This window comes from Dromiciops gliroides, chromosome 4, assembly GCF_019393635.1.
Source record: "Dromiciops gliroides isolate mDroGli1 chromosome 4, mDroGli1.pri, whole genome shotgun sequence".
In the NCBI taxonomy this organism is placed as follows: Eukaryota; Metazoa; Chordata; class Mammalia; order Microbiotheria; family Microbiotheriidae; genus Dromiciops; species Dromiciops gliroides.
This window is the reverse complement of record NC_057864.1, coordinates 349,415,023-349,703,380: the sequence shown is the minus strand read 5'-3', so window position 1 is coordinate 349,703,380 and position 288,358 is coordinate 349,415,023. Positions and strand designations below refer to the sequence as shown.

The following is a 288,358-nucleotide window of genomic DNA, read 5'->3' as shown; positions in this document are numbered from 1 at the left end:
GGTTAGTTTACACACAAGGAAACTGAGGCAAACAGGGTTAAGTGTCCAGGGTCACACAGCTAGTAAGTGTCTAAGACCAGATTTTTTCTTGGGTCTTCCTGACTTCAAGCCCACTATAACCTAGCTGCCACAACTCAAAATACCTTGTATTATACTTATAGCAAGATTTTAAATCTTTCTCTCCCTGGCACATGGTAATGCTAAGAATTGCATGGTTCCCTCTCCTTTCCATGGATGTCCCCCAAAATATGTCTACCCCTATGGATTTGAATAACCCCACTAGGCTGCTCCTGGAGAAATCCCAGTGAACTGAAGGCCACAAAACTGTGTTCTTTCCAGCCTCTACATCACTGAAAGTTCCTAATGTCAGTGGAAATTGAAAATATACTTTCAGATTGTGAAAAGTCACCCTGAGCCAATAGGGGAATAGACAAAGAGATAGAAGAAACAGAATTGCTAAAAGGACTATCATAAGAGAATGCCCTATAGATAGCCAGCAAAACTTCATAGGAATGCATCAAATGAAGCAACCAACCTGGATGCTTCCTCTTGGAGTCATACACAGCTTAGTATTGTAAATAACTAAAACTATAATCCCTGGGATAGAGCTGCTCACTGGTGAATACTGTCATTTTATACGAACTCTTTTAAAAATTCCATCTCTTTCTCTAGACCTGTAAATTAAACTATTCATGCTTTGAGCCTTGTGAACTTGTGGGCTTATAAGGAGATCTGAGAGTTGCACCCTGGAAGGGTGGTGGTAGTGGTGTCAGATAGTGACATTTTTATACTATATCATCTGGATGGTGGTAACATGTGTTAATATGAATATATGGATCACCTGGATTTGATGGAGGTACCTTATTATCCAAAAGTATTTTTTTACAAAACCCTGGGTTAATAGGAGCAAAATGTCCTTCAACTGAACTCCAAACTCAACCCAGATAGCTAGCAGATAAAAGACCCTACCTAGTGACTTCTTTTCCCTCAGGATAGTTAGTCCCTATCTTATGGTAACATCTGGGCATCCTCATCCTAGACAAGCCTCTCCTTTTTTTTGGAATCCTGTAGTCTTATCATGATGCTTTGGTATTTCCTCCATACTTGTTATAACTGAAATTGTTAAACTGCCTTTGATTCTGTATCATAGTATTGAAACTGACAATGCCCTGTAATCAGGGGACAAAAAAACCCCATATATGCCCTCAGAAATAAGGAGTCCCCCGAGCTCTCTTCTTAGGAGGGAAGTCTCCAAATGATCATGTGTTATATATTTCTTCTTGGGACAAAATATTAAATTGACACTATGTTTTTCCTATCCATTCTCTGATCTGGTTTCTGTGAGGTACCAGCTTCTGGTAAGAGAGACAGAAATAGCCTTCTCTGATCCGGGTGAACAAATTGTAGGAGACATTATTGATGTCTTTGACCTGTTTATTATCTTGTAGGAGGATGGGTACAAAAACTATATTTAATATTCAACACATGTCAGTCAATGAACCTGCATCTATTAAACACTTTTTATGTGCTAGACCCTTTGCTAGTACCTCCCCTCAATCAGTTCCCATTCTAATGGGGGGAGACAATATATAACTAAGTGTATACAAGATAAATACAGAGTAGATAGCTGGTAATCTCATGGGGAAGGCTCTAATAGTTGGTAGGACTCAGAAAGGTCCCCTGTTAAAGGTAAGACTTGAGCTGTCTTGAAGGAAGTGAGGGAAACTAAGGTGGAGGTAAAGAGGGAGGAGTATGAGGGAAAGTCAGTGCAAAGTCATGGAGGAGGAAAATGGAGTATTGTGTGAAAGGAACACTATAATAGGTCAGTGTAGCTGGATTGTAATGGAGTGTGAAGAGGGGAATAAAGTGTGAGGAGACTGGAAATGTAGGAAAAAGGACCAATTGTGAAGAGTTTTGAATGCCAAACAGAAAAGACTTAATATTTAATCCTCTGAATAATTGCAATTCTGTGTGTGTGTGTGTGTGTGTGTGTGTGTGTGTGTGTGTGAGAGAGAGAGAGAGAGAGAGAGAGAGAGAGAGAGAGAGAGAGAGAGAGAGAGAGTCAGATATTATCTTTAGAAAAATCACTTGTGGGTCAGCTAGATGGCTCAGTGGATAAAGCCCTGGATTCAGGAGGACCTGAGTTCAAATCCAACCTCAGATACTTGACACTTACTAGCTGTGTGACCCTGGGCAAGTGACTTAACCCTCATTGCCCTATAAAAAAGAAAAGAAAAGAAAAATCACTTTGGCAGCTAAGTTAAAGATGGACTATGAAATGGGAAAGCTCAATAATCAATCCCTTGAGTGCTTTGCTTCATAATCATGTCAGCTGTTTCTTTTCTTTTGGGGGGGGGGCAATGAGGGTTAAGTGACTTGCTCAGGGTCATACAGCTAGTAAGTGTCAAGTATCTGAGGCCAGATTTGAACTCAGGTCCTCCTGAATCCAGGGCTGGTGCTTTATCCACTGCACCACCTAGCTGCCCTCTTGTCAGGTGTTTATTGAAAGAATAAGAAGAAACTGTGATTTATAGGAAGAATATAAACCCAGGGAAAAACCTATGTAACCAAAACTATGATACAATCCTAGGGAAATGCCTGTGTTAGTTAACCAAAAGGGTGTAACTATAATCATTATAAAGTGAGGACCATAGTAATCATCTTTATATTAAAATGTAATTGGGGGCAGCTAAGTGGCACAGTAGATAAAGCACAGCCCTGGATTCAGGAGAACCTGAGTTCAAATGCAGCACATTTGACACTTACTAGCTATGTGACCCTGGACAAGTCACTTAACCTTCTTTGCCTCGCCAACCCCTCCCCCCCCCCCAAAAAAAAAGAAAACCAACAAAACAAACAAAGGAATACACATTTGTCTGCAGAAATCTCACAAGAGTTCTTGGGGTTTACCTGCAAGATGTCTTCTAAGGACCTCTCCTTAAACCTAAATAACTCCAGTCCTCATTGATTGGCCAACAACAGGTCCCAGCCCAGGCCTCATTTTGCCTTGGTTTGGCCACTTGATGGTTCAGAGTGGGCCAAAATAACAGATATATCGCTTTTGGCCAGAAACCCTGAAGGTCTTCTCCCTCCCTCCCCTTTTATCTCTCTATTTATTTTCTTTTGACTAGGTAAAAGAGGCCCCTCTTTGCCTCCTTTCTTACCTAACCTTAACCACTGAATGGCCATTGCCTCAGGCAAACTGAGACCTGTGGAAAGGCCTCAGTTTCAAAGGCCAAGGTCTCCCACTGCACCTGGGACCATCCCCAGTTGTCTTGATGTATATCTTGCCACTGGACCCAGATGGCTCCAGAGGAGAGAGTAAGGCTGGTGACTTTACATAACCCTTCCTCACTTAAATCCAGTTCATTGCAAGTCATGACCTCACCTCTCCACTGTCATGGTGCTTTTCAAAAATGAAGGACAAACGACAACATGAATCAAGAGACTTACAGATAAATGTGAATTTGGGGTGTCAGACTGTACTGGGTGGACTGTCAACCCCACCTTTGTTTCTTTTAATAAAGATTTGTTTCTTTACCCAGAAAGGCTTCCCAGTTTCTTTTTTACAACTGGAGTGGGGAAAGGTAGTTTGGGGTGGCTACAAGAGAGGAATTTGAAGGATATTGCAATAGTCCAGAGGTAATGAGGGACTGAACTAAGATTTTGCCTGTGTGAGTGAAAAGAATAGGACATTTCAAAAATATGTTGCAAAGGCAGAAACAAGAGTTGTTGATGGGTTGGATATGTGCAATGAATGAGAGGAAGGAGCTAATAAAAAGACATCGAAGTTGTCAGCCTGGACAGAGAAGTGATAAATCTTCAAAAGGCTAGCCAGGAAATGTGCCCAAGCCTTTTGTCAGTGTTAGGAGGGGGCCTCTAACTGGACTACTTACTTATCTATGTAAATCTTCACAGTAAAATGTAAAGCTCCTTGGGGAGCTTACTGTTGTTTTTGTGTTTGTATTCCTACTTAATAACAGCACCTTGTATACATAGTAGGTGCTTAATAAAAGTTTGTTGCATTGAATGGAATTCTTTGCTCAGAAACCTTCTATGACTCCCTATATTCCAAAGCCATCCCTCAGATGACCCTGACTTACTTTTGAAGCCTTTACTTCTCACACTATTTATGGTCCTGTTCAACTGCGGTACTTCAGCATTCAACAAATATTTACAAAAGTACTTACCATGTGCAGAATATTATGCTTATTACAGTGTATCCCAAAAGTCTTTGTGCAGTTTTAAGCTATTAAAGCTGTATAGAGGGGCAGATAGGTGGCCCAGTGGATAGATCACCGGCCCTGGAGTCAGGAGTACCTGAGTTCAAATCCGGCCTCAAACACTTAACACTTACTAGCTGTGTGACCCTGGGCAAGTCACTTAACCCCAATTGCCTCACTAAAAAAAAAAAAAGCTGTATAGATTGAATAGAAGGCACGGCCATTGCCTTTATGGGACGTATGGTCTAACAAGATATAGTATATAGGCAAATAACCATAAAGCAAAATACTACATAAGTTCATAGGAAAGGTGCAGTGTGAAACCTCAAAGTGAAAGGGGAAGATCTTCACTGATTGGGGAAATAAGAGAAGGCTTTATGAAAGAGAAAGAATTTGATCTGGATTTCAGAGAAAGAGAAGATTTCACAAGGTTTGCTTTCCAAATGCTTATTGAACTGAATTTAAAAAGTGGACATAGGCATGGTAGAGGGCATTCTAGGCATGGGACTGACTGCTTGATCAAAAGAAGTGGGAAAGGATGAGAAGTATATGGGGGACAGACAGTGAGAAGTCCAGTTTGTTAGGAATGTAAGGAAGTTAGGAACCTCCAAGTTGTGAAGGACTTTAAATGCTAGACTAAATGGTGTGAACTTTTTTCAGTAGACAAAAGGGAAGTATTGAAAGTTTTGGGGCAGAGAAATAACATGACTATGTCTATATGAAAGTATGACTAACATGTCAGTCATGTGAAGGATGGATTAGAGGGGAAGAGGGTGGGGAAGGGAAGAGCCTCTATACTAAGGGTGGTAAGCAATAAGAATAAGAGAAAGAAACATACTCAAGAGGTATTGTGGATGGAGAATTGATGGGACTTGGCAACATATTGGATGTGGGAGGTTAAGGAGAAGAAAGAATCCAAGAGAACACTACTCTTTTTTTTTTTACATGGGAGAACAAAGTGAATGACTAGGATAATACAGAGTCCCTTCCCTTATTAAGCTTATACTCTTTTGTTGTTTGTTTTTGTTTAGTCTCTCCTCCCCCCCCCCCCAATAATGTCTGACTCTTTATACCTCCACTTGTCCATTTGGGTGCTTCTTGATAAAGATACTGGAGTGGTTTGCCATTTCCTTCTCCAGCTCACTTTAAAGATAAGGAAATAGAGGCAAACAAGGTTAAGTGACTTGACCAGGATCACAGGAGGTACTAAGTTTCTAAGGCCAGATTTGAAGTCAGGAAAAGGAGTCTTCCTGACTCCAGGCCTGACTCTATCCACTGTGCCACCTAGTTGTCCTTAAGAAGATATAACACATATACAAATAACTCTGCTACCTGTATGACCTTAGTCACATCCCTTCTCTCTACCTCAGTTTCCTTATCCATAAAAGGAAGGTATTAGATTAGATGATCTTTAAACTCCTTTCTAGCTCAAATCCTATGAACTATATTCACTGACAGAAATAATGAAGTTAGAAAGAATAGGGATAGGAGGAAAGATAGGAAATTTAGGTGTTCATAAGACATCTAGGTATTTTGCAAGCAGCTTGCAATTGGTTTCAAGAACCTAGAAGAGAGAGAAAGGTTAGAATTATGGATTTAGGGGTCATCTTCTTTAAGAAGCCATGAGAATGAATTGCCAAGGGAGAGTGTGAAGAGGAGAAATAAGAGGAGTGAGAACAGAATTTAGGAAATAATTACACTAAGGGGTTGGGAAGAGGAAGAAGTAATAAAGGAGTTTGAAATGTGTTGGGAAAACCACTTAGGTGTGTTATGTTTTCTTGGGTTTTTCCATGTAGGCAGGGCTAATTTTGCTTAATGCCCTATGCCAGGAATATTAGGCTAGTACCTTTCCTTAAATGGTATAGAAACTCATCTTGAGATTTGATTAGTTAAGGGAATTGACTTAGATTGTTGAGATGGCTTCCTGATTGGCTGAGTACAGCAGTGCATGAAGAGCTCCAGAGTTCTTTCAGAGGCCCCTGACCCTTGACTGATGGCAAGACCAATATTGGGAAACTGTACTTATATGATTTAATGTGCTCTACTCACTAAATATCCTTGCTAATTGTCTTTCTTATACTCTATCTGAGTAAACCTTTAAAGCTAATTGAATGATGTAGAAGTGTTTCATTTCATTCTTTTTCTTTTCTTCTTTTTTTTTTTTTTGGTGAGGCAATTGGGGTTAAGTGACTTGCCTAGGGTCACACAGCTAGTAAGTGTCAAGTGTCTGAGGTCAAATTTGAAATCAGGACCTCCTGAATCCAGGGCTGGTGCTCTATCCACTGTGCCACCTAGCTGCCCTGCATTTCATTCTAATATGGGACCTAAAATGTTAGGTGATCTAACTCAGTTCTGACCCATGACACCATGGAAACCAAAGGATATCATAGAAACCAAAGAATACTCAGAAGAAAGGTGTGTTCCACCCCAATCCAACTATCATATAAATAATTTCTAATGCTTTAAAAAAGGTGAAGGTAATGAAGCTTAAGAGAGCATGTATTAAATTAAGAAGTCTGTAGTGAACTTGAAGAGCAAAATTTCAGTACAGTGAGTATGGAATCTGGATTTTTTTTTGAAACTGAGTCAAAGAAGTGGAGAGGTACAAAGTAGATGAATTTTTAAAAAAGGGGGGGGTCTCATTTTATCTGATCCACAACAACCCTGAGAAATAAGAACTATTTTAATCTCAATTTTAAATATGAGGAAACAGGCAAATGGGGATTAAGTGATTTGTCCCAAGTCACAACTAGCCAGAGACACACATGTGTCTGAGACACAGGATTTGTCCACCACTCTATTACCTCTATCAACTGTACCACCTTTAAAGTAGTTTAACAAAGATATATGGGACATTAATTTGAAGTGATACAAGCATTAAGGGTAGGCTCTTTTAAGACTGGGGAAAACTGAGCAAGTGAGAAGAAACAAAAGGAGAAGAAGGGATTGAAGATACATATGAAAGAGAAGAAGGATGTTTTATGCAATGAGATCATAGATGAGGCTGGGAGAACTCCATAATGGATACAAGAGGAGTGATTGGCCCTAGGAAAGAATAAGGTTACATTGTCTTCTGAGACAGCTACAAAGGAGGAGAATATGGATGATAAGATTTGTACATGCAAAAATTGTTTGTTTTATACAATCCAAATGGTCTGTTTGGTCTTTTGTGATCTCCTGTATCCTTTGTTTCATTTTGATCATTTCTATAGACCACAAATCTCAAACCCACTGTACCTCTTTTTCCTTGCCTTTAGCTTTAAAAAAAAAATATGTCACCTTTTACATTATAGTCACATCCATTTGGAACATATTGGGCTGTGTCTGATGTCTGCCAAACTGCTTTCAAGTTGTCCCAGCAATTCTTGTTAAATAGTTTTTGAGCAAGTGGTTTATATTCTTGGGTTTATGGAACACTAAGTTACTGTATTCTGTGGCTTTTGCAGCTTGCTTATCTTGTTTTAATTTGTCTACTTTAATATTATATCATATCATATATCATATAATTTTATTTTTTGAAATGGAATCTCTCTATCTCACCCAAGCTGAAAGTACAGTAGTCACTCATGGGACTGACCTCACCCCTGATGCTTTGATCTATTTTGTTCCTGACCTGGACTGGCTCACTCCTTCTTTGCCATCAGGGTGGTTTCCTGCTTCCAGAAACTCACCATATTGGTGCTAGACTTAGTAAGGACATCTGATTGGCTTAGGCCAACTGCAGCTCAGAACTGCTGAATTTGAGTGACCCACCAATCTAAGCTTCCCCAGTAATAGAAATTACATGCAGGTACCACAGACAGCTCAGCTTTCTTATTTTTCTTTAATCACTGCCAACTTCTATTTGATGACTTTTTGACGATTTATAATATACTTTGAAATCTGGTCATGTCAAATGTGCTTAGTTCATGGTCCACTGTTGTTAATGTACACCCACAAATAGGTCAGTGATCCCTGGTGAGGCTTGATTCACAGGCGCTTTATTGAGAGAGATGATAGGATATTTCATCTTTACTTGAGAATATGTAGCAGTAGAAAATGCAGCACCAGCTGAACATTTGTTGTTATTCAGTCATTTCAGTTATGTCTGGCTCTTCATGACCCCTTCTGGAGTTTTATTGGCAAAGATCCTGGAGCGCTTTGCAATTTCCTTTTCCAAATGAGGAAACTGAGGCAAACAAGGCTTGCCTTTTCCTGAGAAAGACTTGCCCAGGGTCACACAGCTATAAAGTTTATGAGGCTAGATTTGGACTCAGGGAGATGTCTTCCTGACTCCAGAACTGGTACTCTATCCACTGTGCCACTTGGCTTCCTCTAGGCATCCTGGTTACCAAATCCTCTTTTCCATATTGACTCAGATAATTATCTTAAACATGATTGTTCTTCCAGGGGTTGATTGAGTTAGCAGTTTGGTACCTCTAATCTACAGAGATAGTTTCCCTTTGGAACCTTCTTACTCTCTTCTCCACATACATTCTGAGTCTCTCATCTGGGCAGACTCTTTGTGTCTCAGGACTGTCAGAAGGAAATAAAAGAGGAACCTCTAAGCAGGTGGTTTTCTTGTTCTCTTCTTCACTTCCAAAATTCAATCTCTATTGAGGATAGGCCCAGTGCTTAAGGATGTAATTCATTTGCCAAGAGGAAAATATATAGTTCTGACATTTTGTGGAAGAGAACAATTGTGTCAGCCAATTAAGAGCAAATGAATCTAGGCCAATAAGGAGATATTTTATATCTTGATAACATATTATTCAGCTAAAGCTCTATTTCAATCTTTCCACAAAAGCTATTTTCATATTGCTGGAGGCATACTTCAGTGCAGTATGAGAAAACACCAATAAACAATTACTGAGATCATATGTAAAATGTTAACTGCTAGTCTCATCATGATTCTTAATAGATGTTTGCTAACATCACGAAACTATCGCAAAATTCTCCATAATTGTAACTGTTTGGTGGTTTCTGGTTAGATGGGATGTTTTACGTCAGGAACAAAGTGTCTAGGTAGAGCAGCTGGGTGGGTGGGATGCCTAAACACTGCTTCTCTTTTTGAACTCTTATCTACATTTTCAACAAATACTAAGCTGAATAATCCATTAGCCAGCCCCTGAATGGAATACTTTACTTACAATGACGATTGGAACAGACTAGACAGCCTTTTATTTCTGGTATCATCTTGTCTAATCTAAAAGAGGGAGGAACTGTGGATATCATATCGCTCTAGGCTCATTTTAGTCTGCCTTTTTTTCCCCTCCTCATCAAATTGTTTTCAGATCCTTCTTCAGTGTTAATAGCTGAGTTTTTAATGCTTCTTTGCTGGTAAGACAGGAAAGCAGAGCTGGAAAACCAGATGGGAACTGACAGAGAATCTGTGTTGTTTTTTCTCCCAGACAATGCCAATGCTCTCTTTTTATTAAACAACTGAAAGTAGTACACAATGAATGGACTTCCCTGAAATTCCTAGGCCTGGTGTGCCCTATGAAAAGATTCCTTGTGCCCTTCAGAAATCGTATCACCAACTATTTTGCCCCTTAGTCATGACAAATTGTGATCTGGGAAAGACTCTGGAAATGTGCTCTCAGGGGGAGTTGGGCTAAGAGAAAGCTCCCCCATGTTGTCTCTGTCATATGGTACCTGTTAAATTAATTGAATATTTTAAATAATTATTCTCAATAATTCATACTATTCCATCTTGTTTCCTTCAAAAAATTTCCCCTCTATCATACCTTATCCTCTCACTTCTTTTCTTTTTTTTTGGGGGGGGGAGGGACAGGGCAATGAGGGTTAAATGACTTTCCTAAGGTCACACAGCTAGTGTCAAGTGTCTGAGGCCAGATTTGAACTCAAGTCCCCCTGAATTCAGGGCTGTGTTTTATCTATTGTGCTACCTACCTGCCTCCCCCCACCTACTTATTTTCTTTCTTTCTCTTTTTTTGTGTGAGGCAATTGGGGTTAAGTGACTTGCCCAGGGTCACACAGCTAGTAAGTGTCAAGTGTCTGAGGTTGGATTTGAACTCAGGTCCTCCTGAATTCAGGGCTGGTGCTTTATCCATTGTGCCACCTATCTGCCCCCTCCCTTATTTTCAATCTCTCCCTCTCTACTGCCTACAAATAAGCCCATCCTCAACCCCCCCCCCACCACCAAAAAAAAAAACCCCTCAAAAAGAACAAAAATCTAACTCTCTTGATTCAGCTATCTTTGCTAGCTATCATCCCATATCTCACCTCCCTTTTGTGGTTCAACTCCTTGAGAAGGTCATCTGCAATATCTGCCTCCACTTCCTTTCTTCTTATTTTCTTCTTGACTCTCTACTGACTTCTGACCTAATCATTCCACTGAAACTGCTCTTTTCAAGGTTACTAATGACTGATTAATTGCTAATTTAATGACTTTTATAAATCCTCTTCCTTCTTTACCTTTCTGCAGCCTTTGACATCCTCAATCACGCTCTTTTCCTTGCTATTCTCTTCTCTTTAGGTTTCTGTGATACTACTTTTTCTTTGATTCTCATCTCTCTCCTTTTCCTCAATTTTTTTTTTATGGCTTTTGATTCATGTCATTGTGAGTGTCCCACAGGGTCCTATTCTGGGTTCCCTCTTCTCCCTTAATTTCTCTTGGAGATCTAATCACCTACCATGGATTCAATCGTGATCTCTATATTGATGATTTGCAGAGCTACTTATCAATTCCTAATCTTCAACCTCCCAAAACTTACATCTCCAACTTCTTATTGGACATCTAAAACTAGATGTGAAGTAGACATTTTAAACTCAACATGTCCCAAACTGAGTTCATGATCTTTCCTCCCCAAACCTCCCCTCTTCCTAATCTTTTAGCTACAATTGAGGGTACCACTATTCTCCAGTTGCTTAGTCTCTCTTTCCTCCCATATTCAATCTGTTGCCAAGTTGCTTTTTACCTTCATCACATAGCTCACATATACTCCCTTCTCTCCAGTGACATTTCCATGACTCTGGTGCAGGGTGTAGGTCTTCATTACCTCATGCTTAGACTATTGAAATAGCTCACCATTTGTTCTCACTGCCAGAAGCCTCTGCCCACTCCAGTCCATCTTCAATTCAGCTGCCTAAATAATCTTCCCAAATTAGAAGTCTGACCATGTGGGCCCCCACCTCCTATAAACTCAAATGGCTCCTTATCACTTCCAGGATCAAATATAAAGTCCTTTTAAAAAATATTCAAGGGGCAGCTAGGTGGTACAGTGGATGAAGCACTGGCCCTGGATTCAGGAGGACATGAGTTCAAATCCAGCCCCAGACACTTGACACTTACCAGCTGTGTGACCCTGGGCAAGTCACTTAACCTTTGTTGCCCCACCAAAAAAAAAATGTTCAAAGCCCTTTATAACCTATCCCCCACCTTTTTAGTTTTCTGCCACCTTAAACTGCCTTCTCCTCCTCTCTGTCTCTGTCTACTCTGCAATCCAATGATACTAGCTTTTTTGCTGTTTTTTTTCACAAGACATGCTATCTCCCAGCTCTGGGCATTTTCACTGACTGTCCCCCATGCCTGGGATACTTCTCCCTTCTCACCTCATGGTTTCACTTCCCAGCTAAAATCCAACCTTCTATATAAAACCTTTTCCAATCCTCTTCAATGCTAGTGCCTTCCTTTTTGTTGATTATCTCCAATTTAACCTGTATATAGCTTGTTTGTACATAGTTGTTTGGATTCTTATGTTGGGTGAGAGGTTAGAAGAGAACCTCCAGGGGCAGCTAGGTGGCACAGTGGATTGAGCACCGGCCCTGGAGTCAGGAGTACCTGAGTTCAAATCTGGCCTCAGACATTTAACACTTACTAGCTGTGTGACCCTGGGCAAGTCACTTAACCCCAATTGCCTCACTTAAAAAAAAAAAAGAGAGAACCTCCATAAGATCTTTTCCAACTCAATCAAGATCCTATGAATCTTTCAGATAGGATAGAGATTAGATCTATGATTCACTGATAAAGCAATGAAATGTTTTGACCAGATCACAAAGCCCATAGATATCAATATGGTTAAAACATAATGGCAGGGGCAACTAGGTGGCACAGTGGATAGAGCACCGGCCCTGGAGTCAGGAGTACCTGAGTTCAAATCCAGCCTCAGACACTTAACACTTACTGGCTGTGTGACCCTGGGCAAGTCACTTAACCCCAATTGCTTCACTAAAAGCAAAACAAAACAAAACAACAAAAAATTAAAACATAATGGCAGATCTTCCTGTTTCTGAGGCAAGTTATCTATCTATCACACCACCTTGCCTCCTAGGCCATCAGAAGCCATGTTAAAAAAAAAAATCTTTAGAGGGGGCAGAAATGCAATGCAATTTAACTCTTTGATCAAGATCAATTTCTTTGTCTTGAACAGTATGTGGGAATTTGCCATAGTCAAGTAAAATCTGTTAGCCTCTCAGGGAGATGAAGACCTCTATCTGTTTCCTCATATAATTGCATAGTGTAACAGAAAAGATTAGATTTTCTTAATTTGTTTTTTACTTTTAACTCCCTCTGGATTTGTGGTGTGTCACAGTGCCACCGTATGGACAATAGGCAGAAGTGTGCAGAGAAGAATGTCTCACACCAGGGTACTGAGTATGATAATTAGCACCATCCTTGGGGAAAAAAACACCAGCATAGCATAGTTTTAAAAAAAATATAGCTTTTTAGAATTAGCACATTTCCTTTTTGTATGTGTGAAAAAACACACCTACAGAATGAGCACTATGAATTTGTTTTAAAATTCGGTCTTTAAAATAAAAATGTACAGTATAAATGATAACTAATGGATCCATATTTCATTTTATTTTATTTATGATACATAATTTATCTCAGAAATGGGAGTTTTCTAGAATTTTAACATAAACTAATTCCCAGTTTGATATGTATACTTATCCTCATTTCTGGGAGGTGGGATATTTTAATTTCCTTCTTCAAATTGCCTTTTCATGTGGCAGAGTGGATCAAGAGTCAGATGACCTGTGTTTGAATCCTGGCTTTGTTATTTATTACCTGTGTGATCTTGGACAACTCGTGGAATTTCTCTGGGCCTCAGTTTCCTCCTCTGTCAAGAGATATTATTAGATTAGATGATTTCTAAGAAGCCTTCCAACTCTAAACTTTATGCTCCTTTATGAGGTATAGTCAGCATTTTAAATTTACACATGAATTACTTTGCCACCTTTTTATGCCCTGACTGCTGGGAGCACAGGGCAGGAAGATGCCCTGTTTAGAAGAGTTTAATGTGTTCAGTTCATTCACAGATGAATGAAGATTTCCCAGAGAAATAGAAAACTGGACATGGGATCACAGCAGCTGAAGAAAACCTGTCAGACTTGTTCTGAAAGTGAGGCCACCTTTGTTTACATTTGGTTAATGCATTCATTTTGAAAAAATTTATTTGGAAACTTACTACAATATTTCAATGGTCTTTGCTTTCAAAGAGTTACCCCTCCATTAATGCAGATCTCAAGGACTCCAAGTTTTAGTAGATGGTTAAATGAGTTGCTGTGGTTAAAAAAAAAAATCTATTCTCTCATAGCAAATCTTCAGTTGGTGAGTTTAGCTGGATTTAGAGACTGACTCTTAGATGAAGGGCCTTCAGTCTGTCTCTAGGCTCATGCTGGGAGTTTTTCTAGCTTAGTCTGTTCTACCAGAATTTGCATTCTATGGGCATAGACTTCAAGAGTCACCTCCATGCTACCATGAGGCACTGGAGTGGAATTTTAGTAAAAATGGCTCCCAATACAATCATCGCAACATCATTTAATAGCATTATAGTACTTGATTGTTATAAAGCACCTTTTATGGTCATCTTATTTGATCTTCAAAAGAGTTTTTTTCACAAGTATTATCACCCCCATTTTATAGATGAGAGAAATTTAGAGAGATTCGGATTAAATTAGAACTGAATGGCCATCTACTTTGACCATTTCATTTTATGAAGGAAGAAAATGAGATAGAGAAGTTAAGTGACTTTCCCAAGGCCAAATAGCTAGAAAGTAGAGGACCTGGGATTCAAACTCTTCTGGCCCCAAATTCAGTAGTGTTTTCCCACTATACTATATGGCACCCTATTTAAGTGACTTGTTCAAGGTCATGCAGTTGTTGGAGCCATGTCTTAAAACAGATCCAAGTCTGGTGTTCATTCAAAAATACTCAAAGCAAGTGAGCAAGGTTTTGGAAATTGTTGATTTTGACTTTACTGCTTTGGTTCTCATAAATCCTTCTGATAATGCTAATTTGCAACTGATCTAAAAGCAAAGGAGTTGACTCGTGTGTTGTCATGACAGTAGTTATTGATTTGTGCTTCAGTCACAGTATTCATAATTCTAGATTTTATGAGACAGATGTTTGTTGGTGTCTACTCTGATTATAGCAACTGGCATTGCTGGGGAGTGCTTACACAGGATCAAGGGCAAATTTCACTAAGTTTATAACTAGCTATGCAATAAGATATATACCACTATTTGGACTCTTCTTTTGCTATTCAATATTTGCCATTTGATATAACTTCATTAAAATTTTAATTAAGAAATAAAAAAAATCCACATAGATCTCATTAATATTGGGCGATAGGCTTATTGCCATCAACTACAATGAGCGTCTACTTAGCAAGACACTATGTGCTACATTTTTGGAGATGTGGCTTTATTCTCTTTTTTTGGTGGCATTAAAAATATATTTTTCTTCTTCCCATAGGGATCTTCAGGGTCATTAAAAGCATTGGGAAATTTTCTAGCTGCAACCCAGTCTTCCTCTTATTCAATTTTAGGCCCAATTCACTGTCCAGTTGTAATGCTGTAATCATGGTTCTGATGGACCAACTCCATGGGAATCCCATCAGACTGCATCTAATATTCTGGACAAGTGACAGTCTTCATCCATTTGGTTTTTCCTGTGTAGAGAATTGTGCTACTTCCTTGAGTTATTTTGTATCTCAATTAGAAATTTCTGCAATGTTTTGGGGTTTTATGCAATCATTATAACATACTCTGAAAATAGACGTATCCAGAGAATTTTCCCATCTATACAGAATCCCTCTTCCATTTGGATGCTGTGCTGGACTGTGGCAAACACCTTAGGCAAGCATATGTCTCCCTGATTTACTTTCACTTTATATTTAAAAAATTATATATCTATCCATTCACTTATTTAATTCATTTATAGTTTTCAGTTCAAAATTCTCTCATTTCCCAAATTCTCTCCTTCCCTGTTAGCTCCTTCCCTTTTAGTTTCCTTGTCTAAAAATCAAGAAGAGACTTTTGAACCTTTGTCAAGGAAAGTTTGAGTATAAAATTTGGTAAAATGGCAAAAATCCAGCCCTTGGATGCATCGGATGTACAGCCTCCCAGCAAACATTTAATCAGCAAACTGGAACTCAATCAGGTAGTACCTGGGGAAATAATTGAGACACATTTTGGGTTCCTTTCATTGAAATCTCTTGAGTTAATCATCCATTGATAAATTCCATTTGGCAAGAATTAATTTAAGGCTGCAGATTATAGATGTTTTCAGGCAGTGACAGAATTTCATTACTTATAAGTACTTCCTTCTCCCTCATAGAAATGGCATCATTTAAAATTCTAATTCAATAGCTTTAAATTTAGGAAAAGAAAAATTGTTGATGCAGATTAACAGACAAAATACAATTATTATTGGAAAATCTTATTTAAATTGAACAAAAATGTCTATTTAATTAGTGTTTGCTCTTATCCCTCTGTCATGCATTGAGAAGACAAAGCAATGATACACCACTATACAAGTGAAGTCATGCAAAACATATTTCCATATTTGTTGTGTTGCCAAAAACAAGAAAAAGTGGGAAAAATGTTTCAATTAGGTTCATAGCATTTTTAAAATCACACGTCTTTTGGAATTGTCTTGGATCAAGACTTGGAGTAGCCAAGTCTTTCACAGTAGATCATCATCCCTATCTTGCTGATCCTCTGTAAAATGTTCTCCTGGTTCTCCTCGCTTCACTTTGTATCTATACTTGATATTAATAATCAGAGTATAGTCAAGTGAATTCTTCATTGTTAAATCTTTTAAGGAATCTTGTGTAATCTTAGCACATGCATCAAAGACATCTTGTTGTCTTTGATGCCTTTAGGGCTGAATTTTGTTCTATATAATCAGATAGATGCTTTAAAAAATTAGTTAGCAATTAGCACAGTAGGTTCTTGTATTTTCTCAACTTTTCCCTAAATTTTGTGACTACTAATACATCGCCTGGAGCAGGCGGAATAGGAAGTAGAGATCTACCTCCTTAAAACAAAGTAAGAAAAACAGCCTCTACACTTCTCAGATAAATTTAACAGTTGCCACAGAGGCATTCTACCTTGTATCTTTAGGTTAGAAACACCTTTCAAATAGTGGCAATATATTTGATGAAGCATATCCCTACCAAATGTTTATTGGCCTTCTAAGTAAAACAACAAACAAACAACAAAAACAAAATTTCAGGTGTGGGATACATTGAAAAAAAAACCAGCAGAGATTTGGAAAACAAAAAATAGGCTATTTTATGACTTATAATAGTCGACTATGAAAAGCTGAAACTGACCAGATAAAACTAGAAACTAAATAAAAAGTTAAAACATATAAAATACAACACATTGTCATGTTGTTGAACTTTAACTGCTGATATATGTATGTCACTACCAAAAAAGAATAAAAACCAATCAGTCAGTCCTGAAGGGCAGAAAGGTAGCTAGGAAGACATTTTCCAGCAAGGTCAAAGAAAAGGCACTACTTACCGGAACTTCTCAAGATGTTTATCTTTTTACTTTGTGCTTAGTTTTAACTTCCCGGTTGGAATATAGAATACTTTAGTAAATATTTAACTTTTTACCACTTTTCCAGTATACATCTTTTGTTTGTAGATATGAATACCAGTATGTACTGGATGGAAAAGTTTTATGTAATCTATAAAATGCCCAGTACAATGAAAATATCTTATTAATAAAAGTAAAATAATGATGATGATAGTGATTTGCTTAGAGTAAACCCATTGACTTAAGCTTTACACAACTAAAATTTAACCTCCTTGAATTCAGGGATTGCTTTCCTTCTGCCTTTGGTCATACATAATTGTGGTATCCCAATTTCATCCTGATGGTAAGAATGCAATTATATTTTCCTTTTTTAAGGAATTCACCACACTCTTAAGTCAAATATGGTAAATCCAAAAGGTTAATGATATCCATGATGGCCTGCTTATAATAGTAGTAGGCTTCCACCAGTTGTGGACAACCATGGATCAGCGCCTTGAAGAGCCACAGGCCACAGTGTGCCTGTGCCGTCCGATATGGGAGCTGCAGCTCCTGCCACAACGAGGACATTGGAAAACTGCTTATAATATTCCAATAAAAAAGAGCAATAGTTTCAGGGAAACACAATTTATGTACACCACACTGTTGATATTATTTCAATGCTCCAAGGATTTGTTATTTTGTTGGTATGGGTGCTGCCTCTATCACTGCAGCTTGTAACCCTTCTGTAACTTAATAGGTGGTTTCTGAGAATTACTTTAGCCAAAGAATTCATCAGCCTGTAGCTAGCCTGAATTTAGCTGGGCTGGTCCTCCAACAGGAGTACTACAATCCATTACTGAGACCATACTTGAAACCTTTCCAACTAAGCAGAGCTTGTGTGTTCTGGGAGCACATCCTTTGAGAACTCAAGGTCAATTCCATCCGAGTAGGATTTTGTTAAGCATAGGAAAGGAATGAAGAAAACAATTCTCCAATTTGTATTTTTAAAATAGGAAAGTTAAGCACTAGGTATAGATTATCACAAATCCAAGTATTGTGTCTTCAAAAATGCAGTTAAACCTCCTTTCTCTTTAATGATTTATCTTTTCTAATGGGATCCAAGATTTAATTTAATTCCCCCCAAACTAATTTATTTTACTCTCATATTGCCTTCTACTCTGCATGCATGTCTGCTTTCTTGATGTTATCTGCTGCCTTGAACAGAGCTTTGTTTGGCCTAACGGGGATCTCTCATACTGGTGCTGGGATGCCTGTGGTTAGAAGTGACCTGCTTTTCTAAGTACTGAGTCTTTGTAACAGCAGGGTAAATTCTCTCTTGGTCCATTTTGGAGAGATTTTTGATAATTAAAATTTTCTTTCTTTTTATGAGACAAATGGGACTTTCTTGCCTTCCCTTACCCTCACAAGTGATGTCTTTAATGACTTCTAAATGCAGCTTTTCCAGGTTTCTATCTTTCATAGGAAAAGAATCAGGAAGAAATACAGAATACTTAGCAATATTTACACATGATAATCAAGGGACTTGATTAGTTAGGGCCCTTCCTCATTTACACCTGCCATTTTTTCTGTCACTATTCTTTGTGATTTGTGCAAGGAAATGGAATTGTTATTGTTCGATATTCATTTATTAAACAATTTAGTGCTTTGTATTGATGTAGAGGAAGTGAGGGCAAAAAACCAAAAAAACCAAAACAAAACCCACAACATTTATTAAGTGTCTAATACTATGTACCAGGCATTGTGCTAAGGGTTTTACAAATATTATCTCATTTGAGCCTCAAAATAACCCTAGTATGTAGATGCTATTATTATCCCCATTGTTTAAATTTATATGATACTTCTTCTAGACAAGGGCTCTTAACCCTTTTTTTGTGTGTTGTGGATTCCTTTGGAAGAGTGGTGAAGCTGTGGAACCCTTCTCAGAATTACATTTTAATTTTTAAAAATTAAAATATCTAACATTTATGGAATGAAACAGACATTTGCATAACAGTACAATAAAAAGATGATTGTACATGAAATGATGAATCTACCGTGTACAACTTGCTATTCCTTTCAAATACAAAAAATTATCATGTAAATTTATTTATTTTTCCTTCTCATCTTCCCTCCCCCTACCCTAGAGATGGCTACTATTGTCATGAACAGAATAACATTTTTAAATGCACAAAATAAAAATATAGGATTATAAAGGAAATACATTATGTTGAAATAGTTATCAGCATATTAAAAATGTTCATGAATCCTAGGTTAAGAGTTAAGGGTTGGAGGCTGAGGTGTGTAAGGTCTGTGGAGAAGATGACAGACCAGGTGAAGGACAAGGAGGCTTTTCAGAGACTCAGCTTCCCTGCCCACTGCATCCTAGCCCAGAATTCTGACAACCAGGCACTGGCAAGGTTTTACTGCCACATGGAGAGAACCATTGGGAAGCGGCTCATCCTGCGACATGACCCTTCCATGAAGAGGACCCTTTGTTGTGGCTGCTCCTCCCTCCTCATCCTCGGTGTGACTTTCACCCAGTGGCAGAGGCATCGCCTAGGCCAGTGCTGGACAGGGCAGACTTTTTTTTTTTAAACATGCCATCGAAGCCACAGATTTCTCAATGACCCCTGACACCAGTTTTTGGGGGACCGGCCTGAGGCCCATCTGGGGAACCAGGCAGACCCCAAATTATCTAGGTCTGTAGCGCACACACGTCATCCAGTCTCAGCCCAGCCTTCTGAGGAGAAATTGCAGCATCAAGACCTCAAAATACAATGACTGGGAGGAAACTTTCTACAAAGGCCTAGGAAACATGAGCCATCATTCAGAAACAGTATTCAAATTTATTAAAAAAACAAGAGTTAAGGGTTAAAGTGTTCCACAGTGAGGCAGCTCATCTTCACCCCAATCACGTAGGTAAGGTCGTATATATATATTTGTTCAAACATTATCAACATGTGATGATTTCATAATTTCATCTACATGGACATATCCACTATTGTAAATCATAATCCTTATAATTTATTGGATGGAGTTTGAGAGATATTGAAGAAAATACCACTCTGTGGTGGTGATGAGCACCTCTGAACTTTGTTAAATCTGGTCCTTGGACAATAGAAATATCACTAGGCCAGTATTAGAATCCTTTCTGGCTTGATAGAACCTTCTAGAGACAATGATCTACTGGCAAAATCTTTGAAAACTCAGAGCCTCATCCTTATCTCACCATTATGAGGTGTCAGGAGCAGGACTTCATTCCACAAACATTTATTGAACAACAACTATGTTCAAGACACTATGATAAGAGATTGAGTTACAAAGTAAAAAACAACAACAAAACCACAGTCCTTGCCTTTAAGGAGCTCATCAGACATACAACATGTTGAAACTTCATGTACACAGGTAAGTCAGTACAAAATACATGCAAAATCATTTCCAAACTACCTTTCATCTGGATTATTGACTGGAGTAGTCTCCCTGCCATATTAAATACAAAGGGGATGGAGGAGGGGATGAGGAAGTTTCATGCCCCATTCAAACTGAGTTGTGAAAGAAGCTAGAGAAAGCAAATTCCAGGCACTGGAGGATAGCTAGTGCAACATATTTGACAGCCCGAAACATGCATGGCAAAAGAAATTAACAAATATTACCAAACAATGGTCCTTCATAGTTTATAAAACTGTATGCAGATAAATGTTACATAAGCAGACCATGATACAAACCATGAAGATAGTATACAAGTAAGATATATTATTTTTTTATTGTAATTTTTTTTTATTTTAGCAACAAACATTTATTTTATTTTTCAGTTACATGTAAAGGTACTTTTCAACATTCATTTTCATAAGATTTAGAGTTCCAAATTTTTCTCCCTCCTTCCCTCCTTTTCCTCCCTCTTCCACAAGATTGCAACCAGGTTATATATGTATAATCCACAAGTGTTCTTTTTATCAGTTCTTTCTATAGGGGTGCATAGTAAGCTTCCTCATTAGTTCCTTGGGAATGTCTTGGATCATTGCATTGCTAAGAGTAGTTAAGTCATTCACAATTGTTCATTAAACAATACTGCTGTCACTATGTACAATGTTGTCCTAGCTCTGCTCATTTCACTATACATCAATGTTCATTAGTCTTTCCAGGTTTTTCGGGGATCAATCATCCTGTTTGTCATTTCCTGTAGCACAAGACCATTCCACTACAATCATATAGCACAGCTTTTTCCATCATTCCTCAATTTATGGACATTCCCCTGATTCTCAATTCTTAGCCTCCACCAAGAGTTGCTATAAATATTTTTTGTACAATTTCCCCCCCTTTTCTCTTTTTCATGATTACTATTGTTAACTGTTTCCCTTCCATCCTATTCCCTTCCCCATGATATTTATTCTATTATCCATCTTCTTTCATCCTATCACTCTTCAAAAGGGATTTGCTTCTGTCTGTCCCCTCCCCCACTGTGCCCTTCCTTCTTTTGCCCCTCTCTCTTTATCCCCTTCCCCTCCTATTTTCCTTCAGGGTTAGAGAGATTACTCCACCCAATTGAGCCTGTACATTATTCCCTCCTTGAGCCAATTCTAATGAGTGTTAGGCTCATTTACTGCCCAGATTAAATAGATTACTCCACCTACTTGGGTGTATCTGTTAGTCCCTCTTTGAGGTAGCTCTGATGAGTTTAAGGTCTTTGAGCCTTTTCTGATGAGTGTAAAATTCATTTACTGCCCTGCTCCTCTCCCATCTCTTCTCCCACTTCATAAGCCTTTTCCTGTTTCTTTCATATAGGATTTCACTTCTGCCCTTCCCTCTCCCCCAGTGAATTCCCTTCACCCCTCAATTTAACCCTAAAGATGTCATCACCTGGCTAGGTGACACAGTGGACAAAGCATCACTCCTGGACTCAGGGGAATGCCAGCCAAAACCCGGCCCACTGTACGACCCCAGGTATGTCCCCCAGCTCCAATTTTTTATGGTTCTCTAGGGTCTTGTATTTGAAAGTCAAATTTGCCATTCAGTTCAGGTCTTTTTATCACAAATATCTGAAAGTCTTCTTTTTCATTAAAGTCCCATTTTTCTGCTGAAAGATTATGCTAAGTTTTGCTGGGTAGGTGATTCTTGGTTGTAATCCCATTACCTTTGCCCTTTGGAATATCATATTCCATGCCCTCTAGTCCTTTAATGTAGAAGCTGCTCGATCTTGTGCTATCCTGACTGGGGCTCCACAGTACTTGAATTCTTTCTTTTTGGCAGCTTGCAATATTTTCTCCTTGATCTGGAATTTGGCTATAATATTCCTAGGAGTTTTCCTTTTGGGATCTCTTTCTGGAGATCCCAAAAGGAGATCTATTTTAGCTTCTTCTTCTAGAATTTCAGGGCAATTTTCCCTGAGAATATCTTGGAAGATGGTGTCTAACCTCTTTCCTTGAGGTAGACCAATAATTTTCAAATTATCTCTCCTGGACCTATTTTCCAGGTCAGCAGTTTTTCCCAGAAGATATTTCACATTGCCCTCTATTTTTTTATTCATTTGGATTTGCTTTATTGTGTCTTGGTTTCTCATAAAGTAACTGGATTCCATTTGTTAGATTCTCATTCTTAGGCAATTATTTTCATCAGAGAGCTTTTGCACCTCCTTTTCCATTTGGCCAATTTGACTTTTCAAGCTGTTGACATTTTTCTCATGTCTTTCCTGCATCTCCCTCATTTCTCATTCCATTTTTTCCTCTACCTCTCTAACTTTATCTTCAAAGTCCTTTTTGAGCACCTCTATGGCCTGAGAACAATTCATATTTTTCTTGGAAGCTTTAGATATAGGGGCCCTGATGTTGATATCTTCCTCTGAGGGTGCCCCTCGGTCTTCCTTGTTACTGAAGAAACTTTCTATGGTCCTCAACTTTCTCTGTCTGCTCATCTTGCCCTTCTTTTACTTGACTTTTAGCTCCTTAAAGTAGGACACTGTTTCCAGGCTTCAGTATTCCAAGATTAAGAAGTCCCAGGTGGGGACAGCTAGGTGGCACAGTGGATAATGTACCGGCCCTAGATTCAGGAGTACCTGAGTTCAAATCTGGCCTCAGACACTTGACACTTACTAGCTGTGTGACCCTGGGCAAGTCACTTAACCCCCTTTGCCCTGCAAAAAACCAAAAAAACAAAAAAAAAGAAGTCTCAGGTGGTATGATTTAAGGAGAATCAGGTTCTTCACTCGCCCAGCCTGTTCCCTGGTCCTTAGATGACCCCAGACCAACTTGCTAATCAACCAGCTTTGTGTGTTGTGGTTGTTAGCTCCAATGAGTCTGTGCCCCTTCCCCACCTGGGCCACTGCTACTTGAGCCTACCTCCTGGTTCTCAGCAGAGGTGTAAAATCCAAGTTCTGCCTTAGCACCAGCATAGACTCCTGTAGTCTCCCCCCTGCCCAGGGCTCAGTCCACTAACCAGACTGTGTGCTTAGTTCCAGAGAACACTGGCACTTCAGCTGATCCAGAGGCTCTGGGATTCTCCTCTGGTGAGGCTTTCCTGGGACTGGATCTGTGTCAGGGTGACTGTGGGGTTGGGCTTGACTCCTGTATTAGCACAGCAGCTCTGTACTTCTGACCTTCCAAGCTGTTCTTGGTTAGCAGATGATTTCAGAACATTTTTCTGTGAGTTTTGCTGCTCCGGGCATTTTCCTATGGTGTTATTTGGATGTTTTTTGCAGCGATCGTGTCATGAGTTCGGGAGTTCACTGCCTTTCCTCCACCATCTTGTCTCCATCCCTAAAATATATTATAATTGATAAAAATTATAACAAGGTTAATTTAAAATAGATTTATTTGAAAACTAAACTTGTTCCTTCTCCTAATTTCTCTATTTTGTTTATGCCTGGCCTTTGCCAAACCTCTCCTCAACTCTCCCTTTGAGACCTGAGTCATCTTTGACCTCTCCTTCTTATTTTCCTCCCTACTTCCCATCAGTCATATCTCACAATCTTTTCCCATTTCCAGTCTCCTTTCTACCATCCTAATTTAGTTCCAAATTACTTTTTACTTGGATTATTGCTTGCCTGCAGTATTAGTCTTTCTCCCTCTAATCTATCCTTCCTGCCTACATCTAGATAAATCTCCTTGGTCTGACAGCCCTGATCATGGCACCCAACAACCTTTAATAGCTCCCCTCATGTATATTAGGAAATTCAAATTCCTTTGCCTGGAATTCCAGCACAACTATCCACCCCCAACCTCTGAAATTGTCCCCAATTTACCTTTTTTTTTTTTTGGACCTATGTTAATCTTCTCAGAATACTCTATTGTATCAAATATTGTATATTATCAAATGGTCAGACTGGACCATTTGATAAGATCCAAACTCAATGATTTCCTGTCTCATTGTCCTTGTTCTTGCTGATTCCTCTATTTGGAATGGCCACCCATTCCAAACCCATTTTATAAAGGTCAATTTAAATACACCATATTCCACAAAATTGTTCTTGATTCTTCAGGATAGATTGAACTCTCCCATTTAAGCCCCACATAGAGCTTTGTACCCCTCTTATGTGTTCATCGTATTCTTCCTTATTTTATAGTTTTCTGGATATACACATCATTTCTTTCTCCCACAGTGCACAGCATAACACTATGTACCATTATATAGTAATTAGGTAAAAGGTCTAAATAGATCACTTTTAATTAGTGTAACTTTTATATAAATAGAATAACTTCTTGTTTTTCTACACATATTAATAGTTTGCAAGTATCTAAATCTTAAATGATATGCTTTCATGATGTCATGTTGTTTCTTACAACTACTTCCTCTCTTCCACCATACTTCCTTTCTCCTCCATTATCCTTCTTCTGTCCATCCTCCTTTCTCTTTCTTCTGCATCATCACCATCAGAGTAATACAGTGTTCCAGCCTACATAGACACATCAAAGGTCTTGGATCTTGTTGTTATTCAGTTGTTTCTCAGTTGTGCCTGACTCTTCATGACTCTTTTTGGGTTTTCTTGACAAAGATACTGGAGTGGTTTTACCATTTCTTTCTCCAGCTCATTTTAAAGGTGAGGAAACTGAGGCAAACAGGGTTAAGTGACTTGCCCAAAGTCACATAGGTAGTAAGTGCCTGAGGCCAGGTTTGAACTCACTAAGATGAGTCCTTTTTTTATTCCAGGCCCTGTACTCTATCTACTGGACCACTTAGTTATTTGAGGGTCCCTTATTCCTATCCTCATTCTCAGGTATTGTGGTATAGTGAGAAGGAGGTTGAACCTAGAATCAAAAGACAGCTGGAATCTTGTCTCTGATACTTCATAGATGTGTAACATAGTTCAAGATAATTAGACTCTCAGGGCCACAGTTTGCTCCTAGGGTCATTGCAATGACCAGGTGACAAAATGTATATGAAGCACTTTGCTAATAAAGCACACAATTTATGTCAGCTGTTATTCTGTCCACATTCCAGGACTAAGGTTCTCTATGTTTTGCCTCACTCAACTTCTTCCTCTTCCCCCTTAAAGTCCTATTCTCTTGGTCCTTACCAATCTTTGCTTCTCCACTTGAGGGAGTCCTTCACCAGCTTCTCCCCACCCCACTCTAGGTGCCCTGGATGGAGAAGGCAGCATTAATTCTGGTTTATGAAGCTGCATATTGGGGGTGTGTGACAACATGATCACCATATTGGGGTGCAGGTGGGAAGGGAGAACCACCCAGGGTTGGTGGCATAGGGGAATAGTGAGGGCACAGGGAGAATGTTCTTTGGACTCTATTATCAAATGAGATAATTAATCATTGTAAAGCTCTTAGGCTGGCACATAGTAAGCACTATATAAATGGTAGTTATTATTACATGAGAATCTTGTGGAGGCTGTCTGGGAAAGAGAGTAAAGCACACTAACCTAGGTACCCTCTAACCTCTCCCAGGGTCCCTAAAACAACAAAATTAAACATTTTTACAGCCAGTTTAAGACATTATGCAATTTCAGTCAAAACAAAGTTTCTTTTGTTCCATCCTGCCTCCAAACCAAAGTAAAACAAAACAAAATTTTTGTTACCTGTTGGCTATTGTCTGAAATCCCTTTTTAGGAGATCAAACTTTGTTGTTGTTTTTGTGGGGCAATGAGGGTTAAGTGACTTGCCTAGGGTCACACAGCTAGGAAGTGTCAAGTGTCTGAAGTTGGATTTGAACTCAGGTCCTCCTGAATCCAGGGCGGGTGCTCTATCCACTGTGCCACCTAGCTGCCCCCTGAGATCAAACTTTTTATGTTGGCAGTTTGAGACAAAAAGGTAATAGGATTTTTTGCTTTGCTTTGTTTTGTTTTTTAGTGAGGCAATTGGGTTTAAGTGACTTGCCCAGGGTCACTCAGCTGGTAAGTGTTAAGTGTCTGAGGCTGAATTTGAACTGAGGTCCTCCTGAATCCAGAGTCAGTGTTTTATCTACTTACTGTGCCACCTAGCTGCCCTGGTAATAGGTTTTTGTTAATGAATTTCAGCAAAATGTAAAGTATATCAGAGTATTTTCTCTTTTGATTCACTTTGAAGAGGTTCTTAATGTTTTTTGTGTCATGGAAAGACCCCCTTACAGTCTGTGAAACCCTTCTCAGAAATGTGGTTTTTAAAAAAATTATAAAAGTATTTTATTATTTTCCAGTTACATGTAGAGATAGTTTTCAACATTTGTTTTTATAAGATTTCTAGTTTAAAATTTTTCTTCCTCCCCTCTCCTCCCTGCTCCCCAAGACACCAAGTAATCTGATATAGGTTATATAGGTACAATCACATTAAACATAAGAAACATTTTTAATTTTATGGGGTTTTTTGGGGGGGCAATGAGGGTTAAGTGACTTGCCCAGGGCCACACAGCTAGTGTCAAGTGTCAGAGGCTGGATTTGAACTCAGATCCTCCTGAATCCAGGATCAGTGCTTTATCCACTGCACCACCTAACTGCCCCAGAAATGTTTTTAATACATAAAACACATTGGATTATAAAGGAAACAAATTATATTGAAATAAAGATGTAATTTTTCCCTATCCAATGTCATGGGCTTCTTGAGATTGACCCATGCAACCTAGGCTAAGAATCCTTGTGATAGAAGCAGTTACAAATCATGCTGGAAGAGGAGAGAGAACAGAGAGGAAAGAGAACAGGGGGAGACCACTGAGGAATAAACAAGAGCAAGAATGGGAGGTAAGAGGTGCCAAAGACATTTTCTCAAACCAGCCTTCTGGAATCCTCATGCCTCCAGATTAAGAAGTAGCATGAAAAAAAAAATCTCTTTGGCAGTAAAGAAGAAAGTTTCAAGCACTTAGAAACAAACAACAAAATCTCATCTGTGAAGTAAAAAACCCTAGAACTATCCTAGGTTTTCTCTGATTAGTCAGTATCCTATAGGAAGGAAGCAGCAAGGATTAGTCATGATGGTCGTAGCAATAAGAGTTGTGATATGGGCAGAAAATACACTGAAAGATAAAAAAGATGAGGGCTAGGGTCCAAGACATAGAAGAGCTCTGTAGCAGGGAAGGAGGGAAGGGTCTGTCATAGCACAGAAAAGTACTGTGCATAGCCTATATAAGCTATAACAATAGAGCCTGCCATATGATGGAAGCAAGTGTTGTGCTGGTAAGTCTTGTTCTCTAAAAAAAATTTTCACAAGATACACATTTTCTCCATCACTTTAGACAGTCATCATCATCATCATCATCAACAACAACAAAATAAATCCCTCATTTGTAGTATTTGCCCATTTCCAAGGTGTAAATGCTCACACTGAAATTTTAATAATTAGTTCTGAGGTAGCAAGAGCTTACTCCAACATATCCATGATAGTAGGTGACCTGCAACATTATGCAGGTATGCTTATCCATATTTGTGGGAAACTTACTGCATTATTCCAAGGCCATGTGATTAGGGATTAGTGACACATAGAAAATTCAGACAAAAGTCAGAGTTTTGCCAATAGGTGGGGGCTCAGAGCTATTCTGTTTAGTGAAATTTATAACTACAGTGCTTAGAATGCTGAGATTCTCAGAAGACCATAAAGAACCCAGAACTCTAGCAATTTTCCTGAGTGAGGTGAAGTTCATGTAACTACCAGGGTGAATAGATCCAGAGCCTAATTATTTTTATTGAATAGGGAAAGGATTGTGGCTAGTAAAACTGCCTGGTGGTAGTTTTATTTTTATTATACAAAACTTTCAATCTTGTTAACAGAGATGAAATTTTAATGCCAACCTTGTGCTAGTAGTTCTGTCTTTTTAAAAAATAATTTGGTTCAAAAACCCATTAAGGAGAGCATGGAGAAAATATGACTTTGTATTATGTGTTAGAAGTGTCAGGACCTCACAAGGTCCAGACTAAACCTTCCATTAAAAACCCAAATACAATTCTTGAAATCATTCTTTATACCTCATGAACAAACTTATTGCAAATGAAATTGAAAGGCAGGTACAAGCTGCATTTGTTGTCCACTGCATTTGTGATTAGGAAATCATATTCTTTTGAATGGTTTTGACAAGTTAAAAGAGTACTGGCAGGAACAGTGGTGGTGGTTTTCTAAAGAGTGGGGAAGTCACTTGGGAGAAGGTTTCTTTAGCCTTTAACTCAGTATTGAAAAGTAGAAAAATCCCTGGAGTGAGAGTCCAAGAATCTAGGTTATAGTCTCACCTCCATCACTAATTTAGTGTGACCACAACTAAGTGAATTTCTTTGGGTCTCACTTGTCTCAAAAGAAAAATGAAGGGATTGTCCTAAATAGTATTAAATGTGATTTCCTGATCTAAAATAATCTGGAATAAAACCAGCCGTCTGAAAGGATAAACTTCAGCTGTTTAACCATTATCCAGAATAACAGATTCATTACAGGTCACAGATAGCTGAGGTCTTACTTTGCTTTTCAGACTTCACAGTTTTGCCTGAGGCTTAGTTTATCTTCATCTTTGTGGTGGACCATTGGAAACCTATAATCTGAACCACTTGACATCCTGCCTGGCTCCCCATTCATGTCCATTCATGTACTGTGGAGGCAAGATTTAAGTTTTCTAGCTCAATAGACAGTGAAGAGAATTCTGTACTTGAAATCTTTATTTTTAGGACATATATAAAGAAATTCAGCTTGGTCCCTAGAGAAACTTTACCTTTTCTTACCCCTTTCCTTTTTCTCATTCAGTTGTTGCTCATTCCACTGTGTTTACTTTCTTTCCATGCCCATCTCTAGGGATATTTGCCTACATATTTCAGCTTGATTTTTTTCTGTCATTTTAAAATATGAGCCGTCTTTTGTTTCTCCTATAGCTGTAATTCTTGAGGTCTGGGACTCAGTTTTATGGAATGTTTCCACTCTTTCAAGAATTCTTTAAAAAAAAAATTACTTGCCAAGAAGTGAATCATTATTGCCTCTGAAAGATCCATTGGAGAGATCTACTGTTGGAGAGTGAATGTGAACATATTCTGCATTCTCCTTTTTCTCAACCAGTTGTTGTTCATTCCACTATATTTGCTTTTCACATTTAGTGCCTTTACAAGGTGTAAAAAAAACCTGTGATGACTGGGTACCATTATTCAATTGACTTGACTCCAAAAGAAACTAAACTATGAAAGTGCTGTTGTGTCATTATGGATTCACTTACCTGGTTGCACTCCAAAGGAGGGCATCAAGAGATCCAGGAAATTAAAATCATAAGATGACTTTTTATTTATTTATTTATTTTGCTGGGCAATGAGGGTTAAGTGACTTGCACAGGGTCACATAGCTAGTGTGTCAAGTGTCTGAGGTTGGATTTGAACTCAGGTACTCCTGAATCCAGGGCCAGTGTTTTATACACTGCACCACCTAGCTGTCCCTGGAATAATTATTTTTTAAATATCCAAGGATGTTCTAGCATAACAAGCAGTGAAGTAGAGGAGCTGTTTGGATTGAAGTCGTGAAACCCACTACTTTAGTGGCAGAACCACTAAAACAAGTAGAATTCCTAGCTGGAAATTTCTTCTTGGCAAAACTATGAAGAATATTTGCTGGCCAATTCTCAACCTGGTCTGCTTTGCAATTCTTGTATGCTTATAGATTTTGAGAGTACATTGCTCTGTCTTAAACAGCTGTCTAAAATCACGGATAAGCAACCTAATGATTGTTATTGTTGTTGTTATTATTGTTTCTAGGAAATATTTAATTTATAGGTACCCAAACCTATACTACATGTTATATATGTGTTTATGTAATATGAATATTTATATATAAGTAATGCAGTGTTACTTCTGACTAAGAAATTTGTCTTGTACAATCTTGAGAATGTGGCTGAGGATAAAACTGAGGAAAGAGTGGTTCCTTTTCCCAAGTAAATTAAATATTTTTCACAATTGTCAAGTGATCCTAGGTTTTTATCTTTTCATAGATTTTCTTTGGGGAAAGGAATGGAATTGATTTTGCTTATTTTTTTTTTCTGGTGAATTAAAAGAAAATAAATTCAACAAGTGACTGGCATATGAAGAATAGTTAGTTGCCTTGTGAACTTAGTTGTTGCAAATTCATTTACATTTAACTACAAAATGAAACTGAGGTTATGCCTTCATATATTCCATATAAAGAGTATAATTTTTGTATTAAGGAGAGATTAATAAATGTTTATTGAATTATTGTTTTGATTTAGTTGTGATGACAATCACTGAGACTTGAAAATCAAATCATTTGCATCAATTAGATCCAAACACACATTCTATAATACATTTAAAATAATCTCTGAAATAGTCTTTTAGTTTAAAATACTATTTGGTTATACCATGGATTTAATGCCAATATTGGACCTATTAACCCATGCTGTTTTGCAACCTACATGAAAGTATGGGCAGCTAGGTGGTGCAGTGGATACATCACCAGGCCTAAAGTCAGGAAGACCTGAGTTCAAATCCAGCCTCAGATACCTACTAGCTGTGTGACCCTGATCAGGTCACTTAACCTATGCCTGCCTCAGTTTCCCCATCTGTAAAATGAGATAGAGAAGGAAATGGCAAACCACTCCAAGATCTTTGCCAAGAAAACCCCAAAAGGGATCACAAAGAGCTGGACATGACTGAAATGATTGAACAACATGAAAGCATAGATGCTTTGGCACTGACTGCAAGAGACAAAGTAAAGTCTATAAATGTAATGAGAGGTAGCATAGTGGAGAGGGTCCTGGATTTGGAGCCAGGGAGACCTGAGTTCAAATCCCACCTCAGGTGGGTGACCCTGTACATCATTTAATCCCTCTGTGCCTCAGGTTCCTCATTTATAAAATGAAGGTGTTTGCCTTTATGGCTTCTAAAATTCTAGCTCTATATAAGAAATGACAATCAAGATGATTTCTGAAAGGTCTGGAAAGACTTATATGAACTGATGTATAATGAAGTGAGCAGACCCAGGAGAATATTGTGCACAGTGACAGCAATATTGTTTGTTGAAGACTTGTTGATGACTTAGGTATTCTCAGCAATACAATGATCTAAGAAAATCCCAAAGGACTAATAATGAAGTATATTATCTGCCTCTAGAGAAAGAACTGATATTGATAGAATACAGACTGAAGCATGTTATTTCTCACTTTCTTTCATTTCCCCTCCCCATTTTTTGTGTCTTCTACAAAATGACTGTGGTAATATTTTACATAATTGCACTTGTATAACCTATATCTGATTGCTTGCCATCTCAGGGAGAGGGGAGCGGAGGGATGGATGGATAGAATTTGAAACTCAAAACTTTAAGTTAAAATGTTAAAAAAAAAAGTAAAAATAAAATTCTAGCTCTAAGACTAGGCTCTTATCATTATAACAAATAATAGCTAATTCTTACACATGGGAGCAGAGAGAAAGCCCAGCAAAGTAAGTATAATGAACAAGATGATCTTTGAACCTGTGGCACTAAACTGGGTGAAGGGTGTGTATGTGTGTGTGTGTGTGTGTGTGTGTGTGAGAGAGAGAGAGAGAGAGAGAGAGAGAGAGACAGAGACAGAGAGACAGAGAGAGAGACAGAGACAGAGACAGAGAGAAACTAAATTGTTCAAGTTCACTTTACCTCCAGGATTTTTTTCTGTGACATCCTTTGTACTCATTAGCTTTTGTTATAAGGAACATTTAGCTTTTCCAAGGAGGTTCTCAGCCACATTGATGTATTAGTACACTTATTTTCTGAAAGATATTCACAGTTGGATTTTCTACCTGGTGCTCAGGGATGATTTGCCTTAACAAAGAACACTGAATTTTTCCTATGTCAGAAGATGAATTTTATAGAACTGGTCTAAGAAACATAGTACATTTCAGCTGGGAGGGTTCTTAGAGATTACATAGTACAACCCTTAAATTTTATAGAAGAGGAAATTGAGGCCCATAAAATTGCCTAAAGACAGCAAATGAGTAGTAGGGCTCACACTGGAACCCAGATGACCTGATTACTGTGATCTTTCCACTGTTTCATAAAGCTGATCAGAAAATTTTTGTTTTCAACCTTGCTCTTCTACAGTTTCCTCAACTGTAAAAATAGGTATAATAAAAACAGGTGCAGGGCGGCTAGGTGGCGCAGTGGATAAAGCACTGGCCCTGGAGTCAGGAGTACCTGAGTTCAAATCCGGCCTCAGACACTTAACACTTACTAGCTATGTGACCCTGGGCAAGTCACTTAACCCCAATTGCCTCACCAAAACAAAACAAAACAAAACAAAAAAACAAAAACAGGTCCACAGATTTAGAGCTGGCAAGGACCTTAACAGTCAGTTAACTGCCCAAAGTCAAACAGTGAAAGAAGTGGTCTTCAAATCCAGGTCTTCTGAATTGACCATAATTCAGGATTCTTTCCACTGTAAGGGTTTTGTTTTTCTTTTCTTTTCTCCCAGTTAAAGGATGGTGGGAGAAAAAAAAATTAATGCTTGTTAATGGAAAAAAATTTTTTTAAAAAGAATCAAATAAGCTAATGTTATATAGAAATACTTGGTGAGCCATATAGCACTATGTAAATATGAGGACTATTGTGATTAACTATCCTTAAACGTCCATTAGCATAATAAACATAATATAATAAACTAAAATATGCTAAAATAATAAGCTAAAGATAGAGTTCTTTTGTTGAGAAACTTCAATTAAATAAGTATGGAAGAACTATTATGTGTTTCAAATTGTGTTAGGAACTGTGAGGGATACAAAAGTACAAGACTGGGTCTCTGCACTCAAGAAGCTTGCCATTTTGTTTAGGGGAAAATAATTTTTTTTTTTTTTACTTAATAGTATTTGATTTTTTTCCAATTACATGTAAAGCCTTCAAGCTCAGGAGGAAGAAAAACGAATGAGACGCTGGAACCAATGGGCAACAGAGAGCGCAGTTTTCTGATGTCCTCCTTGCGGCAGGAGCTGCAGGTCCCGTATTGGACTGCACAGCCACACTGTGGCCTGTGGCTCTTCAAGGCGCTGATCCATGGTCATCCTCGACTGGTGGAAGCCTACTACTACTACATGTAAAGATAGTTTTCAACATTCATTTTTATAAGATTTTGAGTTCCAAATTTTTCTCCTTCTCCCTCCCTAAGACAGAAAACTATCTGATATAGCTTATACATTGTAATCAAGTTAAACAAATTTCCACATTAGTCATGTTATAAAAGAAGAATCAGAGCAAAAGGGAAAAACCATGAGAAAAGAAAAAAACAAAAAACAATTTAAAAAAGTGATAATAGTACCGGGGCTCAAGAAAGTTAAGGGACTTACCCAAGGTCACACAGGTAAAAAATGGAAGAGGAAAGATTTGAATCAAGGTCATTTGATTTTAGTCCCACACTAGCAATTTGGAGGGAGATTTAGAGGTACATAAAATAAAGGTGGGGTACAGGGGCATGGAGAATTTAATGATTTGCATTTATTCCTTGGTCTCAGGGGCAGACTACCTCTCATCAGGCAGACAAATCCCATATCTGTAATCAATCCCTTACAGCATTTTAGGATCATGAATTTTATTTATTTATTTATTTGTTTGTTTGTTTGTTTATTTATTTATTTATTCATTCAATCATTTATCTATCTATCCAGCCATTTATTTCTTTATTTACTTATCTATCTATACATTCATTCATATATATATATATATATATATATGTTTGTTTGTTACAGGGAAATGAGGGTTAAGTGACTTGTCCAGGGTCACAAAGCTAGTAAGTGTCAAATGTCTAAGGCTGAATTTGAACTCAGGTCCTCCTGAATCCAGGGCCGGTGCTTTATCCACTGTGCCACCTAGCTGCCCAGGATCATGAGATTTAGAGCAGGAAGGGATTTTAGAAAGAATAATTTCGAACAGCTTCATTTATAAATGAGGAAACTGAGGCCCAAAGAAGTGAAATAACTCAGGTGGGATCCAAAGTCTTTTACTTTTTTCCTTTCTTTTCCTTTCTCTTTCCCTTTTCCCATTTCTTTTCTTTTTTCTTTCTCTCTTGTCCTTTCCCTTTCCCTTTCTCTTTTCTTTTCCTTTTTCTTTTTTCCTTTCTTTCCCTTTCTCTCTCTTTTTCCCCATCTTTTCCTTTTCTTTTCTCTTTTTCCATTTCTTTTCCTTTCTCTTTCTCTGACTCTGAATGCAGTGTTCTTTATACCTGAAGTGTTCCTAACTCAAAGCAACAGGATCAATTAATTGCCAAAGAAGCTATGACATGGGCAACCATGTCATTCATCTCTCCATTGCACTCAACATGATAAAATTTCAGGGTTAAGCGTCTAGAGAAGTTCATTTGCTCAAGGGATCTGAAGGGAAATCATATTAATAGACCAGTAGAAATCATATCTATCATAATACCTAGTACCTAACTTCACTGGCTTTATTTTCCACAATCATATTTTGAACACCAAGAGTGACAAGAGTTATTAGCAACACACTTATTTTTTTTTCTTGATATTTAGTCTGAAAAAATTTGGGCTATTTCTCTCACAAGGGCAATTTATCTATTCTGTGTATTTTCACTGTCTATACCCCATGCCTGGAATTCTTGCTTTCCCCATCTCAACCTCTTGACTTCCCAGTGCCTTCTCTCTTTTAATTATTTCCTAATTTTCCTGTGTATAGCTTGTTAATATATATTTGCTTGTTGTCTCCCCCATTATATTGTGGGATCATTAAGGGCAGGGAATACCTTTAGACTCTACTTCTATCCCCAGTACTTATTCCCCTCACTCCAAACTTTTCTATTACTGTACTTTTTGAACCAGTGATAATGGCTCTTTCTGTCCCTTTTCTGTCTCTCTTTCTCTCAAGCATTATACTGTTTACATATATAGCTTACACACACACATACTGTTTACATATGTAGTTTAAATATATATTGTTTACATGCATAGAGTATTATACTATTTATAAAATATACTGTTTCCCAGAGATAGCAGCTATAATTTAGTAAGAATAACAATTAAAATACCTAGAAGTTCAAAGGAGACAATTCAAAGAAAGAAGCAAGTAATAAAATTCATGACTTCAAATATTACTGCACAAATTGAGAATTACAAGCTAGGTAAACTGGAAAGTTAGAGAAAGGAAAATAAATGTGACTTCATATGGTATCCCTGATTCTTGGTGGGATGAAAGCCATGACTAAAATATGGCCCTACAAAGGCCTAACTTAAAGAGAGGAAAGAAGATAAATATAAGGGACTCGCAGAGTAGTATATGTTAAAATTTACTCCTGCAAGGATTGAAAAAGTAAGATAGAGAGCATTCAAGTGAAGATCAACAAACATTCCTGGAGTATACTTCAGACCCTGGACAAAAAGCATTAGTATAGATTATAAGTCTTCAACAGAAGCATGATAGAGGAATGATTGAAACTTGAATTATCTAGACATCTCTCTCTGTCTTTGTCTCTCCCTGTCTCACACACACACATAGATTTTCTTTCCCCCCCACAAAAAAGAACAGCTCCCAATTTTTTTTGGTGGGGGTTGGATTTTCTTCATATTTGTTATTATTTGGTTGTATCTGACTTTTTGTGACCCCATTTGGGGTTTTCTTGGTAAAGACATTGGATGTGTTTGCCATTTTCTTCTCCAGTTCATTTCACAGATGAGGGAACTGAGGCAAACATGGTTAACTGATTTGCCCAAGGTCACACAGCTAATAAATGTCTGAGGATGGATTTGAATTCAGGTGTTCCTGACTCCAGGCCTGGTGATCTAATCACTGCAACACCTAGCTGCCCTATCTTCATATACTTCAACTGAAACAATATATTCACAACAGATTGAATGTAGAAGCAGATATGAGAATCCAGCTATCTAATATTTAGCCTGATATTAGACTTGTAAGAATATGCCACTCTTTTCACTGTTAATTTTTTTGTTTTGGAAAATATATTTTTCATAAAGATATGTTAATGTCACTTAACCCCCAATTGCCTCACCCCCCCCCAAAAGAGTGTATGAAGGGGGGCAGCTAGGTGGTACAGTGGATAGAGCACTGGCCCTGGATTCAAGAGGACCTGAGTTCAAATCTGACTGCAGATACTTGACACTTACTAGCTGTGTGACCCTGAGCAAATCACTTAACCCCAATTGCTTCACCAAAAAAAAAAAAAAGTGTATGGAAGTCCTGAGACCAAAGAGTTTGAGAACTGCAGGACTAGATGATCTCAGCTTTAAAGTTATAGGATTCTTTTACTTTTCTGTACATTCAATGCCTTAAACTTAGCTTGTGTCTTTATAGAAAATGATCTAATGAATCACTTAGCTCATTAAACATTTAAGGGTCAACTCTGTTCCAGGCATTGAAGATGCAAAGATAAAAATGCCAAAGAGTCCTTGTTCTCTAAGAACTTATATTCTATAAGAGAAACATGTAAATGTATTAATAAAATATAAAATATATTTATAAAAGTTTAATTAAATGGTGCTTCCAAAGTGCTTGAAAATAGTTGTTTAAATATTTTAAATATCCCTTGGCAATTTTCTTTTCATTATTTAAGCTTGTAAGCCCCTTGAGGGTAGCACTTATGTTTTATTCATCATTATATTAGCAAAAGCCCCTAGCACAGAGACATAAGGGGCAGCTGGGTGGGGAAGTGAATAAATTACTGGGCATGGGGTCAGGAAGATCTGAATTCCAATCTGGTCTCAGACACTTACTAGCTGTGTGACCCTAGGCAAGTTTCTTAACCCCTATTTGCCTCAGTTCCTCATCTGCAAAATGAGGAGACACTGGAGAAAGAAATGGCAAACCTCCAGTATCTTTGTCAAGAAAACCCCATGGACAAAGTCCATGTGGTCAGATAGAGTCTGATACCACTGAACAACAGCAACACAAAGACATAAGAGACACTAAATAACTATTTGTCAAATGAATGAATGAATGAATGGATGGATGGATGGATGGATTGATGGAAGGCTTTTGTGACATCTATGAAGAGAGGATTTGCTAAATAAACTTCAAAACCTTTGTTTATTTGGGCAGCTAGGTGGTGCAGTGGATAGAGCACTGACCCTGGAGTCAGGAGGACCTGAGTTCAAATCCAGCCTCAGACACTTAACACCTACTGGCACTCTGGGCAAGTCACTTAACTTCAATTGCCTCACCAAAACCAAACCAAACAACAACAACAAAAACCCCTTTGTTTGTTGTCACTAATTCCAGATTATAGAGGTTTCATTTAATGATCTTGTCAAAGTCAGTTGAGAGAACAAGTCATCCAGGAACATAGCTCTGAGTATTTCATCAAAGAACATGGTTCCTCCTAGAACTTGTGACATAGTGTCATCACCACTCAATCCTATCTGTCTTTCCTATGTCCAGGACCTCAGGCAGCTTGTTGGACAGATTAGCACATAAGACCTCATGACCAAAACAAAGAATCCAGAGAATCACACACCTAGGAATTCAGTTCTCCAAACATTGATTAAGTACCTACTATGACTAAGGCACTGCCCTCAGGCACTACCAGTTTTGGACTTAGAGAATTTGAAGGGTTGGTGGGACATTCAGGTAGAAGTGATTGTGGAAGTGTAGCTCAACATTGGGGGTTGGTGACGCAGAGTTAAGAATTAGCCGCATAGAAGTCATAATTGGAGATGTGGAATCAGATAAAATCAACCAAGGAGAGGGCAGAGAACTGATAACTGGATAGTGGACAGAAACTTGAGAGATGCTCACACTTGGATGAGAGAAGGAAGAAGAGTATGTGAAGGAGAGATGTACCTTGTATGCATATTCTGTACCCTAAGACATGAAGGATGATATTACTTTTCCAAGTCCTCATTATTTCTCCAAGCATCAAGGGATGTCACTTTTAGAATTCTGATGAACAAGAGAGTGCAGAGTAAAGTGTCTAAGTATGAATAATACTCCTGCTTTGTACTCGAAGATTTCCCATAAGAGGAATGTGATAAAAGAGTATTCCACTGGAATTCTCTATGTCCTCAATTGGTTAGAATCATTGGTTTCCTTCAAGGCTCAGCTTAGGTGCTATCTCCTAAAGGAAACCTATCTTAGTCCCCTTAGCTGCTAGTGCTCCCTCCCTACTCAAATTATATTTATTTATACAATATAATGCAACAAGAATTTATTAGTCAAATCAACAGTCATTTATTAAGTACTTACTATGCACCAAACACTATTCTAAGAGTTGGGAATATAAATACAAGCAGAAAGAAACATAAGCCCTGCCCCCAAGAAATTGATATAATAATGGGGAAAGAGAACACATAAAAGGGAACTGAGAAGAGGAGAGGTAGGTACCTATGTAGAGAAGATCCTATAAAGATCAGTTAGTAGTGTATGTGCCCTAGAGACGAATGAACACACGGTTGGCTGGGGCTTCCTACTTAAAAGGGAGGTTCTGGAAGGAATCAGTCAATCAGAGGGAGCAACAGCTGGGGCAAGAGGGTACATCCAATGTGAGAAGTAGTTCAAGGGTGTAGTGAACTTCCCAGGAAAAAGAGATTTCTTATGGCATGGAGAGAAAGACCTGTGGTAATGAATTGGCAATGCAACCTGGAGAGAAAAAATATCTCTTTTAGGCACTTAACCAGTGAATAGATCTCTGGGCTAAGAGTCAGGAAGACCTGAGTTCAAATCTGACTTCAGACCCTTACTGTGTGACACTGGGCAAGTCACTTAACCTCTCTTTGCCTCAGTTTCCTTATCTGTAAAATGATCTGGAAAAGCAAAGTTCAAACCACTCTAGTATCTTTGTTCAGAAAACCCCATAATGGGGTCATGAAGAATGGGACATGACTGACAGATTGAATAACCATAATAACAATGTGGAAGGCACTGTCCTAGGCACTCAAAGAAAAAAAATGTCCTTTTTTAAAAGGAGCTTAAATTGTACTAAACTTAACTAAAGGAATATAATAGATGAATAGACTGTATGTATATACATATAATATGCATAAAATATACATACATATGCTTATATATTTATATATTTACATATAATCATCACATAGATTACACATGATAATCAGCAATATATCACATATAATAATTATCACATATATCTTATATAATAATTTGAGGAGGTAACATAATTACTAAGGGATAAGTTATCTTTGTAATTAATATACCCCCACAATAGAATATATTCATATACACATGTATGATCATGTATATATTTATACATGTATGTATTTGTATACACATATATGTATGAATGTTTAAACACATATACATGCATACACATGCACACACATATGCATTTTAACAACAGGTATGGATTTTCTGTTTTGTCTATATATCCCTATACATGGTAAGTACTTGACATATAGTGCTTAACATATTCTGTTAACATTGAATTTGTTGTTGACACATAGTGTTAAATTTAAGTTGTTTTTCAATCAGTCTGTTTGGTAGGAAAAGTAGAATATATAAGCCTGAGAGTTTGGTGGAATATGTAAAGAATATAAAATGAATTATAAATTACTTTGGGAAATCAGGAAGAGTTAATAACAACTATGGCTCCAGATAAGCTCCTAATTATATGGGTTGTTGTGTTCAACATCTGTTGTTCCTTGTAAAAAAGTCCAGAAGATATGCCTCTGTATAATAACAACAACACATTTTTGTGCTGTTCAATCAATGACAACTCACGTTTCTCTAGCATATTCAGAGTTTAAAAGTACTTTCCTTAAAATACTTTTGTGAAGTAGGTCATGTAATACTGAAGAGTCCAAACTGGGTGTCTCTGTGGCACAAGGATGCCTCACTTTATACAACTACTGCATTTTTTAAAAGTATGGATAAATAAAATTTTCTGTAATTCAAATCATACTTTGCCTTCAAGAAATGTTAATTTCAGCAATGTGTTATTTAAGTTGGCTGTGGCTTCTGATATTATAACTTTAAGGTTTTCCCTGGAAGCTTCTTTGGCAAGTATTTTAAAAGTGAATTGTTAAATAAACATTATTTTAAAGGAATCCAGACAGTGATCCTAACATGAAATTAAGAAACTTTCCTTAATTCAAGCAACTAATGAATGATTTGTTTTCAAGTTTACGTTTTCCTCTATTTTTGTCAATTTGTATTGATAGCTTTTGTTTGGTTTTAAGGCAACTAGGTGGCATGGTGGTGTAATGATTGGAATGACACCATCTGCTGGAGAGCTATTGTAGGAAAGCTCTGCCATGAGGAGAAGATGTCTGAGGGCAAGCCATATGGTCAAGGTCCTTGGTGTCAGGAAGTGACATTTGCTGGTGGGTACTGTCTATCAAGGCTATCAGCCAATCAACTTGAGGAGCCTCCCATTTCTGGGAGGAGGACACGAAGCAGGAAGTGGACACTGGAAGAGGGCTTTTTCCTCATTTGGTTCCTGACCTCACTATGGTGGGTCAGATGATGGGGTCTCTTAGAAATAGTTAGATTTTTACCTTTCTCTCTGATCCTAATGCTCTTTAATAAATACTTAAATACTCTTGCTAAAGCTTATAATTTATTGGTGACCACTCATTAGATTTTAGATAGTATAGCTAGAATTTTAGCCCCTTACAGATGGCTGACCACGAAGAGGAAAGCTGAAACCTCCATCTTCTGATCTTCTGGTTGGGTAAGAAATTTCCCCTACCCTGTCCCTTTAAATCCAAAGTACTGCTAAGTACCGGCTGTTTTCTATTTAAATTTTCAAATGTTTTTTTTCAACTCCTTAAGTACCCTGTTCCTGATTTTAGTTTGTTTAACCAAACAAATGGGGGATGAAATCGTGTTAATGCTTTGTTTTTGTGAATTTTCTATTTTTAAAAAAATTTTTGTTAGAAGAGCAAGCAAGGTGCTCACACAAGGGAATATAGATATTCCCCCTTCTCCCAACCATGCCTTTTCAGAGAGACCTCTGACTCCTTCAGCTTTTCCAAATTCTAACACTAATTGTTGCTCTAATTTTGTATGCCTAGAGGCAACGACCCAGACTCTAGAAGCCTTTAATCCCCTAGAAGCAGGGGAAGGGGAAATCAGGCCTGAGTTCAAAACCAAACCTGATTCAAATTGCCCTAATCCCACCCCTCCTCTCAAGACCCCACCTCCTATTCCTCCCATGGCCAAGCCCCTTGATCCCCCTGCCAGAGAAGTCCAGAGATCCAATCCACCCTCCTTAGGTCCTGATCTTGAGCATGCGCAGCCTTTTCTACCTGCATTTGCAGCTTCTACTCAGTTGCTGAAGTAGTCAGCCTCAGCCCTTCCCCAGCCTGGCTGTGATTCTGATTCGACCTGCTGTGGTTCTCCCAAACCAACCTTAGAAAACCCTTTAAATTCCCGATATGCTCATTTTGTTCATAATTTTGTTAATCTGCTTTTGTCTTTAATTAATAACCTTAGAAAGCATTTGTATTATGAAAGGACCAACAGACAATATAGAAGGGTTAAAGAAGACAAACATAAGCTGAATAAAAATGACAATCATCATATTTCAAGAAGACATGTTTTACAGAAATGTAGAAGTAAGGAGCAAAGTATTAATATGAGTATTGGGGATTTTAGATATCAGAATCAAAAGTGTTCTAAATTCATTCAGAGAAATAATGTCAGTTCAGAGGTTACATAGGATTTCTATGCTATTACATCTATATTTTGAAATTAACAGTATGGGTTTATTTTCATAGAGATTTTCATGCTTTTAAGATTGTGTTTTATACTTAGCTTAAAAGGGGGGGAATATTTGTAAAAGCTTTTTATAGTCATTTGATCAAGTTTATGTTTTGTAATATTTTATTAATGTTAAGTTCATATTCATTTAGATTTCCCTAGTTTGAATTTCATTGTCTTGGGGCAGCTAGGTGGCGCAGTGGATAAAGCACCGGCCCTGGATTCAGGAGGACCTGAGTTCAAATCCGGCCTCAGACACTTGACACTTACTAGCTGTGTGACCCTGGGCAAGTCACTTAACCCCCATTGCCCCGCAAAAAAAAAAAAGAAATAGAAACTTATGGGCAACATGGTGACTTAGAAAACCACAAATTAACATTATCTATGAATTTCATTGTCTTTTATTCTTCCATGTGTATTTTCTTCTATTCATTCATCTATCTCTATTTTAAAACAATGCAAGATAGTTTTGATTTCATAATACAATGTCAACTGTAGGAGTATTGGGCTCCCATATTCTAAATTGTTTGTTTGTTTTCCAACTGATTATTTGATCAAACTCTATAAAGCATTTCCCTGGCAAATGTAAATTAATTCTAGAAGTATTATTTTTGATAAGCATACTTTTAAAAAAAGAAGAGAACGTTTGTAAAAGTTTTCTTTTAAAAAAATTTTCTTTAAGATTGTGTTGTGTTTTAACTTGTATTTAAATATGTTCTGATTTTTCACAAAAGTAATTGTATACTTAGTAAAAAAAAAGCGGTATTATTTGAAATTATTGCATAATTGTATTTTATATTCTGAGTCAAGGTACATTCATATTTTTTGCAATCATTATTATCCTCAATTTTAAAATCCACATGAGACTTGGATTATGGGAATTTATCATTTAAGACATTAATTGCTTTCATCCTGGCCATTTGGCCAGGATGCCATCCGATCACAAGAGGAATACATGCAAGAGCAGACATTGAACTATCACATGAAGGGAGACATGCATGAAGTCAAGGTATGGCTGAGGGAACGGCTTTTGACAAACGTTGAGGTTGGTTTCTCTTGCTTTAATTTTTCTTCGCAATATTATACAGATGGCTGGAAGTTTTCATCCCACCCGTCTCATTTCTACACCTGTCTTCTATGCCCCCTCCTATATCCTTGATGCCATGGACATCTCAATCCCATGCATCTGATTAAGTCTGACTCAGTTTCCTCCAATATGTTCAGTGGCATGGATGTATATCCCATCCACCTAATTTAAGCCTGGCATACTGCATGGGCAGTATATATTGCTCAAGTGTGGGAATGCTCATATCCCATCATTTCTCTGTTCTTTTATGGTAACCCCCATAATTATCTCAGGTGTCATGATAAATACAGTGTTGGATTTGGCCTTGACATCTGTTACCAATTATATTATATTCTTTAATTTCTCATAATGGCATGAGGATATGCAAAAAGTGATGAAACAAAGATAAAAATTTTTTTTAAAATAAATATCACAGCATTTGTCTTCTCAATTTATCCTTCACAAGGTGGGGACTATAGTAATATTAAGTTTTAGAGAATGTTTCAATTTTTGTTTTATTATATGTTTCATATGTAACAACTAAGATTCTGAATTCCCTTAAACATGTTTTTAAGAATTTTCATTGTTTGGTTTGATTATTGACAAAGCTATTTTAAAGTTGTGTTAAGCTCAATTTTGTAGGAAAGTTTCCCAGCTGATTCCCAGCATCCATGCATCAACCCCTGAAAAGGTTTCCATTCCACAGCTACACCCAGAGGACATCCCAAGAATCATCTGAGAAAAGACTTTCAAAGACTTTAAATGAACAGTTTTATTTTGTTGATTTTTATTCCCTTCTGTTGTTATGTACACCATTTGTAATATGTATTATCTGCAGAGGCCCTCCCTCTGCAGGCCAGTGTCAAAGAGCTGGTACATGAGGGGCCGTCCCTCTGGACAAAATTTCCCCTTTCTCCCTTTTCTATATTGTTATTAACATGTTGTTTGTTAGCATAGGGTATTATTTTCTGTTATTTTTGACTGTTTCATCAAGGAAACACCCAGCGTTTCTTGAAGAAATAAAGGGGGGACTGTAACAATTGGAATGACACCACCTGCTGGAGAACTACTGTAGGAAAGCTTCACCAGGAGGAGAAGGCATCTGAGGGTAAGCCATGCGGTCAAAGTCCTTGGCATCAGGAAATGACATTTGCTCGTGGGTACTGTCTATCAAGGCTACCAGCCAATCAACTTGAGGAACCTCCCATTTCTGGGAGGAGGACACAAAGTAGGAAGTGGATGCTGGAAGAGGGCTTTTACCTCTTTTGGTTCCTGACCTCACCATGGCAGGTCAGATGATGGGGTCTCTTAGAAATAGTTAGATTTTTACCTTTCTCTGATCCGAATGCTCTTTAATAAATACTTAAACACTTAAATACTCTTGCTAAAGCTTATTATTTATTGGTGACCACTCATTAGATCTTAGATAGTATAGCTAGAATTTTAGCCCCTTTTGGTGGATAGAGAGAACACTGGGCCTGGAGTCAGAGCTACTTGAATTGAAATCTAGCCTCAGACACTTATTAGCTATGTGATCCTGGGCAAGTTTCCTATGTGCCTTAGTTTCCTCAACTTTAAAATGGGGATAATAATAGCGCTTAATTCTCAGGATTATTGTGTGTAAAGTGCTTAGTACAGTGTCTGGAGCATTATTGTTCAGTTGTGTCTGATTCTTCATGACTCCATTTTTTTTTTTTGACAAAGATTCTAGAGTTGTTTGCCATTTCCTTTTCCAGCTCCTTTTACAGATAAGGAAATCGAGGCAAACAGGGTTAAGTGACTTGCCCAGGGTCACATAGCTGGTATGTCTGAAATCATATTTGAACTCAGGTCTTACTGACTCCTGGCCTGGTACTCTATTCATTTCCTGACACAGAGTAGGTACTTAATAAGTTCTTGGGTTTTCTTTTTCCTTCCTGTCTTTTCATATCTCCTAAATTAGTGTATCCATGCCACTGTCCCTCCCAGGGAGGGAATCCTTATAACAATGATACTGGTTTTGTTTTTTTTTAAGAGTGGAAAAAACATTTAGCAAACTTACTGAAAAGGTTTCATATTATATGTTGTGTTTCAGACCCATATTAGCCAATTTCTTTAAAGAACCATAGTCCTGAATTGTTTTTTAAAAATAAAAACATGGGGGCAGCTAGGTGGTACAGTGGATAAAGCACTGGCCCTGGGTTCAGAAGGACTTGAGTTCAAATCTGCCCTCAGACACTTGACACTTACTAACTGTGTGATCTTGGGCAAGTCACTTAACCCTCACTACCACCCCCAAAAAACCAAAAAGACAAAAATAAAAACATTTTATTTGCACATTTTATTTAATGCTGATTTAAAAAATGAGACCCTCATTCTTATGTCTATTTAAGTTAACATTTATTAAGTCCCTTTGATTTGTAAGACACTGATAAAACAAAGATAAATATGTCATAGATTTTATTCTCAAAAACTTAAAATGTAATGGGGGGGGGGGAGAGAGAGAGAGAGAGAGAGAGAGAGAGAGAAAAGAAAGGAAAGAGAAAGAAAAGAAAGATGCACACAATGTGCTATGAAAAACCAGAGAAAAGATAGACCACTTTCAGTTGGACAGGGTTTGGTGTCAGGGAAGGAAGACTTTCTGGAGAAAGTGGCACTTGAGTTTTGCGGTGAAGTTTCTTTCAACACATAAAGAAGAGAGTGGGAAGTCAGGAGTCCATTTCATTCGCTGAGCTTGAGAAAAGACACTTGAAGAGAAGAGGATAACTGTGAATGGAGAGTAGTCCAATTTGGCATTCAGCATGAAAAGGAGATTAGTATAAGACTGCTAGAAAGAAACTTTGGAGCCAGGTTATAGAGAAAAAGCTTTGCATGGCCAGATGAAGATTCTAGGGGATAACTTTGAGCACTGGTTTCTAATACTTTTACTCATGAGACCACACCAGTGTGCTTCCAATTTATATTCAGACAGAAAAAGGGATTTACTTGAGAAGGCATAGTAAGAGCAGTTGGCACAAGACATTCACCACAAAAGAAGGGCACACTCTCTCCTTCCACATATGAGACTTCTGGAGAGATGGGCTGAAATTGAAAGTATAATGGTAGTAAAAGATCATTTACCTAGAACATTTGACAAAGTAATACTTCCAGATCTCTAGCCTTTGAAGTAATTTTCTCCCTTTATGGAGTTCTTATGAAATTCATTGTGTGGCATGGTGTTGGTAATAGATGTATCTCTCTCAGCATCTCTGCTGTACTGCTCAATTTACTGCTAGGCTGGGCTAGTCTGTTGATGAGTCAGGACATTCTATCTGCTCTGCTGCTGGGCCAAGTCACTCCTCTGCAGGACTGGGCTACCTTTCCACTACTGTTGGTACTCTTTCTCCAGAAGAGGAAGGAAGCTATCAGTTGTCACCCTGAAATCTCTCCAGATCATGAAATACTTAGAAGTATTTACAAGCTGCTGGAAGGGCAGCTAGGTGTCACAGTGGATAAAATGCTGGGCTTGTAGTCAGGAAGACTCATTTTCCTGAGTTCAAATCTGGCTTCAGACACTAGCTGGGTAATCTTGAGCAAGTTACTCAACCTGGTTTGCTTCAGTTTTTTATCTGTAAAATGAGTTGGAGAAAGAAATGGCCAACCACTCCAGTATCTTTGCCAAGAAAACCCCAAATAGGGTCATGAAGAGTCAGACATGACAGAAATGACTGAACAACAATAGCAACAGCAACTACTACCTGGGAATAGCTATTTAAATTCTGTGGCTGTTCCTATCAGATCCAGTTGACTCTGCTACAGACTTTGTTTATTGGTGGTCCCTTTGATGGGACCTTATGATGGGAAAGGTAATAAAAAAGTGACAAACTCTTTCCTTTACCTTAAGCATTTCCCATTTAGGGTCTTGGATGATGTTCCTTTACCATTAAGACTGATATGGCTATGAAGTGGCTTTTTCTTCTATGCATAGGCTCAGAGTTGTGACTTGATCTTCTCAACCAATCCTGAGATGTCTTTTGTCATCTACCTTTCATTCCTAAAGGCTCAATGTCCTATGATCCTTTAATGGATTAAAGGGACCAATAGTCTTTGCAAATTAATTGATGATTGTCTTCACATTATAAAAATTCTTTAATAACTAGTATACTCTATTTATTGTTAGTTCAAGTTAAAAGTATCTGTGCCAGGCTCAGGTAGAATGGCTTGACTCATTAATTGGGGTTGAGAGTGGAGACCTTTACCCCTATCTTTATACTTTTTAATTTTTTTCTAAGTGTTGGGAACATTTTCCTAATTTTAAGGCTTAAATAAGGCAGATTTCAATTTATTCATATTTTGATAAATATAAGGAAGGAATCCAAAAATGTACTCATTGCTTGGCATGGGGATTGGTATACAAATAGTGTGTGCTTTAATTTCTCCATTAGCTCTTGGATTAATTATTTATTTAGCCTCCCACTTTTGTGCCTACATGATTCATAGAACCAAATGGGGTGGAAAACTAGCCAAGCAGAGTAAAAATTGTGAGATTGTGCACTTTACCAACAAGAAAACAACAAAATCACAATTTTTGCCATTTCCCCAGTATAAGCTTTTAGTTTAGGACCTGGCATTGATTTTGAAACTAACCAGAACAGAGCAGCCAGGTGGGGTGTGTGTGGGGGGGTTGTGGTGTCAGGGTGTTGCTAGGAGATTTTCTTTATAAATGGATTGAACACTTAGCTCATGGCAAGCTTCAACTCCCCAGCACTCCCTCCCACCCTTTCCCCAACAAACTGTATGACCATTCTCTTACTCCTGCTAGTGAGCTGCCTTATCAGGAGGTAAGTTTTTCAAGGTCTAAATAATGGAGCATAGAGCCTTTTTTTTTTCAGGGTTGAGGTTTTGAACTGAGGTTTTGAACTACATGGCGTAGGAGGCCATTATGATTATTATTTTTTGGTTCTATTTCATAAGCTAACAGAATAAAGTATCCTCAGATTACTTTTGCTGATTCCAGTGTTCTGAATGTATTTGTGTACATACATACACACACACACACATATATTGTTGTTGTTGTTGTTGTTGCTCTTCATAATACCTATATCACTATTTGTGAGGTAAGTTCAGAATCACTTATAAAATAACTATTTCTGGAGTTTAAATATCTGGGCTTTAAAATGTTAACAAAATAATCTTTTAAACAGTGTCTGGGCAAAAACTCCAGCTTCCATGTGGACCATTGTTATTCTTGCTATTTCTTCAATTTGGCATTCTATCTCCATGTATTCTTTTGCATAGGCTATAATTCCCCAAGCTTGAAATGCATTCCCTCTTCACCCTTCACCACCAGCTCTTAGAACCTTTGCCTTCTTTCAAGAAATCCTTAGCTTTCTTTACAGCTCAGTTTATATGTCACTTCCTGCAGGAAGTATTTCCTGATGTCCTTGAATTGTTGGGTATTATCTTCCTTCTCCAATTGTCATATATTTGCTTTTTTACTTAGATGTAGATCCTCTTCCTCTTAAAATATGACTTTTTGAGGGCAGGAACTTCTTTTGGTTTGTTTATGTATCTCCAGGGCCTAGGGCAGTGTTTTGCACATAGTTATTGTCTAAAAAAAAATGCTTGTTGAATTAGGTTGAATTTGGGCTACGGCCCTCATGCATATGAGAGAGAGAGAGAGAGAGAGAGAGAGAGAGAGAGAGAGAGAGAGCGCTATTTAAATCAGTCTTTGATGTGTATTCTTTTCTCAATAATTGGGAAATTGGGATATCCCAATTATTTGTTCATATCCTGTGATTGGGATATATTTGCCCAATAATTGGGACACATATCTTACTTGTCCGCTTTGGTCTGAACTCACTGCCCAGTGTAATCTCTATTGGACTTTGAAAATCCCTTATGTCTGGTGATTATATATTTCTTTCTGCATACCCAAACAATTCTAACAGTACTTTCCCAATTATACTATTTGTCTGCTGCACCGGATGTATCTTCTTTATCTAAAAACCTTACAGACACCTTGAATTCAAAATAATCCATTTCCAATTTAAAGGAAAATAATCCTACCTCTGTCATTTGCTACTTATGTAACTTTAGGCAAATCATGCAACCTCTTTGGGTCTTAATTTCTTTATCTCTAAAATGAAGGGGTCAGACTAGAAGCTTCCTTTAAAAACAAAAACAAACTTTTGATAACTTTTGTTGTTATATTACCTCTATATCCCTCTCCCGTACCTCAAAGAGCTGTCCCATATAACAAATATATTTTTAAAGAAAAAAGAAGTGGAAAAGGAAAAAAATAAACCCAGCAAAACCAACAAATAAATAAATAAATCTGACAAGATATGTGGATTTTCCTATCTGTGGATCCTGTCCTTTCCATTTTGGCAAAAGAGTAGAGATTGGGAGATATCTTCTCATATGTCTTCTTTGGGACCATACTTACCTTTGTAATTTTGTTGCATTCTATTTTCTTGTTTTGTGTTTGTTTTTTCATTTATATACATATATACATACATATTATGTATGAAATATAAATATATGTATATGTATATGTGTGTATGTGTATATATATACATATATATATATATATAATTTTTGGGCTCTGCTTAATTCATTTTTCTTCAGCTCATGTTTGTCTTTTCGTGCTTCTCTGTATTCATTATATTTGTTGATTCTTACAGCACACATTCAATTACATTCATGTGCCATAATTTGTTTAGCCATTCTCCAAATCAATGGGCAATGGCTTTGTTTCCAATTTTTGCTACACACACAAAAAATATGCTGCTATAAATATTTTAGTATACATGGGGACTCTCTTCTTTTCAATGACCTCTTTGGGGTATATATCTAGTGGTAGAATCTCTGGGTCAAAGTGTATGGGCATTTTAGTAGCTTTTTTTTTTTTGCATAATTACTAGATGACTACTAAAGTTTCTTTCACCTTCAGATCTATGATCTTAATTTAATTGTAGATTTCTACTTCAGTTAACAATCTTCCTGTGGCAATTTTGCAAATAAAGTCATATAAATTTTAAAAAATCTGCTGTAACCAACCTTGACCCAAAAGGGAAGAAATTTCAGTTACACACTTTAAGGGCCAGTCCTAAGTAAAATTATGGTCAACAACATTAGGTGCCTTCTCACATTTCCTTTTGACTCTCTTTAACCAATTTCATTTTTAGCACTTCACTTGTTCATTGTCTTTCTGCTCTCCCCTGACTGATAGAACTCTCCCACTATTATTCCCTCTCTTGGCATGATTTCTTACCTGATTTCATCTTTTCTTTATCTTTTTTTTTTCCCCATCTAAACTTATCATTCTCTCAGAGATCTAGCCTCTCTGTTTGTAATAGCTGGTAATTGTTTTTTGTTTTTGTTTTTGTGGGGAAATGAGGGTTAAGTGACTTGCCCAGGGTCCCACAGCTAGTAAGTGTCAAGTGTCTGAGGCTGAATTTGAACTCAGGTCCTCCTGAATCCAGGGCAGGTGCTTTATCCACTGTGCCACCTAGATGCCCCAGATGGTAATTGTTAAAAACAAAACAACAAAACACAATTCAACTTTAGTTTAAAACCACAGATTGTCTTTAAATGTGCATCATATCCCACTTCTCTCCAATATTAATTGTTTGCATTTAAACTTAAGGATTTCATTATAGAGCCAAAGAGGAGTGAGTGAGAAAAGGTCCTGGGGAAATCTAATTTATAGCTTTTATCCCCAGATGGATCAACACTGAAATCATCTGAGACAAATGGAAATTTACCTTATTCCTGAAAACTTCTAAGGTAAAGAGTCCATGGTTGGTACAGTGGAAAGAGTACTTGATTTAGAGTCAGAAAACTTAGGTTCAAATCTCATTTCCTTGACTGTAGTCAAGTCACTTAATTTCTATATATTTCAGCTTCCTCATATGTAAAATAAGGAGGTTGCACCAGATGAGAGATGTCAAACGTTCAGCCCACGACATTCCTGTGTGTGACCAGAATTCTATTAAAAAGTAATGCGGGGTGGGGGGGGGTGGAGGGCAGCTATGTGGTACACTGGATAAAGCACCAGCCCTGGATTCAGGAGGACCTGAGTTCAAACTGGCCTCAGACACTTGACACTTACTAGCTGTGTGACCCTGGGCAAGTCACTTAACCCTCATTGCCTTGCCAAAAAAAATGTAATTGGGAATTATTTAACAAAATTAACAATAATACAGTGTAACATAGATCATATTGGTATGTGGATTTCTAAATTGATATGCAGCCTGCAGAATCCTTATGAACAGTTTAGTGGCTCCTATTTCTATTTGAGTTTGACATTACTGGACAAGATGACCTCTAGCCTGTCTCTGCAGTTTGGATCCATCTGTACCTCCCTATCCTAGGGTTTAACAATGCTCCCAGTCTGGAATCTCCTCTCCATTTATCTTTCTTCCCTTTCCCTCATGCCGCCTCCTCCCCTCTTTTGAATTACAATCCATCTACTGCTGAATTAAAGATTTTCTGGCTTTTTGTGAACACATGCCCATTCCCTGCAGTTAATGAATGCAGAAAATGGGTTTTCCTGAAACCTGCCGAGGCTGTGTAAATTCCATCAAACCTATAAGTTAAATAGCTCTAGATGGCAGAGCTTGGATATTTAAATTAATCTGTAACTAAGTAAAAGACTGCTTATCAAAGATCTGCTTCCTGTTTTGTGCCAAGAACAAACATCAGTTAGTATTTGTCACCCATAGCCTCTCTGAAGCAGGATGCCTAGTGCACAAATGGTGTTATCATTGTTACCATAAAGACAAGTGCTCATTTTTCTAACTAGAGTAATTACCAAAGAGGACAGCTGAATAAGGACAGAAAGAATTGTTATTTTTTAGATTCAGGATGTGTCTTTTCTCCAAGGGGACCAGGTGGCCTATAATTATGGCTTTTGATTGGCTAATGCTAATAACACACCTGCTCTAGGAAGTGTGTGCTGTAGACCTATAGAGGATTACCAAGATAAATTTCCTCTTACAATAGTAAGTTGTTTGCTAGTGAAATTAAAATTAATCATTGTCAGGGTTGGATTGTTATCTACTGAAAGAGAAGTTAATCACTGAAAGTTAGTATTCATTGTTTCCTCTCTAATAATATCAACATCTATGAAAAAAAGAGATTAAACTTGTAAATACTTTTAGTGTCTCAATTTTCCAGAAGTTATATGGATAAATGAAATTCACAGATAACTTAACACAAAATTTTTGTCACGTTTTGGCTTCTCCCTTGCCAGACCTTTTGCAAAAATTGGCAAACAAGTAACTCTTGGAGACTCATGCTTATATCCATATGTAATATATGCAAAGCGCCTTGTAAATCTTGAAGCACTAAATGCATGACTGCTATTACTACTATTATTATTTTATTCTTCTTCCAGATCTGTGATTTCATTGGTATAGGGAAGGCCCTGTGAGGAAAGCTCCCTTCTCTTAGTGCATATCTGAAAGTGTTTCCATTTATATTCTTGAGAGACTTCCCTAGGGCATTGAAAAGTTAAGTGATTTGCTCAGTAGGTGTCAGAAACAGGATTTGGACCCAGGCCATTCTGGCTCCCAGGCCACCTTTCTCTCCATGATACACTCCCACTTATTATTATGATCATTAATATTACCTCCTCTCCATACCCTTGGAACTCTCTTGTGGTTGTGTTCATGATTGCTCTACACTGAACTTTAGATGATAAGAAAATATGATTAAAATATGCACGATTTAGGGATTGGTCTTTTCCCTCTGATTTCATGTCTTTAGAATGTTTGGCTCAGTTGGGAGATTATAATAAGAGCACACTATTTCAAGTGAATGACTTGCTATTCCAAGCATCATTTTCAGAGGGAGTCATGGAATTCCCTCTGACTGCAGAAGGAGCTGATGAAAAGAAAGTACAAGGTAAGAAAACATGCCATTAGATTAATGATCTATGCTGCCATTTTAAGACCTCATTGTGCCTATCTAAATATTAGAGTTTGGGGTTATATAATAACTTGGACTTCTCATTTTGAAACCAAACTTCTGCATATGAGGAGGTTTAATATATATGCTAAGAGAAAATCTTAAGGGCTTGTGATAAAATAATGAGACTTTGCAGACACCTAAGAGCCCCACCTGAAGATTGATTTGGAATTGATTGAATTAGGTGAAACTGAGAGACTGAGAACCTACTTCATGATGATTAAATCAGGACCACAGTTGGCCAACCCTGAGTAGAGTGTGTTCTTAGAAGCTGTGGACTTCAACATCAACAGGAGACCACTTTCAACCAATCAACTTGAAGAAACTCCCATTTCCAGGAGGAGGACAGGAAGTAGAAAGCTGAGGCTGGCAGACTGGAGCTTCCTCGTTTGGTTTGAGACTTCGGCTTGGTGGCAGAACTTCATGTAGGTTGCTAGGAAAGCTAGGATTTCCATGCTATAAGGAATCTGTTCTCAATCTTTCTCTCTCTTCACTATCTTATAATATATCTTTTAATAAGTCCTTAAAAGCCTAAACTCTTGCTGAATTTATCAGTGATTTTAACCAGTTTCCACCCCCCCCCAAACTGGGGGGGAGTGGCAGATTAGAACCCACATTTAGATTTTTAAACAACACAGGCTATATAGTTTACATGTGCTATAAGCATATCTGTAAGTGAGAGGGGACCAAAAAGTTCCCAGGGGTTACAGCCAAGGGCTGGGTAAGAGGTATAACAGTTGCTATGGAGAGTCAGTCTTGCTACTACATATAGTTGAAAGTATAAGAATGTACTTGTTTTCAAAATACCTGAGATGACACTCATCATCAGAGGCACAACAGCAGGGCTTGCCTTTGAAATACTTATACAACTAGATTTAACTGAGAAGACAACAAAAACAGGATAATTTCCTGGGGAGAATCATGGTTGGTGAGTTGTTGTCCTTTGTTCTGGAAGAGGACCAAAATGACATCCTTATGTTAGAGTCAAGTTACAGTGTGTCCAACTGTGGCAAATCAGAGCAATATGAGCTCAGAAGGCTCTACCACAGGTTGGGCACAAATCATCCATGTGAACATTTGGGTTGCATTTCCTAAATATGCACATCTTGAGAATCATAAAAGGGACCTCAATAACCCAGCCCATGGCTGAACAAGAATCCCCTCTCCCAAACACTGAGCAAGTGGCCATTCAGCATTTTCTTATGAGGCCCATTTGTCAGTGTTGGGACACAGATTTAAGGTGGGAGTAGATTTTGCCTATAAACTAAACCAGGCTTTCTGTAAGTAGATTTTTGTTTGTTTGTTTTTATTTCCTGAACCTGTGATTTTGTCATGTTGGGAGCTCCTAGGGGGAAAATTGTTTCCATTGATGCAGACTGGCACTTGGTCTGCAACTTAGTTTTAGCATTTAGAGGTTGGTTTGTTCAGGGTCACACACAGTCAGCATGTCTTCAAAGTGGAACTTGAATCCAGGTCTATCCAAAGTCTGAGGCCAGCTTGCTATCCATTACTCCATGCTGCCTTTCACCCAGATAAAGTTTTAAAATCATGTTCCCTGTGTGCCCCTGTCCATCTGAGGCTTTTTACTTTCACTGTATCTTAGAACTTGATCCATTGAATAAATAAATGCTACTGTGCCAAGGAAAGTAGCATTTTTCTGGCACTAGAATATGTGCATTTATAAAAAATGTTCTAATAATTGTCCCTCATAGCCCTCTTCCATTTGCATAGTAGATCCTATCTTGCCTAACTTTAGGGACAGAGTAACATTTTGTCAGCTTCTTTCCTTTAAATGAACAATATGCAGTTAAAACTATACAAAGGATTTGGAGAAGATCATTGGCTCTGTTTTATGTATAGAAGTGATTTATTTTATGTATTTGGTGCTTATACATTAGGTGGAGGACTCACTATGTATACAATATTCAGTTTGTTCCAGGAAAAATCACAGAAAATATAGAAGATAAAAGAGAAATAGATTTTTCTTGAAATTTTACAATGACAAAAACAAAAACAACCCACCAGAACAACAGTAAGAATCTACAGGGAAGACAATTATATAGAACCTAGGCTAATCTCCCTTAGGCAACATGATATTTAAGAGGCAAGAACCCGGAGTAATTAGGCCAGTTCAGGAATCTCCAGTGGTCTGGAGTCTCCTTTGGGTGCTTGTTCTTAACATTTTCACTTCTACCTATATTTCTGAGCACTATATTTAAAGTGGAACCATTTTTTCAGTTAGAACATTGTTTTTTCCATCAGGAGAGATGAAGTGCTGGAGGAAATCAAGATTCTGGGAGAATGAAAATCAAGTGAAAAACAGTAACAACAGTTTGCTTTCATTCTATTGTTATATACTGCTGAGAAATACACAAGTAAACTCTGTCCCCTTTTTCAAATGGGTTGGCAGTTTCTCTCCCATCCAAGAATGTGCAATTTAGGCAGCTGTCCACAATCTAAAAATACTTCATTGACCAGATGAGCATGTCAGGAGAAAATATAGTGTGAACTTCTGAAATCATCTAAGTCATACTGCCAGGTGAATAATGATTCCTCTGTTACTACCATGCTCATCGTTTTTTATATCTATATATCTGTATCTACATCTATATCTATATACCTATACCTATATCATCTATATCTATGTATCATCTATCTATCTCTATATCTGTATATGTAGTAGTAGGCTTTCACCAGTTGCGGATGACCATGAATCAGAGCCTTGAAGAACCACAGGCCACAGTGTGGCTGTGCAGTCCGATACGTATACATGTATATATATATATATATGTGTGTGTGTACATAAATATATATACACACATATATATACATATATATGCATGGTTTCAATAATTCATTTTAAAAATGAATTTAGTTTTCTTGATACTTTTAAAATATCATATAATTTCCAGATTTACCAGCCTCCCTATTCACTCTTTTCCTCCTCACCCCACTGCCCCATAATCAACAATAGCACAACTCATTGTTTAAAAAGTGATTGCCACTTATGGGCAGCTCACCTTTAAGTTAATGACATAATGATAGAACCATGATCCTTTGTAATGTCTAGTCTTTTTAAACTAAAAGCTAAGTTATAATGAGAGGTTAGCTTAGTTGTTTATGGAATGGTGCTGATAATACTAAAATTGTATGGAACACAAGAGGTAAATTCTAAGCTATTAAAAAAATTTTTACCACTTAATCAAAGCCCTTTGAACTGGTTGCTTGGTATTGTAAAGATAAATGAGCTAGTTAAATCACTAAAATGACTAATTTTTCAAGCCTGTTGCTATGGTAATATAGCCAGACTGTGTTGAGAGGACTAAATATTAAAATAAAGAAATAAACTATCAGATTTTTTTCCTTTCTGTCTTTTGGGTCAAGGTTTACATGCACACTGTTAGTTGTTTTCCCCTAGCCCTTATAAATCCACCAAGAGCACCCTTTGCATCCTTCACTGGAACTCATACTGTGACACTTGGTTGGAAATTAGCCAACATCTCTGCAGTGAAATATATTATCCAATGGAGAAGTTTCACTTCCCTGGAAGCTGGAGTTTATACTGAGGTATGAGAAGTTATCTCCATCTATGGCAACATGACAACCTGGACTATCAGCAATGCCTAATTACTGCATCTAATTAGAAGTTCTGGGCAACACTACTCTGGTGGCATAGCTAAATCCTTTGTTCTAAGAAACAAATATAAAACATAACACATTTCACATTCCTTCACAGCATCTTCATTTCAATCCCAGTTTAAAAACCTAGGATTCCATTACCCACGATCTTGCCATTTAAATAGGTATGATTCTAAAGAAAAATAAAAGGAAAGGAGAAATTTCTTCCAGACATGTTTGGCCTCCTCTAGACTTTTCCATGGCAATCATCTCTCCTGTTTTACCTGTGGCTGTTCTGTTTTCATGATATTATGTCAAAGTTCAGGGGAATGTTTTCCTAAGACCAAATGGTGTTTACACAGAAAAAGTATAGTGTAGGTAGTTATTTGAATAATTCAAATCCCCACATTCTGCTATTGAGAAAAAAAAAAGATGAGATTTAGGTAGGAACAGTCTATTTCAACTCAGTTCAATCCATCTACTAGATTCAATCCATCTAGATTATTGAGAATCTACTATGTACATAGCACTGTGCTAATTACTAAGGCCTCAAAGATGAAAACAAAATCGTCTTTAACCCACAAGGGGTTTATATTCTGCAGGAACAATACCAATTAATTTCAACTGGAGTTGATTCCATTACTCCACTTCACTTAGCTTGGTCATTCATTTCTTCAACATTTATCAGGTACAAGGTGCTAGAAAGAAAAAATAAGATAATGCCTATAGCTTTGGCCTGATGTCCATGTTGACATGTTGACATGACATTCGCTATTTATAAACACATCTGCTTTCTGTAGACATGGAAAGAATTAAGGGATGCTTTCTGATACACTAATTGTTATTCTTTTGATTCTTGGCAGTGTCCATGCCCCTGTAAATGATCCAGTCCTGTACCCTCATACTGAGTATGTCTTTCCAGTAGTTTGGATCAACACGGCTCAGTTGCAGCTGTATTCTCCTCCCAGATACAGCTACAGAGTTTATCCTTACAGAGGAAATAAAGCATATAATTCTTTAGCTGTGATTTAAAGGAGATCATTCAATATCTCAGATTTAATTCATTTCAATTAAAAAATCTAAAAGGAAATCGTCCATTTGGGGTCAAACTGTTGACAAATTTGTATGGAGACCACATTGAAGCCTGTAAAAATCTTATGACTGTTTTGTGTTTTTGCTCACAAGGGAGCAGGGAGGTGACATGGTGTGGTGGAAAGGGCACCGGATGGGGAGTTGGAAAACTTGGAGTTTTGTCTGGGCTCTGTGACTAATTCTTGTGTGACCCTAGCCAGAACACATTTCATTTCTCTGAGTCTTGGCTTGCTTAGCTATAAAATGAAGAGGACTGGACACTCTCTAATGACCTTTCCAACCCTGAAACCCTATGATTTCCCCCATTATTAATCTTCTTTGGTTACTGCCACTTTGAATTAGGATAGGTAAGAATTCATATCTTTTCTGGGAGGCAAAAAGTGCTTCCTTCTGCTCCCTGGTTTCTTAAACCATCCTCAAGCTGGCTGCTTCTTTTGAAGACGTTTGAAAGAAGGTCAGGAGCTTTCTAATGAGAAAGTGTATCCTTAATCCTGCTAATGTAGAAGAACATGGTACAGTGGAAAGATTCATGCATTTGACATCAGAATTCAAGTCACTAGGATGGCCATTTATTATCCTTGTAACCTTGGACAAGACACAACCTCTAGAGGACTCAGTTTCCTATCTGTAAAATGAAGGGGTTGGATTAAGATGACCTTTAATATCCCTTGTGGCTCCAAATCTATGATTCCATTTCCATTTGAGGTGTGCGTGTATGTGTGTATGTGTATGTGTGTGTGTTTATATCCCTCACCTTTTTTTGGTGGGGCAATGAGGGTTAAGTGACTTTTCCAGGGTCACACAGCTAGTGTCAAGTGTCTGAAACTGGATTTGAACTCAGGTTCTCTTGAATCCAGGGCCGGTGCTTTATCCACTGCACCATCTAGCTGTCCCCTATATTCCTTTTTTTTTTAATTTATTTTTTTAAATTACATATAAGGTATTTTTTTCCATTACATGTAAAGATAGTTCTCAACTTTTGTTTATATCCTCTATTCCTTTTAATATTCCCATAGAGTAATTGTTCTTAGTATAACTGAAGCAGTTAAGGTGGCACATTGGTTAAGAGTTCTGCATTTGGAGTCAGCAAGACCTCAGTTCAAATCTGGCTTCAGACACTTGCTAGCTATGTAAGTAAGTTGCTTAACTTCTTTTGGCCTCAGTTTCCTCATATGTAAAAAAGAGATAATCATGGCACCTACCTTCCAGGGTTATTATAAGGATAACACGAGATAATATTTATAAAAAAACTTCACAAACCTTGAAGTGCTATATGAATTATAGCTATTATGATTAATGATAACAACTCTTCATGTTTTACCTATTTCCAGTGAAGAAGGCTTTCAAATGTGGAAATGACACAAACTGAATGTCATTGAGCAAACTTTTGGCAAACCCTGTCTCGTTTCTCAGAATCCAAAAGCAGAGTAACCTGAGGGCATCTTTTCAAGTTCATAGATACTAAGTTTGGATTTATAAGGGATCTTTGAGACCATCTATCTAGTTCATGTAATTCAAGCCTCTCATTTACAGATGGAGAAACTGATCCAGAGTGATTTGCTCAAGGACACACAGTTAGGAAACAGCAGTCAGAATGTGAACTTTGGTCCTTCACAGTGGCTATAGCATACATCATGTAATCTGACCTTTTCTGGGGGCAGTTCAGTTCTGAGGATGATGTTAGGTGAGACTCAGGATATTCTCAGACTAAATTGCTAAGAGTCTTGGGTAAAAAAAAAAGAAAGAAATAGGCTATGTAGTATGATTTAGTAGAAAGAATAAATAAATTCGAATCAGAGAACCTGGGTTTGAATACCAGCTCTTCTACTGATTGCCTGTGAAATCATAGTCAAGTTGCTTAAACTATAAATCCCAGGTTCTTCATCTGTAAAATGAAGAGTATGATTTCTAAGGTCCCTTCCAGCTGAAAGTTATATTAATCATGTTGTCTTTTGTACTCTTCCACACCCTACAAGCCCGAGGTAATGGAAACAGTACTGGCTTTGGATATGGAATGGAAAGAGGGAGGGAATAGGCATTTATATAGCATCTACTAGAGGCCAGGCATTGCTCTAAGTGCTTTTTAGAACTATCTCATCTAATCCTCACACAACCTAAAATGATGGTATTTTAGTTTCCAGCTTACCTATTGACATGTATGACCTTGAGTAAGATACTTTATTCCTTTAAGGTTCAGTTTTCTCTCCTTTAAAATGGGAATAATAATACATGTTCCCTTATAGGGTTGTTGAGTAGGCAGTGTTTTATAAGAAGTAAAGTACTATATCAATTCAATTCATTAACACATCTGTTAGTGCTCTACTAGGCCAGGTGCTTGGAAAAATACAGAATTTAGATGAGATATAGTCTCCACTTTCATGGAATTTACAATCCAGTAGAGGCAATGACCAAGCAATAGATAGCTATCATAGCATCTATTTCATCTACATCTACATCTACATCTACATCTACATCTACATCTACATGTACACATACATATAGATGTATATATGTATGTACATATATGTGTGTGTATACATATATATGAAATTTAACTATCCTAGTATTATATACATAGATAGACAAAGGTTCCTGAACACTAATTTCATTGATGTAGGGAGTTTCTGGAGAAGGAACCTTCTTTTATGAGAGCAGATTAACACCTTGCCCACACACAATTTAGAGTTTTAGAGGTGCCTTGAGCAATCAGAGATTAAACTAGGGCCACAGGGGGGCAGCTAGGTGGCGCAGTGGATAGAGCACCGGCCCTGGAGTCAGGAGTACCTGAGTTCAAATCCGGCCTCAGACACTTAACACACACTTACCAGCTGTGTGACCCTGAGCAAGTCACTTAACCCCAATTGCCTCACTAAAAAAAATTAAAAAAAAAAAACTAGGGCCACAGAACTATTTTTTTTTTGTTAGAGACTGACCTCAAATTCTAGTCTTCTTGGTTCTGAGGTGGGTTCTCTATTATACTACACTAACTGTTACAAACAGAGTGTTTCATTATTGTGGGCATCTAGGTGGTGCAATGATAGAATGTCTGTCCCAGAGTCAGGAAAACTATTCTTCTTGAGTTCAATTCCAGTCTCAGCCACTTCCTAGCTCTGATCTTGAACAAGTCACTTAACTGTTTACCTCAGTTTCTTATCTGTCAAATGAGCTGGAGAAGGAAATGGCAAACTACTTCAGGATCTTTTCCATGAAAACCCCAAAAGGGATCACAAAGAGTCAGACTTGAGTGAACAATTTTCTTTTTTGGTATTATTAGCATCCCTCCAACTATACCTCTTTCTGTTATGAGGAATAACATGAACAAATGCAGGGATCAGGGAGAATGAAGGGCATGTTGGGGGAAAGTACAGAATACAAGAGGAAAAATAATATTATGAGATCAAACTAGAAATGTAGCTGTACTAGATGACAAAGGATCTTGAATGTTAGGCAAAAGAACCTGAACTTTACTTATGAAACACTAGGGAGTCATTTGAATATTTTTGAGTAGAAGAATAGCACAACCAGATCTATGTATAAGCAAGATTAGCCTGGCAACCACATGAAAGATAGATGAGAGGAAGACAGAGAATGGAAAATAAAGGCAGAAAGCTTGGAGAAAGATTGCAATAAGATAGTGGCTGCAATCATTGTAAGTATGATGGTGGCACAAAAGATGATGTGGGAGGCAGCTAGGTGGTGCAGTGGATAAGGCACTGGCCCTGGATTCAGGAAGACCTAAGTTCAAATCCTGCTGCAGACACTTGACACACTTACTAGCCGTGTGACCCTGGGCAAGTCACTTAACCCTCATTGCCCCCCAACAACAACAAAAAAAAAAAGATGTGGAAGCAGAATTGACAAGGGGCTTGGAAGAGGGGTAAAGGAGAAGGAAGAAGAAAGAGTAAAAAATAACACAAAGGGTTTAGACATGGGATACTGGTGATGGTAGTATCACTAACAGAAATGGTCAAGTCAGAAAAAGGATTATTTTGGGGGAAAGATAAGAAGTTTGGCAATGGACTGGTAAATTTGGCATCTTCAACTTGATACTCTATTGTTATCTAAACCATAACAACTAAAACAGAGCTTATTATTATCTTTCTTTCCTAAACCCACTCCTCTTTCTAATTTTCCTATTCCTGACAAGGACACCACCATCCTTCCTGTCACTGACTCATCCTCCAGTCTTCATTCTCCCTCATCTCTTCTATCCAATTAGTTGCCAAGTTGTGTTTATTCTACCTCTGAAGCTTCTATCACATCCTTCCCCTTATCTTTACTCACACAGCCACAAGACAAAATGCTGAAGCAGATAAAATGTTATCTTCTCTAATCAAACTTCCTCCTCAGCAGTCTAGAGTGCTTCCTCCTTACTGCCTGGGACCTTCCACTGTGGTTCTCCACAGCTGTCTTCCTTCCCTGGACAGGCTTTCCCCCTTTTCCTCCCCCATGATAACAATAGTGATTTGTATACTTCTGTACAGTGACAAAATGCTTTGATCTTCATTCTCTCATTCGGTAATAACAATGACTGACATTTATTTAGACCTTTAAAATTTTCAAAGTGTTTTACATTCATACCCTCATGTGTGCTTCACAACAATCCTGTGAGATAGGTACTATAGATATTGTGATCATCATTCTATAGAAGAGGAGACTGAGGCTCAGAAAGGTTAAGTGATTTACTGATGGTCACAAAACTGGTAAATATCAAAGGCAGGTCTTCTGCTGCTCTGTTATTTTTCCATTTCTCCAATTGGACTGTCTCCTCCCTGGAGCATTTTCCTGACATACTGCTAGGCTGGTAACCCACCCTGCCTCCCACCTTTTGCTTTGGGAATAGTAATTAAATTAGCACTACCAATCCTGAAAAGAAAAAGTCAGACTATTGACACTGGACTCCACTCACCATCCCTGAGACTTCCAGAACAAAACACCCCTCTCTAGCCACCATCCTACTATATGTATTGTCTTCCCTTATTAGAATATAAACTCCTTGAGGGCAGGGACTATTTTATTTGTACCCTTAGGTAACAGAGTGAGTGCCTGGCAAAGAGAAATAATTTAATAAATTCTTTCTCTTTCTTCTTCCTTCCTTTCTTCTTCCTCTTCTTCCTTCCTTCCTTCCTTCCTTCCTTCCTTCCTTCCTTCCTTCCTTCCTTCCTTCCTTCCTTCCTTCCTTCCTTCCTTCCTTCCTTCCTTCCTTCCTTTCTTCTTCTTCTTCTTCTTCTTCTTCTTCTTCTTCTTCTTCTTCTTCTTCTTCTTCTTCTTCTTCTTCTTCTTCTTCTTCTTTTCTCTGTCTCTCTCTCTGTGTCTCTCTCTCTCTCTCCCTCCCTCCCTCCTTTTTCCCTCTCTGCCTCTCTTTCTGTCTCTCAGTATCTATCTGTCTCTGTCTCTCTGTCTTTCTCCCTCCCTTCCTACACAACATAATTTGCCTCCCACCATTGGGCCCTCTGACAATTCTTCTGAATGAATCATCAGAATACAGGCTTACTTCTTTATTTGCCAAGGCAGCCATTGATTGTGTGGCAGAGCGTATGTTAAAATGTTATTGTCTTGTTTAATAAATTGGTATTTAATTTTCTAAACACTCACTGCTTTGCCAGATTTGTCAGTATTTCCTCCTGTTGGCAGATTTTTTTCAGTATCTACTCCCTAGAAAGAAAATCATTCTCAAGTTGTTTACTTTGCCATTGTTTTGCCCCTTCACACACCAGTCACTAGCTTCATGCCCTTGTATCTCTTATTTCTTCTTGATTATAGCCTTTCAGTCAGATAACAGTTGATATAATAGAAGCCATTAATGCATTTGAATTAAAATTTTCTGATTAAGTTGCCTGTTATTGCAATCATAGCAAACTTTTAAATAATGCTTACTACGTACCATGGTAAAAATATTGTCTCATTTAATTCTCACAACAACCCTGTGAAGTAGATATTATTTTTCCCATTTTACAAATGAGAAAACTGAGGCAGAGTTTAAATGATTTGTTCAAGGTCACACAGTTAAGTGTCTGAAGCTGGATTTGAACTCAGTTCTTCCTGACTTGAGGCCCAGCTCTATTCACTTCACCATCTAGCTCCCTCAAGTTATATGCATTAGTGTCTGTGTCTAAACATTGTTCACAACCAGAACCATAATTAGCTTTGGGTTACTGTGACTTTGTTCCAGTTTTGTAAGCTTAGAGGCACTATTCTGAGGGTGCAGTGGCTGCAGCCTCATCCTCAGGGTACATACTTCCCTTTTAGCAGCATAGATATTTTGGGATGTTTTTGGGCTGCATCCCTGGTGAGCCCACTACTTCTCCCCATTTCCACCCTTTCCTCCCTGCTGCCACTCCTGTAGAAATTGTTAGCTATGATTCTGGTTACAACTACTGTCTAATCAGTCTCTTAGAAGATTTTTGTTAAACTTTCTAAACCTATAGAACACATCTATTTGATTTTCTATGACTGGAATCTTGGTCTGTTGTCTTGGTATAATTATGAGGTCAGGACTATCCATGATTGAGCAAACAAAGTAAATTAATTCCTCATGTGGTATATTAGAAATATTACTGAATAGGAAGACAATGGACCTGTGTACTAGTCCCACAGGGGATCATGGTTCTAGAAACTGGCAAGGATTTCAGTGGCCACCTAGTCCAACCCTCTAATTTTACATCTGTCACTAACTGATGTTGAGCAAGTTGTTGGATCCCTCTGGGACTCAATTTTCTCAAGTGCAAATTCAAGGCAATGGATAGACTATTTTCTGTAGCTAAGGTACTTTTCAGGTCTGAAATTTTTATGACATCTTATTTTAAGGAATGAATCCCTTAAGATATTTCATGGTATCCTGAGATTTGGAAAACCTTGGTCTAAATGTTCTCAAGTAACTAATCTAAAAGTTCTCCAAATGTTATCTGAGGACCCTTGGGGATGTTCTTGACAGAAATATGGAAGTCTATAAGGGGGTTTGAGTTCTGTCTTGAACATGTTGAATTGACATGCCTATGGGACATCCAGTTTGGCATATCCAATAGACAAAGTCCCTGCCCTCAAGGGGCATCCTTATTTTATAAGGTACCTAAAATTGAGAAGAAAAGATACATATATGAAAATTTGTACAATAATATAGAGTCAATTATGATTAAATGGCTACCATTAAGGCACCTTTTCTGTAGAGCACTATAACTAATAGATAATAGTGTCTTAAAGCTGGGTTACTCAATACAAGGCTTATGAACTTATATAACATTTTAATAAATATCATGGAGGGCAGCTAGGTGGTTCAGTGGATAAAGCACCGGCCTTCGATTCAGGAGGACCTGAGTTCAAATCCGGTTTCAGACACTTGACACTTACTAGCTGTGTGACCCTGGGCAAGTCACTTAACCCTCATTGCCCCACCAAAAAAAAGTACTTAATAAATATCGTGATTTGTGATTTCATGTGTAGGGAACACAATTGTATAAATATTCCCTTCATTAACGTAGATCAGAAATTAACCTATAGTTTTAGATAGCATTTATAATCTTATAGCACCTGGCACTGATGTAGAACTTAAGGTCCTCAAATATTTTATACCTTCTGTCCCTTACCTCAGTACTTAGCTACATCAATTACCTAAATGGAATGGACTAAGATGTTGTTGGAAATGACTCAAGATGGCTATCATCAAGGGCACCTGAATGAAGGATACTACCTAACTTTGAAAATCTGGCATCAGGCAGCCTTGGTCTATTACTGCTTCCACTTTCCCATACACACTTCCTTACCATTCCCTTCCATTCCCTCCATTCAGTGAAGCACATCAGAATGGCTTTGGGGGAGATCTATAAAGGGATTGGAGGCAACTTTGAATGGATCTCCAAACTTTAAAAAGAGCAGACCCAGGGGCCATAACTGATGAAGTTGCTAAGAATTGTAGCTTGTTCATTCCTTCATTCATTTTTTTTTTTTTTTAGTGAGGCAATTGGGGTTAAGTGACTTGCCCAGAAGTCACACAGCTAGTAAGTGTTAAGTGTCTGAGGCCGGATTTGAACTCAGGTACTCCTGACTCCAGGGCCGGTGCTCTATCCACTGCGCCACCTAGCTGCCCCCATTCATTTTTGAGTATCTAATATATGTGTAACAACTTAGTAGCTTGATGATTGCTTGATTGCTGCCTATACGCATAACAATTCAATTCAGTTTAAACTGTATTAAGGCTAGGATAAGCATGAAATAGAGATGAATTAAGAAGATCTACGTTATTAAGACAATCCAGTCTTGCTGGAGTAAATTAGTGATGCTGGGACATAATGGAAGATAAAATTGGATGGAAACATATTACAGTTGGCTTTGAACAACAAACTAGGGAGTTTGGAATTTATATAGGTCATATGAAGCCATTGGAGGTTTTTGATCAGGGGAAGGTCGTATTATTTGTGTTTTCATAATATTAAATTGATGATGGTGTGTAGGGTGAATTAGAAGGGGAAAAGACTGGAGGCTGGGTACCAGTTAGGAGGGTTTTTGAAATAAACCAAGTGTACGATGGTGAGTGTTTTGATCCCACCAAAAATGCAGTCTTACTGCAAGTTTCTGGGTACTTGTGAAAAGAGTTTAGGGTAAAAGCAGGTGGGGAAGAGGGAAGCATTCATAGAATATCTGTACATCTTTCCTCTATTCAAATATTTTCTCTTAAAGCCATGGACTATCATTCATGGTATAACTCTTTCCAGGTCATGTTGTTCTGTGGATGATGTGGGCATTAAATACTTTAGAGACATAAGTGGAGAACTCTAGTACTTCAAAAATCCATGATTAAATGATTGATTGAATGAATGAACCATTTATTAAGTTCTTACTATGGGAAAAGAACTAAAGTAGAAGAGATGTGAACGGGGAGGAGATGATTTGAGGGATGACAAAGAAGTCAGGTACTTTTAAAAAAAGAAGTCCTTATGATGATGGTGGTGGTGGTGGTAGTACTTACTTTGCTGGGCTATTGTGAAGAAAATTCTTTGTCAGGTATAAAGTACAATATAAAATTTAGCTATTATTATTGTTGCAATAATCAACCTAATGAGTGCTTTGTAAGGAAATCTCCCTTTAAAGTACTATATAAATGTAGTTTACTATAAAAAAATGAGCAGGATGCTATCAGAAAAATCTGAAAAGATTTACATAAACTGATGCAAAGTGAAATGTATTATATACAAAATAACATCAATATTGTAAGATGATCTGCTGTGAATGATTTAGTTCTTTTCAGGAATGCAATGATCCAAGACAACTCTGAATGACTTATGAAAAATGCAATCCATCTACAGGGAAAGAACTGATGGTACCTGAATACAGATGGAAGTACTTTATTTTGTTGTTATTAGTTCTTTTTTCTAAAGTTGTTTTTTTGTCTGCTATGTTTTGCATGACTGCACTTATATAACATATTGGATTGCTTGAGTTCTTAAGGAGGGAATAGGGAGGAAGGATGAGAATTTGGAACACAAAGTTTTGTGAGTGTTTTTGTTTGGGCAATGAGGGTTAAGTGACTTGCCCAAGGTCACACAGCTAGTAAGTGTCAAGTGTCTGAGGCTGGATTTGAACTCAAGTACTCCTGAATCTAGGGCTAGTAGTGCTCTATCCACTGCACCACCTAGCTGCCCCTGTTTGTTTGTCTGTTTGTTTTTTGCGGGGCAATGAGGGTTAAGTGACTTGCCCAGGGTCACACAGCTAGTAAGTGTCAAATGTTTGAGGTCAGATTTGAACTCAGGTCCTCCTGAATCCAGGGCTGGTGCTTTATACACTGTGCCACCTAGCTGCCCCTGGAACACAAAGTTTTAAAAATCAATGTTTTGTTTTGTTTTGTGGGGCAATGAGGGTTAAGTGACTTGCCCAAGGTCACACAGCTAGTAAGTGTCAAGTGTCTGAGGCCAGATTTGAACTCAGGAACTCCTGAATCCAGGGCCAGTGTTTTATCCACTGCGCCACCTAGCCGCCTGAAAAATCAATGTTACAATTTGTTTTTACATGTAAGGTGGGGGAAAATCCCAAATAAATAAATAAATAAAATTGAGGGGAAAAAAGAAAAAAAAAAGAAGTACTTTGCTAAGTTTTCCCTATTTCTAGATACTTAGGTTGTCTTAGTATGTACTTGAAACAAATTTATATCAAAGGCCAAATTACTAGTCAAGGCTAAATTACTATTCAAGAGTTGTTAGTACAGTAAATAAATTAGGGTACAAGGAGGACTACCTGGATTAAAGAAGAGGAGCTTGGATAGGGTGAGTGCATTTCTGGCTTCTTACATTCACCAGAGTGTTTATGTTTATGTTTATTTTTTGACAGTTAATTTTTTTTTTTGGAGCAATGAGGGTTAAGTGACTTGCCCAGCATCACACAGCTAGTAAGTGTCAAGTGTTTGAGGTCAGATTTGAACTCAGGTCCTCCTGAATCCAGGGCCGGTACTTTATACACTGCACCACCTAGCTACCTCTGACAGTTAATTTTAATTGTTTTGCTCAATTCCATGTAAACAAAAATTTAATCATTCTTTTAAAATTTTGAGTTCCATATTCTTTCCCTCCTTTCCTTCCCTCCCCCCTCCTTGAGAAAGCAAGCAATTTGATATAGATTATACATGTGCAGTTATGCAAAACATTTCCATATCAGTCATATTGCAAAAGAAAACAGACCAAAAAAAAAAGAAAAATAAAGTTTTCTTTAAAAATATGCTCCAATCTACATTCAGACTCCATATTTTCTTTCTTTTTTTTCTTTCTTCTTTTTTTTGGGGGGGGAGGGGCAATGAGGGTTAAGTGACTTGCCCAGGGTCACAAAGCTTAGTAAGTGTCAAGTGTCTGAGATCAGAAGTGAACTCAGGACCTCCTGAATCCAGGGCTGGTGCTTTATCCATTGCCCCACCTAGCTGCCCCCTCCGTCTTTTCTTTCTCTGGAGACTAATAGAATTTTCTATCATAGGTCCTTTAGAAGACATTTATGAAAAGGAAACAATATGAATATTGTTTATTTGTTTTAAGAACTAAGCTTACAGAGTTCTGTAGTTATAGAGATTGCTTATTTGGAGATGAGGGGAGGAGCTATTTAGGACTTTGGGCTATGGCTGAGCCTTTAAGGATGATGTGAGTTTCTGATGTGAACCTCAGAGATATAACTAGGAATTCTGACACCCTAGGGCAGATTCAGGTTGGGGGATGAGTTAGGTCCAATCCTGTGTGTGGAGGCTGAGGAGATAAAAGACCAATACATTTGAAGGGAGTAGCTATGGAAATGGAGGAGACTGTGAACCAGCTGCTGAACTTAAGTGAAGAGGAGAGAAAGGAACTGGAGGTTCTTAGGTGACAACAATGATCTGGACAGGAGAGAGTGGACATGAAATGAGAAGTGGTTGCTGAGAAATGGCAGTAGAGGGAGGGTCTGAAAAAGGCTGTAGGGAATGATGAGTGTGCTAACTCCTAACTGCAGCAGGGAGGAAGCTATATTTTCACCCAATTTCCAACTAGAAGCAGCAACTTCTGTAAGATGATGGCATGTGGGACAAAGCCCTGACTGCTCCACCCTAGTTATAGTTCTACTGTTTATTCTGTCTGGATTTTATATATGCTTGGTTGATTGACTCAATGTTTGAGAATGGTGGTCAATAGAATATGTGGTCTTTGTTTCCTCTGTGGGAATCTTATTATTTGTTGCTGTGCTGTTTCTTCATTGCAACACCTGTACATACAGTGTCAAGTGTCTGAGGCTGGATTTGAACTCAGGTCCTCCTGAATCCATGGTTGGCACTTTTATCCACTGTGCTACCTAGCTGCCTCCTACTGACTTTTTAAACATTCAAGTATAAGAAATGAGGAGAAAAGCAATCAGAATCACCCTTTGGAAAGAATATTGAGAAAAACTGGCCATATGGTACAGGTTAGGGGGAAAAGAGTAAGGAAAGGAAGGAGAAAGGAGGGAAAAGATTTGTATAGCTTGCTTTAAGCTTTTCAAGTGCTCATTTTAAGAATCTTTTCTGCTAAGTTTTCAGAGCTATGAGACTTTTTGAAGCTTTATCTCACATCTGCCTCAGAAACACAGACCTTGAAAATCATTACCCTCACTTTTTTAAAAATAAAGAAAAACATTTTTATTTAAAGTTTTGAGTTCCAAACTCTATCTCTCCTTCACCTCCCTCTAACTGAGGCAGTAAGCAATCAGATATAGGTTATACATGTGCAATTATGTAAAAAATTACCATATTAGTCATTTTACATAAAAAACTTGAATAAAAGAAAAAATGAAAGTGAAAAATAGCATGCTTCAGTCTGTGTTCCATCAGCATCAGGTCTTTCTTTGAAGCGAGATAATATACTCCATCATTAATCCTTTGGTATTGTCTATTTTGTACTCATTTGTACCATCACTTTCCACAGTTCCTACAACTGCTACTTTTTTTTTTTCTAGTGAGGCAATTGGGGTTAAGTGACTTGCCCAGAGTCACACAGCTAGTAAGTTTCAAGTGTCTGAGGCCAGATTTGAACTCAGGTACTCCTGACTCCAGGGCTGGTGCTCTATCCACTGAGCTACCTAGGTGCCCCAACTGCTACTCTTACTCTTACTCTTAGAAATATTCACAGTTCAAATTTGAATACTGTGGAGGTTGTGGGGGTGTGTCTTCAGAATTCTCAAGTGGACCCATTACTGGTTATAACTTGACTAGCCAGTGAAAATCAGAAAGTCAATTCAGGAAAACAGAGAAACAGTTTCCAGTTCTATTCTACTATACTAAATAACGTATAGTAGTAAGAGAATACACAGGTAAAAAGTGGTTACTATAATTGCTGATGAAAATGTTTTTAAAAGCTTAATGGGTATAGTGTTTCATTGAATTTTAATCTCTCTACCCTCTTGGGTTGAAGTTATTGTTGTTGACCTAATTTATACACTTATTAAAATCCATCTGTTTTGAAGCACACATTAGGGAATTTTCTTCTTTATTCACCTTCTCTAGTTATCAGATAAATTTTCTTGCTTTCAAAGGATCATCATATTATATGTATAGACTAATGAAGAGTCCATAAATTCACCTGCTAACGACTCTTTCCTTCAGCTTTTTATGACAAAATTAATGGCATCAATTTATGTCCATGTTGATTTTCTTAATATTTGGTTGCATTGTTTTATTTGTGTTGGGATTTCATTCCAGCACTTTCTGACATGCCTTTCCCCCATTAGAGGAGGAAGCAAAGGTCATGAAGATAGGAAAGTTCATTCTCTGACCTTTTTATCCTTGGTTAGAACCTTTCTCTAAGGAAGGCAAACAAAGATGTGATTGATGGGGCCATAGTATTAAGAAGAGGTAACTAGTTCTACATGCATTGTTCTGTTGGCCTTTGGAGGGTATTTTTCTTGCTTTTCCTATATTTATTCCTATGTTTACACTCTCTCCTGTACAGACTCTTTTCCAAATGGTGTTTTGAGTAGATTTTTCAATTGTAGCAGTAAATGAAATGGGTAAAGAACCAGAATTAGAGGTGAATGTTACTATTTCACTATTGGCAGATATTCACTAGAAATATTCTTCTTCTTCTTCTTCTTTTTTTTTTTTTTTTTGCTGAGGCAATTGGGGTTAAGTGACTTGCCCAGGATCACACAGCTAGTAAGTGTTAAGTGTCTGAGGTCGGATTTGAACTCAGGTACTCCTGAATCCAGGGCCAGTGCTCTATCTACTGCGCCATCTAGCTTCCCCCTAGAAATATTCTTTGTCTTAGAATCACAAGGCCTCAGAAATGGAAGGGACCTCAGAGGTCATATAGACCAACCCATTCCTGAACAAGAGTTTCCCTTTCAACCTACCCATTGTAGGTGTGCACAACTTAGAGGAGACTTCCTTTTGGCTCTTCCCCTTCCCCTCATGGCAAGGGCCAGTGGGAATGCCATCCCAGGGTGTGAAACACATAGGACTGTGCTCAGGGGTACCTAAGACACCCCAAATGTTGTCACCATTTAGTGGGAGGGAAAGGAGGAACTCAGTCTTTCAGGCAGCCCACTCCACTTTTGTGTAACCCTAATCATTAGGGACTTTTTTTTTCTGACATCAAGGTCAAATTGCCCTCTTCCCAATTTCTGTTCATTGTTCCTAATTTCTGTCCTCTGGGTCAAGCAGAATGAATTCGGTCTTATTTCCATGACAGCCCTTCAAACAATTTAATACAGCTAAGTCTTCTTTTCACTAGGCTGGATATCCTTCAGTCAATTGCTACATGACTCAAACTAGAGACCTTTCACCAGTCTGTTAACTCTCTAGATGTTACCTAGCAAAGACAGAACCCAAAAATACATTGAATGATATCTTGGACCTGGATTCAGTATTCAAGAGGCTCTGGCTCCTTTGCTTAGTTCACATGATGCACTGAGCCATGTGCTAAATGAAAAGACCATTTGGAAATTTACAAACCCCTAGTGGAAAAATCACAAGTAGGTCTGAGTGACTGAAAAATAAGATCGAGCTGTTGGATTAGGATTGTTTCTCTGTTTGAGCTTGAATCATTACCTCATAGGATATAGAACTGGAAGGGATTTTAGAACTAATCTGGGCCAACACCTTTATTTTACAGATGACAAAACTGAGTCTTGGAAAGGTAACAGATTTGCCCAAGGTCATACAGGTAGTAATTAGTAGGGTCAGGACTCAAATCCACATCCTCTGACTCCAAAGCCAAACATCTTCCCAACCACCTCTGCTCTCAAGAAGATTATGACTAATAGACAGAATATGTATTTTAAAAGATAAATAACCATGCTAAGTATATGCTAAGTGCTAAATGGAATGGGTGATATAAGAAGAAAGGGTTTCCTGGGGAAATAGATTTTCTTTCTTTTTTTAAAAAAATTATTTTATTTATAGTTTTCAGTTCCGATCTCCTTCCCTCCCTGCCCTACCCCCTCCTCATGGTGGCAAACAATCTGATATGGGTTATACATGTATGATCATGCAAAATATCACCATATTTGTTACTTTTTATAAGAAAATTAAATCATAAAAAATGTAATAATGTGAAAAAAACCCATGCTTCAGTCTGTTCCATCAATATCAGTTTTTTCTTTGGAGGTGGATAGTATGTTTCATCAATAGTCCTTTGGGATTGCCTTGGATCATTGTATTGTTGAGAATAATCAAGACATTCACAGTTCTTCATCAAACAATATTGCTGTCTCTGTGTACAGTGTTCTCTTGGTTCTGCTCATTTCCTAATACATCATTTCATACATGTCTTTCCAAGATTTTCTAAAATCATCCTGCTTGTCATTTCTTATTGCACAATAATATTCCATCATATACCACAATTTGTTTAGCCATTCCCCAGTTGAAATAGATTTTCCTCCCTGGAGGTCAGTAAATTAGTCAGGCAGTCAATAAGCATTTCTTAAGTGTCTACTATATTGCAAACATCAATATCCTTATGCCACTAGGGGTTTGGAGGAAGGCTCAATCAAAACAGTCTTTTTACATAGCTGGTTATATCAAAGTCCTAGACTAAGATTACAGAAGAGAGAGGAAATCCTATGTTTCTATTGAACAAGGATAGATGCTTCCTCAACATTTCCACACCTGGAGAGTATAAGTCATAACCTGTTTTTCTCCACCTCCTTGCTTTTCTATTATGTGTGACTATTCAATAAATGGTTTCTCTCTTCCCCCCTCTAACCTCTTTTAAACTTGGACCTCTTTTTTTCTCCTTTATAGTAGTCCTCTTCTCCACTTTGTTTCTAAGGCACATTCAGACTAATAAGTTGGCTTTTTATATATTGTGAGGATTAAAAATTTGAGAGATAATTTTTGGGTAATTTGATCATTTTATTAATAAAGTCAGCAGGCTATTAATAAAAGGATGGTCATTGACCATCTTTCTCAGACCAAAGACCAAAATGGTGGTGGGCTCACATTTTATATACTCTTCTGTGGTAGAAAGTTTTAACAGTCGGTTAGATAATGGAGAGACGCCAGGTTTTTTTTAGGACCACCCTTTTGGGGAGGAGACCAACAGCATGAGCTACGCACACCAGTCCGCCTGCGACGCACGCCAGATTGCCTTCTGAGCACTCGACTTCCGGGGTGTGAGCTTAAAAGGCAAGGAGAGAACGGAAGTGGGGCCTTTTTTTCCTGCTCCACTGGTCTCCTGGCTGAACTGCACAGATAGACGCTGACTGGAGTTTGACTTGGCCCGGCTCTCGGTTAACAGAACGGGCTTGACTCGGTCTCTCTCCCCAAAGGTGGCCTTGGGTTTTGGTGAGTTTTATACGGAATATAGACTAAGCTTAGACTTAACACTACTTGTTTTGTATTTCTATTTTCCTATCCTTCTAATCAACATCACCTTGTGACTACCATACAATAAAAGCTCTAACTAGAAAACCAGAAGCTTCTTCCATTTACTAGTCTGGGAGATAAATTAAGGGAAAGGTTAAGTAGGGGAGATTTATGATCTAATATCCAATTTTAATCTCACACTTCCAAAGAGTAGTTGGTTTATCAAACAGCAGCCAAATCTAATTGGTTGATATTATTGGAGGTGGGTTATATTAATATATTAAAATGAGGTCTTGGGATGTGTAATTTAGGTCACTCAAATCTTCATCAAAGAGACATCATAGAAAGAATGTAGACCTCACTCAAGCTGATCAGAGCATGACAGTTTTTACCTGGATGTGGTTTGGTGCAATGGAGTAAGTCTAAATCTCATTAGTAGGGAAGGTAAAGGTTAATGCAAATGTTAGTAAGAAAGGTGGGGGAAGCTCTGAATCTCCTCTAGATATTGGCCACAATAATTTCTCATGATATCCTCTATTGTCTCAGCTTCCTTGCACTCATCCCAATGGCTTTAATGTCTTCTGTATGATACCCCATACAAACACACAACATGAATAGATGGGTTGAGCTGGAAGGGACCTTTGAGACTATGTAGGCCAATACTTTCATTTTACAGATGGAGAAACTGAGATCCAGAGGTGTTTTGAAACTTGGCCAAGGTCACATAGGTAGTATGTGACAGACAAGGGATTGTAGCCTGGGTCTTCTCACTCCAGATCCAATCCTCTTGTCACCAGTAGCTCTCCTAAGAGGTACTTTTGGGAAACTTGTAGGGAAAAAGGGGGGTGGGGGGTCAGAGAAGTAACACATCCAAATTCATGATATGGTTTATATTGTTTTTCTGACTTCTTCCTCACCAATTTGAAAATACTTGTGAGAGTTAAACACTTACTAAGTGTTAAATATTAGCCTTCTAGTTTGGTACTGTTACTAGTTTCTATGCAAAGGTCTAGTGATGCCAGAAGTACTGCCAAAGGACTGAGCTCAACATAGAGATATTGGTGTTGGCAATGTTGTTGTTATCACTGTGTAGCATTTCTTAGGTTTCCAAAATGTGCTGGTGTCATGTCTCCTTTCCTTCTCCACCCATTCTGAATCATGGAAAAATAAGGCCTACACCCTGGGTTACTAGGTATATGATCCAAAGTCTTCTATTTTAGTCACATCCTCTCCCTTCTGCACTTAACACAGTGTCTTGCAACATAGTAAGCGCTTGATAAATGTTTACTGACTTAATTTACCTGGTACATCAATGGAACAGCTCCATGACACAGTAGATAAAGTGTAAGACTTGGAGTCAGGAATATGTAAGTCTGAGTACCATCTCAGACACTAAACTAGCTGGGTGACCTTGGGCATGTCACTAAACCTCTGTGTACTTCAGTTTCCTCATCTGTAAAAAGGGGATAATAGTAGTACATTCCTCCCAGGTGTGATGTTTAAAATCTAAATGTGTGGTTGCCTTAAATTAGAAGGTTTGGCACCAGAATTTGGGCATTAAGCATTTATTGAAGCATACCAGGTATTCATGTGGAGTTCAGAAAGTTAAGAAAAGGCCTATCTAGCCTAGAGTTCCAGCCTGGTCAGGTTCTTCCTCAAGTCCTCTGCCATGAGCCTACTTCAACCATGAACTCCCCAGCAAACTGAGCGTGGAAGCTTTTTATAGGTCCAAAGCATTAGCATCATCCAAATCCTTTGGTTCACTGGACTTTAAGGTTGTCTCTAGTTGAGTTCAAAGTCTTTAACTTCTGAGAACAATACCTCTTTAAGGGCTATCCAGGTGTGGTTACAATCTAATTAAGTTGAAGTAGGCTAATCAGTAGTCAATCACTCTCACTTAATTCAATCAGTTTAAATTAATCTCCAAGTGAGCCTTTGAGTATCTGCCAAATCCCATTATTTTCTCACACAGGGGGATTGTAAGGATCAATTGAGTTAACATATCTAAAGCACTTTGCAAAACTTAAGGCACTATATAAATGATAACATTATCATGATAACATATGCCACACATAGTGAATATTTCTGGACACAGGAGCTATCCATCCATCTATTTACTTAAATGTCTCTTTTTTTGGTTCCCATTAGTCAAGAATTAACAAAATAGCTTTTTTCTGTCTAGAAAAAATCTTTAAGAAAGATATCTCTTAAATATTTAGTAGATGAAACATACTGTCTTCTGGCAGATGCTATATAACACAATATCACAGGTCAGGGTTATAGAGAAAGGGGTTTCCTCAATGTGAAGGAACATAAGATACACTAGATTTCTATTCTATTATCTTTACTGAAAAGCAAAGAGATACTACTTTTTGTTATTATGAATAACTAACATTAATAGTTAATAGCAATAATTACTAATTGACTTGTAAAGTCTCTCATTAAATAAGATACTTGATGTTATAGTTCTATTGCTTCTTTAAAAAAAGAAAGATTGGTTAATATCTAGCAGCAGGTTGTTTATTTATCTGAAAGAAATCTCATTTGGGCAAAAGAGTCTGCCAACATGTCAGATGTGTCTGACCTGAATATTTTTTTAGAGTGCCTAAGGATGAATTACTTCCATCTCAGTAGCTTAGCTCTATCAAAGGAGGTATTCTATCATGAATAAAAGGGTTAGTTCCCTCCCTTCTCAAAATTACTTCAATTTTACTTGTATATATCTTGATTAATCTGTGTACATGTAATTTCTCTACAATAGAATATGTTTATTGAGGGCAGGGCCCATCTCATTTTTGTTTTTTTGTTTTTTCCTGTAGAACTTTTTTTTTGGGGGGGGTGAGGCAATTGAGGTTAAGTGACTTGCCCAGGGTCACACAGCTAGTAAGTGTCAAGGGTCTGAGGCCAGATTTGAACTCAGGTCCTCCTGAATCCAGGGCCAGTGCTCTATCCACTGCACCATTTCCTATAGACTTTTAACAAATACTTATTGAATAAATGAATGAATGACTAAATCAAAAGTAAGAAATTACTGGCATTAATATATGTACTTGATCCAGCCATATACTCATCCATGAATATACCAAAACTCCAGAATCAGAGATATAATAATAATGACAACAACAACAACAATAAAAATGCTAGCATGTATATGGTGTGTCAAGATTTACTGAGTTTTAGAAGTATTGTCTCTCGGGGGGCAGCTAGGTGGTGCAATGGATAAAGCACTGGTCCTGGATTCAGGAGGACCTGAGTTCAAATGCAGCCTCAGACACTTGACACTTACTAGCTGTGTGACCCTGGGCAAGTCACTTAACCCTCATTGCCCCGCAAAACAAACAAACACAAAAAGAAGTATTGTCTCTCACTTTATTCTGACAACAATACTGGGACATGGGTGTTATTATTATCCCCATTTTACAGATGAAGAAACTGAGGCAGGAAGAAGTTACATGTCTTGCCCATGGTTATAGAGCTGTTAAGTGTCCAAGGTTTCAATTTGAACTCAGTTCTTCCTGACTCCAAGTACAGCCCTCTATCCATTGTGCAACTTATGGACCCCTGTTATAGACAGTCGCTTCTCATAGCATTCTAGATAGCTGAGTATATTTTGTATAAGATGAATCCACATTGATTAAAATCTAGTCCAGGATTGAGAAATCTTACATTGTTTGCCAGAGCATCTACACCATCGTTATATAAGGCTTTCCATCTTGAGTCAAATCCAATGACTGCCATTTAAAACAGCCAAGAATCCTCTCAGTCATCTGCTGAGAATGTAGTGTTACTGAAATATCTGAACAGGCACTGACAAAGTGTTAAAGACTCTTTTGATTGGAATGTCCAGGCCTAGAAGAATGAGTACGACCACTAACAGTAAAGTTGGAAGTGTATAAGTTTTGAGGTATCCTAATAGTTTACATTTAGATTTTCTTAGTCCTCCTTGTTGTTCCATAAACAAGTTACTCCATCTCTTAGCTTGGGGCACATTATATAGCTATCCTTCATGTTTCAAATGCTCTCCCAGGGGGCAGCTAGGTGGTGCAGTGGATAAAGCACCGGCCTTGGATTCAGGAGGACCTGAGTTCAAATCTGGCCTCAGACACTTGACACTTACTAGCTGTGTGACCCTGGGCAAGCCACTTAACCCTCATTGCCCCACAAAAAATAGTCCCAATTAAAATTCTACCTTTTACAGGAAGCCTTCCCTAATCCCTTTTATTTCTTGTGCCCTCCCTCTGTTATTTTCTATTTATCCTTATTATAGTTTATAAATTCATGTTTGCTTGTCTCTCCCAATAGTTTATTTATTTACTTTTTTTTTGTGGGGCAATGAGGGTTAAGTGACTTGCCTGGGGTCACACAGCTAGTAAGTGCCAAGTGTCTGAGGCCGGATTTGAACTCAGGTCCTCCTGAATCCAGGGCCAGTGCTTTATCCACTGTGCCACCTAGCTGCCCCTCTCCCAATAGTTTATAAACTCCTTGAGGGTAGGCATTGTCTTTTGCTTTTCTTTGTATGCTCAGTGCTTAGCAGAGTACCTAGCATATTGTAGGGACTTAATAAATGCTTATCAACTGACTGACAGTAATGTAGAAGGTACAAGTATTATTGCACTCATTTTACAGATGAGGAAACTGAAGGTCAGGGAAATTAAGTGTCTGCCAAAGTTCACACAGGTAGCAAATATTGGAGTCAAGATTGGAGCACAGGTCTCCTGTCTCTAAAATCAATCCTCTTTTCACTATACTATTCTGCACCTTAAGTATTGAAATAATCTCAATGGTTTTATCAATTAATAAAGAATTTCAGTCCCTGATTGGTAGAATCCCTGACGCAGAAAGGTTATATTCTCAATGACTAAAAGTACTCACCTTTTCTTTTATGTATTTTGTGGAGAGTCTAGCACTGACTTGTTTGTTAATTTATCTTTATAATAGCACCAGAGTTCTATCCTGCTCCCAAACTTCATGATGGTAGAGACTTGGCCCATATTCTAGTAGTGGATAGGGAACATTGGACTTGGAGTCAGGAGGACTAGGTCTCAAATTCTCCTTCCTATATTTACTCTTTGAGTTGCCCCAGCCAAGACATTTAATCTCTTTATTCTCAGTCTCCTCATTTGTAATATGAGGGGGTTGGACTCAGGAACCTCTAAGATCCCTTCCAACTCTAAATCTACGACCTCATGATTTTATGATCTAAAATGGAAAAGCTTCCATTCCTGACCTAGTGATAAATTGGGTCTTGTCTGATGGCCAACCTGCCTATTTTCTGAAAGGCTTATACTAAAAGACTAACCACCAAAGTGAGGGTTATTATTATTATTATTATTGTTTTTACTGTAGTTCCTTATGAAAACCATTTGCTAATGTAAACTGCAATCTGTAATAGTTGAGGGATTATCTGTACAAATGAAATCACAGATCCTTCACATAATGAAGTATTAGAAGGAAGAGCTCAGAAAATATTGATTGATCTTTAACAAATTGATAGAGTAATAATCATGTAACTGTTCTGCTTCTCTAGGTATGTGTCTGTAAGTAAATTACCACTAAGCATGTCACTCTTCTATCTATTGCTTCACCTAAGAAAATTGTAACTGATCCTTATAATGCTTGGTACTTTTATTGACTATTTGACTTTTCTTTTTTTTACCTTGGACAGATTATTTGGGGAATCTTATTTACTGTAATTTCTATATCTTATTTAACTTGAACATAATGAGAACCTAACAGTGCTATTTCCATGGTAGAGGACCAAGATGAAGTCTCTCCTTCCCCTCTCTCCTTCACCCCCATATAAGGTTGTGGGATGCTTATTATATTTCAGTCCTGAATATTTTCCTTCTCTATTCCTTATTCCTAGTAAGCTAGAAGGGTCTTAAGCAATTTTGGGAATGCGAGATTTGGGGAAGTAAAAATAAGGACAATTTTAGAGGGGATGACAATTTCATTTTTAATTCAACTTTCTTTTTCTAAGGTGAACATTTGAAATTAAAAAGTTTTAATCTATTCCCTCCTCTCATTACTAAAATCATGTAAAGCAAAACCTCATTAGACTCCCTAACTGAGAAAATGTCAGACTGAATGAGTTAAATGTCTGAACTATAGAATATTTGTAAAGCTATTTGCTTTGAAGTGCATAAAATCAAAGTAGGATAACCACATCCATTCATTTACATGGGCATTACTACTACTGAGTAAAAGGTCCTTGGCCCAATTGTTTCCATGATAAGTTAAAATGGCTTAGCAAATTAGCATATACATTTTTTATATGGTTGGCTAGAAAATACTGCAGCTGCTTTCACAATATAACCCACAATGAAAATCAGCCTTCAGAGGGACAGTTAGGTGGCTCAGTGGATAGAGCACTGGTCCTGGAGTCAGGAGGACTTGAGTTCAAATTTGACCTCAGACACTTGACATTTACTAGCTGTGTGGCCCTGGGCAAGTCACATAGCCCTGATTGCCTCACCAAAAAAAAAAAAAAGGAAGAAGAAGAAGAAGAAGAAGAAGAAGAAGAAGAAGAAGAAGAAGAAGAAGAAGAAGAAGAAGAAGAAGAAGAAAACCAGCCTTCAAAAAAGGCTACTTAATGTAGTGGAAATATCCATAGGGTTGGAGATAGAAGACCTGAGTAAATATATGGTAGCCTTTTATGAAGCAATGTGATTGATTTTCACTGTGGCTTATGGAAGCAGTGGCAGTATTTTCTAGCCAACTATACAATATTATCAATATATTTAAATCCATATCTATACCTACATCTATCTCTGTATCTACCTCTATATTTATATCTGTATCTATATTCAAATCTATATCTACTTCTATATCAATCTCTGTATTTATATCTATATCTACCTCTATATCCATATTTATATCAACATCTATATTTGTACCGATATGTATATCCATATCTAGGCCTACATTTAAATATATATCTGTATCTATAACCATCTCTATATCTACCTCTATATCTATGTCTACTTCTATATCTATACCTACATTTACTTCTATATTCATATCTGTATCTAGATCTACTTTTATCTAGATCTACCTCTATAGCTATACCTATATCTACTAGACTAATTGTCAACCATTTTAACTTAGCATGGAAACAGTTTGCCCAAGGACCTTTTTACATTTTTGTTTTTGTTTTTGTTGTGTGTGGGTTTTTTTTTTGGTGGGGCAATGAGGGTTAAGTGACTTGCCCAGGGTCACACAGCTAATAAGTGTCAAGTGTCTGAAGTCAGATTTGAACTCAGGTCCTCCTGAATCCAGGGCCAGTGCTTTACCCACTGTACCACCTAGCTACCCCCACCTTTTTACATTTTCAAGCAAATCTTTTCACTTTTTAGTCTCAGTTTCTTAAGCAGTAGAATGGGGATAAGAGTGACTGCCCTACTACCTAACTCAGAGGGTCACAGGATTATAGCTTTAGAAGAGTAAGGGATCTCAGAGGCCAACAGGGCCAGGCCTTACATTTTACAGATAAGGAAACTAAGTCCTAGGGTTGCCCAAGGTTGCCCAGGGAGTAAGCTTCAGACTCTAGAACCATAAGAGAAATTGTCTGTATGAAAACATTGTATGGCATGCAAGTGGTTAACCACACTTCAGAAATGGTGCTTCAAAAAGGGTTCATGTTATTTAAAAACTATTTTCTGTCCTAAGTATTTTGAATACTGACCCCTTCCTCCTAAAAATCCTCAAACTATTAATTTTTCACTTTAAAAGAGGAAAATATTTGTTCAGCATAAAGATTATTAAATTCAGAATAATAATAGTTAATGGCATAATAAAAATATATAATAATAACATGATAATAGCTAACATCTTTTGAACTCTTTATGGCTTGCAAAGTACTTTACAGATATTATCTCATTTGAGCCTCATTAACAAACCTGGGAAGTGGGAGCTATTATCCTTATTTTATAGTTGAGAAAACAGAGATAGAGGCTAATTGACTTGTCCGCAGTCACAGGTAAGTGCCTGAGGCAGAATTTGAACTAAGGGCTTTCCTACTAGCTCTAACACCTTATCCACTGCCACTAATCCAGCTTAGTTGCGGATCCATCATTCAAATTCAAAACAAGTGGATTCTGACTTAACTCCCGAAGCCCCCAACTATATGTACTAATTAGACTGTATTTTGTAGCATTGGCTTGGTTAGTGAAATGTTTTCTGTTGGTTTTTTTCTCTATTAATAAAGGAGGACAGGTGATTACTTGGGAAACATTATTGCCTTGTAGTTTAATTATAAAATTTAGTGAAGGACTTCATTTAACCCACTGACTTGATGTATGATGCTAGACCATTTATTTGCTCTCTTTGGGGTTTTCTTCTTGGGAGCAGAATGACTACAGTACCTCCTAGCTAAGTTGTGATTATTTTTGAAAAAGAAAAAAGAAAAAAATATATGATTATTAACCTGAGAAATAAGGAATTTAGGCTTTTAATTTTAAAGTAAAATAAATGAAAAATGGAGGTGATTTTTGTAGTTTGTAAAGGTTGATTTTTCTTTTTGTTTCAGGATTTTGTTTTTTCTATGTTTTTACCATTTGCCTTCCTGGGGCTGTGGATAGGGAGGTAGTGATATTCAGGGTGAATTAGGCTTAAGAAATAATATAAACTGGGAGAAACACAGACCATATTCTTTGGGCTTAACTCTTTGGTCTTTAAGTTGTGAAATCTTATCAATTGCTCAATAACACTTGAATTCAGTTTTTGGAGTTGGATGAGTGTCCTATTCTGAAATGTCCATCAATATGACAAAATGAAGCATTTAACAGAAGTTATTGATTAATTTCTGTAGACTAAACACCTTAGACAGCATCACTTCATCCTTCAGGTATATCTTTCATCTCCTGAGCAATAACATTTATAGAACAAATCTCCCTAGGTCCCCTGTTCAGGACCCTAAAGCATTATAGATTGGGAAAAGCCCCAAACTTAAAGGACTTTGTGGTCAGTTCCCAGTCCAAGTTAGTCATTTGCTCCAAACACACCACAGAGGCTTTTATGTCAAAGGATTCTGGATGGCTCAGCTTTCTACTGCCTGGTACCTCAGGTTTCCTTTGCTGATGTGGAGTTTAGATTGAGAAAACAGGGAATTCATTGTCACAGATGGTAGGACAGTTTTCTAAAAAGACTTTCAGACTTTCAATGAGTTCATTGTAAAATATGACTTGAATCACATGAAGGAATTTAGATTTGGCATCTTGGTCTTTCACAATCCATCCACCCAGCTTTATCCCTTGCCAGGTTCTCCCCAGCAACTCACAGTGCTATTTGGTGGTTCATACCAAGCTATTGTTCACTGGAAGCCATCAGGACCTACTAAAGGGACTAAGCAGTTCAATCTGGCTTCTTTGGAGGGGGAATAGAACCTTATCTATAGGGTTATGCCATTACTCTGGAAAAGAAATTACTGATATTGACTCCTGGTAAAGGAAGTTCTGATCCATTTTCAGGTTCTTGTACAACATAGTCAGACATCAAGTTAAAATACTTTATTTAAACTAAAATAATTAAATTATAAATAGCAATAAAAATAAAATAAAGATGAAAATCTTATATAAAATCCTTAACATTTAACAAAGTAAAAACAAATGAATTAGCAAGATCTTTAAGGTCTGTCCCTTCCCTTCTTTTTCCCCTTTCCCTTCCCCTCAAAAGAGAACTTCCCTCCCTCCAACCTTCACTAAAAGTTCCATTTATGTCTCACTACTGTGCTTTCACTGTGATATGGAAGCAGTTTGGGACTCTCAAAACTATGCTAGCACAGCATATGCTCTGATCTGTCCTACAAAGCTGAAAAGATTTTGAGTGTGGGCCCTGTACTGTTGTCTAAGGGCCAGTCTAGATGAATTAAGAGAGGCACTGATTACCAGATTGGCTTCAGGGTGATGAATTTAGTTACAACAGATCTATAAGGCTGTCAACTGAGTTACAGAGAGAGTAATCTGCACTGATGGAGGGATTTACCTACACTGACAAAATCACAGATACTGGAAGTATGGAGAGAAAAAGAAACCCAAACCATTCTCATGGGCTCATGGGGAGAATCTTATTCAGGTGTTAGAATTCTTCTACTCACCAATTCCTTATGTGACCTGGCATATACTAATTAAATTATGTTGCTTTCTATATCTTTAGCTAGAAAGTGGGGACAATTTTAGTTGTTCCTTACATATTACAGGATGGCTGGAAACAAGATGATGTTCTTTAAGAGCTGACTTACTAAATGACATTTTTGAGGAGGAAATTCAAATAAATGAATGAATATATACATACACACAACAGCACATGAATATAATGCATAATAATATATCATTTTCCTTTCATATCATTTCCTCCTGCTTTGGACTTTCAAGCAGCAGAAGTATAGAAATGGGGGCAGCTAGATGGCGAAGTGGATAGAGCACCAGCCCTGGAGTCAGGAGTACCTGAGTTCAAATCCAGCCTCAGACACTTAACACTTACTAGCTGTGTGACCCTGGGCAAGTCACTTAACCCCAATTGCCTCACTAAAAAAAAAAATTTAAAAAAAATGTATAGAAATGGTGAAAGGTGTGATAAGAGAAGTTCAAGAGGTGTTTATTTAAGTTCTCTTTGCTAAAAGAAATGAAAGAATCACCAGTCAGTGATTATATGACTTTAGCTATTCACAGGAACCTAAAGAAATTCTATTGTGGAGAGTCAAAAGTGACCGATTATGCAAATGGCCATAGTGCTTCCACAGGATCAATAGCACCACATATCTTACCCTCCTTCTTTTCTTCCATCTTTGTTAGTAGATAGATCTCTGGGAAAAATGGGTAGGGGGTACTTCATGTTTATATACACACATACACACACACACACGCACAAATATATACATACACATGCAAGCTTATATATATATGGACACCTACACACATGTATAAATATACTTATACATGCATACACATATATACAATGTGAATATATAAAATGTATAATATGTATTATTTAGCCAAAAGATATTTTCTAAAATGTACATTCACATATAAATATACTTAAGTATGTTTAATTGTAAGTATATTCCATATAGCAAGTATATTGTTGTTATTGTGTATTTTTTTCCAGTCATATTTGACTCTTTGTGACTCCATTTGGGGTTTTCTTGACAAGGATACTGGAGTGGTTTGCCATTTCCAACTCATTTTATAGATAATGAAAAGGAGGCACACAGCATTAAGTGACTCGTCCAAGGTCACATAGCTAGGAAGTATTTGAGGCCAGATTTGAACTCAGGGAGTTGGGTCTTCCTGGCTCCAGGACCAGCACTCTATCCACTGTATCACCTAACTGCCTTACTTAACTTTAGGTATATTTCTTTTTGGGGGGGGGTGGGATGTGGAGGAACGGTAGGAAATTCCTGTTGTGGAGATGTGAGAATTCCTTTTACCAATGTAGACTGTTAACTCTTTTGTGCTTTATAATCTTGGAGAGTTCCTGGGTCCCTGAGAATTGAATTGAATTGCCTACCTTGCACAGTTAGTATGTTGAAGAGGCGGGATTTAAACACAGATCTTCCTAACTTCAAGGCAAGTCCTTTATTCACTTCATTCATTCATTCATTCATTCATTCATTCATTCATTCGTTCATTCATTCATTCTCTCCTTTCCTCTCCTATTCTCTGTCCCCTCACTCTTTCCTATGATTTCACTGATACAGAGAACTTCTGATGAACAAACATGACATACTCTACTAAATAAAACCAGGTGTTGGTATGCTACATTTTAGAAATTGTATGGGGCACTCACTGGGCTTCTAGTTCTTGTTTTACAGGAGAGGGAACAGGGTCACAGAGGGGTTAAGTGATTTCACCAAATCCACATAGACAGTATGTGTCAGAGGCTGGACTCAATATGGTATAAAATCCCATTCACACTGTTGATTGAACTTTCTGCAATATATATTTTTAAAATTTCAGTCTTTCCTCCCTTTAGAAAAGAATGTTTGGTATTAGTTGAGAGAAAGAATTGGTGTAGTAGGTAGAATTACTGTGAATAGGATATACATTCTGTATTCATTTCTTTCAAACTTTTTTCTAACCAGTCAAAGAGCCACAATTTATTACATCTGTGAAAGAGAATGGACTTAGGAGTCAGCTATTAAATAGCTTTGGCCCAGAAGAATCCTTGACTTCCAATATGAGGAATGTGTCAGGTGAACACTATCTCCTGTTCTGGGAAGTGTTTCTATTCTGTTATGTTCCCTAATCTGGCAATAAATCAAAAGGATAGAACATTTTATTATTAGGTCAAGAAAAAGGAAAACATTTTGTGGTTAAATGGTATATATGTCAGTGAATGACATTGTTAAATAGTTAGTAATGCTCAAACAGGGAAACCCTTTATTATCCCACAGTGTCCTGAGTTGATTTTGACATATTCATTTTTTTAAGCTTTAATTTGATTTCTTTGTACATTCATTTCTGGCTTTATAGTTTGTCTGACTCCTCAATGGGAGCACTGTGTCCATGCAGTTGATTTCCTGTTAATCTTTCCTGTGAGATTTGGACAAAATCTAAAATTTTAGTATGAAAATTATGGGCTGGCTATAAGGAAGTTAGTTGTTCATAGCTAGTGTTATGGGCAGGATTTGAATCCAATTCTTCCTTATTCCTAGTAAAGCATTCCATCCTCTACATAGCCCTCATAAGGGATAAACTTTTGGGGAGTTAATCTGAAATTTTTTAAATTAGGGAAAAAACCTCAAACCCTGATTTTTTGACTTACTTCATAGGGTCATTTAAGTCTCTGTTAAGTTGGGTATGATGATACATGTTTGTAACTCCTGCTACTGGGGAAGCCTGAGACTGCTGGATCAGTTGAGTTCAGGAGTTCCAAGTTGTAGTAGGGCTGAAGCAAACTGAGTTGTGTGTGCTAAGTCCCTACTTATACGATGAGGCCCCAGGATCAAAGGGCCATCAAGCTGCCTAAGGAGGAATGAACCAGCTAAGTTAGAAGAATGGAGCTGGTTAATGTTTCCATGCATACAGGTCATGGGATTGAGTGGACACTGAATTTCCATCCTGAGAAAAAGGAGACCCAGTCTCAAAACAACAACAAAAACCAACCACAAACTCCTCTCCCCATACTATTTTTTTTTTGCAGGGGAATGGGAGTTAAGTGACTTGCTAAGGGTCACACAGGTAGTAAGTGTCAAGAGTCTGAGGCTGGATTTGAACTCAGGTCCTCCTGAATCCAGGGCTGCTGCTTTGTCAACTGTGCCACCTAGATGCCCCTACCCATACTATCTTAAGATTTAAATGGAATGATTTCTATAGGCTTCATTTATATTGGTGTACATGAGAAATAATTGCTCTTTACCACTTCTTGTTTTTGAGACACAAACTGGTATAACAAACAGCCTCTACGAAAGCAACATTCAAGGACATGTTTATATGTTGTTGTTAAAGAGAAGAATGAAAGTCTCCTAGAATTAGCACTTCTTTAGAATTGTAGGAGCCAGGGCACTGGTGTCTAAGTGGTTGCTTCACTATCTCTACTGGGCTAGACAAAAATGGTAAGCTAACAGAATGTGGATTAACTAGAATAATGTTGGCAAAGAATATTATACCTATGAACACGTGCTATTTCTTTCTTTACTTTGTAACCAAAAAAAACACCTGTATTTAGTTTCTGAAAATGTGTTTTTTAAAAGTCTACTGACTATCAATCATTACCATTTTCTAATTTTTTTTTGGTGAGGCAATTGGGGTTAAGTGACTTGCCCAGGTCACACAGCTAGTAAGTGTCAAGGGTCTGAGGCCAGATTTGAACTCAGGTCCTCCTGAATCCAGGGCTGGTGCTCTATCCACTGTGCCACCTAGCTGCCCCCATTACTATTTTCTATTAAGAATTTATTTATATAATTTAACGGAAATAGATATTATGAATGATTTATGTACTAAGTTATTAAATTACAGATGCTGAAGATTAAAAGTAAGACCAGGAAAAGTCTCAGAGAGTTCAGTGATATTAATATGCAAACTCCTTTGATAGTTTTGGATGAATTTTAATGCAGTGTTGATAACACACTGAGGTGCTACAGGAAGAAATCTAAATTATTGGGGAAAACAGAGTTCTTAATAGAATAGTAATGGATTTGGAGAAGAAGACTGGGATTTAAATCCCGGTGACCTTGGACAAATTACTCCCTCTCTCAGACTCAGTTTCTTCACCTGTAAAATAAGGAGTTTGGCATTTTTCCAATTGAAAAGCCTATGAACAGAAGATAGATCTTTCTGGGATATTCAAACTAGAGTCCTTTTCAACACAAAAATGGCAACTCTCACTAATTAATCAATTTCCTTATTCATTCTTTCATCTAGCTTTAGAGCCATCTCCTTTATTCTCTGTGAGTGGTGACTAAGACTAGAAATAGGATTTAAATGTCTAGGAACAGAAAGGTAGCTATTGGTGAGTTTTCTTCTTGCCTCTTCATTTGGGCAAAACATTTACTTCTGAGCCCATTTCTCCATCTCTTAAATAGGTTGCCCTGAGGAACTATGAACATTCATTAATTTATGTAGTTTTTGAAAATGCACTCTCAGCCTTAGGGCCTCTGGGACTACTGTTTAAAATGTTATACAATTATAATTATTCCAGAAGAGCAAAAGATGTTCTACTCTATCAACACAGGAGACTGTAGGCTTGGGGAAGGGAACCTGAAAAGATGACTTATAGTATATCCTGAAGTCATCAAATCCAAGCTTTAATAGATGTTGGGAAGATTCTATACAGAATCAATAAACAGGTATTTATTGATCATCTACTATGTGCCACATGGAGGCAGCTAGGTTGCTCAGTAGATAGAGCACTGGGCCTGGAGTCAGGGAGACCTGAGTTCAAATCCAGTCTCAAACACTTACTAGCTGTGTGACCCTGGGAAAGTCACTTAACCTGTTTGCCTTAATTGACCGGAAAAGGAAATGGCAAACCACTCCGGTATCTTTGCCAAGAAAATCCCATTGACTGTATTATGTCTATGGTCCATGAGGTCCTGAAGAGTTGGACATGACTGAACAATAACAAAATGCCACACACTATGCCAGTCAAATGCCAGGTATAAGAGCTTCTTATGTGAAACTCCTTTGATTGAATCTATAGCAGCATCCTAGTTGATTTTCACTGTAACTTTATAAAAAGAAAAAAAAAACCTTTCTAAGTTGTGCAGCATGGCACAATGCACTGAGGATAAACCTTAAAAGTTTTAAGTCTTTAGTTAGCTGTGTGACATGGGAAAGCCATTTATCCTATCAGTGTCCCAGGGAATTCTCTGATGCTATAAATTATAGTTGAATCATTTGTTTGCACTGATGGAAAGAATTCCCATATGAAAGAAATCATAGGTCACTTTGTAGAATAACTTGAGCTTATTAACTAGATTATAATAATGAAAATATTAATTAGATAATTTGATACTTTGTATTATATAACCTCAGTATACTATCTTCTGTGCAATTCTGTCATGGGTTTTAGAACTTGGTGGGATCTCTATGCTGTCTTCTCTTGGGTACCTAGCTTCCTTATCATTTTGCCAATTGCACCAAGCCAAGCCTCAGCTTTGGATCTTTCCTACCTTTTGCCCCTTTCACTCCTATACACTTGGTGTTGAAGGAAGATGGAAAAAGCCACACAATTGTTCTGATCGGATTCTCTACAAATTTGTATTACACAACCTCAACTGGCCCTTTGCTGTTGCTAGTTCTACTATACCTTCCTCATCAACTCACTATCCCACTCTCAAGAAAGCTCTTCTAAACCTTTCCATCCCTTCTCAAACCTCCTATGGCTCCTCAGCCACTTCAGCTGAGAACCTTGCCTCATAGTTTACAAAAAAAATGTGAGAATTTTACATTCTCCATGAGCTCCTTCTTCTCACCTCTTCTTAGCTCATATCAGATGCCTTCTGCTACTATTTCCTCCTTCATCTATGTCTCATGCAAAGAAGTGGTCTTAAGGTATGGCGGTGAGCTATCTCAATGAGTTTGTGTTTCTTAATAACAGTTACATGGTATGTTCGTATCCTTGGTTGTAATTTGGGTGTGGGGTAAAGTACCATTTTTTTTTGCTGATTTAAAATAATGAATTTGTGAAGGTAAGTACAACCAATTGTGAAACCTATGGCTAGAGAATGGTTTCTTGAGCTCCTAAATAGGATTTTGTTTGATCCTGAAAAACCCTGCTTCCCGGCATCCTGGAATTAGAAAGGCCATTTCAGTCCCATTCTTCATTTTGAACTATCTCCCTGTATCCAATATGCTGCCAGGGCCTGTCAATTTCACCTTTGAATTTCACCACTCTCAAACATACCCCCTTCTCTCCTCTGATACTGCCACCATGCTGGTGCAGACCCTGGGTCAGCCTATCTCAAGTCTTTTCCTACTTCAATCTATCCTCCATTCAGCCACTAAAGTGATTTTCCTAAAACTCAGGTCTGATCATGTCATCCTCCTATTTAATAAACTCCAGTGACTTTTTTTTTTGTTTTGTTTTTTAGTGAGGCAATTGGGGTTAAGTGACTTGCCCAGGGTCACACAGCTAGAACGTGTCAAGTGTCTGAGACCGGATTTGAACTCAGGTCCTCCTGACTCCAGGGCCGGTGCTCTATCCACTGTGCCACCTAGCTGCCCCTTCCAGTGACTTTTATACCCATCATTCTACCATAATTGTTATCTTCAAGGTAACCAATGAACGGAATGTAAAAACATTTATTAAAATGCTTATTGTGTGCCAGGCACTGTGCTAATTGCTAGAAATACAAATACAAACATGCAAGGTTATCCCTGCCCTCAAGAAGCTTATATTTTATCAAGGGAAGACAATACATACAGGGGAATGGTGGCCAGTGAGGAATGTTTTGGCATTGATAATATGATCATTATTCTCAGACATAGATTAGGAAAGTAACATAGGGGTAGGGGAGGCAAGGCACAAAAACGTTCAAGAAATATCTTGGTCAGTCTTGATAACTATGGTGAATGTTCAATTAGAAGCACTATGTCCTAAGGCAGTTGCTTAAAGTGACAGTTTCCAGGTAGAGATTAGAACCCAGGAGCATGCAATGATGAAGATGACTGGGAACAATGGTTATATTGGAGTTACTAGTTGACCTATTTCTAAAGTTGTGAAATCTAGTACCTTTTGCTAATCCTCTTCCTTGATATTTCTGCAGCATCTGACACTGCTACCTAACTCCTTTTTGGTATTCTCTTTGATTTCCATGATATTGTGCTGATTTTCCCACCTCTTTGGCTGATCTTTCTTGCTTTTCTTTTTTTTTTTTCAGTGGTTCTTCCTCATTCTACTTCATAAGTTTGGGTGTCTTTAAAGGCTCTATTATTGGTCTTCAGATCTTTTTCCACTCTCTTACTTGTCAGTCTCACCTACTTCCATGGCTTTTATTATCACTCCTATTTGGACCATTACCAGATCTATTTCATAGGCCCCAATTTCTTCTCTGAGCTCCACCCCTAGATTTCCAAGTACTCATTTAAATTCATTATGCCTAAACTCATAGTTTCACCTACCCCTATCCCCAAATCTGTCCTTCCTCCTAACTTCCCTATTTAAATTAATTCAATGGCATCACTCTTCTCCCAGTTGCCATGACTGAAACCTTAGTTATCCTTGACCTTTTCCTCTCTCTTACTCTCTGCAATTGAATACAAAGTCCTGTCAATTCTTTTTTTTTTTTTTTTTTGGCGAGGCAATTGGGGTTAAGTGACTTGCCCAGGGTCACACAGCTAGTAAGTATTAAGTGTCTGAGGCCAGATTTGAACTCAGGTACTCCTGACTCCAGGGCCGGTGCTCTATCCACTGTACCACCTAGCTGCCCCAAGTCCTGTCAATTCTACTCGCAAAATATCTCTCATATCTTTTTCTATTTTGTCATTCTCACTTATATTGCCCTAGTTGAGAGTCTTATTACCTCTCAGATTATTGTAATAATCTATACAAGTCTATTGACTCTTCTAATCCTTTACACTGCTAACAAACCAAATGCACAGATCTTACTTTTCTACTCAAATGCCCTCAGTGATTCTCCTTTGTTTACTAAGACACAATTCTTTTTTTCCCATGTAAATATTTTATTATTTTCCAGTTACATTTAGAGATAATTCTCAACATTTGTTTTTATAAGATTTCTAGTTTCAAATTTTTCTCCATCCCTTCCCTCCCTCCCCCCTCCCCAAGACAGTAAGTAATCTGATATAGATTATATATGTACAATCACATTAAACATACTTCTGCATTAGTCATGTAATGAGGAAGAATCAGAGCAAAAAGGAAAAACCTCAAAAAAGAAAAACAACAACAAAAACAATAGAAATAATATGGTTCTATCTGCATCCAGATTCAACAGTTCTTTTTTTCCCTGGATTTGGAGAGCATTTTCCATCATGAGTCCTTTGGAACTATCTTGGACCATTGTATTCCTGAGAAGAATCAAGTATATCACAGTTGATCAACACACAATGTTGTTGATACTATGTACAATGTTCTCCTGGTTCTTCTCATCTCACTCATCATCAGTTCATGCAAGTCCTTCCAGGTTTTTCTGAAATCTGCCTGCTCATCATTTCTTATAGCACAATAGTATTCCATTACATTCATATACCACAACTTGTTCAGACATTCCCCAATTGATGGGCATTCCCTCAATTTCCAATTCCTTGTCACCACAAAAAGAGCAGCTATAAATATTTTTGTACATGTGGGTCCTTTTGCCTTTTTTATGATCTCTTTGGGGAAAAGACCTAATAGTGGTATTGCTGGGTCAAAGGGTATGCAAAGCTTTATAGCCCTTTGGGCATAGTTCCAAACTGCTCTCCAGAATGGTTGGATCAGTTCACAGCTCCACCAGCAATGCATTAATGTTTCAATTTTTCCACAGCTTCTCTAACATTTATTATTTTCCTTTTTTGTCATATTAGCCAGATAAGACACAAATTATTAACCTGCTGTTCAAGAGCCTTCTCAATCCATAATCTACAATCTCTAACCTATCTTTCTATAATTATTTTACACTTCTGCTATACACACAGTCTACATTCCATTCCAATCTTTTTCTGCCCTCCTCTTCCTTAGTTCATACATACACACAGTCACTCATACTTAGAATGGATTTCCCTCATATTCCTGCCTTGCAAATCACCCCTTCTCTCTCCATAGATATAGATACAGATATAAAACCAAACTTTAAACAATACATATGCTCACACACATATATCTTTCTTTTTTGAAGTTTGGTTCCACTTTATAAAATACATAGCTTAAAGGCATGTGACAGTCACCATTCAAGACAAAAACACCTGCTAGATTAAATATTTTTAGGTATTTTATTACAACAGAAAGAAAAATTGGTAAACTTGGCCTAAGGAATTGAAACAAGGTAATGCATGACATTCACATTTGATGTTTTTGAAGATTTTAGAAAACTTATTCCAGTTCTTACAGAGTTCTTACAAAGTCCTTTTATTTCAAGGTTTAGCTTAGGTGCCACCTCTTTCATGAACCAAAGTCTTCCCTGGGTCCTATCAACTAGAAGTGATCTCTTCTTCCTTGATTTCAAATTGTTCTTACCTCTCATACATTTAACCACATCCTGATTTGTTTTTGTTATTCATGTAGATATCTCTTCCTTTTAGACTCTAAGTTCATTGAGGGCACAGATCATTGCTATTTCTGATCTTTGTATCCCTTAGGATCCTGCATACAGAAGACATACTGACTGTTGGTCAAGGTTGAGTATAAGATACTATATTTGGTTTCCTGTAGTAATTTCTATGTCTAATTCTGACCATGTACAAACTTCTCTGAGAAACCTTTCCTATTCTTCCTGTTAACTTCCCACCCTCCTTTTCCCTCTTCATCTTTTTTTTCCTTCCTCATTTTTTCTCTTCCTCTCCCCCATACCAATATGGTAAACATGTGTTCTTGGGGCATATATGTGGGGTTGGAATCATGGTTGTGATAAAGGGAACAAGTTCAAGAGTTTTGAGGGAGAATCCTTCCAAGTCCTGTTCACTTTTTTTTTCTCAATTCTATCTTTGCTTTGGATGTTAATCATTATAAAGATGTACACATCTTTCTTGGGTACAGGGGCATATTCATTCTTTTTTTTTTTTTTTTGGTGAGGCAATTGGGGTTAAGTGACTTGTCCAGGGTCACACAGCTAGTAAGTGTTAAGTGTCTGAGGTCGGATTTGAACTCAGGTACTCCTGACTCCAGGGCTGGTGCTCTATCCACTGCACCACCTAGCTGCCCCGGAATATTCATTCTTACACAACATGTGCTTAATTCTTGAGTGAATATCTAGAAGCTCCCAGCATTCTTCCCTATTTGGCAAGTATGCTCAGAATGGAGGATGTGTAGGGATATATGTAGAGATGTTCTGGGTGGGTGGATGGGGGCAAACTACTTCAACATTATCTAAAACAAACTACTCAGAAAAATAATGCTACTTCAAGTTCTTTAACATTTACTGACCACCCTGTATAATTTTCCAGACACAGAGATGATCTATGCAAACAGAAGACATAGAAATTGTGACTTTTGTCAAAGCTTCAGTCAATGACATGATGGTAGATTCTGTCAGTGGATTTATTTATTGGATCATAACATATTCCTTGAAGAGCACCAGACTGAATGGAGAGTTCCCTTATATTACTGGTACATTCATGTTTTTCTGGAAAAAGGTGGCTGCTTAATAAGAAAATAACCTCTGTGGGAAACAGAATAAACATATATTTCCTCTGAAATCCCTGAACAGTGCCTCCCTTCACTTGTGATAATGTAATCATTGTTTACTGTAAAGAGGAACATCCTGCTAAGAACAAATGACACAACTTTTAAACCTCAATCTGATTTCCTATTCCTTGGTCATCTTCTCTTTGTTTTCCAATTTTGGCCTAGAGATTGTTTTGGAGGTCACAAATATCTTGAGTCTGTGCCTCTCATCACTCACAGATTTAATAAATTGTAAGAACACTTTAGCTGTATCATCACAAAGTTTGGGATCAGGAACAGATTTGTCTCATAGAAAGAATTGCATAAAATGCATTTCTTTTTTAATTGGAAAATGCTTAATATAGCATAAGGATCATTCAGTCTTTAAACATTTGATAGAATTCCCTTATGAATCCATCCAATCCTGGTGGGGAGGGGTTGCCCAGATCTGGGACTCCATTAACATAAGAAATTTTAGAGGTACATCTTCAACCCAGGTCTTCCTGATTCCAAGGCTAGCTTATGTCTCTCATTTTTTTTATGTCTCCCATTTTACGTGAAAGTTTGTTAACAGCTCTGTTCAATTTTTCTTTCTCATACATATTTATTAGTTATTGATTTCCTTTTTTTCCCTTTTGAGTATTTTATACGTTTTTAAATATCCATCCATTTCTTTTATTTTCTCAGTTTTGTTGATTTACATAGGAGGGGCATAGAGATAAGGATGGAATGGACCTGGGATTTCACTATTTTATGGAACCTCTGGGTGAGGAAACCAATTTAAAGTTTTAGAGAGTTGCCTAGAATTCTAAAAAGTTAAGTAACTTGTTCGGGATTATAATTTTTTTTTCAGGACACTGAGGGTTAAGTGACTTGCCCAGGGTCACACAGCTATTAAGTGTTAAGTGTTTGGGGTCAGATTTGAACTCCGGTCCTCCTGAATCCAGGACTGGTACTTCATCCACTGTGCCACCTAGCTGCCCCTGGGATTATATATGTTTTAAGAGGAGAGCTGAACCAAGGTCTTCTTGGCTTTGAGGCCATCTCTCTATTCCCTGAAACATGCTGCCTTTTCTACATATCATACATAATAGTCTCTTATAATTTCTTTATTTTTCCTCCATTCATTGTGATATACTCCTTATTTTTTTCCTTTGGTTATTTATTTTTCCCTTCTATACTATTGAATATATTTTTCTAGTAATTTGTTAATTTTACTGGTCTTGGAAAAAACAGCTCTTGATTTTATTCATTTACTCAGTTGTTTTCTATTTCTCCCTTAATTCTGATAATCTTATATTGTGTTCTTGGTTTTAGTATGCTAATTCTCTCTCTCTCTCTCTCTCTCTCTCTCTCTCTCTCTCTCTCTCTCTCTCTTGCTGCCAATTCAACTCAAGTTTATCTTTTTTTTTTTTTGTGGGGCAATGAGGGTTAAGTGACTTGCCCAGGGTCATACAGCTAGTAAGTGTCAAGTGTCTGAGGTCAAATTTGAACTCAGGTCTTCCTGAATCCAGAGCCAGCGCTTTATCCACTGCACCACATAGCTGTCCCTCAAGTTTGTCTATTGTTCTGGAAAGGCATGTCCAATTCAGCTAAAGAATTAACCTTGGAATAAAGTTCAGTTTCCTTTGATTTTCAATACATCATATTCCATCTATTTCTGCTGTGCTCTATCTTGCATAAAAAATCCTGTGCAATTCAAATTGGTGTTGTTTTATCTGAGTCCTTGTAAAACCAATTTTTTGTCATTGAACCTTTGAAATTTACCATTATCACCATTAATTCTTTCTAGTGTCCTGTATTTAGTCTGCCTATTATCTTCTGATATTTCTGGAAATTTTTCTTCAATGATTCCTGGAATATGCTAGTCCAGATATGTATTTTTTTCTTTTTGGGGGAAGTCAAATAGCTCTTAGGGTATTACTCAGCACCATCTTTCTCCTCTTTTGTGATTACTGTTGTTTGGGAAATAGGCTTCTTCCAGTTCAGTTGCCCTTTGATCTACTTTTTTTTTTTTTTTTAGTGAGGCAATTGGGGTTAAATGACTTGCCCAGGGTCACACAGCTAGTGTTAAATGTCTGAGGCCAGATTCAAACTCAGGTATTCCTGAATCCAGGGCCGGTGCTCTATCCACTACGTCATCTAGCTGCCCCCCTTTGATCTACTTTTGCTTAGCCATTGACACTATTTATTCTTCCAGGAGAATAATTACCCTTTTATGGCTCTCTTCCATGGATATATCCATGCTGTTAACTTTTTGTTATTTTTTTTCTTCTTACTGAGTCAGATTGAAAAGAAATAACTAATATCTCCTTTTCCTTTATTTTCTTTAGTTATAGTTATAATTGAAATTTTTTTGGTAGTATAGTTAACATTGATTATGAGGTCACTGTTTTGGTTAATAATTTATTTCCTTTCTCGTATCCTCTTTGAAATTCATTTTAATCCATAATATTTATTCAGTGTATTGGATCATGTTTCTGCTTAATATGAAACATTTAATATATTTCACTTATCTGTAAATTTTACTCATTCCCCAAAGATGACTGATAAATGAAATACTGCTCTGTTTTTAAATTATTTATAATATATTTCAAAGAATATATGAGTGAAGTTTATCTTTTCTACAGACTTTGGATACAAAATGCTCAAGAATGTATTTTTCTCAAATAAATAATATAGATTCAACTTAACAAATTTTAAAAACAAACAAATAAAATAAAATAATTAAAATATTAGAAAATAAAGAAATAAATGAAAACATAAATAAGTAAATAAGACACAAAAGCAAGAGGGAAATGATACTGTTGCTACATTCTGCCCTGGAAGCTACATATTGTGTATTATTCAGATCACCGCATTTTAGAAGGGACATTGACAAGCTTGAGGGATAGTGACTGGAATGATGGGAGATCTGAAGCCCTGCAAGTGAAGATTACTTGAATAAAAGGACCATACTTCCTGGAAAAGAGTTGTTATGTTGATGAGCAATTAGACAAACTGGAATTTTTTCTTAAATATCTTGCATATTTTCCAGCTTTCTTAAAGTAGAGTGTTCTAAATATTTTGTTTGAATGATTCAGTTTTAATTATGAGCACAAACTGAATTGTGCTCTAATATGGAGATGGAAATTACCATTAGGTTCTTATATTAAGAGCTTCAGCCAACTATGTTGAAGAGCCAGGAAGTCAGAACATTCCATGATTTCATGACTTTCATTAAAATGACTGTTTGTGGGGCAGCTAGATGGCGAAGTGGATAGAGCACCGGCCCTGGAGTCAGGAGTACCTGAGTTCAAATCTGGCTTCAGACACTTAACACTTACTAGCTGTGTGACCCTGGGCAAGTCACTTAACCCCAATTGCCTCACTCAAAAATAAAAAAAACCCAAAAAAACAAAAAAATGACTTTGTGGATCAAACTAGACCAGAGGATGATAGATTTAGAGAACATTTTTCATTCCCTTCATTATACAGGTGAGGAAGCTGAGACCCATAGAGGGAAAATGACCATACAGAGAATAAATGGTAGAGCCGGGATTTAAACCGCTAATTTTGTATTCCACATTCAGCACTCCTTCCACACATATGTAGAGCCACATTCAAATGCACCTTACACAAAGGCATGTGACCACATATGTACTAGAAAAACATTTGTTCAGAAATACATAGACACTGTGTGTTCACTGTAGAATAATATTCATAGACTTGTTCATAGAATCATAGATTTAGAGGTGGAAGGGACATTTAAACAATCTAGTCTAACTTCCTCTTTTTTTTTTGATGAGGAAACTGAGGTCCAAAGACTTGTCTAAAGTCACACAGGTAGTAAATAACAGAGGCAATATTTGAACTCAGACCTCCTGACTTTTCTGCATACCTCATGTTCACATACACATGACATCTAGATATATTCATATGACCACCTTACTGAAGATGTAATGTTGAACCTTTTAAAAAATCTTCTTTCTTGCTTTCCTATATTAAGAATAGGACATCTAAGCTCTACACATTTCTTGGTTGTGAAATTAGCATTTTGTGGAAACTACTAGTTTCTTAATTACAGTTATCCCTGCCACAACATGACTTTCCCCATCACACTTTCAATATATCCCTGGTCAGCATAAGCAATTAAATGGAATTTTTTTTTTTGGAGTTTTGTTGAAGCTTCAGATGACATATGAAGGCCAGCAGGTGACAGAGCCTATGACCAAATACTTAACCCCAATTTTATAATAAGGTACTGTAAACACCCCATAGAAGAAAAAGAAAAACTTCAGACTTCTTCTCTGGTATGAAGCAAGGGCCAAAGAATTTTATGTGGATTTTCCAGATTGGGGTAGAGGTACTAATTTCCACTATGTAGTGAAATCACTTGAGATAGATGATTCCTGAACTTTTTTAATGAAGAGAGATCCATTTTCTCTTTATCTATCCTTGTCACATAGAGAGCCACTCACTCACTCACTCTATCTTTGAATTGTGGAAGTCTTTTGCATGAAATTTGAACTTCAGATGAAGCCTTAAGTTGCTTACTCTTTCTTAATTTTTCTTTCTTTGAAAAATCCCATTTTTTTTTGGTGAGGAAATTGGGGTTAAGTGACTTGCCCAGGGTCACACAGATAGTAAGTGTCAAGTGTCTGAGGTCAGATTTGAACTCAGGTCCTCCTGAATCCAGGCCGGTGCTCTATCCACTTGCGCCATCTAGCTGCCCCCACAAAATCCCATTTTTAACAAATATTTTAAACAACATTTTAATTTATCATTTTTTAATTTTTTAAACAAATATTTATGCTTTGGGAATGAAAAGTGATACATTAATCATTTAATCACTGAAAGATTGTTATGCTTCTCATAATTAAGGGAACCAGAATATATGTTTGGAAAGATTCCTGGTTCTTTGACTTAAAATGTGCTACTTTATTGAAGGGAAGTCTTAATTGAACAATTCTATGTTTTACTTAGATAACAAATATGTGCTTGTACATGAGTGACTATGTACAACCTTATTTTTTTTCATTACCCATATGAAATAATATGACACATCAGATTTATAAAATAGGCTTTGAAATATCACTCCCAAAAGTGTCATTACTATTCACACTGAATGCCAACTATCCTGTTAGGGGAAAGAACATTTCAATCTAGTTGACTAGAGACCATTAACATAAAGGAGTCTTTCATATGTTTGAAGATACAAAGATTCCAAGTATATTATGGCTAGTTTTTTGGCATCTCACAGCATAATCTTGCAGAAATTCTTAGAGGGAAGCGAGTAGGAAGAAAATTATTTTAAATCTTTGATGTCTTTTTTTTCCCAGAGCAATTTCATGGTGAAAATGAACTTCCTTTTTAGTTTTTGGAATGTATAGATGGCATTCTATATGATATTATCCATTGGAAACCATCACTTTGAGTATTATTTCTACAGCATTGTCATTTATTATTAGAATTTAAATATAACATTCAGAATTAAATGTATGAATGCTTAATGGCCTGAGGGCAGCTAGGTGGCTCAGTGGAAAGAGTACTGAGCCTTGGCCTAGAGTCAGGAAGACTAAACTTCCTGAGTTCAAATCTAGCCTCAGATACTTAATAGTTGTATAACCCTGGGCAAGTCACTTAATCCCTTTTAGCTCAATTTCCTCATGTGTAAAATGAGCCAGAGAAGGAAATGGCAAACTAGTCTAATAGCTTTCCAAGAAAATTACAAATAGGGTCATGAATAGTCAGACATGACTGAAAAACGACTGAATAGTAAGGCTTAATTGCCTAATAGATCCAATAGACAATTGGAAAGTATATATTGCCATTCTCTCCATTCTCCCCTTCCCCCCAAGACTGCTATGAATTTCCATCTCCCATTTAAACACAGATGTCCTCAAGGCTCAGTCACTAATCTTCATATCTTCTCTTTCTACAACCTATTCCTTGGTTTCCATGGGTTCAATCTAATATGAAAACTGCACCTCTTTGAATCCCAGTCTTTCCCCTATAATTACTTGTTGAATTTCTCTGTCAGGATATAGCAGGGGTGGTTAGGTGGTGCAGTGAATAAAGCACCGGCCCTGGACTTGACACTTACTAGCTGTGTGACCCTGGGCAAGTCACTTAACCCCCATTGCCCAGCAAAAAAAAAAAAAAAAAAAAAAGGATATAGCAGCAGCACCTCAAACTTAACTTAATATGTCCCTTACAACCATCCCTCTTCCAGTTGTCCATATTTTTGTTTGGGGCATCATCATCACCCAAATGTGTTGTACCTTTATTTCTTCCTTCTGATTATACTCTACCATCCAATTAATTATAAATCCCATTAATTCCACTTGTATAGCAGAGGTGTCAAATCCTGCCCTCCCTCTTCCCCACCAAGTAAGTGTTCATGCCTGCAAAATTGCCCAGCTGGGCCAGAACCAGATTAAGATTTAATTGGAAATTTTTAATAAAATAAATAAAGATATAATACAACATAGATAATGTTATTTTGTGGTTTTTCTAAGTCAGCATGCAGCCTGAAGGGATCCACTTCTATTTGATTGACACAACTGCTCTATAATATTTCTTGTGTTCATCCCCTTCTCTCTATTTCCAGGGCTGCCATATGGGTTCAAGTCTATATCATCACCAGTTTATGCTGTTTTGAGTCTCCTGTTTTATCTCTCTGTTTCTAATCTAGTCATTTGGCAATCCATCCTCCATACATTTGCTGAATCTTGCTAAGACATAAGCCTAACTACATCACTACCCCACCAGAACACTTTCTATTACCTGCAGAATTAAATTCAACACAGAAATGTGGATTTTAAAGTCCTTCAAAATCCAGTCCCCTCTATCTTTCCAGCTTTATTTCACAGTACTCCCTTTCATTCACTCTACATCATAGCTAAATTGAACATCTATTTCTTTACACTCGACATGTTCATCTCCCACCTCCATGCATTCACACAAGCCATCTGCCATACCTGAAATTCACTGCTTGTTCCTGAACCCTCCCTTCTGGAATCCTTGTTTCCCTTCAATGGTCATCCAGAGCCTTTCAGTAACCTTCCATAAATCTTCTTCTTAGCCATTAGAATTCTGTACTCCCTTTTCAAATATTTGTAGAGTATTGTGTTTGATCTCTCCTTTGTCAACTTCACTTCTTACCTTGTGTTGTATTTAGCTGTGTTTATGTCCCATTCCTCCAAGAAAATGCATTTTCTTTTAGACATTTTATCTTTACATCTCCAGGATTTAATACAATGGTTTGGAAGTAGTAGGTGCTTCATAAATGTTTGTTGAATTTAAAATTCTTTTTTTGTTTTCTATTTAGGTGACTTCCTTCACTGTGGACCTCAGTGATGGCATTTTTTATTGTGTTATAGAAGACAATTAGTGTTTGTACCTATAAAGGGCTCTTCAATTATTACCTTCATGCAGGTAATATGCATTAATCTCCAATCTTTTGTACTGAACTATAACATTATCCTCCTAATTGTTCTCCTGGCTTTTAGTGTTTTGCTTTTCTAATTAATTCTTTGTGTTATTCCTGAAATAATCTTCCTAATGAACATTTTTATGTCACCCAGCACATAATAGACATTTAATGAATATTTATTGATTGAGTTATTGATATCACTACTACTTTTAAAAAACCCAAGGGGGCAGCTAGGTGGCGCAGTGGATAAAGCACTGGCCCTGGATTCAGGAGGACCTGAGTTCAAATCTGGTCTCAGACACTTGACACTTACTAGCTGTGTGACCCTGGGCAAGTCACTTAACCCTCATTGTCCAGAAAAAAAAAAACTTGTTAAAAAAAAACCCCAACAACCTTTCATTGCTCTCAACTGCCCAATCCATAAAATGTCAACTTAAACTGTGATTTAAGAGCCTCCGCAATATTTCTCCAACATATCTTTCCAGCATTGTCATGCTGTACGATAGTATCCCTCATGAACTCTGTGTTCCTGCCAAATTGGAATACTCACTGTTTCTCCTGATCTCCTGTATCTCTGTCCACTCATGTGAGCCAGCTCCTATGTGTGGAACATACTCCCTTGAATACTTTACCTGTTGGAATCCATTTCTTCCTTTAAGGGGACCATTGTCCCCTTACCACTGAGTTAACAGTGAGCTTTCTCTCCTCATATTCATTATAATACATTGTCTAAACACTTCCTTTGCCTTTTTCAAATTCTACTTTGCATTATATTTATTTGTTTGTATATCATATGCATTTACTAGATTTTAAACTCATTCAGGACCCAGATTACATAATTTTTCTTTTTGGCAACACTTTGTTGTTCAGTCATACCTGATTCTTTGTGACCCCATTTGGGGTTTTCTTGGCAAAGATACTGTTATAATCTGCCATTTCCTTCTCTAGCTCATTTTACAGATGAGGAAATGGAGGCAAACAAGGTTAAGTGACTTGACTAGGGTTACATAGTAAGTGTCTGGATTTGACCTGAGATCTTCCTGACTCTAGGCCTGGTGCTATATCCACTGTACTACCTAATTACCTGCAACCCTAATTGCAAATAAATCCAGGGTTTTCCCTTAAGCCATCAACCCCTTTGATTTCTATGAAGCATTTAACACTGTTAGCAATCTCTTTAAAACCCTTCTTCCTTTGCTTCTATTTTATTCTCTCCTAGTTAAGTGACAGGAAATGAATGAATACTGTATTAAATTGAATTAAAAGATTGAAATGTAGACTTCAAGTAATGGAAAGTCAGATGTAATTCCAAGGTGCTAGTTTGTCAATTTTTTAGGTGGGAGAAGAGGAGGAGGAGGGAGAGAAGGAGGAGGAGAAGGAGGGAGAGGAGAAGGAGACAACTAAAACTATGGGATAGGGAGCTCCTGTTGAGAAAACTCCCTTTACTGAGACAGATTGACATGGGTTCTGTAACTCAGAGTCTTAGAGAAATGCTTGGCAGTACTGAGAGGCTGAGTGTCTCATAGTAGGCAGTTAAAGGCAAAACTTGAACTTGGGTCTTTCTGATTCTACTATAAATTCTGGCTTTCTATCCACCACTACACCATGATTTATTTCCTCTAAGTCATCATACTACAAATGCTTCAAATAAAAAATTGGTGCTGAATGTTGATACTTTTTTTCCTTCCTTAGAGGGAAGAAAATAGAATATACTCCAAATACTTCAAAACTTTAAGGAGCTGGTTTTCTTGGTGTAGGTACTCCCTCTGCTGACAAAAATCACAATCCTTTATTTTTTTTTTTTTTGAGACTTGCTGAGGTTAAACCATTCCTTTCCTTGTTTCTTCTCTAGTGATGAACCTCTTTGTTTTCAAATAGATTTTTATTGATATCTTTTCTTTTTATATCTCTACATTTCCCACTGTATCCTTTTCCCTCCTCCCTACTAAAGAGTTATCCTTTATAATAAAGAAGAAAAAAGAGGAAGAAAAAAATCAGCAAAACTAATCGACATATAAAAAATTTGTTGTTATATGCAGTATTCCACACTTATGGACCCTCATTACTACAAAGGAAGGAGGAAGAGAGATATCTTTTCATATCTCTGTTTGGGGGCTAAGCTTACTCATGAAAATGGCAAAACGATTTTGTTGTTGTTCTTTCCATTTGTTTTGTGGACATTACATTTTTTTTTGTTTGCCTGGTTCTTCTTACTTTATTTTGCATCAGTTCATATAAGACTTTCCATCTTCATTGTATTCATCCCAATCATCATACCTTATGATATAGTAATATTCCATTTCATTCACATACCACAATTTATTAATTCCTCAATCAATGAGAGTCTACTTTGTTTCTCATTCTCTGCTATTAAAAAAAAAACAACTGCTATAATACACTGGTGTATATGGGACCTTTCTCTTTGTCACTGACCTCCTTAGGGGATATGCCCTGTAGTGAGACATCTTAATTAAAGGGTACAAACATTTTACTTACTTTCTTTGAAGAAGCTCGAATTGCTCTTCAGAATGATGGTACCAATTCCTGGCAATGAATTTCTTTGTATTTAGAGAGGGTGGTCTGTGAATAATTGACTATATATTAATTAGTATATTAGTTGCTCAGTGGGCCTGGTCTTGAAGGCTTTCCAGCTTGGCTGGATTTTCTAGAGACTGTACTCTGTGGGTATAACCTTCAAGAATATGAAAATGAGGTATCAGAGTACGAAGGCAGCTAGATGGTACAGTGGATAGTGTGCCCAGCCTGGAGTCAGAAAGACTTATCTTCATGAGTTCAAATCTGGCCTCACACACTTGCTAGCTGTGTGACCCTAGGCAAGTCATTTAACCCTGCTTGACTCAGTTTCCTCATCTGCAAAATGAGCTTGAGAAGGAAATGCCAAACCGCTCCAGTATCTTTGCCAAGATAATCCCAAATGGGGTCACGAAGAGATATGATTGAAAAAAAAATCAGAGGAGGACCCTAGTGGAGGGATCTTTATATTGTGCCAGTCTTTATTTAGAAATGTTCAGTGATTTGTGAAATGAGCTTAGTAACATGGCCCTGTGTTGTTGTTGTTTTTTTCTGAGAACTTTTAATAGTTATAGTTATTTATATAGCTATTTATAATTTATAAAACCAGGTTACAAAATGCTTTCACACACACACATATGCTCTCACTGGATCTCCCCAATAGTCCTGTGAAGAAGGCATATAGAAGTCAAGTAATTTGTCTAAGTCACACAGCTAGTTTGTGCAAGAGCCAGGACTATCAATCAGTCAACACAAATTATTAGGTATGTGACAGCCATTGTGCTAAGTTGGGGACAGAAAAACAAAAAAGGAACAGAACCTGGCCTCAAAGAGGTAACAGTCTTGTTGGGGGTGAGGTGGGTGGAGGGGTGGTAGAGAGACAGCAATTACATATACTTGTTTGTTCTTGCTGTTGAGTTGTTTCAGTTGTGTCCAACTCTTTGCAACCCCATTGTGGGACTGTCTTGGCAAATATATTGGAGTGTTTTGTTATTTCCATTTCCAACTCATTTTACAGATAAGGAACTGAGGCAAACAGGGTTAAGAGACTTGCCCAGAGTCACACAGCTAGTAAGAGTCTGAGGTCAGATTTGAACTCATGAAGATAAGTCTTCCTGACTCCAGGCCACTCTATTCACTGTGCCACCTAGCTGTCCCACATATACATGTACATACAGAATAAATACAAGGTACTCTGGAGCAGATGGAAGGGCACTAGCCCATAAGGGAAGTATCGTAACTGATTCTTTTTAAAATTCATTCATTCATTCATTTGTTCATTCATTTGCTTATTTATTTATTTGTTTGTTTGTTTGTTTATTCATTCATTTATTTATTTTTGCGAGTCAATGAGGGCTAAGTGACTTGCCCAGGGTCACAGCTAGTAAGTGTCAAGTGTGAGGCCAGATCTGAACTCAGGTCCTCCTGAATCCAGGGGCAGTACTTTATCCACTGCACCAACCAGCTGCCCCTGGGTAAAGTAACTGACTTTTAAAGGGATTCTAGCTGTGAGAACACAGGGAAATCAATTTCTCCATGCTTCAGTTTCCTCATGTGTAAAAGATGGCATCTAAGGTTTCTGACAGCTCAAAATCTGATCTTATAAAAGGCACAAAGGTATATAGGACGTAGAATAACCCTGTCTAAAGTTATTGGAATAGTTTACCTGTTGAAACTGAAAGATATTTCTAGCAAATGAATTTCCCCATTAGAATGTGTGCTTCTTGAGGCCAGGCATAATGCTTTCTGTTTTGTTTTTGTTTTTGTTTTTTTTGGTGAGGCAAAGGGGCTTAAGTGACTTGCCCAGGGTCACACAGCTAGTAAGTGTGAAGTGTCTGAGGCCAGATTTGAACTGAGGTCCGTCCTCCTGAATCCAGGGCCAGTGTTCTATCCACTGTACCACCTAGCTGCCCCAGGCATAATGTTTTCACTCTTCTTTATATCCTCAGCATGTATCAAATACTTAAAAATGCTTGTTGACTGGGGGCAGCTAGGTGGCACAGTGGATAAATCACCAGCCCTGGATTCAGGAGGACCTGAGTTCAGATCTGGCCTCAGACACTTCACACTTACTAGCTGTGTGACCCTGGGCAAGTCATTGAACCCTCATTGCCTCACCAAAAACCAAAACAAACCAAAAACCAAACCAAAACAAAACAAATGCTTGTTGACTGAATGAGGTGATAAAAAATTTTCAAGTAAAATAGGCATTATTCTATTTTAGAGATAAATTGGGATCTAAGAAGATGTACCCCTTGCTCCCCACAAAGATTTTTTTCAGCATGGGAAATTCCATCCAATAAAGATAAAAACCTAGTCTGTGACTTAGTTGTAAGGTCCAGGGAGTTACTTGAGGCACACAGAGATTCAGTCACTTTCCTAGAATCATAGAACTAATTTAGTGCCAGAGGCAGGATTTGAACCTGGTTTTACTCAGTCCTAGAAGGGCCTCACATGTTATGGTCCATGGGGTCACAGAGTCAGACACAACTGAACAAGGACAAATTGAGCACTTTTCTCACTATGCAATGTTGCTTCCCTAAAATGCCCCACAAAGGTAAAGTCAGTCATGACAGGATAAACATTGAAATACCTCTTTTCAACAGACTAGAATTCTATGTGTTTCCATGCAGGTCTGAGTTAACTTTTAAGGCATGATGGGAAATCTGTGAAAGGTATTTCAAATTCAACAAATGATTGCATGAGCATAGAGAAAGCTGATGTTGTCCTAGGTTTTTCACCAAGGGAAGTGGGATGAACTAGATGCTAGGCTGTGAATGGAAATGTCCTGTTTCTGGATTATAGAAGTCCTAAGGACAGTTGAGAGATACCAGTGCAGTTGCTTCTGGGATTAGTGAGGGGTTCAGCCAGGTTCAGCAGACAGTGATAAGGAATGCTTCAAGTTTTAGGAAGAAGGTCACAGTTAAGGTATCTGGAACTGTGATAACCTAAGATTAAGACGACATTATTTGGCTTGTTCTGACATTAGAGGAATAAGGAATTTGAGGACTGGAATCCAGTGCTCTTCAACTTGCTGTTCTCTGGCTTAAATGAGCCCATTTCCCTCCAACCATTCTATCTAAAGCAAAAGAAAAAACATATACATGTATACATGTACACATATATAGAAACACACACACATATATGTATATATGTGTGTGTGTCTCTATGTACCCACACATAATGTTTGAAATACTTTCATTTTTATGGCTCTTGTCTTCATCACCTTTTGCCTGGACTTCTGTAATCACTAGTCAAAAACATGGCGCCTGCTCTTTTCAGTTTCAACAGCTAAACAATGCCAACAATATTTGTCTCCCTTTCTCAAGCATCTCCCCACTTCAGTCCATTTTCCACTCACCTGCTGAAGTCACTTTCCTAAAGTATAGGTCTGATCATGTAATCCCTGCTACTCAGTCACCTCTACTGGCTTCCTATTACTTGTAGGATCAAATAGAAATTCTTTTGTTTGGCATTTAAAGGTCTTTACAACCTTGCTACTTCCTAGAAATCCCATCTTCTTATATTGTACTTTCCTCCAGCCATACTGGACTATTTGCAGTTCCTCATATGCTCTATCTCTGATCTCTGTGCCTTTTCATTGGCTGTTCCCAGTGCCTGGAATGCCCTCCCTCCTCATCTCCACCTCTTTTTTTTTTTTTTAGTGAGGCAATTGGGGTTAAGTGACTTACCCAGGGTCACACAGCTAGTAAGTGTTAAGTGTCTGAGGCCGGATTTGAACCTAGGTACTCCTGACTCCAGGGCCAGTGCTCTATCCACTGAGCCACCTAGCTGCCCCAACTCCACTTCTTAAAATCCCTGACTTCCTTTAGGCCTGAGTGCAAGAGATCTTTCCCTAGTCCTGCTAGTACTTTCCCCCTCTAAGATTACATTTTACCAATTCTCTATGCATCCTGCATATACAGGGTGGGCCAAAAGTCACAGAGGGGTCTGATGTTTTAATAACTTTTCAAAATTATTTTTTCTTTATTTTTTTCTCTTTATGAGATTTGATTTTTCTCATGTAATATATATTCATTTCCTATATATACTGTATATGATGCTATGGTATTATAAATTAAAAACAAAAGATAAAGGAGTTATTAAATATTTATGAATTTTGGCCCACCCTGTAGATATCTATGTTGCGTATGTGTTGTCTGTCCATTAGAATGTAAGCTCTTTGAGTACAGGGATAGTTTTTGCCTTTTCTTTGTATCCCAAAAACTTACCACAGGACCTGGCACATAGTAAATGCTTAATAAATGTTTATTATTGGTACAGTTGGGGAGAGTGCTGGGCCTGGAGTCATGAAGACCTGAATTCAAATGTGACCTCAGATACTTACTAGATGTGTGACCCTAGGCTAGTCATGTAACTTCTGTTTGTCTCAGTTTCCTCATCTGTAAAATCGAGATAATATGTTTACCTACTTCCCAGGGTTGTTGTGAGGATCGAATGAGATAATAATTGTAAAGTGCTTAGCACAGTGCCTGACACCTAGTAAGTACCACATAAATGTTCTTGTTCTTGTTTTTTTTCTTTTCCTTCTCTTCTTCTTCTTCCTCCTCCTACTCCCACTGCTCTTCTTCCTCCATCTTTTCCTTCTTCCCCTTCTCCTCCCTCCCCTCTTCCTTCTCCTCCTCTTCCCTCTTCCCCTCCCTCTTCATTTCCCCTTTCTCCTCCTCCTCTTCTTCTCTATTTCCTTTCTTTGTCTTCCTTTCCTTCCATGATTTCGTCTATTTAGGTCTTCTTTTCATTGATGCAGATCATAACTTCTCAATGCCTTCTAATCCTGTGTCATTCTTTGCCATATTTCCCCCCCCCCATAAATCCTCTTAATGTATTAGAGACTTCCCTTTGATTCTTTTACTATCCTTATTTGTCCATCTGTTTCCTCTCCTTTTTCTCTCATTTCTTGCTAATGTCTTTTATAATGATTCTCACGAGCAAGTCATGAATATGTTTCAGCCTTCTTATACCAATCTTGTATCCTTCCATTGCCCTTTGGGTTACTTATAATTGGATTTGTTTTTCAATTTTTAATTGAATTTTAAATGAAAAAGAACATCCTAATATACATAATTCTCCCCAAAGCTTGAATTAATGGGTGGGAAATGATTTTTATTTGTACTTAGCCCAAGAAAAAGTCATATTCAGGTTATATTATAACATGATTCTCAATGAGTGAGCAATTCTTCAGTAGAGCAACTGTATCTGATTTGCTAAGAGAATTTTCTGGGCTGCCAAAGTCTTTAGCCCTTGAACATCTGGGGGGTTTTTGTTGAGTTTTGTTTGGAGTTCAGGTTTAACCATTGCTGGAGAAAGAACAGTTTGAAGCACTGACATTCTGGAGCCACTGGGGACTTCCAATGGAAAGCAGAATCTCCAGCTGGAAACAAGGGAAGATTCAGAACTAACTGCAGACTAGCAGTCATGTACTGGCACAAACTTGGCTCTGAAATGAAATTCCCTGTCCTGTGAGTAGACTCACTGTTTTGGGCATCCTGAAACAAAACAGCAGCCAAGGCTGAAATGAATACATTCATGGATTGTAGGCAGTCACAACCCTGCAGGGTGAGCCAAAAAAGCCAAGCTTCTCTGGCCAAGTGAGTGGGTCCTTGCTAAGCTTCCTTTCATCAGGAATTTGGTTTTGCATTTCTTACAAGGTCATTGCAAAGTTCTAGTGCTGATCAGAAACAAGAGAATATGAAATTAGACAAGTGGAAGAATTTCCGAAAGGCAAAGCTCAGCCTATATTTAAAATTAAAGAGATACGGCACACACATGTGTATATATATATATATATATATATATATATATATATATATATATATAAATAAATTTTTTTTTTACTAGATAAAAGGCTACTAGCACTGAAACAAAAGAAGATATATGGAAGCCTAAACAGAGTTTTTATTCTATTGATTTATTAGGCCACTGATAGTCAAACCTGACTCTGAGGCACTGTGGGTACCTCTGATTTTCTCAAAGAGGGTATTGTAAATAAAAAGAAAGGGGGGAAAAGAACCCTATGCAATTATACCATATTGGCCTGAATAAAGGCGACACTACACCTTCCCTCACTTCCCCCCCACCGCTACTGATCTATAATTAGTGTTATTTTTAAATGCATACTTACAAATATTTTTCCTTGCAAAGAGAACTCATTTTAGGGATATGACCTTTATTTGTACCAATAGGGCACTTTTAAATACAATTAGAATTGAAAGGATCTAAGCCACTGTGATGAAATAATGGGATTTAGCAGATACTCAAAGACCCACCTGGAGATTAATCTAGACTGATTGAATCAAGTGAGAGTGATTAACTGCTGATTAGCCTACTTCAATTTAACTGGATTGTAATCACACCTTCAGAACACCTTCAGAACCAATGGATTTGGATGATGCCAACCAATCAGCTTGAAGCAGTGTATAAGACCCGCCTCTGTTCCAGACCTATAAAATGCTTCCACAATGAGTTTGCTGGAGAGTTTTCCTGATTAAAGCAGGCTCCTGGAGGAGGACTTCAGGAAGAACCCAACCAGGCTGGAACTCTAGGCTAGGTAGGACTTTTTTTTTTCCCCTGAACTCCTTGTGAATACCTCTATGCTTTAATAAATGTTTAATGCCCAAGGACTGGTGCTGAATCTTCTAATTTAAGGTGACCACAATTTAGATTTTAAACATCACACCACACACTGGTGTGATAATATATTAGATCTCTCTATGTCCTAGAATTTTACGAGCTTCATTATTTAGAACTTGGAAATTCCATTCTCTCAGTACACTTCCTATCTTTTTCTCTCTCCTAGTCCTTACTTGTATTACTAATTCCTTTCCTCTTCTTATTGACTTGTTGCTATTAATGGACCTTGGGTCCATTTACCCATCCTTATTCTCCCAATCCATCTCAATTGTTGTCTTTTCACTTGCCTCTTCTTTGTGTCTCCATACCCATGGTAAACTGTCTTAACATTGTGCTTTAGCAGGTCTTGCCCCCTGAACGGTCTGTTGTTCCTCAATTAAATCCTCATCCCTTGATTATACCTACCATCTGATTTCTTCCCTTTTTTTTAAGGTTTGATGGGGAAAATAATAATGAAAATCATTGGCTTCACCTTCTGCAAATTTATAATATAAAACTTCACTGGGGTTCTTGCCGCTGCTTGATAGCCCTTCTGCTCTACATTCACCGAGGACAACATTTTCCTGTATTACTCTGAACTTATAGCAAAAGAATATAGGATTATCATCCACACAAAGCTGTAAGGGAACAGAGAGTCCATTTAGTCCAACTCTCTCATTTTTCAGATGAGGGAACTGAGGCCCACAGAGGTGAAATGACTTTCTCAAGGTCACACAGGTAGTAAGATGAAGGATTTGAACTCAAGTTCTGTGATTTCAAAGGTAGTAGGCTTTATATTGTACCACAAACACTGTCTGATGTAGCTTCCTATAAGGCCATCTTCTTTTTGTTTGTTTCTTCCCCCCTCCCCCGTTAACTTCTTGATATCATTGTCCACTCTCCTTTTTTCTTGTCACAGAAGTATCCTTACTCTCTGCTAAGGCTAACTAAGAGTGAACATAGAAAACATTCTTAAGAAGTTCAGAAGTGTGCAGAATACTGTATTAGACAATGTGAGTGCATACAAAGGAAAAGGAATATATGGTCCCTGTTATGTAACAATGAGAAAGCAGACTGCTGTCCAGGAAAATAACCAAACACTTTCTCTTTTTTTTTTCTTTCTTTCTTTTCTTTTCTTTCTTTTTTTTTTTTGCAGGGCAATGGGGGTTAAGCGACTTGCCCAGGGTCACACAGCTAGTAAGTGTCAAGTGTCTGAGGCTGGATTTGAACTCAGGTACTCCTGAATCCAGGGCCGGTGCTTTATCCACTGGGCTACCTAGCCACCCCCCAAACACTTTTTCAAAGCAACGTATCAGCAAATCAATTTTAAAAAGTTAATTTGAGTCCTGGTTCCATTACCGATTGGCAGTGAGGCCTTCAGTCAGGCAAGTTCCTTGACCTCTGTAAACTTCAGTTTCTTCATCATTTATAAAATCAGAGGCTTCATTCAATTGCATTTTTTTTTTAGTGAGGCAATTGGGGTTAAGTGACTTGTCCAGGGTCACACAGCTAGTAAGTGTTAAGTGTCTGAGGCCGGATTTGAACTCGGGTACTCCTGACTCCAGGGCTGGTGCTCTATCCACTGTGCCATCTGGCTGCCCCTTCAATTACATAATTTTAAGGTTTATATTAACTGTAAAGGTCCATGAAAATGTAAATTTCTTAATGGGTAAATAATAACACAAAAGAAACACCACTGATGGTTTTAGCATCATAAGGTTGATTCCTTTCAATGTTGCCATGGAGAAGAAATCAGTAAATTATATTTTCCACTGCACATTTGTATAGGATTCTGTGATAGGGATTTTAATGGGATAAAATAAAACAGAATGGTCCCTCAAAATATACTATAGTGCATATATTTGCATCTAATGATAGCCTTTTATAGGGTGGGATAGGGAAGGGGGGAGAAAAAAGTATACAGTAGAGAACAAAAGAAAATTTAGAAGGAAGCACAGAAAAACCGGATAGTTTTGAAAATGATGTATAGTATTTATGACATTGTTTTTCCAAAAACGTACAGTGTGAAATGGAAATTCATGGTTTTATATTTAATCTTCTTTTTATGTTGTGCTGTGTACAAGGAAATGTTCTTTTTCTCTATTTTTTGGTCTTTTTATATATAAGTTCAAAATGAATAAAAATTAAAAAAAGAAAAATATGAGATATTGTCTAATATCATTATAATTATAATGATAATAGCTAGCATTTATATGGCACTTTACGGTTTGAAAAGTGCTGAATGTGAGTTATTGCATTTGATCCTTACCACAATGAAGTGAGTTTGTAACTATTGCCCCCATTTTATAGATACATTTTATGGAACTTGAGTGACAAAGGTTAGGTGGATTGTTTAGGGTTGCATAACTAGTAACAGTCGGAGGCAGAATTTGAATTCTAGTCTTCCTGATTTCACATCCAGTACTCTTACCCACTGCACAATTACTTTTGAATATATCCAGACAACAATGAGAAACTTACAAACCAAATGTTTGAAATCACAGAATCCTAGAGTTGTGTTAAGGGTTAAAATTCTAGCTAAACTGTCTAAAATATCTAATGAGTGGTCGCCAATAAATTATAAGCTTTAGCAAGAGTTAGACTTTTAAGCATTTATTAAGGAGAATAAGAATTTGGTAAAGAGAGAGAAAAAGGCCTAGATTCCTATCTATTAAAGGGAGAGCACATTTCTAGCTCCGCTCTCCACCAGAGTCCAGAGGAAAGAGCCCGAGACTGAGCGCCAGTCTCTTCCTTCCTCCTCCCACTAGTCCGCGTCACTTCCTGACTCCTGAAGAAAAGACTCCTGGTCTTGCCCTCAAAGACCTTCCCTTCATGGGCAGAACTCTTCTACAGTAAGTATCCAGCAGGTGGCGTTATTCCAATCGTTACAGTCCCCCCTGTTGTTCCTCAAGAAACAAAATGTTTCCTTGACGGAACAGTAAAAAGAATATAATAACTATTGCTAACTAATAATATGTGAACAACAATATAGAAAAGGAAGAGAGGAAAGTTTTGTTCAGAGGGGCGATTTTTTTTTTTTTTGTCCTCATGAACCGACGCTTTGACATTAGTCTTGCAAAGGGAGGGCCTCTGCAGAGAATACATGTTACAGATGGTGTATATTATAACAGAAAGAGAAAAACAACAACAAAAACAACAAATCAAAACTGTTCATTTAAAGTCTCTGAAAGTCTTTTCTCAGATGTCCTCTAGGTGTAGTCGTAGAATGGAAGTCTTTTCAGGGGTTGAGGTATGGATGCTGGTAATCAGCCAGGAAAATTTCCTACAAAATTGAGCTTAACACAACTTTAAAATAGCTTTATCAATAATCAAATCAAACAATGAAAGTTCTCAAAAACATGTCTAAGGGAATTCAGAATCTTAGTTGTTACACATGAAACATATAATAAAACAAAATTGAAACATTCTTTAAAATTATAATATTACTGAGAAGACAATTGCTGTGATATTAATTTTTAAAAATAATTTTTATCTTTGTTTCATCACTTTTTGCATCATCTGCCTAATTATCCTCATGCCATTATGAGAAATTAGAAAATCTAATATAATTGGTAACAGGTGTCAAGGCCAAATTCAACACTGTATTTATCATGACACCTGAGATAATTATGGGGGTTACCATAAAAGAACAGAGAAATGATGGGATATGAGCATTCCCACACTTGAGCAATATGTACTGCCCATACAGTATGCCAGGCTTAAAATAGGTGGATGGAATATACGTCCATGCCACCGAACATATTGGAGGAAACTGAGTCAGACTTAATCAGATGCATGGGATTGAGATGGTCCATGGCATCAGGCATATAGGAGGGAGCATAGAAGCCAGGTGTAGAAGTGAGATGGGTGGGATGAATACTTCCAGCCATCTGTACAATATTGTGGGGAAAAAGAGAATAAAATATTAAACCAAGAGAATCCAACCTCAACATTTGTCAAAAGCCGTTCCCTCGGCCATACCTTGACTTCATGCATGTCTCCCCTCATGTGACAGTTCAGTGTCTGCTCTTGCATGTATTCCTCTTGTGATTGGATGGCATCTTGGCCAACTGGCATCTGATAACTCAGAATAAAGGCAATTAATGTCTTAAATGATAAGTTCCCATAATCCAAGTCTCATATGGATTTAAAATTGAGGATAATAAATGATTGCAAAAAATGTGAATACATCTTGACTCAAAATATAATATATAATTATGCAACAATTTCAAATAATACCCTTTTTTTTACTTAGTATACAATTACTTTTGTGAAAAATCAGAACATACTTAAATACAAGTTAAAGCACAACAGAAACTCAAAGAACTTTTTTTTTTTTGAAAAAAGAAAACTTTTACAAATGTTCCCCTCTTTTTTTTTTTGGAAATGTGCTTATCAAAAATAATACTTCTAGAATCAATTTACACTTGCCATGGCAACCAATTTGCCAGGGAAATGCTTTAAAGAGTTTGATCAAATAATCAGTTGAGAAAAAATAACAAAAACAAACAACTCAGAATATGGGAGCACAATACTCCTAGAATTAACATTGTATAATAAAATCAAAACCATCTTGCAATGTTTCAAAATTAGATAGACAAATGAATAGAAGAAAATACACATGGAACAATAAAATACAGTGAAATTCAAACTAAGGAAATCTAAATGAATATGAACTTAATATCAATAAGAGTATTATAAAATATAAACTTGATCACATGTCTATAAAAAGCTTTTACAAATATTCTCCTTGTTTTAGAAACTAAGTATAAGACACAATCTCAAAAGCATTAAAATCTCTATGAAAATAAACCCATACCATTAATTTCAAAATGTATATGTAATAGCATAGAAATCCTATGTAACCTCTGAACTGATACTATTAATAATCTGAGTGAATTTAGAACACTTTTGATTCCGATATCTAAAATCCCCAATACTCATATCAATACCTTGCTGCTTACTTCTACATTTCTGTAAAATATATACCCTTCCATGGCAAAAGAAGCGGAGTCTTGAACTATGTTGATGATTGTCATTCTTATTCGGCTTAAGTTTTTCTTCTTTAACCCCTCTATATTGTCTGTCGGGCTTTTCACCATACAAATGCTTTATAAGATTACTAATTAAAGACAAAAGCAGGTTAGCAAAATTATGAACAAAACGAGTATATCTGGAATTTAAAGGGCTTTCTAAGGTTGTCTCAGAAGCACAGCCAGGCTGGGGAAGGGCTGAGCCTGAAGCTGCAAATGTAGTTAGAGAAAGTTGAGCATGCGCATCAGTTCTCTGGACTTCCCTGGCAGGGGAAGCAATGGGCTTGGCCATGGGAGGAGTAGAGGGTGGGGTCTGGAGAGGAGGGGAGGGACCAGAGCAATTTGAATCAGACTTGATTTTGAACTCAGGCCTGGATTCCTCTTCCCCCACTTTGCCTCCAGGTGCTAGGGGATTAAAAGCTTCTAGAGGGTGGGTCATTGCCTCCAGGCATGCAAAATTAGAGCAACAATTAGTGTTAGAACTGGGAAAAGCTGCAGGAATCTCTACAGGTTTCTCTGAAAAAGCATGGTTGGGAGAGGGAGAGATATTTCCTTGTGTGAGTAAGTTGCTGGCTCTTTTAACAAAAATAAAAAGAAAAATAGAAAATCCACAAAAACAAAGCATTAACATGATCTTATCTCCCATTTGTCTGGTTAAACAGACTAAAATCAAAAATAGGATAATTAGGGAGTTTAAAAGGTCCATTCGAAAAAATTTAAAGGAAAACACAGCCAGTACACCAGTACTTAGCAGTTTAAAGGGTAGGGGAAATTTCTTACCCAACCGGAAGATCAGAAGTGAGGTTCAGCTTTCCTCTTCGTGGTCAGCCATCTGTTAAGGGTTAAAATTCTAGCTAAACTGTCTAAAATATCTAATGAGTGGTCGCCAATAAATTATAAGCTTTAGCAAGAGTTAGACTTTTAAGCATTTATTAAGGAGAATAAGAATTTGGTAAAGAGAGAGAAAAAGGCCTAGATTCCTATCTATTAAAGGGAGAGCACATTTCTAGCTCCGCTGTCCACCAGAGTCCAGAGGAAAGAGCCCGAGACTGAGCGCCAGTCTCTTCCTTCCTCCTCCCACTAGTCCGCGTCACTTCCTGACTCCTGAAGAAAAGACTCCTGGTCTTGCCCTCAAAGACCTTCCCTTCATGGGCAGAACTCTTCTACAGTAAGTATCCAGGAGGTGGCGTTATTCCAATCGTTACAGTTGGAAGGAACTCTCAAAAGTCATCTGGAGTAAGATATAGCTAATCAAGAAACCCATTCACAACATAGCACACAAATAGTTATCCAGTCTTTGCTTAAAGACCTTCCATTGTGGGAGAACCTGGTTACTACAGATTATTTTCTTAGTCACTTGTCATCTACACACAAAAAGGAATTTGTGTTTTAACAGTGTTAGTGATATTTCATCACAGAATTTGCAGCATGGGTTCCTTCAAAAATATTCTAGAATGTACTGAAGTATCAGAGTAGTTAACTCTTTTGAATGAATGATTTTAGGTTCATCAAAGCCCAAGAAATAGGTCAGGGAACTAGTGTCTCTATTTATGATCTTGCAAATATAATCAATTCACAGTTGTCAGGAAGTCCTTCAAATCTCACCCAGATATTTTATTTTATTATCTATATCATTTATTTATTTATTTTATATCCATCCTTGGTCCTTCTATCTTTCTAAATACTTAGTGAAACTTCAGGCAAGTTTTTATTCTTGATAATTAAATTCTACAAAAAAAAGAACCTTGATAATTTTCTTGTTTAGACTTTCACTGACAATAATACTGAAAGAAGTGAAAAAAAGATGGGTCTGGTAATGGGAAGGAAATGCTCATTACTAATCTCCTATTTCTTCTTGTTTATTTTTCAATCATGTTTGACTCTTCATGACCCCATTTGGGGTTTTCTTGGCAAAGATACTGGAGTTGTTTGCCATTTCCTCCTTCATCTCATTTTACAGATGAGGAAACCGAGGCAAACAGTATTATGTGACTTGCACAGAGTCACATAGCTAGTAAACATATGAGGCCAGATTTGAACTCTGACCTCAGTCTTCCTGACTCCAGGCCCAGTACTCTATCCACTGCTCCACCTATCTGCTCAACATTTTCTTGTAGAGTCCAGTATTTCCTGTAAAGACTAGGAATCTGCACTATTTCTTTCTTTTTATGTCATTGTTCAGAATCACAAGGAAACTTTTCTTTTACACCTAAGGTGATCCCTAGTTTCATGCAAGAATTTTCATTTTGGATGGAAAGGAATGCATCAAGATTTTGAATGTAGGGGATCCCCTGGTATAGATTGGAGCATTATTTTCTACTGTGTTCTATTTATCATTGATTCCAAGATATAAATTGGATTTGTTATTGTTGCTTCTCTGTTAAAAAACAGTAGTCTAGGGGCAGCTAGGTGGCGCAGTGGATAGAGCACTGGCCCTGGAGTCAGGAGTACCTGAGTTCAAATCCGGCCTCAGACACTTAACACTTACTAGCTGTGTGACCCTGGGCAAGTCACTTAACCTCAATTGCCTCACTAAAAAAACAAACCAAAAAAACACAGTGGTCTATTAGCTTTTCTCAACAATACAATGATCCAAGAAAATTCCAAAGGACTCAGGATGGAAAATGCTCTCCAAGAAAATCCCAGAAGGGATAACAAAGAGTCAGACATGATTTAAAAATGACTAAACAATAAAATCATGCTGCATTAGGTCTACTCACATAGTGTCAATCACGCACTCTCCTAGCCATGCCCATAACTCGTTTTACCTCCATAGCACTAGGAAACCAAACAGAAGTATTTATATTTAAGTAAACATACTACTTCCAGTCGATTCCCCTAAAATATGTTTATTTCTACTGCTTATGTTTTTTTATGTTTTGCCTTAGGAAGATGGCACTAATTTACATGGCTAGGTCAGCTCCAATACTAGTAATGAAACAAGTTATCAAACACTGGTTTCCTGAGAAGCATGCAGGTACATACCAGTTCTGTCTCTTCATGTGAGCTCAAGTTTGTAGGGGGCGGGGGGGGGGGTGGAGGAGTGGGCTATGTGATTTTATTTTTCTGACATATATATATATATATATATATGTATATATATGTATATACATACACATATGTGTGTATAATGCTTTGTTCTTATATTTTAACCTTCCATACCAGTTCTGTCTCTTCATGTGAGCTCAGGTTTGTAGGGGGCGGGGGGGGGGGGTGTGTGGAAGAGTGGGCTATGTGATTTTATTTTTCTGACATATATCTATATATATCTATATATGTATATATATGTATATACATACACATATGTGTGTATAATGCTTTGTTCTTATATTTTAACCTTCCTCTAGTGAGCACGGCGTCATTTGCCTTCCTTGCTGTGGGAAGCCCTATTTAATCTTTCTTGTGACATACCTATTGGGGAAAGGGACCCAAATCATCTGTATCTCTTTGAGAACCTGAATCAGGTATTGGGGGCTAAAAATAGAATCTCATTTCTTCTTTTTAATTGATACATTAAAGGCTAGCATAATGCTTTGAACATAACTGTTGTTTAATAGACATTTGTTGAATCAGTTGATAGGGAATGGGGATGCAGGAAAATACTTAATACATGCTTGAATAAGCACATTGTAAAAATATCTCCAAGACCTTGACACTAATAGGAATTTGGAATAAGATATGTGAATCTAGAGAACATATTTTCTGAACCAAAAATTGAGACTTATGGTCTGAAAAATTACATTCCTTTTGTGAAGTCTTAATCAAAGAACTTTTTTCTTGAAGTTGGTATTTTTGGAAATGTATAGTTGCTAGAAATATAAGATTTAGATAAAGGATCAGTATGCTTTCTTGTAAAAGATTATATGAGAGCAGCATTGAGGAGTGGATGGAGTGCTTGACTTAAGAGTCTTGAATATCTGGGGGGGGGCAACTAGGTGGCACTGGCCGTGGATTCAGGAGGACCTGAGTTCAAATCCAGCTTCAGACACTTGACACTAACTGTGTGACCATGGGCAAGTCACTTAACCCTCATTGCCCCGCAAAAAAAAAAAAAAAAAGAATCTTGAATATCTACATTCAAATCCTGCCTCTAAAACTTACTAGTTATGTGAACATGTGAAACTCCCTCAACTTCCCAGAGCTTCAGAAAAGTCTGTAAAACTATAAATTATAGGAAGGATGAGTTTCTATGCCAATGAAATGACAGGTCATTGACATTAGTTTTTAATGAGATGAGACGAACAGAAACAGGTTTCAGAGGACTCTGTGAAACCACTTTGAACGGACATTAAGTACTTGCTGAAGGAATAAATGGATTTTTAAGATTAAGGATGGATTCTGAGAATTTCATCACATGACTGTGTATAATGAAGTAGATACCAGGGATTCTTAACATTTTTTTTTTAAATCATGGGCCTTTTTGGGAATCTGGTGAAACCTATGGCCCCTTTCTTGGTATTTTCAAACACATAAAACAAAAGGCAAAGGATTAAAAAAGAAAAAAGTTATACTGAAATTAAGATGTAGTTTTTTCCTGCCATCCAAGTTCAGCGATCTCGCTGAAGTCTTTCCGCATACCCCTTTGGTGCCCATGGACACCAGGTTAAGAACCCCAGGGACAGACTAAATACCTTTTCAAAGTTCTTTCTGTAACTATGATCAGATAAGAAAAAATTTCCTTTACGTTCCATTCAATTTCAATCATGTCCAAGGTAATTAGTTACATAAAAAGAATAATAAGGTACCTGTTCTCAGGGAGTTTATAATTTCTATTAGGAGATAATATATGAATGCAAATGAATGTAATATGTAGAAGGCCATATGGGTGCATGAGTGGGGAAGTCCACCTATAAGATTTAATCTACCTCTGCCTAGCTATCACTTGTCTTAGAGAAACCTATGATTGTATTTACCAGAAATTTACTACAACCAATGGTGAAGCTAGGTGCAGTGGCAGTCAACAGAAATATGTCCACAAAGATTTCTTCAGTCAAAAACTGCACCAAACCTGTCTCCATGCCACCTACTAAATCCTATGCCCTCATGAATTTTTCTTATATTATGCACACAAGAAAATTATTTAATATAGCAGGAACTCTCTCTAGGAAGAAATTCATTAGAAAGGAAAACAGAGAATAAGTAGTGATTTCTACAGGCTAAGCTCTTGGTAGGGAGAAACAGAAAGAGTTTCTGACAGACCCCTGAACATTTTTTTACTTTCCTCGGCCCTGATGCCTTCTACTCATGGCTTTTGGGTGAGGAATAGTGATTTGCTATATTGTTCCCTGTTTGGTTGGGCAAGATTGTCCCTCTGAGGTCAAATCTGTTTCTCTGAAGAAGCACAAAGCTAATGGGAACTGGAAGGGCCTGAAACCTTTGGAGTAATCCATTCTATCTAGCTTTCAGTCTTCTTGCCTTTCACTGACTTTTCTTAGAGGAAGGATGCATTACAAATATAAAACAAAATACAACTAGTGTATAAAGAAGATGCAAACAGTGTGGGGAGAAGTTTTGAGGAGACAGAGGAACATATTGAAGAAATTATGACCTCTCTTTTAGGAATGCTTTTTCAACACATCAATGGATCCATGCTGTCATCAATGTGTGTATATCAGACAAAGGTGCAGATAACGACCCATTTGTGGTTTCTCATTATGTGTTATTCTTATCCATGTTCTCCCACAAATCCTCCATAGATGATCTATTGAGTACCTTGAAGGACTTCCTCTAGTTCTTTTGTTTTGTTTTGTTTTGTTTTTGCAGGGCAGTGAGGGTTAAGTGACTTGCCCAGGATCACACAGCTACTAAGTGTCAAGTGTCTGAGGCCGGATTTGAACTCAGGTCCTCCTGACTCCAGGGCCAGTACTTTATCCACTGTATCATCTAGCTGTCCCCTAGTTCTTTTTTTAATAAACATCCCATGAGTACCAGCACAGCTCTTGGGCTGTCTACATATTATCCTTCAGTCTTACTTAATGAACAAACTAGCTCTTTTTCTGATCACAATTTCCTGAATCACATCCTTTATACCATCATAATTTTATGAGCATCAACCTGTTTATGCTCATTATGTGCTTTCTTTGAATGATCTGTAATTTTGGTTCTTTGGACATCATGGTATTCCATGAATCATGGCATCATGGTGTCATTGAGAGGAAAGATGACTTTTTGTGTCAAGGAACAGCTTGGGTTTATTGAAAGTACTATATAATTTTCCAAAAGTGATATAGTCCATTGTCTACCTCTTCAATTCTGGACTAAACCCATGGTCCATAACCATTATCTGTTCAAATTGTATGTACTGATGAATTAACTCAGTAGACTGCCTACTCTCTGGAGAATAGGTATTCTTCATCCACTTGACTGTTCCCTGTGTATATTGTTAAGCTAATCTTTTTAGAATCCTTGTGGAAGGCCCACCAGTAATGTATAAGATTCATAAAGTTGTCATCAAATAGGAACATCAAATCAATTTACTATCTAAAAGTAAACTCCCTTCAATTTGTACACTCCTCAGGGCATCCTTTATGATAAGGAAAGTGACCGTTGTTGAGCATTTCTCCCTGGTTTATGAATCATGATATTAATAATCAAGGGATTATTAGAATATATTATTTCTGGTTACAGTTATCAAGGATCCTTATGTGATATTAATTTATGTGTGGGGAACTCTTGGAAGAGTGAAAAGTTGAGTTTATATTTTTCTCCACTGAGTGAAATTCTTTGAAAACAATAAACCAATAAATACATTGCAATATTATATTCTCTAGATTTTTCAGTCAATTATATTATTGTAAAGATGTGTTCTACTTCAGAAAATAATTCATTAAGGCCTGTCTTTTTCCTTATCAAATTTTCATTAAGGAAGAATGATCTGTACGTATATCATTCTTAAGAAGATTCTCAAATGGCCTTTGGCTTGGTAATACTTGATAAATTATTTCCTCTTTTGGTAATACTACTGTTCATGATTTTGTCTAATATGTTTCTACTTTTCATTTAGCTTCAAATAGATCTCTCAATGCTTTCAAAATTGCGTTGCATATAGCATGGATTTTTTTCTCTCTGCTAGGTCTAGTTCAAAGATTCTTGGTTTTATCTTTTTTAGTGCATTTTCAATTTCCTTGGACAACACATTGGGTAGGGGATGTTAGAGTACAATGTGATGTTTTTCATTATCATCCATAATTTAAACAGATCACTATGAAAATGTTGTCAAATTTGTCCCATAATTTTGTTGTTCCTCTTCTACTTCGTCTGTAAATGTAATCAAGATTATTTGACTTAGTCTCATCTTATCACGAGCGTTCTGAAAACTTGTTTCTTCCTCTACTATTTTTATTGTTTTTTTAATGATACTGTTAATCTTCCACCACCCTCCCTTGTAATATTTTACAGTTGAGATTATGTTCCAAATCATTCCTTTCATATCTCACTGTTCAGCAAGGAAATCAAGAGTTTCCTGGTGATATTCAGAGTCAGAATCTTTTCTTTAATCCAGGCCCAGGACCTCATCTATAGCATAAAGTTCTACTCTGATGCCTCATTGTGGTGTGAAGGTGACCTCGAACTCTTGGAAGCTATGGCAGCAGAACTCAAGTGGGCACAGTTCTAATTCATAGCCCACACCATGAGTAGTGAAAGTCAACCCAAACATATTCTTTGTTCTGTTTGTGCCTCTGTATTTTAGGTACACGAGTACCTGAAATTCCAAGCTTACTTATATTGCAAAGCAGCAAATGTGAGAATAAGACTGCAGTGGGATTCAGTTAAATAGCCTAAGCAAGACAAGAGTGTGCTATGGAAATTTGAAATCTTCTCTCACATTTTCAACCCGAGTGACCCACGCAAAAAAGACATTCATAGATTGGATTACTGTGAATGTAACTCATCAAGTTATGGCATTTTAACTTGAGGAAGTGAGCCCTAGGTATTGTTCAGTTCCAGGAATGAGAATTGAAGAATGTGGTAATAATATCTTGCAGATTGTAAGCACTGAATAAATAGATATCGAATGGAATGGAATTGAATAAAAGGGAAGTGCTACAGTGATGCTAATTTGACTGAATTTAGACTTTAATTCTTCAAAGATTTGTGATTTCATTGGAGTGAGGATTCCCTCTACTTTTCTGTGAGAGTTGCTGTCATTACAAATTCATCGTTCTATAGGCATCCTGGTGTTGAACCTCTCCAAACTTAGGCAGCTGGTTTTTGGATAAGAAGCAAAAAGTCATCTCAGAGACTTGGCAGTGGTGACTACCAGCCATAACAGCTGAAAAAGTAGGAAATTAGAGAGTACAATAATGGGAGAAGCAGTTGATACAATTTTAGTCATGGGCTGTTAAGCTTTTTAGGAAGTGACTTCACATATAACACAAGGATCTGAGGTTTCTGATTCTTCAGGTCAAGATTAAAGAGATGGCAATAATATAGTAGAACCAGGGGTATTCTAGTAAGTGTTTAACAATTGGTTCTCAGGAAGAAAAATGACCCTGAACCCAAATCATACTTTTAAATTTAATCTGCATTATTATTATTATTTTTTTTGCAAGGCATGAGGGTTAAGTGACTTGCTCAGGGTCATACAGCTAATGTGTCAAGTGTCTGAGATTGGATTTGAACTCAGGTCCTCCTGAATCCAGGGCCGGTGTTTTATCCACTGTGCCACCTAGCTGCCCCTTAATCTGCATTATTACCATTTTATCTATCACTTTCTGAAACCTAGATAATCAACAGGTTTTGCCAAATCCTGAAGTATAAATGTTCACATATAAAATTTAACCATGAACTCGATTGATGATCTGACTTCAGTACATCATTTATTAGGATTAAAATGTTCATTTTCTTCTGGTTCAAAGTACTAATGTACAAGTTATATTTTTGTAAAAGCAATTGTTGTTTTACGATCCCTTTTGTTTTGTTTTTAAGGAGCTTACAATCTATTTTTATATAGCATTTTATTTTTCCCCAATTACATGTAAAAACAATTTTAAACATCCATTTTTTAAAAACTTTGCATTCCAAATGCTCTCTCTTCCTCCCTCTCCATTCCACCCACTTTGAGAAAGAGAGCAATTCAATGTAAGTTATACATGTGTACTCATGCAAAACATTTCCATATTAGTCATATTGTGAAAGAAAACAGACAAACCTCAAGAAAAATAAAGTTACAAAATTATACTTCAATCTGTATTTACTTTCTCTTTTGCAAATTAACTTTTAATTGTTTCAAGCATATTCCAAGCCTGCATGAGTTAAACACAAATGTTATCATTAAATTATAAATATAGCATACTCCTATTTATGCAGAATGCTTGGGGAATGGAGTGTTCTGATTAACTGAATATCCTGGCCCAAAAAGAGCATAGACACACACATACATGTGTGCATATACATGCATACATACATACATATATATATATAATTTGAAAATAATTTAATCTTTATTTTCTGATGATCAGAAGGTACTTAGATACTCAGAGTGCCCCAGGCTTTTTATTCTAGGAATCAATTATCTTTGAAAAGGACAATAAGAGTTGAAGCAGCAGGTGAAAGGAACATATCCTGGAAGTTGCTTTTTTGAACAAATATCTGCAGAAAATAATTGTTATTTGTATTTTTCACAATAGCAGCTTGTTGTAGTCTTTGTAATTTTGCTTCTGGGAAAAGTACTATATAACTGAATTTGGGAACAGCAACATTTGTATAGAATTGTTTAGAAATGCAATTAGGTATTATATAACTATATTTAGAGGTTCAGGAGACCTGGGTTAGGGGAATAAAAGTGATCACATTCTCCTGACCATTTGTTCCACCCATTAGCAGAAAATGCTTTCTAAATGGGTGATTTTCATGGTAGATCAGCATCTCTCATGAAAAAGATGAAAGACAGCCCACTGACAAAACTGACATGATAGAAACTAAATTCTTTAGAATTAAGTTTGGCAGCACAGTCAGCTGCCCCTTGATCCCACTACAAAGTACAGGAACATGGTTGCCGATTAGACACTCAGACAATTCAATCCAGTGTGTGTGTTCTGTCAGGCTTTGGGGCCACTTAGAATCTGAGGATATGTCTTAACAATGGGGAGGAAGTTCAAAAAAAGACAGCACATAGCTGGAAGATCCTAGTACTCTGTTGTATTCAAGAAAAGCCTCCACTTCCCATGTGGACTATGACATTTCCAACATTTTATCCTACTTCATCTTGTTGTGAACTTTGTAATATTTCACTTGGTGAGGGGACAAGATAATATGTGCTTATCTGCTTTGGGATCTCTGAGCATTATACTGTTGAAGAAATGAAGAAGAAAAGAATGGGGGGGAGAAGAGTGTGGGTCAGCCCATGGTTAATTTTGCATGTTTATAATATCCTATGTGAAAATGGATACCTTGATTTTCTTGAGTCCCCCAATTATCCAGGTAGTCAGAACAACTTTTAAAGACTGGCTGCATTGGCTAACACACCAACAATCTTTTGCAGTGACCAGAGTCAACCTAGTTGGAAAATCAGTAACTCTGGAGCCACTTAAAGCTCATACCAGCATTGAAACAGATCTTGAACTATTTGGTGATGGTGGTTTATGAACCATCAAGAGACATTCCTATCTTACCTGACTTCAAGTTACGAGACTGTGAACATATCCCATTTGTGGTCTTACCGTCTTCAGCTCTCCCCCAGTTATTGGTTATGGGACTCTGAAATATCTTGCTTTTGAGAGATCTCCTTATTAAGACATCTCCTAATTAAGCCTTGAACTCATCCTAGAAAAGGCTACACTTAAACACAAATACACACACATCTATAGATATAGACATATATAGACATGCACATGTAAGACCATACTATGAATATTTCTAATTGTCAGACAGAATTTGAATTTGGATTTTCATGACTTCAAACCCAGCAATCTATTCATTGTGTTACATATCCTTAAGATATTGGCTTTTTAGGCTGCCAAATCACTCCACTGACTTCCATTCTGTTAATTCCCTCTTCCTTCCTTTACTATCAAAAGAGGCATCACTTGTGGGGGATTTGTATTGTTCCCACTCCCACTTCTGTAAGGCATATGAATAATTAAGTCTAACCCAGTCCACTGCTATGGGTTAGACATTTAGTCCTGGCGTGGTTTTTTCCAAGTTAGAATTACCAACCACATACTGCTCAACAAATATTCATAGAATGGAACTTACTTTTCCCATAGAAGCATTTTTACGTGGAGTATTGTGGTTATAACTTCACCTACCTTATAGGTCAAATAGGCTTTAGTCTGGGGGCAGCTAGGTGGCACAGTGGATAAAGCACTGGCCATGGATTTCAGGAGGACCTGAATTCAAAATCTGGCCTCAAACACTTGACACTTCTAGCTGTGTGACCCTGGGCAAGTCACTAATTGCCCGCCCCCCCCCTCCCCAAAATAGGCTTTAGTCTGCTGATCTGAGAATCAAACCAACAGCAATAACAATGTGTTCTTAGTTCCAAACAACTATATATATATATATATAAATTAACTTTCAGCTCATAAGTCCTTTAGTTTGGGTACTTCATTGCCACTTACCTGGAGGTAGAGTACTCCAATAATCTTTCAACTGTTTTCTTTCTTTCTTTCTTTCTTTCTTTCTTTCTTTCTTTCTTTCTTTCTTTCTTTCTTTCTTTCTTTCTTTCTTTCTTTCTTTCTTTCTTTCTTTCTTTCTTTCTTTCTTTCTTTCTTTCTTTCTTTCTTTCTTTCTTGGCAATGAGGGTTAAGTGACTTACCCAGGGTCACAGAGCTAGTAAATGTCAAGTATTTGAGGCCAGATTTGAACTCAGGTCTTCCTGAATCCAGGGCCGGTGCTTTATCCACTGTGCCACCTAGCTGCCCCTTTTCAACTGTTTTCTAACCAAAAGAACGGTCAAATAATATTTAATTTTTCATTATCAACTAAATGGTGCCACATGAAATTCTTGGATCTGAGAGTATATGGATATCAAAAGACTCTTTTTACTATCCAGTTCATGGTGTGAGTGAATCCTAGAGAACCAATAGAGTTAAAAAAAGTGTTAGAACAGAACATTAAGTTGGTTAGAACTATCTGTTCGTACATAAATAAAGTGATTTTTATTTATTTTCATTAACCCTCTCCCACATCTCATAACACTTGTTGGCAATAATATGGTTTCAATGGATATGGACCCAAATGAAATCATGTGGATTTTTGTGTCAAGTGAGCTAAGTGCAATAGGCTATACAACTGATAGTGAGCAAAGTTATTTTCTTTATCTTCTGAACAGGCACACTCTTTCAAGATTTGAGGTATTTTTTTACCATGCAATCTTTTTTAATTTAATTAATTAATTAATTTTGGTGAGGGGATGGGGGTTAAGTGACTTGCTCAGGGTCACACAGCTAGTAAGTGTTAAGTGTCTGAGGCCAGATTTGAACTCAGGTCCTCCTGACTCCAGGGCCGGTGCTCTATCCACTGCGCCACCCTGCAATCTTTTTGAAATCAGAAAGTATAGCTTCTTTATATCTAACTAACCCAAAATAAAAAAGATTGTTCAATGATTTATTTCTGAGATAAAAAGTGGATTATGGATAAAAGAGACAGATCATAAGTATGGTGATAGAAAATTATCACCGATAATTTTTCATGTAAGTCATATTAAAACAGAATAATCATCACAATTAAAGAATGAATGGAGGGCAAAGGTTGCCAAATGTTCAAATTAATGAATAAGGACCCTGCTTGCATTGCAGTTGTGAAGGGTACCCACTTATTAATTTGAATGAACCTCTCCATTTTGATTGCAAGTTACATTATGTGAAAATATTGACTGACCTTGGGTATTGACCTGGTAAAATTCATACATGTAAAATTCAAGTGCTTTATTTATAGTTTGCTGATAGACACTAATACATTTAAGAAGGGTCATGGCTGTAAGTGACCTTAGTCTGAACCAACTCAGTGTGGACATTTTCTTGACAACAGGGTCTCAGCCATTTTTGTCTAAGGGACCCCTTTGCCACTCTGGCTAAGCCCAAGTACCCCTTCTCAGAATGATGGTTTTAAATACTTGATGTCATTACTGCCCTGTCTTCTTTCCCCACCCCATTTCCCCCCCCTGCCCCTCCCCCCCTCCTCCCCCAAGCTCATGGACATAGATTCAAAATTCATTTTGACAAATAAAAGATTAGAGTTGATAATAGAATACTGACTCCTGTTCACAAAATTTACAAAGGATCTTTCTTATAGTAATCCCATGAGTTAGATCAGGAAACTGAGGATCAGAGAGATTAAGTGATTTACTCACAGTGACAGATAGTGTAGAGGACCAATAAAAATATAAGCAAGCTTTCATAAGCAAATTTATCACCCATTCACCTGCTCCTCACAAAAGACCTGGCTTCTCCTCATTTTTGTATTTCTATTAATAGTACTATCATTCTCTGAGGACTCTTCCTTCTCTCTCATTTTTCTTCCCATCTTTAGCCATCTCATCCATCTCAAAGTCTTATTAGCCCTTCCTTCTTCTGGCTACCTCTCTTCCTTTGCATTACCAATGCCGACACTTTATGTCTGGATTTTTGATAATGGGTATATCCACTAGTAGTCTCCTTTTCCAATGTATGATGTTTTATGCCAAATTAATCTTCCTTAATTACCACCTTTGCTACAACATTTTCCTGCTAAAAACTGAATGTGTCTCCACTGGTTGAAGTTCAAATTCTTTGACTAGGAATTCAAATAAACTAACTCCACCCTCCAATAAGACATCTAACCTCCCCACTGTTTCCAAAGCATGCCACTCATATCTTCATTCCAAGTCTTTGCTCACACTATTCTTCCTATTTGTAATACCCTGCCCCTTGCCTCTGCCTAAAGAAAACTTAGCTACCTTTTAGTTCCCAGCTAAAATCCTTTCAATGGTGTGAAAACTTTGCTGAATTTGCCAGCTCATGAAGAAAAAAGGGAGACAACATGAACTGTAGAGTGGTGATGTGGTAAAGTGGAAACAATGCCAGACAGATTCAGAAGACCTGGATTTGAGTTCTCGGTTGGCTTCCAACTTGTTCTGTGATCTCGGGTAAGCCAGTTAATCTTTCTGTGCCTTATTTTCCCCATCTGTAAAATAAGAAGATTGAATCAGATGATCTCTTCAGGTTCTTTCCGATTCTATAATATGGTATTAAAGTATTTAAAGTTTTCCTGAGGGCAGAAGACACAGCTTTTTTTCAATCAATATGACAAGTATTTATTATGCACTGAAAGAGATTTTTAGTCTTTTCATGTTTGCCATGGGCTCCTTTGGCAGTCTGGTGAAGCTTATAGACCCTTTCTTAAAATAATGTTTCTAGGGGGCAGCTAGGTGGCACAGTGGATAGAGCACTGGCCCTGGATTCAGGAGTACCTGAGTTCAAATCAGGCCTCAGATACTTAACACTTACTAGCTGTGTGACCCTGGGCAAGTCACTTAACCCCAATTGCCTCACTAAAAAAAAATTAAAAATAATGTTTCTAAATGCACAAAATATATAGGATTACAAAGAAAACCAAAGATATTGAAATAAAGATGTTATTTTCTCCCATTCAAGTTCATGGACTCCTTGAAACCTGGGTCAGGTTAAGAACCCCTGATTTAATATGTAACAGTCAAAGTGCTAGGTGCTGAGGATGCAAAGACAAAAAAATAAAACTGTCCTTTTCCTCAAGGAGCTTACATTTTATCCTTCTTTGTATACCTCATAGTTCCTAGTACAGTATAGTACATGTCTTCAGTATTCCAACCTCTTTTGGTTGATTGATTATTTTTCTCTGCTATGAACATTTGTTACTGTTTAGTTTCCCTCCACACCTTGATAAATGATACCTGACACTTGATTTTCCAACCAAAGGCATCAAATTTATTTTCTTAGCAAATGCATTTGACAGGAGCATATACTTTCAATTGACAAATACACATCAGAAACTTAAGAACCCACAAACAAAAATCTTGCTTCCTCTGGGACATGTAGGAAAACCAGGAAGTGCCTCCCTAAATAACTCATCAATATGCTAGTTAGAATATTGTCTCAGGGCAGCTAGGTGGCGCAGTGGATAAAGCACCAGCCCTGGATTCAGGAGTACCTGAGTTCAAATCCGGCCTCAGACACTTAACACTAACTAGCTGTGTGACCCTGGGCAAGTCACTTAACCCCAATTGCCTTACCGAAGGAAAAAACAAAAAAACAAAAAGAATATTGTCTCAAAGTTTGCCATGAGACATCAACAAATATTAAGGGAATTTTGCAAAAAAGTTAGAACTGAGATTCTTATAGCCACTGTGTAGCTATAAACCTTTTGCTTTCTTTCTGTATGTTATGCTGTAAAATTCAGTTGAATGGTGGGCTGCAAGAACCAAAGCTATAGCAAAAAAAGGAAAGTCCCCAATAATTAGCTTCATATCTACACATGGGTTAAAGGGAAAGAGTCACATTCAAAACCATGTCTTTGTGCATATATTGCTTTGATTTGCCAGATGTCTATGACATACTGTTTATCCTAAATTTGTTTTCCTATGGATGATGGGAAGCCTAAAATCTATGAAGTTTAATTGAGTAGTGATATTGCCTCTTTCATGTCAAATCTGCTATTCTTTTTGTTTTTTGTTGTAATTCCTTAAACACTTAATAAAATGTGTAGTTTCTATATATCAGGCTCTAGCCATGACAAAAGCAACACCAGCCATTATGATTTTTATTTTCTAAATGTTCACTTAAGGGTTTTGTTTTGGTATGATTGCTTAATTTTATAAAGATGCATACAGAGAAGAACAGAAGCAAAACTCTGCTGACAAGGGCTATGTAAAAGGAAAAAACCAAGTCCGCACAAATCTTTAGGGATTACTGGACAAACCAAGAAAGCTGAAGGAGACAAAGAAGAAATAACTGATGAGGTGTAATGGACATCTTATAGGGCAAAATTAACTTATTTAAACAGTTGTTATGCACACTTAATTGGTCTTGATATTTAAAGTTAAGTAAATCAAATCAACTATTAAGTTGGGAGATCAGAAAGGTTTGGGAGAAGTACAAATGATGCTGCTAGAGATAAAAGATAGCTATCTCTGATTTGGAAAGGGAGTGACAATGATTTTTTGTCTGTATTTTCTCTCTTGTTAAGATTCTCAAGGATGTACTGGTCTCTTTGTTTGTTTGTTTCATGGGGCAATGAGGGTTAAGTGACTTGCCCAGGGTCACACAACTAGTAAGTCTCAAGTGTCTGAGACCAGATTTGAACTCAGGTCCTCCTAAATCTAGGGCTGGTGCTTTATCCACTGTGCCACCTAGCTGCCCCCCAATGCACTGGTCTTTGATAGCACCATTACAATTGACTGAATTTCAAAGAACCTCTATTTTGATTTTAAATGAGAACTGGAAATGCAAATATTTGGCATTGATTTCTAATACAAGATCAAGTACCCCAGAGTGTTGAGCACATAGCCTAATACCTAGCATTCAATAGTACTATTCTTTTCTGCATGTCCTCTTGAGGTATGTGAATCATGTCATAATTGTTTATGTTCTAAAGAAGCAGTGTTTCTTCTCACAAATATTTAGAGCATCAGATTTGTCTCCACATGAATTAAGAAAGATATTGCAGTGTGCTGTGCTGAGAAGGATGCTGGATTGGAATCAGAGACCTAGACTCAAGTATGTTTGTCCAACTGAATTGAAGTAAAATACTCTTTCAGGAAGTGAGGAACAAATTACCAAGAATATGAAATGGACATAATTATTTTTTCTGCGTAATCTACAAATTTAAATTCATTAATATTAAATCAAAGTCTGTGTACAATGAACTCTGTTAGGTTTTGGGGGCCTGGGGGCTGTTGATGCAAAATTTAGTTAAATTATGGTCTCTGACCTCAAGAAGCTGATGATCCAGTAAGGGGATGTCAAACACTCAGAAGAGGTTACCTTGGTTTTGATTAGACAATCAGTCAATAAGATTAAGTACATACTATGTGCCAGGCATTGTAATAAGTGCTAAGGGTATAAAGAAAGGCAAACATGGGTCAATGCCTTCAGGAAGTTCACACTCTAAGGGGGGAGACAATATGTGAACAGCTACATACACACAAGCCTATATTCAATGTAGATGGGAGGTAAATCTCAGAGAGAAAGCATTGGTCATGGGAGGTTGGGGCTAGAAAGAGGGTGGGACAGGCCTCTTGCAAAAAGGCAAGTAGTAGTAGTGGTGGTAGTGGTGGTGGTGGTGGTGGTGGTAATAGTAGTAGTAGTTGTTGTTGTTGTTTATCCCTCTTTCTCAAAGAGGACTATAACTTCAGGAGGGGGATGTCATGATTTGCACTGAATTGGATTTAAGGGAGGAAGGCTGTGCAAGGTCACCAACATTTCTCCTCCAGAGCTATCTGGGTCCAGTGGCATGATATATATCAGGGCTACTGGAGATGGCTCTGGATGTTTTAAGGCATTTGGGTTAAGTGACTTGCCCAGGGTCACACAGCTAGTAAGTTTCTGAGATGGGATTTGAACTCAGGTCTTTCCAACCTCAGGGCCAGTGTTCTATCCACTGCAGAAGGAAGCCAAAGAAGTCAAGGAAACCAGAGGTGGAGGCTAGGAGAGATAGTATTTTAAGCTTGGGGGACAGCTAATTAAAAGACAAGAAGGTAGAATGGCATTTGTGAAAACAACAAGAAGCAGTGTCACTGAATACTAGAATAAAGTGTAAGAAAACTGCGAAGGGAGGATTAAAAGTTGTGTTTGTGATGTTAAAAACAATTCAAAAGCCATCTTGCACAGTGATTGGGGTCTTTAACATTCAGAGCTTTAGTTGAAAATGCTTTCCTAGGGAATGCCTATAATATACTCTGATAATATTAGGCTTACCGTGCAGTGAAGACCTGGAGTCAAGAGAGCCTGAGTTCAAATCCAGATTTAGATACTAGCTGGACTTGGTGTTGAGGACCTGAGTTCAAGTCCAGCCTCAGATACTAGCTGTATGACCCTGGGTAAGTAACTTTAACCCTATTTGCCTCAGTTTGTCATCTGTAAAATCAGCTAGAGAAGGAAATGGCAAACCACTTTAGTACTTTTGCCAAGAAAACTGAAACAACTCAACAATGACGACGATGACAACACTTTTACCAGAGAAGAAAATTTGTCTCAAATCTCCATTACTAATTAGGAGTTGTTTAAGATTTTCCCTACTTGGCAAAATTACATTTGAAGTGATGCATTTCTGCCTTCAAGTAAATTATTATTATTATTATTTTTTTTGGTGAGGCAGTTGGGGTTAAGTGATTTACGCAGGGTCACACAGCTAGTAAGTGTCAAGTGTCTGAGGCCAGATTTGAACTCGGGTCCTCCTGAATCCAGGGCTGCCCCTTCAAATAAAATTTAATCTGGACGAGTCTTACATTTTATTGTTGTTGTTTTGGTAGTCGCTTGTATTGGACAGAAGCCTCTGCAATGGGATGCCCAATTTTCTACTACAATATTGTAAATGACATGCTACACCATATTCTGCAGGATAGAACCATCTCCCCTCAGAAAGAGGAAAACTAGTGCTCTAGCTGTGGTACTGAACCTGAGTTAAATGGAGCTATGACTATTGATACCTCTAACCCAAAGAAGTCGCAGATATGCTTTCTCAGAAGGATTGATATGTGAGCCATGGATCTGGAAGGATGTGAATGCTTCAAAGTTACCCTAATCTTCATGGTACTAACTCACAATTATGTGATGCTTTAAGGTTTACAAGACCCTTTGTTCAAAACAACCCCGGGAGGTAGTTTACTCATGTATAATTGAACCCATTTCACAGAGAGGAAAAACAGAGAAGTGAAATTACAGTATGCAGCTAGCGAGTATCAGAGCCAGTATTTGTCCCTAGGCAGTGGGGTGCTGGACATAGCTGAACAATTTTCAGTGTGAATATACATTTACAATTTGGAATTGGCAAATGCCACAAGTCAGAACTAGGTTTATTGTTTTTTTTGATTTCTCTAAGCAAAGTGATGGAGAAGATGTTAATAATTTATAATACATGTAAATGTGTGCCATGTGCACATTTTATTTACTTTTTGGGGGGGGCAGTGAGGAAGAGCTAGTTGTTAAGCATTTGCCACTATAACACAGTACCTAGGTTGCCTTAATCAAAGCCCAGAGTTATTGATAAAATAAAAATCTTAATCAAGAGGTGATCTGGGGTGGTAGATAGAGGACCTTGTCTTAGAGTCAGGAAAACATGGATTCAAGTTCTGCCTTTGACAAACTGTGTGACCCTTGGCAAGTCATTTACCCTCTCACTGCCATGGGTAACTCTCAAAAACTGTAACTTGCAGTAGAGTTCCTGGCATCAGTGGAGGGAGTTGTCACATAAGGATTATCCTACATACATTATAGATCCCATTTTCTTTCCCTTACAAAAATATACAATACAGAATTCTTTAAGTGTTTGTCATGATCTATAAAAATACCAAGATGACCACAAGCAAATTGTATGAAATCATACAGCTCCATTGAGAAATAGCTTGATTTAGTGACTAGGAAACTGGTCTTGAAGCCCAGAAAACCCAGGTTCAAGGCTTGCCACAATTATATATTGGCTTTCTGACTTTGGACAAGTCATTTAACCTCTTAGGGCTCCAGATCATTCTCTTTTTTCCCCCCAGGGCAATGAGGGTTAAGTGACTTGCCCAGGGTCACACAGCTAGTAAGTGTCAAGTGTCTGAGGTCGTATTTGAATTCAGGTCCTCCTGAATACAGGGCCAGTGCTTTATCCACTGCACCACCTAGCTGCCCCCATCTCTAGACCACTCTCTGAGACACTAAGTGTTGGAGAAGTTTCCACTTTACATTAGCAGAGGCAAATTCCTCATCTGAGGATCCCTTAAACCAATGAAATCATAGATCCAATCCCAATCCCTAACCCACATAATTCTGCTAAGTTTATTCAAACTATGTCTGTTCTTTAGAAAGATTCCACTGTCCCCATCTTCAGGGCTGTCCTTCTTTCATTTTGGAAAACACTATTTGGCAGCAGGGGATTGTGGGGGAAATTTTTTGGAAAATTAAGGGGATTTTTAAAATTATTTTTTCATTTTTAGAACTAATTACAACATTGAATTTCTAAATGTAGATTATTCTCTGTTGGGGAAGAGTATGAAGCAGGCTGTATGATGTGGACTTTAATAATCCTGTGTGTAGCTTTATCTGACTGTAACTTGAGGTATCAACTTAAAGTCATATAATTTATAATCCTTCTGAAATGATTCAACTTTGGAAATTTTTTTCTAGTTTGCTTAGTCATGGAAACACAAGCCCTAAACTCTATTTTTAGGAAAATAATTTCATGGTGAAGTTGGCACACTGTGATTGTTCTATGAATGAATTATACACATTTTAATATTTAATGTGAATAACATTAATGTTTTAATTAATATCAACATTTGATAACATTTATTTTTATATTTTATTTATAGACATGAAATTGCTTCTTTTGGTTAGCAGTTCACATGCTCATCATATTTGAAAATAATCATAACTTGAAATGATGGTGAAATTATATCAATTTGAAATTCAACATTTACAATAAAGCAAGGCAATTTTCTACATAGTTTTAGAGGAAAAAACTTGAGAAATATGATTTGGTTTTTACTATATCATTAAACATTTTATCAACAGAAGCGGCGCCTGGTAGCTTAAGTGTTCATGGACAGTTTCTATATTGGACTATCATGGCAGAAGCCAGCCCCATGCTGAGAAATGAAGTGGTGCCATTGTCTCCCAAGTGTTTGCTCCAAGGTAAAAGCAGATTTTGACTTATAGTCCAGTCATGAAGCCTCTTCCAGGTAACAGTCTCCTTTATTATCAGAGTAGTAGAACTAATTGACTCAGAAATAACATCATGTTTCCCATAATTCTCTTTTCTGTGTGTGTGTGTGTGTGTGTGTGTGTGTGTGTATGATGTCTCCTTCATTCTCACAATGTATTGTTTGCTGGTGAGAAGTATGATTGATGTTTGTACTGGATATTAATCCTGTTTATAGGTGTGGTATTACTGTTAGTTTTATTTAATGGTAACTGTAACAGTTGATGGGGACACTCTATTATTTCTCATTTTTTGTCCCTTTCTGCTACCTTGTCTTCTTTCTTTCATTTTTCTTCTTCCTTTCTTCCTTATCTCCTTCCTATGCCAGTCATTTCTGCATATTTCATGAATTGCTTTTTAGCTTTAAGGGTGTCTGCCCTGGTAAATGCCTTGTGTGCCCTGCATTTTCTGCTCTGTAAGCACAATGAACACTTGTTTTCCATATAGCCCATTTTGTTGCTGGTTCAGTGCTCTTTCCATTTTAGGACCTCTTAAGGATTCTTCTATCTTCATTTCTACCACAGTATAATATAACCTACAGTACAGAAGGGGGAAAAAGTAGGAAAGGATTTTTAAAAGCCTTTTCCTTTTCTAAATAGAATGACACATAAAAGAAAAACAAATGAAAGAATTGATAATGAGTCAATTAGGGTCCTCTACTTAGTGCAACAAATAAAATGAGGATTAAAAAAAATAAGGTAATTACAGCTTAAAAATGTTATGTGTAACATGTGTGGTTCTCAGCAAGTTTAATTTTTCCAGACCTCACTTTCCTCATCTATAAAATAAGAGAATTATATACTAGATGGCTTCTGCTGTCCCTTCCAACTCTGGATCTGTGATCCAATGGTCTTTGCAAGGTAGGTATATGCTTCTGTGAATATACATACATGTATGTGTGTGTGTATATATATATATGTATATATACACATATGCATATATATGCATATTTATTATAGAATCATTAAATATCTTCTGAATTTTTTTGGCTGGAAATGAATTTGAAAATATAATGTTTCTCTGACTTCCTTAATTTTAAACCTGTTGAACAGGAAACTAAATATGGAAACACATAAATTCTGAGGTTACATGAGCTCCCTCTGGTGGCTAATTTGAATACTTAGATGAGAGGACATTATTTCCCTCTGAATTTTTTATGCTTCTAGTTGAACTGTCTGTCTCAATCAATATTTTCAACACCTCCATTTTATCTTTTGAAATTAAAACTTTTTTTTTGGCCTGAGAAAAGACAAAGTAGGGAAAATGTGGCAAAGTGCTATTTAACTTTTGGGTTGGTTATTGTTATAGTAAAGTTTGCTGCAAAAATACACACCTTATGCCCAGCATCATGTGGGATAAATTAATGAGTATAGCCTCTCTAAAAAGTGTCTTAGTTTTTAGTGTCTCCCACATCTTTACCATTAGTGAAGAATCAAGGGAAGCCACAAGGACAGGACTGAGGTTCAGTTTTGTAATTTTCTTTGTTTGCTATATTGTCAGGGCAAAAGAATTCATCACTAAGTGACCATCCTTCTATTGATGAGCATTTCCATATTTTGCTAGGCTGAGCCTCAGAATGCAGATGTAAATTTTTGCCAGAATTATCCTTGGAGTATTTTCAATGTGATAGAAACAACCAGAGGTAGTGTTCCACTGACATAGCCTCTATCCCAAAATTAAGCATCAGAATAGGACTAAATGTGAACTTCATGTTCAATGATTAAATGAGTAGCCACAGTTCTGGAGAAACTAACTCTAGCAAGGATGAATATGAACTTGAGAGTGAAGATTAACTAATAGACTATGTTTTCCCCATATAATCTACACAACTTCAAGAGATCAAGAATGTTACCAGATGATTTAGGGGACTCCTTGTGGTGGAAATATTTTGTTTTTAAGTCATTTCAGTCATATCCAACTCATTGTGACCCAATTTGGAGTTTTCTTGGCAAGGATATGAAGTAGCATGCCATTTCTTCTCCAGCTTATTTTACAGATGAGGAAACTGAGGCAAACAGGGTTGAGTGACTTGCTAAAGGTGACACAGCTAGTAAGTTTCTGAGGCTGGATTTGAACTTGGGTCTTCCTGATTCCAAGCCCAGTGCTCTATCCACTGAACCACCTTTATATTATCTCATTTGTTTCTTACGAATACATTCTAAATAAGGTCCTATTCATATTCCCACTTCCTAAATGAGGAAACTGAGGCTCAGAGAGTTTGATTTGCCCAGAATCCCACTTGGGGAAGTATTTGAAGCAGGATTCAAACCCAATTATCCCTGAATCCAAATTGTAAGTTCTATCTACTACACTACATTGCACTGTACTATACTACGCTACACTATACTACACTGTAAGAGAATTGAACTAAATCTCTTCTAAATTTCCTTCCAATTCTAAAATTCTATGGTCATACCAGTTCCTTAATATTAGAGAGGTTACTTGTAGGATTCATGCAGGTTGACCACATGTCCTGTAACCTATATATGTCATTCTCCAACACCCCCCCCTTTTGTATACAATGCTATGTGGTAGAAAACATAATTTGGATTCTGAAACAAGACTTGTATTCAATCTCCAAATCTATAATTGACTAAATAAATAGCAAATCATTTAGAGACTTCCCCTACCCCAATTTCCTTACTTGCTGAAGGGATATCTTATGTAAAATGTTTTGGTAATCTAGTAAAAGATAATTGTGGGGGCAGCTAGGTGGCGCAGTGGATAGAGCACCAGCCCTGGAGTCAGGAGTACCTGAGTTCAAATCTGGCCTCAGACACTTAACACTTACTAGCTGTGTGACCCTGGGCAAGTCACTTAACCCCAATTGCCCCACTTAAAAAAAAAGATAACTGTGTTACATTTTCTGTATAATTAAGAGTATTATAATTTATTTGAATCATGTATTATTTTGAATAATCATGCTGTATTTTTTGAATTGTTCTCTATATCAGTATGAAGTATAACTTGTATGGTTACAAAGTCTGTTCACACACACTATTTCATCTGATCCTCTCATAGATATCCTATAAGGGCAAGTGTCATCCTCAGAATCAACTAAAGCTCAGAGAGGATAAATCGTATGTCTTGTGCAGGCTCATGCAGCTACCAAATGCTCTATTCCAGGGCTGGAACCCAGATCTTTTTAGCTTTAAGAGCACATAATCATTTTGTATATTTGTCACAGATGTTTTCAGAACATGCTAACTACCAATAGTTTCTGTGTATTTAATGAATTGATTTTAAGTCTTGCCATTGTCCTCACTGTTGAATTCCTCAAATGCTTCTAAGTGTTTGTTTTTATTTTTGAGAGCTCCTTGACATAGTGGTAAGAACTGAATTTGGAGTCAAAGTGTATGTTAAAATTCTGGTCTTGGTAATTGCTTCTTGTGGACCCTTAGGTAAGTCACTTGAATTCCTCTTTAAATCTATGAACCCATAATGCCTATGAGCCTTTAAATCTATGAGCCTATAAAGATCCTATAATCATTCTTTTTTTTTTTTTTTTGCGCGGGGCAATGGGGGTTAAGTGACTTGCCCAGGGTCACACAGCTAGTAAGTGTTAAGTGTCTGAGGCTGGATTTGAACTCAGGTACTCCTGAATCCATGGCCAGCGCTTTAACCACTGTGCCATCTAGCTGCCCCCTATAATCATTCTTATGAATTTATTATCTTATCCTTTATTTTAGACAAAACTTTCCTGACTTCCACAATTGGGGCATCAATTATACTCAGTGCTACATCAGTTTTGCCATCAACCAAGACCTTCCAAAATAAACCTTACATCCTGTGGTCACAATAGGATCTACTTCAACATATCTGGTGTATTGGAATGAAATTAATAACAGGATAGTCAACTTGGACATTGGAGTCAGTTAATGATAAGACTAGAGTTATTAAATACTCTGTCTTTAATCCTTTCTAGGGTTATTCTGTAACTTTAGGTTACCTAGGTAACTTTTAGGCATATACCTCAAGAAGATCAAAGGTACAAAAGAAAATATCCTGGATACAAAAAAGTGTTATAGCAGCACATTTTGTAGTACCAAAGAACTGGAAACAAAGTAGTTCTCCATTAATTCAGAAATAGCTCCACAAATTGTGGTAAATGAATGAAGACTGTAGCTAGACATGGGAAGACACATAAATTGATACAAAGTGAAATATACACAACTAGCAAAACAATGTAGATAGTAATTACAAAAATATAAATGAAAAGAGCAACAACAAAAACAAAAGTGCTCTGGGAGTGCTGTATAATTATAATGATAAGTTGAGCATCAAAGAAGAGATAGGAAGGGCACATTCCTCCCTTCTTTGCAGAGGTGGGGGACTAGAGAGATGAAATACAATACCCTTTGGACTTGATTCACGTGTTGGTTGAGTTTGTTGAAATGCCTTTTTCTCTCTTTTTATTGTTATTGGAAATATATTGGGTGGTAAGAGCAGAGGGATATATTGGGAAATGAATGTTATATAAACAAAATATATCAATAAAATTTTAAAAGAAATTCTTTTGTATTACTTTGCATATACTTAGTGTTTCCTTGTTTGTGTGCCCTTTGTACTGTCCTGGGAGACAATAAAGAAAAGGGGAAAGTGCTTGATTTGGAGTAAGAAGACTTAGGTCCTTAATAAATGCTTGTTAACTTGCATTGAATTTACATATATTAACAAAAATGAACCTCACAGAAATTATTTTAGGCACATTAGATAGGCATTGTTATCCCAATTTTATAGGTGAGAAAACTGAGGTTCAGGGAGGTTATGACCAAGTATATTATTGTTGTTTTTCAGTCATTTTAGTTGTACCTGACTCTTTATGACCACATATATGATTTTCTTGGCAAAGATACTGGGGTTGTTTGTAATTCCTTCTACAGCTCATTTTACAGATGAGGAAACTGAGGCAAATAGGGGTAAGTGACTTGGCCAGGGTCATATAGCTGGCAAGTTCCTGAGGCCAGATTTGAATTCAGGAAGATATCTTCCTGATTCCAGGCCTGGCACTCTATTCACTGTGCCACCTAGCTACTGACCAAGTAGATAGGATATCTTAAATTGTCAGCAATCCAATTCAATCATTAAGATCATAGGATCATAAATTTAGAGTTAGAAGGGACCATAGGCCATTAAATTCAACTCCCCCATTTTATGTATAAGGAAACTGAGCACAATTAATTGTAACTGAGAAAACATGCAATACTTTAAAATTTTCTGAGTGATACTTGTATACATATACACTCATAAATAGAAATATGTTTATAGATTCATCTACAAATATACATATTTATACTTATATACACATATATATCACTTTGTAAACATTAAAGTACTACATATATTGTAGCTGTGATACATATATGTATGTATATTATACATATACACACATAATTGTATCATAGCTACAATTTATAAATATATAAACTTATTTGTATAATATTTGATTCTCACAACTATTTTGTGAGGTTGATGCCACTATTATCCTCATATTACAGATGCAAAAACTGAGAGATAAGTGATTTGTTCAGTGCCAAGTGGGAGAACTAGGATTTGAACTCAAGACTTCCAGATTCCAAGTACGGTGCCTTAACCACTATGCCCTGCTGTATCTCCAGATGACTGAAATAACTACAATATTCCTATTATTGATATCTTCTTGATTTTATCTGGAACAAACTCTAGGGTTTTAGATGCCCTGGGGTTAATTATGCAATAGTGTTTGTCAAAATCTGAAAGTTCTCCCAGCTGTTTGCTGTTTTCTGCTTTTCAAGGTGAGACAGCATTTTTTTTCAATACAGCACCTGATCTGCATTTACTCACATGATAAATGAATTTCTCTTAAGTGTCTGGCTTCCTTCCCACACTAAATCATTCATTTCCATTTTTAAAGCATTGCAATTCTGACCCCAGATACTAATCTCTCCCCCCCCAAAAAAAATCAAATAGGAATTTAAAGAGAACATAGTTCTTGTTGAAGGTTTAAAATCCATGTTCATGTTAGGTGATATTGATAACCACAAGAATCTATTACTCAGATTCTCTGAAATAATTGCTTTTGTGGGGTGGGGGAACTATTTGGAGCTCTTTCTCTTTGGAGACTAAATTTTTTTGGGGGGGTGGTAGCGTTAAATTACTGACATTGTTTTCATTTTCTACCGTAGATTTCTATTTTCATCCTTTAGTCTCACACTTTGAAGTATCTGATTTATGCTTATATTTATTTAGTTAATTATTGATTGTTGTGTGAAGCCTGAGCTTAACGAGAACTTTTTCATTTTGCTTGTGGAAAGCATGATGTTTGTACTGGGCAGCAAGTAAATGATCATTAGCTCTGTTTATAAATGTGGCCTTACTGCCCAGTTGGATAGGTTTCCCCACAATGCTGCAGTTCCAGGTTAGCCAGAAATTCCCAAGTTACTGGAGGGGAATAAAAATTGAGTACAGTGGGAAAAAGCCAATGATAACAGAAGTGATCTGTCTATCACATCTGTGAGATCAAGTAAAGAACACGCATCCTTGTGGTATGGACTTACTCTAACCCTCATTCCGAGGTACGGTCATGTATCTATACTATACCTTTAGAACAGTGCTCTGTCCAGAGGATGTTTGTTGGAAATGTGGAATCTAGTTGGCTGTCATTTAAGACCTATTACACCATTTCATTCTAAACCATCTCAGCATAAGAAATGAATATGTTCCATCTAAATGAAGGAAGGGTGTGTGTGTGTGTGTGTGTGTGTGTGTGTGTCTTGAAGAGTGAGAGTAGAAGATTTAAAAACTAATACTTCATGATCAGAAACACATTCCTTGTTCCACCACATGGTGTCACCTGCCTCCCACATAGTCAGCCCTTGGCTGTTGTACAAGGGAGTGAGCTCAGGAAAATGAACTTAAAGCCCTCCCTAACCCCTTTCCCCCTCAATGAATTTTGCTAACTCCCCGTAAGGTAAAGTGGTGGAGTCAAAGTCATTGTTTTAAGGTAAATGGATCCAGAACCTAAAGAGACATGGTCTAATAGGTGATGATTATTGTAAGAAGATGACCTTTCTGGTGGATGTCCGTGGTGACATTTGAATATTATCTTACATGGGGCATACCACTGGAGTTGTGCCATTCATCATCGGATATCTCATTGAGCTGGAATTAGGGGATGACTTTTTCCATCACGTAGAATGCTCAGAATGATAAAGATGTAAAGTTGATCCCAGCAGGGAGGCTTCTAAGCAGCTTGTTCACTTAACTGTTTTCAAAGATGATAGACTAGGCTGCTTTTAATTTGAAAATGAGTTTTTATCTTCTATTGAAAGTCCAATCCAGAACACATTGATTTCCCTTCCTCCCCCTCCCCAACTCCACTTTGGTGCTGTTATAAAATGCAAGGTGACTGTTTTTCTTTTGGTCTTTATTTCACTACCAGAAGCCATTGACTTCATTAGAAAAACAGTGCTCTCAAATACCAAGTTCACAGTATCCTGGAGAGAACCTTATAAGCTAAATGGTCCTGCAGAATCATTTGCCATCAAATTGCAATCACCCATCTGTCTCAAATTCCTGAAACTCCCTTAAATCAAAGTAAACTTCTGAACGAATGGCTTTCACTCTATATTACTCATTCTTATAGTAAGAAAAGATATGTGTTCAAGGTCACCTATTTTATAAACATAAAATCCATGTCTAAGGCCAGTCTCCTAGCTCAAGATACTGAAATGACTGAGAAAATTCACTTTTCAGGTTCTTGCCTGTCACCCAGAAGAGATATCAAGAGTAACTTTGAGGTTGTTAAAACAGTTGGCATGCTAAGGAAATTTTACATAATGATTCTGGGAAATACCAGTTTGCAATTAGACTAGAGACCTCTGGCTAATGCTGACCTCATCAACTTTTGGTTTGAAATTCAGAAGGCGAGGAATATCACTTGTGACCTTTTATGCATACGTTTATTTTTCAACTTAGAAGATATTGGGAGTACTTTTATACTTCTATGATAATTACCTCAAATGTGTTAAGGCTGCCTTTTATTTACGTAGATGTAAAGAAACTTTTGGTAGGAATTAAATTCCTATCTTTGTCTTTGACTTGGCGTTTAAATGCTTGCAGGTATAAATTGGGTAGCTTGGTGTTATGGAAAGAGTGCCAGGCCTGGAATCAGGAAGACACTTCAGGTGTTTAAGTTTGGTCTTAGACACTAGCTTTGTGACTCCAGGCAAGTCACTTAACCCTCTTTGCCTCAGTTTCCTCATCTGTAAAATGAACTGGAGAAGAAAATGGCAAACCACTCCAGTATCTTATCCAAGAAAAACCTAAATGGGATAACGAAGAGTTGGACAAGACTGAAAAATGTTCTGAGCAACAATGACAAGGTATAAACTGTCACCTTATTAAGACTCAGATCTAAGGATTCCTGAATGGCATGTTTCACACCTGCAGGTCAGATATAACTGAGTTATTCCACAATGTTTCTTTGGCCACGGTATTCTGGGCATAGTTGGTCGATTTGAAATTTATAACTTGTGAAATTTGGGAAAATAATCTGTTATAATAAAAACCCAATAAAACCATAATCTTTTACCAAGCACAGCAACTGGATAAGATAGGTAGTTCAAATCTTATTGTCTCTGCTTTATAAATGAAGATCAATGGTCTCAGAAAGGTGAAATTACTTGCTCACAGTCACATGGCAAAGCCCAGCGAAGTCTTCTGATTTTTAATCATGCTATTTCTTTCCATCATACCTCATGGTAGCTAGTGTGCTCGCAGTCATTTTGAGTTTATTTGGAGTCTTAGGAAGGAACTACAATGTCTAACCTACTCTTTCTAAGCATGACTGATGGATGTTGGTTTGACTTTTATGGAGAACAGCCATTTTTAAAAAATGGACTTTAATTGTTATGTAAATAGCCATAGACATTCAATAAAGATCAGACTAGATATTTTCTAAATTCCATTCAGAACCCAAGATTTTGTCAAGCAATCTCACTGAATCATCACTTGATGGGAAGTCTACAATGACTTCAAACACACCACACTTAGAAAGAGGTCTTATATTGATAATAATAATTAATATTTATATAGTAATTTAAGGTTTGCAAAGGTTTGTAGCATCCCATTTGCTCTTCACAACAATCCTGTAAGATAGGTGCTATAATTATCATCATTTAACAGACACAAGAATTGAAGCTGAGACAGGTTAAATGACTTGCCTAGGGTCACATAGCTAAGTATTTTAAGTAGAATTTGAACCCAAGTCTTTCCAACTCCAATTTTCTATCCATTATGCCATACTGCTTGTACAATAATATCTATACTACTCTTCCATTATTGTAGATATACATATTGTTGTTGTTGTTTAGTCATGTCAAATTCCTTGACAGCATAGCATGCCAATGCTGTCCACAGGGTCATTTTGGCAAAGATACTGGAGTGGTTTGCCATTTCCTTCTCCACTGGATTAAGGAAAACAGAGGTGAAGTGACTTGCCCAGGATCACAGAGCTAGTAGGTATTCAAGGTTGGATTTGAACTCAGGTCTTCCTGATTCTAGGCCCAGTGTTCTATCCACTGAGCTACCTAGCTCCCTCAGATATACTCATACTCATATACATACATACACACACATTCATAAATACATTAAATACATGGAGATTGGTTCTTCATTTAAATTTTTGGTATAGTTATTATATATATCATGCTATATTACTTAGTATTAAAATGCCTTTGCAGTCTCTTTTAAAAGAAAGTTTTCTTCCTCCAAGGTGGCAAAAACTCTTGACAAATTCTCTTCCATTTTTGCTCTAAAAATGAAAAAGTAGTTTAGCTTATCTTCTTTTTTTTTGTATGAAATGTATACAGGTTCTTAAGCAATATTGTCAAGCATTTAACAAGTGGGTATTGACAACAAATGCCATAATTTCACAGGATTTAGTCACTCAATAATAATTACTGGCTTTTAAACAATTACTGATATTTATATAAACACTTTAAAACTTACAAAGCACTTTCTAAACATTATCTCACTTGAGTTTCACAACAGCCTAGTGAAGCAGACACCACAGGTATTATAATCTCCCCTTTTAGATGAGGAAACTGAAGCTCAGAAAAATGGTGACTTGCCCGTTGAATACCAATATTCTAAGTTCAGTAAAATATACACAAGTCATTACTGCCCCAACATGCCATACAACACTTAACTGTATTTTCTTGAGTTTTGCCATCTTCATGTATAATAGGACATAGTAAATATCAAACCAGTTTTTGAGTCAGGAGGACCAATCTTTAAGCCCTGCCTCTGACATATATTAATTGTGTGACTGTGAGAAAGTCACTAAACCACTCAGGATGCCAGGCTACTCTTTAAGGCTGTAAGTTACCAATGAGTTTCTGATATGTATGAGTTGAAGGAGTTTTATGTAGGGAGTTTTCTATACTGATAAAATCACAGATTTAGAATAAATAAAAATGGAAAGTGGTTTTATGTATATATATGATATATGATTATATATATGATATATGATTATATATATGATATATGATTATATATATGTGATATATGATTTATATATATATATATATATATATATATATATATATATATGATAAATACTAGACTAGATTGGTGAAGGAGGTCATGGTATTGACTTTTCTGGAGACCTTGAAAAATTCATATATTTTCATCCTTCTATCTGAGGAATAGTATAATTTAGGCTGAAAGGGGGTCCTAAATGATCACTTAAGGTCTTATAACATTTTTCAACTCTGCTGCTAAGTTTTTCCTCTCATGTCTCATTGTAGCATGGATGTGACATGGATGCTTCTCTAATTCTATGCCAGCAGAATTGGAAGTCTGACAGGATTATAGATTTTGAGGTCATCTAGTTCATTTCCAAGGGCAATTACATGGTGCAGTGGATAGAGTGCCAGGCCTGGAATCAGGAAGATTCATCTCTCTGAGTTATTTTAGCTGTGTGACTGTGGGCAAATCACTTAACCCCATTTGCCTCAGTTTCCTCAGCTGTAAAATGAGCTGGAGAAGGGAATGGCAAACCACTTCAGTATCTCTGACAAGAAACTCCCAAATAGGGTTAAGAACAGTCAGACATGACTGAAAAATGACTGAACAGCAACAATCCAATCCCTTCAACATATAATTGAGGAAACCAAGAGAAGTTAGTAACTTTAGAGATCTTAGAATCATTGACCTGGAGCCAGGAAGGACCTTAGAGCTCATCTGGTTCAAATGTCTCATTTTAAAGTTGAGGAAACTAAGGCCCAATGGGATTAAGTCAGTGACTTGCCCAGGGTTACTTAGGTAATAAATAGTAGAATCAAGATTTCCAGCTCAATTTCTCAACTCCAAATCCATTTATTTCCCACATTGCCTCCCAATTGTACCAAACTAAGAAACATTTTTAAATGTGGGCTTAGCAATAGACTGTCTATCTTTCAGAGACAAGCCAGGTTCAAAGCAGTTTACCATCACCAAGTTTGGCTGCCAGGTGATGACTTTCTAGCCACTCATAATCTACCAAGTGAGTGCAGTGGCAATGTTCTGTATCAGAGCAGGAAGTGAAGTTCTAAATCTGAAGTATTTAAGGAAATATATTCAATAGGACACATCTGAACACCTAATATTATTTGATGGTGACAGTAAAATACTGCTAGGTTTCTAAGAGGACTGACAAATGATGGCTAGCCAGAAAGTTCTGCATTCTTTGAGCAACTTGAACCTACCACATAATGAATGGGCTTCTGGGAGCTAATCCCATAGCACCATACATTCACACCTCTTCAGTTCAGGTGTTGAAAGATGAAGCAGAGTGGAAGCATGACTGTGTGTCTTTGTATTGAAGTGTTTCCTTGGAGGGGGAAAGGATAGTTGATGATTCAGTAATTGTGCCTTTTGTTCCTCTTCACTTATCTTTAAAATGAGGGGGTTGCTCTTGATTTTTCTAAAATTTGATGAATGACATACATGTTTATCAACTGTTTGAGAAGGGAGAACAGAGACCCATTTAAAATTTTATCAATTAAAATTAGAAAAAAAAGTAATTTTGCTTTGGACATTTTCCACAAGGAAGAAAATGCCCATTTGGTTTTTTTCCCCTGGTTATCCATGATTTGCCCCCAAAGATGGCAAAGCTGCTGATTTTCCCACTCTGTGATATCACAAGCCTGAACAAAGTAGCTTGAAAGTACTTTCTGGGCATAAATGTTGGCTTCATTCATAGGCCCCTGACTCCCTTGTGATTTCCTGGGATAGCCCATGGCATTTTTCCAGTTGATGATCTGCCCAGAACATTCATTGCTGTAGTTAGTCTAATGCATTACAATTTTCCAGCCACTGCTAATGCCCTTTTCTCTCAAACACCTCTGTAAAAAAATCTCCCTGACATTTCATGGAGCACTAATGGTTTCTGGTTGATGTATTAAGTTAGGTTATACTTCTGAACCCCTCAGACCTAAGAGAAGCTCGTACATTGAACCACCAAGAAATCACATCCAGGAAGTTCTAAAACTCTGGAAACACACATCAGTTTTTCTAATAATAGCTAACATTTATGTAGTACTTAAGAATTTGCAAAACATTTTTACAAATGTTTCATGTTATCACAACAGCCCTGAGAAGTAGGTATTATTATCACCCCCATTTTATTTATGAGGGAATTGAGGTAGGCAGAGGTTAAGTGACTTGCCTAGGGTCACAAAGCTAGTAAGTATCTGAGGCTGGATTTGAATTCAGGTCTTCCTGAATCCACCATTAGCATATGATCTACTGCCCCTATCTAACTGCCTCTATGTGTGGGTATCCCTACATAGCATAGGGAGAAGGGGAATACCACTTAAGTGTAAATTTTTGCCTTAATGGAAAAGATAAAGTTATGAGATTGAAATGAGTTCATGTCCCTAATATTTCTGTAACTTTATTTTTATTTTGAATTTCCTTCCTCCGCCTTCCAATGGTGCTGAGTGGAGTTGTCCTTAAACAAATAGACAAATATTTCAAAGTGACCAAAAGATAAAATGACAGGCTTTGAAAGCCAATTTTTTTTTAAAGTATACATTTTATTTATTGAAACTAGTCTCCCTAAGAAAGTTTGCTAGGGACAATGTATGCCCAGAATGTCTGCCAAAGTTCTGTCTTTTGCTATTTGCAAATCAGATGAAAAAGATCACCCACCACCATCAGAGTGGTGCATATTAAGTGGCCCGATTCACAGATATTTATAGCCATGCCGACAGGGCAAATTTTTCTGGACAGCTGTCATCAGAGGCCTCATAGTCTAGAGTGACTATCACACTGGATTGAAAGTCAGACGTCCTACATTGAATTCCTGGCTCTACTACTGATTAGGTAAGTGAAGTTAGGCAAACTGCTTACTCTTTTAATGACCCAGCTTTCCTAGCTTTAAAAAAAAGGAGGGGTACTTGCTGTTTGTTACTGAAGAAATGAGTTAAAGGTTTAGAAACTATTTGGGAATCCTTTGAAGAATTACAAGTTTAAAAAATAGGATTTTTAAAAAAGTCATCATATAAAAAATGTCATCCTATAACGGAGTAATTGGGAACCTCTCCATTTTTGTCATTCAGCATGTTTCAGCTGTCATTTCCCTACCCTGGTTTGACAGTATTTAACATTATGGAAGACAAGAAAGCATAGCTGTGAAACTTGGTGGGTGGTTTAGACCCCAAAGAGTAAGGCCTACTTTGAATACACTCTATTTCCTCCCCCCAGCACAGAAATAAATAGAGGCTGCAAGGAAGTTACTAGGGGGAACATTGGGAATCCTGATTTCTATAAAGAGGGTCTAATTTGTTTAATGGTGAAGAAACTTATTTTCATATCCATTCATTTGCTGTAGATTTGTGAACCAATGGAGACAATGTTTTTTTTTTTTTTTTTGTGAGGCAATTGGGGTTAAGTGACTTGCCCAGGGTCACACAGCTAGTGTTAAGTGTCTGAGGCCAGATTTGAACTCAGATACTCCTGACTCCAGGGCCAGTGCTCTATCCACTGTGCCACCTAGCTGCCCCAAGACAATGTGTTCTTAAGAGGGAGGACTATTGGCAGAGGTTTTTTTTAAAATTTCTAGTGGAAAGATAATGTTTTTTATTGAGGGAAAGCTGTCTGCACACAGGGTCACTCTACACTTGCATCCTCATAGACCTGCATCCACACACAGTCTATGACGTCTATGTTGTGGTGGCTTATGTAACAGGAGCAACAAGACAACCAGTAAGTACTCATCTGTTTGACAGCAGGATGTTTACATTGTTGTCACCTTTCCATAAACTGCACCCCAACAGCCTTTAACATAGATCATATACAACAAACTTGTGGTGCCTTCAGCATGGGACAAAGGAGAAAGCTCTGGATTTAGGGTCAGAGGGACTGAATTTATTCATAATAATCATGGCTAGTATTTCTATATCACTTTAAGGTTTGCAAAGTGCCTTATATAGGTTATGCCATTTGATTTTCACAACAACCTTGTGAGGCAGCTGCTGTTCATATCCCCATTTGGCAGATGAAGAGACAGAGGCTGAAAGACATTGAGGGCCTCTCCATAAGGTCACACAATGAGCAAGTGTCTGAGGTAGGATTGAACTCAGGTTTTTATAACCCTAAGTTAAACACTAGTATCCACTTCACCCCTTGGCTAGTTGCCTGGTTCTACCACGATTTCAAGTCCACAAGCATTTATTAAGCACCTAATATGTTTCAAGCTCTGTGGCAAGCCTGGGGGATACTAAGAAAGACAAAAGCCAGCCCATGTTCTCAAGGAGCTCACAGTTTATTGAGGGAGACAACATGTAAACAACTATGTACAAACAGGATAGGTTGGGGATAAACAGAGGGAAACGAAACTAACAAAATTAAACTAAACTAAGCTCAACTAGCAACAATTGTAATTGGAAAAAGTTTCTTGCTGAAGATCAGATTTTAGTTGAGACTTGAAGGAAGCCAAGGAAGTCCAGAGGTAGAGATGAGAAGGAAGAGAATTCCAGGAATGGGGAATAGTTAGTGAAAATTTCTGAAATCAAGAGATGGAATGTTCAGTGCAAGAAATACCAAGGAGAGGGGGGCAGCTAGGTGGCACAGTGGATAAAGCACCAGCCCTGGATTCAGGAGGACCTGAGTTCAAATCCGGCCTCAGACACTTGACACTTACTAGCCGTGGGACCCTGGGCAAGTCACTTAACCCTCATTGCCCTGCAAAACAAACAAACAAACAAAAAATACCAAGGAGGCTAGTATCTCTATCATAGAATAAGGAAGAAACCAAACATAGGTATTTAACCCTTCTGGGCCTCAGTTTCCCTGTCTATAAAATAATGAGGTTGTACTAGATGACTTCTAAGACTCTTCCAGATCAAAGACTATGATTCTATAAACAGTTTACTACCTGGCCTTTATCCTACCTTTCTGCTCTCATCTTCTTCCAGTTATCTGACAGGTGACACAGTAAGTCATTTAAAAAGATGTTTATATTAAAAATTTGCAAGGGATTTCTGCTACAGCAAAGAAAACTTATAGATCACCTTACAATATACAAAGGGTTTTCCCATGTATCAAGTACTATGTTAAGTGCTTGGGATACAAAAAAAAGGTAAAAATAAGAACAGTCTCTATCCTGAACAAGTTCATATTCTAATGTGGGAGTATGGATGTGACTAGGAATATACAAGATATGTACAAGGGGAAGATATATTTCAGAGGGCACTAGCAGCTGGGGGTACTGGGAAAGTCCTCTTGTAGAAGGTGGAATTTGAGCTGAGCTGTGATGAAAGAAAGTGAAATTAAGAGGTAGAGATGAGGATGAAGAACATTCCAGGGGGAGAGCCAGTGCAAAGGCATGGAAATGGAAGATGGAATGTTGTGTGCATGGGACAGCAAGGACATGCCAGCATAGCATGACTAACATGTCAGAAGACTTGTGAGATTCCCTCTTTCTTCTTCTGACACTCTTTCTTCAGAACATGTTATAAACCTCTCTTTCATGAACTGATTTATGGGCTGGATATTTCTTCTTCTTTCTTCTTTCTCTTTTTTTTCTGGGGCAATGAGAGTTAAGTGACTTGCCCAGGGTCACACAGCTAAGTAAGTGTCAAGTGTCTGAGGCCAGATTTGAACTCAGGTTCTCCTGAATCCAGGGCCAGTGCTTTATCCACTGCACCACCTAGCTGCCCTCAGTCTGGATATTTCCTACACAGATAATGAAACATATATTGTTCTTCTGACCACCATTTGTCATTGTATGTGAATGATAAGGCTTATTGAATATCATCAAAAGTGCAGGTAAGAGATAGCATAGAATGTAAATTATACCTGGGTCTGAAAAAGACCATTGCACAAAGTTCAGTGTGGGATTTTGTGTGTGTGGAAGAGATTAGAACTTGTACTGCATTTCCTACAAGTTTAAACCATGTTCTAAATGGAAAGCATGCAATTAACGAACACATGCAGCCTCGGATACTGCCAGTATGGAGAGCTCAGCAAACCACATTGGCTCAGTGGGTGAGTTTTCTTGCCAACTCGAAGAAAGAATTCCAAATACCAAGGACACTCCCCTCACGGGACTATGTAGCCATCTTTCATGAAGCTCCAAGGACAAAAGTTGCTTCCATATTTACCCCTTTGGCAATTTGTCCTTATGGAACTCCTCAGAATAATGTTTTGGTCTATTTTTTGCTTCATTCCACTTTGGAATTTCCAACACCTTTAATGACTTTCCGTGCTCTCATTTGAATATTTCCTTGTCCACATTCTCATTTCCAACCTTTAGGCATTTTCTGTCATCTTCCCTCATGAAAAGCCAAGAGGATTTAGAACTGTAGGGCCCCCTGCCCTCAAGGGGTCACTAGTCTTATATTTGTGTCACCCACCAGAATCACAGCATGGTTTCTGTCATTCTTTCCTATCAAGTAACACCTTAAAGAATTAAACATGTTTTGCATACTCAGTGTCCCAAATCTCAAGCCCCAGGACATGAGTGTCACTTTGCTAGAGAGATGAATGAAGTGTATTCCTCTAAATAGCTCAACAGATTTGTTTGGTCAAGATACTTTGGTTAGGATTTGCTATGGTTTCTCTGGTGATCTGTGATGCCGCTTATATTCCAGATTTCTGGAGGAGAAAGAAATCATTGCTGACTGAATAAATCAGAGATGGGTTCTTGGAGATGGCTTACCTTAATTGTGGCATTTTAAGCTTACAACAATATAGTCCACTATATTTTAAAACAAGAAACACTTATTAAATGACTACTATATTGAAAGCACAGTGTTAGATACTAGGGAGATCAGGAGAGAGATGAAACAGATGCTGCTCTCAAGGGGCTCATATTGAATACTCTTTATACTTCACACCTATCCTGGGGTGGTACAGGGACCTAAAAGAGTTATTTTAGATGTCAACTCTGCATGAATTTAGATGGGCTAAAAGATTCTTTATTGTTTTTTAAATAATAACTGGCTTTATTACATAATTCTTTACAGTTTAGAAAATACTTTTCTTATATTATTGCATTTGATCCTGACAACAACCTTTTGAAGTAGATTCTTTTTATTCTTTTTTAAAGTAATAAACATTTTTATTTATAATTTTGGGGTCCAATTTTTATCCCTCCTTTGCTCCTTCCCCTCCCCCCTGCCTGAGGTGGTAAGGAATTAGATATAGGTTATACAAGTCCGATTATGTAAAACATTACCATATTAGTCATTTTGTATAAGAAAACTTGAATAAAAGAAAAAAATTAAAGAAAGTGAAAAATAGCATCCTTCAGTCTGTGTTCCATCAATATCAGTTCTTTCTCTGGAGGTGGATAGTCCTTTGGGATTGTCTTGGATCATTGTATTGTTGAGAATAGTTAAGTCATTCATAGTTCTTCATCAAACAATATTGCTTTCCCTGTGCACAATGTTCTCTTGGTTCTGCTCACTGAAATACATCAGTTCATACAAGTCTTTCCAAGTCTTACTGAAGTTATCCTGCTTGTCATTTATGATAGCACATTAATATTCCATCACCATCATATACCATGGCTTGTTTGGCCATTTCCCAATTGATGGGCATTCCTTTGATTTCCAATTCTTAGGCACCACAAAAAGAGCTGCTATAAATGTTTTCGTACAAATAGGTCTTTTTCTCTTTTGGGGGATGTCTTTGGGATATAAACTTAGCAGTGGTATTGTTGGATCAAAGGGTATCCACATGTCTATAGATAGCCCTTTAGGCACAGTTCCAAATTGCTCTCCAAGAATGGTTGCATCTTTTCACAACTCCACCAATGGTGGATTAGCATCCCAGCTTTCCCACTTTCCCTCCAACATCCAATATTTTCCATTTTTCTTATATTTGCCACTTTCATAGGTATGAGGTAATACCTCAGAGTTGTTTGAATTTACGTTTCTCTGATCAATAATGATCTAGAGCATTTTTTCACATGATCATATACAGCTTTAATTTCTTTGTCTGAAAACTTACCTGTTCATATCCTTTGACCATTTATCAATTGGGGAATGAATTGTATTTTTATAAATTTGACTCAGTTCTCTATATAATTGAGAAATGAGGCCTTTATCAGAGTTTTTTCTTTCAAAAATCCTTTCCCCGTTTTCTGCTTCCCTTGTAATCTTGGTTACATTAGTTTTGTTTGTGCAAACACTTTTAAATTTTATATAACCAAAATGATCTATTTTACATTTTGTTTTACTCTCTCTGTCTTCTTTGGTCCTAAATTCTTCCTCTACTCATAAATCTGACAGATAAATGATTCCATACTCTCTTAATTTACTTATGGTATTATCCTTTATGTGTAAATCATATACCCATTTTGACCTTTATTTTAGTGAGATGTTGGTCTATACCTAGTTTCTGTCATACTGTTTTTTAGTTTTCCCAGCAGTTTTTGTCAAATAATGAGTTTTTGTTCCAAAAGCTTGGATCTTTGGGTCTATCATATGCTAGATTAGACTCTTTACTGTTAAAGAGCCTAGAATTCTGGTGCACAGGAAAAAGCTCTGGATTTTGGGTCAAAAGACTCAAGTTCTAATCTTCACTTTTGTCATTTGCTACTACATACTACATACTATATATGACCTTGGGCAAATCACTTAATCTAGTGATTTTTAACTCCTTTTGGACCCCTCTGACAGTCTCATGAAACTTATGGAACCCCTTTGGAGAGTAATATTTTTAAATACACACAATAAAATATACAGAAATATAAATGAAATCAATTGTATTAAAATACAATCCTCAAAATGTTTTGTTTTTTTTTTTAAAAAGTTCACAGAGCCCAGGTTAAGAACCTGTGACTTAACATATCTAGTCTTTAGTTGATTCATATGTAAAATGAGAAATTTGGCCCTTTCAACCTCTAAGGTTCCTTCTAGCACTAAATCTAAGATTAGCTAACCTTCCTTTAAATTCCAGATTAACTTTCCTGATCCAGGCCATAGATCTTTCAGTTACTATGAGAATAATAGTAAAAAGCATACTTTATATAGAGCTTTAGGGCTTATAAAGTGCTTTAAATACAAGATTTCAATTGGTCCTAATAACAGCCCTGTGAGATAAATACTGCAAGCATTATTTACCCATTTTATGAAAGAGGAGATTGAGGCTTTAAGCAGTAAAATGATTTGCCCAAGGTCACATAGTTACGAAATGACATAACAGGGCAGCTAGGTGACATAACAGGGCAGCTAGGTGACGCAGTGGATAGAGCACCGACCCTGGAGTCAGGAGTACCTGAGTTCAAATCCAGCTTCTGACACTTAACACTTACTAGCTGTGTGACCCTGGGCAAGTCACTTAACCCCATTGCCTCACTAAATTAAAAAAAAAAAAAGAAGAAATGACATAACTAAAACTCCAGACCCAGGTCCTCTCAATTCAGATCCAGTGCTCTATACCAAATATAGAGAATATTCTGAACCAATTCTTGTCCCTTTTTCATAGACATATAGACAACACTAAAGTCCTTTAAAACAGAATTGGGACAAAAATAAGAGGGAAGCAGTGGATTCTGGAGTCAGCAGAACAATACTTGATAGATTACACCTTCCTCACCAATTGCTTATTTTCTGAATTAGCAAGAAATAGTAACACTGAGCCAATGATGGTGTCACTGATGAAGAGATGGGTCAAAGTTTTGATGGAATAACTGGCACTGTTGCTTTAAATTCTTAAGCAAAGTTATGCCTTCAAACAGTAGAAAAAAAGTAGCCTCCCTTGATCATCAATTACACTTAATTTTCCTGGCTAGGCTATGCTACATGACTGAGTGAATTGCTGGAGTGACTTTTTAAGACCCTGCTGTGTTCTACAGCCAAACCATGTGAGTGGAATGAGGCCGAGTGTCGAGTGTGCAACAAGAGAGTCTTTGGGCTTGTGTCACTGAAATGATGTATGAGTGTCTAGAAATAACACACATGTTGCCGTGTATGCTTGCTATATTTGTTGTTATTTGTTGTTTCCCTAGTAGGAAGGGGAGTTGGAACAATTCACAGGAATGGGGCTTAGCATGGAAGGTGGCATTTAATGGGTCCTGTGGGAGTATTTGCATGTGGAAGTCAAAGGTCCTGGAAGAAATATTTAGTTCTGAGTATCAGCAACAAACAGCCTGGGGTTTGGTGAATACAATGATATCAGAGATAAGATTTCATTGGTTCAAGGTACTTACTCTGTGTGTGTGTGTGTGTGTGTGTGTGTGTGTGTGTGTGTGTGTATATACACATGACCATATTATTACACAAAAGTAGATAGCATATGCTCATATCTGCTCTACTCATTGATTTCATTTCCAGTTTATCCTGAATACTTGTGCCTTGCTAATCTCCCTTAAATCCCATCATGATACTCCCATGCTAAAAATGTATAATGGTTCCCTATAGGGATTTATTAAGTACCTACCATGGGAAAGGCACTGTGCCAAGTGCTAGAGATGCCAAGCTAAAAAACAATGTTGTCTCTGCCCTCAAGGAGCTTATGAATTAACAGGGAAAGATAAGGCATATAAACAAATGCATATAAAAGGAGAAAGAATGTGATAGGGGTAAGGGAGAAATCCAAAGGATTTTAATGGGGTGGGGATCATATACCATTGGGGGAATCAAGGAAGATATCTTGGAGGAGGTAGAATCCTTCTCTTCCAATATGGTCTACATCAAGTGACAACAAGGGAAAATGAGGAGGGATAGTGTTTTAGACGTGGTGGGATGGTTTGTATGGAGGTATGAGAATATAGAATGATAACAAGAAATAGTTACTAGTCTGCTGTGACTGGAACGCAATATGTGTGAAAGGAAGTCAAGTGAAACAAGGTAGACTAGACCATGGAAAGCCTCAAATGACAGATTAAGGAGTTCAAACTCATCCTCTTGATTTTTGAGGCCTTCCATAATTTTCAGTCCTGTTTCACCCATCCAACCTGATTTCTCATTGCTATTCCCCTATATGTACGTTATAGTTAAACAAGGCAAATCTCTTTCTCTTCAATGTCTCATCATAACAATAAGAGATTATAATATGTATAAAGCATTAACAGCCTTATAAGCTGTTTTTCTTACAACCACCCTGTGTAAGTATAAATATGATTAGCCTTTTCTTTTAGAAGAGTTTCTGCAGGGTTAATAGACTTGCCTAAAGTCACCTATCTAGTCAATGACAGAACCACAACTTGACTACAAACCTTCTAACACCAAATCCATGCTACATCACATTGCCTCTAGGTCATTTCTAGCTTTGTACTTTCCCCTTGTTTAGAATGACCTTCATTCCCCTCTCTTATCACACCCAACCTTCAAGACCTAGATAGTCTCACCTCTTTCATGAAATCTTCCCCAAGTACTCCTGTTTACACTGATCTCTTTCTTCAGTGAATTCCTACTGTACATTTAGTTAATAAGAGTCAAGTTTAACAAGTTGTCTCATTGTTCTGTGTATATTAGTTCTGTTTTCCCAGTTAGTTGTGATGTCAGGGAACACAGCCTTGGCTATTTTTTTTTTGTCCACGAGTGCCTAGTACAGTACTAGGAATATATAAGGTGTTTTGATGCATAATTGGATGGTTGATTGGTTTATTTTCTATCTGTATACTATGAGAACAATTTGAGAACATTTTTGATCTTCAGAGATGTCAATCTGAGATGATCTCAGTTCTGAATTCATCTGCATAAAATAATATAGAAGAAATATAATGCCAGTTACATACAAATATGAATTTGTACATATTTACATATCTATGGGTAGATCTACAGCTATAAAAAGATTGTAGCTTCTTTATTTTAAATTCAATGGAATAAATTCTCCTCATTATGACTCCTGCCTACTTTCTAGATTTAATTCATATTATTCCCCTTTATATCCTCCACAGTCCAGCCAAGTTGGCTCACTTTCTATTGTCTAAACTTGGCGCTCCATCTCTTACCTCTGTGCCTTTGAAAAGACTCTTCCTCCATGTCTGGAATGCATGCTCTTCTTTTTTTTCTTTCTTTTTCTTTTCTTTTTTGCAGGGCAATGAGGGTTAAGTGACTTGCCCAGGGTCACACAGCTAGTAAGTGTCAAGTGTCTGAGGCCAAATTTGAACTCAGGTCCTCCTGAATCCAGGGCCAGTGCTTTATCCACTGCACCACCTAGCTGCCCCCTGGAATCATTCTCACTTCACAGAATCCTTAGTTACCTTCAATGTTCATTTCATGTGCCACTTCCTCTAGAAGTTTTTCTTAATCTCCATGGTTGTTAGTCTCCTGAAATGACGATGCATATATTTATACACATAAGTGTTTTTATTTCTCCAGGAGAACGTATGTCCCTTGAAGGCATAGACTACTTTGGGGTTTATGTTTATATTCCCAGCACTTGGCCCAGGGCCTGGTACCTAGTAGGCACTTAATAAATGCTTACTAAAGGAATTGAATGGATGAATGAGAAGGTTGGGTGCCCAGGAAAATGCATTATTGCTTTTCAGACCAATAGATTAAAAGTGGGAACACTTAGATTTGCATTGTGAAATTGCTTTTTTTCTCATTTTGTTTTATTAGATTCTTTTTGGGCTCCAGAGGACAGTATTATAGTTGTCATTCTTACTGGAGAACTCCTTGTTGTTTGTTACTCTTTGACCTTTTGCAAATATAGGAAGTAATGAGTTAATATGGAGTACTTAGTGGCTTTATCACCAAGGGTGATATTATTTTTTGGTTAATTTGATTCCATGCACAGGCATATAACTTAATTGAAGTGAATAAAATAAACAAAAATAGATATGCTCTTTCACCAATACCAAATTCTCCTCCCTATATGGGTTGGGAGGAGAATTCTTCACAATGTGAAACTTACCATTTACATTTTATTTTTTCTTAAGGGAGACCTGTCTGTCAGCAAAAGAAACCACTTTTGAAAAGGCCAGAACTAATTACTACTAAGACTTGATTTCAGATCTGGCCTCAGACTTTACATTTAATAGCTATGTGATGGTGGACAAGTGTGCCTTAGTTTTCCCCTATGTAAAATGAGGATAATGACAGCACCTACCTCACAGGGTTGTTGTGAAAATCAAATGAGATGAAGTGCTTGGCACTGTACCTGATATAGCAGGCACTATATAAATGCATATTCCCTCTTCCCCCCTTTGCTTTTTGTATTGAAAAAAGTTTGATTTCCTACACTATATAGCAAATGTTTTAATGCTTACAATTTGAGATAAAAGAAAGAAAAGATATAACCCCCATTTTCCCCACGCAGGGTACTCCTTCAATCTGTGCTCGTACTTAAAGGCTGAGTTCCCAAAGGGGTTTCTACCTCTCCTCTAGAGCTAATCACATGATTTTAAACTCTTAATATTAATTCATGAGTTTCCACTGGTGTGCTGCCCATTAACAATCAGCCAATACATAGTTCTCAGTGAACAATAGTTATGAAGCTTTCTCCCAAACTTGTAATCTGGGATGCACACCATCATAAGTATACACATAGCATACATGCAAATAGTGGGCTCAAACTTAGAGTACAGTGGTAGGGAGGAAAAGGTGTAGGGCACGTGTGTGGCAAAAGCAATTCCTAATTTTTGATACTGAAGCTCCCCTTAGGCATGGCACCTCTGCTGAGTAGGTTGCTCAGCTGGCAGGCTCAGGGTTCTCATTTCTTCATCATGTTTCTTCCCTTGAGTGACCGCTTCTATATTTGTTTCTGTCTGGAGAATGTATCTCAGCTCCCTACTCGATGCATTCTTTCCTATTGGTTGAGTAGTAGTACTTCATAGCAACCTGGCCAATAGGGATGTAGATTAAGGAGGGAAAGAGAACCTCATCTCCCCACCAAGAGAGATTACCTCTTAAGAGCTAGGTTCTTCTACTTGTAGCTTCAAGAATTTTCTGAAACTTCCTAAGGCTTAGCTAGTTAAAGCCCCCCCAGAGACCTGGCTAGTTTATTTGCTCATTCAATCCTGTTTTTCCCTTCTTTACTAGTCATAAAAAGCTGTTCACACATCACAAAAGTATCATTCAACAGTCTACCATCAACAAGCATTTATTAAGCCATGCACCATACTAAGATGTATCTTGACAGCTAGTTTATGGCCTCATTAACACCTTGTGATTATATTCTAGGTTTGAGGGGAGGGAGGGTTGGTAAAAGATTATCTCCTCTACATTAAAAAAAATTAAAAGATTAAATAGAAGGTGAGTTAAAAACTCTCAGGACAAACAATCTCTCTGAATGCAGCCCAGATTTAAAAATTACTCTGCACACAACTATTTTACAGAAAACCCCTTATTCCCCATGGGTTACCTTCCCTCATTCTTTAAGCTTTTGACATGTTTCTTTTAGCCCCTTTCTGAGCTATTCTTTGTCAGGAATTTTGTGAAGTCTAAATGCCTTTAACCATTATTTTTGAATCAGTGCAGTGATTCTAAAGGCTTTATATTTTTATTTTTGAAGGTGCATAGTTTAAATCCCCTGGAAGTCTAGGAGGATGTTCTGATAGGAAAGATTTGTATCTCCTGGGGTGATCCAGGGCATTCACTTATTTGGCCTGTTTCCTGTTCTGTAAAATAAGGAAATAAATGATCTCTAAGGTTTCTTGCAACTCTGGAATTGTAAAATTTATAATCAGCTGAAGGTGATGATCATATATCAGAATTAATCTTGATTCAAAGCGTCTTTGAGAGAATTCCCTATTTTGCACAAAGGAAGTTTGACTTACTAGAAAGTCCCTCTTCATTGCAGGCTTTAGAGGAGGTGACCTATTTTGTTTATAAATACATGTCACTTTTAGGGGATGGCTAAAATAGTAAGCTGATAGCTATAGGGGTAAGGCAGACGCTCTGAGAGGTCAGAGATATTTCACCCTGGCCTCTTGTTCTCTGCTCCTCTTCCAAAGCCTCATGGAATCTTTAGCAAGCCTTCAGGGCAGACAGAATCTTGAGTTGAGATATTTAATCTGAAAGATTCCATCTGATAAATTGTATGGCACTCCATTCAGCTAACTGAGAGCTTCAGCTGACTTTGGCAGGCTTTTAGCCTGTGGTTCCAGTGAGTCTAAGTATTGCACAGCTGATGCTTATACCACTAAGCCAGTCTCTCCAGAATTACGCATATGACTGCAGTCTATTTGGCATTTGGCATATAGAGACGTGAATGCTTGTGTGCTTTCCTATGGGGAAGGAAGATCACCTAGGAGAATCCTTCATCTGTCGTCCTTTGCTTGTCTATTCCCTCACCTTCACTCATCCAACTCATAGGAGTATGGAAATAACATGAGACATTACAGACACATGGGGTATCTGACTTTCTCTGGACTGAAAAGCCAAGGCTCTTTACTCATTATCAAAGGTGTTCGTGTGTGTGTGTGTGTGTGTGTGTGTGTGTGTGTGTGTGTGTGTGTGTGTGTGTGTGTGTGTGTTTTTAATGAGCCTGCCTTTCATGATACTATCTATCATGGGGATAGAGAGATAAGGGTTGTAAATGTAAGTGCTTTTATTAGGAGAGATGTACACACATGAGGCAGGGTTAGGTAAATGAAAATGAATTTCAATATTTTTTTTGAAATTTGCCTCATGTGTTGAGGTTCTCCTTTTCAGATATAGATATATTAGTATAGGAAACACCTATTGAAGAAATTCCCTCTACCAAGGCTACGCCTGTTCTTTTCCATTTGGTCAATTTGGCTTTTCAAGTTATTCACCTTTTTTATGACCCTCCTGTATCTCACTTCTCTTTCCATTTTTTCCTCTACCTCTCTTACTTTATCTTCAAAGTTCTTTCTGAGCGCCTCTATGGCCTGAGACCAATTCATATTTTTCTTAGAAGCTTTGGATGTAGGAGCGCTGAGAAAAGCACTTGGGCATTATATATACTCTCAGTATAAGAAAAGATATCAATACTTCATTTCCAAGTGGATTGCAATTATACGTGTAAAAATATTGCTTCTAAGAGAAAATGAGAGACAGCCTGGCATAATGGTTAGAAAATTGGCTTTGGAAGACCTTGGAAATCCTGTTCTTAAGTCCAGCCATCCTCTTCTGAGGGTGCACCTTGATCTTCCTTGTCACTAAAGAAACTTTCTATGGTGCTCACCTTTCTCTGTCTGCTCATCTTGCCTATCTTTTACTTGACTTTTCACTCCTTAAAATGGAGCACTGTTTCCAGGCTGCACTGTCCCAAACTTCAGGGGGTCCCAGGTAGTATGATTTAAGGAGGGGCAGGTTATTCACTTGCCTGGCCTGTTCCCTGGTCTGTACATAACCCCAGGCCAACTTGCTAATTAACCATACAGTAAAACTTTGTGTTCTGTGGTTGTTAGCTCTGACAAGCCTGTGCCCTTCCCTTACCCAGGCCACTGCCACTCAAGCATACTTCCTGGTTCCCAGTAGGGGTAAAACACCCAAGTTCCACCTCAGCACCAGCAGAAACCCCTGTAATCTCTCCCTGGCTAACCACTCAGCCCTCTCACCAGACCATAAGCTTGGTTCCAGATGACAGTGGTGCTGCAGCTGATTAAGAGGCTCTGGGGGCCTTTTTCCCTGACTTGGCCTGCCTGGGAATGGATCTCTGTCAGTGTGACTGTGGGGTTGGGCTCCACTTATGCTCTGGCACAACTGCCCTTTCCTGCCGACCTTCTAAGCCATATTTGGCTGTAAAATTATCCCAGCCTGTTCTTTTTGTGGGTTTTGCTGCTCAAGGAATTGTCCTATGGAATTATTTGGAGGTTTTTTGGTCATGATCGTGTTGTGAGTTTTGAGAGCTTACTGCCTTTCCTCCACCATCTTGGATCCACCCTGGAAAATCCTACACCTGTTCTGTAATTTAAAGTCATAGAAATGTCTGGGGGGGGGCATTGAGAAGTTAAATGAGTTGCCCAGGGTCACACAACCAATTTGTATCAAAGGCTGGACTTAAGAACAGGATTTCCAAGGTCTTCCAAGGCCAATTTTCTAACCATTATGCCAGGCTGCCTCTCGTTTTCTCTTAGCAGCAATATTTTTACACATATAATTGCAATCCACTTGGAAATGAAGTATTGATATCTTTTCTTATACTGAGAGTATATATAATGCCCAAGTGCTTTTCTCAAGTGTCCTGATCAGTATCTTAGCTTTATACTATGTCTTAGAGTATGTGAACTCTATGATGGACAACTGACATTGTACAGCAAATATTTATTGGGTACTTACTGTGTACTGGTAGTACTAGACACCAAGGGGGATATAAAAAATGTAGCATGCTACCTTTACCTTTTAGTTGGAGAGACAAGGCTATGATAACATGGGGAATTAAATAAGAATATAATGCAGCAATACATGATATAGTACTAGGCTTAATATGCTCATAGTCAGTAGGTTAAAGTAATTAATGAATGATAGAAGTAGCATGTGCATAAAGGAAGAAGAAGGAAGTCAGAAATGGCTTCACTGAGGAGGTGGGACTTATATTTGGCCTTGAAGGACAAGTAGGATTTGGGTGGGAAGAGAATTCAAAGTTGGGAATGGTGTAAATGGTGTAAAATGGTGTGGCTTTATATCTTTCATTATTTTACCATTCATTATGTGATGTTCTCTGAGGTGGGAGATAATGTATGTGCAGTGCTAACCATGAGTCAGTGCAATGCTGTGAAGAGAGTGTTAGATCTGGAAGCAGGAATAGGTCGTGCCTTTAATTCGAACTGTAACCATCCTGGAGCAATTGTTGTTTTGTCCTAGCAAGCAAAAATGGATTGGGGGTAAACCCTCTGTGGAAGAGGGGAGCAAGCTTCCCCTAGTAAATTCAGCAAAGGAAGGCCTACCATGTGGAATGAGTGTGCCCCCTTGGATACCAAGGCCCTTGGGAGAAAATTAACCTTTCCTTGTCCTTTGGGGTCCTGCTGCCATCATGCTTCTCTCTCAAAGCCACCTTGTCCTGCCACTTTGCTTGCATCCTGTCAGGCATGGGGAACCATGTCAAGCAGAGAGGCTGGGATGAGTGGCAGTGGCAGTGGCAGTGTCCTGTCTTCAGGGTGTCCTGAGTCTCTGTTCCACACTATCCCCATCTTTCACCCCCAAATGAATTTGCTCCAGGTGCTGAAATTCCTGGTTGGATCTTTTCCTCTGACATTTACCAGCATGATCATAGGCACATAATGTAACCTCCTAAGAGCCTCAGGTGTCTGTCTAAGACTGTCTTCTGAGCCATAGATTGCTTTCCTCAACGGACAGTTCTTACAGGGATGAAATTACAGATCTCTGATACATTGACATCAGTGCTGATCATGTGATCTAAGTGGTATAGCACCAAAAGAAGACATTCCCCATCCCACCAATCTTGTGGACTTAGAATGATCATAAAATCATAGATTTAAAGCTGGATAGGACCTAAGAGGCCGTCTGGTGTAATTCCCCTTCATTTTACAGATTAAGAAGCCAAGGTCCAGGGAGGTAGTACCCCTCACTCCCACTTCCCCCGTTTGTGTGTGTGTGTGTGTGTGTGTGTGCTTACACTGGATTGTATTTTCTCTTCAGAGCAAAGTTTTCAATCAGGTTCTCTTATTTTGTTCAGTGATTCTGATTTCTGAGAGTCAATATGTCATAACAGAGAAAAGGTCTTGGGGAAAGCAAGGCCTGTATTCAAGTCCTATCTTTGACACATACATGGAGTACATCCATGGGCAAGACACTTAACCTCTAAATCTCCAAACAACTCTCTAAGACTAAATAAAAGGTACAAATGAATTATCCGTCTTCATTGGTGGAGGGAGTTTTCACAGAGGAGGTTACCCATAACTAATAAAATTATAGATCTAGAGGCTCCCTGCTCAAAAAAAATCTATGCATATCAACATTTATTATTAAGTGTATAGTCTCATAATTTCTGTTGATATTTAAGTATTAAATGTATTCTAATAATATCTGGTGATTTTTAGTATTATATATTCTAATAGTTTCTGTTGATATTTAGTATTAAATATATATTTTAATAATTTTGCTGGTATTATAGACTCAGTGTCCTAAAAGAAAACTTGCCTCATATCTTCATTTTCATTTGAGCATGAAATTCCTCATTTTTCTTTTGCAGCTAGATATAGAAGATTAAAGAAGAAAAAACAACTCTCCAGGATGAAGCAACACATTTTGTTAATGAAATGAGTTGACTGAACTGAAGGACTGGCTGGAGTAGGACTGGCTAATGCATGTTATGTCATTCAGTATGTAGCAATGTTGTTATTGTTACACCGCACTTTGGGGATGGTGGTTGAGGACCTAGAAGAATGTATTATTCAACAAACATTGTTCAAAAGTCTGCCTCCTTTCCTCCTGTTTGTTCAAATTGTAGTTTGAATAGCAATACATCCTCCTTAGGATATATTGCTTTCCATCCTAAAGTGGACAGATGAGCACCGGGAGGGTGTAAACTACTCTAGTGTCTTTGCCAAGAAAACCCCATATGGGGGTCACTAAGAGTCAGACATGTCTGAAAAACAATTAAACAACAACAATAAACATTCTTTACTGAGAGGAATTATCAGGGACAGGAGAGAGGCTAGCTCCAGGTAAGCTCACAGGAAGTCACATTCTTCAAAAAAACAAAAATGTTTTATGAATGGAAAACGCAAGCATGTGGCTAACCCTAATCAAATGTCAAAAGTCATGACATACTCTGAAGGGCACCTAAAGGGCCAAATGCTGAGGTATATCATCATCTCCTACCAATGGTTTCTAAAATTCTTACTCTATGGGATCCTTCTGGAGATATATGCTTTTTTCTGGGTTCAACTGTTTGTATCTGAGAGGTAGTGTGGTATAGTGGTAAGAACATTGGATTTAAAGTCAGAAATTTTAGAATCAAACCCTAAATCTTCTACTTATTAGCTAAGTGAATTTGGGCATGAGTTACATGATGCTTAGTGGAAATGACTTGTCCATGGTCACACAGCTAGTAAGTAGATCACAGATTTAGAGCCAGAAGGAATCTCAGTTTTACAAAATTGATTAAAAAAGGGAATTTCAATACCTAGGACAACATAGCAGGAAAACCAGATAGCCATCTGGTCCCTTTATTTTAGAGGGAAGTTAAACTGAGGCCCATGAAAGGTTAAATAACTTACTCAAGGTAATATACAGAGGCAATATTTGAATCCAAGTTTTCCTGACTTTGGTTTTAACACTTGATCCACTATTCCATACTACTGTCACAGTAGTTATCCTGCTATGTAGGTTATTTTAGAGAAGTAAAATTTAAAATAAAAAAATATTGCTTTTCTCATCATATTCTAATTTTGGGGAAAACAGGTGGGTTTGAGTTGCTAGTGCTTAGCTCAGTTCCTTCAACAGGGAAGGCAATTAATAATAGTTGCTGATTTGAATTTAATTGACTTTAGAAGAGTTCTTTACCAAGGATCTGTGTATTGCAAAAGGATGGTAAAGTTTTTAAAATTAAGAAATGACCAGCTAACAACCAAACCTGGTATCTTTACAATTAATTCCTTTTGGTATACTTAGTACAAAATACCAGGCATTTTAACTGAAATGTCTTTTCTTTTTTTTCTCTTAGCTCAATATGCTTTCTTAAGCAAACTTTCCTTTTGCTTTAAGCATGGGTTTTACAAAGAAGGATTGACATTAATCCATTATACTTCCATCAGGGTAAGTTACTGATAGTGATCAAGTTACACTAACTAGTCATTTGATCTTATATTGAGCAAGCTCTAAAGAAAGGCTCAACAGACCAGGAGAAGGCTGACTTCCTGAAGAAGCCATACCTGATGAGGTAACAGTTCTGAAACTAGTTTCCTTTGACAAATTTGGGAAACCTGTTGAGTTATCTGTGTATTGGATAATTTTTCATATCTTAAGTGAATTGAAACAATAGAGCACACCAATAATTAACATGGCAGGAAACTGGGGAATGTTCTTTGCCTGGAAGAAATCACTTGGCAGGCCTAAAAGAATTGAAATCCCATTGACTTTGTCCCTCCTTCTTTTGTGCTTTCATTAGCTGGAAGGAGAATTTGGTTTTGTGTTGAACTTCTGAAGATATTGAACTGTTAGCATGGTTCTGTGTTTCCTTAAACTAATGAAATAATGGGGGGAAAAGAGAAATAAATAATAAATAACAAGAAAAAAAAAAGGAAAAGATAGTCCAAGAGTGCACTAGTAAGCATAGATGCTGCTGGTAAAAATTTAAGAGTGATGGTCATCTGCAAGGTAGAGTTATAACCAGGAAACTTTTTTCACCTGGTGAAAAAATAATTGAAACTGAGGGAGGAAAGGGCAGTGGTCGGCAGAGAGATAGTGGCACAGAAAATATTCGGACTACAAGCACAGTTTTACAGAGAGAGTAAGAAGTCTGATCTTTATCACTACAGGAGTGCCCAGAGATGGGCCAGATTAAAGGGAGTCTAAGGATTATGGTCCCAGTATAGTTGAACTATGTGGTAATTAAGACTGAAACAATCCTGAGGAAAAAGAATGCCTACCCCTCACCCTGGAATGGAACTATTCTTCTTCCTTCCCCCAGGATATCAATGCCTGAAAGCAAAGCTCTATTTGCCCTATGCTAGCTAGAGCTTTGTTGCAAGATTTCTATAAACAGTAATATGTTGGCAGTCACACACACACACACACACACACACACACACACACACACACACACACACACACACACACCACCTCTAGAAATGAATTTGAATCAATGGATAATACCTGCGGGCATCAAGCTATTTCAGCAATCAGAGAAATTATGAAGTAATAGCTAAGGGGAATTAGGAATTATAAATTCTAATCCTATTTAGAAACATGAAGGAATGAATATTACTGCTCTTTTGCTTGCTTTCATATTTTGGGAAAGTCTCCTAGCCCTTCTATAAAATGATGACAAAAATATGGATACACTTCATATTTTTAAGAACTAAAGAGACCTTGCTTTTCAAGATCCTGGAATGAAAGGTATTAGGAAAACTCAAAAATGCATTTTTCTCTTCTAAATATTGAAATATTTGGCCAAAGTTGTGATTTCTTCTAAGTAATCAACATTTCTTTCTTTTTTAAAAAAACATTTAAAAAAAATAAACACCTAGTGATCACTAGGGGGTGCCATATACCTCTTTAAGGATATCAGAACAAGAACAGTGTGTTGCAAAGGCTTTCATTTATAAAGGAAACAAATCAGTTCTTGGGGATGCTGAAATATACTCTTCAGAGAAAATTAAGGTGTTTTAAATAGCTCCTGGAGGCTGGGATTTTATTTTTATTTTATGAGAATGACCTGTGCCTGAATCTCCTTAGCAAGTCTGTTCATTCTAATATTCTGAAACAAGTCAAAAATTTGTTCAGTGAATCCCAATATATTATTATCTGGGAACTGATGGAAGGAGGAGCCCTTCTCACATACTAATGCAAAGCACACACAACAATGGTAGAAAATATGGTTCATGGTGTTGTTCTTGAATTGGAGATAATTTGGGTTTACCCATTGACTTTGTTTCCTGCCTCTCAAAATCTCATGTTGGTATATATAAAGTCAGAAGTCTGAAAGCTGGTTAATGTTTGAACTCACACATTACATTGATTGGGGAGGGATTATGTAGGTCATCCAGCCCAACTCTCTCACTTTATAAATGAGGAAACTGAAGCCCAGAGAGGTTAAATGTCTCATCAGGGTCTCCAGGATGATAGATAGCCTTGTGTTCTTTCCACTCACTCTGCCATGCTGTCTTCTCCAGACCTTTCTGTAATGTGCTCCTGCTTTGCTTTCAGGTACTCACTAGATCAGGCCCATTTGGCAGTCCCACTCATGCACACCACCCCTAGAAATGAATTTGAAGCAATGGAAACTACCTATGGGCATCAAGCTATTTCAGCAATCAGAGAAATTATGAAGTAATGGCTAAGGGGAATTAGGAATTATAAATTCTAATCTGAGCTCACATTTCTGACATTTTGAAGAAATGTGAGCCTACTACTTATTTTTTTTTCAAGAGCAGCAGAGTGCCTTGACATTCAAAGTACTGGTTTCTTGAACTCTGTAAGGGATCTGTCCAAGTTTTTCACGTGTACTTGGAGAAGGCACTTAATCCCTTCATAGGATACTTTGCTCATTTGTAAAATGTAGGTGATGGTGCCTGCACTTGCTTAATTTATATTTCAGACATGAAAATAAAGAAGATAAAGTAAGAGAAGCAGAGCCATAACTAGAAAATGTTTTCACTTGGGTCAAAAACAGTTGGAATTAGGGTTTGGGTTTGATGATGGTTCAGAGGACAATCTGATCATACATTCATGCTGAGAGAGAGATGGTTTAGCTCTTGCCCTCTTGTGAATTGAAAGAGAGGTAGGTCTAAGTGGGAGGGGGAAGGTTTGCTATAGTGACAGGACTCTGAGGATGATGGTTCCACTGCAATGACATGGACCAGCAGAAGACTGAGACAAGACACAGAGCTGGTGATCATCATGGAGAGGAAAAACACCTTCCTAGGAAGGAAGTACACTCCGAAAATATAGGTACTCAAGTCATTCTCCTAGTGCTAGTTACTCCTTTGAAGAGAAGTAGCCCAAGTACCATGATAGACTAATGCCATATAGCTTGGAAAAAGAAGGATCTGTCTCATCTCACTTTTTATTTTTTTGGTGAGGCAATTGGGGTTGTGACTTGCCCAGGGTCACACAGCTAGTAAGTGTCAAGTTTCTGAGGCTGGATTTGAACTCAGATACTTCTGACTCCAGTACCTGTGCTCTATCCACTGCACCACCTAGCTGTCCCCCATCTCACTTATTTTTACATCAGAAGTATAAGATAAGAAACTACACCTACTATCATTTATCTTATGGATTATCAATAACAATACAATCAAGTACTACAGTATATAAATGTGATAGCTATACTGAGAGTATAAGAACAAACAAAAATATACCTTGAGTTTTGGAATTATTCATGAGGGGACCTAATTGGGATCATAGGACCATAGATTTAGAGCATGGTTAACAGCTTGACCATTATTTAGAGCCAAGTTCAAAGCCAGCCTTAAGACCTCCTAGCTATGTGACCCTAGGGAAGTCACTTAACCTCTCTGTCTCAATTTCCTCATTTGCAAAATAGGGAAGATAATAGCATTTACCTCACAGAGTTGTTGAGGACCAAATGAGTTTACATATGTAAAGTGCTGTGAAAACCTTAAAGTGCTATATAAATCCTAGCTATAATCATAATCTGTTGGCACAAATTGTGGTTATTTGGTGAATCAATCATTCCCTTCTTATTTGCATTCTCATAGTCAATCACCAAATCCTTTTTAGGAATTTCTCTCCCCCCCCCCCCCTCTCTCTCTCTCTGTGTAATCTCAGAAGTTGTTTCTCTTCATTTCCTGCAGTTCTGAGGTCTTGCTCTCTCTTTGCATGACCTCATGAACATCTGTGTAGATATTTCACAAGGCTCTGTCTACTTAGAACAACTGCACTTCATCCACAGGTACAATGTTGACTGGACACCATTTGGCCATAAATCCACAAGTATTTATTAGAAATGTTGGCCTCATGGTCTCTCATCAGGTTTGAGTGAGTTATACAAGATTAATATATTACTTAAATTTGTGTTAGAATACAGATGAGTTTTCCCCAAAAGGTTTTTATAGTGATTTATTTGACAGTTCTCAAAGTGTGGTCCTTGTATGACCAGGGGTTTTGGAAACCCTTTCCAAGACAGCCTGAGAAGTCAAGATGTTATTTGCCTATTAAAATTCTCTTCCCTTTTCTAACTACATATCTGTGTGAGACAAGATTTTCTTCATATGCTTCTAATGAAAAATCATATCGCAACCTATTGAATGCAGAAGCAGATATGAGAATCCTATTGTCTTCTATTAGGATAGACGTTAAAGAGATTTGCAAAAATATGTAAAACTGCCACTCTTCTCACTATTTTTAAAGAAAAATGTGGTTATTTTTCATAAAAATTACTTATAGTAATAGGTAGGGGGATCATTATTGTTATTTTTTAATGAATCAATAACTAAATATTTAAACATTTGTGTTTTGTTTTCTAATATAATAAAAATTGATATCTATGACCCATATAAACAAAAGCTCTTCAGAGTCCTCAGGAATTTTTAAGAGTGTACAGGGATCATGAGACTAAAAAGTTTGAGAACTGTTGATCTATATCCTAGTGAGGGTCAGAGGAGAAACTTGGCCTTGTTTCTGGTGGAATATTTTTGAAGGTGAAGTCTATGGACCTCCACTGCTGCACTAGTTTTCTGCTCTCATCATGGTTTATGTCCATGGTTTTCCTTTCCACATCAGAGAACTGGCTGCTTGGAACTATCTTTTGTCAATGAAACTCTATATGAGTTCATCCCAGATAGGGAGAAGTGGGGACTTTGGACTTGATAGAGACATTTATAAAAATGATTATTACAGAAAGAGAGGGGAAGGGCTACTCCCAGTTCACTGTATGGCTCCAGAAACTGAATGATGGAATATTTACTACCTGTGCTATTTGCACGGTGGCAAATTCCCATAGGATATGAACTACAACAAATATTATCAAAGACAAAAACATAGAATGTTAGCAATGGAGGGGACTTTTTTTTTTTAGGCAATGGGGTTAAGTGACTTGCTCAGGGTCACACAGCTAGTAAGTGTCAAGTGTCTGAGGCCGGATTTGAACTCAGGTACTCCTGAATCCAAGGCTGGTGCTTTAACCACTGTGCCATCTAGCTGCCCCATGGAAAGGGCTTTTGAAGAAATTTAAAAACCTTCATTTTGCCTATAGAAAAATAGGCTCTGAGATTGATCTAACTTTAGGAGTCTTCATAGTTGTGGAAACCAGAGCATAATGTACACCCTTGTTCTATGGCATGAAAAAATGTGAGAGACTCAGAATACTCTCCTCTAATTGGTAGACTGTGGAAAGAAACGATACAGGTGAAAAGGAGCTCCTTCCATTCTGCCATCTTGTAGATTTCTATTTTTAAGAATTATTCTTGCTAATTAGGTGCTAAACTGCTTCCATGCTCCTAAAAACTACAAATACAGTTAATGCCCCCCATAATTGTGGTGCCCTTTAAATTTGGTGCCTTAGGCAGTATATATAGTGGAAATACCATTGGCTCTGGAGTCTGAAGACCTGGCTTTAAATCCCTCCTCTGAAACCTACTACCCATATGACAGTGGATAAATTATTTAACCTTTCTATGCTTTTGTTTCCTCATTTGTAAAACAAAGACATTGAACTTGATGATTTCTAAGGTTCCTTCTAACTCTGTCTGTGATCCTATCATCCATAAAATCACCCTAGTTATTATTCTGCCCTGAGCAATGAGGTCACTTGTCTGGATTGCACAGTTACGGAATAACAAAGGTGGGACTCAAATTCAAATCAACTGATGCCTGCCCATTGAGTACTCTTTATATTATACTAGACTGTTTCCTGTGTCAACATCAATCCTTCATTGCTAAAGCAAATAAAATGTATATATTTAATTTAAATCTTTTTAAATCTAGAGTTGAGAGCACATGATCAGTATAAATTAGTGTATGATACTTTATGGGTATGTGATAATTGATTTAGTAGCTACTAAAGTCATATATCTTAAAAATGATAGGCTACAAAGGGCCTAGAGGCAAGAATACTCATCTTCATGAGTTCAAATCCAGCCTCAGATATTTACTAGTGTGACCCTGGGTAAGTTACTTAATCCTATTTGCCTCAGTTTCCTTATCTGTAAAATGATCTGGAGAAGGGAATGACAAACAACCATTCCAGTATCTCTGCCAAGAAAACCCCAAATGGAGTCATGAAAAGTTGAACTGAAAATAACTGAATAACAACTAAAGGCTATAGTCTATTGTCAAATGTGATAAACCCACCACTATCCATGGTGATAAGGGGAACATAAATATGTTGACTACAAAAGCCCACAAGCCCATTCATATTAGTTTTCTGATCATTGAACCACTGACAAAAGCAGTTAAAACAGGCCATGTTGAAGGAAAATTGAGCTATTTAGCTGAAAGAATAAAGGACTAAGAGAGAGACAAAATAAATGTTTTCAGAAATTTGAAGGGCTATAATGTGGAAAAGAGGTGAGTCTAATTTTTCTGTGCCTCAGAGGACAGATCCAGGAGTAATAGTTATAGATTAGCAAAATTATAGAAAGTTACAGATTAGCAAATTTTGATAGGATGTAAGAAAAAATTTATTTGGGGGGGGGCCCGGGCAATAAGGGTTAAGTGACTTGCCCAAGGTCACACAGCTACTGTTTCAAGTGTCTGAGGCCAGATTTGAACTCAGGTGCTCCTGAATCCAGGGCTGTTGCTTTATCCACTGTACCTCCTAGCTGCTCCCAGAAAAAAATTTCTTAACAATTATAGCTCCCCCAAGTGGACTGAGTTGCCTTCTTCATCACCAGAAACATTGTCAGAAATATTATAGAAAGGATTTCTGTCTATATACATTTTGGATTAGGTACCATCTATATCCACTCTGGATCAGAGATTCGTTCCAATGTTTGGATTCTTTGAGTCTAGTACTGTTGACTTGCTTGAATTTCAATAAGGTTTAAGTAGAATTGGGCCAAAGCAAAATTGAAAAGTTGGGAGTATGGTTTACTGGAGAAGCAATTTAGAGTAATGGAAATAATATTGACTGAACTTGGAGTCAGAAGACTTGAATTTGAGTCTTGGCTCCACCACTGACTAACTGTATAATTATAATTGTCATTTCATCTCTCTGAGTCTCAGCTTCCTTATCTGTGAAATGGGAATAATACTTCAGCTTTTCTAATTTATATTACATATTAATTAATGAGTTAATTGCTTATAAGTAACATATACGGTACAATGCAAATGTGGATTGTTATCATTATCATTATTATTGATCACACATTGTACTCTTTATTGCAAAAATTCCCAAATGATCATAGCTTAAAATCTCCATCTTGTTACTCACCTCCTAGAATATCTTCATTTTAAAATATCAAATTCTTGTGTTAATTATATGAATTTCTGACCAGAGAAATTTTAGACATGTCAGATGGGGCAAATGGTTGTTTTAGCAATCATGTTAGGCAGTTGCTTGTTCTGCTTATACCTAAGGTTGACCCTGATTTTTCATTTCTTGCTAATCTTTTAAGGGAAAAATTATTTCAAGAGCTACCAGGCAGGTGTCCATCAGATGATGATGTAAGCAATCTAGATTATTAGCTATAGGAATAGCTAAATGTAGATTTTATATTTGTAGAATGGTTAAGAATATGATAATTGTCTTTTTCATTTTTTAGGGCTTTTGGAATTCTGATTTGGGAGATGTTAACTCTTGGTCATTAGCTTTATTTAGCTCATTCCAATTTTGATGTTTTATATTATGTGTAATCAGGAAGAATATTGGAGCCACTGAGAAATGATTTGTAAGTTAAAGTCTATTAGCACCAATACCAATAAAAAAAATGTTCACTCATATATATTTTCCCTAGAGTTTGATTTTTAAGGAGAAACTGCAACTAGTGCACTAATATAGCTCACACATACATAAATTGATGGTGAATTTTTGTTTACTTGATTGATTATATTGATACTTAATACAGTGAAGTATAACTATGATAATTTCAAGTAATTGACAGAATATCAAATTCCAAGACAACTGTATTATGTTAGGTGTTTATTTTATATTGTCATGTTTGAGGGAAGATGATCAACCTAAAGAAAGTTTTATTGAGATCTTTTGTTCTTATGCTATATTCAAATCTGAATGATTCCTTCCTCCAACCAAGTCAGCCATATTTTGTTTTGTTTTGCAGGGCAATGAGGGCTACATGACTTGCTCAGGGTCACACAGTTAGCAAGTGTCAAGTATCTGAGACTGGATTTGAACTCAGGTTCTCCTGAATCCAGGGCTGGTGTTTTATCCACTGCACCACCTAGCTGCCCCATGAGCCATATTTTGTAACAAATAAAACAAATTTAAAAAAACCAAAACAATTCAGCAAAACCAAGCAACATATCAACCACGAAAGACAAGTATATGCAACATTCAATATTCGTAGTCCCCCCCCCCACCTCTCCAATGAAAGAAGGAAGGTACATTTTTTCATCTCTTCTCTCTGCATTAGTTATCCTAGTTATACAACATTTGATTCCATTTTATTGTCCAACCCCATTTATGTTGAACTTACTGTGTTTATTTATTTATTTATTTATTCTTAATACTTTATACCCCATTGGTTCATGTAACTCTTCCCATGTTGTTCTGAATTCCCCATACCCATCATTTCTTATGGCACAACAGTATTGCATTCATCTACCACAATGTGTTTATCCATTATCCACTTTTATACTTTGGTATATATATGGGACCTTTCTGTCTTCTATTTGAGGTATATAATCCCAATGGTAAGACCTTTGGGTCCTCCCTCCCTCCAATACAATTCTGACTTGCTTTCCATTATGGTTGGACCCATTCACAGACCTATGAACAGGGGATCTGCCTTTCAACAGGAGAGTGGTGCCCCCCCCCCCCCCGCCTCCCCAAGCAGTGACATTTTGTCATCTTTTTTCACAGTTCTGGATATGAGGAGAAACAGGTTGTTGTAATTTATATTTCTTTTCTCATTAATGTTTTGGAGCAGTTCTTCATGTGGTTGTTAATACTTTTGGTTTCTCCTTTTGAGAACTGTGTGATCTTATCCTTTGACCATTTATTGAGCTCTTGCTCTTAAACTTTTTATGATGGCTTCTGTGTAAAAACAAACCATATCAAAATGGGATTTATTGTGTGAATAAGAATTGTAATTTGTTGAATGAATTGATTTTGAATAAAAGGCCATAATTTGAGGGATGGGCAATAGTCAAGAAGCATTTATTAAACACTTAGGTGACAGACACTATTGAAAACACTGGGAAAGTGTTGACAGTACTTACAATCTTATAGCACCAGAGAAAAACAGAACTTAGATCTATTTAGTAAGAATAATTAGTTAAAAGATGGTGGTGGGCTGATGTCAGTGTCTTACTCGCCATAACTGAAGGTGTGCTCCCTGCTGCTTGACATAAATACCAATCAATCAATCAAGCTACAAGCATCTATTAAGTGCCTACTATGTATTAGGCATCTAGGAACAGTAGATAGAGCATCTTCACCCACCAAATATACAGCATTGTTAAAGTCAGAAAAAACACAATATGCACCTCTCTACCACTTATTCCAGCTAGGGGGCCCAGTGGATAGAGTGCTGGGCTTGGATACATAGGTTTGAATATAGCCTCAGACACTTACTAGTATCATGAAGAGTCAGACATGATTGAAACAACACAACAACAAACTTATCAGGCACTGTGCTAGGTGCTAGATATCAAAAGGCAAAAATGAAATGGTCCTTGTCCTCAGGATGCTTGCATTCTTTAGGGAAAGACAGAATGTAACTAAATAGGGGATGCTCTTTTTGGATACCTGTTCAAAGTGTCACAATACCTAGCAGTGGCTCAGGTGATGACACAACCAAGATACAAAGCAAGTCAGGAATTTCATATAAACTGAATGTAAGGGGCAAGTGCTCAGTGACTCACCAGGAGAATCCTCTCTTTTCAGGCAGCCTCTACTACACAAAAATGGTTTCCTCAATTGGGAGAAGAGTAATGAATTTTGGCCTATTAATAAAAAGAAAGAGACAGCTTTAGAGTCAGGAAGAATAAAGTTCCAATCCTGTCTCTGGCACAACCTAGCATGATGACTCTTGCAAATTGCTTAAGGTCTCTGTGCCCTAGCACCTCTAAAGACTATAATTTGCAGATAGAGGACTGATCTGCATTGATAGCAAGAGTTTCTTTACTAGGACTTTGATGTATCAGTAAAAGCAAAGATCCAGATTGTGTGTGAGTGGTGGTGTTTTCTACACGTCACTCTAGTGGGCAAGCACTAATTGGCCATCTTATGAGCAAGCTAAAGGGAAGGTAATCAAGGAAAGAGCCATAGACTGGGAATCAGGAGACACAGCACTTAATCCCAATGTTTCCACTAGCTCACTGTGTGACCTTGAGTCAGCCATCTCACCCTTCTGGGATCAATTTCCTTGACTATAAAATGATGACACTGGATTAGATGATTTTAATTTCCCTCCCAGTTTTAATATCCTGTGAATAGAATAGGTCCTTGAATTTAACCAAGAGGTTAGCCCAGAATAGAAGAGTAATTAAGAAGTATGAACACCTATCATGTAACCAGTTCTTCATTAATTTGTGGGGCCTACAAAAGAAATAGAAAACTTGATTCTCTATCAAAAAGAACTTACAGTCTTTGAGTGAGACAAAACAAGTATACTTGAAACAGTGAACTTGAGCCAATATATCAATACCATAAATTCCATGAGGATGAGGATCATATCTTCAATTAGATTTTTTAATCTCTTTTGGTGTCATGTAGTTCATTGATGTGGAAACAGAAGGCCCTCTGTATACATTTGGTATATTTTGAATGAATGTTGTTGAACAAATCTTGTACTCAATTATGCATTATAGATACAGGTTTTCGTTTAATTGTTTTCAGTCATATCTGACTCTTTGTGATCCCATTTGGGGTTTTCTTGGCAAAGATACTGGAGTGGTTTGCCATTTCTTTCTCCAGCTCATTTTACAGATGAGGAAACGAAGACAAACAGGGTTAAGTGACTTTGCCAGGGTCACATAGCTAGTAAGTATCTGAGGCTGGATTTGAATCCAGGTCTTCCTGACTCCAGGCCCAGCACTCTATCCACTGAACTACCTAGCTAAAATAAATAGTAGAAAGATGCATATTGTGTTTATTCTAACTTTGACTATGCTGCATATTTAGGAGGTGAAGGATTTAAGCTAAAAGAAGCAGCATAATTCAGTGGAAAGAAACACAGGATCAAATCCTACCTATATACTTTGTTACCAGTATGATCTTAGTCAAGTCACTTAACCACTATCAATCTCCATTTCCTTGTGTATAAAGTGAAGACTGGACTTGGGGGCCTCTAAAGAGTCTTCAAACTTTAAAGTGATGATCTTTTAAAATGTGATAGAGGGGCAGCTAGGTGGAGCAGTGGATAAAGCCCCAGCCCTGGATTCAGGAGGACCTGAATTCAAATAAAGCATCAGACGCCTCACATTTACTAGTTGTGTAACCCTGGACAAGTCACTTAACCCCCTTTGCCCACAAAAAAGATGATAGAACTCAGAGTGTCTATTGGCTATTCTTTCAGAGAGGAATGTTGTTTTGCATATTGTATGTGTAGTTAGAATACTTGAACAATGTTTCAGAACATTCCCCTTTTTCCCTTCTGATTTTTAAAGCCCCTCTCTTATGGAGGGTTATATATTTCTCAGACTGCAGAAACAGTCCTATCAGTCTTTGAAAATTTCCTGTAAGTCTCCAAGGAAGACTGCCTATACAGACATCAAAACACTTGTTTTGTAGCAGTACTGAAGGGATCAACTATAGCCTTTTTGGGGAAAGGGGAAGAATGGGGAGTGGAGGGGTAAAGTATAGAGGATTCATAGGATAAAAAATGTTTGAAGGTCTCTGATGTGAGGATAGATGAAAGGATTAAAAATAGAAGAATTGAATGTGACATGAGTTTTCTATAGGTATCAACTTCATCACAATTTCACCTTTCTCACACACCTGGCAGGTACCCAGAAATCAACATTGGAATTTAGTCACCCTCCATCTTCACTCTGCCAATAGAGTTTTGCTGGCTACGTTTCCCCCAGGGTTGAATATATTTTAACAAGCTTGTGTCATGGTTGTGAAAATACCAAGGGAGTCACTGAAAAAAATCTGTCATCATACTCAGCCATCGAGGATCCCCTTCCTAGGGAAAGGAGATACATTGGTTCATTGGTCATTGGTTCAGTTTCAAATATAATCTCTGATACTTACTACCTGTGTGACCTTGGACAGACCTCTTAAGCTCCCTGGGCCTCAGTTTCCTCAACTGTAAAATGAAGGTGTTGTACTAGATGGTCTTTCCCAGTTCTACATCTATAATTCTATGTATAGTTGAGTTGTGGAGCAGAAAAATCTACCCTTTCCTAGGCTAGGGAAGGATGCCTCTTAGAGAGTTAATAGTGAGTGATGGTCATATCCTTTGTTGTTTTTCATCTATTCACTCATTAAGGAAATGTGGCATCACTGTTCTTACCTTTTTTTTTTTTTTTTTTTTTTTTTTTAGTGAGGCAATTGGGGTTAAGTGACTTGCCCAGGGTCACACAGCTAGTAAGTGTTAAGTGTCTGAGGCCGGATTTGAACTCAGGTACTCCTGACTCCAGGGCCGGTGCTCTATCCACTGCGCCACCTAATTGCCCCCTGTTCTTACCTTTTTAAATGTGGTAGGTTTCTGTAGAAACAGATGCTTTCCCTTCCACAATTTCAAAGTCTGGCTGCATTGTGCTATTAAAATATATTAAGAATGATAGCGAGTTCTTCCAAAGGCAGCAGGGCTCCGTGGGACACCAAGGAAGGGTTAAGATCTATTGCCAATAGGAAAACAAAACAAAACAGAAGATGAAATGCATCTGTAGCGGGTGCCATTCAAACTGGACCATGGCCTTAAGTTGTCATGATAAAGATTAACTCCTCTCTTGAAAGCACAGAGGAAGCAGCTCGGTTTTTATTTGAAGCCATCCTTTAAGATCATAGGCCCAGCTTAAAGGGCTGAAAGTCTGAATTGAGCCGTGCAGCACCTTTTTTTTTTTCCCATGGGCTAAACACTCAGCACCTGGGGGCTCTCTCTGTCAGAGCAGTCAATAGCTTGTGGCTGCTTTGCTCAGCTATTAATGGAATGTGTGGCTTCTTGGCATTCCTGGCCCTCTATCCATGGCTTAGTCCAGGCAGTGGACAGCCCCAATCATCAATCCTCTCTTTGGCTTTTAAATTTGTACACCATCCAAACTACTCCTGAGAGGAATCAGGTTCAAAGGGCAAGCAGCTTCAATGGACAGCTCTTTGGGGGTCTGTGGTAGACTTACATCACTGTGGCAAGGAAACCTGCTGAAGAGTCCTTAGGCACAGCAGACAACAATAAGAGAATAAAGGGGTTGTGGATTTTTCTTTTAGCTCATCAAACGAAATTGACTTCTCCAGGGTGGTAGTGTCTTTCTCTAAATGGGTGAAATGACTGGAAGGGTCCTTTGAATCTATAAACACTATGGTTTGTAGTTTATCCCAATGCTAAAATAACCATCTGCCCTGTTAAATAATAGTGGCCAACACAACAGTATTTCTGTGGTTCTCTAAACACTTTTATCATTAGGCTTCATTGAACATGTAAAGTTATCTCACAGGCAGCATATGAATTCCAGGGACTGCAATTTAGTGATTCAGAAATTTTAGGCTCATAGGATTACAGAGCCAGGACTGCGATAGACCTTACAGGCCATTTGGTACAACCCTCTTTTTTTATGATGGAGGAAGCAGAGATCAAAAGAGTTAAGGTGATTTGCCCAAGGTCACACAGAGCTAAGATCTGAATCCAGAGATGTTAACTTAATGGCACTATGTTGCCATTGACATGGTCAAAGCAAAGTTGTATGGTTGTTTTGAGAACTTGGGACTGGCTATTTGACCAAAGCATGCATATTTTTCAGGTAACAAGTTAATGTTCGTTCATTCACCTATTCAACAAATGCGAAGAGTGCCTCCTGATGGGTCCTGGGGAAAGATTAGATCAGGCATGATCCCTTCTTCCAAGAAAGCAGCTTTCAGTGTAGAAGTGGTACAAAGTGATCTGTGATATGTGAAGGGGGAGAGCTGGTCACAGAACTAGATCACTAACAATACCAAGTCAGTGCTGAAGCGACTAGGCTCATTGCTGATTTATGGACAAGAACGTGAAATTTGGTCATGGATATTGCTCTGATTCAGGGCCACCGTTCCATGAATACCCAAGAGTGACTTTTCACAAATAAAAGCCTTAGCAAAGAGGTACTATATATGAAAACTGCATGGATTTGTTATGGTATAGTAGAAAGAGAATTGGATATAGTCAGAAGGCCTGGGTTCAGATCCTATGTCCCTTATTCCTTATGTGACACCGAAAAAGTTTATTAACCTCTCTGGGCCTGAGTTTCCTCATCAGTAGAAAGGGGGCATTGGGACAGATGATCTTTCTAAACTCTCTTTCAGCTCTAAATCTATGGTCTATGAAAATGATATGTTTTGGTCAATTTACCTTAAAGCTATTCAAGAAAATAAAATGCTTTCTAGGATTATGGAATCTGAAAGAGTCTCTTTTTAGTCTTTAATTTATGTTATATTGGTCGAGGCCATAAGGTTAATTAGCCATTTCTCAATTACTTGACCAAATGCTTGTTTCCTAAATTTGCTGTTAGCATAAAACTAGAGTACTTGATGTTATAATTTAAGAAGACTGTGACAGATTAAAACAGTTGGATGAACCCAATAAGATTAAATTTTACAGGGATAAATAAAGTCTTATGTTTGGGTTTAAAGAAGCGTCTTCAAAAGTATAAAGGGGAAGGAAGTGTGCCTAGGTAGCAGCTCATCTGAAAATGATCTGGGAGTTTTAGTGGACCACTGGGTCAATATGAATAAATGGCATGATAACAAAGCCAATCATATGTCTCCTCTGATTGAATATGACCTCCTTGAGAGAAAGGATTCTTTTCTGTTTTTTCTTTGTATCCCTAGTGCTTAGCACTACACCTAGAAATGGAGTAAGACAGTGCTTCTCAAAGTGTGGTCACAGGATCCCTGGGACTCCCAAGACCCCTTCAAGGGGTCCATGAGGTCACAGCCATTTTAACAATGTTGTTTTATTTTTACAAAGATCAAATGAGGTAATAATTGTAAAGTGCTTAGCACAGTGCCTAACACACATTAAATGCTATATAAATGTTAGCTATTACTATTATTCCTTCTCTTTACATACTATTTTATATGGATAAAACTATAATATAATATTCCCTGAACAAAGGGAATTTCACAAACATAGCCCCTGACTATATAATATTTTTTTTTGGTGAGGCAATGAGGGTTAAGTGACTTACCCAGGGTCACACAGCTAGTAAGTGTCAAGTGTCTGAAACTGGATTTGAACTCAGGTCCTCAGGTCCTCCTGAATCCAAGGCCAGTGCTTTATCCACTGTGCCATCTAGCTGCCCCCTAAAATGCTCCTGCACCATTAACTTTTTTTTGGTGAGGCAGTTGGGGTTAAGTGACTTGCCCAGGGTCACACAGCTAGTAAGTGTTAAGTGTCTGAGGCCAGATTTGAACTCAGGTACTCCTGACTCCAGGGCTGGTGCTCTATCCACTGCGCCATCTAGCTGCCCCCCCCCCCCCCGACTATATAATCTAAAACATACATGAGTGAGGAAAATTCGGGTCTTATTGTGTATATGTGGGTTTTTTTTTTTTAATGAGGACTGCTATGAAATAAATGAAAATTTTATGGCCCAACCAAAATAAACATCAAATCAAAAAGTTGAGCTCTTAGCACCTCAACCAGTATAATGCAATTGCTCCTATAATGATGAAAAATAGACTGGGAGGTGGAGGGTTGAAGTTTGGTTCTTTGCAACATCACTTGGATGATCAGTTTGATATAGAAGATAGTAGAGTATTGGTGCTTCTTCATGTGCTGGTAGATAGATATAGTATAGACAGACAGACAGGCAGATAGAGCTACATAAAACATCTGTTATATGCTAGGCACTGTGCTATTTTTGTTTTTGTTGTTGTTTGTCCTTCATTCTTGAAGACCATGACTTAAGATGGTGATGTCATGACTTGCACTGACTTGGATTTAAGTGAGGGAGGGTTGTGCAAGGTCACCAACTTCACTCACTTCTCCAGATCCATCTGGGTCCAGTAGCAGTGTGTGTGTGTGTGTGTGTGTGTGTGTGTGTGTGTGTGTGTGTGTTTTGGGATTAAGTGACTTTCCCAGGGTCACACAACTAGTAAGAATCTGAGGTGAGATTTGAACTCAGATCCTCCCAAATTCAGAGCCAGTGTTCTATCCGCTGAGCCACCTTGCTGCTCCTAATGTGCTAGTATCACAAGAGTGAAAGATATATTGGAACAAATCAGCAATATCAATACTCCACCTTCCAGAAATGCTTCTGTGCAGATGGTACTGATCACTAAAGCAAGCTAACTACAAGTATTCTTAAAATGGACTGAACAAAAAAGTTCCAGGGCTATAAAGAGCAACTTATTATCAATTCAATAACTACTGAACAAGTTGACCCCAAATATCATAATAATAATCTTTATATTGTTTGTTATCATGAAGCCTCTGATTCAGTTATATACTTGTAGTTTATTCAAGTATTCCAAGTGAATAAAATATGCCCAGGAATACTCATAAGAATGCTAGAGTATTTGATATCCATATAGAAAACTATTCTATATTTTAAACATGCCTCTGGTACAATAAGGGCAAGGAAAATTTATATTAAAAATGGAGTTTTTATTTTTTAATTAATTTGTTATTTATTTTCAACACTTTTTTTTTTGGTGAGGCAATTGGGGTTAAGTGACTTGCCCAGGGTCACACAGCTAGTAAAAGTAAAGTGTCTGAGGTCAGATTTGAACTCAGGTCCTCTAGAATCCAGGGCTGGTGCTCTATCCACTGCGCCACCTAGCTGCCCCTTAACACTCTTTTTAAAAAAAAAAATCACTTCTGAATTCTCTTCCTCCCTTCCAACACTCTCTTACTTATTGAGAAGGCAAAAAGTGGTATCAATTATACATGTGAAATCATAGAAAACATATTTCCATATTAGCCATGTTGCAAAAAAGGCAAGAAAGATAAAGTGAAAAACATACACTTCAATTTTTATTCAGAGTTAATCAGTTCTCTCTCTGGAGGTGGATAGCATTTTTTATCATATGTCCTTCAGAATTGTCTTGGATCCTTGCATTGATCAAAATAGTCATCATTTATAGTCGATCATTACATAAAATTGCTGTTATTATGTATAATGTGCTCCTTGCACTTTGCATCATTTCATATGTCTTCCCAGTTTTTCTGAAACCACCCTTGTCATCAATTCTTATAACAATAATATTCCATTCCGAAGGTTGTCATGCCAGGGAGTGGGGATAAGCTCCCACTCCCTATAAAACGTTCCACTGGCGTGGGTCTCAAATAGCCTCTGACAACCGAAGCCCCACTCCTGGCCTTTTCGTGGCAGAACTGTTTCCACTAACAGGAGAAGGGGCAAAGGAAAGTCACTGGCGCCTTAAAACCAGTCGTTTAGTTTAGGGCAGGTGGGGCTCGTCAGCCTTGGTAGGCAACTCATCTAGGGGAAGGAAACCCTGATTTTAAGCCTCCACTGCCTTGTGGCTATACCCATATATGGGAAAGGCTTCGGGAGTTAACCCGGAGGAAAAATCAGGAGTTGGAGTCCCTTAGGCAGTTGGATGTTGGACATCACATGCCTCTGGCAACTCCTGTGGCGGCACTGGTGCCAAACTGTATTGGCTCTGCCTCTCCTTTGGATCCACCAATGTCGCGGAGAGGGAAAACCTGCTGCATGGGCAACAGCTTGTTTTCCATATTGATCTGCTTGGGCTAGCGCCCTGGAGAGGACACTTCAGCTACTCCTCATGGGGTAGATACAACACACAGCCACACTGTGGTCTGTGGCTCTTCAAGGCGCTGATCCATGGTTGTCAGCGACTGGTGGAGGCCTACTACTAATATTCCATTACAATCATATACCACAACTCTGTCATTCATTCCCCCAATGATGGATATTCCCTCAATTTCTTATTCTTTGCCACCACAAAAAGAGTTGCTATAAATGTTTTCATATAGGTCTTTTTTTCTGTTTCTTTGGTTTCTTTGGGATATAGACTAAGTAGAAGTGTTGCTGGTTCAAAGGGTATACATAGTTTGAGAACCCTTTGGGTATAGTTTTAAATCATTCTCCAGAATGGTTGGCCCATTTTGCAACTCTACTCCAATCCAACACTGTATTAGTATCTCATTTTCCCACATTCCCTCTGATATTTTTAAGTTTCCTTTTCCTCATGTTAGCTAATCTGATAGGTATGAAGTGGTACTTCAGAGTTCTTTTTAATTTCTATTTCTCTAATCAATAGTTATTTGTGCATCTAGGTGGTACAGTAGATAGAGTGCCAGGCCTGAAGTCAGAAAGACTCCTTTACCTGAGTTCAAATATGACTTCAGACACTTACCAGCTGTGTGACCCTGGGCAAGTCACTTAATTTTGCCACAGTTTCCTCATCTGTAAAATGAGCTGGAGAAGAAAATGGCAACCACTCCAGCATTTTGTGCGTGTGTGTGTGTGTGGGGGGGGGGGGCAATGAGGGTTAAGTGACTTTTCCAGGGTCACACAGCTAGTAAGTGTCAAGTGTCTGAGGCCAGATTTGAACTCAGGTACTCCTGAATCCAGGGCCAGTGAGCCACCTAGCTGCCCCAGAGGATTGACTGTTTACAATTATTTGTTTCCCTTTCTTTCTTTCTTTCTTTTTTTTTTTTTTTTAGTGAGGCAATTGGGGTTAAGTGACTTGCCCAGGGTCACACAGCTAGTAAGTGTGTTAAGTGTCTGAGGCCGGATTTGAACTCAGGTACTCCTGACTCCAGGTCCAGTGCTCTATCCATTCTGCCACCTAGCTGCCCCTCCCTTTATTTCTGCAAAGAGTAATTGGAAGTTGTAGTCATATAAATCTGTAATTGCTTCATATTTACATGTTTTTAGTTATTTTGAATGAAATTTATTTGGTTTCTGCTTTTTGTTAGTAGCATATAGAAATGCTGATTACATTTGTGAATTTATTTTGCATTCTGCTAACCTAATGAAGGTAAAACTTAATGAAGTTTTCTTTCTCGATTATTTGTGATTTTAAAATTATATCATTAGGTGATTTATGAATGGGAATGATTTTATATTTTTCGTGATTTTTACACCATTTATTTTGTTCTCTTGTCTTAAAGTGATAAATCACTCTCGAGCCTTTATTTAAATTACTTTAACTACACTGTATCAAAGATTTGGGACTAAAAAAGAATTTGTTGCTCAACTATACCAACTCCTTAATTTTACAGATTAAGAAATTAAGACCTAGAGAGGCTAAATAAATAGCATTTTCAGATGTTAATCATAGTGTGGAAAATAGACATCCCTGCTTTACCTAAGTTGGGAAAGTTTTTAGTGTTTCCCCATTGCAAACAATATTAGCTCATATTTTAAATATATATATTTGATATTAAAGAGGGTTGCTTCTATGCCCTTGCTTTGATTTGGCTGACTAAAGGGAGAGAAAACCCCATATCAGTGGGGATTACTGAATTATGGATTTTGAAGTGAAGATAGATCCAGAGAGAACCATGAACCAGATAGTAATTCCGGGGCCTTCTCTTGTGAGAGGAGGGTGCTCTATGGTTTGTTGTATGCCTGTCTTATCTCCTGAACCAAGTTATAAGTTCCTTGAAAGCAAAGATTGTCTCTTTTAATCTTTATAGTTTTGTAACGATTGGAATAACGCCACCTGCTGGAGACTTACTGTAGAAGAGTTCTGCCCATGAAGCGAAGGTTTTTGATGGCAAGACCAGGAGTCTTTTCTTTGGCGTCAGGAAGTGATGCGGGGGAGTGGGAGGAGGAAGGAAGAGACTGGCGCTCGGTCTCAGGCTCTCTTTCCTCTGGACTCTGGTGGAGAAGGGAGCTAGAAATGTGCTCTCCCTTTAATAGATAGGAATCTAGGCCTTTCTCTCTCTTTACCAAATTCTTATTCTCCTTAATAAATGCTTAAAAGTCTAACTCTTACTAAAGCTTATAATTTATTGGCGACCACTCATTAGATATTTTAGACAAACTAGCTAGAATTTTAGTCCTTAACAGTTTCAGCTTTAGGTTTTTTTGGTTTTTGGTTTTTGGTTTTGGTGGGGCAATGAGGGTTAAGTGACTTGCCCAGGGTCACACAGTTAGTAAGTGTCAAGTGTCTAAAGCCAGATTTGAACTCAGATACTCCTGAATCCAGGGCTGGTGCTTTATCCACTGCACCACCTAGCTGCCCCCTAGCTTTAGTTTTAAAAGATAGTATATAAACTTAGTTTTATATACTGTGGGATACCCCCCAAATCCTCTGTGATTTAGCATGAACAGATTTTATGATTGAATATAATTTAAGTGAGAAAAAAGTTAAGCTAAGGAGGCAAGATCCATTGTCCTCCATTTCTCAAATCCATAGCTCTGCCTTTGTTAGGCCCATCAGCCAGTAGCAAACCCTAATTGCTTTGATGTTGTATTTTGTCCATTAACCCAAAAAAATGAAAACTTTTCTCCATTGTTATTATTGTTATTTTGCCATTTCAGTTGGGTCCAACTCTTTGTGACCCCATTTTTTTTTTTGGTAAAGATAATGGGATGGTTTGCTATTTCCTTGTCTAGCTCATTTTACATATGAGGAAACTGAAGCAAATTAGGTTGACTTACCCAAGGTCACACAGCTAGTACGTGTGTGATGTTGAATTTGAACTCAGGTCTTCCTGACTTCAGACCCAGTGCTTTATATACTGAGCTATTTAGCTGGCCCTAAGTCTCTCTCTATACCAGAATAAAAGTTAATGTATGATAAGGGCATAAGAGAGTTACAAGTTTTATGAGAGGGGGGCGGGAAGAGAGAGACTTCTAGGTGAGGGGATAGGATTGAGCAGAACATCATTTCTAGAAAGAACAAATAAAATGAAAGAGATTCCCCATGTTCAAAAGAAGAATTTTCTGACTGGAAATAACAAGACAACCCATTTAAAGGTGAGAGCACAGCCGATAAAGGTGTTTAACAAGATGGAATCTATTGAATTGCATATTATTACTTTTGAAATGTGGTGAGCAGTATAAAGAGAAAATGTCTCATGGAAATACTTTTTTTAAAAGGAATGATACAGGAGGATTTAGATTAGAAAAAGCCATTATGCCACATATATTCTGTGGTCCTACTGACCTAATGGGGTGGAAGAGGGGGATGGGGAGAAAGGATTAATAACATATCTGTATATCAAGTAAAAATATCCTGGTGACTTCATCCTCACATTTGTGTAAACATCACCTCATCAGTCCCAGATACTTCTACAGGAAACAAATCTAAATGCTCCTCAGCCATTCTAAACATAGCTAGTCAGCTGGCATATGTCTCGTCTGTAAATATCCAGGGTTACTTGGAAGTCTTTATTTTGATATTTCCCTCTTAGGCGTGGACTCCAGAAGTACATTCAGCCTTTGGTTGGAATATCTGTTTTAAGGAAGCTTGACCTGCAGGCTTTCTATGAAGTGGTTTTAAGGGATAGGAAAAAGAAAAAAAGGGATGCAGGGTGGGGAAGAAAATGCCTCCCCAACTTTTTATGCAACAAGGAGCCATGCTGACTGCTGAAAGCTTTGCTCGGGTTGAATTACCAGTGTTGGTGCAAGCACTCTGAACCATGAAGTGGTTAGCTAATGGTTTTCCTCCCATGTCCAGTATTAGAGTATTTTAATCTCCTTCTTTTCTTAACCTTTGTTCATATCATAGACCCTTTTGGGAATTCAGTGCAACCTGTAGATCCCTTGAAAACCCTGAATAAGGCTTTCAAATGCATAAAATAAAATACATTGATTACAAAGGAAATCTTAGGTTAGTAAAAATAAAGATGCACTTTTCCCCTATTCATAGACCCCCTAAAAATCTATCCGAAGACTTCTTGAGGGCCTGTGGATTCCAGGATAAGAACCTCTGTTGTAAGAAATTTCACTAACTTTATTAATTTTTCTCACATTGACTAAACTATATGAATAAGTAGCTGATTTGCAAAAATGTTGCATTGCAAGTACTTCAAAATTCCTTCTTTATGTCTAATACTATTTTTTTTAAGGACAGTCTTTTTTCTTTCTGACACTGGGACTCTGGTAAGTTTCTGATCTTACTTCTCCTGATGATTTCTTAGATATTCCACCATTTATACTACATTACTAAATCACTTGAGACTTTATCTAACTTACTTTTATTGGGGGCAGCTAGGTGGCACAGTAGATAAAGTACCAGCCCTGGATTCAGGAGGACCTGAGTTCAAATCCAGACTCAGATACTTGATACTTACTAGCTGTGTGACCCTGGGCAAGTCATTGCCCTGCAAAAAAATTACTTTTATTACACCAGATCATAGGTTTAGGGCTAGAAAAGACCTTGTTGTTCAACTATACCACCCTCCTAATTTGGCAGATCAAGAAATGAAGACCTGGAGAGGTTAGACAACTACCAAAGATCACACAGGTAGTGAGGGGCAGAACCAGGAATTAAACCCAGATTCTTTAACTCCCAATATGGCATTCATTTTTCTGTACCATGATGCACATTTTGACAATGATATAAGAATGATAATAGATTGGACTGAACCAATGCTAGTTAGAGGTAGTACTTGAGGTAGTACCAGCTAGACTTAGAAGCTGATTAAAGTATTTCTCCAGTAGGATAAGGAATCGGTAGGAATATTTTAGCTCAGTGGTTTTAAACTCAAATAGAGAGGGGGACAGTAAACCATATATGCTGGCTTATAAAACAACGTATTAACATTATCTTCATTCTATTGTATTTTTGTTTATTTTGTTCAGCATTTCACAATTAATGTTTTTTTTGGTGAGGTAATTGGGGTTAAGTGACTTGCCCAGGGTCACGCAGCTAGTCAGTATTAAGTGTCTGAGGCCAGATTTGAACTCAGGTCCTCCTTAATCCAGGCCTGGTGCTCTATCCACTGTGCCACCTAGCTGCCCCTCACAATTAAATTTTAATCTAATTCAGGCTGTACTTAAGAGTCTTATTGGTTATACAGGCTTGTGGGAAGTATGTTTGATACTTCTGTAGTATTTGAATTTAAAAATTCATACTGCTTGAAATATCTTACTCTGCTGATAAGGGAAATGCAATGGATAAAAATGAAACTCAGTTGAAGAAACATTTGTTGTATACTTATTTTGTGTAGTGTACATTTTACTAAATACTGGTAATTAGCTCTTGCTTCAAGGGGCTGAGCTATCCTAACAAGTATTGAGCTCCCTGTCATTGGAAGGGTACAAAACCATTTGCTGATCATGATATAGCAGAAATTGCTGTAAAGGGACAGGTTGCAGCAGAGACCTCAGAGGTCCTTTGCAACTCTGTATGAATTCACAATCTAGTAGAAGTCAAATTTGAATGTAAAGGTATGAGGTGTCTAAACTGAATGGTAAGTTTCTTGTAGGAGGTAGCAATTGCCCTAGACTTTGCAGAAAGGACACGACAACAACAGGTAGAGATGTGAGAGGAGACCATGTTAGATATGGATGTCACATTATAAAGAGATATGGAGTGACAAAGAATTGGAAATTGAGGGGATGCCCATCAATTGGGGAATGGCTAAACAAGTTGTGATACATGAAAGTAATGGAATACAATTGTGCTGTAAGAAATGATAAGCATATGGATTTCAGAAAAACCTGTAAAGGCTTACATGAATTGATGCTGAGTGAAATGAGCAGGATCAAAGAGAACATTGCATATAGTATCAACAACATTGTGTGATGATCAGCTGTGATAGACTTAACTCTTCTCAGCAATACAATAATCCAAGACAATGCCAAAAGACTCATGGTGGAAAATGTTCTCTCTCTCCACATGCAGAAAAAGAACTATGGAGTTTGAATGCAGATTGAAGCATACTATTTTCACTTTTGTTGTTGCTTTTTTGTTATTGTTGTTTATTCTTTCTTGCATTTTTCCCTTTTGTTCTGATTCTTCTCTTACAACATGACTAATGTTAAGGGCTAAAATTCTAGCTAGTCTGTCTAAAATATCTAATGAGTGGTCGCCAATAAATTATAAGCTTTAGCAAGAGTTAGACTTTTAAGCATTTATTAAGGAGAATAAGAATTTGGTAAAGAGAGAGAGAAAGGCCTAGATTCCTATCTATTAAAGGGAGAGCACGTTTCTAGCTCCGCTCTCCACCAGAGTCCTCAGGAAAGGGCGAGACCGAGCGCCAGTCTCTTCCTTCTTCCTCCCACTAGCCTGCATCACTTCCTGACGCCAAAGAAAAGACTCCTGGTCTTGCCCTCAAAGACCTTCGCTTCATGGGCGGAACTCTTCTACAGTAAGTCTCCAGCAGGTGGCGTCATTCCAATCGTTACACTAATGTGGAAATGTGTTTAACATCATTGTAATGTATAACCTATATCAGATCGCTTGCTGGCTTCTGGAGAGGGCAGGGAAGGGAGGGTAGGAGAAAAATTTAGAACTCAAAAATTATCTTTACATGTAATTGGAAGAAAAATTTAATAAAATAAAAAACCCCAAAGCTATATGGAAGCAGGAAAAAGATAGACTAACACTGGGCGAGAGCAAATGGTCTGCTTTGCCTAGAAAAGAGAGCTCTGAAGATTTGCCAGTGAACCTGGAATCACTGACTTGCTTCTCACTAGTATTGAAAGGGGCAGATCTCTCTCTCTCTCTCTCTCTCTCTCTCTCTCTCTCTCTCTCTCTCTCTTATGCACACACACTCAATTATATTGTGACTTCCTTGAGATCAGGAACTGTCTTTTGCCTCTTTTTGTATCCTTAGTGTTTACAGTGCCTGGAACATAGTAGGCACTTAATAAATGTTTATTGACTGACTATCCCAAAACATAGAGGGGGGAAAGAAACCTATTACTAAGAATAAAGGTGTAGAAAATTCTATATATGTATATGTAAATATATTTATGTATGTATATATAATATGGGAGACAATAAATACTTAAGTCTTTTGGTATTCCAGTGAGTTTACTATTTAGATTTGGAAGCTTAACTTGAAAATTGGCAGGTAGGATGCCACTTCCTTTGCTCCTCTACGATTCTTTTATCCTCCAAAGAAGTTCCATTCAATTTCATTCTAAAGTGGAGATAGGTAAACATTACATTCAGAATTGTAGACCAGACAATGGAGACTAAGTATCCTTTGGATGTTCTAAATGATGAGAAGGTAGCCAAAGAAAAGGTGATATATCTATCATAGCATTTCAGAGTCCTTAAAAATCATGTAATCCAGCAATGTCAAACACCTACCCATAGGGTACAAGGAGCTCACAACACTACATAGTGGGACTGAACCAGATTAAAATGCAATTGGGGGGCAGCTAGGTGGCATAGTGGATAAAGCACTGGCCCTGGATTCAGAAGGACCTGAGTTCAAATCTGTTCTCAGACACTTGACACTTAGTTCTATGACCCTGGGCAAGTCACTTAACCCCCATTGCTCCACAAAAAAAAAAATGCAATTGGGAAATAGTTAATGAAATAAATAAAATTACAATAAAACATAGGTAATGTTAATATGTGATTTTTCTAGGTCAATATGTGGCCCCCAGGGGTCTTTATGTATGATTTAGTGGCCTCTGCTTCTATTTGAGTTCATCTTGTTGCTTTTTCATTATAGACATGAGGAAAATGAGGCCAGAATAGGTAGGTGGTTTGCTCTAGACCAAATATCAGATAGCTACCTATTGTAATATTAGCAGGAATGTCACATTTTTAATGACTATCACCTGTGAGATAATCACATTTTTTTTAAGTGTAAGTTTTTTTCTGTTTTTTTAATCTAATTAGGGACATCAGAGGTAGGAAAGAAGAGATCAAAATCAGTCATCCCTATTTACTTCTCTCACTTATTCAATAAATAGCTTTTTGATTCACTAAAATTCCAGAAGTATATGTGTAATAAAAACTATCACTTGTTCTAACAGAAATCATAAAGTCAATTTAAGAATAGAGTTAGCCAGTCCAAGGTCCATTTCAAATCAATATTTCTTACTGTGTACATAGCACTGTGGGCAGCTAGGTGCTGCAGTGGGTAGAGTACAGGGCCTGGAGTCAGGAAGATTCCTATTTCTTAGTTCAAATTTGACTTCAGACACTTACTAGCTGTGTGACCCTGGGTAAGTCACATAACCCTGTTTGCCTCAGTTTCCTCATCTGTAAAATGGCAACCAATCCAGGATCTTTGCCAAGAAAACCCTAAATAGGGTCATAAAGAGTAAGACATGACTAAAATGACTGAACAACAACAAATATAGCAAGGTGCTAGTTGATATAAAGTTAACACTTACCAATGAATCTGGGCTAAAATCAGTCACAGAAAAACTGGGAGGTAGCCAACATTGTCTATACCTACCCAACTACAAAGTACCTTTTTTTTGGGGGGGGGGCTCCTCTGGAATCCTCAGTGAAGCACCCTATCCAGGTCTAGCCTCCCAGTAATCCTCAATTCTATTCCTTCAGAACTTTTCTGTCCTGTGTCCTGTTCCTTCTGAGACTTTTGAAAGGACTGGCTTGGTTTGCTCTCCTTAATTAATTCAATAACATGATGTTATATATGTTTTATGTGTTGTTACCTCCAGGGTATATTTGCATTTTTTAAAAAATGAACTCATGGTGGGGCAATTTATCTGAAGCAATGCTCCTTTTTTGGTGGGAATTTCAGGCAGGATGGCAGGCGAGAGATGTATAGGTTGGGGGCTTCACAGAGTACTTTATTTTTTATTTTTTTAATTGTATTTATTTCATTTATAATTTATGAAATAACACAAAAATTTCCATAACAGAAGAATGAAAAAATATGTTTGCACATGAAACTGCAAATCTATTATGTACAACTTACTATTTCTTTTAAATGTATAATAAAGTTATCATGTATGTTTTTTCTTTATTTTCCCCTTCCCTCCCCCATCCTACCCTATAGATGGCTACGATTAGACATAAATAGGTATATTGTGTATGTGTATATATATATGTAAAATTATTCTATACAAACTTCTATTTATCAATTCTTTCTTTGAATGCAGATAGCTTCTTTTTTCACATGTCCTTTGTAGTTAATTTTGATATTTATAAGTAAAAATTACTTATTCTAAAAAAAAAATTACTTATTCTCTGAATGCCATTCTTAAAACAATATTGCTGTTACTGTATACAATGTTCTCTTGGTTCTGCTCATATCACGCTTCAGTATTGTGTAAAAGTCTTTCCATGTTTTTCTAAGATCATTCTCATGCTTATTCTTAGTGCACTTTAAATTATACCATATAGATAACTGCCCATGTAATGATATGATGTTGCTTTAAGTACTAACTTGGACTTTACATCTTCTGGCCAATGATTAACACCTTCTCCCTTCCCTATTTTAAATTAATAGCAGAATTTTTAAAAATTCAGCAGGTCAAGGTGGTGATGTAGGTTATGCTGATTTAATTGATATACCTTCAATAGCTTTCATGGAAACCAAGGACAAGAAAGGCCCAAATTCCATGGTATTAGCTAAAGAATGAACGCAAGATCAACCAAATTCAGAAAGTCCTCTTAACTCAGTAGAAATGAGATCCTTTGACCTTAGGAAAGAAGAGAAGGAATCATACACAGACAAAGAAATCTGCCAAGATAAACAAGTGGCTTACTGCCCTCTTCTTGGCAAGCCTGAGAACATGAACTATCTTCATCTCACAGTGATTGTGAAGATGGGCCCAATTAATATCAGCTACATTTGGGAAATGTGGGTTTCAAGATACTTAGTCCCATTAATCTGGGACTTAATGAAAGCTTCAATTCTAGCAGACAGGGAGGAGTCGTGATTTAGAACTGGGGACTAAAAGTAGAAAGTTCCCGAATCCTAATCTTGGCTCTGATGTTCATTCTTGCTGAGGTCTCAGGAATGCCATGCACCATCCCAACTGCTTAACCCTCACTGCAACTGAGGGGGTGAATTACTAAGCATTTGGAAAGCAGTTGGAAGATTTTTAAAAATCACAAGATTGGAAGGGATTTTCAGAAGTCACTTAATTTTAGACTATTCCCTAATCTTTAGGCACAACTGCACTGAAATAACCTCTTGAGTGAAACACTAGACATGCTAAGGAATCTTCAAGGAAGGTGACCCCCAAATAATGATTATTCATAGGGATGGTATCCTAGAAGAAGTGAATGTCTGCACAGGAGAGGATTCCAAAGGAAGAAGAGGCAGAGGGCCATGAAGCTCCTAAAACGAAGGACTATCAGTCTCAACAAAACACAGGACATCCATTTGAAAATGTGTTATTTAAGGTGGCATCTAGGTGGCAAGGTGGATAAAACAACGGCCCTGGATTCAGGAGGACCTGAGTTCAAATCCAACCTCAGACACTTGATACTTACTAGCTGTGTGACCCTGGGCAAGTCATTTAACCCCTATTGCCCGCCCCCCCCAAATGTGTTATTTAAGCCTATTGTCCTATTTGCCATGATAAAATTTCTGTCTCTGTCCTGGCCAAGGTGAAAGATTACATAGTGATCTTTCTTGTTTTGCAAAATATTGTTCCCTGACTTTGCCATTTTGGAAATTACAGGATAAATATAAGATACTTAAATTTCTACTTGGAACTAAATGAGTTATTATAATGGAAATCTTATATTATAAATTCAACTGATTCAATCTATGGGAGGCAGCCATGGAATAGAATTGGAAGATCTTGACTGTGCTAACTTGTATGGTCAAGTTTGGACAAGTCTTTTCACCTCTTTGAGTCTCAGTTTCCTTATTTGTAAGATGAGGGGAAATGGCTTAAATGACCTCCAAGGTCTCTTATCAGTTCTAAATCTATGATCTTATGATCCTAAGTGGAAAGTAGACAGGGTGCTGGGCCTGAAGTCAGAAAGACTCAGCTTCCCGGGGGGCAGCTAGGTGGCACAGTGGATAAAACACTGGTCCTGGACCTGAGTTCAAATCTGGCCTCAGACACTTGACACTGTGTGACCCTGGGCAAATCACTTAACTGTGTTTGCCTCAGTTCCTCATCTGTTAAATGAGCTGGAAAAGGAAATGGCAAACCACTCCAGTATCTTTGCCAAGAAAACCCCAAACGGGGTCACAAAGAGTTGGACACAACTAAAAAAATGGTCGTACATCATCTTGTTGCTGTTATTTATAATCTGTGTGACCTGGCAAATAACCTCTCTTAGACCTCAATTTCTTCATCCATTAGAATGATTGAGTCAGACTTACTAGCTAGAGTCTCAGGTCAGATTTGAACTCAAGCCTGGCTTCAGGCTCAGTCCTCTATCCATTGCTTCATCTATCTTTCTCCATGCCCAGATGCACATGAGATTTTTCTACAGTCTTTCTTCAGCCTGAAATGCTCCCCCCACCAATTCCCTTTCTCTGCATAGCTAAATCCTATCCATTTTTCCAAACGTAGGGCAAAACCTCTCATTTCTATCTTTCCTGCCCACCTTAACCTAAAGCGATCTCTCTTTAGTTTGGACTATTAATAACATTATTAACTCCTATAATATGATTAATATGGGAGACAGCATGATGCAGTACAGGGACATTGTATATGGAGTAGAATTGTTGTTCAAATCCTGACTCTGCTCCTTGGTATCTGTGTGACCTTGGAAAAATCCCTTAGCCTCTTGTGGTCTTGGTTTCCTTATATGTAAAAATAAAAGGGTTAGGGGGGCAGCTAGGTGGCGCAGTGGATAAAATACCAGTCTTGGATTCAGGATGATTTGAGTTCAAATCCAGCCGCAGACAGTTGACACTTACTAGCTGTGTGACCCTGGGCAAGTCACTTTAACCCTTATTGCCCTGCAAAAAAAATAATAAAATAAATTTTAAAAATAAAAGGGTTAGATTAGATGACCTCGAAGATCTTTTTCAGCTCTGAATCTGGAATCCTATCACCTATACTAGTGATGTCAAATTCAAATAGAAATAAGGGCCACTAAACCCTACATAAGGATCCCAGTAGGCCCTATATTGACTTCCCAAACCACATGTTAACATTATCTATGTTTTATTGTGTTTTTATTTTGTTAAATATTTCCTAATTTTGTGTGTGTATATATATATATATATATATATATATACACACACACACACACACACACACACACACACACACACACACACACACACACACACACACATATTTTGTGTGTGTGTGAAGCAATTGGGGTTAAGTGACTTACCCAGGGTCACACAGCCAGTAAGTGTTAAGTGTCTGAGGCCGAGTTTGAACTCAGGTCCTCCTGAGTCCAGGGCTGGTGCTCTATCCACTGGGCCACCTAGCTGCCCCTCCTAATTATATTTTAATCTGGTCCAGGCTGCATTTGGGGGTGTTCTGATCCACATGTGGCCCATGGGTCATATTTTACATCTCTGTTTTGTGCCACTCATATGGCACAAAACTTCTTAGGTTACCTGCCTAGGATTATCCTGTCATGGGAAAATATCTTATCTCCCACAACTATTTGCTTCTGGCCAGAGAAGGGAGCAGAATAGGAGGGAAGGATGAGGAAAGAGATGCTGATTTATCCTACTTTTCTTTCCTCACTGACCCCAGCATGGTGATTAGTATAAAATAGGTACTCAATAAACCTCTGCCAATTGATTGATCCTTCTATTTTTTTCATACCGTATTTCCAGAGAGATTCTGACTCTGAATTCAGTCTATGGGAACAGGGTAAACAATCTCTCTCTGGTCCTCCAGAAATTTGTTCTATACCCAGATTGCCCTGTGATGTCTCTTAGTTGCCTTTAGGTTCTAGAAAGCCCAAAATTCTAGGCTGGAACTTTTGGCTGTAGATGTGCTCTACAGTGAACACAAATCCTTTCATTCTCTTCAGGTACTTAGTATTTATATAATGCTTTAAGTTTTGCAAAGCTCTCTTTCTGGATTAGCGTAGATATATAGATGATAGATAATCTCTCTCTCTCTCTCTCTCTCTCTCTCTCTCTCTCTCTCTCTCTCTCTCTCTCTCTATATATATATATATATATATATATATATATATGTATCCATACATACTAAAGTGCAAAGCACTATCTAGCTATATGCCAATTTAAGCCATACAACTACTTTGTGAGGTAGATGTTATTATTGTCCCAATTATACAGTTGAGAAAACTGAGGTTTGGAGAGGTTAAGTAACTTGCCTGGGGTCACACAACTAGAAAGTGTTTGAGTTCTAGGGCTCTATCCATTGTACCAACTAGCTGCCTTAATCTTACTATCCGAGGTAGACCAGAAGTAGACTGACCTCTGTAAATACAGGGCTTAGATGATGCCAACGTGCATTTGACTCTATGATGACATCCATCTATTCCCAGTTGGCTGAAGTTAGTCCAGTAGGGCAAAGTGAACCAGGGTCAGGCTGTTCTTTCATCTCAGGCAATCAACAAGCATTTACTAATCACCTATTTCAGCACATACAGGGCTCTTAGAAGTTGGAAGAGACCACAGCTATAGACCAGAAGCAATTAGACAGTGCCAATTCACTTTTCCTTCTTTGGAGGTCTTATATAGCAATATCAAATGTTCTCTGTCAAAAATGCTTGTGAACCCCAACTATCTTCTGTGGGAGTGACTATCACCCCAGGCCATGACAGGAAAAAATATGGCTGCCCCCTTTTTATTGAAAAAAAATTCATGTATGCAATGAATTTTGGGGGTGGGGTGGGGCAATAAGGGTTAAGTGACTTGCCCAGGGTCACACAGCTAGTAAGTGCCAAGTGTCTGAGGTTGGATTTGAACTCAGGTCCTCCTGAATTCAGGGCTGGTGCTTTATCCACTGTGCCACCTAGCTGCCCCATGCAATGAATTTTTAATGAAAAAAAAAATACCCACAGCATCTCATGGAGATGATCTATTAAGGCATAAAAGGGTTGCAGTCTGAATTTGTAAAGGGTTCCCTATTGTGTAATTTAAGATTCTAAATGTGGATTCTAATCTCTTCCCCCAGTTTGGGGGAAACTGACTAAAAATCTCTGATAAAACGAGTTTAGGTTTTTAAGGGTTTATTGGAAAATAGAAAGAAAAAGATTGAGAACAGAATTCTAACAGCCTGGCATTCCTATCTTTCCTCAAATTTCCTGTGAAGTCCTCTGCCGCCACCACCATCAAGTCAGGAAGCCAAAAAGGCCAGCGCTCTCTGCCCAGGCTCCCTTTCCTCCTTCCTGTCTCCTCCCAGACCATAGGAGGCTCCTCCAGTTGATTGGTTGGTAGCCTTGATAGACAGCACCCATGAGCAAACGTCATTTCCTGATGCCAAGGAAAAGCCACAATGCCTCTGAGGCATTTTCCTCATGGTGGAGCTTTCCACAGCAAGTCTCCAGTAGGTGGCGTCATTCCAATCATTACAGTCCCCCCTTTTGTTCCTCAAGAAACAAAATGTTTCCTTGACGGAACAGTAAAAAGAATATAATAACTATTGCTAACTAATAATATATGAATAACAATATAGAAAAGGAAGAGAGGAAAGTTAAGGGCTAAAATTCTAGCTAAACTGTCTAAAATATCTAATGAGTGGTCGCCAATAAATTATAAACTTTAGCAAGAGTTAGGCTTTTAAGCATTTATTAAGGAAAACAAGAATTTGGTAAAGAGAGAGAGAAAGGCCTAGATTCCTATCTATTAAAGGGAGAGCACATTTCTAGCTCCGCTCTCCACCAGAGTCCAAAGGAAAGAGCCCCAGAGCGAGCGCCAGTCTCTTCCTTCCTCCTCCCACTAGCCCGCATCACTTCCTGACGCCAAAGAAAAGACTCCTGGTCTTGCCCTCAAAGACCTTCACTTCATGGGTGGAACTCTTCTACAGTAAGTCTCCAGCAGGTGGCGTTATTCCAATTGTTACACTATGCTAATCAATTTATGTATCCTTGTAAAATAAGCATAGAAATTTACCATTATTAATGGCATTTTCCACAAATGTTGAAGAATAAATGAGTGACTCAACTAACTTCCACATTCAGATAACTCAATTGTAGCCTTTGTGTATGGACAATAATGTTTATGTACCTCAAAATGAAAAAAAAACACCTTTCTTTTTTTTTTGCTTTTTATGTCCATTTTAGACTTTTTAAAAGAAGAGCTACAGATACATTATTGAAGTCTTTCTATATGCCCTTTTAAAGGTGCATAAATCTGCTATTGGTTTAAACTTGGAGTTATGGATCTTTTAGGGATAGGACTTTGGATTCAATATATCTTAAATTACTATGATAAATACATAGAGGGATGTCAAGTCCAGTTAATATTTTGTTTTGTTTGTTTTTGCAAGGCAATGAGGGTTAAGTGACTTGCCCAGGGTCACACAGCTAGTCAGTGTCAAGTGTCTGAGGCTGGATTTGAACTCAGGTCCTCCTGAATCTGGGGTCAGTGTTTTATCCACTGTGCCACCTAGCTGCCCCCAAGTCCAGTTAATCTTTGTGGGTTCTTAGAGATTTTTTTAACCTCAAAGTTGATGAAGTCTAAGGACTTCAAACCTGCGAAATGTAGCTCAGCAAATGAATTTCCATTTTGTTTTTAAGACCTGTACCAAGACAAAGTGCTGTCTAATGGAGGAAAGCTGAAATGTACGAGTACAAATGATTCATTCACTCATTCATATACTCAAGTGCCATGGGGACTGGGATCTGGCATACAGAGCACATTAGTGTGTCAGTTAATGCAAATTTCTTGTGTGGAGAGAGAGGCTCAGGAGCTTTCTTCCAGGAGAGTTGTGATAATATCCAATGGAAGCATCCTGGAGAGATTATAGGGCATGTGTATACATCTTGTAACTGGTTCCTTATGCTGACCACTTGGTTAGAAGAAGCCTTTTTGATCAGCTCAGTATCTGAAACTAGGAGCATCTTCAAAAAGATCTTAATTCTGCCTTGGACTCATATCTTTGCTTTATTAACTTCAGCTGAAGTATCTTCTGCTGCTCTGGTTTTAGGTTAACTCCTGATGACGTCCAGTGAGAGGCAGTGCTGTTACAGGAGAAGCTTTAGAACCTCCCCACCAAGGTCACTATATGGTCATTTGAATACAGGCTTAGTTTCTTTGCCTGCCTGGATATTTACTATTTCCTACTTTAGGTTAAAAAAAAAAAAGATGTAGAGCACTGTTTTAGAGTCCCAACATCCAGCAACATCCAGCCAATTCAGCACAGATGCTTCAAGGAACAAGGGATACCTTTGGGTCTCTGCTGGGGATAAGAAATGATAATTCATTAGTGGGATTTACGTTATTCTAGGAATTGAGCTAATTTCAAGTCCATTGTTTCTAGAGACTGAGATGGAATAAGAATATGGCCTGGGTGTTTTGAAAGGAAATATGTATCCTTTTGTTGTCCTTATGTCTTTTTTTTTTTTTGGTGAGGCAATTGGGGTTAAGTGACTTGCCCAGGATCACACAGCTAGTAAGTGTTAAATGTCTGAGGCCGGATTTGAACTCAGGTACTCCTGAATCCAGGACCGGTGCTCTATCCACTGCACCATCTAGCTGCCCCTGTTCTTATGTCTTTGAAGTAAATATCCCTTTGTATAAGTTATTTGCTGTAAAGTGGTTGAATGTTACCAGGGTCTAGTCCCTGGCACTCAACATTGGGGAGAATACAATCATGGTGGGGGGGCGGTGAAGCCACTGCCAGTGGAGTCCAACCTCTCAGAGTCCAAACCCCTTGTACAACTATGAGAAGAGATATAGTGGGCCTGGTCTTGGAGAGGGAGCCAGAGCATACTCAATAACCATTTGTTCAACAAATACTTTTGGAACATTGTCATAGCTACAGAAGTTATAACTGTAACATTTAACAAAATTAAATAAAAAATTTTTAAATTAATTTTTTTTTAAATTAAAAAAAATAGAACTTTCCAAGGTGTATGCCCTGTAGAGGCTTGTTTGAGCCTGCAATTTGTGTAACAGTTGTCATATATATAAAAGAGGATAATTTGATATATAGTTGGAAAATATGATAATACAATATGTAGTCATTTGATTAGGCTTTTTATACAAAAATATTTTTAAAAAATGATAGTACAAAGTAAATTCACTGTAGTTTATGTTAACTTTAAAGCAGAGTGGAAACCTAAACTTTTTGTGTATTTTTTTTCCCCTTTGTAGGCAATGGGGTTAAGTGACTTGCCCAGGGTCACACAGCTAATTTGAATTCAGGTCCTCCTGACTCAGGGACCAGTGCTTACTTTTTATATATTCTTGAAGTAAGATCCAAAGAAATGCAGTAACATAGACATTAATTAGTGTTTTCTCTAATCTTAATTATTATCTCATATTTTCATAATTTGTTATAACCCTGAGCTTACGCTATAGATGCTAAATTTTTCCTAAATCTTTTAAAATGAAAAGTTAAATGAGAATACAAGAAAATAATACAAAAAATATAGCATTTATACATGACTTTAAGGTTTGCAAAGTGCTATACAAAAATTTCATTTAATCCTCATAATAAGTCTGTGAAGTAGATGCAATGTGCAATACTTTCGAACCTCCCACCTCTACAGAGGGGTGAGGTGGGGGGTATCCTATCATATCTTTTCATTCAAGTCCTGCTTGATGTTATAATTTTGTTACATTCACTTTTGATTTTTTGGTATGTGTTTGTTCTTTTCATTTACATGCTTGCAGTTATTGTGCATATTGTTTTCTTTGTTCTGCTTAATTCATTCCACACCATTCATATAGCTCTTTCTATGCTTCTCTGTATTTATCACATATGTCATTTCTTATAGCATGGTCACGTTTCATGTCATTCATGTACACAATTTGTTTAGCCATTCTCCAACTGATGAACATCTACTTTTTTTTTTTTTTGGCGGGGCAATGGGGGTTAAGTGACTTGCCCAGGGTCACACAGCTAGGAAGTGTCAAGTGTCTGAGGCCGGATTTGAACTCAGGTCCTCCTGACTCCAGGGCCGGTGCTTTATCCACTGCGCCACCTAGCCGCCCTTGAACATCTACTTTTAAACTTATATTTTAATATATGCTTTAAAACTCAACCTACTGCCTTCCTCCCTACCCCCAACCTCCCCATCCCTTCCCTTTTCTTGCCTAGGCTGGAAGTATAGAGGCTACTTACTGTCCAAATCCCTCCTATCCTTAGGCAGCCTGATGCCTATGCACTTAAGCAGCCTTTTGTTCCCAGAGGCTCACGGTGCTAATGCCAAATTTAGTGCTGACACCTGATTGGTTTAGTCCACTGTGGCTCAGAACTCCTAGCTCAAGAGATTGATCAACCTCTGTCTGCCACCACAGGTTTGGGATAGGGGTCCTGCTATGGGGAAAATGGGTGCGGGTTTGGGGATAGGGGTTTGGAATAGGAGTTTGGGATAGGGGTCCTTAGGAATTCCTCTTTAAAGAATTACACCCTCTTGCACACAAATCCAATTATAATAAAATAATAGTTTATTTAGGGTCCTAGGGAAAAGAAACCAAGAGAGAAGTCCTTGGACCTTTCATGGGGAGAAGGCATAGCACAGAGGCATGGCTCTGAGATATCTGTCTCTTCGAGCAGGAGACAGGCAGATACTTTTATAGAGGACTGATGGGAGTGATCATCTGACTGTGGAAAGTTCTCTTATTGGGCGAGGACCATCTCCCACTGGTGGTGGCTGGGAGAGCTGGGTGAGGGGTGGCTGCAGATCTCTCAAGCCATCTCTGTCCTCCTCATGCCACAAAGGCAGCAGCCACACCTAATCTTATCTCCCCAGGGGTGGGGGAGACTGAAATAAAGGGTGGTGATCCTAGTCCTGATCCGGTGCCACTTATCTCTTTAGGCGTGTCTGTCCTTTGCTTTAGTTTCTCAAGGAGAAGGTTCTTTGATTTATGCCAGAGAACTTCTGGGGTACGCTAGGCCTATAACACTGCTTTCAAAGATGACACTACTCATTCACTGTCAGTAGGGCACGATGCTACTTTTCTAATAGTGGTAATACTTTACCTTTTGCTAATCACACTCTTTATCCTTGGCTCCCTTATAAATCCATAAAAAATAAATAAATAAAAAAGGGGGAAGCTAGGTGGCACAGTGGATAGAGCACGGGCCCTGGATTCAGGAGAATCTGAGTTCAAATTCAGCCTCAGACACTTGAAACTTACTAGCTGTGTGACCCTGGGCAAGTCACTTAACCCCAACTGCCACACACACACACACACAAAGTAAGTCCATACATCTGAAGATATCTAGCCAGGTGTCTTGGGGCCATGAAACAGATTTTTGGGGGCCCACAATTGGAAGAACTTGTCCCAGGAAAGGAAAAAACCAATAGTGCTTCGACTAACAGGCTTCAGCTTTTAATAGCATACAATGCATATGAAAAAAGGGGGAGGGCCATAGTTTATTTGCCAGGTGGATTTTTCTGAACCCTCAGTTCTATTTATAATGACATCTGTCACTTCTTGTTGACATTGTTCCTTGACTCCATTAGATAACTAGAAACCCTTAGGTTCAAAAATAGGTGATGATTTAAATCATCATCATTATTAATTAGTATCATAACCTATAATTATCACTAACATTATTCATTAGTTTAGGGATTTGGAAGTTTAAAATATGAAATTGCATAACATCTGAGTAAAAGCATAATATTAATTGCAATCGAGTATATTCTGACTCTCTCTTCCTCCCCCTCAGGGTGTGTAGGTCAAACATTTCTGTACCTCCTTTTCTTACTTCCAGCTTCAAACAACAATTTTGAAGTACTATTGAAGAATTCGTTTTTCAAAGGTAACCTTTGAACAAAGTAGATATGAACAAATACATAAGCATATTCTTTTTAGATCATAAACTTGAATATCCCGAAGGCAAGTTTCTTCTTCAAATATGTCTCTCAGTATCAGTACATTTGTCAGTGCCAAAAAGAAAGAAAAAAAAAAGGGATTGTAGGATGATACAAAACCAGATCCTCACTCTCTTTAAAGAAGTAGTACCTAATTTCCAGACTACAGACCACTGGGAAGAATTTTGTTAGAAGAAGGGAATATTTTACAGAAAAGTGAAAGAATGAAAATTACCCTGCAAATGTCCAGTTATTTTCTAGGGGTAGTCTTGCTCTGGATAAACATGTATCCAAATGGGAAGAGGGAAAGGATTGTGATAAAACAAGGATAAGTGTTTTTAAAGTGTTTGACAAATTTTGTTTTCCACTTTATCATCCTTTACATTATAGGTAGAGGGTATGTAGCGGTTGATGGTGGAAGTATGAGGAAAGGGGCAGCTAGGTGGCGCAGTGGATAGAGCACCAGCCTTGGATTCAGGAGGAACTGACTTTAAATCTGACCTCAGACACTTAACACTTACTAGCTGTGTGACCCTGGGCAAGTCACTTAACCCCAATTGCCTCACCAAAATAAAAACAAAAACAAAAAAACAAAACCAAGAATGTGAGGAAAGCCATAAACAGATCTCAATTATAGTTCTGGGTCTTAGCAAATATTAACATCTTTCTAGGCTTAGGTTCTTGAGATTCCCGAACTTTTATTTTCCAACATGTTTTTACTTGAGATCAGAAATTTAGCATGATAAGGGAACTCAGGAGCCACCTAGTCCAATCCTCCCCTCCCCCCCTTTTCTGTTTGTTGTTTTTTTTTGGGGGGGGGTCAGGGCAATGAGGGTTAAGTGACTTGCCCAAGGTCACACAGCTAGTAAGTGTCAAGTGTCTGAGGCCAGATTTGAACGCAGGTCCTCCTGAATTCAGGGCCAGTGCTTTATCCACTGCGCCACCTAGCTGCCCCCTCCCCCTTTTTTAAGCAGATAAGAAAAGAGATGAGGGAAGTTAAGGTCATATAGGTAGTAGATAAGTGAAAAAAAGAATCCCCCCCCCCCAAAGGATTCTATAATGAATAGTAAACTAAAATGCTTTGGTAATGCATTGTCTTTATATATATGTATGTGTGTGTGTATGTATATATATGTATGTATATATGTGTATGCATGTATATGTATGTATGTATATACATATACGCACATATAGATATTCAGATGTTAAAATGGAAGTTCTATAAGGATGATAAAATTTTAGTCAGAGATACAATTACTAGTCTCATTATTATCAAGAAAAGGCCAATTTGGACACTGCCTTCTAAAACTCCCTAATTTGCAGTTACCTTTTTAAAATTATGAATATATATCTTTCTTGTATTACACTTATATATTCATTGATTTGTATATATTGCTATCATATGGAAATAATAAATATGGCATTTGAGAAGAAATAACAATTTTTTCCGATGTTCATGAAATGATGTGTATCTGTGACAATAGTGTGCAGGGGATGGGGAGAGTGGGAGAGCTTTAGAAATGGAAATGACGAGGCAGCTAGGTGGCACAGTGGATAAAGCAATGGCCTTGGATTCAGGAGGACCTGAGTTCAAATATGACCTCAGACACTTGACACTTACTAGCTGTGTGTGATCCTGGGCAAGCCACTTAACCCTCATTGCCCCACAAGAAAGAAAGAAAGAAAGAAAGAAAGAAAGAAAGAAAGAAAGAAAGAAAGAAAGAAAGAAAGAAAGAAATAGAAATGTCATTTCCATCTTTTGAGATTTCAGAAGGTATTTTTCAGAATTATTGTAAATCCATTCTTGAGATAGATCAATTTTTCACTTCATTTCCGCCCCCAAATCTGATTTTCACAGTCCTGTAGAGCTTATTATTTTAAGAAATGTTGAAATTGGAGGTGGAAATAACAGGAAATATTAAAACTTGGATTTTTTTTTACTGAATGAGTTAATATAGCAATGTTTCTGAAAGTAGAAGTTTCAGATAGTAGAACAGCGAAAGTGCCAAAAGAATGCTAATTTAATAAAGAAGTTAAATGCATGCTTCTCTAAAGGTTAAGCATTGACCCCTGCTTAGCAAAATATTTTTGTCTTCCACCTGCCACACCCCCAAATGGCTATTTTGCTCGTTTGTTTCCCCTGGTCAAATTAACCTTTGCCAACTCTTTCCATAGCCTCTTTTTCCTTGGACTGTTGATGTTCTTTCTAAAGTGGAGGTCATGGCTAGAGACAACTGGGAGCTGTTCTTAGAGGCTGTCTTTCCTTTTTAGGTTATGAGGGTCTCTGTGTGTTTAGGATAAAATGATTGACAGCTCCACTCCAGCCCCAATTAGCACCCTATAATTTATTAGCTTCTCCTTTCAGATTATGCGTTAACTTCACAAATATTTCAACCACGGAAACAGCAGCTATCAAGTGTCCCTTTCCTGATCCAACCCTCTGGGGGTGTAGTTAAATACGGGAAAGGGCAGTACAGTTGGTCTGCAGAATGAGAATAATCATTTGTGTCTAGGCCTGTCTGGGGGACATACATAGTTCTCATTTCTGTTTAAGGCTTCATAATTGCAGAAACATACATGTATTAACATATGTACATGTGTACAATTACCACACTGGATTAGGATTTAGTTTGGAGCAGAGAATGATAGATCAGGATATTCAGGAAAGGTTGGAAGAATCCTGGAGATGGAGTAAGGAAGAACTGGGTTAAAATTCCTGCCCTGACACTTACTAGCTGTGTTCCCAAGAATAAGCTTTGGTTTTTCCATCTATGAAATGGGAGTAACAATTCCTATAGTACCTGCCTCAGAGTTGTTGTGAAGTTAAAATGAGATAATGGGTGCAAAATGCTTTGCAACCCTTAATGCAATATATAAATGTTGACTATAATTTTAAATGTCATAGTTGTCTAATTGCCCAGCTTATGTAAATACCAAAGTTTCAGGTTATACAAACTGCAACTTTAATCACTATCATGTCAGCAGGAGCTCTGGGTCTACACTAGGGGTTACAGAAATGTAAAGTCAATCTTGAAAGTCTAGTGAGGAAGGGAAAATGTAGAGCTAAGAACATAAAAAGGGTATTAACTAAAACAAAAAGTAGAATGCTTCCTTATAAAAGTTTTAGATAATCTGGAGAACTATGCTAGAAATTTTTAGAATTTTGGATTAGTCTGATCAACCTTGCTTTCAAACTGTTTTTCCATTCTCAGTGTCTTTCACGTTTTCTTCTCTAATACAATCCTATTTTAGAGTGCACCTTGCTACAATGTTATTTTATGCATTTTAGATGACTTTTATATAGTAGATACTTCTATGGGATAAGACTCCCCTAATGTTTATTTCTTAATCTTTCAGTTAAGGATATTTGGAACCTCATTATGTATATACACATATTCGTGGACACACAGACACACAAAGACACAAAGACACGCACACACACAGAGACACGAGTGTGTGACTCTGAGCAGTTTTTGGTGCTCCAAGCCATACTTCACTCAAGTATAAAAGCAACCAGAAACTTTACTACTCGATCAGGAAGAAGTGGCAAGAGAGGCTGCCTGTCAGCGAGCCCTTATTCCAAAACACCCACCACCTCTACCCTCCCCCACTCCGGACCTGAACCAATCTTAAGCCCTTGCTAGGACTTGCCATGCATGGAAATAGAACTTCAAAGGGAAAATAAGAGGAGATGGTAACTCCTCTTAGACTAAAGGAAAAGATGGGACAGATAAAGTTCCCTGTAGATGGGCGACAAAAGTTCTCAGCCAGAGGGCAAGCGGCAAAGGGATTACTTGGTGGCGGAGAACTGTCTCTCCTCTTTTCATCGCCTCTTTCTCAGTCCAGTCAGTGGGTAAGAAAACACCAACGCCAGGAATTCTCAGTAGCCAGGACGGTAGTTGGAGAGAGTCCCGAATATAGAGTCAGTTGGCCTGGGTTTGAATTTGAGTTCCAATATTCACTAGCTGTGTGACTGTGGGCAAGTCACAACCACTCTGAGACTTCCTTTGTTACTTGGTAAAGCAAAATAATCCATATGCTGTCTAATTCTCAGGCTGCTGAGAAAAGTGCCTCAAAAACTTCTGAAAGTTTGAGTTATTATTTGGAGAAGTTAATTTTCTTCTACAGAAGGTTTTTTAACTTTTATGTGTAGTCTGCCTCACTTTGGCAGTCTGGTGAGACCTATGGAATGGATCCCTTCTCAGATGAGTGCATAAAATAAAATGCATTGAATTACAAAGGAAACCAATTATATTGAAATATAAATATCTATGTGTCTACCATCCATCCATCCATCTATCCATCTATCTATCTATTATTTATATCTATCAGGAAGCAGCTATGTGGTGAGGTAGATAGAGCACTAGACCTAGAATCAGGAAACTTAAGTTCAAATCTGGGCTCGGACACTTACTAACTGTGTGATATTGGGAAAATCACTTAATCTCTCTTTGCCTCAGTTTCCTCATCTGTAAAATGGGGATAATAATAATAGCACATTATTCTCAGGGTTTTGTGAGGGTTTAATTGTAGGCACTACATGAATGCTAGTTATTAGAATTTATTATTATTGTTCTTATCATCATTATCATGATTAAAAACAAATTCACGGGAGGTTAGGTGGTGCAGTGGATAGAGCCCCGGACCTGGAGTCAGGAGTACCTGAGTTCAAATCCGGCCTCAGACACTTAACACTTACTAGCTGTGTGACCCTGGGCAAGTCACTTAACCTCAATTGCCTCACTTAAAAAAATTTTAAAAATTAAAAAAAAATTCACAAGTCCTCTGAAATTTATCTACAGAGCACAGATTAAGAATCCCTGATCTGCAAGGAGTGTCCAAGTTAGATGAAGTATCAGTAAAATTTTCATGCTTGCTTTTAAATTTTTTTTAAATTGTTTTCAATTTTCCTTCATAAATTCTCCAAGGATTGCACTGGATATTTCAATACTATTGCTGCAGCTGATTCTATGGTTTCTTAATATGAGCAGTGTTGAGGAGGGTTAGTCAGGATTCAGAATCTTTTACTTTAATCCCTCTGACGAAATTTTCTTTAATGTTTATTCTAAGTAAGAAATCATCTGGGTGCTTTTGCGTGCTTCGTATAAGCATAGATTAGAGGGTAATGAGGCACTTCCGTTATGATTCCAAGTGGTAAAGTTGATTGAATCTGCCTTTGCTCTAGGACTCTACATACTATGGTTAAGATTGTGCAAAACATGTGTTCCACGATATGCCTAAGCAGTCATAAATGTCAGCACAAAGCCAAATATAGTGTTACATACCCATAATCCTTGCTGTTGGGGAGATTGAGGCTGGTGGATTGCTTGAGTTCAGGAGTTCTGAGCTGCGGTAGGACTAAAGTGGATTAGAGGTCTGCACAGTGCAAAAATGGTGAACCCTCAGGAACAGAGGGTCACCAGGCTGTCTAAGAAAAGGCAAAGTAGCCCAGATCAGAAAACCAGAGAAGATTAAAGTTTCCATGTCACTTGGTGTTGAGGTCAGGTTGTAAATGGTCACTGCATTTCTAGACCAAGAGAGAGATAAAGAGACAATCCTCTAAGGGAAAAATAGCACTGGAAGGAAATTTAGAGGTCATCTAGATCAAGCCTATCCTTTAATAGGTTAAAAGACTGAGGTCCATGTTGCTTAAGTTCCTAACATACCCTGGATCCCTTAACTGGCACAGCTAATCTTTAAACCCAAGTCTTTTAGCTCTAAGATCAGTATCCTTTATACATTATGATGACACTTTCAGATCATGTGCAGTTCAGAATAAGGATCTGAGCAGTTAGAACCCTATACTGCAAAATCTGTTCCAGTGTGTTCCAATTATTTATCTCTAAAGGGCTACAGAATACTAAACCAGTGGAGCTTCCTCTTCTCAATAGGATGAGGTACTCAGAGACAAAACTTTACCTTGTCTGGGGATTACACTGTCTCTTTCTTCCTTCCTTTCTTTCTTTCTTTCTTTCTTTCTTTCTTTCTTTCTTTCTTTCTTTCTTTCTTTCTTTCTTTCTTTCTTTCTTTCTTTCTTTCTTTCTTTCTTTCTTTTTCTTTCTTTTTTGGTGAGGCAATTGGAGTTAAGTGACTTGCCCAGGGTCACACAGCTAGTAAGTGTTAAGTGTCTGAGTCCAGAGTTGAACTCAGGTCCTCCTGAATCCAGGGTCGGTGCTCTATCCACTGTGCCATCTAGCTGCCCTCACTGTCACTTTCTCTATAGAGATGCTCAATGGAAGCTGGTGGAGTCAGAAGTTGTTGTTGCTCAGTCTTTTCAGTCATGCCTGACTCTTCATGACCCCATTTGGGATTTTCTTGGCAAAGATACTGGAGTGATTTGCCATTTCCTTCTCCAGCTCACTTTTATAGATGAGAAACTGAGGTAAAATGAGTTAAGTGACTTGTCCAGGGTCACACAGCTAATAAGTATCTAAGGCCAGATTTGAACTTGGGAAGAGTCTTCCTGACTCCAGTCCCAGCACTCTATCAACTACATCACCTGGGTGCCCCAGCAAGAGGATCTGGATTCAAATCCCACCTGTGCCATTTGAGCAAATCACTTCATATCTTATCCTGAGCTTCTTCTGTGAAATTAGGGGCTTGGACCCCTACAGCACTAAATCTATGATCCTGTGGTCTCCCCTTAGATATCAGCAATGAGTTATAACAGCCGAGATCCTCAAGTAGGCCTAAAGTTCTTTGGATTTATTTTTTTCAATTCTCAACATGAGACAAACCTTCATGAGACTTGGTGGTTAGATGAGATAGAACTTTATGAAAGCATAAGTTATTTTTAAAATCCCAATTAATTACAGAGAAAAGATTGTAATTGTTCTTCTTTGGAGCTGTCAAAGAAGAGCATAGACAAAAACCATATGGGTAGTTTCATGGTATTTCTGTTTGAAGCAGAATGGATAATTCCCTCCCTTCAAGACCCATAATTCTGTAGCATCTGGAACATGGTATCTACACTTTGTTACACAGCCTCATCTTCCTTTCTCTACCTACTTTATGGCAAAGATAAGTCCCCAACTGGCCAATAGAGAATAAGAATCAATAAGCAGGATGATAGACACAAGATATACTTTGGGGTATAACACTATAGGTATCCAGATAGACCTTACCCACATATTTCAAGTTCTCAGACTGATACACAGTGCCATTCACCTGAAGACAGAAAAAACAATGAATTTGTTAACTATCATGACTTTCCTAAGCTAATGCACTGAACACATTGTGATAATTCCCACAGTTCTTGAGGTTGTTCTAGCTATAGGACTAACTACTTTGCTTCTCAAATTTCAATAGAGGTCAAGGTTTTAGCTATCAGCTAATAGAAGGAAGGCAATCTAAACAGAATTCCAAGTGCCTTCTTCCTGGAACTTCGGTGAATTGCACACCAAAGAAATTTAGCGGTATGATATAGTGGTAAGGAGAAAACCATACTAATTCTTAATAACAGTCTTCTCATATGTTAATTTGGGTTTGGTTTCTAAGCTTAGTTTGTTAAAAAAAAATGAAACGAGCAAATACAGATTTCAAAAATATTCCAACAGGTGTTTATCCTGGTTTGCCTAAAAAACTCAGGGTGATTGATCCAGAGACTTGGATTCTTGTCCTAGTTCTGCCACTTCTTGGGGTAAATGACTGTGGGCAAGTCACTTATGTTTTCCAAGACTTAATTACTTCATTTATAAAATGAAGGGAAAGGATACTTTGTTGACCCACTTTTCAAGACCATTATAAAGTGGCAAGGAGATAACATTTACAAAACTTCTAAAAGACACATTGTTAATTAAAATGTACAACACAAATTATTATCAGCATATACATTTTTCTATAAATTAAATCTTTTACCACAAATGGGTTGGGCATTTTTATTCCACTAGAAACAATGATAGGAAGTGTATTTTTTTATGAAGCAACACAATGAAGATATAATAAACAGATATCTTTAATGTATGTTTCATCCTCCTTACTACCCCCACTCCCATTTCGTCACCTCACCCCATGAAACATCTAAAGTGACAGAATGAGAAAAACACAGCTACTACAAAGAAGTTTTAGAAGAAATTGAGATTAATTGTCCATAGTGTACTTTCCGGACATTTCCCTTCCTTGGGTTTTTTTTTTTTCAGTTCACCATGAATTTTGTCAATGTTTGGGTTTTTTGTTGTGTGTGTTTTTTCCCTTGGGGGGGGGCGGCAAAATTTGTGATACAAGGGGCAGAGAAGAGGAGAAGAGTTTCATGTTTCATCATAAAATGTTCCTTGTAAAAAAAATAGATATATCCAATACAATTGTTGTGCCAATCGCTGTGAAGTGCCACCTCGGTTGTTGTATTTCTGGAGTTTGAACAGTTGTCCTTACAACAGCTGCATTTTAGTAAGCCCAGGGCAGGTGGCCCCAGATAAGCCACTTGCCATTCATAGTCAGGATGAGCCATCTTGCCCAGTGTTCATAGTCCAAAGGAAAGAGTCTGTGTGGTTTTTTGTTGTTGTTTGGGGAAGAAGACGGAGGAGTGGGAAGTAGATTGGGGGCAGGAATGAAGATGTGACAGGGAGTGACATCTTTCCTTTTACTTCTTTGATGCAAAATGCAAATCCACTTTAGAACTGGAGTATTTTGAAGTCCGTAGTGTTACCCTCACACTACACAAGAGAATCCACATGAACAGAAAATAGGTTCACACCACAAAAGTCTTTTCCACATCCTGTGATTTCATATCACCACATAAAATGTTCACCCAGCTACCAAAGCTGACCACAGATATTTCTTGTGAATCAACCAAAAAGTTGTTAAATCAAGTTGAGGGTCTTTGGATATGCTCTTGGGCAGAAGGCATTTCTTTTGAACCAAGTCTTTAAGGGTATGTTTGCATGTGTTTTTTTCCTGATACACCAGGTAGTTTGATGTCTTTGCCTTTCCCCCTGTTCTCATCCCTGAAGTGAGGGGCATGGATGTTGAGCCTGGTGGGCTGGTCTGAAGGGAAAAGAAAGGGAAAACTCAGGACCTTTGCGGTCATCAGATCAGCTCAGCTCAGCTCAGGAGGGATCCACCACAGAAGGAATAACGGCGAGCTGCAAACCAAGATCAGAAGCTGTTACAAACCAACTCGATTTCAGCTCTGAAAGTCACCAATTGTACTAGGCAGAGACCTACAAGGAAGAAGTGGAGGGCAGTCTAAAACCAGTATAGATCCTTGCTTTTGTCCTGAGGCTGCAAACCTGAGAACAGAAAACAAAACAAAGAGAGAGAGAGAGAAAAGGGGGGAAGAAAGGCACAAGATATTTAAGGACAGAAAGACAAATACCAGTGTTTTACTTGTGAGAATCAAAGAACTGAGCTAAAGAGTTGAATAAAAGTAAAAAGCAAGGCATAGAGAAATATCAAATCTAGACCTGTGGGGTGGGATGGGAAATGGGGAAGGCAAAAATGATAACTGAGTTTATTGTGTTATTAATACGTTTATAAAATTTTATGTCACTAAAATACATTTGTCTCTACTTCCTTAAAAGAAATCTTATTTGAATATACTTTTCAAGTGAAATTCCGAAAGAGTAACTGTAACATCTAATTCTAAAGTGATGGAGTTTGGGTGTTTTGTTTTGTTTTGTTTTGTTTTTTGTATCTTTTTAATAGCCCAGTGATTTGTTATTACATAGATTCCCCAGTCACTTATTTTCTTTCTTTTAAAATGGTTGAATGACTGAAGACAAGTGACAAGACACCCAAACTGTAGTGTTTTGAACTGGGAATGTCACATTTGATTATTGTTTCTTTGTCTGGCAATAAAATTATTTTGTGCAGAGTTGAAAATAATAAATCCCACTGAGACCCCTTTTCCCCCCAACTCCCACCCCCTACCCCTGCCAAAAAAAAAAAAAAAAGCTGACACAAGTCATGGGGGAAAGGCAAAACAACCCAGACACACCTGGTATAATGGGAAAAGCACTACACTTAGATTCAGGAGTCCTGGATTCCGATCTCAGTTCTACAGCTTACTAAATTTATCAAGTCATTTAACCAAAGTTTTCTAATATGCAAAATAAAGGGTTCAACCTGTAAGTTCACTTTGTGTTTTTTTTAAATTTATTTATGGCAGGGCAATGAGGGTTAAGTGATTTGCCCAGGGTCACACATAGCTAGTAAGTGTCAAGTATCTGAGGTTGGATTTGAACTCAGGTCCTCCTGAATCCAAGGCAGGTACTTTATCCACTGCGCCACCTAGTTGCCCCAACCTGTAAATTCTTTTACAGCTGTATTCTTATGGACTCCTCTAATTAAAATAAGGATCATACCAAAATAGAATAGGGACCTATTCCCACTCTGGACTGGAAGTTAACTCCACTGGTAAGGAAAAGAAACTATGTTGAATCAGAAGCCTTGCATTTGTTGAATAATGGAACCTGAGAACGAGCCTGACCTGGGTTCATTCAGGTTGCTCTGGGGAAAGGAGAAAGAGATGGAAAAGAGAGAGCCCTCCAGTACTTTACCTGAGTCCACATTGAGGCCCAGGCTCTGTCCCATGTCTCCCGCCGGGCTGGGAAAGGGCGCCCCTGGCGTGGTCCATGCTGAGCCAGCTGACTCGCTTTTGCCCAGTTCACAGGGTGGGCTGACTGGCGTGGGCACTGAGGCTGGTGTGAGGCGGTGCTGCCTGACTGAGGCTGGGGGCATCAGCAGTGAGCTGTAGCGGGGGTCGAAGTGGGGGCCATAGACTTCATGCATGGAGGTAGGACGGGGAAAGGCAGTGCCCTGGGCCCCGATTGGCCCTCCCAGGGAGTAAGGATGGTGAGGGTGAGGGTGCGGGTGGTGATGATGGTGATGATGGTGATGGTGTGCATGATGCCAGGGTTCAGCTGCTCCTTGGTGAAGGTGGCTGTGCAGAGAGGCTGGGGAGTAGGGGTCTGCTGCAGCGAAGGGCAGGTCACTATGGGCTGCAGCCAATGGACTGCTCAGTGAGGAAGCGGTGACTGCTGGCTGGTACGTGCTGTTCCAGAACGAAGGGGGAAAACTGCGCTGGTTCATCGGGAAGGAGCCATCTACAGGAAAGATGTGGGATAGGAAGACAGATGACAGAAAAAAGAGATAGTAGCCAGCATGTGAGACTACCTTGTCCATCACCACCACCACTACCACCATCATCCCTCCTGGAAATGACAGTAAGCAAGTGACTTTACCTACCTCATATGGAAAATAATGGGTGTGGACTAGGCAAACATCTTTAAGGTCCCTTTCAGTACTAAGCTTCTATACTCTTCAATAATTGTTTTTAATTTAAAAAATTAATGTTACTTGATTACATATAAAGGTATTTTTTGAGTTCCAAAGTTTTCTCCCACCGTCCCTTCTCTCCCTCCTCCCAAGACCAGTAAGCAATTTGATATTGGTTATACATTACAATCATGTTAAACATATTTCCACCTCAATAACTTTTTTTTTTTGCAGGGCAATGAGGGTTAAGTGACTTGCCCAGGGTCACACAGCTAGTAAGTGTCATGTATCTGAGTCCAGATTTGAACTCAGGTCCTCCTGAATCCAGGGTCGGTGCTCTATGTATTGTGCCATCTAGCTGCCCCCTCAATAACTTTTTTTGGGTGGGGCAATGGGGGTTAAGTGACTTGCCCAGGGTCACACAGCTAGTAAGTGTCAAGTGTCTGAGGCCGGATTTGAACTCAGGTACTCCTGAATCTAGGGCCAGCGCTTTAACCACTGTGCCATCTAGCTGCCTCCTCAATAACTTTTTAAAGGAGAATTTTCCTCTTAGCCCAAATCCTTCTCCAAGACCTAAAAAAGGAATTGGGGACCACCCTGGTACCCCTGCCCCCACTAAGTCACCCTTCTCCTAGCTTATGCCCAGTACTGAGGTGCAATAGCAGGGCTGTCTGGGACAGACACAGGAAAAAGTAGGAAGAAATCTTATATCTATCTCTGGGGCTGCAGTTTCCTTATCTGTAAAATGGGGGGGCAGACTTGACTTTTAAGGTCCTTTCTACTCCTAAATTCTATTGTCTCTCCCCAGGTGAGCTAGCAGTGTGAGGTCACTTCTCTAACAGCCATAGTAAACTTTCCCAAAAGGGGACTTTCTCCTGTGTTCATTCTGCCCCTGAAGAAGACTGCCAGGAAACAAACTTTGTTCACTCTATTTTGCCTGTGAACACCTCCTGGGGAGTAGGTGTCACAAATTCAGGTAGCCGATGTGTGTGCATATTAGCGTTTGTGTGTGTTGGAGGTGGGGGATGGTGGTCTGACTGGCTCTATGTTCTGGGTGTGCTTCCTAAAATGTTGGGTAGCAATGGGCACCCTGAGGAAGTCCTATCCAACTTTAAGAAACAAGAATTTCCCAGAAGGCTGCCCCAATCCTGGGAGAAAGAGGTTCTCAATGTGTGTCTAAACTCCACTTCTGCTTAGTCCCTGGGTGGCTGACATAACTGCCCCCAGGCATCTTGACTTCATGCTTCCCCATAAAGTTAACCATCTGTATTCATAAGCAAGATCTCTTAGTTAGCCAACTGTACTCTTCCCCTCTCTTTTTCTTCTCCTCCCCCCTCACTTCCCGATTAGCTTCCTTATTTCAGCCAGTGAGCTGCAAGGTAATTCTGAATCAGACTGCTGAGAATCCCTCCTATGGATTTAGGAAGTGTTGATGTTTCTCTTCTAAAAAAGCTGGCTTTTGATTTATGCCTTTGAACAAAGCCCCACAACATCGAAAGGAGAGTGTTTTTCAGGTGTTTTTTTTTTTTTTTATGGAGGGAAAGAAGGAAAAGTTTCCTCTTCTCCTTAAACTTTTGTAGGTGTCCAGTAGACCTAACCCACTTTTCCCAAGCCCTCATCTTTAGCATCTAATTCCCCAGAGTCTTACTAAAACCCCCTGCTAATACTAGCTAGCTCTCATCTATGTTTTGTATGAACATTAGGTCATTTGGTAACACCAGCCCTTTGAGGTGGTGGCTATTATTATCAAACCAATTTTGTAGATAAGGAAACCAAATAGCAGAGAAACTGGCTCATGGCCATGAAGTTAATTAAGTACAGGAAGCGGGATCCCAAGGCACATGGTCCCGCCCCTTGCATGGTATCACAAACACTGGCCGACTTTATGCTTAGCCCAGTGGAAAATTAAAAGAATTTTGGGTATTTAAGATTGGAGCAATTTGGTGCTGCTGCTTATTAGTGTTAGTATTATTTGGGCAGAGGCAGCCGTGGAGTAGTGGATGTAGATCTGGATTCAGAATTGGGAAGACCTGGCTCCCATCTCTGATCCACACTTGATGTATGACTACAATAACATCTCGGTGAAGATGCCAACCTGCTTTGACAGAGGACATTTCTTTATTAGGAAACTCCATCAAAGAAATCACAGGACCAGTCAACTTTCCCTATTTTAGTCAAATGATGTGTGGAAATCACAATTCCCTCTCTTAAGAGGAAAAGCCTGGGATAGTAGAAAAAAGTAAATTTCCATCTTTTCTAAACAGTCCCCCCCCCCTTTTGATTCCTAAAAGTCATCGTTTCAGAATTTATTCATATGGGAAATTCTTGACAGCAAGAAAGTTTCTTAGCCTCACTTTTCCCTTGACTAATCAGTTACAAATTAGATCGCCACATAAAATCACTTAACCTAATAGGGATTCTGGTGGGAGAGGGGATAAAGTGATCACCTAGAAGGAACTACTAATGGTATAGGTAAGGAAAGCTTGGGAATAACTAAGATTTGTACATCCTCTGAGGTCACCAGGAGGTGAGAAAAAAAGTCTGGTGAGAAGACCAAATGTTCTGGAACTTTAAGGGAAATTATAATCTAGGCTCCAGAAGGGATGTTTGGGCTAAACAGATGTAGTGTGGTGGGAAGAAGAGGGCTTGGCTGGCAGAGACCTCTAGGTGACTTTGTGCACATTATTTGTTTCCATCTGTAAAATTCCAGGTTGGACTACATGATCTCTTCTAACTCTAAGTCCTATGCTTCCTGGGCATATCCTATTAATTCTCTCCACATACAACAGAATTCCTTAAGGCACTGGAACAAACCTTTCTCCCTCAAAAAAACCAAAAATAACCCCCACACATAGGTTTTGAAGACATGTGCTTCATTTCCCATCTGACATGGTGAGTATGAGAAGGTTCCTTTCCCTCTTTGTGTATGTGTGAGGGAATCTCTTCCTAAATGAATGTATATGAAAGCTAAAGATATCAAGAAGTGGGATCTATTGGATAGGTTTTTGGTAAAAAGAAAAGGTGCTCCCACCTCAACCCTGTTTGTAATACTTCTCTGATGTTAAACTCCACCTTCTAAAACAGTTCTCTCTCTCTCTTTTCCACTGAGGTCAGTTACTGTGTCTCATTGGCTTTGTAGACTCCTGAGAGCATGAACTAGTTTTGCTGTTTGTTTTTATATCCTCGGGCCCCACCATAATGGCAGACACTTAGTAGGTTCTTTAATAAATACATTTTAATTTATTTCTAGCCAACTTCCCTCCACAAGATCTTGCATGTAGTAGATACTCTTTAAACGTTTGATAAATAAATTAATGTCTTCCTTTCTCCCATTCATTCTCCTCTTTCTTTCCCCCTCTCACTTCCATCCGTATCCTGTTATACAGTAGAATTTTTGAGAATTAGTTATCCATTAAACGTAGGACCCACTCTTTTGAGTGGAAAGAGGGATGAGGGGACATTCTCTTCTATCCCGCCCACCTCCCAAAAGGGAAAGTCCTGTTTGCTCACCCCTCCAGGACCCAGAGCTTCTTGGAGTTTTGCTGCTGGCGCAACCAGGCGAATAGCTACTGGGCTGGCTCAGGGCCCTGCTGAAATGTTCATCCACCACGGAGCTGATATCACCTTGGAAATACGTAAACAAGACGCAGCGCGAGTTGATATACTCTGCCTCCGGGGGGCGCTCCTTCTCCGGGCTGCAGTCTTCCTCTTTGATACTGGCCGGAGTGTTGCTGGAGAAGGACGAGCTCCCGCTGCTGGTGCTGGCATTGCTGCTGCTCTCAGGAGCTTCTTGCATTTTCGAGTAAAAGGCTAGTTTCTGCCAGGTGGGATGAGGGTAGGGGTAGGAGTGGAATGAAGGGGAAACAAAAAAAAAGTCAATGCTAATCTCGAGGGCAGTTTGTTGTGAGACCGCAAGACCTACATCCTACACCTTTTCCACCCAGCCTCGGGTCCCCAAAAGGCAGCAATTTAGGTGTCCCTCTATTAAGCATGTGTATATGTGCGTACTCGCGTGCGCATTTGTTACACGTAGTGATGGGGAGAAAGGCCGCCCGGATTAGCTCCTGCCAAGGGTTACCTTTCCCAGATCACTATCAGATAACTGCGAAGTCACTTTCCCAACGCTGGTAGACAGTGGCTGATCGCAGAAGAGATCCCTATTGCCGTCATCGTCCCAAAGGTTTCTTCCTCCCTGCCCACCAGCCAAAGCACCGAGCCATATTTTGGACAGAATCTGGGCTAGCAAAAGTTCGGAGATGAATACATCCACAAATCTCCTCTCCTTGGAAGCAATCATACGGAAACCTATGACTGCACTTTGGGGGAGACCCGGGAAAGGTGACAGGGCTAACCTAAATGGGGTCTGGACAAACCTGGATTCATTTTAGGGTTTGAGGAGAAGCAAACCCACCCCAAGACTTAGGACAGAGGAAACTAACATGCTCAACGAAGTTGTAGGATATTGGATAGAGTCGGCAGCAGAAAGCTTGTATAAAGTTTTATTTGGGAATGAGCAATCCACATTTGTGGGAAATGAGAAACAAAGATCACAACCACGAGGAAGTAGATCATTTAAAAAAATAGCTCGTGGTTGCTTTGATTGCTTGTCGCCGTCTTATTAAAGCCAGTCCAGGCTTTCTGTATCTTGTAGCATAAATAAAAACGAAAACGAAAACAAAACCACAAAACTAGGCGTTTTTCTGAGTATTTACAAACACTAAAAACCTTTCTATCTTCATAAAGTCATATCTGTTCTATTACAATCATCGAAATTTATTAAGAATGTTCACTAGAAAGTTGGATTTTTTCGTCAGCTTGTAGTTGGTTAGTAATGACACTACTGTATAGCTAAGGACATTTTTTAAAAGAAAAACCGGATCTTATTCATTGTTTAAAATAACGCAAGCATAACTAACATCTCGTCTGTTCCTTTAATGAATCAATAAATAAAGAAATCAATCCAAATTAAAAAAAAACATATTCCGTGAGAAACTGAGAAGCCTAACAGATAGGAAACTATCCCCACCTCTCCTCACGCTACTTTCTTCTTTCTCGTCGGCTGGAAAGAAGCTCATTTCAAAGGCCTTTGCAGGAATAAATACGTCATTTACTGATATAACCACTTTCTAAATGCCATTTCTTCCTTTGGCTTAAAAGGACTGCTCCCTAAAGCCAGCGTCCGACTAAAACAAAACTGTTTCAGTGTGGGGGAGGAAATAAAATAAGAATAATATAGGCAAAGAAAACTCCAAATGTCTAATTCATCAATTGATTTCATACACTGATTAGGGCTTTCTGACCAGACAAATGAGCAAAAGATTTAGAGTAGGAGATAGGATTGATCTAAATGTTTTTCAGCAGGAAACGAAGTCTTTCTCTTTGGACTTCGAAAGGTTTGGGGAACCTTCATTGCGTTAGTTTTCTTTCCTTACTTGAAAATCTATGCTTAGGTTGCATGGACCAGAGTGGGGGAAAGACATATGGGAAAAGTGTACTTTCTAACAGGTACAACCTCTCATGAAAAAGATAGCTTTCAGCTAAAATAAGAAAAAAGAAGAAAGAAAAAGTTTGCAAAATCGAGGTTAAATGGACCCGACAAAAAGAAAAGCAGTTTGGGAGATGGAAGGATTGCCCCATTTAGGAAAATGAGGCTCAGGCAAGGAGGGTATTGTAATTCCTCGCTTTTTCGGAAAACCAAACAAAACATGGAAAACTACACCGCCACTCATTAATAAAATCTAGACATTAGTAAAAACCCTAGAAATTAATAAAATCTAAAAAAATTAGAAATTTTGTATTTTACGAAATGCTATTTGTAACTAATTCCCACTGTGGAAACACTATTTGGGGCTGCAGAACAATAAACCACAAAATTATAGAATGGGAAGGCACCTCGGCTTTCATCTAGTCCGGCCGGTACGCGAAAGGCACCCAGACTCTAACATAGTAAAATTCACAAATTTGACATAAACTTGAATTTACACCAAGGGAAACCAAAATTACGAGCTCATTCGTTTGAATATAAAGGGAATACAGTTCTGTGAGTGAGCGCGCGAGATTTAAGTTTTCCTTTTAAAAAATCATCTTGCATATTTCAGACTAAAACTTAATAATAGCAAGCGAGGACTAGATCTCCGTAAAAGGAAGAAAGAGAGAATATCAAAAAGACTTTTAAACCCAATCCAACCTAGCATCTCCATCACGTGGCCGGGAACAGGGCGAACAAATAACCCTACAAACCCAATCAAAGAAGGGATTAGCAAACCAATTGAAACCTTCCAGCAGAAGCAGAGGAACAAGCAAAAAGGCTTTGCTAAATATGATAGCAGAAGAGTTGTCCTACTTGGCAGCCCCTGCTTCTGGAAGGCGTTTGCTAATTGCTCAGACATCGGAGACCACGATTAAAGATGACCCAGGCTCACTGTTCGGGGGCAAGGAGTGGTGCGACTCCTCGGGAATTCTCGGAAGAGCCACGGAACCTAGGGTACAAATGGCGTCCGTGTCAGGAGGTCAGAAATCCCATTCATCGCCAGCCCAAGCGCCGGGGCTCGTCTCTGGCTAAGTTTGCCTGTTGCGCATGGACGATGCTTGTCCACCCGGCGCTTATGCCGACAAGGCATGCGGGAATCAGAACGGCGAGCAGGACGAGGAACGGGAGCCTTCAAGTGCGGGTCACTTTGCTCTGACAGCTCCGGGAATGCCCCATCCTTTTCTTGTGCTCCTTCCCAATTTCACCGGTGCCCACCCTTCCCTCTGATGCAAGGCGACCCATACCTACCTGATGATAGGGAGTATAAGCTGCTGCAAAGTAAGGCTGCGGAGGACCATAGACTTGGTACATAACATCCAGACAGCTCATGGCTAACCGCAGCGGGAAATTAATTTTTTCGATCATCAACTCCTGTCCAGACAAGCGAAGTGATGCTGCCTGGGGCGGTGCCTGGCGCTAGGAACCTTATTCATTGGCGGCGGGTGCGGGGGGGGGGGGGTGGCGGCAGCTCTTAACTCTTTGGCTCACTCCCTCACCTGCAGTAACAAGTCCAGTAACAGAGCTTCGGGAAAGCGACTCCCGGGTTTCAGCCAGGGGGAATTTAAACCCCAAGCACCGCGCAGTGACGCCACTCTAGGGGCTCCGAAGTAGGAGGTGGAGGTTATGGAAGGTGGGCGGGGAGCTGGGGGCCAATGGGGAGGGACGCCTGGCTCGGGCGTAAGCTCGCTCTATAACTCAGTGGGGCTCCCCAGCAGCCCTCCAGAGGCCGCAGGGCACACTGACTCCGCCGCTTGGGGGCGGACTGGCCGGGGTGCGTTAGTTCTGGGGGCGCCGAGTGCAGGGAAGCAGTGGGGGTTCGGAGTCCCCGGAACTCAGACAGGAGTTCCCAGAACGAGGTTGGATAAGGGAGAGGATTAAGAGAGAACCGCTCGGAAAGAGAAAGAAGGAGAGGGGGCACTTGCTTCATAATTGGAGTGGGGAAAGCAACTGGGAGGTAGGGGCTATTCGCCCTAGTTAGGTCCCGAGATGTGAGCAGGGGAGGCCTCGATGAGCCCCGGACCTTCTGGAAATTGGACTTGGAGAAAGGCACTTGGAAGAGGGAGGGTCTGGAAGAATCCCGGGTCTTTCAGGTGTTGGAGAAAGCAAGTCTGTCTGCTGCAGAATTGCATTGTATCGTAAATCTTTTTTCATTTAAAAATTATTCTCCCTTCGTATTCCTTTTTGTCTCTTTCCCTCTCAGCCTTTCAGAGTAGAAATAAAGTAGCTGCCTATCCTTCCGATCTGTGCTGCTGAGCAGCTTTCTAGGAGTTGGAGAGAACTGTTGATCCAAGTTCTCCCCATGCACATCTTCGAAGGTTCACGCTGACTCGTAGGGATTTTAAGAGGTCTTCCATTTGGGAGGAATTTTATTTTTATCTCTTAAAGGACAGTGACACGTTCGGTTCAAAGAATGACTCCTGGGAAGTAGTTTCAGTGACAAGTCAGAAACACCGCATTCAGTGGGTAGAAAGATGGTATAGGGTGAAAAAAAAAAAAGAGGCTTTCGAGTTGCACCTCCTTAACAAGAGTGGGAGTGTGGGGGAAATAGGACAGCTGCAATTTCTTCTCTCTGTGTATCTAATGCAGTCTGTGTATCTTAAGCAAAAGATGATGCAGATGATGTTTCATGCCAACTGTGAAAGCACAAAGCAACAAAGGCTTACAAACCCTCCAAAACCTATCTGCCTCTTTCCTATATGCCCAAGTCTCTAGGCTTCGGCGTGAGACACTCTTTTCCCTATATCACCTTTTCTTCGCCTGTCCATCCCCATCAAAGTAGGGAGGGATCAATTTCTAAGTCACCGAAGCAGAGCTCCCCTTTATTTTGGCCAACTTCAGAAAAATCTCATTTATACTTGAACCATGGGCCACCTATCTAAGACTGGGGCAAAGGGTTGGTGATTAGGGAACCGAGTTCCAGGCCGAGTCCAGGTAGGCAAGGGCGGTATTGTAGCAGGTGTCTGAGCTTAACAGCGCCAGGCTGAATAGACGGTGGGAAACAGCTCCTCTAATTCCCAACAGTTTGAGGCTGTAGGTCAAGAGAAGTGCAATTCCTCCAATAAGTTATTCACAAAATAAACGTGTTTCAACTATCTGGATATTTCAGGCCAAACGATTGTAATTTTACAGTCTGTGTAGATTACCATGACGATTGTTTTATTGCTTGGTTTCCTCTGAAATCTGGAAAGAGCCTTAGAGTGGATGTAGTTTCCTTAATGGATGTTGGGAGAAACTTTAAAAGCAAAGCAATCCATCAATCAGCAAGCATTTATTAAGCGCTCACGATCTACCAGGCCCCTCGCTCCCTCAAGAAAACTAGAACGAACAAGAAAAAAAAAATCCCCAAACTTTCTACTACAGAAGTGTGGAAAGAGAGACAGCTGCTTTGAGCCCTTTTCCTCTTCAGTACCCGCAGCCCAGGTCAGAGAGAAACTAATCTGGACAGAACCATTTCTCCCTTGGCTACCTAGGGGAATAAACATCTCTCGAGCTGGGGCGGGGGAGGGAGGGGGAAAGGAGGAGAAATTGCTTTTGTTTATCTACAATTCTCTTTTCGGGAGCAAAAAAAATATTGCTGCTGGGAATAACTTTTCAGTAGTGACATTCATTTTTCCCACCCCACTTTGGTGGGACCATTTATAAGCTTTAGGGCAGGGACTGTCTTTTGCTTCTTTTTGTATCCCCAGCGATTAGCGTGGTGCCTGGCACGTACTAGACGCTTAATAAATGTTTATTGATTGATTTGACTCCATTCCAAACAGAGGGAGATTGCTACGCTTTTCCAAGCAGAAATCTCTGTGTCAGGATTTCTAATGCAGTCTAGACATTTACCATTGAAATCACAGCAGTGATATGCGTAGGGATAGGCCCCATAGGTTGGCAATCGAGCATCGCTTTTGGAAGGACTTTCTTCCCAAAAGGCAGTTGCGATATCCTTCAGCTTTGTCTGGCCTCCTCCAGGAGAAAGGAAAGCTGTTGCATCGCCTGTGGGCTACGTTAGAGAACCAGGTAGCTCGCGGGCTCGGCATAGACCAGTGTTTTTGGAGTCAGGGAGGGCTTTAACTTCTCTGTTTTCAGAGGGACAGAAAGACGGACGTCCTTACTCTACTACCTCCTGGGTAGCTGTCTACCTCCTCGCCCCACCCTACCCCCTGGTTTCTCTTTTTTTCTTGTGTTCTACCTTGTCATCCCGACCACGGTACAGCATGTGAAATGCAGTGGTGTTTTGCATTCTCTAGTGTATCCTACAGAGAGACAACGTGAGAATGGAGCATTGAGTTCGTTGGAATCGAATCCTACCTCAGGCATTTACTAGTCATTAGTAAAGTCATTTTTTGGAAAGTCATTAAGCATTTTTGAACCTTAGTTTTCTCATGAATAAAATTGAGATAACAACACCTACCTTTGTTCTGAGTCAATAGATATAGTGCATGAAAGGCGCATTGCAAATTTTAATGCGCTATATAAATTGGCGCTACTATTGCAAGTGCTCCCTTTTTGCTAACTGCGCAATTTCTGTCTGTTAAAGCCCTCCCTTCAAAGCACGAGAGTATGGGTCTTGTTAACATAATTGAAGTCCAGCTCTATGGGTAGGACTAGATGAGACCGCTGGTGTGTTTCTTTCATTCTCATTCTCTTGCCGGGTGCCCCCCCCCAATCTTTAATTCTCTGTCTAAAAGTAAATTTAGATCTGGGTCCTTCTTGACACCCTCTCTAGCCCATCTTAGTTTCTCCCAGGGTGCTCCTCTCTTCTCCTTTATTTAGACACTAAGTATTTTTAGTCTAGGGTTGTCTTTCTCTCCTTGCCTGCAAGCTGATTTCCCCTTCTATTTCACCAATACAAATATTTTCTCTTTTTTGTCTTTCCTTATTTCCAGAGGAGGGGTGCTAATGTGGACAGATTAAGCCAAAATCTCAGCCTCCTATTCCAACAGTAGCAGCTCAGTGTCCCTAGGGGTCTGGATCCTGTGAAACCACAGAAAGGGAGGTAAGGGGGCCCCTTCTCTGGGGCTAGTTTGACTCTTTTTTTTTTTTTTGGTGGAGCAATGAGGGTTAAGTGACTTGCCCAAGATCACACAGCTAGGGAGTGTCAAGTATCTGAGGTTGGATTTGAACTCGGGTCCTCCTGAATCTAGGGCCAGTGCTTTATCCTGCACCACCTAGCTGCCCCTCTGGGGCTATTTTGAATTAAATTTCAAGCTGAAACATAATGATGAAACACCAGTCCTTTTATTCCTAGGAACTGCATGAAAATATTGGTTGGAAAGAACTTTAATCTTCCCAGTGGTGAGGACAGAAGCATCTTTCCAAATACCGTTTAAAGCCTTTCTGAATCTACAGCTAGCCAGTAAAATACTTACGTAGTTATTAAGAAGCTTAAAGGGGCATTCTTTCCCCCTAATTTTTGATTGGGAAAACTGGACCAAAAATGTGGCTCTCCTTGCCTAAGGTTGCTTTTTGCACTTCTCAATCTCCTTTATTCAGGAAAAGACAAGTAATTGCTTGAAAGGCCAGACTATGAACCATGACTTTAGAGTGAATGTTAGAAACACAGGAAAATGAAATGAGGCACACCGCATCATTCCTATCCAGAATTGAGGCAGGTAAAACAGGAACTATCCTCAAAGAAATAGAATGGAAAGAAAAGCAACCTGTAACAATGCTCCATCTCCCTACACCTGGTGAAATAAAATATAAATGAATAAAATAATCAAATTCTGATTCTTCTTAAGGGTCAGAAGGACATTTGATCATGGTACTTTTTTCTGAACACTGGAGAAATTTAAAATTACAACAAAATTTCATTATTATTGCCACTACTGAGAGACAAAGGCAAAGGAATCGCCAAAGAAAAATAGTACAGCATTGAATTTCAAACCTTTTCTAGTTAAGCATCTTATTTTCACGTTAAGTAAAACCATCAGGATAATTTCCATTAGTAAAAGTTGTGTTCTCTTGGTTCTCTTCCTACCTATCAGGCTGCTCCTCCTCTTCATACATGTCCCTCCCTCTACTCTCTGCAAGTAGACTTTTTTTGGTTAAATTTTGTATTTAGTATCTTATTTCTCCTATTTATATGTTGTTGGTTTGTTTTTATTTTTTTTGTGGAGCAATGAGGGTTAAGTGACTTGCCCAGGGTCACACAACAAGTAAGTGCCAAGTGTCTCAGGTCCTCCTAAATCTAGAACCAGTGCTTTATCCACTTCGACACCTATCTGCCCCCTCCCATTTATATGTAAAAACAATTTTCAACATTAATTTTAAAATTTTGAGTTCCAAGTTATCTCCCTCCCTTTTAATCTCCATTTGAGAAGGCAAGCATTTTAATATAGGTTATATACCGCCACATGTACAAGGTGGGTCCAAAGCCGCAAATATTTAATAATGCCTTTATTTTTTTGTTTAAAATTTACAATACTACAGCATTATATACAATATATGTGGGGAAAGAATTTACATTATGTGTGAAAAAATAAAATCTCACAAATGAAAAAATAAAGAAAAATAATTTTCAAAATGTTATTAAAACATCAGACCCATTTGAGACTTTTGGCCCACCCTGTAGATTTACCCCAAGCTCTGTCCTGGACTGAATTCTCTCTGTATGCTTTCTTCATGATCTTGCTAGCTCTTATATATTTCACTGTTATCTTTTAGATGACTCATCTTTAGTATTCTGAGTTTTGGTCCTTCTGCATCGCCTACCAGACATTTCTAAGTGGATGTTCTGTAAGAATCTCAACTTCAGTATGTCCAGAACAGAACTCATTATCTTTCACTGCCTCCCTCCTCTCCTCTTTTTTTTTTTCTGGTGAGTCAATTGGGGTTAAGTGACTTGCCCAGGGTCACACAGCTAGTTAAATGTCAAGTGTCTGAGGCCGATTTGAACTCAGGACCTCCTGACTCCAGGGCCAGTGCTCTATCCACTGCGCCACCTAGCTGCCCCTCCTCCTCTCCCCTTAATCACTTTTCTGTTGAGGACACCACCATTCTTTTATAAATCCAGGTCTCATGGGCACCCTTGACTTCTTTCACTATTCATTTCTAACCAGTTGCCATGTCTTGATCATTCCATTTTACTCTCGCATCTATGTACTTTTATCTCCACTTATACCCCAACAACCAACACCACCTTCTGCCTAGACTATGGATATAATAGCTTACTGTTTGATTTCCTTGATTCAATCTGATTTTCCTTCTTCCATTCATCTACACAGCTGCCAAAATGATATTCCTAAAGCATGTCTGACTATGTCACCATTCTGCTCAAAAGCTACAATGTACTGCCTCTAGAATAAATTTTTTAAAACCTTCTGTTTGGCATTTAAAATCTTTTGTAATTTGGCCAATTCAGCCCAAACCAGTTTATAATCATAACTCTTTTGAGGATTGTTGCACTTTTCTCTCTTTTACAATTCTATATTCAAGACAGAGTTGCCTATTTGTCAACCTAACATCCAACATCTTCTATATTTGTGCCTTTGCACAGGTTGATCCTGCCTAAAACTTACTTCTTTCTCATCTGTGTAATGGAGAATAGATAATTTCCTTCAAAATTCAGTTCAAGGGTTGCTTCCACCAAAAAGTCTACACTCTTTTTGCCAAGTTGCTAGTGTCCTCCCTGATAGAAATTCTCTCTTTCCCTTTCCCCCTCCATATATGCATAAACACATATATTCTTACATGTATATATAATATTTATATTTCATATATAATTCATGTGTATGTGTATATAATATTTACATTTCTATGCACATGTTGTTTTACCTCAGTAAAATGTTAACTTGAGGGTCAATACTGTCTTGTTTTTGTTTGCATCTTCCATACCCAGCATTGGTAAATAGTGGGTGCCTAACAAATAACTTACTTATTGAATAAAATGCAAAATGCATGAAGGTATATGTTGCAAAATGAGTGGAAAAGAAGATTAGAGCCAGATAGTGAAGGGGGAAATAATGTCTCAAAGTAGGGCAAGAGGGAAGCTCACATCACCAGATTCTGCAAAAAGGTCAAAGCATATTAGGTCCACTGGGATTGAGAAGTAGGATGTCATTAGTGAATTGGGAAGCAGTGTGAAGAGGTAGAGAGGGGGACAGAAATTGGAATGAATAGAATTGAGGGGAAAAACCAGATACTATGGACATGGAGGAAGCAGGTATATGCAACTATTTTTTATTTTGAATAAAAGTATTTTATTATTTTCAGTTACATGTAGAGATAGTTTTCAACATTTGTTTATATAAGATTTCCAAATTCAAATTTTTCTCTGGATTTGGAGAGCCTTTTCCATCATGAGTTCTTTGGAACTTTCTTGTACTGTAGGCAACTATTTTTTTTTAAAGTTTGGCAGTGCAGAAGAGACAGATAGAACTATAGTGGAGTCAAGATAAAGTTTTTTTTTTTATTTTAGAGAAAATCTGACTATCTTTGTAGGCAAAGAATAAGGAACTGGTAGAGAAATATGAAAGAGTGTAAGTTTGATCTATGGAGTAATGTCCTTAAACTGGCAGGATGGAATAGGATTAGGGTTATAGATCCCTGAATAGTATGAGGGCCACTTCATCTTGTGATTGGAGGGGGGAAAGTGGGGATGCAAAGAAGTCTCAAGGCATGTCGAAGAGTTAAGGAAGTTCAATTCAAAATTACACATTTTCAGAGTTGGAAAGAATCTCCGCAACAACCTTTACTCATACACCCCAAAGAATTCCCACTCTGACATGACCAATAAAGTGGTCATCCAGTCTTGATAACTTCCAATAAATAGGTACTGGCTGTTTCTTGAGATATCCCATTACCATTTCACATAATAACACAACAGCAATGGCTAGCATTTAGACATCATTTTATAATTTTCAAAGCAATTTGCATATGTAATATGGTTTGTTTTGATCCAAACAACAACCTAGCTAGGTAGGTGTTATTATCCTCATTTTACGGATGAGGAAACTGAGGCACAGAGTGGTTAAGTGGCTTGCCTAGGGTCGAATAGCTAGTGTCTGAGATGAGATTTCAGCTTAAGTTTTCTTGACTCCAACTCTAGCACTCTATCCTCTGGGCCACCAAGCTTCCATTTAAAGAGAGTTCTACTTGTAAAGTGTTTTTTTCTAAATATGTTTCTTTGCTACTTTAACCTATTGCTCTGGGTTCTTCCCTTGAGATCAAATAGAAAAAGTATAATCTTACTTCCACATGACCATCCTTCAGGTCACAGACAGCCTTAGTCTTTATATTAATTACTTAAGTAGAAGGTAAGTTCCTTCCTGGCAGAGATTGCTTTTTCTTTATGTGCTCCCCCAAACTAGCATAATATATTGCACATGGGAAACTCTTTTTTTGCAGGCAATGGGGGTTAAGTGACTTGCCCAGGGTCACACAGCTAGTAAGTGTCAAGTGTCTGAGGCCAGATTTGAACTCATTTACTCCTGAATCCAGGGCTGGTGCTTTAACCATTGTGCCATCTAGCTGCCTCACACATGGGAAACTCTTAAATGCTTGTTGGTTTGAACTGGATTGGAGACAAAACTTATTGTGAAAGATGGAGGCCTGAGTGCATCTGGGGGCTTGAAAAGAAAGGAAGGGGGAAGGTTTGAAATAACTGATGGGGAATGTTAAAAGATAATCATCCTGCACACAAAGAGAGAGAAATGAAAGGATGCCCCAGACCCACTGCTGTCTTAGACCCAGCACTATGCAAAAGCCATAGTGTCCAATATGAGCATTAAAAAAAGGTTGCCCAAACTCCCTTTATAGCAAAGGCCCTTAAACTTTTTTGTTACATGGCTCCCTTTGGCACTCTGGTGAATCCTATGAACCCTTTCTCAGAAAAATGTTTTTAAATGCATAAAATAAAATACATAAGGGCATAAAAGAAAACATTGAAAAACAACTAAGAAAACATATAAAAATTTGTGGTCTAGTAATATATCTAGCAGTAGGTATATTAACTATGGTAATTTGGAAGTAGCGATGAGAATTGATGATATTTTGAGATCTGTAATAACTAAAGCAAATGAACATATCTGTGATTACTATTGGTGGTAATAATACTGTGACTTTGCTTATATTCTTAATTGTGAAGGAAATGTTAAATTTTGATTAGAGATGAGTGAAAATAAAGATGGAACTTTTTTCCTTTCTAAATATATCCACATACTTCATGTACCCTGGTTGAAGAATCTCTGCTTTATAGTATTTCTTCCAAAGCCTTTCTGATCTGTGTGGGGAAGATGGTGACGTAGGTAAAAGTGGAGGGGGTGGGGAATGGAAAAAAGTTGTTTACTGTCATGGCTCAGGGGCAGGTTGTCCTCAGGCAGAGTGCCCATGGCATCAGTGTTTCAAAAGTCACTCCCTACCACATCCTAGGGCAAGTAGGTGGCACAGTGGATTGGAATCAGGAAGACTCATAGTCGTGAGTTCAAATTGGCCTTAGACATGTACTGGCTGTGTGACCCTGGACAAGTCACTTAATGCTGTTTGCTTCAGTTCCTCATCTGTAAAATGACCTGGAAAAGGAAATGGCAAACCACTCAAGTATCTTCATCAAGAAAACCCCAAATGGGGTCACCTAGAGTAGGATACAACTGAAATTATTCAACAACAAATCACATCGTCAAAGAGGGCAATATTTTTCACCCCAGAAGTAATCTATTCAATTTGACAAAACACTTTTTTGTTGTTGTTCAGTCATTTTTCAGTTGCATCCCCCAAAAACCTACCCTCAAAATAACAAGAAGAACAATAAACAACTTATGTTATATCCATAACCTCCTTGAGGCATTTATTTCTGTTAATACTAATGCCCTATAGCAATGTTTTGTAGACTAATTTGGCCATGGAGTACCTTAGGTTTTGGAATAGATTGGCAGAGATCCTAAATCCTGGTAGATTGTTTGTGAAGGTATGGGTTGAGGGGCACAGGCTAGAGGTATGGAAAAAACATCCCAGAATGAAGGGGAACTGGGAAAATTTAGAAGCAAAGTAGAGAGAATTAAATTTGTTTTCACATAAAAAGTGTTATTGGTAGAATTCAAAGGAATGAGGACCCTTGAGATAATTTATTTCAATATCCTCATCTTACATCTAAAAGGAAAGAAGAATTGCAAGGTAGTAATTGGTCTGAAGCCAAACAGATAGCAAAGCTGTTTATTCTACCCAACTTGATCAGTAGCAATTCAGCTTAGACTACACAGGATTCTCCATGAGTCCCTGGTGAGGAGGGTTTAAGACCAAGTAAATCTCACTTTCTTAGGTTTTTATTCTCAAGGCACCTAGTCTCTAATCCTACAGGTCTTTAAGACCTCTTCTCCAAATTCAGCCACAGTCATTTCATTGAAATCTTTGCCTCAGAATCGGTTATATTATTCCAATCTTTTCTTTGGTCCCACTTACCTACAAGTTTAGCCCTTTGTATTTACCAGCACTTACTAATAACAGCCTAATGTTAGAAATGTCTGAGAAGTTCTTTTCATACATGATCACATTTGAGCCTCACAGCAACATATAAGGTAGAAGTTATTTATCCTTATTTTACAGATGAGGAAACTGAGACAGAAATTAAGTGATTAGGTCAGATTGACATAGCTATCTGAGGCAGAATTTGAACTCTGTTCTTCATAACTCCAAGTTTAACAGTCTTTCCATGATACTAACTGCCTTTCTTCATGCTGGGCCTGAGAAAACCAAAGACAGAAGACCATTGCCTTTATCGACACCAATCACATGAGCTCCCCCTCCCCTCTCCCCCCCAGCCCCCAGAGATGGCCTCTTATCTCCTTTTCTCATTTTTTTCCTCCTGTCCCCAGAAAAGTGTAAGTAGCAATCACATTTTTTCAGCTAACCCTTAGCTTCACTGCAGTGAAAGAACCCTGTTTGGGAACATTGTGCTGAATTCTAGAGGTAGGGAGGTGTTGCTATTTTTTCCTTCTACATTGTTCTATAACGCCTTCTCATTTTGGACTAGAAAATCTAGGTTAAGGAAATCTAGGCTGAGTTAGTAAGAAGTCTGAATTTATATATAACTATATGTGTGTATAGACTATATATATTTTATGTATATATAGTCTCTCTCTAGTCTCTATATACATATATATGTGTATGTATATATATATATATATATATATATATATAGAGAGAGAGAGAGAGAGAGAGAGAGAGAGAGAGAGAGAGAGAGAGAGAGAGAGAGACTACTAGAAAATAGCTAGAAAAGATATTACCTTAAGGGACTTGAAAAAAACAACAACAGAGATTAGGGTCTGAAGCCTTCCTCTGATACTATTTCTGTGACCCTGGGCAAGTCATTTTTAGCTCTGACCTTTCATTTTCACATCTGCACAATGTAAATGATATTTGAATTACTTTGGAACTACTCCCAAAGGGCTATAAAATTGTACATAACCTTTGATCCAGCAATACCAATGCTAGGTCTATATCCTAAAGACATCTTCAGAGAGCTTTTCCATTTTGCTTTTCAAGCTGTTGACTTTTTTTATGCCTTTCCTGCATCACTCACATTTCTCTTTCCATTTTAAATTCTGCTTCTCGTACTTTTTCCTCTACCTCTCTTACTTTATCTTCAAAGTCCCTGTTGAATGCTTCTATGGCCTGAGAACAATTAATATATTTTTCTTGGAAGTTTTGGATGTAGGAGTTTTGACTTTGTTGTCTTTTTCTGAGGGTGTATCTTGATCTTCCTTGTCACCAAAGAAACTTTCTATGGCCCACATATTTTCCTGTCTGTTAATTTTGCTAGCCTATTTATTGATATTTAACTCCTTCTTAAAGTGGGGCACTGCTTCCAGGATGCACTGTCCCAAGCTTCAGGGGGTCGGTCCCACATGGTATTATTTAAGGAGAGTCATGTTCTGCCCCAAAGACATCTTTAAAAAAGGGAAAGGACTTATTTGTACAAAAGCAGCTCTTTTTGTGGTAGCTGAGAATTGTAAATCAAAGGGATGATCATGAATTGGGGAATGACTAAACAAACTGCGGTATATAATTGTGTTTTTTTTGGTTTTGTTTTGGTGGGGAAATGAGGGTTAAGTGACTTGCCCAAGGTCACACAGCTAATATCAAGTGTCTGAGGTCAGATTTGAACTCAGGTCCTCTTGAATCCAGGGCCAGTGCTTTATCCACTGTGCCACCTAGCTACCCCTGTGGTATATAATTGTAATGGAATATTATTGTGCTCTAAGAAATGACAAGCAAGAAGATTTCAGAAAGTCCTGGAAAGACTTACGTGAACTGATGCATAGTGAAATGAGCATAACCAAGAGAATTTTGTGCACAGTGACAGCAATATTGTTTGATGAAGAACTATGAATGACAACTATTCTTAGCAATACAATGATCTAAGACAATCCCAAAGGACTAAAGATGAAGCATACTATTTGCTTCCAGAGAAAGAACTCATATTGATTGAATACATACTGAAGCATGCTATTTTTCATTTTCTTTCATTTTTTTTCTTTTTCTTGGGTCTTCTTGTACAAAATGACTAATATGAAAAATGTTTTACATACTTGCACACGTATAACATATCTTATCGCTTACCTTCTGAGGGGGAAGGGAAGGAGGGAGGGATAGAATGTAGAACTCAAAACTTTAAATAAAAGTGTTTTTAAATTGTTTAATTACTTGCCTATGAGGAAAATGCTTTGAAAAGTTTAAAATGCCATATATATTAATTATGCATGAGACAATATATCTTACATATGTGTATATTATTTATGTGTATCTATGTGTGTATGTATACATATATACATAAACACACATATGTGTATATATATATATGTGTGTGTGTGTGTGTTTGTGTGTATGTATATGTTTGTATATTCACACACCCCTCCATGACTCATTCTACAATTGCATCAGGGGGTGCATTTGGATCTCGCTTCTCCTGGCTTCCAGCTTTAAGAGAGAAGACCCAGGCTCCCAGATTCTCTTTGGGTCTCTGAAGAGATGGGATACTGCTTTGTTTAGCTTTGCCTTCCTTTGTATCCCCAGTGATTAGCTTAGTACATAGTGGATGCTTAAGAAATGCTTGTTCACTTGACAATTATGGGGAAGAGAATGTTTCTCATGTCTCTTTTACTAGGTCTGTCCTTCCAAGTGTAGCTTTAACTCCTGAATCTGGCAGTATGATTATGTTTTCCAGGGCACATGGTCTGGAGATGACAGGCTAGCCATGGAAGGATCTGTGAAACTCCTGCTATAGAAACAGGGATATGAGAAGATTTGGATGGTGGGAGTGACTGGAGGACTCAAACTTTTGACTTAGATATTTGACAGTATTGGTGTTGATCCTCCCCCAAACTTCTGTTTACAAACTTCTTTTTAGCAGAATGCTCTAGGGATTAAAGGGTGACCGCAGTAATAACAGACAGAAGGTGAAGATCTCCATTTGAGTATGATGTCCTGTCACATTCTTCCAGGGATTTAAGCAGTTCCTTAGAGACTCACTCACTTTGTTCTTGGCATACAAGTAAAGATCCTCAGTCTTGCCCAGAGTCTGTTATTGCCTGTTCCATAGTCCATGGGACTCAGTAACAGCTACGTACTTCATTTAATTTTGAAAAAGAAGATAAACATCTTCAGTTTGTTTATTTATTTATTTTTTTGCAGGGCAATGAGGGTTAAGTGATTTACCCAGGGTCACACAGCTAGTAACTGTCGAGTGTCTGAGGCCGGATTTGAACTCAGGACCTCCTGAATTCAGGGCTGGTACTTTATTCACTGTGCCACCTACCTGCCCCCGAAGATAAACATCTTTAAAAATAAATGTCTGAGAGTAAATCAAGAGACAACATTTGGTAGCAGATAGACAGCTAGCCTTGGAATCAAGAAGACACGGGTTCATATGCTGCCTCTGACACATATTGGTCATGGGACCTCATTGCCTCCAAGCAGCTCTCAAGGAATACAAGTTGCAGCCTAATTGTGGATTTGCATTGGAAGAGGGAGTTTCTTCACTGAGCGTCCCTTACAGGATGAAATCATACGGCTGGTTTAAAAAAGGGTGGGGTGGCTATGGTAATACACCAGGGAAGCTGAGGATAATATCTCTCTTTTGTTTAGGAATTTTAAGCTGCAGTAGCCTAATGGTTGGGTGTCCATGAATAGAGTGAACCTGTAAGAATCAGGAGCTGCCAGGTTGGCTAGGAAGGGGCAAACTGGCCCATGTTGGAAATGGAGCAGGTCAAAGCTTCCTTGATGATCTGAATGTGATTTGTCCTGTGAGCAGTTTCTGCACCTCCAGCATGGGTGAGACCCAATCTCAAAAATAAGAACAAACAAATAAACAAAAATGCCTTGAACACACTATATGATATTCAGCAAGGTAGTGCCTTAGAATAGCTCATCCAGTGGACCCCAAGTTCAAAAAACTTTATGTCTCTGTTCTTTCCCTTTGTCCACAAAACCAAGCATCACATTTTAGAAGGAAGCTGATTTAAAATACAAATGAAAATTTTCATCATTTTTATATCTCAAATCAGTCAATTATGAAAAAATTTTAAGTGAGTACTAGAGATAGTAATTCATACATATAGCACTGTAAAGTTTTCAAAGTATTTTCCTTATAACATCCCTATAGGTCAGGTAATTCAAGTACTATGATTCCAACTGTACAGATATGGAAATGAAGGCTCAGAATGCTAAAAAATGACTTGCCCAGGGTCACACAAATATTAAATATCAGAGAAAAGCTTCAGACTCTGTTCTCTCTCTCTCTCTCTCACTCTCTCTCTCGGTAATACCTTTTCCGATATTTTCTAGACAATTTATTGAAGTGGAGAATTTGGTAATTATCCAGATCATTTATGAAATGGAGACAAATGTGCTGACATAACATCGTAAAACTTAAGATCATGTGACAAACTTGCTAATTCAATAAATAAAACTCTCTACCAACATTTACTAAGTATTATATTCCAGACACTGTGCTAAATGCTAAGGATACAAAGACAAAAGTAAAATATTTCCTGACCTTAATAACTTTGCATTCTAGTGGGAAGTAATATGTACATATGGGTTGTGCAATTTAGTGGATGGAGTACTGGACTTGGTGTCATGAAGAGCTGAATTTGGATCTTGCCTCAGTCACTTACTAGTCATATGACCCTGGGCAAGTCACTTGATGTGTTTTACCCTTTGTTTCCTCATCTGTAAAGTGGGGAGGAAGGGTTGGACTTAATGACCTCTAAGGTTGCTTCTGATTCTTATTCTGTAATCTTATATTGGTATACATGACACATACAAATCAAATTCCAGGTAATCCTCAGAGGGAAAGATATGGGTAGTTTTGGGGGTAAGAGATAAGTAATAATCTCTTTCAGGTGGCACTTGAACTGATTCATAAAACAAAACAAAACATAGATTCCAGGAAGCAAAAATATGGCAGGAGTGTTGAGGCATGGGGAAAAGCTCATACAAAGATGCAGAGATGAGAGATGGTGTTATGTATAATAACGAAGCCAGTAAAATGGAACAGTGGATAGAGCACCAGGCCTGGAATCAGGAAGACCTGAGTTTAGATCTTGTCTCAGACACTTACTGGCTGTGTGACCCTGGGCAAGTCATTTAACCTTATTTGCCTCAGTTTCCTCATCTGTAAAATGAGCTAGATAAGGAAATGGCAAACCACTCTAGTATCTTTGCTAAGAAAACTCCAAGTGGGAAGATGGTGGAGGAAAGGTTGTGACTTCTCCAAGTTCCCAATAAGCCTGTCCACACATTCCAAAAATAATGGTATACGACAACTCTTGGAGCAGCCTAACCCACATAAGAATAGAGTGAGACTATTTTCCAGCCAAAGATGATGACTGGGATTGCCAGCTGTTCAGGTAGAGAGAGGAGCTCAGTGAATGGTGGGGACCCAGCCCAGAACAGACCACACCTCCAGGGCCTTGGAGTCTTTGGTGCCGCAGCTTCTTCTGAGGTTTGGCTTGTTGGAACAGTGAGGGGGTTCGGTGGTTGGCCAGGGTGAAGTGGCTGTGGTCTCTGCTGGAGTTGGGGCAAAGTGCCCAGGTTCTAAACCACTGGGCCGACTTGAGTGGTTACTATATACATCTTCTGTAGTATGTATTTTCCCTTTCCTATATTGTTATTAGTATATTGTTTGTTAGCATTGGTTATGATATTCTGTTATTTTTTAAAATTTATTTATTTATTGTTTATTGTTCCATCAAGGAAACACCCCATGTTTCTTGATGAAACAAAAGGGGGAATGTAAAGAATTAATTGTTATTTGAGGTTTTTATGCCTCGGTGCACACTGGTCTGTGGCTACACAAACCGCACCGTGCTCCACTCACTGGTTGTAGCTGTTGCCATGGTGCTGGCACCTCATGTCATCACTACTCACTGATGCCTACATGGGCCTGGCAAAATTATAATGATTGGAAGCCTAGTGAGGGCAGTCATGTGACTGTCAGAGCGGCCAGACAATTGGTTGAGGGCTGTGTGGGGTTTCAGGAAATGGGGGAAGTGTCTATTCAAGCTGGAAGCTGGAAGGCGACAGGAGCTCTGCTGTGTATTCTCAGCTGATTCCTGGGCGGTGGTATTTCTTCAGGTTGTATAATTTCCTGTTCCCCATTTTATTTCCTTTCCCTTGATCCTACTGATCCTGTTTGTGTTGTGTTTTTTTTTTTAAGTTCGTTCTTGTTAAAATAAATCCTGTTCTGTTTTGAGGGAGGCTGCTGGTCTCCTTCCTTGCCCCAATATTGCAGTCAGCCGCTTAGCTGACAGTCCCCAATTAAAAATTGGTCCCCAAACAATGTACAGTATATTATATAGTATATGTTGGGAAATAGTATACAATAATTCAGAATAAGTACAAAAATACTTTTAGTCTCTATTCTACCTTTTGGAGATACAGAAGGAACAAAATAAATTAAAACACTATGTTTAATTACTTGAACAGAGTGAGTAGTTATATAGGATGATTATTGCAAGGTGGCTACTCTTTATTTATTTGTTTGTTTTGTGGGGCAATGAGGTTGCCCAGAGTCACAAAGCCAGTAAGTGTCAAGTGTCCGAGGCTAAATTTGAACTCAGGCCCTCTTGAATACAGGGCTGGTGCTTCATCCATTGTGCCACCTAGATGCTCCAAAAGTGTTAGCATCCTTTCAATACAATGTCCATTGAAAGAGTGAGGCCACAGGAGTGAGGGCTCACCTCACTCTTCATTCACCTTCAGCCTTTCCTGTAGAAGGGTAAACTGAGTTTGGAAATTGAGCAGGTCAAAGCTTTGTTACTGATCATAGGTGGGAGCTGGTATAGCTGAAAAAGCCACTGAGATTTTGGGGATACCATATATTTTGAAAGAACCATTAAACAGTTAATGTTACTAAATTACTATTCAATAATATACCTTAACAACTATGCTTCTAAGTAACTCTAATCTTAGAAATTCAAGCCTCATGAAGTGAATAGAAGAAATTATTCCTATAAATTAAATTGACAATCAACAATAATCAAATTTCTACTTTTGTATAAATTTTGGAGAAGTGTGTATGTGTGTGTGTGTGTGTGTGTGTGTGTGTTTAGTAATACCAAAGGGTATTCTGTGAAGATCCTCTTTCAGGAACCCCTAGACTATTTAAGGACATCATTGAAGAGATGAGTTACTCTAAAGGGAATGTAGGCAAATACCTATTGGTCTGCAAAGTGGCCTCCTACTTTTTAAAGTTCAGGGGAAAGGAGCCAACTGTTTAATTCCACCTTTGTTCCACCCTCATCCCATCCCACCATGACACCACAGAGAATGCCATTAATCCTTGGGTGTCCTGCTCTCTAGAAGTCACATTCCTTGGGAAAGTTGCCCAGTGGTCTGGCATTATGGGAATTTGCCTGGCTTTCTGGGTGGAGAGAGTTCAGCTCTGAACCTATAGTATTCTCTTAGATCTCTCTGAAATTGACTCTCTTTTGGTAGCAAAGAAAGAAATGTGTGTATTAAACATTTCAGACATGAGTGTTATATATAGCATCTCAGGCACTTTTGAGATCCTTCAGGAAGAAATAAAGCACAGCATAAATTTAAATTAAGGTTATTATACATTCCATGTAACTCAATTCTTATTGGGCAGGATCCTATTTTCAAAGATTTGGCAGAATATGTTAAGTCACAGCTTCTTTATAACTTCTGGGGAATGCAATGCAAAAGGGAACTGTTTCTTCCATGCATACGGTGAGTTAAGCTAAGGTCCCTGGTATGCAGACTTGGAAGTAAAATTGCCAATTAAATCCACTTTCTGTGGATCTGAGTTAACATATCATCCTTCAAATTTCTGCCCCATGGGAGAAAACTCAATATTTCTGAATATCCATAAAGGCTGAGAATGGAAGATAGTCCTCTTTTTTTTTTTTTGGCCAAGTAACATCTTTAATTTATGTTGGTTATATGCTATCTTTTTTAGTGACCATTCAAATAGAAATGCATATTTACTGAGCATTTCTCCTCTCTTTAGTTATTACTCATCCTTCAAGGTAAGTAATCTTTATTTTGTATATAAGTAAATTGATGTCACAGAGGGGTTGAGGGGTTACATAATAAAATAGTGGCAAAAACGAATAGGAATTCAGAGTTATGTTTCTAGTTCCTTAGCCCACTTAGGCACTTTGTCTTTTTTTTTTTAACACCCCCCCCCCAAACTCAAGCAATTCAATATAAGCTATACAAGAGCAGTCATGCAAAACATTTCCACATTAGCCAGGTTGTGAAAGAAAACAGACAAAAAGAAAACTTCGGATAAAGGAATTAACAAAAAATTATGCTTCAATCTGTATTTGGACACTATCAGTTCTCTCTCTGTAGATGGACTGCATTTTTCATGAGACCTTCAGAGTTGTGGCACTTTGTCTTTATGGGGTGCCCATACATGCTTGCCATAAATTCTTTGAAGGGATATTGACTTCCCTCTCTTCTCTGGATTGAAAAGTATGGAAATACATCTTTCTCAGCAGTAAAACAGCAATAATAATTTAAATGGAGCAAGGGAGACAAATAATGTATCTGAATAGACTGAAATATACATCAATGAAGAGAAGCCACATACAAGACATCATCAGAACAATTTATGACTGGAAAAGAAAGCATATTTGACATGTGACAAGAGTGATGGGTAACCCCTGAGTGTGTTTTGTTGATATTCACAAAACTTCAGGAGACAAAAGCTTCCAATATGTTAGAGGCAGAGGGGGAGAATTCCTGTGGAAAATCTACAGAAAGTGTGCATGGATAGGCTGTGAGCTGCTTTGTTGGAGGGAGTAACCATAGTTATTATAGTAATAATTCACATAGTCATTCACATTTATGTGGTGCTTTAAAGTTTCTACAAAGTATTTCCCTCCCAACCCTGTAGGATAGGAAGTGTAAGAGTTATTTTCCTCATTTTACAGATGAAGCAACTGAGATTCAAAACATTTAAGAGACTTGCCCAAAGTCACACAAAAATTGTCTGGGTCAGAATGTGAGTTCGGGTTTTCAGATTCCAAATCCAATGCCCAATTTACCATATTCTCCCTCTTGGGTTCTTTGAGAATGCTTTACTACTGCTGCTGCTGCTGCTGTTCTAGCATTATAAGGTTTGAAAAACGTTTTACACATGTAATCTCATTTGATCCTTACAACAACCTTGGGAGGAAGGTACTATTATTTACCCTATTTTCCAGATGAAAAAACCAAGGCAATCAAAGGAATGGCCAATAAATTGGGAAATGGCTATATGGTATATGATGGTGATGGAATATTATTGTGCTATAAGAAATGACAAGCAGGATGATTTCAGAAAGGCTTGGAAAGATTTGTATGAACTGATGTATAGTGAAGTGAGCAAAAGCAAGAGAATGTTATGAACAGAGAAAGCAATATTATTTGATGAAGAATTGTAAATGACTTAACTATTCTCAACAATACAATGATCTAAGAAAATCTTGAAGTACTAATGATGAAGCATACTATCCACCTCCAAAGAAAGAACTGATATTGATTGAACAAAGACCGAAGCATGCTATTTTTCACTTTTTCATTTTTTCTTTTATTCAGGTTTTCTTATACAAAATGACTAATATGGTAATGCTTTACATAATTGCACATGTATAACTCACATCTGATTGCTTACCACCTCAGGGAGGTGGAAGGGGAGGGAGGAAAGGAGGGATAAAATTTGGAACTCAAAACTATAAATAAAAATGTTTATTATTATTTTTTAAAAATAAACTGAGGCAAAGACAGACTAAGTGACATACTCAGGGTCACAATATACTGTGTTTCATGTAGGACTTGAACTCAGGTCTTTCTGACTCTAAGTTCTACACTGTATTACCTAGTTGTCTACTTTATCTTATCCCTACACATATAAGCTGCAAAAACCCCAAAACAAACAACGTCCCCCCCCAAATCTTGTTGAATAATAACTTACATTATTTTTCTCACAAACTCCATGAAACATATGAAGTTTGAGGAACATTATTCCTTTTTAAAGCTTTAGAAAGATGAGGTCTGGAAAGGCTGTGACTTGACCATGGTAACATAGCTAGTGAATTTTGGAACTGGAATTCAAACCCTGTCCTCTCCTGACTCACAGTCCAGTGCCTAGTAATCTTTTCAACAGTTTAAAAATGTTTTGTATGATGTATTTTTTACGTTATTATTTCCCAAATACATGATCATCAAATAACTCTTTTGTGTTTAAAAGGGGAAAAAGGGATATTTAAGCAAAAGAAACTGACGCATTGGTTATGTTTAATAGCACATAACTCATTTGATATCTAGAGGCCACCATCTTTCTCTGCAAGTCTTTGGCATCAAGATAATTCAATTCTTCAGTCAGAGTTCTGTAGTCTTTTAACATTTTTATCTTGATATTATTGTGATAGTTGTTTATTATGTTGGTCTCTTAGTTCTGCTTACTTTACTTTGGTTCACTTCATGTAAGTCTCAAGTTTACTTGAATACTTCATATTTGTTTTTCTTATGATGCAATAACAATTCGTAATTTCATAAGTAACCTAAGGCTTAAATGCCATTTGCATAAACCTCTCCTTATTGGCAGAGACGCTCCTCACCTGCATGAGGGATAGGGTTGTCAATAAATTGGGAGAAGAGACTGGTTTCCAACTTTGGGAGACAAGAAATGATTCCAGATATACTTCAGGAAGTATATTCCCTGAAGGAAGAGAAAGACTCCAAGAAGAAGCCAAAATATAGAGGAGCCAATACTTCTATCATCTTATCTCCATACCTAGCTTACCATACTAGAGACTTTAGGGAATTTCCTAATGAATGAGAACCGGGACTATCTCTCTTTATTGAGTTGAGATATCCTGCTTTTACTGGAAGAGTTCGCTAAGTCTTTGTATTGCCTGGTATATTTTCATCTGTATACCTTCCCTGATTTCTGTTTGTTATCTGCTTAGGTTTATTTGCTATTGTATTTATTCTTTGTGGAACTAGCATTTGGTAGAAAGGGAGTCATCTTAAATATTTAGCTTAGGACTGTAAAAAAAAATTATTAGCTAACGAATCTAATCTGGGAAATTTATATACCTGGATTTATATGAAAAATTATGATTATATGAAAAATGATAAGTTTAGAAAAATTATAATTGGGCCGTAAGTCCTGCTGCGGTCGCCATTCTAATGTAGAAATATTTTAAATGACTAGTCTAATTTGGTTCGGGGAGCTAATCTATCTGAGTGACTAATCTGGGGACCTTTGACTAACTGGCTATCTGACTGCTATTAACTTAACGTGGGCCGTTTATAAAGTTCCACCACACTGCTCCACTCCCAAAATGATAAGCAAAATATTAAGAAGCCTCTTAACCAAATAATCAAAGCAGAGTTTATTTATGAGATGCTATTTAAAATTAAGAATACAGGGAAATAAAATGTACAACCTGACTGTGTTCCAGACAGGAACCTTTTTAATACAATAAGGGCCATTGCTGCCTCTTGCCTTAGGGTATGTTTCACTTTCCCTGCTCAGCTATTTTCTTCACCTTACTGTTCTCTTAATCTTTGCTTTCTCCAACCTGTACCTTGTGCTGACTGCTTCTGTGCTCTCCATTGCCTCCTGTTCTGTCTGTCTGCTCCGTCAGTCTTGTCCTTCTGCCTCTTAGTGTTCCAGCCTTTCTGTTCTCTTAATCTTGTCAGCCCCCCTATGTCTTGTCTGCCGGTCTCCCCATTCTCCTAATCCTTCAGCCTCTCTATTCTGTCTAACTCCCAGGTCTATATATATATATCTTTCTTTTCTCCACTCAAACCTTGGGGCTTTTTGCTCCTACACAGGCCAAGCTAATCCGCCAGTCAGGGCTGCGGCTGGGGCTGGGGGGATGCTTGAGCATCATGTGCCTCAGCACAGGCTACACCAGAGCCTGGCCTGGACAAGCCCAGATCACTGGAATAGATCTGCTCAGGTCTGAGGGATCTGGGGGCTTTTTTCCCCAGCTGTCTGGGGAAATCTTATACAGCCCACGGGACTTTTTGGCTCAGCTGAAGCTGAGGGGGAGGGGCACAAGCACCTCCCACACAGAAGAGACCCTAAGGGCCTAAGGCTTTCTAATCTCAACCCAAAGGTAGGGTCCCCAAATCAAAATAAATTTCCACAGGACACTCCTCCATTTAGACATAGTGATTAGAAACTCAGCTCAAACAGAATAAACCTCTCCTTCTGGGAGAGATCAAATTTTTCCAGAGAACATTGGGTAGAAGCCTCTAGAAATGGATATTCATGCCTGCTTGCAAGCCATATCTAGACAGACCCATGTGGACATAGATAACCTACATGGTCAATACAAAATACCTACATAGGTCCTCACATTTACACCATTGTTTGTTTGACCATTCTCCATTGTATGGACAGCCACTTTTATTTCAATTTTTTCCCGATACAAAGAGTGATCTTATAAATACTTTGGATTTTTCTCATTGACCTCCTTGGTATATATGTCCAATAGGTAGATAAGTGGATCAAAGGTTTTGAACAATGAAATGACTTTTCCCATATAGATCTATTTTCTTTTAGACTGGATAAGCCAGTAGTATACTCTATGACTGTCTTCCCACAACCTATCCATTATTGACCATTTCTATTTTTTATCATCTTTGCCAAAATGATAGATGCGATGTGAAATGTCAGAAGTATTTTAATTTTATTTCTTATTAGTGATTCAGAACATTTTATATGGTTGTTGATCACTTTAATTTATTTTTCTGAAAATTATTCAAATCTTTTGACCTCTAATAAACTTTCCATTATTGCCATATTGAAAGGCTTTACGAAGCTGGAGTATAGTGGAGGCCTTCATTCTCAAATTTCAAATATATCTCCACTTCTCTCACTCATTCATAATCTCACTGCAATCTGGCTTCCTACATTAGTCAACTGAAATTGCTCTCTTTGAAGTTACCAGTGATCTTTTAATTGCCAAATATGATCTCTTTTCTCTTAGTCTTCATTGTTCTTGACCTCTCTATTGCACTTGACACTGCTTACTTTCCATTATTCCCAGATACTTCTTTCTCACTGGGCTATCATGTTACTATTCTCTTTGGATTCTCTTCCTACCTGTCTAACAATTCCTTTTCAGTGTCCTTTTTCTGGTTCATGATCTTGTAACTGTGGGCATTTCCTAAGGCGCTCCTCTCTTTGTACAGTCTCACTTTTTCCTCCTCGGTGGCTCTCTTAGGTTTAATTATGATTGTTAGGTAGATGACTCAGAATTATGTGTAAGTTTTATCTCTTTCATGTGTGAATGGTTTGGTTGCTTAAAGGGGCAGAAAAAGAATATTTGTGCAAGGAAAACTGATAAGATCAAATTAAGGGACAGAATAGCCTCAGATGAAATATTGAGGAATGACACAGATTGTTCTGAGGATCAGTTCAAGAAATAGCCTCCAGATAGATGCACTGAGAGCCCTGAAGGCAGAGTAATGACTGAGGTAATGATGCTTCCACAGGCAGCTAAGTGGTGGTGAATTGGATAGAGTGCTGGGCCTGGAGTCAGGAAGACACCTCTTTATAAGTTCAAATCTGGCCTCAAACACTTACTGTCTGACCCTGGGCAAGTCACTTAACCCTCTTGGTCTCAGTTTCCTCATCTGTAAAATGAGCTAGAGAAGGATGGCAAGCCACTCTAGTATCCTTGTCAAGAAATCCCCAAATGGAGTCACAAAGAATCAGATATGATTTAATAACAACAATGATGCTTCCAGCTTTGAGAAAGAAGATATGATTCCAGATTTTCTTCAAGGAGAGGCTGAAGGAAGAGAAATCTAGCTCACATTGGACTTAATGAAAGGAACACCAGAAGGGGGGAAAGAGTAATTACTGAAGTAATGGTGGCAATAAAGCATTGTGATCATTTGCATGTGACTTTTAAACAGGTATTTTGAAGGTTATAACAGAATTTGTAAATTTTTTAAAAAGGTGACTATGGGAAGATTATATGAAGACTTCTGGATCACATATGACAGAGAGGTGCAATTGTTGAATTTCACATCACAAATTAAAGATTTTGCTGCTCATGAGATAGCACAGATTTAAGGTCTTAGGAGTCAAAGAAGAAGTTATAAGAAATAAGTTGAAGAAGCTTGAGAGTAAGCTGAGTATAGAAGAAGCAATGAGAAACTGGGCATAGAAGATATAGAAGAGGACAAGAGAAGCTGTTTCTAGCTGAAATAGTTAATTGATGACAGGTGGGTGCTTCAGCTGCTTTGCTGGAAGCTTGCAGATAGGAAGTGAAGCATTGCTTTACTGATTAGGTGGAGAAAAACTGGGTCAGCTGAGAGACCTCTTCAGCTACTGTGCTGATTGCTTCTGAGTACAAAGAAATTTAACCTTAACTCTAACACCAAACATAGCTTGAGAGAGGGGAAATCTTTCAAGTCTATCTGGTTATCTTCTTTCCATCATGATTTGAGAGGGAGAAACAGAGAGGGACATATGGGCTTTGCATTGGTTTTGCCATGTGTTGTGCTTATTGGAAAAAAAATGCTTTGTTTTGCTAAAAGCTGATTGGAGAAAGCATAATCTTAATCAGTGAATAGGTATAATAAATAGGTGCTTGGGTTTATCTGCATTGTCCAGTTAGCCAACCCAAGAAACTTTGTAGTTTTCTACTTAAGGGAACTATGTAACACTGAACAAATGAAATGATGATAATTTTTTGTTGTTGAAAGAGTGTAACACTTTTCAGCACCCTGTTATGGGTGGCTATAAGCTAAAAGAATTTCCACAGCTTCATTGTCTCCAGAGCAGAAAAGGAACCTCTATCTTTTCCTTGAAAAGACTAATTGTCTTTTGGACATTTCAAACTGAATGTCCTGGAGACATCTCAAACTCCACATGTCCAAACAGAATTCGCTATCATTACCCCTAAATCCAACCTTGTCCCAAATTTCCCTATTTCTGTTAAAGGCATCACCATTCTTCCATCCCTCTAGGTTTGTGACCTTGACATTATTCTTGATTCCTTATTCTCCCTCACTTTGTATATCCCATTACTTCCCAAATCTTGATATTTCTACCTTTACAATCTCTCTTGCACCTGACTCCTCCTTTTAAATCACAGTTACCATTTTATTTTAGACCTTCTTTATCTCTCAACTAGATTATTACAAGAGATTCCTAACTTATCTCCTTACCTAAAGTCTTTCTCCATTACAATCTACCATCCATACATCTACCAAAGTAATTATCCTTAAGTGCAAATCTGACCAGCCTCTTACTCAATAAATTCTATTTCCTCCCTAGGATAAAATATAAACTCTAGGATAAAATATAAATGACTCTATTTGGTTTTTAATGTCTTTCACAACCTGCCACCAACGTACTCTAGCCTGTACTTTTCTTTCCATTTCTAACATATGATACATCATCTCCCATTTCTATGCCTTTCAAAGACCACTTCCCCATGCCTAGAATACATTTCATCTTCACTTCTACCTCATAGCCTATCCTTCTTCCTTCAAGGTGTAGCTCTTTTTACATTCAGGCATTCTGACCCCCCTCCAATTGCTCTCTTCCTAACTATCATGTATTTATTTGCATTTATTTCCCCTCTCTCTCCCTCTCCCCTTCTCCCTCTCCCTCCCCCTCACTCTTCCCCTCCTTCTTCCTCACCCTCTCCTCTCTACCTCTCCCTACCTTCTTATTTTTCTTCTCTTCTCTTCACACACACACACACACACACACACACACACACGTTTAGGAATTGTTTCATGGATTGTATTGGTATTCCAGCATTAGCATTGTGCCTGTCAATGAGGAGATACTTAATAAATGTTTGCTTGATTCATATTATATGAGGAGACTTGTATGGTGGTGGTAATGCTATTTTAAAGTGTTTAAAAAAGCTGTCACATAGGAGAGGGAGAAAGACTTTTCTATTTGTCCCCAGAGAGAAAAAGGAATAATTGTTGAGATTTGTAAAGAGCAAATTTAACTTTGGTGCCAAGAAAAATTTCCCCCAAATTAGTTGTATCCTAAAGTAGAAAGTGTAGTCTTGGAAGGCTATCACTTCCCCCTTACTGGAGGTGTTCAAGTAGAGACTGAATGACTCCTAGTTGAGTAGATTATAGGGAAGATACTTGTTCATGTATAGGTTATACTAGATGGCCTCTTAGGTCCCTTCCAACTCTGAGATTCCATGATTCTGTGTCATAAGGCTATTTTTCATAGTAGATTTTTAAGATAAAATTTAATTTCCTTTGAAAACTAGTTTTTGTATGTATAGTAAATGAGGCCTATTTCTTATAAGATGAAGAGTTTACTTTGGTAGTAAACATGATATTTTAAAGAAAAAACCCATATTCATGTGTACATATATATGCATGTATACATAAATATTCATTCTATTAAAGTCCTTTTCAGAAGTCTCTCTATGCTATGTAGGTAACCCTAGATTCTTGAAGTTTTACTAGAGGAGTACAAGTTGGGAAGCCTTACCAAGCTGAATAGGAACTTCACAACAGACTGGATATTTTCTTAGGATAAACCCAGAACAATCATTAAGGTTTATCACCAGAAGACTGGTCACCAGAGGATGTATTTTTTTTTTTGGCAGGGCAATTGAGGGTTAAGTGACTTGCCCAGGGTCACACAGCTAGTGTCACGTGTCTGAGGCCGGATTTTAACTCAGGTCCTCCTGAATCTAAGGCCGGTACTTTATCCACTGAGCCACCTAGCTGCCCCCCAGAGGATGTATTTTTAAAAATTACAATTAACCATAAACCCACTGAACAAGGTTTTGAGGAGTAGTCATCTGTGTCTGTGGAAGGCATTCTCATGCTGATGAAATCATGGATCTCTGGAAGTATAGAAGTAGACAGACATAGTGGATAGAGATACAGATACATATATACTACAAAACTTTAATAGTGCAGATTGAAAAAAAAACCAGTGCTATGGAATTAGTGGCCCTGGGTTCAAATGATAGCTCTATCACAAACTACCTGTGTGACATTAGGCATGTCACACCTTCTTTGGGTCTCAGTTTCCTCATCTGTAAAGTGAAGAAATGAGAATAGATAGCTTCTAAGGTCTCTTCCACCTCAAAAATCTATGGTCCACCATCCCTCCAAAAATTTTGGGGATGGAGATACATCACATATTTTGTGAAGCAGTCTCCAGATCTCTTGATATTCTCTGGTTACTCGGGAAAACATGGACTATACCTTGGCCCCTTGCTTTTGCTCTATGACTGTCCTGACCCCCTAATTGGTTCTACATCTCTCCAATGATGTTCTTTATGCTGCTACTTCCAAACAATTTGTCACCAATGCTATGTTGCATCTTACTCATGCACACAACGAGCCTCTTGGTTTTCCTTTGGTTGACCCTCAAAATTTTTTTCTATAACTGTTTCACAGCTGTAGAGAATTGTAAGAAAAACATCGACATCAAAACAATGGGAGTCATTAAAAGAACAATATAATTTTTCCAAATGTGATCCAGCTCACTCTCTTCCTTCTATTCAATTCTGGGTCCAGTTCATTTTCTACACATAATGTCCCCCTCTGCTCAATGATGACTTTCCTATTTCACCCCACCATGGACCTCAGGTGGTACTCCACTTTTCTTATGCACTTAGGTGACTTGTTATTTGTTCCTGTGTCATACGACACTTTTAATCTTGAGGCTTTATAGAGGGATCTTGTCTTCTCTCGACATGGCATTTAGCCCAGTACCCAGCAAAGGCTGCCTTGCTAGGCATTAGGTGTATAATAAATATTTGTTGAATTGAATTGGATTAAATGCCTCTATTGTCACCTGGATCTGGCCACCAGAACCCTGGAAAAGCAAATCCCTAACAAACAGCTGCATTTTTGGGGGCACAAGAATAGCATGCATAACCCATTCAGGCTTCTTCTGAGACTGTGGTGGGAGAATCAAATCTCAAGCAGCAGTGCAGGAGTTCATTGTCTACCTACCCCACTTCAGGCATGATGTAAGAGCTGTGTCTATGTGTAGGCATCCCAAATTTGTTCTTGGCAGTTGAGTTCCAGAAGGTGCAGCTGAAAGTGTGGAGCTATAAAGGTCTTAGATCTCAGGAGTTCTTACAAGGATGGAAGTATGTTGGGATACCTATTTTCCAGTTCCCATAACAGGGTATCTGTTTACTATTTGTGGCATGCTGTAATGGAGACAATGGAAAACTCCAACAGATCTGCTAGTCAAGAAATCTTTGGGAATCTGAAGTCCTCTATGCTTTGGTGGCCTGAATAATGACATAATAGATAAAGAGACTATCTCAGTGTCAGGGAAGCCTAAATTCAAATTCTGCCTGTGATCCATATAAGCTGTACGACCATGAGGAAGTCATATAACATCTGACTGTATTCCTAGAAGGAGTTTCCTAAAGGGGAGTTATTACATTGTTGTAACCTCTGGTCTGACAAAAAAGAAAGAGAAAAAGACACAAAAAGAAACAAACAAAAAACCCAATGCACGAGTCTAAAAAAGGCTTTTCCCATGTGATGTCTCCAGCCCTTGATTATGTATGCGGGTATGTTTCTTATCAAGAAAAGTATATACAAACCTAGAGATAGTTGGAAGGTGCATGATCATCAATGAAACTAGTCTTCATTGTAACCATGAATGTGCTAGCCTCTGTGATGAAAATTTTGTGAGGAAACATGAACCAATATGGGGACTGAGCTGATTCTAATGGGATAACAGTGTTAGTGTTGCCCATGAGTATTTCTCATCTATTCATCTGATGACGTGCTCCTTCTATTGTATCTCCTTTACTTGCATGTGTTTAGCCACTGACATGTAGACTTGCTTTGAGGCATGGGATTCCCCCATTGTAGTAGATGATTAGACTTATTCCTCTATATCTACTACATTTGTGCAGTCACCCTCCTTTTTTCCCCTTCTTGTCCCTTTTGTGATCTGTCCTGGTCCAATCTTCCTGACAGGTTCTTAGCAGCCAAATCAATCTCCCTTGCAGTTTTCAACCCATTATTGCATACTGGTGATCTATGAATATCAATTCATTAAGTCCTCCATTATAATGGCCTTAAAATCATACTTCCTCATATTTAATGCAGTTCTCATTTTGAAAAAAGTTGCCTGATGAGTCCTCATAATCCTGATTCCCATCTCTACACTATTCATACTTCATACCTCAAGGAAAGAACCTATTCAAAGCCATTGATTATGTCCATCAAGTGGGGTAACAGTATTTTATTTATTAATATAAATGATTAATTATTTATTATATTTTGACAAATGTAAATAGATAAGTTGGGTCCAAACATTAGCCCTTATACTTGTTACTTGGGACTCTGGGAAAAGCATTTAACCATGTCTGTGCCTCAATTTCCTTATCTAGAAAATGTATCAAGTAGACTGGATGATCTAGGGATCATCTAAGGTCTTACACAATTACAACAACAACAACTAACATTTATATAGCATTTTATGTAACATGAATGCTTTACATACATTATTTCATTTTGTTCTCATAGATGCTAAACCCTATAAGTCACACGAACGATAAAGAACTAGGAGTTACTAGCTATCATTCTTATATTCAGCCCTAACCAGGGATTCTGAAATCCCTTACTATTCTAAATTCTTTGATCCTATGACACTCAGGGAACTTACAAAAATAATGTAAAGGATGGGGCTCTAATCCCACTTCAATTAATGTAATAATAGAGAGGTCTGGGAAATTTAATTTAATCAATCAATAGATATGAGAGCTTTAAAGATATAAGCAAGATGATTCCTGTGATCCCTTTATGAGATATAAATCTCTTTGATTAAGAAGGAAACAGCTGATTGGCTAACAAAATAAGCTAACCACAGCTCTGGGAACTTTAAATAGCTGGAGGAATTTCTGAAATTGTCTAATCCAAAAGTAGAGGACACCATATTTTGAAGTTGAATTAGAGCCAAACCTCCACGAAGGAGAAAATTGTTCTTCTCTCTACACTTCTTCACTCTCATCCATTGACCAAGTCATTGAAGAGACTGAATAAGTAAGAAACAACACGTATAGCTGGAATTAGAGTGACTCACTGGAAGCAGAAAGATAGTCACCTTGGAGGGAGGCAACTTCAAGGAGTATGACCCCTTGAACCCAAGGAAAACTCTGTTCAGGGACTCAAGAAAGGAATTCCAAGCCTTAAAGTGTCAGCAGTTAGGAATTATCCCTTTGTCACAGGGCCCTCACCACCATTGTACTGTAAGTTTGAACCTTCCCATTGACCTTTACCTATTTGTTGGTGAGGGTGCCTCAGGCTTTTATGAGGAGGATGCCTTGTACTTGGTATATCTTCTTAGTAAATACCTTTGTTTCCTTTTTTAAATTAAATTAATTTTTCAACTAATAAACATTTCTTTTACCTTCTTGCCAAACTTTACCCTCATGGAGAAAAATGCTTGAAAAAGAAAACCTTTGTAACACACAAGCATAGCCAAACAAAACAAATTCCCGTATTGATCATGTCCAAAAATTCATGTTCTGCTCTTCATATTTAGTCCATAACTTCTCCATCAGGAGGTGGGCAGCAATCTTCATTATCAATCCTCTAGAATCATGTTTGATCACAGAGTTCCTCAGAGTTCTTAAGTCTTTCAAAACTCATCATTTTTATTGGCATCGTTATAGTATAAATTGTTCTTTTGGTTACCTCTTCAGTTTATACAAGTCTTCTCAGATTTCTCTGAAACTATCCCTTTCATTGTCTTTTCTGCACAATTTTATTCCATTGCATTTATATACCATAATATATTTGTTCATTCCCCAGTAGATGGCTACCCCTTTAGATTTTACTTCTTTGCCACCCCCCAAAAAGAGCTACTATACATTTTTTTAAATAACTGGAGGAATTTCAGAAATTGTCCAATCCAAAAGTAGAGGACACCATATTTTGAAGTTGAATTAGAGCCAAACCTCCAAGAATAATTGACCTTTTCCTTTTATCTCTTTGGGACATAAACCTAATAGTGGTTATTCTAGCATGCACACAATTCAGTAACTTTGTGGTATGGTTCCAAATCACTGTCCAAAATAGCTAGATCAATTTTCAATTCTACCCACATTGCATTTCTATATGTCTGTTCCCACAGTTCTTCCAACATTTGCCATTTTCCTTTTTTGTCAGTTTTGCCAATGTGACAGGAATGAGATGAAATCTCAATATTGCTTTAATTTGTATTTCTCTGAGTATTAATGATTTGGAAAACTTTTTCACATGGCTATAGATAACTTAGATTTCTTCTCTTGGGAACTGCCAGTTTATATCCTTTGACTATCATTGAAGGATGAGACAAAAGGAAAATTATTTGAAAGATTTTCCCAATTGACTGTTTCATTTCTGATCTTAGCTGTATTGAATTTGTGCAAAACCTTTTTAACTTTATGTAATAAAACCATTCATTTCATCTTTTATTATCCTTTCTGTTCCTTGTTTGGTCTTCAACTCTCCTCCCCCTATCCATAATTCTGAAAGGAAACCTTTTTCTTGCTCCTCTCATTTTTTCATGGTGTCACTCTTTATGTCTAAATCATATCCATTTGGAGCTTATCTTAGTATATGGTGTAAGGAATGTAAATAACTTTTTCAAAAGCTAATTTCAGTCTGGCTTATTGAGTGTTGAAATACATCAGTGGAGGTTTGTGAGTAATAGTACTAGAAATCCAACCCCTCAGTGTTACTCTTAGAACCCTAAGGGTAAGTAGAAGTTACCCTCTAGGGGTCTTAAACTACAAATTGAGATTTGGTTGGGGGAGTAGCTGAGAGGGAGTCTTACATAGGAATATGTAAACATTTACATTATTAGGCTTGAGCCAGTGGGCTACCTGTCACTGGAAGTATTCCCTCAGAAGTTACTTGACCACCTATTTGGGATGTTGTAGAATATTGACTTCTTGGTCCATACAGGTCATAGCATCAAGGTGGGGATAGCTTCAAATAGGTATTCATAGGCATACACTGAAGTGTTATATCAATCAATCAGTCAATTAAACATTTATTTTAAAAACTAAGGCATTGTGCTAAGTGCTTTACAAATATAATCCTTATAGCAAACTTGGGACATCAATGGTATCTATTATTATCTCCATTTTATAGGTGAGGAAACAGGGAGACAGAGATTAAGTGAGGTGCAGGGTCACAAAACTAGTAAATGTCTGAGGCTCGATTTGAACTCTTGTCTTCTTGACTTCAACCCAGTGTTCCACCCATTATGTCACCTAGCTGCCTCTAGGTGTCATAGCAGATTTACCTTGAGTGATTCTACCTTTGCCTCGACTTTGGTGCAACATCTCAATTTAAATAAAAGTATGCCAAATACTCCAAGGAGAAACACACATACCATCCATCCTCCTGGCTAACTTCCTCTATGGATGATGTTGTCAAAGAGGCATATTAGCACAAGTGGATAAAGACAGACACTGGAGAACCCAACATCACTGCAGTTGAGATTCTCTATTACCATGGAAATCTCAACACTCTGAACACAACCAATATGCCTTCTCAAAGTGTTAGTGGTTAGTTTGCAAATACAACCTATGGAAGTCCTGCCTCTTTTTTCATATATATATAATACAGTATATATACAGTATATATATTATACAGTATATATACAGTGTGTGTATGTGTGTGTGTGTGTATGTATGTATGTATGTATATATCTATATCTATATCTATATCTATATCTATATCTATATCTATATCTATATCTATATCTATATCTATATATATATATATATATATATATATATATATATATATATATATATATATACACTGTCCCAAAGCAGCTCCAGTGTGGGAGAAAGGCTGGTGAAATCCTATGGCTCTATGAACCACTGCTGATGCCTTCCTGCTTTGCAACTCATTTTCCCTATCTGTGGCACTGAGACAATATATGTGCGGGGCTGGGGTTGGGTCCTTGAAACAGAAGATTGCATTGAATGATCTCTAAGTCGCTTCCATACCCAAGGTTCATATCATCCAAATTTTGGCAAGACATTATGCTATTCTATGTTAATAGACTCAGTTTTTATCATTGAGCAGCTCTACATCATTACATTCTGCCCTGCTAGATCTGAGTCATTTGTATATTGAAGAAGGGTTTCAAATAGATGTGGGAAAATATTATTGCCTTGAATGCCCAGAATTTGAAAAGTGGACAACAGGTGGCTCTTTGATCTACAGTCTTTGGCTTATCACACAGTGATCACAGCAGCTGCCACCCCAATTGACCACAAGAAATATTTATGAGCTTGGGAGGGTCCTTTAGAGAGTAGTAGAATTGCCAACAATGATGGGGAAGGGAAAATGGGAGAAAGTTCAAGGAGGAAAGAGGATCTTAGTTGATGTTGAGTAAAATGTTACTTTTAGGAAAAATGAGAATTAAAACCCTTCCTTTCTGCAATAAACAATATAAAATTCTTCACATTTTTCATTTGTGACAAAATGCTTCAGATAGCAGTTGAGCTAGATGTCTCTTCCAGCCCTAAGATTCCTTGAAGTAAGGCAATGAAAGCATTATTAATACCATTTTATAGATGGGGTCACTGAAGCTACAAGAGGTTAAACAACTGTTCATATAGTTTATAAGTGATAGATCTAGGCTCCAAATCTAGATTTCTGGAGACGAAATGCAACAATCTTTCCACTATGCCACATGCTTCCTCTAAAGCTTCCTATTAACAAAACCAGAAACCAGATACTTCTTTATCTCTCAATATTTATTTTAACTGGACCTGTACTTTAGTCGACATAGGGAATTCCTGGGAGAAAATTCCCTTCACTTGGGAAGATGCAGAGCACCAGTTGCTCTGGAGAATGTATTAATAGAGAGTAGGAAAGTAGGAGAGCTCTGACCAAGCTCTTTTTGCCCTTGTTATGCTTGTCTCTTGAAGAAAAATGACAAGGGACTGGGACAGGTGACTTCCATCTGCCCCCAAATCACCACCACCACTACCCTCCAATAGCAGAATTCAACTTTCTTCTGTGGCCACCTGATTTACAGCCCTGGGTGAGGAGTGAAGCTTTCCTCACTGAGAGGCTTTTCCTGACTGAGAGACTTCATTCTGCTGCACATGTCTCCTGAGGGAAGGGTGCTAGAGGCTGGTGGAGCAACTTCCATGTTACCACCTCTTGCTACCCTGATGTGAAGAACCTCTGCTACAAAGAGGTGCAACCTTCTCTTTGACCTCAGCCATTCCATCTCCTGTAGTACCTGTCCCTTGAGGGAAGAGAAATAGGAAATTCAGTGGGAAGAGGGACTTCCATCTCCTGTTCTGAAGTTTTGTCTATTCTCAGCCTTTGGAGGGAAGAGGAGTAATAAAACAGGGCATCCCATTTGACCATCTGCTTTATGTTCCAATGGTCTCCAGTCCTATTTCTTGCCTCCTCCGGAAAGAGGAGTGACATCTTCCACTGAATGATGAATATTCTCATACCTAGTCATACCTTACACATCTTAGTGATTCTAAATTCTTTTTTTTTTTTTTTTGCAGGGCAATGAGGGTTAAGTGACTTGCCTAGGATCACACAGCTAGTTAAGTGTCAAGTGTCTGAGGTCAGATTTGAATTCAGGTACTCCTGAATTCAGGGCCAGTGCTTTATCCACTATGCCACCTAGCTGCCCCCAGTGATTCTAAATTCTTGTAGGTCTTCATCCAAATCCCATTCTCCATCTCCCACCACCTGATTACTTATTCTCACCCCCCTCATTCCTTCTACCCCAAAATCTCAACTAAAAGCCACCATCCTCACCACTATGCCCTCTGGAATTTCTTTTTCATAGGCAACAAACTTCTCTTTATCCTAAATCTTTTCATTTTTTTTTACTCCTTCCATTGTCTAGCTATTACTAAAACCTAGCTCACTTGTGATGACAAGTCTCCCTGGCTATCCTTTCCAGTACTTTTTTTTGGTGAGGCAATTGGGGTTAAGTGACTAAGTGTTAAGGGTCTGTAAGGGCCTAAAATCCTAGCTATACTGTCTAAAATATCTAATGAGTGGTTGCCAATAGATTAGATGCCTTAGCAAGAGTTTTAAGTATTTATTAAAGAGCATTAGGATATAATGATCAGAGAGAAAGGTGAAAATCTAACTATTTCTAAGAGACCCCATCATCCGACCTGCCATGGTGAGGTCAGGAACAAAAAAAGGACTCAATGCTTCCTTCTTCATCCCACAAACCTCCTGTGGAACTGGGAACATCCTATCCACCTGTGCACACAGCTCCAAGCTAATTGGCCGGTAGCTTTGATAGACAGTACCCACGAGCAAACATCACTTCCTGACACCAAGGAAAAGCCACATGGCTTGCCCTCGGATGCCTTCTCCTCATGGCAGAGCTTTCCTACAGTAACTCTCCAGCAGGTGGCATCTCTCCAAATGTTACAGGTCTGAGTCCGAATTTGAACTCAGGTCCTCCTGAATCCAGGGCCAGTGCTTTATCCACTGCTCCACCTAGCTGCCCCCTTTCTAGTACTTCTTGTTGCACTTCTAGGTTCTCCCTCTACCTCCATCCCTCAGTTCACTTAATCTATATCTACCACCCAGTCAAAATTCTGGTAGCTGCTAAGTATAAACCTCCAGATTACTCCCCTTCTTTCCTCAATGAATTCAGTACCTGGACCATAATTTTTTTCTCTCCTGTCTAACTCTGCCATCACCCATAAATATGTTACTTCCATGTTTAAGAAGTCCAAAATCCACTTAACTGACCATAATTTATTGGCTTTCACCTTTCTCTGCTCTTTGCACCATGACTGTTAATCCCATGACCCCTCAGTCCTATCTCAGGCCATCACCCCTGCATTAGCTGCTCTCTCCTCTTTTCCCCATTCTGACTCCTTGGTGAACTTGTTCACTACATTGTTCTCTTCTCCAGTCCCTAGTCTCCTTATCATATTGCTGATTGCTCTCTGCCAAGCCTCAGTCTTGGATCATTCCCACCATCTCCCTTGACTCCTATACATGTGCTGTTGAACAAAAGTGGAAAAAATCACACAACTGCTCTGATTGGGCCTGCTATAAAATATGTTACAAAACCTCAACTTGGCCTGCAACACTTTTCTATACCTCCATCATCAATTCACTTCCCAACTGTAAAGAATTAATTGTTATTTGAGGTTTTTACGACCCCATCTTTTGGCTGGAATTTGAAAGAAAAACCTCTGCATGCACTGGCCTGGGGCTCCACAAACCGCACAGTGCTCCTCCCACTGGTTGTAGTTGTTGCCAAGGCACTGGCACCTCATGTCATCACCACTCACTGATACCTACATGGGCCTGGCAAAATTATAATGATTGGAAACCTAGTGAGGGCAGTCATGTGACTGTCTGAGTGGCCAGCTAATTGTCTGGGGACTATGTGGGGGTGCTGGGAGAAGGGAGGTTTTTTTGTATTTTTTTTTTCTGGCATTCTAGCTGGAAGCTGGAAGGTGCTGGAAGAGGCTGCGGTGTATTCTCAGCTGATTCCTGGGCGGTGGTGTTTTTGCAGGTTGTATAATTTCCCTTTCTCCATTTTATTTCCTTTCCCTTGATCCTATTGATCCTGTTTGTGTTTTGCTTTTTTAAAAGTTTGTTCTTGTTAAAATACATCCTGTTCTGTTTTGAGGGAGGCTGCTGGTCTCCTTCCTTGCCCCAATATTGCGGGGAGCCGCTTAGCTAACACTCTCCAGTTAAAAACTGGTCCCCACACAACTCTCTATAGTTGTTCTTCCAAACCTTTTCATCCTTCCCCAAACCTTTCATGGCTGCCCTTTTCTCACCCTCCTAGCTGAGAATCTTGTCCAGTATTTTACAGAAAAAGTGGAGATCATTCTCCATGAGCTCCATATTCTCCCTCCTCCCTCATTTCATACCATTCATGTGCCTTCTGCCACTATCTCCTTTACCCCAGTGTCACATGAAGTTGTGGCCTTACTCCTTACCTAAACCTCTACCTGTATGAGCAGTCTCATTATATCCCATCTCCTTCAAGAGATTACTTCTTCTGTCATCCCGACTGTATCAGTTATTTTCAATCTCTTCCTGTCTACTGACTCCTTCCTTACTTCCTTCAATCACATTCAAATTTCTCCATTCTTGTTTGGTCCTTCCATCCCCACTAACTATCATCTTCATGGTTCCACTGAAACTACTCTTTCCAAAGTTACCAATGATCTCTTAGTTGTCAAATCCAATGGTCTTTTCTTAGTTCTTATTCTCTTTGACCTCTCTGCAGCCTTTGACATTGTTGGTTGCAATCTCCTCCTTGATATTCTCTTCTTTCTAGACTTTTGGGACACCAATCTTTGCTGGTTCTTCTCCTACTTATTAGACCACTTTTTCTCAGTTTCCTTTTCTGGATTCTTTTCCAGATTTCATTTCCTAACCATTCTGGACCCTCTTTATCTTTTCCCTCTACACTACTTCACATGGTAATCTCAACAGCTTCCATGGATTTAATTGCTATCTCTATGCTGTTGATTCTCAGATCCTGTCCTAATCTCATCTCTAACTGACTTTCAGTCATCTTTAATTGGATGTCCAGAAGACATCTTAAACCCAACAAGACCAAAACAGAATTCATTATCTTTTCCCCTAAATCCTCCACCCTCTTAATTTCCTTATTACTCTAGAAGGCAGCACCATCTTCCCAGTTCCTCAGGCTCATAACCTATGACTCATCCTGGATTCTTCACTATCTTTCAGCTCCCATATGCAAGTTGTTGCCAAGGCCTGTTGATTTCACCTTCACATCATCTCTTGAATATGCCCCCTTCTTTCTTCTGACACTGCCACCACTCTAGTGCAGGCCCACACCCTTCATGCTTGGCATATTCCAATAGATTATTGGTGGATCTGCTTGCTTTAAGGTCTCTTCACTCCCCTTCAACCTCCATTCAGCCACAAAAATGAATTTCCTGAAGCTCAGATCTGACCGTATCACTCCTTTGCCCAATAAATGCAAATGGCTCCCTATTACCTCCAGGATCAAATATAAAATCCTCTGTTTGGTATTTGAAGTCCCTCATAACCTGCTTCCCCTACCCAACCTTTCCAGTCTTCTTATATCTTCCCAACATGTACTCTTCCATTCAATGATATTGTTCTTCTTACTATTGAATGGACAAGACACTCCATTTCTTGGCTCTGAGCATTTTCTCTAGTTGCCCACCATGCCTAGAATGCTCTTCCTCCTCATCTCCACTTCCTGGATTCCTTTAAATCTCACCAAAAATGCCATCTTTTAGAGGTATCTTTTCCCAACCACTCTTTTTTTTTTTTTGCAGACAATGGGGGTTAAGTGACTTGCCCAGGGTTACACAGATAGTAAGTGTCAAGTGTCTGAGGCCGGATCTGAACTCAGGGACTCCTGAATCCAGGGCCGGTGCTTTAACCACTGCGCCATCTAGCTGCCCGCTTCCCAACCACTCTTAATTCTAGTGTCTTCTCTCTTTTAGTTATTTCTTATTAATCCTGTGTATAGGTTATTTGTACATATCTGTTTGCTTGTTATCTGTCCCATTAGATTGTGAGTCTGTCTTTCATCTCTTTTTGTAACCCCATTGCTTAGCATAGTCCCTGGAACACAATAAGTGCTTAATAACTGTTAATTGATTAACTGACTGTGAGTAGTTTAGGGTCTATATGAAGTTAATGGACTTGTTCCAGGATACACAGCCAGTATGTGACAGAATGAGACTGAACCAAGTGTTTTTTACTGCAAGGCTAGCTCTCTATTTCCTCTAACATACTGTCTTTCTTCACTCCCTATATATAGCTAATAAAAGAAGTAAAGTTGCAGTTGGGAGCCTTGTTACTTTAAGGTGATGCTCAAAATTTTCTTTTTTGTCTTTAAATATGTGGTAAGAAACATATCATAATAATAACATCGATAAACGGTAACAAATAATACATTGAAATCGAAGTTCAATCCCAGCAGCATTGCTTGTAGAAGCCAAAGCTATATGGTAAGATGATCAAAAACAATTTTCACAGACATTGTGTATGACTCCTATAGCAAAAAAGGAGTCATACCTCTGGGTAGTTCAGGTGATTTTTATCTCTGACTAATTGACACTCCTTAGGAGTGAACTAATTCACCAGTGGGGTTATAAATACATGAGTCTTTAGAAAACCCAGAAAGAGAGATAAAGGGAAGTACTGATTACACGCCCCTCCCATATTAGGAGGAGAGGTAAGGTGACAGTCTCTTATAAATCTGAATTGTTATTATCATTACCTTTTCTGAAGATGCCAGGGTTCCAGCCATTCCAGAATGTTAACCCCACACCTTAACAAGTAAATAGCTACTTTGCCAATCTGGTGTGTACCTTTTACCTTACCATTAAAAAAAATCTGGACCTATTATTTTCTTGGGGGCATGGAGCTTCCTGAGAAGAAGAAATCAGCATCTATTCTGCATTGTATATTCTTCCAGAGTTTCCTGAGGCATTGAAAGGTTAATTGACTTGCTCAGGATCACACTCAAGTATGTGCCTGAACAAACAGTTCTTCCTGATTCCAAAGTCAGTTTTCTATCCAGTATATCAACAATAAGTGTCAGGTTAGTAGGGTACATATATTATTAGCCCTATTTTATATGTGGGGAAATTGAGCCTTGCCAGAGATTACATGGTTGGTAAGTAACTGAGCTTGGATTTGAACTCAGATCTTTTACCTACAAATCCAATATTCTTTCATCACTTGCTTGGGGAAAAAAAACAAACAAATCAAACCATGACACACCAGCTACTAGAAAGAGGGGGGAAGTATTCAATGAGGAAAATAAACAGATACTTCAAATCATGAAATCTAGGAAGTTTATAGTGCATCGTTATTTATTTCAAGAACACAGGGATCTTTGTTTAAGTATTGTAAAGTAACAGCCAATGACTGCTAGCCTGTGTCACCAAGTGCTGTTCACACCAATGGATTATTGTAGCAACAATTCAGCAAAACATTCCTCCAGCATAAACCCTTGATTCAAAAAGTTCAGCTCCTCTACAACTGCTGGAAGATTATATTACCACTTGTAGTAACTACTCATTTATGTTATTCCAGTCTCACAACAAGGGCTTTCAAAACATTGTTACTTGACACATTCCATTTCTATATAAACAAGATAGTCTTTGAGTGAGATGCCTTTCCAAGCTGGGTTAAGTTTGAGACATAAGTGCACTTCAGAGTTTAAATGGAGTGGACCACAAATGTGAGCAGAAGAAAGAGGCATTTTACACTGATCTGCATTTTTGATGTAACCTGTAAAGAGACATTGGGGTCTTAGACATTGCCTAGACTTACTCATAGTCCCCACAGCTTGACCTTAGAGTTATTTAAAGTTAATTCCTCAGTTTGATTTTATAATTTAACAAAAGCATCTTACTTGAATTGGGTAGTCAAATAATGGAGGTACAAGTCAGGGGAAAACCTCCTAATAAGGAGAAATCTTTTCTTTTTCATTCTCTTCATTTTTTATTTTCTTAGATTGCAAGGTCAGCCATAGTTTACCATAGCAAATATGGTGGGGTTCTCTTTTGAAGGTTGGGTCTAAGGACTAAGAGAGAAGTAGCCTCTACACAGATATAGGAATATCTAGAATATCCATCATACAATCAGAGATTTGGATCAAAAAGTGACCTTAGAAGCAATCTAGGGGGGTAGCTAGGTGGCACAGTGGATAAAGCACTGGCCCTAGTTTCAGGAGGACCTGAGTTCAAATCCAGCCTCAGACACTTGACACTTACTAGCTGTGTGGCCTTGGGCAAGCCACTTAACCCTCATTGCCTTGCCCCCTGCAAGAAGTAATCTAATCCTCTCATTTTATAGGTGAGGAAACTGAGGCTCAGAAAGGTTAACTGACTTACTTATAGTCAAGGTAGCAGGTATCAGAGATGGGATTTGAATTTTGGTGTTCCTGACGCTAAGCCTGGCAAACTATTCACTGAGAAATCTTGTCCCTCACTTTTTCTTCTTTTGACTATTTGGTAAGTCTTTAGAGAAGTTATTGTGAGGTACAATTTTTGTGGTTATCTTTCTAAACTTTTCCACTCTCCTTAAGTTTCCAACTTTACCCTATCTACTTCTTATTTAATATGACTTTATCTTTTATTTTGTTGAAAACATTGAGTCATTCAATTTACTACATTTATTAAGTGCCTATATTGCCAGATACTGTTCTAAGTTCTGGGTATACAAATAAGAAAAAGAAAGGCATTTCCTAAAATCAAGATCTCTAAAATAAAGGAATTTGCAATCTAATGGGGGAAACAACATAGAAAGGGGGGGAACCAAAGGCATATAAGGAAGGGAGCATCTTGAAACCAATCAGAGTTGCCTATAGAAGGTGGAGTGAGCTACACAGTCTGGGTCCAGTCCTCTACAAAGGAAAGCTTTGAGTAGAGTTGAGTGCTCCACCCTCCAGCCTTTCAGTCACAGAGGAGAAGAAGCAGAGGGAGGTGGGAAGGTATCCAAGTTAGCAGTGTGGTGATGGAATCCAAATTGATGAGTTTATCCTGGAAGGGGCATGTTCTGTGGAGCTGAAACCAAGCAGAGCTGCAGATGGAAGAGGGAATGATCTGCTAGCTGCCACAACTTCCTTCTTCTATTCCTCATCATGTCTCTCTAACACCACTCTTTGTTTTCTCCACTTCCCCTTTTCAAATGGATACTCTAAATTTCTAAGGCTAGCCTCCCAACATGAGCTTTGATTGTAGACCCTTTGAACTTTCCTGGACTTCGTTCTATGGGTCTATTCTCTTTCTGCTTTTCATTTTTTAAATCACTCCCTCTCTGCTCTCTCCCTTTTGCTTAAAAACATCCAAAGATTTTTAAAAAAATCTTACAAACCTTCCCTTTATCCAATTACTGTTTTAAGCTATCATTTTACTGATATTTCTTCAACTGTCAGACTTCAATAGAATATTCTAAACTTGCTGCCTCCAATTCTTCACCTGTTAACCTCTTGTAATTTGATTTCTAACTCTATCATTCTATGGATACTGATCTTTCCAAGGTTACCAATAACTAAAGCCACAATCCAACATCCTTTCCTCATTTCTTAACATCTCTGAATTATACTATGCTCTTGATCACCTTCTCTATTTGGATTTTGACATTGCTAATATGATTTGAAGTTAAGGTTTACAGAATTCTAATATTCCTTTTTTTTTTTAGTGTAGGGGATCTGTTGGTGAAACATTAACTGGTAGTGTTACATTAATCCATTACACTAATCCATACATGAATATATATTAATACATTAAACTAAATTAAAATAATATATTTAATTCCAAGTTGGGGGAAATGATACTTTACTGATCTTTTGCTTCCTCAGTGAGGTCACTCATAGAGCTAATTTTAATATGCCCTTTGGAGCTAAATGACTTTATATTTTTCCATTTTCCCTTTTCTTCTCTCCTTTGCTTTTATTTATTTTAAACTGAAATGAAAATATTAGTTTGTAGGTGAGGAGAATATAATTTGTCCTGGGATCTAAATAGCAAAAGAGTCAATGTTTTCAATGTTCTTCTGATGAAGATATTTTCCTATTTAAAAGCAAAATTTTCATTTTTAATAATTATTTTTTGTTTATTCTCATATTTCTGGTATTTCTTACAGTTATTTTTCAAAATTAAATATTCTGCTGGAAATTTAACATTAAATATTAATTCAAAGAACTAAATAAAGCCAGTAACTACTTACATTTAAGTTAATTACTTTCTTTTTTTTTTTTCTGGTGAGGCAATTAGGGTTAAGTGACTTGCCCGGGGTCACACAGCAAGTAAGTGTTAAGTGTTTTAGGCCGGATTTGAATTCCTGAATTCCAGGTCCTCCTGAATCCAGGGCCGGTGCTTTATCCACTGCACCACCTAGCTGCCCCGAAGTTAATTACTTTCAAAGCATAATGTATCCTAACACATTTTCAGTCACTCCCAATCAATCTCCATCAGAATTTTTTCATCTATTCTCATTCACTTTTTCCTCATATGACTATAGTTAGTGTAATTTTTTTTAAGTCAGAGAAATGCATCATTGGAAAGAATCTCAAGGAATGCTTCATTTATAACAACCATTATTCTTTTTTTTCCCCCTTCACCTATGAGCACTGTGGCATTTTTTAAGAATGGCAATGCCTTCTAGGATTTATGTGTTATAAATTGGCAAGACTTGCTCTGGTGGCCTGTGGAACTCTGTCCAAGCTGCAGTATCTAATTCTAGCTTCTTGATTACGGGTGTGGAGGTGATAAATGAAAACAGAAAGTTGTCCTAGCCAGTAATGTGCTAACAACAATCATGATAGTTAACATTCATATAGCACTTTATGACTTACAAAGTGTTTTCTCTTTCAGTAGCCTAAAGGGCTGTATAGTACAAATATTATTCTCCCCATTTTACAGATGAGGAAACTGAGGCTCAGAAAAGTTATATCACTTGCTTACAAGCATATACAGTTAGTAAGTGGTAAACCTGGAACTCAACTACATGAATTAGAAAAGTTTAATTTTCATTTATTTAGAGTTAATCAAGGACATTGCTTTCACTAAAAAAAAAAAATGGTCACTGGTGGCAGATTAAAAAATTACAGAAGTATTTCCTTTGGCTGTTTATTCATCTGATCATGGGGAATAGAAGAAAAAGAGAACAAAAGGTGTATTAGGAATCAAATTAGCATGGTATACTGGATAGGGCATTTGATTTGGAGTTAGTAATACTTGGGTTTGAATTGCTTTGGACAACTAATAGCTGTGTGAACCTGGACAAGTCACTTAATTCTCTCTCTCTCTCTCTCTCTCTCTCTCTCTCTCTCTCTCTCTCTCTCTCTCTCTCTCTCTCTTCCCCTTTCCTCCCTCCCTCTCTCACTTTGCTCATATATAAAATGGGGATAATAGATCATATCTTGTAGGATTTTTTGTGAAGATCAAATAAGATAAAATATTTCAAGTGTTTTCAAAACCTTAAATAACTATATAAATGATAGTATCATTATTGTCATCCTCATCATTACATAATATGGAAGCAGAGATAGGGAACCTGAAAACATGGTATTTATTTACTACTGGCTGTAGATGTTAGGCCAACCATTTCTTTTTCTCTGTATATACTGGTAGATGTAATCTAAGGTTCTGTCCAGTTTTAAAGATCTAGCATCTTGTCACACCACTCTTACATATAGAGATAGTCTTTCAAAAGTGCCACTGAATTGAATAATTCACCTGGGTATAGAGAAAGAAATAAATGAACACAAACAGCATTACATGGCCAATAAAAATGGATTGATTTGTCAGTTTTTGAATTAATGATTGGTTTATCATTTAAATCCCATGAATCTGGGAAATAGAAGCTGAGTCCTTAAATGGAAAGCAATTCCTCATTTGTAGAATGTGTGGGTTGTATGGGATAACCTTGGTGGTCCTTTCTCATTCCAATAATCAATGTTTCTGTCAGCTTATGGAATTCTCAATATAGAGCAATTGAGAAGTTTGGATGACCCGAAGGAACTTATCCCAAGTTCTATCAGTCAAACAGTCATGTATAATGTTTTTACCTTTAGAGGTTGGTTCAGAAAGGATGAAGATAACTCAGAACTAACAGAAAATCACTAACAAAAAATAGCGCAGGTTTTGTTTGAGGTACTCCCCCCCTCAACTTTACCACAGTAGTCTGGTGGGGTTTTTTTTGGGGGGGGGGAGACCAATACAGTACTGATGAAATGTGTGAACCAAAGATATGCATAATCTTGGAAGGCAGGAGATTAGAGCTGGGCGTGGCAACTAGTGACAGGGTTGAAAAAGATATGGTGGGGTATCTAAGTGGCACAGTGGATAAAGCACCAGTCCTGGATTTAGGAGGACCTGAGTTCAAATCCGGCCTCAGACACTTTACACTTACTAGCTGTGTGACCCTGGGCAAGTCATTTAACCCCAATTGCCTCACCAAAAAAAACAAAATTAAAAAAAGAAAAGAAAAAGAAAAAAAGAATAATTAAAAAAAGAAAAAGATATGGCATCACAGAAAGATGTGTGTGCATTGTACTTAGAGGAAAGTAGAGTCACAGTTGAAGATGTGGTATAATCTAATCCAGAGGGGCATAAAGTAAATCTTTGATTTTCCTCTCCACTCTTTTATCTTCTAGATCATTTGACAGGTTTCTGGAACCACAAGGAATAATGAATATCAATTAAATTTACTTTAATTCAGGACAATTTTACTAAACATCTACTATCTACCGGGTACTGTGATGGGTATTATGGCTACAAAGTGGTTAATCAACCAAAGAATAGGTATTTATTTGATGTCTCTTGTGTGTTAGACATTATTCTAGGTTTTGATAATACAAAGACAAAAGTGAAACATCTTCTACCTTAAAGGATTTTATATTCTCTTGCGGCAAAAAACGCCATGTACACAGATAAGTAAATAAATACTATCTATCACCTATCTGTCTGTCTATCTATCTACCTATCTATCTATCTATGATTTTGATGGGAGGACTAATAAGTAAGGGTGGGTGGCCCTTGCAAGACTAGAAGGAAGCTTGGGATTCCAAAAGGCCATGGTGAAGAGGGAGCGCATCCCAGGCATGGAAAACTGCCTGAGTAAAGACATGGAGGAGAGATATCCAATGTCAAGTATGGGGAATATAAAGTAGGCCAGTTTGGCTGGGTTGTAGCATACATGAAGGGGGAGTAATGTGATATCAGTGTGGAAAGATCAGTCTGTTGTAGTCAGAATATTGAAAGCTAGAGGGAACTTTAGAAATCATATCTAGTCCTAGGGTTCTTAACCTTTTTGGGGTCATGGATCCCTTTGTCAGTCTGCTAAAATCTTTAGACCCCTTAGAATAATGTGGTTTTAAAAATTCATAGTTTAAGGAGATATTAAATTTCAGTCAGAGGCTAGTAAAAATAAAAATTTTTCCAATCTAAATTCATGGTCCCCTAGAAATCTATTCACTAGCCCTAACTTGGACCTCAGGTTAAAATACCCTGATCCTTCATTTTGCATGTGTGTAAACTCCCAGGAAAATTAAATAGTGATGCTCTCAAGGTCACACATAAGTGTGAGCAGAAGAATTGGAATTTGAACCCAGGTTCAATGACCACTATACCACATTGTGCTTGGACCTTTCTTTGAATGGCTTACCTCAGTTCCTAGAGCAAAGAAGGAAGAAGAAAGAGTAGCCCCCCCCCCTAGTACTTTCCTTTTGGGTCACTACCTCTCCCATTATTTTTGCTATTTAAGGAACCTCTCTCATTGTCTCTTGAGGTCTGTCTTTTGCCTGGATGTCTACACTAGAGAAGGGATTGAAGAAATAGGTTTGCATCTAAAAAGTATACAGGAATCTGGAGAGAGTGCCCAGAGACTTGATGGGTACCAAAGAGTAATGGTAACTTATTCTCTCACACTTTTAATATATTCCCTCATGACAGCCTGGAGTTTCTCTTCCAGGGCTGGGTAATGATTTCTTTGCCTGCCAGTGAAGAGAGAGAGAGAGAGAGAGAGAGATGGCTTGTCCAACTTACAGAGAGAACACTCTCTTCTAATTGGCTATGGAAAGTGATGGATGGGGAGCAGATGCTTCCACCAGCCTCAGGCTCTTTTTCTCAGTCTGAGATCCCTGATGGAAACTCACTAAAGATTGCTCAATTCTTCAGCAGAGGACTCTGAGAGTAGGTAGGGCATCTTGGGCCTCAGTAAATGTGCTGCCTCTAAAAGTGTTGGGGTCTTTAAGAGGAAAGAATTCCCTTTCCTCCCCTCGTCTCCCAGTCATGATTGTCCCATTGCCTATAGTACTAACATTCAGGCTGACCATCATCTCTAAGCCTGGGGCCAAGCATACTAAAAATCTGGTCTCTTGGGAAAACTATCCTATATCATCTATCATCCATCTGTCTGTGAGTCACTGAAATACCCTAGGACCAAGGGGAATCTCTCTCTCTCTCTCTCTCTCTCTCTCTCTCTCTCTCTCTCTCTCTCTCTCTCTCTCTCCCTCCCCTGATTCTCCACGTTCACCAGGCACATTGGGCAAAACTCCCCTAACTTGTGCCTGACAAGTGACCCAGACACCTGTCTGTCTGCAACATTATCCATAGGTCAGTACTGTATTGCCTCCAAGAGACCTGACTCAAACCCTTTGCACTTTGTTCAGCTTGGCTAGCCAACAACACTTGGCCTGTCCTTTTCTGGCATTCAAAAGTAGGGATGACTCTGCTAATGATCAATTTTCATACCCTTAATTCAAGAGCAATACCAAGATGCACCAAATAGTTTTCTTTAGGGTCAATTTGCACATGGTGGAGATAAATGAAGGTGGCTTTTTCTCTCCAATATTTCTAGAGTTAATCATGTCCAAGACTCCAAGTCCACCCTAGGTCTCCTTTCTCAAACAGCTGAACTGTTTCTGGTGAATTTCAGTCCTTTAACTGAGTGAACAAGGGAATCTGGGACTGATTGAAGCATCTGCTGCCAATCCATCACCTCTCCCAGCCAGTAGAAGCAGGACATTTCAGTCTGTGGCCTGATATGGCCATCTCTCTCCCCAACTGCTGACTGTAGCAGATGAAGAAATCATTACCCAGTGGTCAGTGTAAGAGAAACACTGAGCTGTCATGAGGGAATAGGTTAACATATGTGAGGACTCATTACAGTTAGTACTTCATTAGTCCAAATACCTTCTGGATCTGGTGGTGCTGTGTTTGCTTATGGGCCTGGGTGTAAAACTTAATTGATTCAATTCAATCCAAATAGAAAATTATTAAGTGTAAGATACTCTGTTAGGTTATACAAAGACAAAAATGAAAAAAAAATCACTGCCCTCAAGGACTTTATGGACTGTGTATGTTGATAAGTAACTACAAGGTAATGTCAGAAGACTAGAATACTAACAGCTAGGGGTACCAAGGAAAGGAAGGAAGTGACACCTGAGCTAAGTCTGGAAGGAAGCTAAGGATTCTAAAATATATAAATGATGGGGGAAGATGTTCCAGATTTGTTGAACAACATGTGCCAAAACATGGAGATATGAGATGGAATTCAAGTTCAGGGAATCCCAGGGAACAGTAGGATACTTTGGCTTAAATGTTGATTATATGAAGGGTAATAATGTGGAGCAATGGATAGGGGCCAGAACTGGAGTCAGGAAAACTTAAGTTCAAATATGGTCCCAGACAATTAGTAGCTGTGTGACCCTGGGAAAATCACTTAACCCTGTTTGCCTTTGTTTCTCATTTGTAAAATGAACTGGAAAAGGAAATGGCAAACCAGTCCAGTTCTCTGCCAAGAATATCCCACATGGGGTCATGAAGAGTCAGAAATAATCCTTAAAAGATAGATGGAAGCTAGATTGTGTCTTTCAATAACATTAGGTTAGTAGATTTGAATTTAGAGCTGGAAGGGAACAATCATTTATTAAGTGTCTACTATGTGCCAGGCACTGTGTAAAGCACATTTAAGGTCATCTAGTCCAATCTTTCTTCACATTTTTTTTTCAAATCATCTCTCCTGTATCTATTTTCCAGGTCAGCTGTTTTTGCAAGGAGATATTTCATATTGCCCTCTATTTTTTATTCATTTGAATTTGCTTTATTGCGTCTTGGTTTCTCATAAAGTCATTAGCTTCTATTTGCTCTTTCCTAATTCTTAAGCAATGATTTTCTTCAGAGAGCTTCTGTACCTCATTTTCCATTTGGTCAATTTAGCTTTTCAAGCTGTTGACTTTTTTTCATGACCCTCCTGTATCTTTCTCATTTCTCTTTCCATTTTGTCCTCTACCTCTCCAACTTTTCCCTCTATCTCTCTTACTTTATCTTCAAAGTCCTTTCTGAGCACCTCTATGGTCTGAGACTAATTCATATTTTTCTTGGGAGCTTTGGATGTAGGAGCTTTGTTATTTTCTTCTGAGGGTGTATTTTGATCTACCTTGTTGCCAAAGAAACTTTCGATGGTTTGCTGCTTTCTCTGCCTGCTCACCTTGCTGGCCTATTTTTTTACTTTTAACTCCTTCTTACAGTGGAACCCTGCTTCCAGGATGCACTGTCCCAAGCTACAGGGGATCCCAGGGGGTACCATTTAAGGAGAGGCTCATTTTCAGCCCACCTGGCCTGTAAGTAACCATGGGCCTGCTTACTCTTTAACCTGGAAGCAGAAATCTGATTGAGATCTGATTCTCTGTGATTGGAAGCTTGGTGTGCCTGTGCCCCTCCCCCACTGGCCCGCTGTCCCTTGAGTCTGCATCCTAGTTCAGAATATGGGCACTCTGCCTTAGCTCCAGCAGAGATCACAGTTATTTCCCCCCTGGGCAACCACTGAACCTCCTCATTGGTCTGTGATCTGAGTGTCAGAGGTAGCAGCTGATACTGATGGTTCTGAGGCTCTGAAGAAGCAGCCTGCCTGGGGCTGTTTTTGTGTCACATGTTTTGTTCCTCTCTTAGACTGGTTCCACAGACTTTCCCTGTCACCCTTTTAAGAAGTCTTTGGCTGGAAAATGGTTTCCCTCTGTTCTTTTGTGGGTTCTGCTGCTCCAAGAATTGTCTTATGGCATTATTTTGAAGATATGTGGATGGTTCATGTTGGGATCTCCAAAGGTGACAGCCTTTCCTCTGCCATCTTGGCTCTGCCCCCTTCCTTCACATTTTTAACTTCTTAAATTTCAGGGGGGCAGTTTTGGTATTGTCTTTCAACATTAACAAGTTTTAAGCAATTTAGCTGCTGGGGTAAAAAAGTACATTTTAAATATTAACAGAAATTCATCATGGTAAGGAATGAATCACATGTTATACCAAATAAAATCCTAAGGGTAAAAACCTAGTGCAGTCCATGAATTATTTAGGTGATAGACTAACCATATATCTATTCAACAAACATTTAAGTGACTACTTGTACCAAATACATCATCTGTATATGTGTGTATAATTATAGATTTAGAGCTATATGTCCTTAGATATCATCTCACTCACTTGCCTCATTTTATAGATAAGGAAACTGACTCCTAGAGAATGTTTTGAAAGTGTTTTGCCCAGTGTTGCACAGGGTTAATTGGCACAATGAGGACTCAAACTTAGATCTCTTAGCCACAAAGTCAGCTCCCTTCCCATTCTGTACCAACAAAGTGTTTTTGAATAAAGAAATCTTTTCTTTTTGCTCTCTTCTATGAGTGGCCTCAGTTCTTAGGACCTCAGAGCTTTTCTCCTTCTATTTCTGCCATGTTTAAATTCAGACTCTTTCATCTCTTGCAATAGACTGCTAATTGGTCTCTCTGCCTTTACTCCTTCCTGTCTCTAACCCATCCTCTGTATAGCTATCAAAATCTTATTTCTAAAACATAAATCTGATGATGTCACCCCTCCACTCCTCAATAAATCATCAATTCCTCATGATTGCCTCTAGGGGAAAAAATTCTTGGATTGGTGTGTTTTAAAATTTTTATATTAAAACTGTGTTTTCTAATTAGTTGTTATTGCACCAATTTTGGAAGTAAACATATTATTCTTTTATAAATATAATATATCAGTAAAGGATTGACTATATGTCTCCCTAACTTCTCATGGTCTCAGGCCTTCAGACCTAAGATGTCTTAAGAGGGAGGGCCAAGCCAAGAGCATGTCCAGAGAGAGAGAGCCAAGCACCATACAAGAGAGAGCCAAGAGCCAAGAGCCAAGAGCCAAGAGCCAAGTGCTCTACCCTGGTGTGGCCAAGCCTTTTATCCCCTTTTGGTAGAAGCAGGTCAAAGCTAATTGGTTAGCATCATTCAATTCCATTGATTGACATGACTTGAGGGTAGTCTACATCAAAATGAACTCTACAGATGACCCTCACTCAAGTTGCCTATGGCAAAGTCCATTATCTAGGTCTGGTCTTTCACTGAGGTAGACAAAAGAGTCTATCTCCATTTCTTTTGTTCCCTTGGGTTTGTCCCAGATCAAGGAGAACTGGACTTTCTGGAATGAGGGGGAGAAAGAACTGAGAAATCCATTATTAATAAATATTTTCTTGCATTGGCATTGAAAGCACTTCACAATCTGAGGAGCTCCTTTCCAATCACTCCCCTTCACATAGACTCTGCTTTACTCAAACTAGCTCACTACAAACTATTTTTGTCAAACCATGAGTCTTCCTCATCCATGAGATTCCATCTCTTACCTTTATCCCTTTGCACATGTGATCTCTCAAGATGGGCTTGACCTTTCTTCTGACTTTTGTTCAGATTCCATTTCCTCCAGGAGACCTTACTAAACCTTCCAGTCATTAACATTTTCTCCTTCATATTATTCATATTATTGGATATAACATGGCATATCATGCCACATTCTAGGATATGTGTAATAATAATAATAATAACAATAATAATAATAATAATAATAATAGCAATAGCTAGAAGTTTTACAGTGCTTCAAGGTTTAAAAAGAGGTTATTGAATTTGTTCCTCACCACAACCCTATGAGGTTGGTGCTATTGTTGTTGTTGTTGTTGTCATTTTATAGCTGAGGAAGCAGATTGAGAGAAGCCAAATAACTTTTTAGGGTCATACAGCTGGCATATAACTGAGGGAGGATTTGAAGACAGATCTTTCTAACTCTAACTCCAAGGCTCTATTCTCTGCGAATACATACTAGGAGAGGTGGCATTGCCTTTCATTGAGGTGTTCCCTTCCAAGGATTTTCTCACATCAGATTACATAGTATTGTATATGACATGGATGCCACATACATGATGCAGCATGGCACACATCACATTGATATAGCAACAACATAACTATGATGTGAAAATATGAAACTATACAACAAATTCCATAATGCTATACATGACACACTACTAGTGTGACAAGTATCATGTGATATACATGTTAACATCTCATCACAGACATCATGCATGACACATGAAATGCTGCACAATATAAGCATGATGTATCATGAAATGTGATGTCACAAAATATGGCAATACAGAGGAATCTCAAGTGGAAGAAAGGACTAAAGGAAAGGCCTTATGGAGAGGTTGACATCTGAGAAGAGGGGAGAAAAGATTTCATTCTTAACATGAGAGGTAAGAGATGGAATGTCATGGATAGGGAACTCATTCAACTAGAGAGCGTGTATGAAATAAACCTAAAGAGGTAAATAGGAGCCATGTTGGGACAAAATTTAAATGTCAAGCTAAGGATTTTCTATTTTAATCTAGAAGAAATGAGGAGGCTTTAAGGATTTTTAAGTCAGGTGATGATAGGATCAGACCTACATTTCAGGATGATCATTTTGGCAGCTATGTGCAGTATGGGTCAGAAAGGGAAAAGAATGAAGGCAAGGAGATCAATTATGATAATATTGCAATGATGTTGGCAAAAGGTTATAAGGGCTATCTATTGCCATATGAAAAAATGCTCTAAATCACTATTGATTAGAGAAATGCAAATTAAAACAACTCTGAGGTACCACCTCATACCTATCAGATTGGCTAATAGGACAAAAAAGGAAAATAATAAATGTTGGAGAAACTGTGGGAAAATTGGAACACTAATTCATTTTTGGTGGAGTTGTGAACTGATCCAAGCATTCTGGAGAACAATTTGGAACTATGCCTAAAGGGCTAGGGGACTGTGCATCCCTTTGATCCAGTAATAGCACTACTAGGTCTATGTCTCAGAGATCATAGAAAAGGGAAAAGGACCCACATGTACAAAAAAAATTTATAGCAGCTTTCTTTGTGTTGGCAAAGAATTGGAAATTGAGGGAATGCCTATCACTTGGGGAATGGCTGAATAAGTTGTGGTATATGAATGTAATGGAATACTGTTGTGCTGTAAGAAATGATGAGCAGGCAGATTTCAGAAAAACCTGGAAAGACAAGTGGACTGATGCTGAGTGAAGTGAGCAGAACCAGGAGAACATTGTACACAGTAACAGTAACATTGTGTGATGATCAACTGTGATAGACTTAGCTCTGCTCAACAGTACAATGACTCAAGACAATTCCAAAGAATTCATGATGGAAAATGTTCTCCACATTCAGAAAAAAAACAACTGGATTCTGAATGCAGATTGTACCATACTGTTTCTACTTTTCCCCCCTTTTGTTCTGATTCTTCTTTTACAACATGACTAATGCAGAAATATTTTTACTGTGATCATAGATATATAATCTATATCAGATTGCATTCTGTCTTGGGGAGGGGGAATGAAGGAAGGGAAGGAGAAAATTTTGGAACTAAAAATCTTCAGGACAGCAGTTATTTAGCTTTTGTCTTAGTATCTCCAGTGCATAGTACCAAGACCTGGTACATTAAAGGTGCTTAAGGAACATAAATGAGCTGGGCTCAACTTTCCAAGGAAAACTGTAAGATGTTTACTTTTCAGGACAATCCTTGGAAGGGTGCATCCCAGTGAAAGGCAAAGATACCTCTTCCAGTACCTTGTGGCTTCTCAGGCCATTCTATTGTAGCAAATCGTAGTGGAAAGACCACTCATTATAGAATTGGAAGACCTAGGTTTGAATCCTGTTTCTACTACTTACTAGATATGACCACAAGAGCAAGTTTTAGAAAACTCTTTGAACATTATTTTTCATCTCTGCAAAATGGGAATATCTTTTTCCCCAATGTGATATTGAACAAATTAACTTCTCAGAATGTCCCAGGCAATTCTCCAAGATTATAAATTGCAGAACAGATGAAAAGGTGCATTGGCAGGCAGCATTTTCTCATCTATGTCAAATGATATCACAAGTCTAGAACAAAAAATAATGTATATGTGTTGTGATAGCCAAATGAGATAATGCATATAAAGCACTTATAAAAACCATAAAGTACTATCAAATATTGTTATTTTATTTTTATTTGTAATACCATTAACTGATTCCTTAGAGCTTAGGACTTGGAGTCAGGAACACTTGAGTTCAAATCTTGCCTCATATACTTGCTATGTGACTGGGTAAGGTACTTAACTTTTTTTTTTTAATTTTTTGCAGGGCAATGGGGGTTAAGTGACTTGCCCAGGGTCACACAGCTAGTAAGTGTCAAGTGTCTAAGGCCGGATTTGAACTCAGGTACTCCTGAATCCAGGGCCAGTGCTTTATACCTAGCTGCTCCAGGTACTTAACTTTTATCCACCTCAGTTTCCTAATCTGTAAAATGAGATAACAATGGCACCTACCTCCCAGGGTTCTAGTGAGTATCAAATGAGTTAACATATCCAGAGGATTTTGAAAACCTTAAAATGTTGCCTAAGTATTTGTTCTTATTATGATTATCATTCATATCAATTGAAATAATATTCAGTATTAATTCATATTATTAATATTGATTTTATTATTACTACTATTAGTGGGAGGCATCATGTCATAGGGTAAAGAAGGTTGTTCTGGGATTATGACTACCTGGGTTTAAGTTCTGCTTTTGATCTATGTTAGTTATATGACCCTGGGCAAATCACTTGCCCTCTTAGCACTCCAGGCAGCTCTATAAGACTCTAAGTTATGGAGCATTCATACAATGATATTCCTCACTAGGGATATACTTAAACTGATGAAGTCCCAGATCTAGACAAAACCAAAATCAGCCCTCCTAATAAATTACTTTTCACTGATGGCAAAAGGGTCTTATATTGTTGTTCAGTCATGTCTGACTCTCCATGACCACATTTGGGGTTTTTTTGGGAAGATACTGGAATGGTTTGCCATTTCTTTCTCCAGCTCATCTTTTTTTTTTTAGTGTGGCAATTGGGGTTAAGTGACTTGCCCAGGGTCACACAGCTAGTAAGTGTCAAGTTTCTGAGGCCGGATTTGAACTCAGATACTCCTGACTCCAGGGCTGGTGCTCTATCCATTGTGCCACCTAGCTGCCCCTAGTTCATCTTATAAATAAGGAAATTGAGTCAAAGAGGGTTAAGTGACTTGCCCAGGTTCACACAGCTAGTAAGTGTCTGAGGTCAGATTTGAACACACAAAGATGAGTCTCCCTGATTCCAGGTCAGGAATTCTATCCACTGGGCCACGTAGCTGCCCACATGGTAAAAGGAAGAGAGGATCCGAATGTGAAGCAGAGTGGGAAGAGAGACAGAGACTCTATGGGGCAAGTGAGAAATCAACTAGAATAAGGGTAGTTGGAATGATGTGGAAAATGGAAAAGACAAAGAAAAGGGTGCACAAGATCTGGTGAAAAAAAGAAGAAAGAGGAAGCAAGGAGATATGCACAGCCTTGGAAAATGTGAAGTTTGAGGTGCCTTTCCAATATCATCCACCAGGAATCATTCAATTTTGCCTCTTTCTCTGGGTATCTTTAAATGTGACCCCAATTTCTTGCATGCCCAGGACCTGTGCATGTCTCTCAATACTGCCCTGTCCTTCTCAGCCATTCTCTTGCCAAGCTCTCCTTTAATTTCCTGCCTTCCAGCATCCTGCACACTCTACAATCCACACATTCCAGGAGGTCAGGATACAGCTCCCAGGGCTCTTTCATCACTCAAAGAGCAGATTATTGCTACAAAGCAGAGGACACAGGGCCAGGCAGCCCAATTAAAACTCATTCACACTATTCTCTGATTGGCTAAAGGCTGGCCACTGGTGGGGACTAAGATTTATTTTATTATAAAATCTGCCATTGCTGGCCTCCTTCTTATGCACCCTCGTGAACTATCTTTCAAAAACAGATTGAACTCCACCACTTGGATTTGATTGATATACCCATTAGAGGGAGGGTGGGGGTAGTTGGAAGAGCACTGGACTTTGCATTTCATTATCTTTGTATTCTGAGTGCCTCAGTAGTGTACACTTGTTGATTGTTGATCTTGGCACTTAAATTCTGATTCACCATGTTTTCCTGTGTACACATATGTGTTGCACGTAGAACATATGAGCCCTTCCAACTCTCAATCTTTTGGTCCTCTGCTCCCAGCATTGGAAGGGAACCACTCAGCAGGTGTAGGACTAGTTTTTTCTCCATGTTCAGAAAGATTTTTTTTATGTACATCATTACTTTAGTAACACCAAGGGTAAAATTGAAGTGAAAGAATGATGTTTTCTTTCTTTCTTTGGCAGGGCAATGAGGGTTAAGTGACTTGCCCAGGGTCACACAGCTAGTGTCAAGTGTCAGGTCAGATTTGAACTCAGGTCCTCCTGAATCTAGGGCCGATGCTTTATCCACTGCATCACCTAGCTGCCCCATTTTGTTTCTTTAAATACCTACCTGTAGCACTTGTTTCTTTGGCTTAGTGCAAGGGTCAAGTGCTATTATGTATGCAAAAATTCTGTTTGGCTTCAAAACTCTTCATAAACTGCCCCACCCTACTCCCTCCTAGTCTCCCACCTTACATTCCCATCTACTCTATGATCCAGTGACACTGGCCTCCTTGCTGTTCCTCAAAGAAGATGCTCCATTTTCTGCCTCTTGGCAGTTTCATTTGCTTTATGCTATGCTTACAGTGATCTCCCTCCTTATCTCTCCTTCCTTATCTCTGCCTCCTGACTTCCCTGACTTCCTTCAAGTTGCAGCTTAAATCTCACCTTTTACATCAAACCTTTCCCGATCCCTCTTAATCCTAGTGCCTTCCTTCTATTGGCTATTTCTGATTGTTTTTTATGTAGCTTGATGTTACAGAGTTGTTTGCATATTGTCTGCCCCATTAGACTGAGAACAGGAACTGTCTGTTACCTTTATTTGTATGCCCAGCACTTAGCACAGTACCTGGCACATAGTAGGTGTTTAATAAATGTTTATTGACCAGAAGGCTTTAAAGCACAATAAAATGTTAGTCATCATCATTATTCATCTTGTTATTTAGGAATCTGTCTCTGAATTTGGGTAAAGGTATACATGATATGCTTCTCAGACTTGCAAGTGACACAAAATTTGGAGGATTATTCAAATGCCTCTTGAGTGTGTATGTGTGTGTGTATATGTATGTATGTATGTATATGTATGTATGTATGTGTATTCAGAATTAAAAGGATTTTAAAAGTCTGGAATATTTGATTGAATTATGGTACATAATTCAATGGGCTCCAGAATCAGAAGATCTAGATTTAGACCTTATGTTTGTTTCATACTTACTACTTAGGTAAGCTTTATTACAGTCTCTGATAATCATGGAGTTCTTCTCCTCACCAATTTGGTTGGACTAAAAAGTGTATGGTATGTACCATACATACCAAATGGAGGAATTTTTATTTATTCTTAGAGCAGTATTGTGTGTGTGTATGTGTATGTGTATGTGTGTATGTATACCTGTGTGTATATGTGTATGCATGCATGCATGCATGCATGCATGTATATGGTGGACATCTTTGGCATTTTGGCAAAGCCTAGGGACCCCTTCTAAAATGCATACAATTACAAAGGAAACCTATTATATTGAAACAAAATATATTTTCCATTGTATAATTTCATGGATCCCTTTGGGTATTCATGGGCCCCAGATTAAGGATCCTGTACTAGAGACAATAGGGAGCCATTGGAATGAATTGAATAACAGATGACATAGTAAGACTTATACTTTGGGGAAAATCGTTTTGCCAGGTATGTGGAGGAAAGAAAGGAGTGGAGAGAGAATTAAGAAAGGCAGGAGAATTGGAAGTCCATCGTAATCATCCAGGCAAGAGGCAGTGATGAGTTGAGCTATGTGGGTGACCATGTGTGACACATGTGAAAGGTGTTGAGGAGGTAGAAATGACAAGATTTGGCCATTGTTTTGGTATGTAGGATAAGGGAAAGTGAGGAGCCAAGGATGTCAGTGGGGGAGAGAAATTGAGCCACTAGAAAAGATGGTGGTACCTTAGAAAAAAATTGGGAAGTTAAGAAAAAGGGTGACTGTGTCTAGAAGATAATTTAATAAGATTTTCAATGCAAATTCCAACCCATCCATGCCTATTCATCTTGTGAAATTCACTCTGTTCTTCCCAAAATGAAGGGAAAGGACAGGGTCACCATCGTATAGAACATGAGAGCCCACTCTTGGTGGCATTTGTAGTAGCCACATGTTGAAGAAAGGAGGGACAGTGGGTAGGTAGACTGAGAGATGGTCCTGGATTTTTCCAATGGCACTTATGCAACTGGATGCCTGGGTTAAGTTAATATTATAATGACTCTGAAGGGCTGACACAGCCACAGAAGATGGGAAGGTTGGGTTCTTGCACAATGGTGGGAGAGAATCTATGTGGGCCTTGTTGAGCTGTAGTGGGTAAAAGGTAGTTATGATTGTGTTGGAGATAAACACCAGGATTGTCTCTGTGTGTATATGCACGTGGATGTGTGCATGTGTGCGTATGCATCATATTCCCTCAAGACATAAAATGGAATTTCCCCCAAGTAACAAAACCTATTCAATCATATTGTTTTTAAGAGCAAATAGGGGTATGTGTGTGTGTAAAATGTATGATCTGTGTGTATGAAGGGAAAGCAGAGCACAGCACACCAACTGTTCTCCTCCAGACCAAAGTGAAGAGGCAGTATTTCATAGTGGGTAGAAGACTGACTTTGGTGTTTGGAATTCTAGAGTTCAAAGCTGTCTTCAGACACTTACTTGCTAGTAGTATAAGCATGAGTAAATTACTAAACTTCTCTGGGCTTCAGTTTCTGCATTCATAAAATGGGAACAACAATGATATCTATAGTAGTTACTTCACAAGGTTGTTGTGAGGGTTGAATGTGATAATACATTATAAAAGATCATTTTAAGACATCGACATTATGGAGTGTTCTCAACACACAATTCTTTAGGACTGATTTCTTAGGAGTTTTCACAATGTCATGGGCTATATTATATAATTTATAGAATTTCTTCATTTTCCAAAATATTGCAGATGGAGGCAGTGCTCTTTCACTTATTTCTGCAGTGCCCCTCATGCTGCAGTTCTAATAGTTCTTCTAATAATGTCTGAAGTCCTTTTCCCAGAAAGACAAAACAATGAGCTCAGTTCACCCAACAAATTGGGGAGTTAGCCCCTCCCCAATTTGGCACAGTTTTCCTCCTTTATCCATCAGTGTTCTTTCCAGAAGCATCAGGTGTCTTAAAGTTTCGCTCTCTTCCACCATGAGCCCAACCTAGAGACCCTGCCCTCATCCCCACAAGGCCTTATGTTCCAAGGTTCAGGGTCTCTCCCCTTTTCAAATAAATGCCTTTAAAAAGGTGAGTTTCAGGGGGCAGCTAGGTGGTGCAGTGGATAGAGCACCGGCCCTGGATTCAGGAGGACCTGAGTTCAAATCCGTCTTCAGACACTTAACACTTACTGGCTGTGTGACCCTGGGCAAGTCACTTAACCCCAATTGACCAGCAAAAAAATAAAAATTAAAAAAAATAAAAAGGTGAGTTTCTTTCAATGACAGGAAAACAAGACTTCCCCTCTACCCCCTATCTTTTCTGATCCTTGGGACCATCAAACTTGGGTATATCCCACAAAGTCTCCACATTTTTTCGATTTTCCCAATTCAGAGTCTCAAAGCTCAAGTCCCATATAAGTATACAGGAAGACATGAATAAAATAACCTAGACATGGTTTATTCAAACACTGGTGATGTACAGAGAGGTTTCAACTTACATCACGATTTTCATGAAAAGGTATGAGGTTCACAAAGCATGGGGTGGAGTGATGCACATAGCAATGGCAGGTAGCAATAATAACTCATACACACATGCAAGAGTGTTAGTGTATTTTAAACACATACATACATACATACATACATGCACACACACTTATGTACATATCTCTTTCTCTTTCACTTCTTCCCTCCCTCCCATTCCCTCCCACATGTGTTTGTAAATGTGTATAAAAGGAAAGGGCTCTTTTTGATACATCAAGTGTATTTATAAGATTTATAAGCTTGGAAATAATAGACATGATAAGTACAACTCTTAAGAGAGACTTTATGAATCTTGAGGAGGAGAGAGACATTGTGGGAATAAATGCTTATTAGAGAAGTAAAAGGCAGTAGCGGGAGAGAGGGGAAGAGAATGAACATAGTGTTTCCCTCTGACAGGCAGAGATTTCACTATTATTTGTCATGTACTGAGGATGTCAAAGAATTCTAAGGCTGCACTCTTTGCATTTTTCAGGTTATTAATGAAATAGCATAGCAAGGTAAATTACATTAAACTATTTTTTTTCCTAACCATTCCAGAAATCTTTGTCCAAGTTGGCACGAAGCTCGAAAGTCATGAACTTTTGACCAGAGCTCGGATTGCTGGGAGACACATCCTCCTCCTTAGTTTCGGGTGACAACTCACTGTACCAGAGAGATTCACTTGTAGAGAAAGAGAGAAGAGGGGGAGGAAGATTTGCCACTGCATTTTCACAGGGTAAGAAATTCCACCCAGCTCAAATGTGTGTTTGGCCTATTGCCTGAGGCCTTGTTGAGCACATGACTATCACTCTTCTGCCTATTTCTGGCCCGGATTTGGGCCCTGGTGGCTAAGCAAACCCTAGTAGTGGCTAAAATTAGGCAGTCAAGTTGTGACAACACATGCTCGTCTCCAACAAAGGAGAGACATCTATTTAAAAGAAAGAGAAAGAAGTTGGACTTATTCAAGGGTCAATGTCAGTCAGTCACATGTCACTGACCAGTTTCTGTTTCTATTATTCAGATAACAGCTGAGGTGCCCTCTGAGAATCAACCCACCTAAATAGACCACTTCCTGCCTAACAACCATCTTGAAATGGCTGGCATTGTTGGTACAACCCGATCTTGCACTTTCTATAGTGAGCAATGTGGCCTAACTGGAGGAGATGGTAGGAAGCATTACGAATGTCATGAATTAGAGGGCTATTCAACTGAAAGAAGTGAAAAGTGAGAGATTTATATGGCCCAGCCTCTTCAGTTAATGTGCTTCTGTGTTTAAGAAGAAATTAGGGATGGGAGATGTTTTCTATCATTAAATGAGAAGTGTACTTGAAGGCCATAAAGATCATAATGTAGGCTCAAAGATTTAGATCAGGAAGGGGTCTTACAGCCCAACTAGCTCATCTCCCTGTAGATTATGCCCCATTGACTGAAAAGTAGTTATCTCAAGATGTGTGAAATTTTCTAAAAATGAGACTTCTGTTATTCTATTCAGTTGTGTCCAACTCTTTGTGATTCCATTTCAGGTTTTCTTGGCAGAGATAATGCAGTGGCTTACCATCTCCTTTCTCCAGCTCATTTTACAGATGAGGAAACTGAGGCAAATAGGGGTAAGTTACTTGCTCAGGGTCACACAGCCAGTAAGTGTTTGAGAGTGCATTTGAATTCAGGTCTTTGTGATTCCTTGGCTTGTCACTCTATCCCCTGCACCATCTTGCTGTCCAATAATGATAATGGCTAGCATGTATACAGTATTTTAAGGCTTACAAAGCAATTTACAGGTATTTTCTCATTTTAACCCTCACAACAATCCTGGGAAATAAGTGCTATTATTTTCTCTATTTTATAGATGAGGAAACTGAGGCAGACAGAGGTTAAACTGGTTCAGGTCCAGTTTAATAGTCTGAGGCTTGATTTGAACCTGTTTTCCTAAATTCAGATCCAGTGCTCTTATCTACTGTATAAAACTGATACCTTATTCAAGTTGGAATCATTGAGTCTGGGAGTTTTAGTGGACTACCATTTTAAAGTAAAAGCAAATAATATATTTTTTTTTACTGTGCCATCTCCTAAAGATTCCAAAATATATGTCCTTTATTTTTCATAGCCAGATTCTTAGAAAGTATATCATGTACTTGTTGGATACATTTTCTTACTTTCTGCTCACTTCTCAGTTTTTTGCACTCTGGCTTCCAAACCTAATATTCAAATGAAGTCTCTTTGTCCAAAGTCACCAGTGATAACTTTGCTAAATCACTGCTAAATCTGACAACCTTTTCTCATCCCTCATTTTACTTGCCTTCTTAAGCTTCTGATACTGTCATCTTATCTTTTTTTTCTTTTAGTTCTATTTTTTCCAGTTCCAAATTCTATCCCTCTCCCATCACTGCTCCATTCATTGAGAAAATGTGGAAAATACAATCCATTATAAATATGCATAGAGGGGCAGCTAGATGGCGCAGTGGTTAAAGCACCGGCCCTGGATTCAGGAATACCTGAGTTCAAATCCTGCCTCAGACACTTGACACTTACTAGCTGTGTGACCCTGGGCAAGTCACTTAACCCCCTATTGCCTGCAAAAATAAATAAATAAATATGCATAGACATGCAAAACAAATTTCCATAGTAGCCCCATTCCAAGAAAAAAAAATAGAAGAAAATGTGCTTCAGTCTGCACTTTTTTAGTTCATGAGTTTTCCTTCTGGAGGCAGATAGCATGTTTCATCATGAGTCTGTTGGAATTGTGGTTGGTCATGTGTGAGAATCAGAATTATTGAGTCCCTCAAAGTTGATTATTTTTATAATATGGCTGTTACTATAGAAAGTATTCTCCTAGTTCTGCTTACTTTACTTTATATCAATTCATGAAATTCTTCCTAGGTTTTTCTGAAACCATCATGTCTAATAGCACAAGAGTATCCCATCACATTCCTATACCATAACCAGTCAGCCATTCCCCAACTGATGGGTATCCCCTCAGTTTCTAATTCTCTGCTACCACAAAAAGAGCTACTATAAACATTTTTGCACATATGGACCCTTTTCCTCTTTCACTGAATTCTTTTGGGAACAGTGGTATTGCTGAGTAAAAGAGATGTTGAGAATGGTGAGATTAAGTTACAACTTTACCAACAGTGTATTGGTGTACTTGTTTTCTCATACCCTCTTCGACATTTGTTATTTTCTTTTTTTGTTATCTTAGCCAATTTGATGGGTATGGGATGGTATCTCAGAGTAATTTTAATTTGCATTTATCAAATTATTAGTGATTTAGAGCAATTTTATATGGCTATTGATAATGGATTTCTTTTTCAGAAAACTGCTTTTTCATATACTTTCACCCTTTGTCATGGGGGTGGGTGGCTTTTATTCTTGAAAATTTGATTCAGTTCCCCATATATTTTAGAAATTAGTTTTTTTAACAGAGAAGCTTCCTGCATAGATTCCTATCCCCCCATTTCCATCTTTTCTTTGAATTTTAGGTACATTGGTTTTATTTTTGTAAAAACTTAAAAATTTTTTATGTAATTAAATTATATTCTCGTGAACCTCTCTATCTCTTGTTTGGTCATGAACTCTTCCCTTATCCATAGAACTGACAGGTAATTTCTTCCATGTTCCATTAACTTGTTTTTTGATATTACTTTTTAAAAAATAAAAAATTTTAATATTTTCCAGTTACATGTAGAGATAGTTTTCAGCATTTGTTTACATAAGATTTCCAATTTCAAATTTTTCTCCCTCCCTCCCCTCCTCCCCTAGACAGCAGGCAATCTGATATAGGTTTTATATACACACACACACACACACATATATATATACATACATGTATATATGCATACACACATATATACATAACAACATTAAACATATTTCTGCATCAGTCATGCTATAAGAGAAGAATCAGAGCAATAAGGAAAAACCTCAAAAAAAGAAAAACAACAGCACCAAAAATAAAAGAAATAGTATGGTTCAATCAGCATCCATATTCCACAGATTTTTTTTTTCTGGATTTGGAGAGCCTTTTCCATCATGAGTCCCCTAGAACTTTCTTATACCATTGTATTGATGAGAAGAATCCAATATATCACAGTTGATCAACACATAATGTTGATGGAACTGTGTATAATGTTCTTCTGGTTCTGCTCTTGATATTACTTTTAATGTCAAAATCATGCACACATTTTGAGCTTATCTTTATATGCAATGTGAGGTTCTGGCCTATGCCTAGTTTCTACCAGAATAATTTCCAGCTTTCTCCATTTTTTGTGTCAGATAATGAGTTTTTTCCCCAACAACTGGGCTCAAACACTAGGTTTCCATGCTTATTGGCTTCTGAATATTGTGTACTTAATCTGTTC

At 38.2% G+C, this 288,358-nt stretch overlaps 2 protein-coding genes and 1 pseudogene across 5 annotated transcripts; 2 read left to right on the top strand and 1 right to left on the bottom strand.

The window, feature by feature from the left end:
* The first annotated feature begins 19,283 nt into the window (after positions 1 to 19,283).
* On the top strand, positions 19,284 to 19,760 carry LOC122752605 (annotated as a pseudogene).
* Positions 19,761 to 55,697: 35,937 nt separating this feature from the next.
* Positions 55,698 to 196,286, top strand: ROS1 (ROS proto-oncogene 1, receptor tyrosine kinase). Its single transcript, XM_044003473.1, is given in 51 exon segments — positions 55,698 to 55,736; positions 56,379 to 56,561; positions 57,215 to 57,300; positions 57,476 to 57,593; positions 66,152 to 66,276; positions 70,295 to 70,331; positions 70,334 to 70,383; positions 70,385 to 70,463; positions 76,163 to 76,250; positions 76,470 to 76,582; positions 76,584 to 76,655; positions 82,508 to 82,563; positions 82,826 to 82,904; positions 82,906 to 83,001; positions 83,003 to 83,061; positions 83,063 to 83,329; positions 84,648 to 84,706; positions 86,060 to 86,170; positions 87,354 to 87,370; positions 87,372 to 87,418; positions 89,904 to 89,980; positions 94,549 to 94,712; positions 102,056 to 102,124; positions 117,764 to 117,908; positions 117,911 to 117,962; positions 118,545 to 118,617; positions 119,244 to 119,250; positions 119,740 to 119,757; positions 119,760 to 119,819; positions 124,046 to 124,096; positions 124,195 to 124,343; positions 128,475 to 128,651; positions 132,907 to 133,028; positions 134,783 to 135,062; positions 137,044 to 137,194; positions 144,635 to 144,730; positions 144,733 to 144,837; positions 144,949 to 145,182; positions 151,329 to 151,349; positions 151,352 to 151,446; positions 153,655 to 153,725; positions 157,700 to 157,812; positions 157,815 to 157,892; positions 168,390 to 168,453; positions 169,971 to 170,100; positions 172,052 to 172,149; positions 172,980 to 173,141; positions 173,143 to 173,168; positions 174,336 to 174,347; positions 175,960 to 176,086; positions 195,854 to 196,286. Coding segments are annotated over 51 exon segments (5,241 nt in total).
* A 17,833-nt stretch (positions 196,287 to 214,119) lies between these two features.
* Positions 214,120 to 224,386, bottom strand: VGLL2 (vestigial like family member 2). Of its 4 annotated transcripts, XM_044005471.1 has the most exons (5): positions 224,240 to 224,386; positions 220,972 to 221,278; positions 216,744 to 217,289; positions 215,410 to 215,474; positions 214,120 to 215,327 (listed from the first exon to the last, which is right to left on the bottom strand). In XM_044005471.1, exons 1-4 carry the CDS (start codon positions 224,354 to 224,356, stop codon positions 215,431 to 215,433), a joined length of 1,014 nt encoding a protein of 337 aa, XP_043861406.1. In that variant the 5' UTR covers positions 224,357 to 224,386; the 3' UTR covers positions 214,120 to 215,327; positions 215,410 to 215,430. The 4 variants fall into 4 exon arrangements, with proteins under 4 accessions (XP_043861406.1, XP_043861405.1, XP_043861407.1 ...); XM_044005470.1 differs by having other exon boundaries at positions 214,120 to 215,474; XM_044005472.1 differs by lacking the exon at positions 215,410 to 215,474.
* Between the last annotated feature and the right edge of the window lie 63,972 nt (positions 224,387 to 288,358).

Bases quoted from the DNA above. Each gene is read 5' to 3' on its own strand.
- VGLL2 (XM_044005473.1), bottom strand. From the start codon at position 224,356: ATGATCGAAAAAATTAATTTCCCGCTGCGGTTAGCCATGAGCTGTCTG. The intron at 217,290-220,971 runs GTGAGCAAACAG...TCTTTCCTGTAG, and splicing joins AAGCTCTGGGTCCTGGAGGG to ATGGCTCCTTCCCGATGAAC. The intron at 215,230-216,743 runs GTAAAGTACTGG...TTTTCCCTTCAG, and splicing joins GGGCCTCAATGTGGACTCAG to ACCAGCCCACCAGGCTCAAC.